This window comes from Ascaphus truei, chromosome 4 (assembly GCF_040206685.1).
Source record: "Ascaphus truei isolate aAscTru1 chromosome 4, aAscTru1.hap1, whole genome shotgun sequence".
Lineage (NCBI taxonomy): Eukaryota > Metazoa > Chordata > Amphibia > Anura > Ascaphidae > Ascaphus > Ascaphus truei.
In genome coordinates, this window is record NC_134486.1 from 242163614 (window position 1) to 242447898 (window position 284285).

The 284285-nt window shown below is 44.3% G+C and overlaps 4 protein-coding genes, 1 long non-coding RNA gene and 1 other non-coding gene across 7 annotated transcripts in view; 3 read left to right on the forward strand and 3 right to left on the reverse strand.

The window, feature by feature from the left end:
* Nucleotides 1–25575: 25575 nt before the first annotated feature.
* On the forward strand, nucleotides 25576–38192 carry ACAT2 (acetyl-CoA acetyltransferase 2). Its single transcript, XM_075597098.1, has 9 exons — nucleotides 25576–25852; nucleotides 28311–28445; nucleotides 29536–29717; nucleotides 31855–31972; nucleotides 33209–33352; nucleotides 34720–34842; nucleotides 35653–35807; nucleotides 36852–36962; nucleotides 37671–38192. Exons 1-9 carry the CDS (start codon nucleotides 25798–25800, stop codon nucleotides 37842–37844), a joined length of 1197 nt encoding a protein of 398 aa, XP_075453213.1. The 5' UTR covers nucleotides 25576–25797; the 3' UTR covers nucleotides 37845–38192.
* Nucleotides 38185–49290, reverse strand: TCP1 (t-complex 1). Its single transcript, XM_075597097.1, has 12 exons — nucleotides 49070–49290; nucleotides 46344–46429; nucleotides 45821–45949; nucleotides 44943–45040; nucleotides 43871–43981; nucleotides 42426–42607; nucleotides 41824–41950; nucleotides 40879–41054; nucleotides 40404–40527; nucleotides 39787–39979; nucleotides 39077–39240; nucleotides 38185–38521 (listed from the first exon to the last, which is right to left on the reverse strand). The coding sequence occupies exons 1-12, from the start codon at nucleotides 49131–49133 to the stop codon at nucleotides 38308–38310; spliced, it is 1668 nt and encodes a 555-aa protein (XP_075453212.1). The 5' UTR covers nucleotides 49134–49290; the 3' UTR covers nucleotides 38185–38307.
* On the reverse strand, nucleotides 46949–47085 carry LOC142494106 (small nucleolar RNA SNORA29). Its single transcript, XR_012801341.1, has one exon. It is a non-coding gene; the product is annotated as a small nucleolar RNA SNORA29 (small nucleolar RNA).
* A 67024-nt stretch (nucleotides 49291–116314) lies between the features above and the next one.
* Nucleotides 116315–243313, forward strand: IGF2R (insulin like growth factor 2 receptor). The gene is made up of 48 exons (XM_075597099.1): nucleotides 116315–116502; nucleotides 148167–148312; nucleotides 155609–155724; nucleotides 166671–166769; nucleotides 167635–167767; nucleotides 168624–168744; nucleotides 169678–169789; nucleotides 170043–170205; nucleotides 171541–171715; nucleotides 175963–176066; nucleotides 179298–179462; nucleotides 179702–179854; nucleotides 180829–180972; nucleotides 182238–182375; nucleotides 183970–184117; nucleotides 189213–189390; nucleotides 194008–194123; nucleotides 196672–196834; nucleotides 199457–199636; nucleotides 200993–201094; nucleotides 202441–202542; nucleotides 203837–204011; nucleotides 204972–205142; nucleotides 205234–205377; nucleotides 205668–205849; nucleotides 206757–206844; nucleotides 207694–207906; nucleotides 209485–209615; nucleotides 210585–210682; nucleotides 213177–213307; nucleotides 214394–214590; nucleotides 215277–215403; nucleotides 216071–216190; nucleotides 218403–218665; nucleotides 219498–219707; nucleotides 220211–220360; nucleotides 221247–221408; nucleotides 221991–222195; nucleotides 223993–224139; nucleotides 225087–225321; nucleotides 226497–226633; nucleotides 228921–229035; nucleotides 231627–231770; nucleotides 233255–233433; nucleotides 234476–234662; nucleotides 236129–236290; nucleotides 239551–239620; nucleotides 241006–243313. Exons 1-48 carry the CDS (start codon nucleotides 116402–116404, stop codon nucleotides 241384–241386), a joined length of 7383 nt encoding a protein of 2460 aa, XP_075453214.1. The 5' UTR covers nucleotides 116315–116401; the 3' UTR covers nucleotides 241387–243313.
* LOC142493316 (uncharacterized) lies at nucleotides 159190–166277 on the reverse strand. The gene is made up of 2 exons (XR_012801074.1): nucleotides 165581–166277; nucleotides 159190–161648 (listed from the first exon to the last, which is right to left on the reverse strand). It is a non-coding gene; the product is annotated as an uncharacterized LOC142493316 (long non-coding RNA).
* Nucleotides 243314–261799: 18486 nt separating the features above from the next.
* LOC142493318 (solute carrier family 22 member 2-like) overlaps nucleotides 261800–284285 on the forward strand; it is a 61893-nt gene continuing 39407 nt past the window's right edge. Inside the window, exons 1-6 of one of the 2 annotated variants that reach the window (XM_075597100.1) lie at nucleotides 261803–262297; nucleotides 265948–266051; nucleotides 268087–268241; nucleotides 269154–269322; nucleotides 269705–269819; nucleotides 270711–270817. In XM_075597100.1, the coding sequence (XP_075453215.1) occupies nucleotides 261890–262297; nucleotides 265948–266051; nucleotides 268087–268241; nucleotides 269154–269322; nucleotides 269705–269819; nucleotides 270711–270817 (1058 nt within the window). In that variant the 5' untranslated portion in view covers nucleotides 261803–261889. Of the gene's footprint in view, nucleotides 262298–265947; nucleotides 266052–268086; nucleotides 268242–269153; nucleotides 269323–269704; nucleotides 269820–270710; nucleotides 270818–284285 lie in introns of both variants that reach the window. The other variant, XM_075597102.1, reaches the window with a different exon arrangement.

The window sequence follows — 284285 nt, forward strand, 5'->3', positions numbered from 1 at the left end:
GGATCTGCAGCCTCTGCATAAGCACGCTTATAGAGTGTCAGCGGAGGTCAAGACCAGTATGGAGAGGGAGATAGAGGAGATGGTGGACCTAGGGGTAATTACTCTGTCCCAGAGTCCTTGGGCAAGCTCGGTAGTTCTTGTCCCTAAGAAGGACAAGACTACCCGGTTTTGTGTGGACTACCACTTGCTCAACGCTGGGACGGTGTCAGATGCCTACCCCATGCCCCGCATGGATGAGTTACTGGATGAACTCGCGGGGGCAAAGTATCTGACCACTATGGATTTGAGCAAAGGCTATTGGCAAATCCCACTCACAGTGGAGGCTAGGGAGAAGTCAGCATTCATCACTCCAAGTGGCCTCTATGAGTTTTTGGTGATGCCATTTGGGATGAAGAATGCCCCGGCTACCTTCCAATGCCTGGTCAATAGGTTACTGGAAGGGATGCAGAGTTATGCCAGGGCTTACTTAGATGACATTGCTGTCTTTAGTAATTCCTGGGACTCTCATTTAGGACATGTAGCTGCGGTGCTAGATAGGATCAGGGAGGCTGGGCTTACCTTGAAACCCACTAAGTGTATGGTAGGGATGGCAGAGGTCCTGTACTTAGGGCACAGGGTGGGTGGAGGGCACCTCAGACAAGAGCCAGCCAAGGTAGAAGCCATAGTTCAGTGACTTGTTCCAAAAAACAAGAAACAGGTCATGGCATTTTTGGGCACCGCAGGGTACTATAGGAAGTTTGTCCCACAGTACAGCGCCGTGGCCAAACCCCTGACTGATTTGACTAAGAAGCAACTGCCTGTGCTTATCACCTGGACTCCTGCCTGTGAAACTGCTTTCCAGGCACTGAAAACTGCGCTTGCTGGGGCCCCCATATTGGCTGCCCCAGACTATACCAAACATTTCCTCATACAGACTATGGCATTGGGGCTGTGTTGAGCCAAGTGGGGGGCGACGGTAGAGAGCACCCTGTGGTGTACCTCAGCCGAAAACTACTCCCCAGAGAAGTGGCCTGTGCCACCATTGAGAAAGAATGCTTGGCCATTGTGTGGGCACTCAAAAAACTCCAGCCCTATGTGTTTGGAAGGGCTGTCACGGTCCTCACAGACCACAATCCCCTGAGTTGGCTGCAGAGGGCATCAGGGGAGAATGCCAAGTTGCTAAGGTGGAGCTTGGCCTTGCAAGAGTTTGAATTTACCATTCAGCACAAAAAGGGTAGTGAAAACAGCAATGCTGATGGACTTTCATGTCAGGACTATCCCTCTGAGACTGAGTTCATTAATGGTGCCAGCAGTGCCCCACTCCCCGTTAGGGCCAGTGGGCCACAGGTCACCCATTAAGAAGGGGAGGTGTAGAGGGAGAGGGGGGTTGGCCAGGTATTAAAGGGGTTGCACCCCATATGGCCACCCCCTGACCTCACCAGGGAGGCAAGGGGTTAACTGGACTGCGGTCCAGGAATGGGGCTTACACTTGTCATGTCAGGAAAATGTATGTTCCCCTGTTCCATTATAATCCTGTATTTTAATGTTTTAAAGTGCATTTCTGTATCTCCAGTTCTGGAGGTCGCAGAGAGTTGATATTTGGCCAATGTGTGGAGTCACTGTAGGCATTAAAAACTGGCAAATTTCGACCCACTGAGCCCACCAGAATGGAACTTATTAATATGTGTAGATATTAAAGTGTATATGTATGGTATTTTGGATCTGCTCTGACGATGCAGACTCCATCTGCTATGCTAATAGGTCATGAAGGGCAGCCGGCTGATTGAGCCTAAGCACTGTGATCAAAAGTTAACTGCCTGATTGTTTACACTAAGTACTAATCAACCGACCAAGTACTAATCAACAGACTCTGCCACTCTAATTGTTACCTGAGGGTGGAGATTCATCAAACTGGAGTGGTTTGTAAGTGTTATGTCTACACCTACAAACAATGCAGATACTTCATTTGGTAGACTGGTCGTTGCCCCTGATTTAATTATGGGGCTACTCAGAGTCCCAGTACACATGGGCTAATTAGCTGGGGGGCATGGGTTAATCTGTGTCTCCACGTTAGGGATTGGATACAGTTAATTGTTCACCAATAGTCTGTATTCAATGTTAAGAATAGGGTTACACAGGTATATAAACTGTGTCAACCCTACAGTTTTTAGTTGTGCTTCTGATTCCACCTGGAATGTCACCAGATTGCTGGAGAATTGCTAGCTGATACTTCTCCATCCCCCAACCCTAAGTAAGTTTTCCTTCTTGTCTGTTAATTGTACTATATTGCTGTGTTCACCTTATTTAAGGAATAAATTATATTTTATTATATCTAAGCCTCGTTCAGTTCATCCCAGATATTTGGTGTTCATTATATCTTGTCATAAGCTACCGTGACAGCCATGGGTGCGGCTCAGGTAGGAAGAGTCTTGCACTGGATGCACCTTGAGCACCGATGACAGTGCCGCTCCACGGACTCGCGCATCTTTGGCCAGAAGAATCAGTCTCGAACCAACCCAAAAGTCTTATATACACCGAGATGGCCATTATCGTCATGCAGTGACTTCAGAACCATGTATTGCAGGTTCCGGGGCAGGACCAGTTGCCGTCTATCCGGGTGGTTGTGGCTTTGTACCACCCGATAGAGCAAACCGTTGTCTATTTCGAATTTGTCGGTTTCTCACATGAGGAAGGCATGTTGCTGGGGGCACGTTTTAGAATTGCAGGCTTGTTCTTCTGTACGGCCTGGCGGATGATGCCTGCTATGGGATCCCGGATCTGAAATTGAACCATATCCTTCCACGCTATGATCTTATCGTGGGTGATGTTAATCCCTTCTGGGTCACAGTAAGCAGAGGGAATGGCTTTGGATTGGCACCCTAAAGGAATCAGCAACCCTCAACTCTGAGAAGGTCACTCTATCTTCTATGACAGCGGCCGTGTTGCACATGGCTGTCATCCCTGGTCCCGGGATCTCCTCCCAGAGGTCATCGTCTAGAGTGGTGATCGGTCCTGGACTTCGAGATAGAGCATCCACTCCGATATTCAAGAGCCCTGGTTTATATTTCAGCGTGAATGTGTAGTTTGATTACGCCGCCAGCCATCGGTGGCCGGTAGCATCCAGTTTGGCGGATGTATAGTATGTATGTGAGCGTATTATTATCTGTCCTCACTTCGAAAGTTACCCCGTATAAGTAGTCATGGTGCTTGTCCACGATGGCCCATTTGAGGGTGAGAAACTCCAACTTGTGTACCGGATAATTTTGCTCGCTAGGAGTCAAACTGCGGCTGATGTAGGCTACTGGTCGGAGCCCCTCTGGGTGTTTCTGGTGTAAGACTGTACCTAAGCCGTTAAGACTTGTGTCTACATGGAGGACGTAGGGCTGTTCAGGGTCGGCATAAGCGAGAACAGGTGCCTTGGTTAAGCTCCTCTGCAGGCCCAGGAAGGCCCGTTCGCAGTCGGCCATCCACTTATCATCGAAGGGTTGTCTAGCCCTGTGTCGTCGGGGTATATTTTAAGAGGTTGTTTAGAGGCTGGAATACCCCTCCACAAAGTGACGATAGTAGCCACAGAAGCCGAGGAAAGAGCGTAGCTCCATGACATTCTCAAGTCGCGGCCAATTCACCACAGCTTCTACTTTGGCCGGATCCGTGGCGATTCCATTGGCAGACACAATCTGTCCCATGTAGGTTACTGAGGTGTGACAGAACCGGCACTTGTCGAGTAACAGTTTCAAGCCCTTTCACCCCAGACGGTCCAGCACTGTAAGCAGCCGTTCTTCTTGTTTTTTCAAGGTTTTACCAAAGACAATAATATCATCTAGGTAGACCAAGCATTCCCGAGGATTTATGTCTCCAATGGTTTTCTCCATTAGGCGTTGAAATGTTGCTGGAGCCCCGCAGATGCCTTGGGGTATACGCATAAATTGGTAGAAGCCAAGGGGACAGACGAAGGCAGTCTTCTCGTGGTCTTCTTCACTCATTGGTACCTGGTAGTACCCAGATCGCAAGTGTGACGGGAGCTTTGTGACAGGCTATTAATAATACACAAAAAATATATATAACTGGGTTGAACTGGTACGAGACTTGGATATGATAAAATATAATTTATTCCTTGATAAAGGTGAACACAAGATATACAAATAACAGGCAAAATATGGACACTCACTTAAGATGGAAATGATGAAACAGTCATATCTGGACTGGCAGTTCATACAGCAATCTTCATAATCATCAAGACACGAAAAACATGAAAGACAATAGCCATAGGCTGAGCCTGGTTCTTATACAAGTATTTCCCATTGAACACAACCTAAACCCAGCCCCTCTCATAAATCAGTGGTGAGGTTGACAGTTTTCCTCAGAGTAAAACTCCTCCCACCCAAGGATGTTTACAAACTGCTTTTCCTATCTAAATAACTTCATAACTTCAGTTCAGTGATACCTACCGGCACGTGAGACATATTAATACATTCCGGCACCCAATCAATAAATCTCTTTGAAGCAGATTTTGGCTTCCATTGAAGTGTGAAGTATCACACTTAAAAAACATTCAGTTTCTTGGTTCCTGCCTCCAACATAAACAATTAGGGCAGTTACCTTTTGGTCACTGGTGCTATGTTTCACACCCAATGCCCCAGCCTGGGTCTAGCTGCTTCTAGCAATATATGTTAACATACACCAAACCCCCTCTATACCTTTTTCACACCTTTTCACACCCAACTTCAATCAAGCCTGTTGAAGCCCAGATTTTTCTGAAAAGACACACCACATTTGTATTTTCTTAAACGGTAGCTCATTAACCCCTTAAGCCCCAGTGTGTGTGGTGCAGACACTCGCCCAGAAACAATACATTTATACACATTTGGATATTGAAGCAAGGCAAAACACATTACTGGACCTCAGTCCAGTTAACCCCTTGCTTCCCAGGTGAGAGTAGAGGGTGGCTAAATGGGGGTGTAACCCCTTTAATCCCGGGCCAAATCCGGACAATCGTCACACCTCCCCTGCTCAATGGGTGCCTGTTGCCCCAGCTGCCTCCCCCTGGCACTGGGACACCACTGGCGCCCTTGAATCACTCAATAAGTCCTGAGGGGTTGGCCTGGCAAAATTGTTCTCTGGCATTGTCCAGTACATTGTCCTGGCCACAGTGGATAGTGAAGTCCAGATCCTGCGGAGCAGGGCTCCACCGTGGCTGCCGGGCATTCTCCTTTGCCTCCCTCTGCCTCCCACCCAGTGCCTGGTGAACCAAGTCCATGGTGAAGGGGCCCCTTTGCAGACCAGGCTGCACACTGCCCAGAGATTGGCATGTCTCTGTACCAACAGGAGACCAGCTATCCAGCACAGACCGTCGCTTTCCTGTCAACCAAGTCTGGGAAAGAGCTATATCACTATCCTGTAGGGACCCTACCTGCCCTGGCTCTGTGCCCGCCTGCAGCTGCTCTGCTATACTCCTGACTCTCCTCCCTGGCTGCCTATCTACCCACAGCCCCTCCTTTGGGAACCCTGGGGAATCTGTCAGGGGGGTCACTCCTGGCCAGTCAGAACAAGGGACCTTCTGCCTACCTAGCCCATCCCTAGCTTCTGCCAGCTGCCTGACACCCCACTGACCTATCTCCCCCTGCTCCACGGTGTCTCCCTGCCTAGCCTCCCCTAGGCCCAGCACCTCAGCCTGCTGCTTACCTCCCTGCAGACCACCTGCACTCCTCTCCCCCCGGGGCAATCCTAACCCAGACACTGGAGCTACCTGAGTGCACCTACCTCCCTGACCTTGTCTCCCCCTTACCAGGGATGAGCTCAGGGGCACCTCTCCAGATGCAACCGCCTTAGCTCTTGGCTGGCAGGTATCCCTGGGGTGGCACAAGCTGGCCACTGCCCATGATACCCCCAGCCCATAGCTAGGCTGCAACAGGGGGTTGCTGATCTGAGAAACCCCCTGAGGCTCTGCCAGGGTAATGGGAAACTAGCTGCCATACCTGCTGCTGTCCCCCCCCCCCCCCCCGGCTACCACTAGCCCTTCTCCCACGGAGATTTGATGCTGGCTACCTACCTGCAGCATTCCATCACTCCGCTTCTCCCTAGCTAATCCTAACCTGGATCCTAGGGATACCTGAGTGAGGCCATCTCCCTGACACTGTCTCCCCATTACCGGGGATGAGCTCAGGGTTGCTGGTGCAGATGCACCCACCTTAGCTCCTGGCTGGCAGGTAATCTGGGGGTGGTCTAACTTTGCCACAACCCCTGATACCTCCAGCCCATAGCAAGGCTGCAACAGTGGGGCTCTTAACCGAGAGTCCCCTTGCTGCTCTGCCAGGGTAATGGGGAAATCTGGCTGGCTCACTTGCTGCCTTCCCTTCCCGGTTCCCACAGGCCCACCCAACCCTCTCCCAGGCAATCCTACCCTAGAGCTGGGTGCTAACGGGGCTAGCCCCTCTCCCTGAAGCTGTGCCCCCATTACCGGAGGTGAGCTCATGGTTGCTGCTGCAGATGCACCCACCTTAGCTTCTGGCCGGCAGGTAATCTGGGGGTGGTCTAACTTTGCCACTACCCCTGAAATCTGGGGGTGGTCTAACTTTGCCACAACCCCTGATACCTCCGGCCCATAGCCAGGCTGCAACAGTGGGGCTCTTAACCGAGAGTCCCCTTGCTGCTCCGCCAGGGTAATGGGGAAGTCTAGCTGCCCTAAAAGCTGCTCTTCATTCCCGTCCCCTGGTACCCCTATCTCCTGCCACCCCCCAGTCACCCGTATAGTGAAACAACAGGGTACAGTCATAGGGAAAAATAAGTCAGGGTCAGTCTGCGACTGGGTTTGGCTTACCTCGCTGGTCCCCGCAGAGACCGCCGCCTTCGTTGGTCCCGATTGCAGGGGGACTGGAGTGGCCACTGCCGGCACCATCTGGGCTGGGCAGCAACGGGCCGTTGCCGCGACAGCGCCAGGGTTGGGTACAGGTACAATGGTGCAGGACAAGGGTCCCGGGTCTTTGTGGAGGAATACGGCTCCATGCAAACTTGGTAAAATAACCCCCTCCCGCAAACCCTGTCCCTCCCCCCAAATAAAATTGCCAGCGGCAGGAGCCAGTGTGGCGGCTTCTTCGCCGCCGCCGGTTCTCCGCCGGGATCAGGTGGATGGCCGCCGCTCTCCGCCGCTGTTGCCAATGCAGCCCGTCCAGGTTCTCCAGGAGACGTCCCGAGGAGGGTTGTCGCCCCAGCTGGGCGGGAGCCATCAGAGGATGCCGCTAACTGGGGCATCTTTTCCGCAGCTCGTGAGCGCTGGCCCTGAGGGGCTTCTTCGCCCGACCACGCACGGTCCGGGCACCGGGCATTATTGTGGCCCATTTGTTGGCAGTGCCGCAGCGGCTGCCGGTGCTTCTCCGCCACCCGTGGACTAACCCCAGCAAGGGGCAACGGAGTCCAGAGCGGAGTTGCTTGAGCGCCGGGCTCTGGGAGGGAATAAGCGGGTCGATGTGGTACCGATGCCAGGAACTGGGTCCACTTCGCCGGGAACCACGTCTTGCCCAACGCACACACCAGTGCTAGTTCTTTCAGGGAAAATGGACGGGCCACCGCAACGGCCGTTACCTCTCCTGGTGCAAGACTTCCGTGGTCTCCGAGACCACCCGCTCCCTCCCCAAGTCTCTGCCGTCCCGGAGCTGGGTCCCTTCCCTGCTCTCCAGGCGGTTTGATGGTTACAGCGGCTGCAGCTGTGGATCTTTGCTCAGCCTGCCGGGTTTCATGCTCACCGATCGCTGCCTCTCTCTCAGCCTTGCCGGCTGCAGGTTCCCGCGCCGACTTGATGCACTCCTCCGGTCTCGGTGCCCAGCTCCAGTCAGACGGATGGCCGGCACTTTGGTTCTGGAGGCAATGCTTCTCACAAGTAGGGGAACAGTGAGGAGGTGCCATATCTTGTGTTATATGTTGTACACTGTGTGTTCAATATCTTTAGTCCCAGGAACTCGCAATTACCATCGAGTCCCCACTATATTACAGTATCCCTTAGTACATTGTAATACAGGTCCAGTTCAATCCCACTACTGCCACCAGTTTTATTAATTAGCCTGTGACGGGAGCTTTGTGACAGGCTATTAATAATACACAAAAAAATATATATAACTGGGTTGAACTGGTACGAGACTTAGATATGATAAAATATAATTTATTCCTTGATAAAGGTGAACACACAAGGTATACAAATAACAGGCAAAATATGGACACTCACTTAAGATGGAAATGATGAAACAGTCATATCTGGACTGGCAGTTCATACAGCAATCTTCATAATCATCAAGACACGAAAAACATGAAAGACAATAGCCATAGGCTGAGCCTGGTTCTTATACAAGTATTTCCCATTGAACACAACCTAAACCCAGCCCCTCTCATAAATCAGTGGTGAGGTTGACAGTTTTCCTCAGAGTAAAACTCCTCCCACCCAAGGATGTTTACAAACTGCTTTTCCTATCTAAATAACTTCATAACTTCAGTTCAGTGATACCTACCGGCACGCGAGACATATTAATACATTCCGGCACCCAATCAATAAATCTCTTTGAAGCAGATTTTGGCTTCCATTGAAGTGTGAAGTATCACACTTAAAAAACATTCAGTTTCTTGGTTCCTGTCTCCAACATAAACAATTAGGGCAGTTACCTTTTGGTCACTGGTGCTATGTTTCACACCCAATGCCCCAGCCTGGGTCTAGCTGCCTCTAGCAATATATGTTAACATACACCAAACCCCCTCTATACCTTTTTCACACCTTTTCACACCCAACTTCAATCAAGCCTGTTGAAGCCCAGATTTTTCTGAAAAGACACACCACATTTGTATTTTCTTAAACGGTAGCTCATTAACCCCTTAAGCCCCAGTGTGTGTGGTGCAGACACTCGCCCAGAAACAATACATTTGTACACATTTGGATATTGAAGCAAGGCAAAACACATTACTGGACCTCAGTCCAGTTAACCCCTTGCTTCCCAGGTGAGAGTAGAGGGTGGCTAAATGGGGGTGTAACCCCTTTAATCCCGGGCCAAATCCTGACAATCGTCACACCTCCCCTGCTCAATGGGTGCCTGTTGCCCCAGCTGCCTCCCCCTGGCACTGGGACACCACTGGCGCCCTTGAATCACTCAATAAGTCCTGAGGGGTTGGCCTGGCAAAATTGTTCTCCGGCATTGTCCAGTACATTGTCCTGGCCACAGTGGATAGTGAAGTCCAGATCCTGCGGAGCAGGGCTCCATCGTGGCTGCCGGGCATTCTCCTTTGCCTCCCTCTGCCTCCCACCCAGTGCCTGGTGAACCAAGTCCATGGTGAAGGGGCCCCTTTGCAGACCAGGCTGCACACTGCCCAGAGATTGGCATGTCTCTGTACCAACAGGAGACCAGCTATCCAGCACAGACCGTCGCTTTCCTGTCAACCAAGTCTGGGAAAGAGCTATATCACTATCCTGTAGGGACCCTACCTGCCCTGGCTCTGTGCCCACCTGCAGCTGCTCTGCTATACTCCTGACTCTCCTCCCTGGCTGCCTATCTACCCACAGCCCCTCCTTTGGGAACCCTGGGGAATCTGTCAGGGGGGTCACTCCTGGCCAGTCAGAACAAGGGACCTTCTGCCTACCTAGCCCATCCCTAGCTTCTGCCAGCTGCCTGACACCCCACTGACCTATCTCCCCCTGCTCCACGGTGTCTCCCTGCCTAGCCTCCCCTAGGCCCAGCACCTCAGCCTGCTGCTTACCTCCCTGCAGACCACCTGCACTCCTCTCCCCCCGGGGCAATCCTAACCCAGACACTGGAGCTACCTGAGTGCACCTACCTCCCTGACCTCGTCTCCCCCTTACCAGGGATGAGCTCAGGGGCACCTCTCCAGATGCAACCGCCTTAGCTCTTGGCTGGCAGGTATCCCTGGGGTGGCACAAGCTGGCCACTGCCCATGATACCCCCAGCCCATAGCTAGGCTGCAACAGGGGGTTGATGATCTGAGAAACCCCCTGAGGCTCTGCCAGGGTAATGGGAAACTCTAGCTGCCATACCTGCTGCTGTCCCCCCCCCCCCCCCCCCCGGCTACCACTAGCCCTTCTCCCACGGAGATTTGATGCTGGCTACCTACCGGCAGCCTTCCCTCACTCCGCTTCTCCCTAGCTAATCCTAACCTGGATCCTAGGGATACCTGAGTGAGGCCATCTCCCTGACACTGTCTCCCCATTACCGGGGATGAGCTCAGGGTTGCTGGTGCAGATGCACCCACCTTAGCTCCTGGCTGGCAGGTAATCTGGGGGTGGTCTAACTTTGCCACAACCCCTGATACCTCCAGCCCATAGCAAGGCTGCAACAGTGGGGCTCTTAACCGAGAGTCCCCTTGCTGCTCTGCCAGGGTAATGGGGAAATCTGGCTGGCTTACTTGCTGCCTTCCCTTCCCGGTTCCCACAGGCCCACCCAACCCTCTCCCAGGCAATCCTACCCTAGAGCTGGGTGCTAACGGGGCTAGCCCCTCTCCCTGAAGCTGTGACCCCATTACCGGAGGTGAGCTCAGGGTTGCTGGTGCAGATGCACCCACCTTAGCTTCTGGCCGGCAGGTAATCTGGGGGTGGTCTAACTTTGCCACTACCCCTGAAATCTGGGGGTGGTCTAACTTTGCCACAACCCCTGATACCTCCGGCCCATAGCCAGGCTGCAACAGTGGGGCTCTTAACCGAGAGTCCCCTTGCTGCTCCGCCAGGGTAATGGGGAAGTCTAGCTGCCCTAAAAGCTGCTCTTCATTCCCGTCCCCTGGTACCCCTATCTCCTGCCACCCCCCAGTCACCCGTATAGTGAAACAACAGGGTACAGTCATAGGGAAAAATAAGTCAGGGTCAGTCTGCGACTGGGTTTGGCTTACCTCGCTGGTCCCCGCAGAGACCGCCGCCTTCGTTGGTCCCGATTGCAGGGGGACTGGAGTGGCCACTGCCGGCACCATCTGGGCTGGGCAGCAACGGGCCGCTGCCGCGACAGCGCCCGGGTTGGGTACAGGTACAATGGTGCAGGACAAGGGTCCCAGGTCTTTGTGGAGGAATACGGCTCCATGCAAACTTGGTAAAATAACCCCCTCCCGCAAACCCTGTCCCTCCCCCCAAATAAAATTGCCAGCGGCAGGAGCCAGTGTGGTGGCTTCTTCTCCGCCGCCGCCGGTTCTCCGCCGGGATCAGGTGGATGGCCGCCGCTCTCCGCCGCTGTTGCCGATGCAGCCCGTCCAGGTTCTCCAGGAGACGTCCCGAGGAGGGTTGCATCCCCGGCTGGGCGGGAGCCATCAGAGGATGCCGCTAACTGGGGCATCTTTTCCGCAGCTCGTGAGCGCTGGCCCTGAGGGGCTTCTTCGCCCGACCACGCACGGTCCGGGCACCGGGCATTATTGTGGCCCATTTGTTGGCAGTGCCGCAGCGGCTGCCGGTGCTTCTCCGCCACCCGTGGACTAACCCCAGCAAGGGGCAACGGAGTCCAGAGCGGAGTTGCTTGAGCGCCGGGCTCTGGGAGGGAATAAGCGGGTTGATGTGGTACCGATGCCAGGAACTGGGTCCACTTCGCCGGGAACCACGTCTTGCCCAACGCACACACCAGTGCTAGCTCTTTCAGGGAAAATGGACGGGCCACCGCAACGTCCGTTACCTCTCCTGGTGCAAGACTTCCGTGGTCTCCGAGACCACCCGCTCCCTCCCCAAGTCTCTGCCGTCCTGGAGCTGGGTCCCTTCCCTGCTCTCCAGTCGGTTTGATGGTTACAGCGGCTGCAGCTGTGGATCTTTGCTCAGCCTGCCGGGTTTCATGCTCACCGATCGCTGCCTCTCTCTCAGCCTTGCCGGCTGCAGGTTCCCGCGCCGACTTGATGCACTCCTCCGGTCTCGGTGCCCAGCTCCAGTCAGACGGATGGCCGGCACTTTGGTTCTGGAGGCAATGCTTCTCACAAGTAGGGGAACAGTGAGGAGGTGCCATATCTTGTGTTATATGTTGTACACTGTGTGTTCAATATCTTTAGTCCCAGGAACTCGCAATTACCATCGAGTCCCCACTATATTACAGTATCCCTTAGTACACTGTAATACAGGTCCCGTTCAAACCCACTACTGCCACCAGTTTTATTAATAAGCCTGTGACGGGAGCTTTGTGACAGGCTATTAATAATACACAAAAAAATATATATAACTGGGTTGAACTGGTACGAGACTTAGATATGATAAAATATAATTTATTCCTTGATAAAGGTGAACACACAAGGTATACAAATAACAGGCAAAATATGGACACTCACTTAAGATGGAAATGACGAAACAGTCATATCTGGACTGGCAGTTCATACAGCAATCTTCATAATCATCAAGACACGAAAAACATGAAAGACAATAGCCATAGGCTGAGCCTGGTTCTTATACAATCATTTCCCATTGAACACAACCTAAACCCAGCCCCTCTCATAAATCAGTGGTGAGGTTGACAGTTTTCCTCAGAGTAAAACTCCTCCCACCCAAGGATGTTTACAAACTGCTTTTCCTATCTAAATAACTTCATAACTTCAGTTCAGTGATACCTACCGGCACGTGAGACATATTAATACATTCCGGCACGCATGACGCTCCCAACGAGACTAAATATTACAGTGTAATATTAAAATTAAGAGAGATATTAATATCTGTCTCTTCGAACCGGCTAAACCTCAGGTGTCTGTATTCGTTAGTTGGGGCTTGGTCCCACAAATACACATATGTAACTCTTAGCATGTTCAGCCGAGGACATCTCATAATATTCTTATATTTAATAAGGTCACTCATTCTGATCTCTCCTTGGGTAACCGCACCCCTGGCCCCAATCAATAAATCTCTTTGAAGCAGATTTTGGCTTCCATTGAAGTGTGAAGTATCACACTTAAAAAACATTCAGTTTCTTGGTTCCTGCCTCCAACATAAACAATTAGGGCAGTTACCTTTTGGTCAGTAGTGCTATGTTTCACACCCAATGCCCCAGCCTGGGTCTAGCTGCCTCTAGCAATATATGTTAACATACACCAAACCCCCTCTATACCTTTTTCACACCTTTTCACACCCAACTTCAATCAAGCCTGTTGAAGCCCAGATTTTTCTGAAAAGACACACCACATTTGTATTTTCTTAAACTGTAGCTCATTAACCCCTTAAGCCCCAGTGTGTGTGTGTGGTGCAGACACTGGCCCAGAAACAATACATTTATACACATTTGGATATTGAAGCAAGGCAAAACACATTACTGGACCTCAGTCCAGTTAACCCCTTGCTTCCCAGGTGAGAGTAGAGGGTGGCCAAATGGGGGTGTAACCCCTTTAATCCCGGGCCAAATCCTCTCTATCGTCACAGCAAGTCCAGAACACTGAACTACTGGCTCCCAGTCAGCGCGTTGAGGATCTCTTCGATGTGGAGAAGAGTGTACTGATCGAGCATGGTACGGTTGTCCAGTATCCGGTAGTCGACACACAATCTTATTGATCCATTCTTCTTTCTCACCACACGATGGGCGAGGCGTAGGGACTCCAAGATTCGATCACAATCCCTGCTGTCTCCGTCTCTTGCAAGACGTCCCTTACATTGTCCACATCCCGAGGGGTGATGCGACGAGAACGTTCTCAGAAAGTTGTAGTGTCACTCAGCCTGATGGTGTGCTGGGTACTGCGGCTGCAGCCCACGTCCATCTCACTCGTGGAGAATACAGCCTGGCGTTCTTCCAATTTGGCTATTAGCCGACCTTTCCATTCGGCCGATAGGGTTGAGTAGCCGAAGTTGAAGGTCAACTTGGCCGGCTATTCGGACACTGCAGCAGCATTCACCTGCGGCATTGCCTCCACTGGATTGACTGGGTATATGCGGCCCAATCTCTGTCCTTGATCGTAGGCCATGAGGTACGGAGAGATATTTTGGACGAACACTTTATTCGACTAGGAATCTTGGAAGTCCATTCCCGGCCTTCTGGTATCAGCTTGTAGCCTCGCTGGGCATCTTCCTCCGGCGTTCTTTCCAGCGAAAAGAGATGATCGGTCTCATCTCGGTCAGGGTAGCAGCACAATGCAGCCATGCGCTTTACTCCCCCTGGTGGAAACTCTGTTAGCCCTACTTGTAGGTTGAAGAGATCTCCATGACAGTCTAGGGCAGATATCTTGCAACACTCCTCCAACAGGATGGGATGGAGGTTTAGGCTATCCAGAAGTTCACCGGCTTCTTGCAGGTAGCCCTGATTATTGCCCGCACTATATTGGTGTTAGTTCCCAGGATAATAGGGTACTTGGGCTGCTCTCGGTGTTCGGGGCATAATCGTGCCTCCACACCCATAGGGTGCGATTTGCCTGTGTACAACTGAAGTATCTCCAGCCGAAACTTCACTATCCCATCAATGGGTTAATCCTCATTAGTTAGCCCCCTCACTTTCATATGCTCAGCCGACTGCAAGGGACGATGTTTAAGGTGTTGGTTATAGAAACCTCTGTATACAATGGTCACTTGGGACCCAGTGTCCAACAATGCTGATGAATATACACCCTCCATGATGATGCGTATGATAGCGGCTGGTCCTACCCAGCTGTAAGCATCCAATGGTGGGGTTCCATCATTGGGGCTTTGCTCAGAAGGGGCGTCGTAGGGCAGGGAAGTGATTTCGTCCGATGGGGCAGGGGGTTCGGCCGTGTGAACCCCGCAGATCACTACGTTAGGGTGGAGATTCCTAATTTGAGTTTTTTTTGTTCCTTCTCTGGACAGTCCTTTGAAAAGTGGCCCTTCCGACCACAGCGGTAGCAGATGAAGCTACTTGAGACATGGGTGCCCTGTATGTAGGGGATTCTCTCTTGGGTGACCTGGACGTGGTGATAAGCACTTTGGGAGCATGATTGTCCTCGTCGCTTACGGCCTCCTTGACCTTTGGTGTCAGGGTCCCTTTTGGTTTGTCCTTGCGATACCCCTTGGTGGAGGTAGCAGGCATTTCCCTTTTTGCGGAGTCCCCAGGTGGTTTTGACAAATGCAGCCGTAGGGTACTCTCTTGGGCTTGAACTCTATCCATCAAGTCTTCGAAGCTTAGAGACTAGTCCATTGAGAGGGTGCAACTGACACGTATAGCAACTGGGTGCATAGGTGATGCGCCCTGCAGGAGTTGCTGGATTAGCAGACTGTCGGCCTGGGACGCGGGAATGATGTTCTTCTTCACCCCAGAGGCCATAGGACTAACTGGATCCGACAAAGGAATTCTGACACATCTTCACCCTCGTCTTGCGTGAGGGCGTAGAACCGGGCCAGCAGAGAGATGGCGTCATCCGGGACACCATAGGTCCAGGTTAGCACATATATTAAAGCTTGTGCTTCCGCATTGGGGTGGTTATCGTTGTAGAACTGTATCATATAGGCGGCCAGAGGCCACAGGCACTCAAGGATTCGCTGCCGCTTTACAGCGTCGGAGCAGGTCCACTCAGGGAGCACTTGTCCCGCATGATCTTTCCACTCTTCAAATTCTGCCTCACCAAGAGGTGTAGGCCGGGTTCAAGAGAAAGCCTTGAGCTTACGGTATTGGTTGGACTGGGATGACAGAGTAAGGGCGTCCACTAGTTGCGGTAAAGTTACCCCTAATGCTCAGTTCCCTGGGCTAGGGGTGAGTGCTAAACAATGTAGAAATCTGCCATGCGATCCAGGGCAGATGGAACGAAACAGGATTTATGTGATCCGTGTGGATCAGAGGGGGGGGAGAGAGCAAGGGGAGCATAACCAAATGAGGCGACATCCAAAGGGAGGAGGTGGGGTAGAGAAAAGGGGGACAGTGTGAGTCCTCTATATCCTCAATTAATGCCCTTGAGTATCCTCCTCCCTCACAGAGATATAGTGCAGTGATCCTGATAGCATGAAATGTACTCACGGGTTAAGCAGTGGGAAAGCACCTCTCACCGCTTGATATGTACCCAACTCAGAGCTCCCGCGGCGGGTCAGGCAATAGGGAAACCACCTCTCACTGCTCCACGTGTGCTCCGCTCCACACTCCCGCTACCATCTCCCACAATCAGTGGCACTGCACGTCCACAGTGTAAGCTCTTCCCTCTCCCCACAAACGGGTGCCTCCGAAAACCAAATGCAGGCACAGAAAGAGGCAGGCTCCAGGGCACTCCCAAATCGATCCAGATCACTTATAAATCAAAGATGAAAAATCATGGTCCCAGTGTAGAAAAATGTGAAAAATCTTTATTGCAGCATACAGAAGTAGACCGTATAAAACTTCCCACGCATTTCAACCAACAACTGGTCTTTCTCAAGGAGTAACAAAATGAGGTAAACAAGCACTCTATATAGGTGCTGAGCAATTAAAAAAACACAATCAGGTGAAATTGATTGTACAATCAAACAATACACTAAGTACTGATTATAGTAAAAAAAAAAACATAATAAAATATAATGCAGGAAACATATAAAGGTAAGAATGATAAATGTACAGGACCATGATACTCAAAGGTATATCGGAAAAAACATATCGATGTATAGATGCGTATAGTAAATATTGCATCAATGATACAATCAGGATATTGAAATCTGATACCATAATGAATAAACTGATACCAATGGCCTGGAACATTAACATTGACAATAATATGAAGAGCCACAGTGTAATCTGAAATAATATAATAACATTCTCAATATAAAGATATTCTATGAGAGTCATTGACACTATAATAATTGAGACATATAGTTAGCTAAAAGGATGGCTGATATAAAGGGTACCCCTGACGAAGTCCAAAAGACGAAACACATAGGGTCTGTTTTTGGAGGTCAAGTGCAAATATTTGCCTGTTTTAATATTGTATGCATGTTCATACAGTCAGGGACGTATAGCCCTTTAATTGTGAGGGCAGCCAAAGCAGTGACTCCTTGTGGGGAGTGGCTACAACCTATCCGGAGAAACCTGTGACATCACTGATCAGCTGTGGATGGTGAAGCAAAGTTGGTGAGACGCACAGCGTGCACACTCTATATCTGGAGTGTTTGATACATCCACCGACTGCAATGGTACACAAGTTGCCTGGGCTTCTCCCATTTGGGAGAGAAGATCCGACATCACCCAAAGCATTGGAGCTTTTACCAAGGAGTTCCGCAGGGTGTTCGATACACCAGGTCGAAAGGTATCTGCAGCTTCTGCTCTATTCTTTATTTCTCAGGGTAACCGCTCTGTTGCTCGTTATGCACTCGAGTTTAGGACTATTGCCGCAGAAACGGATTGGAACGGAGAATATTTGTCTGCTGCATTCTGGCAGGGATTATCTGAGACTGTGAAAGATGAACTTGCGACTCATGATCAGCCTACTGACCTGGAGGATCTCATTGCGGTCTGCATCAAGGTGGATCATCGCCTCCAGGAGAGGACTGAAAGACGTCTTCATCACACGGTCTTTCCCAGGATAAACCCCAATCAGGTGGGTCAGTTTGAATTTCCTGTCCCAGATTCTTGTGAATTTTTGCAATTGGGAATCACTGCGCTCTTGTGCACTGAGAAGCAACGCCGCATAGATGCTGGACATTGTCTGTATTGTGGGGGTCCTAGACATTTCGCTTTCTCTTGCCCCAACAAGGCGGGAAACGCAAGGTTCCCATGAGGCCTAGGGGAGTTTCATTGGAAACGATCTCTCTTTCCCCTATAGCTACTTCTTATCCCACAAAGATCCTAGTGCCTATCTCCTTGTCCGGTGAGGGATTCTCTGTCTCCACATTGGCCTTTCTTGATTCGGGTGCTGGGGGCAACTTTATTGATCAGAGTTTTGCAGAACACCCCAAGATCCCTTTAGTGTGCAAGAAGAGCCCCCTCGCCTTGGAGGCCATTGATGGTAGACCACTTCAGCCTGCATTCATCTCATTGGAGACCCAGATTATTCAGCTAAGGTCTGTAAATAACCATGTGGAAGATATTTCTTTGAATGCCATTCACACTCCATCTATTGCAGTAATCTTGGGCCTACCCTAGTTACAAGTCCATAATCCACGGATTGATTGGTTGATCAAGGAACCTATTCAGTGGAGTTCATACTGCGTTCAAAATTGTTTGGAAGGCTCAAATAGCATTTGTGCAACTACCGTATCAGTAGAAAAAGAAAGGGTACAATTGCGGGAGGAATACATCGACTTCAAGGATGTCTTCGACAAAGTCAAGTCTGAAATACTTCCTCCGCATCGTTCTTACGATTGTCCCATTGATTTACTTCCAGGTACGACACCGCCTAGAGGAGCCTCATATCCTTTGTCTATTCCGGAGACTAAAGACATGAAAGAGTTTATAGCTGAGACTCTTCTGAGGGGCTTCATCCACAAATCCACATCTCCCGCTGGCGCCGGGTTTTTCTTCGTTAAGAAAAAAGATGGGACCCTGCAGCCTTGCATTGATTATCGTGGACTCAACAAGATTAATATTAAAAATCGCTATCCTCTTCCTCTCATATCCAAACTTTTTGATCGTCTTCAAGGAGCTAAAATCTTCTCCAAATTGGATCTATGAGGTGCATATAACTTTATCAGAATCCGTCAAGGCGACGAATGGAAAACCGCATTCAATACCTGGGATGGACACTACGAGTACTAGGTCATGCCTTTCGGTCTTTGTAATGCCCCAGCTGTGTTCCAAGATTTTGTCAATGAGATATTCAGAGATCTTCTCAATTCTTTTGTAATTGTGTACTTGGACGATATTCTAATTTTTTCTAAGTCTCTTGAGGAACATGTAGGACATGTAAAACAAGTACTACTCCTTCTACGAGAGAACCATTTATTCGCTACACTTGAAAAAATTCACTTTCACCAATCTTCTACTGTTTTCTTAGGATACATCATTTCGGACTCTGGTCTCACGATGGATCCTGCCAAGGTCAAAGCGGTTCTGGACTGGCCTCAACCCACCACGCTCAAGGCTGTACAGCGCTTCCTGGGGTTTTCCAATTATTATCGCAGATTTATTCAGAATTTCTCTTCTTTAGTAGCTCCTCTGATGGCTCTGTCCCAAAAAGGAGCAGACCCCTCGTCTTGGTCTTCCGCTGCAGTTAAATCTTTTGATCTCTTAAAGAAAGCATTCGTATCCATCCTGGTTCTGGTTCATCCTGATCCTAAGCTCCCTTTTACCCTCGAGGTGGATGAATCTGATGTCGGTGTAGGCACTGTTCTGTCCCAGAGAAAAAACCCTCAGGCCAGGTTGCATCCTTGTGCTTTTTTCTCCAAAAAAAATTCTGCAGCTGAACGTAACTATGATATTGGGAATCGTGAACTTTTGGCCATGAAACTTGCATTAGAAGAATTGAGACACCTTTTAGAAGGAACAGAGATGCCTATAACAATTCTTACGGATCACAAGAATTTGTTGTATATCGAAGGAGCTAGTCGTCCGGGAGCCCGCCAAGCCAGATGGTCACTCTTCTTTTCAAGGTTCAACTTTGTTATCTCCTACCTTCCTGGGACTAAAAATGTTAAATCGGATGCTCTGTCCGGTCAATTTTCGCATGAGGATAATTCTGAGGATCAACTCAAGTCTATTCTTCCATCCAAACTCATTCTTTCTTCCACTATCTTTGAGGCTTTAATGGATATCGTCCTTCAGCGAAATCAGATGCAGAAGGATGTTAAAGACTTTGTTCTTGCGTGCCCAACTTGTGCCAGGACTAAGACTTCTAGAAACCTCCCTGCTGGACTACTTCAGCCATTACCTGTCAAGGTTCGGCCATGGACACACTTATCCATGGATTTCGTGGTGGATTTACCCAATTCTAAAGGTCTGAACACTATTCTTGTAGTAGCAGACGGTTCTCCAAGCAATCACATTTTGTACCTCTGATGGTGGGATCAGGGAACTTCAAGTGCTATGGAGCAGGACTCAAAGGAACATCAAATCAGCTGTCGAGCGACAGAAACATCAGGCTGATCGTCATCGTAGACCAGCTCCTAAATTTAAGCCTGGTGACAAAGTCTGGCTATCTTCAAAAAATATTAGGCGAAAGGTTCTGTCAATGAAGTTTGCTCCTAGATTACTCGGGCCGTTCTCTATTTCTGAAAAACTCAATCCGGTAGCTTATCGCTTGTCTTTACCTCAGTCCATGAGATTTCCCTCAGTTTTTCATGTGTCCTTGCTCAAACCTGTGATCCAGAACGCTCATTCCATTCCCGTTCTCCCCACCACTCCCGTTTTGGTAGAGGCTCAGCCCGAATACGAAATCCAATCTATCCTGGATTCCAAATTCTCTCGAGGCTCCTTACATTATCTCGTTCATTGGAAGGGATTCTGTCCTGAGGAGAGATCGTGGGTTCCTAGTCATCGGATTCATGTGGCAAGAATGGTCAGGAACTTCCATTTGAATTTTCCAGAGAAGCCTTCATGGAGTCGCCCGGAGGTCGCTCCTAGAGGTGGGGGGGGGAATACTGTGAGGATTCACCGTTCTGGTGCTTCTGTCCCCTTAACCCTTATCCCAATGGCACTCAAGAGTGGCAACCTAATTGGGGTACTTATGCGCGGCGCGCGGGTACTACGTGGGTCCCGTCGGCCTCTTCTGTCTCTGGGTGCAGGGCGCGCTCCCGGTCCTTCGGCCTTGGTGCATGCGTGGTCTCCCAGGCAGTCTGCGATCTCCACCCCTCGGTCTTGCCCCCGCCCTGACGTCAGGACTACACGGCGCGGCTGTGCTCCGCCTCTGTTCCTGCAGGCCCCGCATCTGGTCTCCACCCCCGTACTGGCGCGGGTGGCTTGGCGCGCGATGATGGCACGCTACCGGGTCGCCAACGTGATGCGCGGGTTGCGAGCAGTGCGCGCGCACATTGATGCAGTCGCAATTGGCTGTGCAATAGGACGCACCTGCACGATCCAGCAGCCTATCAGGAACCGCAGCCCTACTTCCTGGTTGCCTCCCATTGGTGGGAGGTCCTTTAAATATACTCTCTACACTCCCTTACATTGCCAAGCATAACTCCAGTTTGTGTGACGCAGAACCTCACTTCCTTGAGCCTGTCTGCCTTACCTTGCTGCCGGACTTTGCCTGAACTTGTACTTTGTGATATTCTCCTGCACTGACCCTGGATTGGATATGATGACTCTACTCTCTCCTGCACTGATCCTGGCATTGGATTACAACGACGCTGCTCTCTCCTACACCAACCCTGGCTTTGGCTCTACAACTACTCTACTCTCTCCAATCCCGACTCCGGCTACGTACCCCAATAATCCACTACTCTACACTCCTAGACCCGGCAAGTATCACGTTTATGCTGTCTTCTATTACCCTGATCCGGTCTGCAAGACTACCCTACACTCGACGCGCCCTTGAGGTTGTGGTTGGTGTTCTATACCAAATCCCTACCTCAGCCCCGCGGTCTGCGACGCGAGAGAGAGTGAGAGGGGGTGAGTGAGGAAGAGGGAGTGAGACGAATGGGAAAGAAATACATGGGAAGAAGGGGGAAATAGAGGGGGCTCGGAACACCACCAACATGGGTGGGGGCTCCGGGAAATCTGTCTGCGGCCCTGCATATCATACGCCCAGTTTTACTTACCCTGTCCCACCATCCCCACACCCTAATGCTAGGGCTTTTCTGTCTGGGTTCTGTAAGCCCCCCCTTCTCCCCTGGTTCACCGCTGACTCACAGACGAGTTTCACAAACTCATGACTATCTACTCATTAACAGAAATTCCAACCCACACCAATGTCCATCAAGGTAATATCCCATAACGCCAAAAGGCTAAACAGCCCCCAAAAGAGGTATATAACCCTCACAGATTATAAAAAATCAGCAGGAGACATTCTACTCCTGCAAGAAACCCACTTTAAACTATCTGGCCCCCAACGAATTCATGATAAAAACTTCCTGCACTGTTACTGTTCGTGGCATCGGCGCCAGTAAAAAAAAAAAAAAGAGGTGTGGCAATTCTCCTTCACAAAAGGTTCCCTTTCATCCCAAATAGAGTGGTGCCGGATGAGATGAGGAGGTACTTGATTGTATCAGGTATATTTCATGGCATGGAGGTGACAACAGCAAATGTCTATGCCCCCAACACTGACCACTCTAGATTTTTCACCACATTTTTCAAAAAGTTGGGAAATTTAGCAAAAGGCAAGATTATACTCAGGGTTGCCACCACTCCTGTGTCTTTCTGCCTTCACATTCTATGTGTGTCTCTCACCCCATTCTGTGCCTCTGTCTTCACATATTGTGTGTCTCTCTCATCCCATTCTGTCTCTCATCCCATTCTGTGCCTCTTTCTTCACATATTATGTGTCTCTCTCATCCCATTCTGTCTCTCATCCCATTCTGTGTCTCATTTTATTCTGCGTGTCTCTCTGTCTTCACATTCTTTGTCTCTATCACCCTATTCTCTGTCTCTCTCTCAACCCATGCTGTGTCTCTGTCTTCCCATTGTGTTTTTACAGACAGTCCCCACTTGTAACTGTGGAGTGGGGGTAGGGGGATCCATCTTGGGCCCTGGCAGCAGACACTGGAGGTTCTCATTGACTTTCGGGTCTTACTGCTGGTGCTCCTTGAGCTAACCCCTCTCCCCCCCCCCCCCCCACCACCACCACCACCACCACCACCCTCTGCAACTGGCGCTTCCCCCACACTCCTCTGCAGCCACATCCAAACCCGGTTTCTGCTCTCTTCCCTGCTGGTCCCACCCCCACACTCCTCTGAAGCTAACCCGGCCTCTGCTCTCCTCTCCACCGGCATCCTCTGCTCTTCAACTTTGAAAACCAGGATAGATGGCAAAAACCAGGATATTTTAAAGAATGTTGGGCATCGGGACAGACCTACAAAAATCGGGACTGTCCCAGCTAAATCGGAACATCTGGTCACCCTGTCTCGAGAGGATATCAGTGTGATTTTCTTAATAGTGCTTGGGATAAAGTTAGAGCCTTGGATAGGATTTTACTATTAATTAATAAGAAGGGCCATAAATCTATTAAACACACTACTTTAGATAAAATCACTGTCCCTTTTATCACAAAATACAATTGTCAAGGCATTGTCATCCAGAAAATTATCAAGACACTGGAGTATTTTGCAGAATAATCCAATTTTGGGACCCAAACTCACAAAAAGACCAAGATAGGAAGGTCGTAATATCCTCTGTCTCACATGAGAACTTTGTTATCAGAGTGTACATCCTGTACCACTATGTATGTGGTGTACCTTCTCGATTGCCCCTGTGACCTCCAGTATACAGGGAGGACCAAGAGACACTTGAGAAGGGGAATTCTTGAACACGTTCGAAATATCAGATTTGGTTTTGACAAACACAGCGTTTCACACAATTTTAAAACTTGTATCTCAAAAGGAAAAAATCTTGGCTAGAACAATGGTATCCCAGCTGTTCACGCATACAGAAGAGGGGGTGGTAGGGTAAAAGCTCTCGTTAAACAAGAAAGCTATTGTATTTTCCAACTCAGCCCCTTAGTCCCTCTGGGGTTAAATGAAGAAATAGATGTTATCTTTTTATATTCATTTAAAACAAATGGCTTTTTAAATCTATATTGGTTCCACTTTGAACACTTGAATTCACTTCACCTAATTGGTATCCAGAAACACATCTGTATGTTCAGTGATTAGGGGTCGACCCGCTGTGGTCTAACTCTACCATTTATTTGTGACGGTTACGCTCCGATTAGGGTGCGTGAGTACGGAAATAACAGGATCTGCATATGAGTTTTCCTACAATATGTGCTTATAGGTATCCATGACTTGTGATTATTTAGTACTGAGATGATACTGTGGGAATAAATATACCACTAAGGATATACATCCTAATCACTGAACATACAGATGTGTGAAGTGAATATTTAGGTGAAGTGTATATTTGCATACAGTAGGAATATACATCTAAACATATGCCTATGTTATTGTACTCAGGCACTACTATATACAATATATGATACACACAAGATCTGATTACAGATCTCTGACGATCTCAAGAATGGATTAAATCAGTCTTATTTTAAGATAAACTTATATACTGTATTTTTCCATCAGCCTTATTATTTGTTGCCAGGATCAAACTACTGACCTAATTAACATTGGGATCAATTTCGGAATAGATGTCTATAGACAGCAGTCTGAACTCATGATATATAGACATACTTATCTTTGAAGGCTGCTTATATAGCCACTTCACTATGGGGTTATTCTAATGTATGAATGAATTTATGTGTGTTTTTAACAAATATTTGAATTAATAAATCTTTATTGTTTTCTGATCTTTCTGGTTCCTAATAACAGTAATTATCTGCTGGACTACTGTAGTCCGCCTATTTAAACCCAGCATAGAGTGCTACATATAGAGGGAACCTTTCCGATCCTTCTTGGATCAACACTGTTATTATAAGTTTTCTTTCCCTCCAAGCACCTGCTAAAACTTACCTTTATTATTATACATACCTATGGGATGAGCGGTCTCATCTCCTTTATATGTTAATAGACTGCTCCACGGAACCTGGTTGGGAATCACTGCCCAATAAACTAGAGATTGTCTCAAAACTGGTGCATCTCTACATTTTCAACGGTCTCTACTATTATAACATATTTTTTCACTGTTTTATTGGTCCATTAATGCAACGACCAGGTTAACCCAGGTGACCTCACAGGAGACGTAAAACTGGGTATTTTTAAAATGAATGTTAACCCCTTGGTTGCTGTATTGTTACCACAACTGAATAGGTTAAAGAGATTACCGTGACATACCCCATATAACTGCTCCCTATGGCAAACCTATGAGGTGTCTTTAGCTATAAAAATGAAAACGTTGTTTGTTTGCTATGCATGTTGTTTGTTTGCTGTGCTTATGAGCAATATGATTGGTCCGTTGGTCTGTCACTCACCCTCTGGCCAATCAGATTGGTCCGTGTCCCGGCCCCGCTTGGCCTCTCATTGGCCTGCGTGCTTCTATGACCTCACCCAACTGCCACACTCAGCCGCCGCCAACACAGCTCGAGGGAGGGGACACGCACAATCACCCGGCCACTCTCTTCGCCTTACCCCGCGGCCCGGACCACCAGCTTCCCCCCCCCATCATCCCCCTCACCCGCAGCTCACCTCTCCGCTACCTTCCCCCTTGGCGCGCCTTCTCCCCTCGCGGCGCCCTTAATCCTGTTTTGCCGCTGTTCGGAGCGGCGGCCGTTCCACTCTTCCTCCCCCCCCCTCCTCCTCCTCCTCCTCCTGTACACTGTGTGTACATGCCCTTCCCTCCAGTCCCCTTGCCCACGGCACTCCCTTGGTTGTCCGCGCGGGGCGGGATATGGGCACGGGGGGAGGGGGGGTGGTGCGCAGTCACGGCTGGTGGGAAGACGCATGTTCGGATCGGCGGCCGTTACACTCTCCCTCTCTCCCTCCCCCCTCTACACTGTGTGTGAGAGAGAGACTGTGTGTGAGTGTGAGAGAGACGGTGTGTGTGTGTGTGTGTGTGTGACACTGTAGGGGGGGGACAGGAGCTGAGCAGAGGGGGACACACGGACAAAGAGAGAGGGGGAGCGGAGAAACAGACAGGGGGAGTGGAGAGAGGGGGGGGGAGCGGAGAAACAGACAGGGGGAGTGGAGGGAGCGGGAAATTGTACTCCCGGGCAACGCCGGGTTTCTCAGCTAGTTAGCTATATTTATAAAGTAGCTTTGTCAAGTTGTCCTTTCTCCTCCAAGCCCCAAGGCGGCGCATATTATTCTCGGTAGACAGCAGCCTGCTGTTTGAAGGCTCTATCCTTAGCTGCTAGCTGTCAGGAACCGTGTAATCAGGAACCGTGTAATCTTTCCCACTAACTTTGAGTGTCTGTCAGGGCACAGATCACCTGCCAGTCCCAAGTAGACTAAAAGCCTGCAACATGAGCTCAGGGCAAGAAGCAGTGGTGATTGTGTCTGCAGCCCGGACTCCCATAGGTAAGGACGGCAATATTATTCTGGAGGAAAAAAAAATCTAATATGAATGCAGGGGCTGCTTGATTTTAGTGTGATTTCGATAAGTCTTTCTTATTTGCGGCTGGAGAAAGCAGTGTTTTCTAGCTGTGGGAGATATATATCTCGAATGTGTAATGATCTTTGTTTGTAATGCAGTTACAGACTGTGTTCGATATGAACATTTGTCGCAAAAATCTGTTATTATCCTGGTTTAGAAGAATTACAAAAATACTAACTCCCCCATCCGCCCCTATATCAATACAAATCCTAACTAGTAATGTTATTTTAGTTTCCAGTAACATCAAATTATCCAAGTGGTGAATCAATACATTTTGTAAACCGTGCTAGTCCAGCGATTGTAAAGAATAGAAAGTGTGTGCAGTAAATTCAACTAAGCCTTTTTCTACGAATCTTGTATAAATATCGAAGTAGTTATTCTTATTTTGTAAAGTGCAAGCATATTTAGCACCACAGTTCAGGGGGGTGGATTGACCACTGCCAAAAATAAAATAAAAAATACACGAAGTATCACATATATATATATATATATACACACACACACACACACACACACACACACACACACACACACACACACTATGCTTAAGAAGATTACAGCATTAACATACAAATGGAATCAGTATGCTTAAAAATACTACATTTAATTAAGCATCTTGGTGATTTGTCCCCCTCTGTATTGTGCAATTCACCTCCTACGTGCGGTCATACTATAGGTATACACACACATTATCTCTGCTGGATCTGATTATTTCTTTAGCAGCTCCATGTGTTTAGGGGAGTAGCAGTGACTGCCCACAGCCGTCCCTCGTCACCTCTTCCTCTGATTGGTTGCCCATGGTAGAACCATATCAGGGGACTGCCACCTGATTCGATGGTTATGTGCTTTACCCAAAGCTCTGATTGCCTGCAGAGGGTAGAACCATTTCCTGGGTCTGTTCTCAGTGGTTGGATTTGCATTGTGTGTCGTGTATGAATGAAGGAGGTGGGGTTGATTTTAGTGTACAACATGTTCACATTTTTATTGCAGTGTCCTCACACAACTTTGTTTGCAGTGCCTTTTAGAATGCCAGGTTAATGTTCAAAGAGTGGATTTTTTTAAATTTGATTTTGACTACTGGATAAAACACAGATCCCCCTAGTCTGCTAGATAAACGCCACACAAACAATAGAGTATTAATACTTGGTCGCACTATGCTGTGCTGCTAAAAATTATTTTGGAAAGGGTGCTGCAAGAAGCAGAGATTCTCTCTACAAAGTCTCTATACAAAGTGTACTAAAAATAAAGGCACACCGATTTTTACACTCCCACTCTGACTACAACTTTTTCCTGGAGGAGTTTACAAATAGTCTTTCAGTCACCATTTTACTTTTAAGGAGACATTGCAAAAAGATCCAACATTTCAGGCCATAAACTGCCTTTTTTTCAGCTACCTGAGGGAAGTTTGAAGTATGCCAACTCCTTGATTTTAAACTTTCTAGGTTTACTCTGAAAAGTTAAGACACAATGTAAATACCGGCGTCTGTAAAACCCCTTTTCAATGCCTAAGTCTGGGGCCATGGTACCACAGACCGTGCGGAGGCGTCCGCATGCTGAGCGATCAGATTGCCTTAAGGCAGTGATCGTGTCCATGCTGCGTGCGTGCGTTTACAAGAAATCAGTTTAAACTGATTTCTTGGCGCGACAGGTCGGTCACATGAGCAGTTCGCCCAATGAGGGCAAACCTTCTCCGTGACTCTCCTAGGCACGCCGCCCACGGCCTGTCTTCCATGGCCAGGTAAGCGCCCGCTCACTGACCAGCCTCCGCACGAAGGCACCATGACCCCAGCCTAAGGCTGCGTTCAAGGTGGTGCTGAGCTGGCGCGGGCGCTCACGCTCACCACGATGAGTCACATTGCGACAATGAGGCTGAGACCCCGCTGGTGCTGAGCAGGCGGCGCTTGCGGCGGTTACTTATATAGCTACCCGCAATGCCCCTCCCGCACGTACAAGCAGGACACCAGGCGCTCATGCTTGGAGCACTCTCCAAGCATGAACGCGCTCAGCGCCAGCGGGGACTTTAGCCTTATAAGAGAAGCCACACAATTTCTCTCACTACAATGCAGAGCTCTAGCATCTGTATTTGTGAAAACAATATCACATCAGAAGGTGGTTTTGTAGCTCATGTGCATCTGTTTTTGTGAAGAATTTTCATTTTGAATCTTTAAATGTTCTTGATTTTTCCAAACTGGTTATGAAAAATAATATATCTTTCAATTAGTTATATTATCTGCTGTGTGTAAAATAATAAAGATGAATTGAAGCAGTAAATATGAGCCTAAGAACCTTAACCATGATGCTTTATCTCCCTCATTCTGGAATAACTTAAATTGTGCATAAGTAGGTTTTGACAGCATTCCAAATTATTTATTCTTGTCCTAGGCTCATTCAATGGAGCTCTGTCTAGCTTACCTGCTCATGTCTTGGGCTCTGCTGTGATCACAGAAGTTTTGAAGAGAGCCAACATTCAACCAAAGGAAATCTCTGAAGTGATATTTGGACATGTTCTGACTGCAGGTACTTTTTCTCAGGAATTAGGTGAAGGGGTTGCTTGAAGGTAACAGGTTTATTATTAATATATAACACTTTTTATATGGTTCTATTTTAGTTAGTACATTTTACGCAGAAAGAAGTTAAATATGCTTGTTATACCGTGTGTGTGTGTGTGTGTGTGTGTGTGTGTGTGTGTGTGTGTGTGTGTGTGTATATATTTTTTTATATATATGTCTATATGTCTATATGTATGTATATCACACTGAGACCCATTAAGGTCGAAACAGCTGTCTGTGGATAGGTTTACTGGCAATGCATCTTAACCCAGGCTGTGCTCAAAAGTATCCATTTTGGATACTTACCTGTGAGTGGTGCCTCTTTATTTGCTGTTCTGCTGAATGGTGAAGTATACTCTACATTTTTTTATAGGACTAGCACCTTGCCCTTCGGATTTTTTGAGTTGTATCTATCTACTGTATGCTGTGTGTGTGTATATGTATGTAGAGGTATCGGTACCGTATTAACCGAGCTTTAATAATCTTCATTTTTTATTTATGTGTGTGTGTGTTTGTCTATCCTATCCTATCCTATCTATCTGTATGTATTTGTTGATATATTTATTGTGAGTGTCCCTATTTCACATTACAGGCAGTTCTCGGTTATCCGACACAATGCGTTACTCAAAATGGCGTTGGATAGCGAAACGTTGTAAAGCGAAACACATTTTCTCATAGGAACACTGTTTAAATGAAAGGTTCCGTTCCTGAAGGCATTTTTAATGCTAAAATACACTAAATATTTTACGCAGACAATAAGATATGCAGCACACAAATTATATAGTGCATATACTGTATTATATATATATATATATATATATATATATATATATATATATATATATATATATATATATATATATAAACATAACGTTGGATAAGCCGTTTTGGCGTTGTAAAATGAACATAGGTATGCATTGCATAGCGTTGGATAAGCCATTCGTTGTAAAACGAGGACTGCCTGTATTAGCTTTGGACATAGAGAGGAATTTGTCAGATTATTTAAGAATCTATTAAAATGTCTTCCTACTTTTTACCTGTTCTCCTCCATATTCCAGGTGCAGGTCAGAACCCGGTTCGTCAGGCCAGTGTAAGCGCTGGTATTCCCTACTCCATTCCAGCTTGGAGCTGCCAGATGATATGTGGATCTGGCCTAAAGGCTGTGAGCCTGGGAGCTCAGTCTATAATGACTGGAGAATCTGATGTTGTGGTGGCAGGCGGCATGGAGAGCATGAGTCAGGTGAGGAGAGTGTGTGGTATTTGCATGTTCTTGAACTCGGCCTCATCTTACCATTTGTAAATGTACCATATAATTCCACGATATAATATAACCAGAGCAAGACCTGCATATAAAGACACCAATGGCAGAATTAATTCGTGGTTGCATTGCCTGGGGCCCAGATCATGACATTTGAAAGTTCTGTGAGATATCCTAGCTTTCGCACTCTTTTGCATTGAATTTGCAGATATTGGATAAGTAGAAGTGTTTTCAATTTTACAGATTTGACTTGCAGTCTGTAAGTAAGTTTTGTATTGACTGACGGTTTTGTTTATTAATGAATACCTGGCGACTGCCCGAAAGGTCTCATGATCCTTGCAGTCTGTTAGTGGCAAAGACCAATAGAAATACATTGGGCAAGGCAGAAATGTGAGGTGGGGGTACAGATGATGTTAAATACATCTATATGTTCCTAGAGGCACCAGCAATGTGTTATATAATTATACAACAATAATGGCAAAGGGGTTAAGTAATGCTTTAATCTTTAGAAGGTCATTAAAGGGTCAGTGCCTCTTAAGAAGGAAGTGATCAAAGGGCAGTAGCATGTTTAATACATTAAATGTGGTTGATTGAGGCCTTTAAAAAATGGTTGTGTTTTTTAAAATAACCTGTCCCTGGTAAACAAAAGCTTTGAGTTTTATCTAATGATTTTGGTGATGAGAATGTTAGTCTTCAAAGCTAGAGGTTTAGTTGTTTTGTGCATTGTATATAAAGTAATTATGGAGCTATCATTTGTCAAACAGATAAACGTAAGTAGCGGTTATGCTTCAGTTAAGTGGTGCAAAGAAAAAAGGAAAATATTAATTGCAACAGCATGCAAATATGTTACTTTGGTGACTAAATCATTCTAAGAGAGCGATTAACTTGATAAGTTCTTTACATTTATTTTTGATCTGCTATGCGATTGCACCTTCAATTTTAATTCAGATCATTTGAGAGTGCAGAGATACAATGTATGTATCTTAACATACATTAAGGTGTGTGTACGTGTACACACACACACACACACACACACACATTTCAAGGCCGCAACCACGTCAAGGTAAACCCATCCCGGCATGTTCTGCACTGCCAGTGTTATACTGTGTCCTTCGTATCTCCTCCATTGCATAGAGAAAAGAGAGGTCACCTTCCCTGTAGCACTCCAACTGGCACAATTAAATATATTGTGTGTCTGGGTTTTGAGCTTGCTAAGATTGTGTATTTCTAATAATATATTGAGGTAACACACGTTTCTACTCCAGCTTTCTCCCCTCCCCCCTCCAAAAAAAAAAGTAACATTCGGTGAAGTCTGTGGTTAAATTACTTGTACCATTTTGAGGTGACTTAACTCTGGATTCCGTGTTTTGCTTTAGCCTTAAGTCATCAGCAACTTTTTTTTTCTTCTGGATATTGGCATTGATAAAACAGCATCCATATGCTAGAAGCAAGGCCAGCAAGATGGCGGTGCCTGTGTACCAAGCCCCACGGTTACAGAGGCCCTGCGCTCTCCCCCACGACAATTAAATTAATTACGCAATGGGGAGAGCGTGGTCCTCTGTAACTTTCTTACCTTCTTCGGTGGCATCTGCTCCCAGAATCTCCCCGTGCGTGGTCTCGTCCTTATAGCTCTGCGACGTCAAATGGCGATTTTTTGCCATGACAATGGGCGTGTGTGTGTGAAAATATATTTGTATTTTCTTTTTCTATCCTTCATTACATATTTATATTCTTTTCCTTACTAACAAAGATGGAAGCCCTTCTGCTGTTCATTTGATGTTCTTTGCTTCCGATTTATTGAATTGACGTCCGACATTTAAATACACATAGTATAAAAAGCTGATTTACATTATTAGTCTGTGTGATCTTGGGGTGAAGTTACAGGCCTGTGAAGTTAGAGTCTCAGTGTTCATTTCTTCTGTCCTACTCTTTACTGCCGTATGTCTCTGGCACCAAACTAGATGGTGAGAGCTTTGCAATAATGCTCCTTCCTCTCCTTTTGTGGCTGCACCAGGACTAAAACATAGCTTCCCAAAGGCTGTTTTTTTTTTTTTTGTTTTTTTTTAAAGAAGTCCACAAAAATAAAGTTTTTACATACTTGCTTTTCCGTTTTTTGCAGGCTCCTCATTTAGTGCACATGCGAGCTGGGGTGAAAGCCGGGGACGTCTCCTTACAAGACAGTATAATTTGTGATGGTCTCACTGATGCATTTTACAAGTATCACATGGGAATAACTGGTAAGAATGTGTGATCCCTGATTTTCAGTCCATTCCTGTTATAACATATGCGCTGTATTTGGCCCGCCTCTTGTTTCTTCCCCACTTTTTACTTGCGTTTTCCCAGTACACTCACCCGGCCTGTTATTCGTCCCTGATTCCCCTTATCCTCTACTGTCTGGGCAAGCCTGACATCAATAATGGGGAAGCTACTTGAAGGTTTATTATGAGATAATATTCAGGAATACTCAATGGGAAAACAAAATTATTAGTAATAGTCGGCATTGATTTATGAAGGATAGATCATGCTAAACTAACCGTATTAGTTTCTTTGAGGAGGTAAGTAGGAATTTAGACCAGGATAATACCCCTCCTTACCTTGCGCGGCGTCATTTTGTGTGACATCACATGACCAAGGCAACCGTGACATCACATGACACCGCGTTGCCATGGTCATGTGTCCTGAAGTCAGTTGAATCCCGTAAGTAGAGGCCTCACGCGGTCCCCGGCATTTAATTTAATTTAAATGCCTTGGGAAGGGTGTGGGACCTCTGCAACCGCCTGCGTCCCCCCAAGTCTATTTGATGCAGTAGTTAAAGTGCCATCAAACAAAAGGAGTATTTTGCTTCATTGTAAGAGAAGAGCATGATCTTTTTATTAAAGTTGGCGAGAGAACATATTAGGCACCAGGCTTATTCTGTGTATGTTGATATACTTCTATAAATTACGTTTTATACTTAAATATATACTGCATCTATAGAAAATACAAAATAACCTCTATAAAGGTGCTGACCCCAAATAATTTTGGGAGGCTTTTTGATATCTTTGTAACCTGAATGAGTTACTGCCATTATTTTAACTCTTCCTTTTTCTGTATGAATAAATCTGTTTCCTGTATCGTGAAGGCATTGTCTGGTTTTATAAATGCATAACCCAAGAAAACGGAATTTGTCCACTTGATTAGCTCACCTTGGCCATACATGGGGTCGCACCTCAAAATGTATTTTTTTAGTAATATTTGTTATGGAGATAACCATTTGCTTACAAACTCGAGTCTCCCATGCTATTAAATGTGGATCAGTATGTTTAAGTGTATGTTTCCTTTACTTTCTATGTCATCTATTTTTCACTTTGATCCTGCTTTCGTCTCTCAATGGCATGGGACCTTAACTCAAACTTCCTGTAACATATTTTTAGTTATTACCCTCGCAGACCTCCGCTGTTTAATTAGCTATGTGTTTTATATTTCTCTTCAAGCTGAAAATGTGGCCAAACAGTGGAAGATCTCAAGAGGGGAACAGGACCAGCTTGCGGTTGAATCACAGAACAGGACGGAGAATTCACAAAAAGCCGGGTATTTTGACAAAGAGATTGTATCTGTCGCGGTGCCTTCCAGGAAAGGTATGTGGCTTTATGATATATGCACACTAAATGACCGATGCAAAGGCCTATTATTGGATAAGAGCTGCGACAGCCTCATTTGTGTGAATCCGGCTAATATATTATGTTGGCTGTGGTTTGTGTGTTGAGGTCAGATAAACATTAAAACCTTTTGGATATGTCAAATGGCGATAACCTTAAACAATACGGTTCATTAGACTGTATTTTACTTGTTGCAGTTTCAATCATCACCTTAATGTGACATGCTATGAAACCTGTATGATCCATGATTACAGTATATGTGTAAAGTGATGTTTGTTTCCGATTGGTGTATATACAGTAACATATCACATGACGCTATGGGGCAAATTAAAAAAGTGCTGGTATGGGTTCTCACACCCATTCCGATAACGCCTATTGACTTGAGTGGGAGTTAACGCCAGAACATGTGCAGTAACCCATAACAGCACTTGATAAATGTGTCCCTTGATGTGATTTCTTAATTTTTTTTTTTTTTAAGTGAAAATTTTAGCTGGCACAAATCTCTTTGATGGTGACGGAAGTAGAGTAACAGACGTGCTGTCGCTCGCACATGCATAGAAGCCATTATCACCTTCCCCCGCGCATGCGCAGATGCCGCTAACATTTCTCCCTCCACATGCGCAGAGGCTGTTTTTGTCCGGTGCACATGCGCAGTAGAATCAAACAACCTTCACGCATGCGCATACATGTCCAGCGTTAACACGGCTATAGAGGGGACCGCACCAGCAGCGCATGCGCAGACTCCACAGTAAATTCACGAACGTGCATACATGTCCAGCATCAGATACTCGGCCGTAGCAGCAGCCGCATGGCATAGGAGCAGCAACCCTGGGGGGGACACACGTACACACACACACACATGTACACACGTTGGTATAAATATAAAAGTGCAAATAGCTAAAACAGGGTGACACCCACCCACCCAGATGCCCACTCGCCTTCCACCCCAGCCACACACCCACCTGTCCACCACAGCCAGCTTATGATGTTCGAATCATTACCTATTGTCAGCCCTAATAGCAATTTCTAAAAGGTACACCACAACAAAATAATTAATGTATTATATGAAGAAATGCTGAATACAGGTTGAGCAAACTGCCACTGTTAAATGGATATTTGTGTAACAAATGTACTATTCATAGTTGGTCATTTAAAGTTAATGACGTGTAGGGGATGTTTTAGCTATATTTATGGAGTGTGAGCCCTGCCTGCAGAGGGTTTATTTACTCAATGCTAAGACAATGTTAGTTCTGGATTCTGGATTGCAGTATTCACAAAAGAAGATGCTTCAATTAATTTATAGGTGAAAAGTGAAGAAAAATGTTACTTTTCCCATATTTGTGCAGGTCCAGTGGAGGTGAAAACCGATGAGTTTCCTCGACATGGAAGCGACTTGGCAGCAATGGCAAAACTAAAGCCTTATTTTCTGAAGGACGGGAACGGTACAGTAACTCCAGCTAATGCTTCAGGTCAGTGAATTCTACACTAATATGAACTAGAAATAGTACAAAAAGGACACATTTTTGTTCCTTTTCAGTCAGACACTTTTAGGTGCTTTGTTGGAATTGGGGAGTTTCAAAGATTAATTGCTTAATGGCAAAACATATTGATTTTTCTTAATTTACTTAAGCATGACACCAAATAGCATTTTCTGTACTTTTCTGCATAAGGTTTCACAACAGCTAATTACAAAATCTTTTCTGCTCACTTTGCAGTTTTTTTTTTTAACATTTGCATTTTGGTTTAATATAAAATAAGCAAATCTGTGCTAATAAAGAATAAACAAATAAGTCTAATTAACTTCCTTGGATATATTCAATGAACCTTAAATTGGACTTCAAATCTGCTGAATTAATGAGTCAGATACTTTCTATTTGACAAATTATGGCATCAAAATTACTGTACAAAAAAAATTAGGCAAAAGTGATTCAATATTAGGTAATTGTAAATATTAAAAGATTTAAACAATTTAAAATACTTATTTGACTAGTCACTTACCTGTACTAAACATGTCACTGTCCTTAGTTTACTTTGGTTTTAGGAGCGACTGCCTATTGAACAGAACTTTCTAGCGGGTTACACATTTCTAATTGTAACCATTTTGCAGTGTCAATTGCAAGGCTATGGAATCATATTACTTTAAGCAGTATCTTAACAACTTTTAACCAACCATTTCATGAACACCCTACTGAAAATATTTTCTTTTACATTGGTCCATAAACATCAAAAGCCTTTCACTTTGCCCATCTCTTCACACGTTGTGTTGGTACATTTGTTAGGTATCAATGATGGAGCAGCAGCTGTAATTCTTATGAAGACATCTGAAGCGCACCGCAGAGGTCTTTCTCCGATGGCACACATTGTCTCTTGGGCTCAAGCCGGTTTGGATCCTTCTATTATGGGAGTTGGACCTATCCCAGCCATTAAAAAAGCAGTAAGTGTTCAAATTGCCTAATATCAGATCAGACTGCTGGCTGTGACTAAATATGAATGACAGGGCACAGAAATAAAAGTTTCTGGGGTAGCTTGATATAGGTTGGAGACCTTGGTCTGTGGTTCTATCCAGTCAGTGAGTAGTGTACTTTATTTGGTGGAAATGTGATGACAAAGCAGCAGTTTAAACAGCATTTGCACGAGGGGGTCCTCCAGAATTGTAGTAGTGTTAGCTTTGGGGATCTACTGGTTCCCAGTGTAACTACCTGCATTCTCCTCCCCTTGTGGGAGTCCAATATGACCACCAAATTTCCTGGCACACCAATAGAAGTCTAGCAGGTACGTATCTCTGGAAATAAGGGATGCCAAGAGCTGAAAATAACTGTTCAACTCAGACAACATGGATGCAGTTTGTTTTTTTAGCAGGATCGCTGCTTGAAACTTGACCTGTGATAATTTTTCCTTTTAAAAGCAACATATCTGCCTAGATTTTCTTTTTACAACCTAGGTGGAAAGGAGGAGGAAGGGGGGTGGGGGTCACCGGAGCTGAATAGTTATTTTCAGCTGTGGTGTCCCTTTGCTTTCTGAGATACCCATCTGTGAAGGGACTATCAGTAAGCAGCCCTGGCTGGGCAAAATATGGCAGGGAAAAAAGAGTGTCCAGCATGCAGGCCTGCGTGACATGGTATCTAATGCAGATTTAAAGGTCCCAGCATCACCTTTTAGAGGTATGCATCTCAGAAGCGGACAGTCAGAGCAGTAATTACTGTAGTTCAGCTGTGGAGACACCCCTGTCCCTGCTTCCACACATCAGGAGGGGAAATGCTTCAAGGAATTTTTGGCTAGTAGCTGTTTAACATGGAACATTACACTATCAAGCTTTCATTTTTCTATTTATTTAGACTTGACTATTGCAAGAAAACAGACGAGTACATTTTTCATAGCTATTTACAGAAAACATGTTTAAGGGCACATCAGACATACTGTATTAGGACTATTTCAAAATGGGTTCATTTATTAACCATTACAAAATACTTTCCTGAAGGTTGAAAAGGCAGGATGGAGCCTTGATGATATTGATTTATTTGAAATAAATGAAGCTTTTGCAGCTCAAGCATTAGCAGTGGTTAAAGAATTGGGACTGAACCCTGAAAAGGTAGGTTGTTTTGTTTAATAGCATCTAGGGATTAATAAACAAAATTCTTAGTTATTTGTTTAAATCGAAAGAAACACAGATGGGTGAGGTGGGTGAAACAATCAAGTCTGTCTTTTTCTTTTAAAGCGGTGCCCACCCACGTTTGTTTGAAGTTTGTCAATACTGTCACTGTTTATCAACTTTTTAAACATCCAACATGAGCCCAAACCCTAAATGAATGTTGCCAAGTCACTCATTTACACCAGAATTCACAAAGCACTAATGCGGGTATTGTACTGTGATCCTGCATTACCAGCCATCAACTTTAATGCCAGATTGGGGTCAATTCTTTGGCACCGAAAGAAAGTAATGGTCTTGATTCTTAAAATAAATAAAATAAAAAAAACACTTTAGTTGCAAGAAGCTCTGTACTGTGCATAAAAACAGCTTTTCTACCTGGTAGATTGGAAAGTGAGAAATGGGAAGAGTTGCCATGTGCACACTACTGCAGTCCTTGGGCTTTTTTTAAAATAAAATACCAGGGGGAAGGTTAGTAATTTGTTTCATAGCAGTTAAAAAAAAAAAAAAAAAAGTTAGGATTGGTACCTTTCATGATGTTTGGCACAGAAAATCTGAACCTTTGATGCTATGTTGCTCTTTAAACATCATACAGTTGTTTAATCATTAGATTTTCAAATCTATATGTAACTTTGTTAAACCGTTTCACAGGTCAACAGTCAAGGCGGGGCTATAGCACTTGGTCACCCTCTTGGAATGTCTGGTTGTCGGATTCTGGTTACCCTTCTCTATGCACTGGAAAGAACTGGAGGCAAGAGGGGTGTAGCTGCACTTTGTATAGGTGGAGGCATGGGAATAGCCATGTGCATCGAAAGAATGCAATAGGATATTGTTTAACAGCAGTAAGTCACCTGCAGCACGGTTGGTTGAATGCATACTATCAAAATAGTAAGCAGTCACGTATTAAGTTAATTAAAAAAAAAAAAGTCCTTGACACTTGAAAGCAACTACGGGTTGCATTGGAACAGACACCTGAAGGACAACTAGTTTTACATTCCTTAAGATTCTGCATTACTTTTATACTGTTCTGACACTTATTACTAGTTATCTTAATTTGGATGCAGCCATTAACATTGATAGACTGAGCTTTAAAATTAAGAAAAAGTAGTGAGTGCTTTATTTGAAAATGTATATATGTTGCTGAAAGAAAATAAAAGCCGGCATATCAGTTGACCATTTGCATTTATTTATGTGTTCATAGTAGCATAGGTACAAGACCAAACAAGTGCAAGAAGGAAAAGTTATTCTGGTTATAAATTACAGTAATACAAAATAATATAACAGGCATTTAGCCATCAATTGATCCAGACTGAACGGCTTCATGGTACTTCCCCTTCTCATCTTTACTCTCAGGGTGCAGTTTAATTAGGTCGTCAATTCGCAGAATAGTAATTGCAGCTTCTGTTGCAAACTTCAGACTCTTGGTTTTCACCACAGTTGGCTCAAAAACACCAGCTTGTCTGCTATCTCTTGGTTTTCCATTAAGTAAATCTAGACCAATCCTGTTGAAATGCCAAAAGTTAATACGCGATAAACGGTTTCCATCACTAAATAGGAGCATATGCTCTTCTGTGCCACAGCAGGAAGTGGTGTAGCAAACTCTAGCATTAAATTAATAACAAGTATATTTCAATCATATACTGTATGGTCATTAAGACATTTCACTTTCCATGACAAATACCACCTTGAACGAGCTTTGTAAAACACTGTTGAAAGAGGGCACTTGTGTAATACAGATGCCATCACTTCCAGACAGCTATTTATATAAAATCACCAGCTGTTTGTTTACAAAAGCCTTTACAGTTCATGGGAGCTACTTTTAAAAAAGTGCTTAAATTAGATCCAATAATGGCTTTTTAAATTTATGGTCACTTGTAACATGTGCCACAATGTATTAAGGTATCCCAATTATTATTTTTTTTAGATCTGTTGGGTTTCTTATAGTCAGTCACTTACTTTCTATGTGCATTTGAAGTTCGCAATGTCCAAATACACTGATCCTACCACCACTTTAGTTGACATGTAATAGCGATGTTGCAAAGCTGTTGGACTCTTACCATTTAAGATTCTTGCGCTCTGGGTTGACCTGAGCTTCGTTATGGAAAGCTCGCAGCTTCGCAACAAGGTCTGTGGAATCTTGTGCAGCGTTCACTGCAAGAGTTTTTGGAATGACCAGGAGTGCTCTTGCAAATTCTGCAATTGCCAACTGTTCCCGTGAACCCTAAGGTGGCAAATCAAAAGAAAACGATTAGTCTACTTTTCCTGCAGAAATCTACATGTATAAAATTTGCAAACACAAAAACTCAATTCCTGAACTGCTAAGGATTAGACTAACATAATTGTTCCTAGAAAGGAGCATAGAAAGTTTGACTATTGTTACATTTTACTTCTAGGAGTGAAACATGGAAAGACTTCACAACCGTAGCCTATGTTGAAATTAAAAACATATAAAGCTGCAGTGAGATTCTCAACAATTGTTAAATTGTAAACTTGGTTATACACAATATAAGTGTTACAAAAGATTTAAAATGTAATTGTATTTTTTACTGCCAAGGTATTTTATTCAGTACAGGCAATATAAATTTCAAGTGCTCTATATGCTGGTGTTATAGGTACTGCAAATTGTGTTAAAAAAAATAAATGAAGGTGGTTAAGTAAATATAGGCCTCCACTTAAGGGGCATTGCAATACTTTAGTGAGTTTGAGAACACATTGTTTAACTACTTACACATACCAGTGGCTAAAAAAAAAATAAGCTACATCTTACCATGCTGGTCGCATAATTCTCAAGGTAGATTGAAAGTGCAGCCTCCACAGCACCACCTCCAGGTACCACAGACTTGGACTCTAGCACCCTCTTCACGACACACAGCGCATCATGGACAGAGCGCTCCATTTCATCACACATGAAGTCATTAGCTCCACGGAGAATGATTGATGCACATGTTCGAGCCTTAGTACTGTGGGGCAGAGGGAGTTAATTTACCAGCATTATATTCTTTAACTCAGATTAGAATCTAGAAGCATGAAGTACAACCTCTTCATTGATTGTGAGCTACTATTTACTTACAAGAAGATTATGGTTCACCATCTACCAACATGCAAGAATACTTAAACTTATGTACAAATGAGAGATTTTGACAATCTCCCTAGGTCAATTCTACAAAGAGTTAAAAGGTTACCAACCAAAATATTTACACTGAAAATGGTTCTGTAGTCCCTGAAATCTGGGTCAAACACCAAAAACAAGTTTCACTTGCGTTTCAGAGACCACTCAATACTTTATCCCACGCGTATAACTGCACACGACACAGACCTGCATGGCAGCAAATAATGGGAATGATTCTCAAGCCAATTTTCATTAGCATTACTGTAGCCACTCACTTTTTGACAAGGATGAGCTCATCATCACATAGTCTTTCCTGCACCACTTCTTCTGCTTGCCCTACCATGGATGCTTCAAAGCTTTCTTCCCCCTCCAGGTTTGCAAGTGTTGAACAAACAGTAGCTGTTGAAACAAAAACGTAGAGCAATCACAAACACACACACTTGAGAAAAACCGAATTTAGAAAGATATTCCCAAGATGGCATTACAATAAAGTGATTTTCAAAACATGTTCCCCATAGCAAACTCCAAGTAAAGCCTTCAAGACTTGGACATGCTGTGCACTACTTCATACAATAGATAGTCTGCATCTGCAGACACGTTTCCCCTAGTATTAACAAGAAAGGAGAGGACGCACTGATGGTATACTCTTCATGTTACATACTTATCAGTGGATTTTTTTAACAACAGTATATTCCATGTTAAACATTAAACTACCTTGAGAAAGGGCATGTAAATAAATGAAGTATTTACCTCCAGTTGCTTTAGCAATGCGTTTCAGGTCCTTCTTCAGTACTCTTCGCACTGCCATTGCTCCCACATCCACAAAATACTTAAGACACATGTCATCAATTCCACCAGTAGTAAGTATTACATTAGCCCCAGTGGCCAGAATCTTCTGAATCCTCTCCTTGGTAATATCAGACTCCCTATAATAAAACAAGTAGTGTTACTATGCAGAAAAACAAAAAAAACACATATGGATAAATCACTGTGATGATAATCCAGTCACTGCTGGTGGACTCGCCAACATATTACTTGATGGCTTAGTATTGGTGAAGCTTGCAAAACGATGCATTGCACACACCAACACTGTTGGACAGTTAATGTTCAGTCCCTGCTAAGAATGAAACAACGAATGCCATTTCATTCAGAGAAGCAAAGAGACGCATAATGCTTTATCCCACGCGTATAACTGCTCATACCACTACAGTGTATGGCAGCAAATAAAATGGGATCCCGAACTGGCTGCTCAGAAACCAGAAGACCAAAACATTGTGTACATACTGTACGACTGCTACTGTTGTGGTTTGGTGATATTGGTTTAATTTTTCAAGGTGAAATGTTAAAAACCAAATTATACATCATTAACCAAATTAGTGTTTACCATTACTTTTAAACATTTATTTTTCAACTACAATATATTCTATTCAGTTACCTAAATACAAGATCAGAACTATATCCCTATTCATATCTTGCCTATTATAACCTGTTTGAGCCATTTAAAAATAATCTATAGGCACTCAAAACAATCACCCCAAGGCTAGTTAATAATCAGAAGTTAATTGGCTTTTGTACTAAACTAGAATGATATGCAAATTATATCTCCACGCCTTTTAATATAAAGTAAATCCTGTATACAAAACCTGACTAGCAGCAATAACTGTTCAAAGCAACGATTATGTGAGCCATTTGTACCGTTGTCTGATCTGGTCCAATTTCTCTGGGTCAGAAATAATCACTTGGACACCAAGCTTCATTTTAGTTTTCTGCAGACTGAAGTCAAGGCAGGCGATCTTTGCATTCACAATCCTTTTAGTCATTCCTGAAGGCAGAATAATTTGCGTTTCACAGGATTGGTTAAAATTGCATACACAGACATTTAAAAGTGGACACTGAACTTGGGTGTAAAATTGACTGTATTTGCTCTTTTAGTTATGTTCCTAGTTTGTTTTTCTTCACAATCGTCAAAACCGAAATGACTTCAATTTGTGGCTGGCTTGGCTAAGGATACTCAACGTATCCAAAACAATTCTATTATCAATCCAAATCTTAAAGAATGATTTGTCTCTGAAGTGTGAGTACTATGGAAAGGTGGGAAGTAAACATTTTACATGGGTGTAATTATTAACCTGTAATTTTATTGTAACAAGACAAAGATTTATGTATAAAGTTACTTGAAGTACCTACTAGTATTTGGGTGAAACACCCCAAATGGCATCAATATTACCAACATTTCTGCCAGAGATAAAACATTCAACTGTTCAAGACTTGAACATGCACTGCAAAATAGGACTTACCTTGTGAGCCCACACAACAGTTAAGTGCATAACCATTGACCAGGATACTCTCTTTCTGGCTTCGGCCATGTGCTTTCAGCACATTAACAGAATTGATTGGGTACCGGGCCTGACCCCTGGGGTCCGTGAACTTGACAGCAAGTGCAGCATCAACAACCATACTTCCAAAGAAGTCACTGTCACTGAACAAGGAATCAAGGCTTAACTTTCAGATAAATGTAATACATGCTTGGTGAAAGTACAGCTGAACCCTGTTATAACGCAGTGCTCGGGGTCCACGTGATGAGACTGCATTATAACCGGGACCGCGACATGGCCGCCACGCGAGGACTTACATGGTATCTGCAGCTCTCTCCTTTCCCTGCTTCAAGGTTTTTTTTTTACATTTTTTATTATAACACTCAGTGCTTTATTGCGACACATACACCTCACCCCTACACTAATAATTAATTATAATTAATAATCAATGACATCACATCAATCCTATGGTGTAGCAGCTAGAGAATTGCTACCAGTGTATGAAGGGTCATAGGGTCGATTCCTGCATGGTAAAATTATTGGTGATGGGGGGAGATGGGTGTGTATGTCCGTTAGCAATAAAGCATTGGTTTAAAAAAAAAAAAAAAAATACCTTGGTGTTTTTAAGTCAAGAGCCACACTCAGACCACGTTATAAGCGGATCGCACTATAAACGGGGTTGAGCTGTACATATAGAACATAGGTTTGTTTGAAGTCTTTGGTTATGATACAGGGGTGGGCAAAAGATCTACAATACTTGGGAGCCAGCGTCATTACGTGCGTGTGGGAGGTGTTCCGGCTACCCCATCCCACGCGTTGTCTGTCAATATCTGTGAGATTCAGATACTAGCACACATTGGCTATCAACTCTGAATAGCCCCACCTGCCTCCTGCTCGCCTCACTAAGGCTTTGACTATACCAGATGCCGCTGGGTGACAGCGCGATCCGGTGACGTCATCCTCACGCTGCTGCCAAGCAGCATCTGAGCAAGCAGGACAGGGAGGCGTGGCCATGAGCAGTTTGCCCTCGTTGACTGAACCACTCACGTGATGCTGCCGCCACTTCAAGAAAACACACTTCCAAGTCTCTTCTCCAGTCTGCCGCCTTGCAGTTCGGCGCTGCGTGGCCATTGTGCGAGTTATGTTTACCTTCATTGTATTCCACCAATTTGTTTTTGAGCCGCACGCCGCCGGATTTTGGTATTATCACGGCCTACGCTACACAGCAGTGACTTGACCCGTCAATCAGGTCAGTCATCACTGCAGCACAGCACATGCGCAAGGATAGATTTTAGGCGATCAGGATTTTTCTGTCCCTTATGAATATTGAGACATTTTAAAAATATAGTACACTTATTTTCCTACAATATCTGTTTAACACAATCTCCATTAAAATGAGCCTCAAATCTTTTGAGGTGAAAGGATACACTCCAATGATTTTGGAAGACATTGATGTCTTAGCAGCATTCAGAAGACAGTCTTTCCCAAGTTCATCTGTGTTGATGGTGAGGTTCTCATTGATATATCGGACAGCTTCCCTGAAAAACAAGGGGGTGGGGGAAATGTTCTGTCTGTACATTAAACAGGAACATTTCGAGATCACCACCCGCTCGCTGTCCATAGCATTTTAAAAACAGACTCAGTTGTTAAAGCGGCAGTTCAAGAAATATCCTACATGTGGTTTTTTTTTCTAAATAAATAAGTTCTGCACTACGAGAAAAAACTTGTAGCATTTATATATTAAAAAAAAAAACTATTTTTAAAGACTTTTTGAATGTATTATAATGTAACAAGCATTTTGTTTCTATAGCAACCATTTACAAAGTCACATCCACTTCCTCTTCTGAAACAGACTCTTTTTGAGCCCTGTCTCCTCTAGCAGTGCACCAATTATATCTAGTGACTGCCTGGTCGCATGATCTTCCACACAGAACTTTGCATCTTGGGTACGCTTCTGCCGCACTGGATTTAGCGAACCCGGGCAGAATCTTTGCTGATCGATCACAGGAGAACAGATCGATCTGCAACTTAGCTAATCACTTGTCAGTGATTGAATTGATGCACATATTGAATGTTTTTTTTTTTTTAAATAAATAAACAGCAGCTTTAATAGAATGCTAATAAATACTGCCGAATCTTTGAAAAGAGCACAACGGAAAAACTAACTAGAAAGTACATTCAGATGCTTACCGTAGTTATTTTGAGATAAGTATAAGACCATTTCAATAAATATTTTTTTTTTTTTAAAGTGTCATTATTGCATGTTATGCAATGGTACGTAGTATTTGGAAAAGTTACAATTAAGTTTTATATTAAAAACTAAACTGTTCTTATTTTATCACACTGTTTCAGTAAGCGCCACATTTTTATATTTGTCGAGTCTTTTAAAAATGTATTTCATGTGTTACTTTACAGTAATAAACTCTTATTCTGTAGCACTCTAAATCTGTAGTCTGTTGAACCACAGATGTGTTATTGTATCCTGCAATGCTAACTTACTTGCAAGCAAGACGATAACCACCAATGATGGATGTTGGGTGAATTTTCTGCTTGACAAGCTCATCAGCATTCTTCAGCAGCTCTGCAGCTATAATAACCTGTGTACAGAAAGCTGGATTTTATTCATTCATAACAGAAATAATGTTAGCCAGGATCAAAACACATTTAAAAATGTACAGTCCTGTGATAAGTGCTACACAGTAATCCGCCCCAGGTTTATTGCTGTTTCTAACTTTTCACAAAGCTTTACCCAATGGAACTGGTGTTAAAGTACAGAACCTGCCTATGGCATAGACCAGGGGTGCGCAAACGTTCCCCACTGCCTGCTCCTCCCCCCCCCTTACCCTGTCTCCGTCATTTGACACCAGGTTGCCATGGCAACGCATCACCCTAGAAAAGGGAACTTGCAGAGGCTTCCCACGGTCCTCCGGCATTTAAATGCACGGGGGAAGAGCGCGGAGCCTCTAACCGCAGCACCCCCCTGGCATAGACAACACTATCCCTGCATCCAGACACTTCTGCTTTCTCTATAAAGCACACTGCTACTCAACCCTCCCTCCGTTGAACCCATTTAAAAAAAAAATGTATCTGCAAAAATGCCAGGGCTATTATTACAATACAGGACTAACTACTGTTTCTGTATTATTGCACATTTTTTATTAAGCGAGTAGACTATTTATAGGTATTAATTATATGTGTGCTGCAATTCTCCGTTAACACGGCTGAATATCGATTGTTGACAAGTAAACCAGAGGTCAATAGCCATAGAACTATGGGGCCTTCCCATAAAGTCTGTTGTAAACATATTTACTAAGATTAAACAATCACTAAAACATTTATTTTTGCAAGCTTCCACTACTTGACAGGAAGAAACCCACCACTGATGTTGTCCCATCTCCAACTTCATTATCCTGGAGTTCTGCCAGCTCACAGAGGACTTTAGCTGCAGGATGTTCTACTTCCAACAACTTCAAAATGGTTGCACCATCGTTTGTGATGGTCACATCCTAATGTACAGAAAAGTAAACAGTCATCACTGAGGGCTAGCTCATTCTGAGTGCAGTTTTCTAGGTATGAGCTGCTTAGCACAGACTTCTAAATAGCCTAAAAGGCGTATGCCAGAACACTTTTTTGCACCCCCAATTCTGCGTTAACGTTATCGACCAGAGAAATGTAGGCATAAATACTGCATTGTTAGCCCCTCTGGTAGCGATAAGGCGAACGGGAACAAGCATTTGTCCATTACGGTTTCATTTTGCTACCAGACAAGTGATGAACGTAAAATATTCAGACAAGCTAAATATTAAAAGAAAAATGTTTAAATTCTATTTTAACCAATTTGCAACCATAAATCCCACAAAGTTGTTAATAGATATAACTGCACGAGTACATAAAACTTACACCAATATCATCCACCAACATTTTATCCAGACCAACTGGACCGAGTGAGCTTTTCACAATATTGGCGATGGAAGCTGCAGCCATAACTGAAAAGGAGGAAATAGGTTAAGGAAATTCAAGCTACCAAACAACGTGCACAAATTAAGTTAACAAAAACGTTACCAAAAGCTGTTAAAGCAGCAATTCCACCATTGAGAAAATGACATAGGTAGATATATTTTTTTAAACAGAATTTGAACTGTTTTAGTTGTCAGTTTACTGAATTTCCAAAGATGTCACGCAGGAATCCAATAGGAAACTGCAACATTGTCTGCTACAGCTTTCTATTGGCCCACGTAAATTGGTGGCCACTTAGTATTTCCTTATTTCAAGATAAACCACTGGCAACCAAAATAGTACCTCGAGAACTAGGGGCCCCACGGGTTCAGCTGGAAGACAGTCCCTGGTTCAAATTCCGTAAAAATAAATACACGAATAGGAAGTGGGAATGCTTCTTTACACCCAATAGAACGGTATGGCTTGTAATGTGTGATCTTTTCACACTCGCCCTATAGGTTTCAAGACTGCGTACATACAAACTCAAGCGTTTCACCGACTGCTCTTAAAAGGTAATGTTCTGCCATTACATGTAGGAGAAGCAGAAATAAGCAATCTTCTCTTTCAGATAACAGCAGAGGTTGCTCTATCCCATTAGCATAGCCGCTTATTCTGGAGAGCGAAAAAACGGTACTAAAATGGGAAGGTCTAAATATTTATAACTATATTAATGTCAGTGAGAAACCAATTTAAATTTACATGAGAAATGTCATTAATCCGGAGAACTGCCGAATGGGTCAGGACTACTACCTTTAATGCCCCTTTCCCACGCTAAGAGTACTAGATAGCACTTGCAATTTCCAAATAAAAAGAAATGTAATGATATTAGTACTGTGCCTGTGTCACAATATTTAAGGAGGGAGACACAGGACCTTCTGTGAAACATCCACTAGTCCGGGACCATTTTGAATTTAGGACTAGAGATAAGCGACTTTGGATCCGCAGCAGATCAGCCGGCTCCTTTGGTCCGCGGATTAATCTCAATAAAGGGCGATTGGTGTTTTGCGGATTTTTTTATTATTATTGCCAATACACGCATTGGATCCCGCAATCCGTTGGCGGATTTGTAAAAATCCAGGGATTGGATTATAGAAACCCACCAATGGACTGAATCCTACAGTATTTTTTTTTTTATAAATCCACACGGATTGAAACCGACCAAATCAGTTTGTGGATTTTACTCTGCAAAATGTATTTTGGGGGTCAAATCTTCTAAACAGATTTGGGCTGATTCGCCCATCTCTATTGAGGATTACACAAAGGGATGTTTAACCTTTTTGGTTTAAGGAACCCTATAATTACATTGTAAAATTCTGAGGAACCCCAACCCTCTCTAAGGCTAAGGCTCCGCTCCCTCAGTCAGCGCGCCCGCACTGCAGACAGGCGGTGCGCTGACAGACACAGACCGCGATATGCAGTCTGTAGGGAGCCGGACGGGAGAGGGGCGGGATCTGATCGTGGTGCCACACACACACACACACACACTTTAACCTGCAGCTCCTTCCCTGCTCCCCGCCCAAGGCGCCTCCCATCTAGCTCCTTCCCTCCCCTCCTCCCCATTGGCTGACTTGTATGTACCATGTGACGCGTCGCCGCACGGGAACACAATTCTCTGGTATCCCCTGCTGGCTGACGCGTCACAGTACGTAGTCAGTTGGCAGTGAGGAGGGACTGGATCGTGAGGCTAAACAGCAATAGTGAGTTGCGTTCACGCGGCCGCCCGCGCCACCGGGCGCTGCGGGTCCCAGCCCTAATACTGTGTCTGAGATCAGACGCATTGTAAGGAACACCAATCATGTGACCTGAATATTAAAAGACAACACAATAAAACCCAGTTGAAACTATGAATGCTTTTCTGAAAGCAATCTATTAATTGCTCTATGATACAATTTCATTTTTCCCTACCTCCCCCATAATTATAACACAATTCCCTGCCCTATATGCAGTGTTTGGAGAAATAAATCAAATATACTGACAATCTCTGCATATGGGATTCTTTCTATAAATTCTTTTGACATTTCACTGCATGTGGAATTGTGAGATATATATATATATATAATAAAAATGTTACTTGTGAGCACATTCACATCAGACTTGCAAACCTGCTTTTCGCCATTATCACCTAGCATAGTGTTTCCACTGCAGCAAGGGACTCTGGGAAATGATTTGCAAATGAGCACAACTTTTGTCTCAAGCTCAATTACATGGAAAACCCTTAAGCCAATGCATGTTGCTTTAAACACAGCCTGGGCTGAGATGCAAACGTGAGCTTATTATACAACCTAGTCATTCCTTTCGCATTTACATCTGTTACATTATGCAGTAATTAAAGACTGATTGCAAGTGTTAAACACATATACACATATATATTTACACACACACACACACACAGCATAAACACTGTATTAAGTGGTATTTAAGGCAGCACGTTGCTGTATTGTTGTATACGGGTATATACTGCCTGCACGTTGCTGTATAAGGGTATATAAGGCCTACACGTTGCTGTATAAGGGTATATAATGTCTGCACGGTGCGTCCCTCCATTGCAGCTGCACATGATGACTAGGGCCAGTCAGGGGGAGCGAGGTCTCTGTATTTCCCGGTTACCGCCTTCCGCAGCAGGACATTACCGTTCTGGCTCCGGACTGCTTCCCCGGAGCTGCGCTCCCCGAACACCGCTAGAGGCCCGTCCATCTTTACCGGCGGATCGCAGACAGCACACAGCTAGGCCGCGTGCTCAGCAAAAACGGGGAAATGACAAACTGCCGCCCAGCCGCAAGGGGTGCCGGGAAACCACGCCCCCACGGGAGCGTCACCACCACTCCCACCTCAACCCCTCAAGCGCCGGAGAAGTGGCTGATGAGAGCCGCTCACAGCAAAGAGAATCTGGCAGGCAGCATTCCGGCGCCGAAGGGGTTGTACCTCTCCTACGTCACCGCACAGAGGCGTGGTTTAAAGTAGGGGCTGACCCTGCGTCCTGCCGCTGTGCGCCGCATAGAGAATGTTCTAGTACAGAGCGTCGGTGCGCGCGCAGCTGGGGTGTGTGTGCGCGCGAGATGGTCTCGTCTCGCGCACTGCACCCGTTTTGTCCGTTGGTGCGCACGCGGGTCTTTGTTGTAGAATCCAGTGTTGGCTATACAAGTAATGAATACATTCTGATATTTTAATGAATTTTATAGCATATTACATGCAGGAAACAAGAACACAAATAATAATAAATAATATGTATTAAGTGAAAGGCTGGGGCCATGGTGCCTTCACCCGTGCGGAGGCTGGGAAGTGACCTGCGTGAAACGGGTGCTTTCCCTGGCCATGGGTGGCGTGTCTGGGGGTGTTCTTAGGGTCGTCATGGAGCTGGTTCGCCCTCATTGGGTGAACCGCTCACGTGACCGGTCTGTTGCGCCAAGAAATCCGTTTCAACGGATTTCTTCAGCAACGCGTTTTCGCACACGCCCGCACACCGCATGGACGCCATCACTGCCTTAAGGCAATCTGATCGCTCAGCATGCAGACACCTCAACATGGTCTGCGGCACCATGGCCCCAGCCTTATTTGTCTGAATATGTTACATGTGCAGCGGTGTGGTACAGTCCTGTATTAGGCCGCGCCCAGGGTGATTGCACGATCAAAAACTATGTACCTGAATTGTAGTGCCCATGTGATGTCACGGACATGCCCTTGCCACGCCCCCCCCATGGCGTAACCCTGAAAGCCAGAAATCACCCGAACAACATGAGCGCCTGATGTCAAGGTGTTCTAGCATGAGCACGTGCGCATTCACCCTGGACATGGCCTTAGGCCGCGATTATAGTGGCAGTGACGGCGTGCGCATGAGAACGCTGGCGCGAACAACAGATCTATTCACCATAAGGCCACCCAAAGCGTGCGACCGTGCCCGCGATTCTCGAGAACCAAAACAATTTTGTGTTTGTCGCGCGACAGCCGGGTCTCGTGCACGGTTCAGCCAATGAGGGCGAACCACTCACGTTACGCCACGTTTACATTGATTTGATCACGCAGCTCACGGGCTCGGGAGCAGGATGGACGGAACCTTAGTGTAACACACACACATACCATATACAAATACACATTTATATTTAACATATACAAACACTCTAAATATACAACATATACATGCACATAATGCCTGAGACACATATATGCATTACAAATACAGCTCAACCCCGTTATAACGCGATCCGTTACAATGCAAATCCGCTTATAACGCGATGCATGCGTGGCTCCCAATTTTCGGAATTATGAATACTTTACAACACGATTATTGTTATCTTAAATACTTTATTGTACAATGCATACAATTGCACATTATTTCTAACGTGATGCGCTTATAATGCGATGTGATTCTTTGGACCCCGAGCACAGCGTTATAAGGTGGTTGAGCTGTACACACTTACCAACGCTCACAGAAACTCACCAACACAGACGCACACACACACACTTACCAACATAGACACACTTACCAACACACAGACATAGGCTTTGTCCAAGTACCGCCCCTCAATGGGGCTGGGCCCAGTATGTGCCTTCGCGTGCATTTGGCTGCCACGCTCTACTAACCGTTTTTCCAAAGACAGCAAAATTGTATTTAGAACTTGCGACGGAGGGGTGGCCACTGAGGGCGAACCAGCCACGTGAGGTAATGGCCATGCCCCGCCCTGTCGCAGTCTCCTGCATCTCAACGCAGATCGCGGTGAAGCGCTGTGTATGCGCCGCCACCACGCCGGGTGCGCTTGCTACAGTGCAGACTGGGACCGCGGCCATACACTTACAAACGAACAAACTTACCAACACAAACACACACATACACACACCAACACTCACACTTCACTTCCCAACAGATGCACACTTACCAACACAGACAAACACACACACACAGAACCGGGAAATCTAGAGAGGAGAAGAGTGGTCTGCAGCGGCACCTGCCCAGAAGATGCAGTGGTTAAGCAGCTAGACAGTCCTGCTCTCATCCTCCCTCCTCCCGGCTACAGCTCATCTAAAGCACAGATGATACACTCCGCTTGCTAATGAGAGTGCGTGCTCTGCCATGCCGCACGGCTGCAGCACAAGCGATCCCTTCTCATAGTGCTGGCGACGATGGGGGGGTGTGGTGGGGCATGGCGAAAGAAGCTGGATCGCCCTCATTGGCTGAACCAGCTCACGTGACGCAGACATCACGCGGCAGACGCCTGAGAAGACAACATTTTTTGTCTCAAAACGCTGCCACCTCTTCGCCTGCAAGCCAATGACTGAAGTGTGCATGATGCGCACGCACGTAGCAACTTCTCCACTATAAGCTCGCCCTAAGGCCGCGCTTACAGTGCTGGCTACGGCGATGCAACGTGACGTCATCCGTCGCTGTTTTCATAGCGATTTCTGCCTACAGTGTTAGAGGCAAGAAACGGCGACATGGGGGCGTGGTCGTGAGCGGTTTGCCCTCATTGGCTGAACCGCACACGTGCCCGCTGACGTCACGCTGCGGTCGCTGAAAAATCATTTTTCATTTCTTCCAGCGATCGCAACCAAGCCGTCGCGCCTACTATAGGCGCACACGATGGTTTACGTAAACTTGTTTTGACGCAGTGTCGCCGTCGGGTCTATAAGCGTGGCCTAAGGTAGAGCTCAGACTTTGTGCGATGGTGCTTGCGCGAGCACACGCACCAAGTGCAGGATCTCTTGAGGCCGCTCCTAGAGCGCGCACGACGGAGCGACCTCTCTTTGAAAAGACAACAAATTTGTCTTTTCAAGCGTCATGTGAGTGGTTCAGCCAGTTCTGTGATGTTATAGCCACGCCCAAATCGTCTCCTACACTATGAGCACAGATCGCTTGTGCTACTGCAGCAAGAGCTTGCACTCTCGCAAGCAAGCAGAGGGTATGAGCTCGGCCTAAGGCTGTGTCCATAGTGTAGGAGATGGCGCGACCAAAGTTACTAGCGCCTAAAATAAACACTAGGATGCTAATGTATTTATGTATAGTGCGCGAGTGCTTGCACAAGCGTGACGGGTAACCGGTGCTTCACATGACAACCAAATTTTTGAAGTGAAACTTCTTTAGTGGCACCTAGTCCTGATGGGACAAAACTGGAGAGATGGGAGACGAAATGTGAAACGGAAGTGACGTCACGTAATGGATGCCGCTCCCCCCACACGTCCCCTGTCACATGCGGCCGCCGCCGCTCCTAACGGCCGTCGTTCCCCGCCCGCTGCCATGCCGCGCATGCGCAGTTGTGATGGCGCCACTGACTCATCCAATCATTGCGGGAGGAGTGGGGAGGAGGTGGTGCGCAGCCGCTATCTGACCCCGGCGGGTGCAGGCCCAGCAGCACACTGGATACAAAGAATAAGTGCGCAACCCCAAAACAGCTCAATCGTGTGAAAGACAGTGTCTAATAGTGAAACATAAATTCCTAATAAATTGTGTTAAATTAGTATTAAACCATTGGTGAATATATTAGGCACAACCCTACTGTGGAAGTGAAAAAAATACCATACAGAACCGTTGGTATAGGTGTATGCAGTTCTAAATAAAGAGTGGCTCGGCACTCTCAGAACTAGAGATAAAAACAAGAAAAAAAGCGCAAAACGCAAATGGTGAAGTAAGTCAAAAACAATGTTTAACTAAAATTGATGAGTATTCTGCGTACATTTAAAACATAGATCATAAGCATTTACGTGTATCAACACACGATGTTACCACACCGCAGAGTGGATGACTTGGAGGTTGTAACTCTGGTAAATTAACTCCTGCTGGAACTAGAAGTCATCTGCGTCTGGCGTGGTATCAGCAACCTGCAACCGCTCGTCCACAGAATGGAGATGGAAACAGCCCGGATCGTCTGCCTTTGTATCCCCACGCTCGGCGCATGCGGCTAGTGAAGTCCAGGCAGTTGTAGTCCCGATAACGTGGTGTGACAGAAACCAGGGGATGGTAATAAATTCCGTATATAGGGCTCCCAGGATACTAGACAGTTTCTATCCTGTTTGGCCTGGGAGTGCAGCCTTATAATACATACACTCCATCCCACAGTTTGGCAAGAGCTGGAACTGAGGGATGAGAGATCCAGACCAGAGTTTGTCTGCTGCCTGATTTCTGTCACCTGTCATGCTAATTAGGAATCAGGTATGAAAGACTGATTTCCTGTTTGCTCTGGTCTCCCCACAAGAGCCAGGAGGCTGGAAGGCTGCTGAACTACAGAGGGGAGAAGCCTCTTCCCCAAACAGGTTCAATCTTTCTGTTCATTTGTGTAAGACTGCAAAAGTACCGTGTTTTGATGTTGGAAGTGGAAAAGCCACTTCCAACCCTGAGTCAGGGATATCTAAGTTAAGTTATCGCTCAGGTGAGCAGCTTTTGTTTTTGATCTGTTTTCTGTTGTATGCACTGTGGCAGTCTCAGTGCCTGGGACTGAATAAACCAGGCATAGCCTGTTTAAAGGAACAGTACGTGACGCCTCATCATTTAACCTACCCTAAAAGACCGTGTTCTAAACAGTCCCGGACAAACGACGGAGCCCCGGAGTAAGCCGTTTGTCACATATGGTGGAGAATGCGGGCAGAGCACTAGGGGGTCTGCGGGTTGAAGAACTTTGAAAAAAAAAAAAAAAAAAAAAAAAAAGTTTTTTTTCATCCTCTGCAAACAAGATGGAAGACGTGGTGGGTGCGCTGGTACGCAATGTCGCTGCCCAGAAAGACGCAAATGAAACCCAGCAACAGCTGTTAATAGCCCAGCAAGAAACTAATGCAAACCAGCAGCAGACGAATGCAGCCCATCAACAGCTGCTAATAGCCCAGCAAGAGATTAATGCCAACCAGCAACAGGCGAATGCAAACCAGCAACAGACGAATGAAGCCCTGCAAAACGCGAATGCAAACCAGCAAGAGACAAACCGCTTGCTGAGAGAGGAGCAACAGCGGTTCGCTCAGGGCTTACAGCAGGAACTCGAGATCCTGAGGGGGACTATCAGTAACCTTCCACTGGCAGCGGCAGCCCCAGTTCCGAAAATGACCAGGGCAAGCCACTACCTTCAGAAGATGGGACCCTCGGATGATGTGGAAGCCTATCTTCTCACGTTTGAACGCACGGCACAGAGAGAGGGATGGCCAGAAGCTGAGTGGGCTGGTCTAATCGCACCCTTCCTAAGCGGCGAACCCCAGAAGGCTTACTTTGATCTAGAGCCAGCCGAAGCTAACGTCTATGCAAAATTGAAGTTCGAGATCCTCGCCCGCCTCGGCGTAACCACGGCTGTTCGCGCCCAAAGGTTTCACGCATGGTCCTTCACGATGGATAAAGCCACCCGAAGCCAGATGTATGACCTCATCCACCTCGCCCGGAAGTGGCTACAACCCGAGATCAACTCAGCCAGCCACATCGTGGAACGGTTGGTCATGGACCAGTTCTTGAGGAAACTTCCCTCTGCCTTACGCCGTTGGGTCAGTCGGAGTGACCCCCACAATGCGGATGAGCTTGTGGCCCTCGTAGAAAGGTACAATGCAGCAGAAGAGCACCCGCAACCCACAGTCGTGGAGCAACCCCACTACCCGAGGTTCCAGGACTCTTCCAGAGACGGTAAAAGGGTACCGGGGTTAAGGGGCGCTGAAGAGCGGCGACCACCTTCACGCAGCACCAGCAACAGTGGTTCGCACACTAAGGGCAATAGCCAACATGGGGAGCCGGGAAAAGGCTCTAAGTGGGACACAGACTATGTACCTAAATGTGTAAATTGTCATGAGAGGGGCCACACAGCAAAAATCTGCCCACTAAATGATGAGCCCATGCAATGCAACAGCGTGGAACCTTATTCGCTGTTGTCCCAATGTATGGGCCCTAGCCCAGAGGACCCCTTGAATAACCATCTGTGGGCATTTGTAAAGGTTAATGGTAAGAGGGTTCGGGCACTTCTTGACTCTGGGAGCATGGTCACACTAGTGTCCGAATACCTCTTGCCCATTAAGAAGAAACAGGGAAACAGTTCACAAAGAGTGGCAATTTGTTGTATACATGGGGATAATCATGAATATTCCACTGTTGATGTTTTTTTTGAAACAGAGTTTGGTTCTTTAGATTTCAAGGTGGGTATTGTACCCAAACTGGCACATGATGTGTTAATAGGGACCGACTTTCCCCATTTTCTAAAAATGTGGTCCCCCGCTCAGAATAGCGCCCAGAGTTCAATAGCGGACCATAACGAAGTATTAGAAGAAACAAATCCTTTCCCTTTTTCAGAAATGGAGGTTGACGAGGGCCCAAATAAGAAGGGGGAAAAGGAGGAGTGCTGTAAAATTCCCTTCCCCATCACTACTTTGGTAGGGAATACCCCAAATCAAGATGTTGAGCAGACACTTACCACCCCAGAACCGGATAAGACCCTCGCTGACATAGAGGTCAGTCCTGGGAGTTTTAAGAAGGCCCAGTGGGAGGACCCCACATTAGCGGTAGCAAGGGGAAATATACGGGACCAGAATAGTACTCCTGGCCAACCAGATAAGTCACTTGCTTACCCCTACTTCGAGGTAGAGAACGACCTAGTATATCGGGTTGATAAAAGGAAATCAGTTACAACTAAACAATTGTTGGTACCACGGACATTCCGTAACGTAGTATTACACCTCGCACATAGTCATCCATTGGGGGGACACCTAGGGGTGGAAAAGACAAAAGAAAAGGTTCTCCGAAGCTTCTATTGGCCTGGGGTTCTGGCAGAAATTACGAATTATTGTTCCTCATGCCCAGAATGTCAGATCACCGCCCCGTTCAAGGCGTACCGCAGCCCATTGGTACCCCTTCCCATAATAGAGGTACCATTTGACCGGATTGCTATGGATCTAGTAGGACCCCTAATAAAGTCTGCTAGGGGACATCAGCATATATTGGTAATATTAGATTATGCCACCCGATATCCGGAGGCAGTTCCCCTACGTAGCACCTCAGCTAAAAACATAGCAAAAGAGTTAGTAGTTCTGTTTTCCCGGGTCGGGATTCCTAAAGAGATTCTATCTGACCAGGGAACACCATTTATGTCCCAAGTAACGAAAGAGCTATGTAAACTCCTAAAAATCAAGCATCTCAGAACCTCAGTCTATCATCCACAAACAGATGGTTTAGTGGAAAGGTTCAATAAAACCTTAAAGAGCATGTTACGGCGGGCGGTTGATAAAGATGGGAAAAACTGGGATTGTTTGTTACCGTACCTGTTATTTGCCATTAGGGAAGTTCCCCAATCATCCACTGGCTTCTCCCCGTTTGAACTATTGTATGGCCGACACCCAAGGGGCTTACTGGATATAGCCAAAGAGACTTGGGAACACGAGGTTACCCCTTACAGAAGTGTAATAGAGCATGTTGCCCAGATGCAGGACCGCATTGCTGCAGTCCTACCCATAGTGAGGGAACACATGGAGAAAGCTCAAGAGGCACAGAGGAATACATATAATAAGGGTGCTAGGGTCAGAATTTTTTCTCCAGGTGATAGGGTACTAGTTCTGGTTCCCACCGTGGAGAGTAAATTCCTTGCTAAATGGCATGGGCCATATGAGGTCTTGGAAAGAGTGGGAGAAGTAAATTATAAGGTAAGACAGCCAGGTAGGAGGAAACCTGAGCAAATTTACCATATAAACCTACTCAAGCCCTGGAAAGATAGAGAAGTCTTGTTAACCCTAGTACCCCCAGGTCCGTCAGAGAATCAAGAAACTGACCCAGAGGTTAGCATAGCTGAAACCCTGTCTGTTCATCAGAAACGAGAGGTTCAGAATTTAGTGAAAAGAAACAAAGAAATCTTCTCTATACGGCCAGGTAGAACTAGCGTAATTGAACATGACCTAGTCTCTGAACCGGGGGTCCGAGTTAACCTTAAACCGTACCGAATCCCAGAGGCCAAAAGAAAGGCTATAAGTTTAGAGGTTAAAAAAATGCTAAAACTAGGTGTAATTGAGGAATCCCAAAGTGGGTGGAACAGCCCTATAGTCTTAGTCCCAAAGCCAGATGGTACAACAAGGTTTTGTAATGACTACCGGAAACTAAACGCGGTGTCAAAATTTGATACTTATCCTATGCCCAGGGTAGATGAACTTGTAGAGAGACTGGGCAAAGCCCGATATCTCACAACCCTAGACCTAACAAAAGGGTACTGGCAGGTTCCCCTCACAGAAAGGGCAAAAGAAAAGACAGCCTTCTCAACCCCAGACGGCCTCTTTCAGTATAAGGTGTTGCCTTTTGGCTTACATGGAGCTCCCGCCACATTCCAAAGAATGATGGATAAAATTTTAAAACCACATGCTCGGTATGCTGCCGCCTACCTGGATGATGTGGTAATCCATAGTGAAGATTGGCAATCCCACCTTCCAAAGGTCCAAGCTGTGCTTGACGCAGTCCGGTCTGCTGGACTAACTGCTAACCCCGCTAAATGCACTATTGGTCTGGAGGAGGCCAAGTATCTGGGATATTCTATTGGCAGAGGTTTACTCAAACCCCAAACACTCAAAGTGGAGGCGATACAAAATTGGCCAAGGCCAGTTACAAAAAAACAAGTAAGGACCTTTTTGGGGTTAATTGGGTACTATAGAAGGTTTATTCCCAATTTTGCAACTAAGGCAACCCCACTAACTGACCTCACAAAAGCAAGAGGACCGCTAATGGTAAAGTGGTCCCCCGAAACCGAACAGGCCTTTAGAAGCCTGAAAGAAGCTCTCTGTGCCCAACCAGTGTTGGTCACACCTGACTTCTCCAAAGAGTTCGTAGTCCAAACCGACGCATCTGAGGTAGGGCTGGGGGCGGTACTCTCCCAGGAGTCTCAAGGTGAGGAGCACCCCATCCTTTATTTAAGTAGGAAACTAAATCCCCAGGAGAAAAATTACTCCATAGTAGAGAAAGAGTGTCTCGCAATAAAGTGGGCTGTAGAGACGCTCAAATACTACCTGTTGGGGAGAAAATTCCGGTTGGTCACAGATCATGCACCCCTTACCTGGATGTGTCAAAACAGGGAAAAGAATGCTAGAGTGACCAGGTGGTTCCTAAGCCTACAACCCTTTAAATTTTCTGTGGAACACAGGTCAGGGCACAAACATGGCAATGCTGACGGGTTGTCAAGGATGCACTCCCTAATATCCATGGTCGCTCATCCCTCGAGGTCTGAGCTGGGGGGGAGGATATGTGACAGAAACCAGGGGATGGTAATAAATTCCGTATATAGGGCTCCCAGGATACTAGACAGTTTCTATCCTGTTTGGCCTGGGAGTGCAGCCTTATAATACATACACTCCATCCCACAGTTTGGCAAGAGCTGGAACTGAGGGATGAGAGATCCAGACCAGAGTTTGTCTGCTGCCTGATTTCTGTCACCTGTCATGCTAATTAGGAATCAGGTATGAAAGACTGATTTCCTGTTTGCTCTGGTCTCCCCACAAGAGCCAGGAGGCTGGAAGGCTGCTGAACTACAGAGGGGAGAAGCCTCTTCCCCAAACAGGTTCAATCTTTCTGTTCATTTGTGTAAGACTGCAAAAGTACCGTGTTTTGATGTTGGAAGTGGAAAAGCCACTTCCAACCCTGAGTCAGGGATATCTAAGTTAAGTTATCGCTCAGGTGAGCAGCTTTTGTTTTTGATCTGTTTTCTGTTGTATGCACTGTGGCAGTCTCAGTGCCTGGGACTGAATAAACCAGGCATAGCCTGTTTAAAGGAACAGTACGTGACGCCTCATCATTTAACCTACCCTAAAAGACCGTGTTCTAAACAGTCCCGGACAAACGACGGAGCCCCGGAGTAAGCCGTTTGTCACAGTGGGTACACGGAGAGAAGGTCCCGAACACAGTCGGTTCACCCGGCACTCAGCAAGGGAGATCAGTCCTGGTGAACGCGCGCCAATATGATAAATAAAATCCAGATTGTATGTCACCCAAAGTGCTGAATGAAGATCTTGATGTGTGGGCCTTTTACTAAAGGGTTAATGGTTATATCCTTCCGAATAACTATAGATTTTGTACTGCTCGTTATTTAGTGGCCCATCAGCTCCATTGAACAAGTAATGTTAGTACTATGAAGTTTTAGTTAGCATTAGCATGTATGTTAATTTCACTGAGCGTTTTGTGTAATTCTAAGTAAGGATTTTAAGATGTCATAATTACATTTTTTAATCTAATTCAATATTTCTTTTTTCTCTTTTGCAGAGCAGCATGTGCTTAATAAAGATTTGTCTTTTAATGATGTATTTTCAATGCGAATCCAATGTCCCGCCCCCAATGCTGAGTAGTATATTTGATTGGCCTGTGACCTAATTGGTAGACCAATAACAGCAGCTGGGTGTGTATTTAATGCCCTGGGGTAGCGACATTGAATTTATCCCTGATGAAGAAGCATTACCTAGCTTCGAAACGCGTTGGATTTTATTTATCTATTTTTATCTCCATGTGGTACCTTTTAATGGTTTTGTTTTGCCATATTGTATGTTTGGGACATTTTTGAGCATTCATTTGTGCTCACGCAGCCCCCAGCATAACCGCTTTGGCTCGCCTTGTGTGTAGCTGTGTCCTTACGGGTGACGTCATATTGGCGCGCGTTCACCAGGACTGATCTCCCTTGCTGAGTGCCGGTTGAACTGACTGTGTTCGGGACCTTCTCTCTCCGTGTACCCACGTTATCGGGACTACAACTGCCTGGACTTCACTTGCCGCATGCGCCGAGCGTGGGGATACAAAGGCAGACGATCGGGGCTGTTTCCATCTCCATTCTGTGGACGAGCGGTTGCAGGTTGCTGATACCACGCCAGACGCAGATGACTTCTAGTTCCAGCAGGAGTTAATTTACCAGAGTTACAACCTCCAAGTCATCCACTCTGCTGTGTGGTAACATCGTGTGTTGATACACGTAAATGCTTATGATCTATGTTTTAAATGTACGCAGAATACTCACCAATTTTAGTTAAACATTGTTTTTGACTTACTTCACCATTTGCGTTTTGCGCTTTTTTTCTTCTCTTTATCTCCAGCAGCACACTGACCTGGATCTCCTGGTAGTGCTCCTGCAGGTCTTCCCACTCCAGCAGCGCCGGCAAGCTCATGGCGGCTGTGATAGCAGAGGCCTCCGCTTTGCCCTGCAGCACCAGGCATACACAGGCACTTCCTGGTTAGCATGCGCGGCCAATGGGAGCTCTCCCTCCGGTCATGTGGAGCGCAGAATTTGCGGAGGGGAGGGGGGGGAGTGTGTGGTGACCCGGCCGGTAGTGGCATTGAGTATCTCCCCCTATCACGCAGCATTGCCAGACGGGGCAAGAGGAGGAAGGAAAAGCTCCTGCTCCGGTCTGGGGAGGGAGGGGGGGGGGTTGTTAACTTGTCGCCGGGGGGCTGGCTGCAGCAGGACACACACACTGACAAACACTGACTGACACACATACACACACTGAACCACACTGACTGGCACAGATACATACACTGACAGACACACACACACACTGACTGAGACACATACACACACTGACCGGCACAGATACATACACACACACACACACACACACACACTGACTGACACATACACACACACACACACTGACTGACACACATACACACACACACTGACTGACACACATACTCACACACACACACACACACTGACTGACTGACACACAAACACACTGACTGACACACACACACACACACACACACAAGGAATTCACACTTAGTGCAAATAGCTAATACAGGGGATGTGTGCCGAGCACGCGCGTTATAAGTCAAATTTATTTGCGTTTTGTCAATGAAATTGTATTTTGATTTTTAATTAAAACATCACCAACACAAATACAATTTCTGTGACAAAATTCAAAGAAGTTTCACTTACTATGCGCGTGCACAGCACGCACAGCACACACAGCTTTTTTATTTCCCGCGCGACGGCCGGGTCAGGAGAGCGGTTTGCCCTATGATGGCGAACCAGCTCTGTGACATCATGACCGCGCCCCCGTCATGTCATGTTGAAACTAACCCAGGTCCTCCCATTTCAGCTCTGTCCCATGCCCCTGAGAATTCAACCTTTAAATTCCAAAAAGGGCTATCTGTCGCCCATATAAACATCCGGAGCCTGCTGCCCAAACTGGATGAACTAAGGGCATGGTGCCTTATGCATAAACCCAAAGCCATCGTTCTTACAGAAACATGGCTATCCTCTAAAACCCCTGATGCAAATATCGCCATTCAGGGATACTCCATTTTTCGGAGAGATAGGTCAAAGAGAGGAGGAGGGGTGTTATTTTATATTGCAGACACCTTACAATTTACACTGTTACATTGCCCACCAAGTCCACCCTCTTTTGAAACTCTAGTTGGCAAAATCTGCCTCCCCTTATCTAAGCCCATCTTGCTTGCTGGCATCTACCGCCCCCCTAAAGCCCCACTACAATCCTTGACTGATATCACCCAATTTCTTGGCTCCATTTCCTCTCTGAATGAGAAGAGTGAGCTGCTAGTTCTTGGGGATTTCAACTTCAATTGGCTTGACCCTAAAAACCACAAAATCCAGATACAACTCAAGTCACTTAACCTATCGCAACTCATTTCCCAACCCACATGGATAAACCTGAAGTCGCATAACCATTCCTTGCTAGACTGGATTCTCTCCTCAAACCCCAGCAGAATCCAATCCTCTGGCATCCTTCCTGATATTTTCAGTGACCATGCAATAGTATACTGTGTAAGGAAAATTAAACCGCCCCATTCAAGCCCTAAAGTTCTCCTCACTAGAACATTTAAAAACTTTAACCCACAACAGTTTCTGGATGACCTTACCAACTGCCCATGGCACAGAATCGATTTAATTCCCGACCCTGATTCTGCGCTCGACTATTTCCAATCCGAGTTCTTAAAACTCTGCGATACCCATGCTCCACTACGCAAAATAAGGGTACGGGGGGCCCACCTTCCATGGGTTACACCTGACCTTATAGCACTCTACCAGTTCAGGGATGCCTTGTGGAAAAGCTACTAAGTAACTGACACTACCAAGGATCTCAATCACTACAGATGCATGCGGAACATGTGCACAAGGCATGCAAAAGCACAATATTACTCTGACAATCTCCACCAAAATACATCAAACCCAGCTAACTTCTGGAAGGTTATCAACAATATATTCCAGGCTCCTAACCATCAACAACCAAGTAATATCACTAAGGGGGATATTACTCTGACAAACCCCACTGACATTGCAAATGCATTCAATGATTACTTTGTGGGGTGTGCCACTAACTTATTAGCGAAACGCAGCACAAACCCCAAACCTGAATCTCATCCTGGGAGTACCCCTATAGTCCCACCCCCTCCCAACACTGCCCACAATTTTCAATTTAGCCCAGTATCTGAAGAGGAGATTACACAAGCGCTCCTCAAACTAAAACTAAGCAGCCAATGTGGACCCGACTTACTACAATCTAGGTTCCTACGACTTGGTGCCCCAGCCATTGCCAAACCAATTGCGTCCATAGTCAACTCTATCCTGTCTGCAGGCCATATCCCTAAGACCTGGAAAACTGCCAGAGTTGTCCCAATCTTCAAAAGTAGGGACAAAAACACTGTCTCAAACTACAGGCCAATCTCACTTCTCCCAATTCTATCCAAAGTTATGGAAAAATGTGTCCACTCCCAATTAAGCGATTTCTACACCAAGACAAATTTCCCTAGCAAATTCCAGTCTGGGTTTCGTCCCAAACACTCCACCGTAACTACCCTGCTAAAAGTTTGCAATGAAATCCAGTGTGGAATGGAACGGGGACAATCACTGGTGCAGTATTCCTAGATTTTGCAAAGGCTTTTGACACAGTTGATCATGTTATCCTGCTTAACAAACTCCAGAGCTCTGGAATAGGGAAACATGCTTTAAACTGGTTTCAGTCCTACCTATCAGGAAGATCCCAACATGTGTCCATCTCAGGCTCTAACTCCAACCCCATGGATATCACATGTGGTGTCCCGCAAGGCTCTGTTCTGGGGCCCCTACTCTTCTCAGTGTTCATTAATGATCTTCCCACAGCTTGTAAGGAAGCCTCAATACACATGTATGCAGATGACACAATCCTGTATGCACACAGCCATAGCCTCTCTGACCTTCAACACATACTTCAGTCTGACTTTTTGAGACTCGAAAACTGGATTTCCCAAAACAAACTGTTTTTAAACACTGACAAGACTGTAACAATGGTATTTGGGACCAAGTCTACATTTGTAAAGCTTCCAGTGACTGAGCTCCTGATTAGAACCAACGCTAAAACCACCCAGATGCTAATGCCAATTATTGACTATGGAGACATAGTTTATGGCTCGGCTCCTCAAACCCACCTTAGCAAACTTGACACCCTCTACAATTCAATTTGTCGTTTTGTTCTCCAATGCAACTACAACACACATCACTGCGAAATGCTCAAAGAACTAGATTGGTCATCACTCGAGTCTAGGCGCAAAGTTCACCTTTCCTGTCTCACCCTCAAATACTTTCTGGGCAAGCTACCCAGCTACCTGAACAAGCTCCTCACCCCTACCACATGCAGTACCTATCACCTGAGATCAGACTCCAAAAGACTATTCATGGTCCCAAGACTCAACAAAGTATCCGGACGTTCCTCCTTCTCCTTCCGTGCACCCCAAAACTGGAACAACCTACCAGAGACTCTCATATCCACCACCAGCTTAAGTTCTTTCAAATCTAAGGCTGTCTCACACTTTAATCTGGTCTGTAACTGTTTCATACGCTCATAATATATATTTTCTTTAACTGTGCATGCAATGTCTTGTATATAATGTATACCTTGTTCATTTATGTAACTGTATTTGTAACCATGTATTATTTTGTTTTACTCTGTGCCCAGGACATACTTGAAAACGAGAGGTAACTCTCAATGTATTACTTCCTGGTAAAATATTTTATAAATAAATAAATGTCCCCAACACGCCTCCCTCGTCGACAGAAATCTGCTTTAGGCGAGTGTAACGCCGTGCCAATGTGCACGAACGCTTCCACTATTGCCGAGGCCTAAGCCCGGCAACCATAGTAAGTGCAGCGGCGTGAGCGACGTTGTGCGCATCGCACACAAAAGCCTGTAAGGCAATACGCATGGCCATAAAGCATGTGCACAAGCGCAATGGCGCATCAATTTTTTGCAATACAAAGACTCTCATTCCCCCCTCTCCCACTTACTCTCTCCCTCCTCTCACAAATTCCCATCTCTCACACTCAATTTCCCCTTCCTACTCTCTCAATTCTTCCCTTTCTCAATGCCTCCCTCACTCACAATCTCTCCCACCTACTCACAATTCCTCCCCTATCTCACAATTCCTCCTCCCCCTCACAGTTCCTGCTCCCCCCACTAACAATTCCTCTTCACTCCCCTCACTCACATTTTCTCCCCCTCTCTCAATCACTCCCACTTACTCTCCCACTCCTCTCTCTCACAAACCCCCATCTCTCATACTCAATTTCACCTTCCTACTCTCAATTACCCCCTTTCTCAATTCCTACTCACTCACAATTCCTCCCCCTTTTATAATCCTCCCCCTCACTCACAATTCCTCAACCCCCATACTCCCAATTCCTCTTCCCTACTTACAATTCTTCCTTCCCAATCACAATTCCCCCCCTCACTCACAATCCCTGCCCTCACTCACAATTCATCCTCTTTTACAATTCCTCCTCCACCCTTACAGATCTTCCTCCCCGTTACTCACAATTCTTCCTCCCTCCACCCACTCACAATCCTCCCTCACTCATTATTCTTCCCCCCTCGCTTACAATTCCCCCTCACTCACAATACCTCCTCCCCCTTACAATTGCCCCTCTGTTAAGCGGGTGCTGCCCGCAGACCAGACCCGTCCCCTGAGCTGAAGGGGGAAGTGGTAATACACGCACCTGCAGCAAAGGGAGTGTGTCCGGAGTGTGGTATAAAGTGTTGCCAGGCCAGGTGTAGTAAGGTAGACAATACTTGCCGGTACCGGTTGAAGAGATAGAGTGAAGAATGCCTTGCCGAGGTCAGGGAGTGGAGAGCGGAGATAGGTCGTAGTCCATGCCGTGTTCAAGGGGTTACCAGAGTGAGCGTTGTCCAAGGAGTGCCGAGATTGAGAGCCAGAGGGGGTAGTCGTACAAGCCGCGTCAGAACCTGTGAAAACACTGAGAGAATCCAGAAGTACTTCCATACAGAGGCTTTGTTGAGCAAAGACTGAGAGCAGAGAGGAGCTAGGTAAAGCAGGAAGGTCCAATTAGGAATGGAGGTGGGACAGGAAGAGCTACAGGGAGACACTGCAGATTGGTGCAGGCATAACAGGCCAGGTGAGTCTTGTTGGTAACCTGAGTATGCCCGTGCGGTGTGCGGGGGCGGAGCCTGAGGTCCGGGGGATGGGAAGAAGAGCGTGCAGACTGAGCGTGCTCCGTAACGCGTGTACGCGCGTGGACCGAGCCAGTGGATGGTGCAGGTGTGCGCGCAGGAGGACGTGGGCGCGCCCGGCGCTGAGCAGAGGAATCGCCGAGGGGAGTGATCCTGCGACGGCGGCAGGGGCGGGGAGCCATGGAGGCCGGTAAGGCAGGATTGTTTTGTGTGTCCAGGGTCTCCCTGTGGGGAGAGAGTGCTCTGTGTGGGGAGCGCGGAGAACGCCGATTCCTGACAGTATCCCCCTCTTTAGGAACGGCCTCAGGACGGTCCATGAACGGTTTCTCTGGAAAAAATTTCCTGAAGGACTTAAGAAGGGCCGGGGCATGAATGTCCTTTAAAGGTACCCAGGATCTCTCTTCAGGGCCAAAGCCCTTCCACTGCACCAAGAACTGGAGCTGGCCCCTGGATAGGTGAGAATCCAAAAGAGAGTGAACTTCGTATTCCTCGTTATTTTGGACAGTAATGGGGTCCGGTTTAGGAGTCTGATCCAGAAAGAAGTGACTGGAGATAAATGGTTTTAAGAGGGACACATGAAAGACATTGGGAATCTTCATACTGGGTGGTAGTTGGAGCCGGAATGCCACGGGATTGATTTGTTCACAAATAGGGAAGGGACCCAGGAACTTAGGTGCCAGTTTAGGGATTGTACCTTGAGGTGGATATTCTTAGAGGAGAGCCATACCAAATCCCCTGGTTTGTAACTGGGCGCCGAACGACGACGACGATCGGCCTGTAGTTTCGATCTGCGGGAGGAGTTGAGAAGGGTAGACTGATTCCTGGACCATGCGGTTTGGAGGGAAGAAATGCGTTCATCTACAGCTGGCACTCCAGAAGAGATGTTGGGGATGGGAAGACAGGGAGGGTGGAACCCATAATTTATAAAGAAGGGCAACTCCCGGGTGGCCTCGTTTTTGGCAGAATTGAGGGCATACTCTGCCCAAGAAAGGAGTTGAGCCCAATCATTCTGGAAATCGGATATGAAACATCTCAGGTACTTCTCCAGGGATTGATTGATTCTCTCCGTTTGTCCATTGGACTGAGGATAATAGGCGGAAGAGAAAGAAGAAGAGATGCCCAATCTCTTCGTGAAAGCTCTCCAAAATTTGGATACGAACTGAGAACCTCTGTCAGAAACAATGGACGAAGGGATCCCATGAATCCGGAAAATCTGCTCCGTAAAGATATCAGCAAGGGCGGGGGAGATGGGTAATCCTTTAAGTGGAATGAAATGGGACATCTTCGAGAACCTGTCCACGACCACCAAGATAGTGTTCATTCCTCTGGACCTGGGCAACTCCACGATGAAGTCCATCGAAATGTGGGACCAGGGGCGGTCGGGAACTGGAAGAGGTAACAGAAAACCCTGAGGCTTTTGACAGAGAGTCTTGCTTTGAGCGCACGTGGGACAGGCGTGGGTAAACTCCAGAATATCTTGAGACATCCTTGGCCACCAGAAATTCCGACGAATGAGATCAGTAGTCTTCTTAAAACCTGGATGACCTGCAGATTTAGAGGAGTGACCCCAAGACAGGACCTCTGGAACAAATTTGGAAGGTACGAAGAGTTTGTTGTCGGGAACGACCAAGTCCTTGGGAATGCGTCTCTGGGAGTGCAAAATCTTGTCAAGATTCTTGAAAGAAGACGTGGCGAGAATCCTCTCTTGTGGAAGGATAGTCTCCAAAGGTTCCTCTGGTCTCTCTTCAGAAGAATGTATTCGGGAGAGTGTGTCTGCTTTTACGTTCTTGGTCCCGGGGATATAGGAGAGGTGAAAATCGAATCGAGAAAAAAAAAGCGCCCAACGAGCCTGTCGTGGACCGAGGCGTCGAGCGTTTTCTATGTAAAGAAGGTTCTTGTGGTCCGTGAGAATAGTAAACGGCTCTTTGGACCCCTCCAGCAGGTGTCTCCACTCTTGAAAAGCCATCTTCACGGCCAGAAGTTCACTGTTAACCACGTCATAGTTCCTCTCGGCAGATGAGAATTTCTTGGAAAAATATGCACAGGGATGTAACTTATCTTGAGGCGTGGGTCTCTGAGAAAGAACGGCACCAGCGCCACAATCAGAAGCGGCAACCTCCAGGACGAAAGGAAGTTCAATGTTGGGATGACGGAGAATAGGTGCGGATATAAAAGCTTCCTTGAGTGTCTCGAAGGCAGAGATGGCCTCGGATGACCAAGTAGAAGGATCAGCTCCTTTTTTGGTGAGCGCAGTGAGGGGTGCCACAATGGTAGAAAAACTCTGTATAAATTTACGATAGTAATTAGCGAACCCTAAAAAACGTTGTATGGCCTTGAGAGAATTGGGTCTTGGCCATTCAGTGACTGCTTGAAGTTTACCGGAGTCCATCATAAACCCCTCATCGGAAATAATGTACCCCAGGAACGGAGTAGAGGTCGGATGAAAGGTGCACTTCTCCAGTTTGGCGTACAAATGGTGTTCACGGAGACGGGTAAGGACGTAGGAGGTGTGGCGTATATGGTAATGGAGATCTTTGGAAAAAATCAGGATATCATCCAAGTATACAATAACAAAAATATTGAGTACCTTACGAAAGACGTCGTTGATGAAATCCTGGAAGACAGCGGGAGCATTACATAAGCCGAAAGGCATTACAAGATACTTGTAGTGTCCACTACGCGTGTTGAAGGCCGTTTTCCATTCATCCCCCTTCCTGATGCGCACCAAGTTATAGGCACCACGACGATCCAACTTGGAAAAAATCTTGGCCCCCTGTAATTTATCGAACAGTTCGGTAATAAGGGGAAGGGGGTAACGATTTTTAATAGTTATGTGGTTCAAACCTCTGTAATCTATGCAAGGCCTCAACGACCGTCCTTTTTCTTGACGAAGAAAAACCCAGCCCCTGCTGTGGAATTGGAGTGACGAATAAAGCCTTTCTTGAGATTCTTCTGGATATATTCATCCATAGCGTGAGATTCTGGTAACGACAAGGGGTAGGTCTTGGACTTGGACTTGGGTAGGGAGTAACCTGGAACCAGATCGATCGGACAATCGTAAGTCCTGTGTGGCGGCAAAAGGTCTGACTGTACCTTATTGAAAACGTCCCGGAATTGGTGGTAAACAGAAGGTAGAATAACTTTGGGAACAGAGGTATTGGCCAGCAGTTGATGAGTCTCGTCTGACCTCGGCCTCCAGGAAATGGGAGCAGAGGAAGTCCAGTCAATGAGAGGATTGTTAAGCTGTAGCCAAGGAAGACCAAGGTTGATGGGTATCCCAGGAGCGTGAATGGCATCGAGAACTAAGATCTCCTTGTGCAGATGTGAGGATAGAAGCAAGGGAGTCATCTCTAAAGAGATTTGGGCCGGGGTAAGAGGACGTCCATCAATACCAACGAGTGCGAGGGGAACCTTCTTCCTCACGAGCGGTATGCGGTTTAACCTGGTGAATTCAAGGTCCACGAAGTTTCCTCCAGCTCCTGAGTCAATGAAAGCGGCGGTAGAAGTCTTGAACTTATCGCCTGAAAGGGAGACTGGAAATGTAAGTTTCTTAGGGAGTTCACCTTTATGAAGGGGACGTGGAGACATCACACCCAGAGAGCCCCTCTGTACTCACTGGGTGTTCCCATTTCCCGGACGCAGTGGACACTCCCGAACCAGATGCTCCATGGATCCGCAGTAGAAACACAATCCCCCGGCGTGGCGGAACTGCCGTATCGGTGTGCGGATGCGTTGTACCCCCAATTGCATTGACTCTGGCAACTCCAGTGCAGGACGAAGAGGTGTGGTAGCACATGAGGGAGCAGGAGTGCTGCTGGGAGTACTGGAGAACGTTCTGAAAGTTATGGAAGCGAGTGTGCTGACGCTCTGAGCGGCGTACCTGGATACGTTGATCCACTCGGACGGCCAAATCAATGAGGACCTCCAATTGATCCGGCCTGGATTGGCGAGAGAGTTCATCCTTGATGGGATCTGCCAGGCCTTGCCAGAATACGGAGACGAGAGCCTCTTGTCCCCAGTTAGTCTCAGCTGCTAGAGTACGGAATTCCACAGCATACTGTGTCACCATTCGCTGTCCCTGAGTGATCTGGAGGAGAGAAACAGATGCCATCTTCCGACGAGCGGGGGAATCGAATACTCGTTGGAACTCGGCTTTAAATGCAGGGTAATCTTGGGTAAAGTCAGAACGTCGCTCCCAAACCGGGGAAGCCCAGGCCAGGGAGCTGCCATTGAGGAGGTTATAAATGTAGCCTACCTTCTTGCAATCAGTATTGTAGAGATGGGGGGCCATTTCAAACTGCACCTTACACTGGTTTAGGAAACCCCTACAATCTTGCGGTTCACCTGCATAAGGCTTGGGGGGAGGAATCCTTACATCGGAGCTGCTAACTGCGCTTGCGGAGTGGGGGCTTACATCTGGCGAGGTCGCGGTCGGTACTCGGTCTGAGAGTACTGCGACCTGGCATGTAAGTGTCACAATTTGATCCGCCATGGCCTGGTTTTGCTGAAGCAGATTGGAGAGAAACTGTTGAAGTTCGGTCTGGTCTGCGTCTTGTGGGCTCGACATAATGTTATGCGGGTGCTGCCCGCAGACCAGACCCGTCCCCTGAGCTGAAGGGGGAAGTGGTAATACACGCACCCGCAGCAAAGGGAGCGTGTCCGGAGTGTGGTATAAAGTGTTGCCAGGCCAGGTGTAGTAAGGTAGACAATACTTGCCGGTACCGGTTGAAGAGATAGAGTGAAGAATGCCTTGCCGAGGTCAGGGAGTGGAGAGCGGAGATAGGTCGTAGTCCATGCCGTGTTCAAGGGGTTACCAGAGTGAGCGTTGTCCAAGGAGTGCCGAGATCGAGAGCCAGAGGGGGTAGTCGTACAAGCCGCGTCAGAACCTGTGAAAACACTGAGAGAATCCAGAAGTACTTCCATACAGAGACTTAGTTGAGCAAAGACTGAGAGCAGAGAGGAGCTAGATAAAGCAGGAAGGTTCAATTAGGAACGGAGGCGGGACAGGAAGAGCTACAGGGAGACACTGCAGATTGGTGCAGGCATAACAGGCCAGGTGAGTCTTGTTGGTAACCTGAGTATGCCCGTGCGGTGTGCGGGGGTGGAGCCTGAGGTCCGGGGGACGGGAAGAAGAGTGTGCAGACTGAGCGTGCTCCGTAACGCGTGTACGCACGTGGACCGAGCCAGTGGATGGTGCAGGTGTGCGCACAGGAGGGCGTGGGCGCGCCCGGTGCTGAGCAGAGGAATCGCTGAGGGGAGTGATCCTGCGACGGCGGCAGGGGCGGGGAGCCGTGGAGGCTGGTAAGGCAGGATTGTTTTGTGTGTTGTGACAGGGTCTTTGACTCAGTATATGTTAGTAGGAGATGGCAGTATGCATGCTTTCCAGTAGACGAGGGGTTAACCCAGCTTGTTAAGCAGTCCACAGCTGATTCAAATTAAGCTAGTTCACCTGCTTTAAAACAGGAAGAGGAAATGCCTCTGGGGCAGCAGTCTCTCTCAGGCACAGATAGAAGACAGAGCAGTGTTGACAGACAGACACAGGCTGCTCAGATTGATCCTGTCCCAAGGGGGAACAAAGCTCCCAGGTAAGGAGCCAACTGGTGTTGTTGAACATTGTTGGGCTGGACTAGGTTAGCTAGCCAGCCAGGTAGATAGCCGGCACTTTTGTTTAGTCAGTGCCCCGACCGGGGTTAGGTTTTTGTTTATTTAAAGGGACAGTGTACCCATTGTTTTAGTTACCATTTTTGGACAAATAAATCCACCAGCGCTAGTGCACCAGAAAAGACGTGTTGTCTCCTCACTTACCACGGCCATCCTGCCACACGTGGTGTCAGAAGTGGGATGTCGAACCCCCTGTAAATGGGGCGGAGCTACCGATTGCGACTGGTGGGACATGTCCACGCGGTAACTATCAGTATGGAGGACGTTGTAAAAGCCTTAGTGCACAGCACCGCTGTTCAGCAGGAAGCTAACAAACAGGGACAGGAAAACGCGGCTGCACAACGCGAGACAAACTGGATACTTGCAGCCCAGCTTGACGTTATTGCAGAAACTCAGAGGCAGCTGATTGAGCAGCTGGCACAGATTAAAATGGACTCGACCAGTATGGCCCAGGCGCGGCCCGTCCAGGCGAACGTGTACCTGCGGAAAATGACGCCGCACGATGACATCGAGGGATACCTCATGTCCTTTGAGCGAATAGCTTCCCGGGAATGTTGGGCCCGCTCCAAATGGGCTGGGATTATCGCACCCTTTTTACTGGGGGAAGCCCAAAAAGCGTATTGTGACCTCGACGAAGAAGCCGCAGCAGACTATGACTGTCTGAAAAGCGAAATCCTTGCAAGGATTGGAGTGACTCCCGCAGTTTGTGCGCAGAGGTTCCATATGTGGAGATACCAGGAACAGAAGCCACCCAGATCACAGTTATGGGATTTGATTCACCTAGCGTCCAAGTGGCTAAAACCAGAAGTATATAGCCCGACATGGATCCTTGAGATGGCGGTGTTGGACCGCTTCATTCGAGCGTTACCCCAGGACCTTCAACAGTGGGTGGGGCAGGGAGATCCCCTCTCTTGTGATGCCATGGTAGGCGCAGTGGAGCAGTTTCTGGCTACCCGTGAACTGTCACGCCCCACTCGCACAAACCACAACCCACGTCCGAACACGAACGGTAGAGGGCAGCGCTGGCGCCAGGACCCACGACCGTTCGCACGATTTGAGCGGGGGGAAGAAAACCCGGATAGGGACAGAAACTCTAAATCTCAGAAAGGGTTTCAAGAACGAACTGGGCCAATTGTTTGTTTTGAGTGTGGGGAGACGGGGCATATTAAGGCTCACTGCCCACACTTGTCTGAGCCAATGGAGTTTGCGTATGGCTCTGTGAAGTCTGAATTTTGTGGAGTGGTAGGTATGACCCGCGAGGGAAAACATACCCACAACTTCCTCACCACAGTGATTTTAAATGGTAAACCAGTCTCCGCCCTGGTAGACTCAGGGAGTAATATTAGCTTGGTATCAGGGAAGTTGGTTAAGCCTCTCCAGTTACACCAGGGTGAGAAGTTGCGGGTATTATGTGTGCATGGGTGTACGCTTCCGTACACCACGACTCTCATAAAAGTGAAAGTCGAGGGGCAAGTCATCCAAACTACGGCAGCAATTGTACCAAAGTTACCCCATTCCCTAGTGTTAGGCTGTAATTTCCCTGGTTTTGACACCCTGATCAGAGGACAGCTCACCTTAAACAATCCTACTCCAGATGAGCTTTTTCCATTTACAGACCCCGAATTAGTCTCCGAGGTGTCTAAAACTCCTAAGTCAAAACGAGAACGTAGGAAGGGAAAAAAAAGAGGTACGCCCCCACCCCAGTTAGCACTGGCCACTACTCCTAACGGAGGGAGACCAGAGAGAGAAGAGTTGTCCGAGACAGGGCCGGTTGATGCTCAGGGGTCCGAGTCACCCGTGGAGGTAACCGGCCAAACTCCAGATGAGGAAGGTTTTGGAAGTCTAGAACTTTCCCTGACTAACTTTGGTAGGGAGCAGGATAATGATCCCCAGTTGAAAAATGGGTTTAGCCAGGCAGTAGAAGTTAATGGAGTCCCGGTAGAAGGGACAACCAAGGAATCCTATCCCTATTTTTGTATCAAAAATGATTTGTTATACCATGTGAGCCAAGAGGAGGGCCAAGAAATAGAAAAATTGCTAGTACCCAGTTCATTAGTAACGAAGGTCCTGGAGCTAGCACACTCTCACTTATTGGGGGGTCATCTGGGAGTAGAGAAGACACAGCAAAGAATCCTAAAAAGATTTTACTGGCCAGGGATATATAATGCAGTAAAGAGATTCTGTGCCTCTTGTCCAGAGTGTCAGTTGACAGCTCCCCGACCAAGTTTGAGGGCCCCATTGATCCCTATGCCTATTATTGAGATCCCATTTGAGAGGATCGCCATGGATATAGTGGGTCCCTTGGAGAAATCTGCCAAGGGTCATCAATACATCCTAGTGATCCTAGACTATGCCACTCGCTATCCAGAGGCGCTGCCTTTACGTAATACCTCCTCCAAAGCTATAGCTAAGGAATTGTTACATGTATTCTCCCAACTCGGGATACCGAAGGAGATTTTGACAGAGATCAGGGTACCCCGTTTACATCTAAGCTTATGCGAGACTTATGTGTAGAGCTAAAAATACAGTCTCTAAGAACCTCTGTTTACCATCCGCAAACGGACGGACTGGTAGAACGATTTAATAAAACTCTGAAGATGATGTTGAGAAAGGTGGTTGCTAGTGATGGGAAGAACTGGGACACCTTGTTGCCTTATCTCTTGTTTGCTATCCGAGAGGTGCCACAGGCCTCTACAGGGTTTTCCCCATTTGAACTCCTGTATGGGAGACGCCCAAGAGGGATTCTGGATAGCCTCAAAGAAGAGTGGGAGCAACAAGCGGTTCCAGGGAAAAATGTCGTCCAATTTGTGGAAGATTTGAAAGAATGCATTGTGCATATTACCCCCATAGTCAGACAACATTTAGAAGAGGCACAGAGGGCCCAACAGAACCTTTACAACAGACAGGCTACGGTTCGCAGCTTCCGACCAGGGGACCGAGTAATCGTGCTTTTTCCCACGGCCGAAAGCAAGCTGTTATCACATTGGCAGGGGCCATATGAGGTTCTAGAACAGGTCGGCCTGGTGAATTATAAAATTCGACAGCCAGATCGGAGGAAGGTAGAGCAAATCTATCACATAACTCTAATAAAATCCTGGAAGGATAGAGAGGTATGTCTGACGGTAGTAGCTAATAAATCCGGGAAAGGGGAGGAACCACTTGTTCGAATATCGGCAGAACTCACTCCTGAACAATACAGAGAAGCTGTAGACTTGGTAAAAAGGAACAGGGATGTATTTTCCAGCGTACCAGGGAAAACTAGGGTGATTTCCCATGATATCATCACCAAGCCGGGCGTAGCCGTTAAGATAAGACCCTATAGAATCCCAGAAGCCAGAAGAGCGGCTATTCAGTCAGAGGTAAAGAAGATGCTAGAGTTAGGCGTAATTGAGGAGTCCCATAGTCAATGGTCCAGCCCTATTGTCTTGGTACCTAAGCCAGATGGGTCAATACGGTTCTGTAATGACTTTAGAAAAGTCAATGAAGTCTCGAAGTTTGATGCCTATCCTATGCCGCGGTTAGACGAGTTAATTGAGAGGTTGGTGAGGGCCCGTTTTGTAACCACTTTAGATCTTACAAAGGGTTATTGGCAAATCCCTTTAACAAGTTCAGCAAAAATGAAAACGGCCTTCTCCACACCTGATGCTCTTTTACAGTATACTGTCTTACCCTTTGGCCTTCATGAGGCACCTGCAACCTTCCAAAGGTTGATGAATAAATTGTTACACCCACACTCGAACTACGCCTCAGCGTACTTGGACGATGTGGTAATTCATAGTCCAGATTGGGACTCACATCTACAAAAGGTTGAGGCAGTGTTGAGAACGTTTCGGGAGGCGGGTCTTACAGCCAAACCAGCTAAATGTTCAGTCGGCCTAGAAGAAGCAAAATATCTTGGCTATGTTGTGGGAAGGGGGAGAGTAAAACCCCAGCTCAATAAAGTTGAAGCCATTGAGAGTTGGCCCCGTCCCCTTAAAAAAAAAACAGGTTAGGACATTTATAGGCATTGTAGGTTACTACAGGCGATTTATACCCCATTTTGCAACTCGGGCAGCACAGCTTTCAGATTTAGTAAAGGCAAAAGCACCTGATGTTGTAAAATGGAACAGTAATGCGGAGACCGCATTTTTAGACCTACGTACAGCACTCTGTAGTCACCCAGTCTTGGTAGCCCCGGATTTTACGAAGGAGTTTTTTCTGCAAACGGACGACTCCGAAGTAGGTCTCGGAGCAGTACTGTCCCAGTTTGTAGGAGAAGAGGAACACCCGGTCCTCTATTTAAGTCGCAAATTGTGTCCCCGCGAACAAAGATATGCCACAGTAGGAAAAGAGTGTTTGGCCGTAAAGTGGGCAACAGACACATTGAAGTATTACCTGTTAGGCAGGTCTTTTACACTCGTTACAGATCACGTACCCCTACAGTGGATGCATAGAAATAAAGAAAAGAACTCGAGAGTTACCTGTTGGTTTTTGTCGTTGCAACCTTTCAACTTTACGGTCCAACATCGGCCAGGCATACTACACGGTAATGCTGATGCACTCTCTAGGGTGCACAGTCTCGGTGCACAGGCTGCTCCACTCGGTAACGTTACGCTGGGAAGGGGGATATGTGACAGGGTCATTGACTCAGTATATGTTAGTAGGAGATGGCAGTATGCATGCTTTCCAGTAGACGAGGGGTTAACCCAGCTTGTTAAGCAGTCCACAGCTGATTCAAATTAAGCTAGTTCACCTGCTTTAAAACAGGAAGAGGAAATGCCTCTGGGGCAGCAGTCTCTCTCAGGCACAGAGAGAAGACAGAGGAGTGTTGACAGACAGACACAGGCTGCTCAGATTGATCCTGTCCCAAGGGGGAACAAAGCTCCCAGGTAAGGAGCCAACTGGTGTTGTTGAACATTGTTGGGCTGGACTAGGTTAGCTAGCCAGCCAGGTAGATAGCCTGCACTTTTGTTTAGTCAGTGCTCCGACCGGGGTTAGGTTTTTGTTTATTTAAAGGGACAGTGTACCCATTGTTTTAGTTACCATTTTTGGCCAAATAAATCCACCAGCGCTAGTGCACCAGAAAAGACGTGTTGTCTCCTCACTTACCACGGCCATCCTGCCACAGTGTCCAGGGACTCACTGTGGGGAGAGAGTGCTCTGTTGGGGGAGCGCGGAGAACGCCGATTCCTGACAACCTCCCCTTCACAATTCTTCCTCCCCGTCGCAATTCCTCCCCTACTCACAATTCCTCCCCCCTTAGTAATAATTATTCCTTACTGTGAGCTAATCTCACTTACAACACACACATTCTTACACACAAATTAACACTAACAGAACAGACAAAATGGAAACAGAACATCGCCTTAAATCCTTCTCCAGAGAGCCCCCAAGTTCATTTCAGTAATATCAACAGTATATTCATTTCAGCAATATTATTTCATCAGTCCCTTCTCTTATACTTTTCGAAATCTTCAGTGAGAAATGTTTAACTTTATTCTTGGAAAACACGGTATCCTTTCCTAATAAAGGGTATTTCCTTGATGTAACCCTTGGTCCGGTACCTCAATCCCTTGGAGTCTCGCCCACTCTTTATCCATTCGCAATTGTTTTTCCCTCTCCTGACAAGTATTTATTTGTCGTTTGATCACATCAGGAGGGTATTGTTGCACAAGAGGGGTTTCTGTCTGTTCTTCATGTATATCTGTAACGCTTGCACGAGCCCACAAACAAGTCCTGACCCCGGCACTGAGGTGGAAAGGACTATGCCACACACCCACAGTAGCGGCGGCGGGCCCAGAAGGTGGTTTGTAGCGTTACTGGGTCTGGGTATGAAGAAAGGGTTAATCCAATACTTGCCGGGGTCCGTGGGTTGGAGAGGTACACGTAGTTGAAGTCCGTAAGCCTGTGGCCTGGGGTTGGAGAGTTACTCGTAGTCGTTATCATAAGCCAGGGTTTAAGAGCCAGGGAGAATCCAAATGCAAAGCCAGGTCGGTACACGAGAGGTTAACTGCAGAGAACAAGACAAGACTGGGCAGGACAAGACAGGCACACGCAAAGGTTACACAAAGTTATGCTCAGCAATGAGACTGAGCACTGAGCAGGTTCTTATACAGGAAGTGACCAATGAGGCAGGAGGCGGAGCAGAGGCACGGCCCCAGCGGAGGCAGGGTTAGGCTGCAGGAAGACAAGGGCTCACAGCAATCTTGACTCGCAGCTGGGGCTCATTGCGCGATGTCACGCGTGCACGCCACGCGCAGCGGAGGTGCGCCGTGACCGAGGGGGCGGGGCTAAGGTCCGTGACCTGGTACAAGAGGAGCGGGTGCGTGCGCACTCTGTAAACAGAGCGGGGGTGCGCGCACCAGTGGGGGGCGGATGGGAGGCAGCAGCCGCTGCAGTACTGGTATATAGAGAGGAGGGACCGCGCCGCAAGCGACGCGATCCCCGAATCCCCACAGTACCCCCCCCCCCTTGAACTCCGGGCGATCTATAAATGGCTTGTCTGGGTACCTGGCATGGAACCGTCTGAGCAAGCTGGGAGCGTGGATCTGGTCACTGGAGACCCAAGAACGTTCTTCAGGACCGAAACCCTTCCAGTGTACAAGAAACTGCACTTTTCCTCTGGAAATTCTGGAATCCACGATAGACTTTATCTCGAATTCTTCTTGACCATGGACCAACACGGGAGAAGGAGGAACAACATCAGGGTAAGGAGTACTCTGTTTGACAGGTTTCAAAAGAGAAATGTGAAATACCAATGGTATCTTCATAGATGGAGGCAAATCAAGGCGGTACGCTACAGGATTAATCTGTTCCAGGATCTTGAAGGGTCCCAGGAATCTGGGAGCCAATTTTAAGGTAGAAGTCTTTAATCTGATGTTTTTTGAAGAGAGCCATACTTTGTCTCCTGTCTTGAACCTGGGCGCCTCTAGACTATGTCGATCCGCCTGGATCTTTTGTCTCTGAACGGATACTTGAAGAGTTTTCCGGATCCTACTCCAAGAGTCTTGAAGAGCGTTGACTCTAGCATCAGCGGCTGGAACTCCAGCAATGTTAGAAGATAAAGGAAGAGAGTTAGGGTGATAGCCATAATTGATGAAAAAGGGCGACTCTTGGGTGGACTCATTTCTGAGAGAATTGTGTGCAAACTCAGCCCAGAGTAATAGATCAGTCCAATTGTCTTAAGCCTCAGAAACAAAACATCTAAGATACTGTTCTAGTGATTGGTTTTCCCTTTCTGTCTGTCCATTCGTTTGCGGGTGGTACCCTAAAGAAAAAAGAAGCGAAATATTTAGTCTTTGAGAAAACGCCCGCCAAAATGTTGAAACAAATTGTGATCCCCGGTCGGATACGATAGAAATGGGAACGGGAATCTGGAACCCCATGTATACAAAAAATCTCCTTGATATAGACCTCAGCAAGAGTAGCATTGTATTCATACCATTTGAAATAGGTAGCTCCACTATGAAATCCATTGATAAGTGGGACCAGGGGCGTTCGGGAATGGGAAGCGGATGTAGCAGACCAGCAGGTTTTGTCGACCGGACTAATTCCGAGCACAGACTGAACAGGATGAAACTAATTCCTTAATGTCGCTCAACATCTCGGGCCACCAGAAGGTACGTCTGATTAAGTCGGTGGTTCTTCGGATCCCAGGGTGACCGGCTGATTTGGAAGCATGACCCCACTCGAGAATCGTTTGACGGAATTTGGTTGCTGCGTAAAGACAGCCCTCAGGAACCTCCAGTCCTTCAGGCACCTGCGTCTATGATTCCAGAATCTTGTCCAAGATGTCGAAAGATTTAGAAGGGAGATTGGTTTCGGGATCTTCGTCTGACTTGTCCTCGGAAAGGAATTGACGCGACAATGCATCGGCCTTTAAATTCTTAGTACCAGGAATATAAGAAATTACATAATTAAATCTTGAGAAGAATAAGGCCCAGTGAGCTTGGCAGGAACCAAGGCGTCGAGCGCCCTCAAGGTACAATAAATTCTTGTGAACGGTACAAATAAGAATAGGTTTTTCGGTACCTTCGTGTAGATGTCGCCATTCTTGGAGTTCCTGTTGTATTCCAGGGGGAGCATGGAGGAAAATAGAACAGAAAAAAACAATCTAAGTGTAAACAGTATTTAAAGTGCAAAATTCAATATCTTGTCTTGGCTCGTATGTTGTACCTACTTACAAGATGTAAGTTGTATTCAAGCGTTTTAGACACACAATGGTCTCTGCTATGGATGTTGTTCTCCACTTAATGAAGCAGTCTCCAATAGTCAGCTCAGCAACCCAGTGCATGTAAAGAAAAATGATACCATAGTGCAGACCAGTATAATGATAAAACTAAACTTTATATATTTAAAATTGAACACTTACAATAAAAATGAATATATTAAGCATTGTTCACAATATTAGTGAGGAGAGAAGAGTGTGTTAGCTTCCGGCTCACCCGCCTCTTCCAATGGGACCCGGTACAGATAGCCTCTTTCCGCGACTCCACGTCTTTGGCGGTGTACTGTGTGATTTGGGCTGTATTCTCCCGTGGGCTGTTTGAACTCCCCTTCAGCTATTCAAGCCTGGAGCTGCCTCTCGGGTGGGTGATCTCGCCTCTCTCACCGCCGGAACGTCACTTCCGCTTAGTTCCGTCGCGTCACTTCCGGGTGCGGCTGGTAGAATTTCTAAATGGCAATCACGCCTCTCTCCTCTCTCCCGTCTGGACGGCTCCCACTCTACGCGTTTCGCCAGAAAAGGGTGTGTGGCTTCCTCAGGAGTGTACCGCCCTTTGCACTTGGGTATCTTTTATATCATCCCCAATTAGTATTTAATTGAAAACAATTATACAAACATTTAAAAAACATGGTCTGCACTTGTTGTCACTTCTACCCACATACATATGGTGGAGCAATTATTTTGAGAAGCAAATTCTCTGACTGATTAAACATTTTAACCTTTTTCTTTCTCCATGATGGTTGAGGAACATATATGTTCCTAATATTATCTATACATAGAAGGGGATCAGATGGACTTTATTTATGTCCTTAATTTGGGACTAAGTCGGTTGAGGAATAATTTATTTATTTGGTCAATTTTGATAGAATTTGACTAGATCATAATTATCCTGCGGGGAATCGATTGCAACGAAAAAAATGATCAAATTACAAATAGCATAGGGGAATCAAGGGAAAAAGGGGGGAGAAAAAAGATGGAAGGTAAAAATCCATATGATGAATCTCAGGGGCCTAAGAGGAATGGCAATCCTTAGAATGATAAGGAAATATTAGAAATGTATACACGTATAAAAAAGTATGCACGTGTAAAAAATGGGAGCTCCATCATATATATGGATACATTTATTATCATAATTTGTACATAGGTTATCAAGAGGGGTAAATGGTCTAATCAATATACATATTCGCATATTTAGGTGATTGGGAAATACACGGCCTTTTATATATATAAAATATTAGCGTTCACATTGCAAAAATTGAATTGCCTTATACTTTACAGCACTTATTCAATATGTATCCAAAGTCTTTATGTTGATGAAAAAAACTTTATCATATTTTGTATCCGTCTGGGGGAACTAGGCTGAAGTGACAACAGCGACATAAACATTTTCCATTCTCATAACTGATATTTATTGCGTGCTGTGGGAGATAGAAAGAAGGAAGAGACAACAGAAGATGGAGAAAGCAAAAGACTGGTTAATATCATCCATTATTTGTAGATCTCATTAAATTACAAAAATGGTGCCAGCTCTATCTCCATGTTCAGGCCCCTGGGGGATAGGGTCCGCAACCTGTGAATCCAAAAAGTCTCCCTCTTAATGAGTTCCAGATTGCGATCTCCCCCCCGCCAGTGGCCCGCAACATGTTCTATAGGCATGTATGTCAGACCTGTGGTGTCCCCCTGGTGCTTTTCCATGAAATGTTTGGAAAGACTGTGTGTTAGAAGAGATCTTTTAATACTGCTCAGATGTTCTATAATTCTAGTTCGTATTTGTCTCTCAGTCTTCCCCACATATTGCAGTTTACATGGGCACTCCAGGAGGTACACCACATGGTCCGACCTACAGGTCAGACTAGATTGTATAGTGAATTTCTCCCCTGTAGTATTTGATGTAAATTCCAGTTTGTCTTTGGATTTAAATTGACACGCTCTACATGTCTTACATGCATGAAAGCCTTTGTTGGATTGTAACCAGTTCTGAGGTTTAGATTTTTGTTTAAGGACACTCGGGGCAAGTGTGTTTTTTAGATTTCGCGCCTTCCTAAAGACAATATTGGGGTACTCTGGTAGTTCCTTTCCCAAAACTGGGTCGTTCTTTAATATGGCCCAGTGTTTGTGTATAATTTTCCTAATTTCTTTTGCTTCCCCATTATATGTTGTAAGGAATGCGAAATCTAGCTTGTTCGTTATTTTACTTCCTTTCTCCTTAGATTTTATCATTATACTGGTCTGCACTATGGTATCATTTTTCTTTACATGCACTGGGTTGCTGAGCTGACTATTGGAGACTGCTTCATTAAGTGGAGAACAACATCCATAGCAGAGACCATTGTGTGTCTAAAACGCTTGAATACAACTTACATCTTGTAAGTAGGTACAACATACGAGCCAAGACAAGATATTGAATTTTGCACTTTAAATACTGTTTACACTTAGATTGTTTTTTTCTGTTCTATTTTCCTCCATGCTCCCCCTGGAATACAACAGGAGTGACGATTTGTGGGACTAGCGAAACCAGTCCCTACCAGCTGGGTTTGAGCAGGGGGTTTGAACCTTTTAAATATCACTATTTGCACGTTATTTAAGCACGTTTTGATTACCTGTTATAATCAATTGATTTTGTTAACAACATTCACTATATAGTTTTTTAGTGAAACATTAATAGAGCTAGCGCCGTTTTTTTCACCTTCACAAAGCCATTCTTGGAGTGCCATCTTGATCGCTAAAAGTTCTCTATTACCCACGTCATAGTTGATCTCCGCAGGAGAAATTTTTTTGGAGAAATAACCGCATGGATGAAGGTGATCTTGGGGAGAACGTCTTTGAGAGAGCACAGCCCCTGCTGCAACGTCTGAGGCATCGACCTCTAATGTGAAATGAAGAGTCGGGTCGGGGTGATGCAGAATGGGGCAGACGTGAAGGCTTTATTCAGGGATTCAAAAGCAGAACAGGCCTCTGGAGACCAAGAGGAAGGATCGGCATCTTTCTTGCTCAGGGTGATAATAGGAGCCACAAGAGTGGAGAATTCATGGATAAATTTACGATAATAATTGTCGAAGCCAAGAAATCGCTGGATGGCTTTAAGCGAAGAAAAGGTTGGGGCCAATCCAATACTGCTTTTAATTTCTCAGGGTCCATGGCGAATCCTTTCTCGGAGATTATATAGCCCAGGAAGGAAGTAGAACTTTGATGAAACATACATTTCTCCATCATGGCATAAAGATGATTCTGACGAAGACAAGAGAGTACCAGCTTGGTATGCTGAATATGTTCAGGCAGGGATTTAGAAAAAATGAGAATATCGTCAAGGTACACGATGACAAACAAATTGAGAACATCACAAAAATCTCATTAACAAATTCTTGAAAGATCGCAGGAGCTTTAGTGTGACGGTTCAGGGGATTCCTTCCCCTTCTTACGCTCCTGACGTCACCCTCTCTGTCCCTTCCCCTGCCAACCTCCCTTCGCTTACCCACTTCTGTCCCGCTCCGGCAGCCTCTGACGCTGTCCCTTTGCCACAGCGCGCGCCCCGCAAGTCTCGCGCACCCGCGTGGTCCCCGAGCCCCTGCGGCGACGCTCCCGACACCCAGGCCCCCTCAGTGCCCACTTCCATTCTGCTTTCTGGATCCCTGGACTTTGGCGCACGGACACGACCATTCTACGTTATAACACCAAGACGTTGCAAGTATGCTACTTTCTTCCAACAGGCCCAGCAACGCCATACCACACTCCTGGCTTGCTCCCACTGCTGTGGGTGTGTGGCAATACCATTCCCACCTCAGTATTGGGGTCTTGCCAGGTCTGCGGGCATACAGGCGTGACATTATGCAGAGCCCAACAAACGCAGACCCCCCTGAGGTGGGTACAGGTCTTTTCATAGAGGCCTTACAATTTGTGAGCAACCAGCTGACCACAGTCTCCCTGCAATTGGCTAAACTCTCTCTTCTGGAGACTCCCATGGCTCCAGCACCCCTGGTTGCCACAACCTATGCCAGCGCTGTACCTCGTATTCCTTCACCTAATCGCTATGATGGGGACCCCCTCACCTGCCGCGGTTTTCTAAACCAATGCGAGGTGTAATTCGAGATGTCCCCCTTGCTGTTTCCCACTGGTCGTTCTAAGGTGGCATACATCTACGCCTTGCTCACTGGAGATGCCCTTGCCTGGGCCTCCCCCCTCTGGGAACGTAAAAGCGAACTAACTGAAGATTATCCTCTGTTCAGATGCGAATTTCAGCAAGTGTTTGATACTCCTGCACGGCGCATTCTCTCTCTTCCATATTTCACAGGCCCGAAGATCTGCTGCCAAGTACGCAATCGAGTTCCGTACTCTTGCCACAGAAACCCAATGCAATGATGAGGCACTTGCCGCCGCATACTGGCACGGACTCTCAGATACCTTGAAGGACGATCTTGCTACTCATGCCCGGCCTTCGTCCCTGGAGGAGTTGATTACCTTGAGCGTACGCATGGATCAGCGTACTCAGGAGCGACGGCACGAGAGGCACTGTTCTTGCTCTCTTCCTTCCTCTGTTGTCTCTCACAGGTCGCCTATAACACCCCTCCTGGCACTGGAGGCTCCGGAGCCGATGCAAGTCGGCAGTCAGCAACTTCGGGCCACGTAGAGAACATGACGCCATCTGAATAGACTCTGCTTCTACTGTGCTTCTTCGGAACATCGTCTCCAGAATTGTCCCCTGAAGCCGGGAAACGGGCACACCCAGTAAAGGTAGAGGGGCTTCTACTGGGTACTGTCTCTCCCAACGAAGTTTTTGCTTCCTGCCACTCTGGAGGTCCCAAACTTTTCCTGCAGGTAAAAGCATTCATTGATTCTGGATCTGGTGGTAACTTCCTGGACCAGAACTTCGCTTCGGAGAATCAAATTCCTATGGTCAGGAGGAAAACTCCCATTGGTCTTGAGGCCATCGACGGCCGGCCACTCCAGCCAGCGTTTATCATTTGGGAGTCTATCCCTCTCACACTGACCTTGGCCGACGGTCATAAGGAGGTAATAATCTTCGATATTTTTAAATCTCCTACTGTCCAACTTATTTTAGGATTGCCTTGGCTTCACCTCCACAATCCGCGCATTGATTGGACCGGGACCCTGCCCATCCAGTGGCCTTCATCCGCGTATTCTGCTCCTGCAGTGTCTCCTGTGAGGGTGCTTGCCGGTCTGGATTCCGTTCCTTCTAATCTATTGATTCTGCCAACCGTGTATCATGAGTACTTGGATGTGTTCAACAAGGTACAAGCTGAGGTTCTGCTTCCCCATCGCCCATACGATTGTCCTATCGATGTGATTCCTGGGACCATCCTGCCTAAGTCTAAGTCGTACCCTCTGTCCGTTCCAGAAACTGAGTCCATGACGTCCTACACTGGCGACACACTTTATTGAAGTGTGGCCAGTTCCGCAAGCCGGGAGATTTCCCGGCTTGCAAGTGGCATCCCCTCGGCGTGCCGCGCGTCACCGATGCGCGGTCATGCATCATCGGGTGCCTGCGCCCCCTGCACGCGCGTCCAGGGCTCCCCGAGGGAGCCCTGGTGTCCCGCGATGTGGGGGACGGCGGCAGGGGGTTCCGGGGGACCCGGCGGACCCGGAGAGGAGAGGGGGAAGCCGCGATCGGCGGGCCTCTCCTCCGCTGCTTCGGCGCGCGCCCGGCACCCTCCGGCGCGCGCCAGGTAACTGCTGCGGCCGAGAACGGGCAAATGCTCGAATAAACTCGGCCGCAGCAGTACATTCAGGAAAATTTGGAAAAAGGATTCATCCGTAACTCTACCTCCCCTGCCGGGGCTGGCTTCTTCTTTGTGAAGAAGAAGGATGGATCACTTAGGCCGTGCATTGACTTTCGCGGACTCAATAAAATCACGGTAAAGAATCGGTATCCTCTTCCTTTAATCTCTGAACTGTTCGACCGTCTCCAGGGGGCCTCTATCTTCTCAAAGCTCGACTTAAGAGGTGCCTATAATCTCATTTGCATAAGGGAGGGGGACGAGTGGAAATAGCATTTAATACACGATCAGGACACTATGAGTATCTGGTTATGCCCTTTGGTTTATGCAATGCTCCTGCCGTCTTTCAAGAGTTCATGAACGACATCTTCCGAGATGTGTTGGGAACATTTGTCATAGTATATCTGGATGACATTCTCATCTTTTCTAAAAGCCTGGAGGAACACATTCAACATACCAAACTAGTGCTGTCTAAGCTCCGTTCTAACCACCTATATGCCAAGATGGAGAAATCTTTGTTCCACCAGACCTCCACTGCCTTCCTAGGCTACATTATCTCCAGCCAAGGCTTCTCTATGGATCCAGAAAAACTAAAAGCTGTTCTCGATTGGCCGCTGCCTAATTCACTCAAGGCGGTGCAGCGTTTTCTCGGCTTTGCCAACTATTACAGGAAATTCATCAACATTTTTTCTTCTATTGCTCTTCCCATCACCGTGTTGACGAAGAAGGGTGCCAATACCACCCCCTGGTCCCCAGAGGCTGTTCTTGCTTTTGAGGTGCTCAAGAAAGCTTTTGTGTCCGCACCCATCCTACGCCATCTGGACACCTCCCACCCCTTCACTTTGGAGGTCGACGCGTCAGATGTTGGAGCTGGTGCAGTTCTTTCAGAGAGGTCTTCTCCCCAAGAAAAACTTCATCCCTGTGGTTTTTTCACACGGAAATTTTCTTCTGCAGAAAGGAATTATGATGTTGGTAATCGTGAACTTTTGGCCATTAAACTGGCTCTCCAAGAATGGAGGCATCTTTTGGAAGGTACCAAGGAACTGGTTGCTATCCTCACCGACCACAAAAATTTGCTGTATATCGAGGGGGCCCAACGTCTCGGATCCGGCCAAGCTCGGTGGTCTCTCTTCTTCTCCCGCTTTAACTATACTATTTCATACATTTCTGGTACCAAAAATGTCAAAGCAGACGCTCTCTCTCGCCAGTTCGCCACGGAAACCGAAGTTAATGAAACCACGGAACCTATCCTTCCTGCCAAATGTATTATCTCTGCTAACAATTTCGATGTGTTGGATGAAATCAACAAAGCTCAAGCTCACATTCCCAGCAGGTTCAGGGTACCAAAACGGCGTTTATACGCAGCTCCACGCTTTCGCCATAAGATTTTACTTTGGGGTCATTCCTCAAGAGCTGCCGGTCATCCAGGCTTCAAAAGGACAGCAGATCTTATTAAACTGACATTTTGGTGGCCGAAGATGAACAAAGACATTTTCGACTTTACTAGTGCCTGTCCTGTATGTGCCCAGAGAAAAACGCTCCACCACAAACCTTCTGGGTTCCTCTTGCCGCTTCCCATTCCGGAACAACCCTGGAAACATATCTCGATGGATTTCATTGTCGAATTGCCCAATTCCAAAGGGATGAACACCATTCTGGTAGTAGTAGACAGATTCTCTAAACATTCACACTTTATTCCCCTCAAGGGTCTTCCTAATTCTGCTACTCTGGCTGATGTTTTTTCCAAGGAAATTTTCAGATTACATGGCGTTCCCACTTCTATTGTCTCTGACCGTGGATCTCAATTCATATCTAATTTCTGGCGGGCATTTTCCCAGAGACTAGGAATTTCACTCCTGTTCTCCTCTGGATACCATCCTCAAACCAATTCTCAGACCGAAAGGATGAATCAAACCCTAGAGCAATACCTAAGATGCTTCGTATCTGACTCACAGGACAACTGGGTGGATCTTTTGCCATGGGCCGAATTTGCAATCAATTCCCTCAAAAATTAGTCTACCCAGGAGTCGCCCTTTTTCATTAATTTCGGCTTCCACCCCAGTAGTCTTCCTCTCTCTTCTTTCCCTTCTGGCGTTCATGCAGCCGACTCTCATGTTACGACCCTACAGGACTCTTGGAAAAGGATCCTCAAAACCCTACAATCTGCGGTTGCCAAACAAAAGACCAAGGCGGATCGTCATCGTCAACCTGGGCCTTCTTTCAAGCCTGGTGACAGGGTGTGGTTGTCTTCGAGGAATATCAGGCTCAAAACTCCATCTCCTAAACTATCTCCAAGATTTCTGGGCCCATTCAAAATCATAGAGAAAATCAACCCAGTCGCTTATCGTCTTGACCTACCCCCCACAATGAGGATTCCTTCCGTGTTTCACGTCTCCCTTCTTAAGCCCTTTGTACACATGTTGCAGCGTAGAGGCAACTACACACACGGGTTCTTTGAATAAGGCTTATTTATTTTAGCCTTAAAACACACAGCACACCAAAAACAAATAGCTTCTTATCAGCAAACAAAAGAAAAAAAGGCTTATCTTCAGCATGTAAACAAAACAGGTTTTCTTCAGCGTGCAAGACACAACAGTTCATCAAAATGTACTTTGCAAACAGACCTTAAATCAAGCTGTTCTCTCTCCAGAGTTTTCAGGGTATTTCCCAGGCTTCAGACAGGATACAAGAAGACAGACCTTGATTCAGTAATCTCTCCACTAACTCACTCCTGTCTGCTGACAGGCCAAGCATGTGTGCACATCCTGGGGTTTTTAACACACCTTAATTAGGCAGCTGGGAGTCAACTAATTGCCATGAAAAGTTAACCTAGTCACTGCTGCATTGCAGGCTAAACATATGTCTGCCAGGCATATAGCTGGTGGCTTTTATTTACCCTGTCACAACACAGTTCTCATTTTCCGGATCCCTCTCGTAAACCTAGCCCAGTCTCCACCCTAGGACAACAAGAGTACGAGGTCCAATCCCTCGTTGATTCTCGCTGGTCTAAAAACAAACTCCAGTTCCTTGTCCACTAGAAGGGCTATGGCCCGGAGGAACGTTCGTGGGTACCAGCACGTCATATCCATGCCCCAAGATTACTCCAACAATTTCACCAAAAATTTCACCAAAAACCATGGCTGGATCGCTCGGAGATCGATCCTCAAGGGGGGGATACTGTGACGGTTCAGGGGATTCCTTCCGCTTCTTACACTCCTGACGTCACCCTCTCTGTCCCTTCCCCTGCCAACCTCCCTTCGCTTACCCACTCCTGTCCCGCTCCGGCAGCCTCTGACGCCATCCCTTTGCCACAGTGCGCGCCCCGCAAGTCTCGCGCACCCGCGTGGTCCCCGAGCCCCTGCGGCGATGCTCCCCGCTCCCAGGCCCCCTCAGTGCCTGCTTCTATTCCCTCACCTCCGGTGGCGGTCCCCTCCTTTCCTCTGTTTCCCTCCACGGGTGTGCCCGCGGCGCGGCCTTCTGCGGCGCGGCGCTCCACGCGTCTCGTGACACAGCCTGTGCGCGCAAACTCTCAGTTTACAGAGGGCGCGCGCACATGCTCCTCTTCTAAGGCCTGTCAATCTCTTGACTCCTCCTCCCATGCCCTGCAAGCAATCTCTCTGTCTGATCCCTCTGTCTCCTCCTCCTCTCCTCCTGACCTATCCCTGCTGTCTCCCACTTCTCCTTCTGCTCCTCCTCTCTCTCCTATTGGTGTTCCCTCCTTTATAATCCCTGTCTGTCCTCTCTATCATTGCTCTGCATAGTTCCTGTTATCCCTGTGTGTGCAGTCCTATGCTTTGCTCTCTCTGTGTTTCAGTCTGTTCCTGCTCCTGCTTATCTTTGGATTTCCCTGGTTTTGACCCCTGCTCGTCCTGGACTACCCTGCTCTCTGTTACCCCTGATACCTGCTTACGAACTCTACTTTGCTGACATCTGGAACCCTTGGACTTGGCTTACGAACTTGACTACTCTGCTTTCTGCATCCCTGGACATTGGCGCACGGACACGACCATTCTACGTTATAACACCAAGACATTGCAATTATACTACTTTCTTCCAACAGGCCCAGCAATGCCATACCACACTCCGGGCTTGCCCCCACTGCTGTGGGTGTGTGGTAATACCGTTCCCACCTCAGTATTGGGGTCTTGCCAGGTCTGCGGGCATACAGGCGTGACAGTTACAGAGTCCAAATGGCATTACTAGATACTCATAATGGCCATCGCGGTTGTTAAAGTCTGTTTTCCATTAGTCTCCTTCCCTGATGCGTATAAGGTTGTAAGCACCGCGGAGGTCAAGTTTGGAGAAAATTGAGGCACCTTGTAAGCGGTCAAACAGTTCTGAGATGAGTTCTAAGGGATACCGGTTCTTCAGGGTGATCTTATTTAAACCTATAATCAATGCAGGGGCGAAAAGACCCATATTTCTAAAGAAGAAGCCTGCCCCAGCAGGTGAGGTGGAGTTTCTTATAAATCCCTTCTTTAAGTTCTCTTGTATATATCGGACATAGCACGGGATTCTGGAATAGACAAGGGATAGGATTTGCCTTTCGGGAGAATGGCACCAGGGATGATATCAATGGGACAATCGAAGGGTTGATGCGGGGGAAGGACTTCAGAGCTAACTTTATCAAAGACGTCAAGAAATGCAATATACAGTAAGCCACAGGGAGTGAGCCCTTAACAGTATCAGCGGTTTCTAAACCGGCAAGAGAAAGAGAAGGGGGAGCACAAGGAATATGACATGCACCAGGCCATCGTATAGGCTGTTTATCAGTCCTGTCAATTACAGGATTATGCAATTGTAACCAGGGAAGACCCAAGATTACCTGCACCGATGGTGAATGAATGACATCCAACGAGATTTGTTCCCTGTGTCCATCCTTGGTGGAAAGAGTGAATATCGTAGTCTCCAGGGAGATGAAGGCAGGTTGAAGTGGACGGCCGTCTATCGCTTCGAGTCCTATGGGAGTTGACTTCCTAAGCAGTGGAATCCGGCGTTTTATAGCAAAATTCAGATCCACGAAGTTTCCTCCAGACACAGAGTCGATGAAGGCAAGTGCAGAAGTATGAAAGTCGATACCCTCCATTTGTAACGGATCGGGGGACTCGCGCTTCCCAACGTGTCCCGTCTCCTCTGTTCCCACGACTTCCAATCACCAATCACCCCTCTACCCTGCCTTCTAACTCTCTCCCTTCTCTCGCCGTCACTTCTCCCGCACTGTGCACGCACGTTCCCGGCCACTCGCTACCCTCCGTGGTACCAGCCCCCCTCGGCGTATGCCTGTATCCCCAGCTCTCACATTACCTGGCTCCTCCACCTCTCCTTCCCTTCCGCCTCCGGTGCCAAGCGTCCCCCCGGCGGTGCGTTCCTCGCGCTCTGTGATACGCGCGGTGCACGCGCATAACACTTACAGAAGGCGCGAGCACCCGCTACAGTTATTTGCCACCCCTAAACTCTAGCTCTGCCCCCCCTGGGCTTACAAGCTATTTCCCTTGATTATTTCCCTGTCTCCTCCCCTGCTCTCTCAGACCTATCCCTGCAAACTCTCACGCAAGCCTCTGCTCCACCTCTCTTCCCTATTGGTCCTCCTTCCGTTATAACCCCTCTCTGTCCTCTTAGTCATTGCTCTGCATAGCTTTCCTGTAGCACCTGTGTGTGCAGTGTCTATGCCTCGCTCCCTTGTCTATTTCAGCGCTGGTTCCTGTCCCTGCCCCTATTTGGATTCCCTTGGTTTGAACTTGTGTACTCCTTTGGATTTGACTACTCTACCTTCTCCTGCCCTTGAACCTTGGCTTACGGACATCACTACGCTGCTTTCTCCAACCCTTGAACTATGGCTTACGGACCTCAGTACTGGGGACTGGCCAGGTATGCGGGCATACAGGCATTACATTATGCATAGCCCAACAAATGCAGACCCCCCTGAGGTGGGCCAAGGTGTTTCCGTGGAACATTTGCAATTTGTAAGTAACCAACTTACCACTGTGTCTCAACAACTTGCTAATTTGTCTCTCCATGAAACCCCAGTTGCCCCGTCTCCCTCAGCTCCAGTGGCTATGAGTAATCTGGGACCACGTATACCACCTCCCAACCGGTACGATGGGGACCCTCTCGCTTGCCGAGGATTCTTGAATCAATGCGAAGTTCAATTTGAGATGTCCCCCTCCATCTTTCCAACTGATCGTACCAAGGTGGCCTATATATATTGTGACAAACGCCCCTCTTTTGTAGCGCTGACGTCTGTCTGGGTTCTTCCCGACACAGTCTTCTAGGGTTAATTATTCAACAAACAGGATCATGCAAAGTATTATATTGCTTAACTCAGGCTTCCGCCTGCTTTATTTTCATCCAAGTAAGGGACTGCAGCTTTAACATGTGTAGGCAAGAGGCACTCAGACATTTTCATTCAGTGGTTCACTTATATCAGTGTCATAGCACTTCACACAGTGTCACTTTTAAGAAATAAAAACCAAATCATATAAAGAAATCCTATCCCTTTCAGGGATCTAACTACACATCAGAATCAGCCCCTAACTGCTGCTGGCCAACTAACCTGGTTCCCCAGCTTAAAACAATGCCCTCTCATTTAGGGTCACTAGATACAGCACAGTCTTTTAGCAACAGCAATAAACATTTGTTTTGTCTTATCTGTTCGTGGTGGGAACTCGGTCCCAAGTGTCCAGGCAAATCCTCTGGTACTGTGATACTTGGAGGGGCCGTCCACCCCGAAACTGGAAACAGGGGAGCAGTGATACCCCCAGCCTCCAGGCTCTAAGGAGAGAGACTGAAATGCAAACCTCTCTGTTCTAAATACCTGTGTTAGTGATTAGGAGAGTAGGTGAGGGAGAACTAGACCCATTGTAATCTGTGGTCTGGATTTTCCATCCAGCTGCCTGAGTTAATGTGAAGCTGTGGAATGGATCATTTTTAACTATTCCTGCACTTTCTGACCTAAAATGGGGCAGAAAGCTGCCTAACATCTTTGGACTATGTCACAATATATATGCCTTACTCACTGGCGACGCACTCGCTTGGGATTCTCCTCTCTGGGAACACAAACCTGAATTAACCCAAGATTTCCCAAAGTTCAGGCGTAGTTCCAACAGGTGTTTGACACACCAGCACGTAGGAAAACCGCTATTTTTCATTGTTCCATATCTCTCAGGCTCGTAGGTCAGCTGTAGGTAGAAGACTCAGAGTGAACAGCAGCAGCATTGGTGTGTCTCTTGAACCCCCTCTGAATCGTGTCTTACATCCAAATCGATCGCTCGAAAACCGGAAGTGACGCGACGGCCGAAACCGGAAGTGACGCGACGCGATCTCGCGATTTCGAGAGTGGAGCTGAAAGTGACCCAGAAGCTGCGCATCTTTATTTTATGTGTCTATGCACATTGTGCAAAATGTGAGTGCAAATTATATTGCCTTATAAATGTTATTTATGGTGAAACATGCAATGTTGCACTAAGAGTGTCATCTCTTTCATTGAGGGTATATCCTGTTGAAGTTTGGCACCTCTCATCTAGCAAGTCTTCCACATCATCTTCATATTGCTGGCATTTTTTTGTGAAGATGTGAGTCCCCATTTGCTATTTTTTCCAATTGATTTTTCTTGTTGAATAGACTACACTATATATATATATTTTTTTTTTCACATACGGCGACACCTGCGCTTCCCACAAGTCTTCTACCTACAATCAACAAAAGGGAAATTGGACTTTCCCTTCAGGGTTAAGCTGCAAAGTCTACCGGTTTTTATATATATGCACGTTAATTAATCACTAATTATAAGTTATATTATTGTTACACCTCTAATAGTAGCGCATCACATCCCTTTGTTTGCACTCGTAGGTCAGCTGCAAGATACGCGGTGGAGTTCCGCACCATCGCCGCAGAGACCCGGTGGAACGACGAAGCTCTTGCCGCAGCACGGTTTGTCTGAAACTCTTAAAGATGACCTCGCAGCTCATGCTCGGCCCTTTGCCCTTGAGGAACTCATTGCCCTCAGCATCCGAATGGATCAGTGCACCCAAGAACGACGCCACGAGCGTCACTGTTCCCGGTCTCTCCCGCCTCTGTCTGTTTATCACAGGTCACCTCCTTCGGCCCTACCTGCGTTGGATGCTCCTGAACCGATGCAAATCGGTAGCCAACAGCATCGGGCTGCCGAGAAAACACGACGTCGTGAGGAGGGTCTCTGCTATTATTGCGGTTCTCCAGGGCACCATCTCCGAAATTGTCGCCTGAAGCCGGGAAACGGGAACGCCCAGTAAAGGTAGAGGGGCTTCTACTGGGTACTATCTCTCCTTGCCCCTCTCTCCCTAAGGAACTACCTAAGAAGATAATGCTCCCGGTACTGCACCGACACACTTTATTCGAGCAAATACCCAGTATGTACCTGGCAGATACCTGGAATGCGCCGCTCCTCACCTCTGACAAGCCCCGTTGCGTTTGCCTTCCCAGCCTGGGTTCATGCCTGGCTGACGGGCGGCTGATCTGTTAAATGATAATGATTAGGATTTAATAGGCTGCAATGCTTCGCGTGTCTACCAGATGGCATAAATTCATGAATTGTAATGCAGTATATATATATATACTGTGCAGTATTGCAGCCAGCGGGAATAAAATGCTTCAATCCCTGCCTGGAAAATACCTCAATGCACTCGGGCAGAAAACAGTCACAAACCTCAATACACCCGGGTATACCCGAATTCGTGGGACTAGCCGAGCTCGAATAAAGTGTGTCGCCAGTGTATCTCTGGCGGGTCCTGGTCTTCAAATAGAAGTGAAAGCCTTTATCGATTGCGGTCTGGTGGTAACTTTCTTGATCACGCCTTCGCTTACAAGAAGCAAATTCCACTGGTCAAGAAAAAGTCGCCCATTGGCCTGGAGGCTATGGACGGACGACCGCTCCAATCAGCCTTCATTATATGGGAGTCTATTCCACTTACCCTGACCACCGCGGATGGCCATACCGAGGTAATGGTCTTCGATGTTTTTCACTCCCCTATTGTCCAGGTTATTCTAGGATTCTGGTACCAGCAAGTATTGTCTTCTTTACTATACCTGGCCTGGCAACACTAACACCACACTCCGGACGCGCTCCCTTTGCTGCGGGTACGTGTATCCCTACATCCCACCTCAGCACAGGGGACGGGTCTGGTATGCGGGCAGCACCTGCGTAACACGGATGTTCCTCTGTCTCCTACTCAGACCTCCTGACAGAAATGATCTCCCACCTGTCCTGCAGCTGATAGGAGGCCAGAACCTCCACTGCTGGGAGCCTGGGGTGTACCTGATCCGTTGGTTGACAGTGCCTCCATCTGCATGGGATCCTAACAGTGTGGGATAATCCCCAACTGACATCCTGCGATGTGCCCAGATGAAATGGCAATATCATATGCATACAACCAGAAGTATCAGCATAATGGATGGGAAAACTGCAAATACAACCGTGCTCCTATGCTTGAACCGGACTTTTGATGTTCCCAATACACTGTTAGGATCCCATGCACGTGGAGGCGCTGTCAACCAGAGCGCTTCCCTATTGACCGCCGCTAGCACTATCCATTGCGCATGCGCAAAGCTACTCTGATGGCTGCCGTAGCTTGGGGCATCATTGCGCATGTGCAAGCCGTACTGCGCATGAGAGCACATTCAAGATGGTAGTTATGTAGTTATTCGTAATTGAATACTCTATGGTTACTATTATTGTTTTTAATTCTGACTCGGGATTTACTCCTTTATCCACAAGGAGTCGCTGTAGACTGTGTATTGAATGTTGACTGCTGGACTTGTTTCCATCTTACCATAGAGATAGCGTCATGTAATTTCCAGTTTTGAAAAAACATTCAAATAGTACAGACTTGACTAACGATAAGACACTCTTTGACAAAGCACTGTAATAGTGTAAGGAATCGGGGACCACGTCGCTTGCGGCGTGACCCCTCCTTACACACTACCAGTACTGCAGTGGCTGCTGCCCCCCGTCACTACCCATGCCACCACCCAGCGCATACATTGAACTCTGCCGCGGCCACCATCTTGGATTCTGGCTCTGGTGTTACAGAGTGCGCGCTTCCTTCTAGGATTTATAGCGCGCGTATTATGCCTGTCTCCGCCCCTCGCTCGTCGTGGGAGTCTTCACCACGTCTCCAGCAGTCTCAGCTGTGCTCTACTACTTCCTGGTCTCTCAGCCGCTCACGAGCAGCTCCTCGACACGCCCCGCCATGCCCCTCGTCCGGATTGGTCACTGCCGCTTTAAATATCCTGCTTTGCTTTCACTTCATTGCTCTGCATAGCTCCTTGCTACCTGTGTTGCCTGGAACCTGTGTCGTGCTCTCTTTGTGTTTATTCCTTACAGCTATTGACCCGGCTCGTCTGAATACCCCCTCTGGCTTTCCTACTGACTACTCTAACCTCTAAGACCCTCGGACTCTGCTATGGATTTTGACTGCGGAACTCTCTATATACTCGGACTCGGCAAGTACTTGACCATTCTTTATCTACATCCAGGTCTACATCCGCTACTACACCACATCCCGGACACGCCCCCTCTGTTGTCGGTGCGTAAACTCTACATCCCACCTCAGTACAGGGGACTGGTCTGGTCTGCGGGCTGCACAGCGTGATTTTATGCAGAGCCCAAATGCAGACCTGGCTGAGGTGGGGGATCTATTTACGACTGTGACAGGGTAAACAAAAGCCACCAGTTATATGCCTGGAAAACCTATGTCTAGTCTGCAGTGCAACACTGACTAGGTTATCATTTCACATGATACATAAAGCTTGGCCCCCTGCAGACGCACTTACCAGAACTCCCTCCTCCTGTCTCTGTACGTTCTCCCTACCTACCAATTAGATTGTAAGCTCCTCGGGGCAGGGACTCCTCTTCCTTAATGTTATGTTTGTCTAAAGCACTTATTCCCATGATCTGTTATTTATATTATCTGTTATTTATTCGATTACCACATGTATTACTACTGTGAAGCGCTATGTACATTAATGGCGCTATATACATAAAGACATACAATACAATACAACTTCAGCTGGGAACCTCAGGACAATTAGTTGGATCCCAGCTGCCTAATCAAGGTGTGTTAAAACCCAGGCTGTAGACACATGGAGGCGGTCGGTTGAGCAGAGAGGAGTAAGCTGCTGAGAGATTTCCTGATACAAGGTCTGATTAGAAAAGTAGATGAATTGTGAACTGTCTGTCCCCTGCATAGAAAAGGGCAACTGCCATATACACTGTCTGCTAAAGAGAAACTGTTTTTGTCTGTCTGCTGAAGAAAAGCCATTTTCCTTTTTGTTGCTGATGAAAGGCTATTTTTGTTTTGTGTGCTGTATATTTTGCAAGGCTAAATAAATAAGCCTTGTCAAGAAGCCCGCGTGTGTAGTTGCATGTACCCTGCAACATATGGTGTCAAGAAGTGAGATTTTATTTTTTTCAAAAGGCTCCTGCAGTTAAAGGGCCACACACACACACACACACACACAAGAATGGAAGAAATGTTGAAAGCGTTTCTGTGCGAGCAGGCCCAGCTGCAAGCGGAGAGAGATGAAAGACTACAAACAGCACAGGATGAGCGGATTGCCAAGCTGTTGACCCAATTTCAGGGGTCTGCCAGTCGAGAACTTGCAAGCAAACCCCCGGTACTCCTGTGGAAAATGGCTCCGGACGAGGATCCAGAGGCTTTTTTACTGACTTTTGAAAGAGTTGCCGAAGCTAAGGGCTGGGCTACAGATCGCTGGGCAACTGCTTTGGCCCCGCTCCTCATAGGAGAAGCCCAGGCCTCATATCAGGGTCTCCCAGCTGATCAGGCCATGGACTACCGACAAGTAAAAGCCGCCATACTGGATCGCTTAAATCTGACCCCAGAGACCTACCGGCAGCAGTTCCGGAACATGAAGAACACCGTTAAGATGAGACCCCGGGTCCTTGCTCAGCGATTATTGGACTTATGTACGCGCTGGATACAACCCGAGGAGTGCACTAAGGAGGCAATTCTTGAGCAGATGGTTTTGGAACAATTTCTACAAATAATACCCCCTTCCGCACGCTCGTGGGTAAAACGCCACGCTGCTGAAACCCTAGTTTTGGCGGTCCGACTCGTGGAGAACTTCTTGGGGCTGAGCAGCAGGCGAGTGTCCTGGACCCAACTCCACAGGTACATGCGGACGCCCAAAGAGGGAGGTCGGATCGATGGGGAACCTACGGCCCATCACAGAACCGCCAAGTCCAACGGAAGGAGCAGTCATTCCAGCAAAGACGGAGTCCAAATGCTGGTCCCCGTAGAGACCCTCATCTCCTTCCGGATGTCGGCTCGTCGCAAAGTGAGAGGAACTTCCGAGGACGTCGCCCACAGGACCCACCAGATGCCTGGTCTCCAGTAACCGGTCCAGCGGAGCGCTATCCACAGCCCCCTCCTGCGAGGGAACCCTCTCCATGTTCCGCCTGCGTAGAACAAGGCCACAGGCATGTGGACTGTCCACTGATAGATTGTTCATTCAGCAGAACCGTCGCCTCGGCTTTTACTGAGGAAAATTACAAGCCCTGGCTACTTCCAGCCCTGATTGGGGGAAAAACAGTCCAGGCCCTTGTAGATTCGGGCTCTGGGAAAACTCTGGTCCTCCAGGAACTGTTACCGCCCAACGTGTGTTTTTTTGACTCCCCATGGAGCATAGAATGTATACACGGTGATGTAAAACGCTATCCGACGGCCAAAATCCGGCTACAGGTAAAAGGTCAGGAGGCTTACCTCGAAGTAGGAGTCGCTCCTTGGCTCCCTGCCCCCGTTGTGCTCGGTTGGGACTGGCCTTTCTTTTCGGACCTAATGGCCCCAGTCTTTCACGAGGAGCCTCCTTCTAGGGCTCAGGAGAACCCTGGCAAACTGTTCCCCTTCTCGGCAGACCTTTTTCCCAGTAGACACTGGGTTCAAAAGACTCGGAAGCAAAGACGCTTGGACAAACAGGACTGGTTGCAGAAATCTGGGTCTCAAGGTGACCATTCTAGTAGTCAGAGGTCACAAGTGATGGCTGGGGATGGCCAAAGGGAGGGAGATATGGGCCCTGGAGATTTACCAGACCTGTACCGCCCTGACTTTCGCCAGAAACAAAGGGAAGACCCAGTCCTTGCTAGACAGTATGACAAGGTGGTGAAAATTGATGAACAGATTTTAGATGCACAAGGGTTGATAGTATTCCCCCATTTTGAGCTATCAAAGGATATCCTATATAGGGTGAATAGGCAGACACAAACAGGGGAGGTCACCAGACAGATATTGGTTCCAAAGGCGTTTGTTAAATCTGTGTTCATTCTAGCCCATACTGTCCCTTGGGGTGGTCACCTGGGCAGGGATAAAACATTGGACCGTATTTCATCCCGATTCTATTGGCCAGGGATGCATAGTGATATTGCTAAGCTATGTGCAGCATGTCCGGAGTGCCAGTTAACTAGTCCAAAAGGACAAAAACCAGCCCCTTTGGTTCCTCTACCCTTGGTGTCAGTTCCCTTTGAGAGGATTGGGGTAGACTTGGTAGGACCTCTAGAACCTTCTTTGAAAGGACACAGGTTTATCCTTGTCATAGTTGATTATGCGACAAGATATCCTGAGGCGTTTCCCCTGAGAACAGCAACGGCGAAGCAAGTAGCCAACAAGTTGTTGGAACTGTTCTCACGGGTTGGACTTCCCCAGGTTATGTTGACAGACCAAGGTACAAATTTCATGGCTAAACTGATGCAGGATGTCTTAAAGTTACTAGAGGTCAAGTCTGTTCGGACATCGGTCTACCATCCACAGACTGACGGATTGGTGGAAAGATTTAACCGAACTCTAAAAGGGATGCTGAGGAAATTTGTAGATTCAGAGAAGAGAGCCTGGGATGAACTTCTCCCTTTTCTGCTGTTTGCAGTGCGGGAAGTCCCCCAGGCCTCCACGGGATTCTCTCCATTTGAATTGCTCTATGGCCGCCAACCCCGGGGTATCCTAGACCTCCTAAAGGAGTCCTGGGAGGAACAGCAGTCCCCTTCTAAGAATACCCTGCAATATGTACTAGACCTTAGGAAGCGCCTAGATGTGGTCGGCCATTTTGCCAGGGAGAATCTTAGATCAGCCCAGGACAGTCAGGAGAGACATTACAATCAGAATGCTCGCATGAGAGTGTTTCACCCAGGAGACCAGGTGATGTTATTGTTACCCAGTTGCGAGAGTAAACTCCTGGCCAAATGGCAGGGCCCATTCGAAGTACTCCGCCGTACGGGTGATGTGGATTACGAGATCGCTCAACCAGGGTCCAGGAAGGGTAAACAAATTTACCATGTGAACTTGCTGAAACCCTGGAAGATACAGCGGTCTCTATTCATCCACCCGGTGGAGGAGGAAACGGACTTGGGTTCTCAGCCTCCACGGGAGAACATCGTGAGTGACGATAAAATCCCAATGGGTAAACAGTTGTCCTCTGAACAAAAAGGGGACTTGTTAGCAATAATTACTCAATTCCAGGATGTTTTTTCTGACTTAACAGGACAAACTAACTTAATTTCCCATGCAATCGAGACAGCACCTGGGGTAAAAGTACGTTCCCGTCCTTATAGGTTGCCTGAAAGTCTTAGGGCTCTGGTAGAGAAGGAGGTACAAGAAATGTTACACTTAGGAGTGATTGAGGAATCATGCAGTGAGTGGTGTAGTCCACTAATTATGGTCCCTAAACCCGATGGGAAGGTAAGATTTTGTGTGGACCTCCGAAAGGTCAATGCGGTATCCAAATTTGACGCATATCCGATGCCAAGGGTGGATGAATTAATTGACGCACTTGGTAACGCGGAATATATATCCACGTTGGACTTGACAAAAGGATACTGGCAAATACCCTTAGAGGAAAAGTCCAAATGCAAAACAGCCTTTGCCACTCCCATGGGTTTATACCAGTTTGTGACAATGCCATTTGGACTGCATGGAGCCCCAGCCACATTTCAGAGACTCATGGATAAGGTACTGAGGCCCCATATGACTTATGCCGCAGCCTACTTAGTTGACATTGTCATTTATAGTAAACACTGGTGGGCCCATCTAAATAGGCTGAAAGCGGTCCTCAAATCTCTAAGAGAGGCAGGGCTCACAGCCAACCCTAAGAAATGTACCTTGGGTAAAGCGGAAACCAAATACTTAGGGTATGCAATGGGAGGTGGAAAAGTAAGGCCACTAGCCGACAAGGTAGCTGCCCTGAAAGAAGTTCCGACCCCCCAAACAAAAACGCAGGTACGCTCTCTGCTGGGTTTAGCAGGGTACTACCGGCGGTTCATCCCCAACTATTCGGAAGTGGCAGCCCCTTTAACGGACCTCACAAAAAAGTGTGCCCCTACACAAGTGGTGTGGTCAAGGGTTTGTCAGAGAGCCTTTGAGGACATAAAAAGGTGTCTATCAGAGGGTCCCATCCTTAGAAGCCCAGACTTCAACAGCCCTTTTATAGTGCAAACAGATGCATCAGAGATAGGGCTAGGGGCAGTGTTGTCACAACAGTTTGAGGGAGTTGAACATCCTATCCTTTTCCTGAGTAGGAAATTGTTCTCAAGGGAAAAAAACTACTCAGTGATTGAGAAAGAGTGCCTCGCCGTAAAGTGGGCAATCGAGGCTTTGAGGCATTACCTGGCAGGAGTCCATTTTACTTTGGTAACGGATCATGCTCCACTGAAGTGGTTAAATAGCATGAAGGATTCCAATGCTAGATTGGCTAGGTGGTATATGGCCCTCCAACCCTTCTCATTTGAGATTCAGCATAGGCCGGGAAAAGAGAAAGCAAATGCTGACTTCTTTTCTAGAGAAGGGGTGGATGGTCGGGCTTCAGCCGTGCGTAGCCCCAGCCACACACTAACAGGGGAGGAATGTGACAGGGTAAACAAAAGCCACCAATTATATGCCTGGAAAACCTATGTCTAGTCTGCAGTGCAACACTGACTAGGTTATCATTTCACATGATACATAAAGCTTGGCCCCCTGCAGACGCACTTACCAGAACTCCCTCCTCCTGTCTCTGTACGTTCTCCCTACCTACCAATTAGATTGTAAGCTCCTCGGGGCAGGGACTCCTCTTCCTTAATGTTATGTTTGTCTAAAGCACTTATTCCCATGATCTGTTATTTATATTATCTGTTATTTATTCGATTACCACATGTATTACTACTGTGAAGCGCTATGTACATTAATGGCGCTATATACATAAAGACATACAATACAATACAACTTCAGCTGGGAACCTCAGGACAATTAGTTGGATCCCAGCTGCCTAATCAAGGTGTGTTAAAACCCAGGCTGTAGACACATGGAGGCGGTCGGTTGAGCAGAGAGGAGTAAGCTGCTGAGAGATTTCCTGATACAAGGTCTGATTAGAAAAGTAGATGAATTGTGAACTGTCTGTCCCCTGCATAGAAAAGGGCAACTGCCATATACACTGTCTGCTAAAGAGAAACTGTTATTGTCTGTCTGCTGAAGAAAAGCCATTTTCCTTTTTGTTGCTGATGAAAAGCTATTTTTGTTTTGTGTGCTGTATATTTTGCAAGGCTAAATAAATAAGCCTTGTCAAGAAGCCCGCGTGTGTAGTTGCATGTACCCTGCAACAACGACCCTTGCGCAATGCATCCAAGATTTGGGAACGTAGAATTCCGCTTTGATTCAACAGCTATCCACTCTCTGACTACAGCCCACTCCGCCACCAGCTGCAGCCGCACCTGGAAGCGCCCAGCCTTCAGAACTCAGAATCCCTACGCCTAAAGCATATGCGGATGACCCTGTGGCCTGTCGAGGGTTTTTGAACCAATGTAAAATTCAGTTTGAAATGTCTCGAAGCCTAATTCCTAACGGACGCACCAAGGTAGCCTATGTTTACTCTTAACAGGGGATGCCTTGGCCTGGGCTTCTCCCATCTGGGAACTGCGTCCGGAGATCACCTCGAATTACTAGCTCTTCCGCCAAGAATTCCAGCAGGTATTTGATATTCCTGCTCGCAAAGATACTGCTGCCTCTTCTCTAGTTCATTTGTCTCAGGGTCGTAGGTCCGTTGCCAAATATGCACTGGAATTCCAGACCGTCGCAGCAGAAACTCGTTGGAACGAAGAGGCACTTACTGCTGTATTTTGGCAAGGTTTGTCCGAATCAGTAAAGGATGAACTTGCAGTCCAGCCGCGACCCCAAGCATTGGAGGATTTGATCGCACAGTGTATACGCGTTGATCAGCGCCTCCAGGAGCGACGTCACGAACGCCAACGTCCCAGGTTTGTGCCTTTTGACCCTCCTTATCCTAGGCCTCCTCCGGCTTTTCGGCCTGTTCTAGTCAGCGGATCCGCACTCCCGGCAGGACAGCCGAGAGGGTTCGCCGCCAGAATGAAGGCCTATGCTATTATTGTGGATCACCAGATCATGTGGTACGTCTTTGTCCTTTGAGGCCCAAGGAACAAACGGGACCAGCCACGCAAGAGGGACTTACCCTCAGATCAATTTCTTCTCACTCCCTCTCTAAAGAGGAACTCCCTAAAAGGATTATGCTCCCAGTTTCGCTTAAAGGCCCGAATTTTTCGTGTAACTACAGTTGCTTTTCTCGATTCAGGGGATTCCTTCCCCTTCATGTGCCCCTGATGTCACACGTTCACCTATCCTCTCTGTCCCTTCCTCTGCCAGCCTCCCTTCTTTTACCCACACCTGTCCCTCTCCGGCAGCCTCTGATGCCGTTCCGTTACCATGGCGTGTCCCGCAAGACTCGCGCACCCGCGCGGTCCCCGAGCCCCTGCTGCGCGCTCCCCACTCTCAGGCCCCCTCGGTATCTGCTCCCATGTCCTTACCTCCAGCGGCCGTTCCGTCCGTTCCTCCATTCCCCTCTGCAGGTGCCCCCGCGGCGCGGCGCTCCGTGCGCCTCGTGACGCAGCCTGTGCGCGCGCACTCTCAGATTACAGAGAGCATGCGCACACGCTCCTCTTCTGGGGGTTTCCAGTCTCCTGACTCCTCTTCCCATGCCCTGCAGGCGATCTCCCTTACTGGTTCTCCTGTCTCCTCCTCTTCTCCTCACCTATCCCTGCTGTTTCCCACTTCACCCTCTGCTCCTCCTCTCTCTCCTATTGGTGTTCCCTCCTTTATAACCCCTGTCTGTCATTGCTCTGCATAGCTTCTGTTATCATTTAGTATATGCATACATCTGTACTCACAACGAGGTCAACAGGTTACTACCTCATGTTTGGCCGTGAGGCCAGGTTACCAGTACATTTTTGCTTTGGCATGTCAGCAGACGCTTAAAGAGCAGTTAAGTGAAGCTTACAAACTTGCCACTGAACCCTACTGGGTGCGCAAATAGTGGAAATAAAGAACTCTATGAAATGCGTGTCAAAAACCAGGAACTAAGTAGCGGAGACAGGATCCTGGTAAGAAATCTGGGCAACTAGGCAAGCACAACATTATGGAACGGTGACCTTTTTTCTCCACTATCGGTTACCACCTTGCTCTTCTGCCAACTTCCACAGCGAATTCGGTGGTACTTGCTGTGGTCTTCAGGTTCCAAAACTTCCAAAGACTCTGGAGGGAGATTCACCTTAACCTCAGCAAGATTGCCCGCATGCAGAAATCTCATGCTAACAAGAGCAGGAGACCAGCTCTGAATCCCCAATCTGGCGACCAAATGTGACTGTCCACTAAAAATATCAATCTTAAGATGCCTGTGACCAAGTTCAGTGCCAAGTTTATTGGGCCTTACAATATAATATAAGGAGACAAGTTAAGCCTGTCTCAACTTCTCCTGCCTCCCGTCATGATGATCCCGCATGTACAGAACTACTTCTGACCTCCTGTACCCATCCCTCCACCTCCCATTCAGGTTGAAGGTTATCAGGAGATCGAGGTGCAACACGTCCTTAACTCCCACAAATCACAGGGGGGGGCATCCTGTACCTCATCCATTGGAATGAATATGGGTCAGAGGAGAGGTCGTGGGTGAGTAGCAGACATGTCCATGCTCCCACCTTGGTGAAAGTGTTCCACCAAAGGTTCCCCCTGAAGCCTGGTGTGGAGCATCTGCTCCTGGAGGGATGGAGTACTGTAAGGACCCGCTGTCATGGCCGTGCTCCATCGGCACCAGAGCCCCGAAGCAAGAAGGCTAAAGTGGTCTCAAGTCGCCTTCAGCCAAGATGGAGACTGAGATTGGCTACACCTTGGCCAGGCCTTTATTATGAATCCATTTGCTCTCAGCCAGTGCCCGAGCAAGGTGTCTGATCCTTGTGTTTCTGGACCCCGTGAAGTGAACAAGGACTCTTAACGTGAAGTAGTGAAAATTAAATAAATGTATAAGTGCTTATAGCACAAATAAAGTGCTTTAAAATTACAGTGCTCATATAAAGTGAATAAAACAGTGAGAAAACATGCAGCTTCAAAACCCCTTTTGAGGACGGTCAGATGTCTTCATCTATGGAGTGCTTGACGGTGAAGTTTGGGGAGCGCAGTTTGTCACCAAAAATAGAAACATAAGACACAAATAGACATAGGACACAAATAGTTCCTGGACCCCACCTGGTTTCCTGATACGCTTTGCCTTGACTTGCAATCTGTTTGCCGCTCTCCTGCCCTGACCTTGGAACCATGACCCTGAATACGCTGCTGCACCCTGTGCCAACCTCAGCCTGTGACCAGGATATTCTCCTCAATCAGGATCCGATTCCTAGGCCTGTGCTCAGTTCCCATATCCTGACTCAGCCCTGTGGGTTGGCCTCCTGGTTTGAGGTGAGCACCACCACACATACTAGTTACTTGGGCAGCTGAGAATCCAAGGGCCACTTTATAAGACCCTTTGTGGGCTGTATTTGGCTCCACGGGTCACCAGTTGAAGAGCCATGATTTAGATACATGGTATCCTTTTCAATATGGACAGCTTATGGGTGGCACGGTTTACATAATATATCTATCTATAACAGTGGTTTTCAACCTTTTTTTGGTTAGGGAACCCCAGCATTCGACTTTGAAATTCTAGGGCAACCCAACCTTCACCCCCTGTCTCTCGCCACCTCCCCAGTCTCTCACACCACTTACTCACATTCCCACTTACAACACACACTCCTACACTCCCACTTACGCACACACTCCCACTTACACACACACTCCCACACACACTCCTACTTACTCCCACTTTCGCTCTCTCTTCAGGAGTGAAGCTCTTGGAATGTGTTTCTCCCCCCCCCCTCCTCTCCCTGTGAGAGCACACCCCGACCGGAGCAGGCAGGTCACTACGATGTAGGGTGGTGCCGCACTGCCGGTCCAGGGACAGCTGGGAGAGTTGTCCCGGCTTTCCCCCATTGGCGGCCGCGGAAGCCTAGTTGAAAACCACTGATCTATAAAAATAAAAGAGTGAATGAAACCTAGACACCTGAAAGTTTGCATGTATACTAAGGGAATATATGTTTTAACTCACACGAGTGAGGGTGGAAAGGGGTACAATTGTGAGGGCATTGAAGGGGGTACAATTGTGAGAGAGGGGAGCAGGCCGTCCAATTGTGAGGGAGGGGGTAAAATTGTGGGGTTTACTGCACCTGTGCGAATCCGGTACTTTAGCTAAGGTTTTTATAAATTGCTCTCTGGCCCCTTGTAGCAAAATACAGTAATCAGTTTATGATTGGTGCAAAATGTTTGGGACATCCTTTTGGACTTTTTTACTTTTTGTTAATGATCTTTATATTTTTCTAAAATGTTCAGGTTCCCATGCTAGTTTTTGCTGACTGTTGCTCTGTATTTTTTCTTTTGTTTATGTAGACAATATTGCCTTCTAGTAGCCAACTGTTGTAATGTATATATTGAAATACAGGAAAGCTTTTATTTAAAATAAAAAGCACATATTTAGGCAGTAAAATATTTATTTGTTTTGATAGCACACTGAAGCCATTTTATAGACATAAAAAAATTACCAACTTTTCTCTGGGATATAACAAGATAAATGTATACATATGAGTCAGAATGGACTGGACGAGAGGGGCTGTTTAAAGGTGGTATCATCAAAAACATCCAAGTGTATATTATGAAACATGCACCTACTAGTGTCTATCCTGTAACAAGGTATTATGGTGTCATCGTAAAGCATACATGATCCTGTTCATACAAGCCTCAGTACCACTTAGCAACATTTATTGCAGTTACAATATAATTAGTGATTCCGGTTTTCAGTATTTATATATTTTTTTAAATCGGCGTTTATTTTTTTTCAGTTCCGGATATTTCATTTTAGTTAAAAAAAAACAAAAAACAGTGTTTATCAATGTTAACTGCAGTGGGTTAGAAGAGCACATATATCCATGTGATCCCACCCACGCCCCTGAGGAAGCAAAGAGAGACTTTGTGAAACGCGTTGGGCGATTTCCAGACAGACCAGTTCAAACTAAGGACTCTAAACAGCGATGCAGCTCCCTGCATTTTCTCCTCTGCAATCGGAGAGTAACCCATGCGTAACCCGGAAGTGAATAGGCGTGAGAGCACAAGCACGCGATCCGGCGGACCAGCTCCAACGTGAGGGGGACTGATCCAGGAGCACAGACAGCGGAGGCAGTGAAATAAGAGACAGACATCCAATCTGTGGTGTAAATGCTGGGTCTATGTGCTGGATGACAGCACCCAAGATTGTGTGTGGGAATTTATCCCGTTTTTACTTTTAACCATTTGAATAAAATAATCAGCATCATCAACAGGGTGTGTGCTCTTCTGACCCACTGCAGCACACTATTCTTCATACCTTGAAAGATGTTAATACCCTTGAAGAAGAAGCACCTACCCCTGATGGACAAATTGGCATTTACCTATGAAAAGGACTTTTAGGCTAATAAATACTTTTTAAATATCTATTTTTGATTAGCCAGCTTGTGATTGGTATTTTCTGTGCACCATTAGCGATTTTTGGCTATGTTTTATTTATCAATGGGGAAGAAAATGACAAACATTGTAATATGGTTTTTATCTGTGTCTTTTTTTGTTAGTGGAGCTCAGTAGGAAATGATGCTTCATTTTTGTTTTTTAGTGGTTTTAACCGTAAGTACAAGATGATTAGTTAATGGTGTTTTTGTAACCCTCGGCCTGCCCACAAGCCAGACGAGACCCCGGGACTGAGGTGGAAAGGGTAAAACCACACACCTAGCAGCAAACGGGGGCACGACCGGAGAGTGGTAGTAGCGTAGGTGGTCCGGGTAACAAGAATGTAAATGATACCGTACTTGACAGCTCCGGTGTAGAAGAGTTAAGTTCATATACCAAGGGTCGTGGATTGGAGAGGGCAGCGTAATCGATTGTCCGTAAGCCTGGGTCGTGGAGAGGAGAGAGCAGCGTAGTAGTTTGTCCGTGTGCCGTGTCCAAGGGTTGTAGAGGTCTGCAGCGTAGAAGTCCAAAGCAAGGTCCAAAGGGTTCCAGAGAGCAGCATAGTAGAGTTCAAATCCAGGGAGGTCAGCAAAGATTCGAGGGACAGGAGCAGCACTGAAAAGACAAGAGAGGCCAGGCAATAGCAGACAGCACCAAGGTACAGAAGCTATGCAGTGCAAAGAGGAAATGGAGAAGAGGGATTATATAGGGGGCTGGGACCAATCAGAGAAAGGGGAGTGACGGAGGAGCGGCCTGAAGAGGAACCTAATAGGAGAGCAGAGTGAGGAAGTTTGAAACCAATGGGAGTGAGGGGAGGAACAGAGGAGTGAGCAAGATAAGGCCCAGATAGAGGAGAGTTGCTAGAGGCAAAGGGAGTGGTCAGAGTAAGGGGAGGAACGGAGGGACGGACAAGGGAAGGGACAGAAAGGGAAGGAGGACCCGAGAGGCAAGGCAGATGGGGAAGGGGCGTGCCGGGCATGTGCATGACGTTCGAGGAGGCGGAGCATGGGGAAGGTGCACCGGAGGATCCAGGAGCAGAGAGAAGAAGGGGAGGAGCAGAGGGACGGACAGGGGAAGGTTCAGGTAAGGAGGGAGAAACGGGGAGGCGGAGCTGACGGGACCCGAGCGGCGACACGCAAGGAGCGTGTGCCGCGCCAGTGGAGGCGGAGTTAGGAGCCTGGCACCAACCAATGGCGGCTTGGGTGCGAGCGCACGTAGGGCTGACGCGTGTGGGCAGGAGGTGCAGGGAAAGCAGCCAGGAGTGGTAAATGCCGCCGGGGAGCCTGAATGGCCTGAGAAAAAGGTAAGGATGCGAAGGATGCGTGTATACCCGCAGCGCGAATCCTTACAGTACCCCCCCCCTCGAGGGTCGGACTCCGGACGAACCAACCATGGTTTGAGGGGAAATTTTTGGTGGAAATGTCTGAGTAGGGAAGGAGCATGAACATCTGAATGTGAAACCCATGAACAATCCTGAGGTCCGTATCCCTTCCAGTGGACCAAAAATTGGAGTTTGCCCCTGGAGATGCGAGAATCAATGATTGAAATTCAATCTAAGTCCTGTTGTCCAGGTACAATGGGAGGGGGAGGTCGAAGGGAGGGTTGAGCGAACCGTTTGCCTTGAATAAAAGGTTTCAAAAGGGAAACGTAGAAGATCGGGTGAAATCTTCATAGATGGAGGCAGTTGGAGTTGATAGGCCACAGGGTGAATCTGTTTCAGAATAGAAAAAGGGCCTAGGAACCTGAGAGACAATTTAGGGGTTGGGGCCTTCAATTTGATATTTTTTTAAGAAAGCCAGACCTTCTCTCCAGGGATGAACTTATGGCCCTCCTGAAGGAGCCTATCTGCTTGTTTCTTCTGCCTTAACACGGATTCCCAGGATGATTGGGCTCAACTCCTTCCTTGGGCAGAGTACGCTGTCAATTCTGCAAAAAACAAAGCCACCCGGGAGTCGCCCTTCTTTATAAATTATGGGTTCCACCCTCCCTGCCTACCCATCTCCAATATCCCTTCTGGAGTTCCAGCCGTAGATGAACGCATTTCTGCCTTCCACACTGTATGGTCTAGGATTCAGTCTACCCTTCTCGACTCATCCCGCAGATCGAAACTACAGGCCGATCGTCGTCGTTCGGCGCCCAGTTACAAGCCAGGGGATTTGATATGACTCTCCTCTAAGAATATCCGCCTTAAGGTACAATCTCCAAAATTGGCACCTAAGTTCCTGGGTCCCTTCCCTATTTGTGAACAAATCAATCCTGTGGCATTCTGGCTCCAACTACCACACAGTATGAAGATTCCCAATGTCTTTCATGTGTCCCTCTTAAAACCATTCATCACCAGTCACTTCTTTCCAGATCAGACTCGTAAACCGGACCCCATCACTGTCCAAAATAACAAGGAATACGAAGTTCACTCTTTTGGATTCTCGCCTATCCACGGGCCAGCTCCAGTTCTTGGTGCAGTGGAAGGGCTTTGGCCCTGAAGAGAGATCCTGGGTACCTTTAAAAGACATTCATGCCCCGGCCCTTCTTAAGTCCTTCAGGAAAAAGTTTCCAGAGAAACCGTTCATGGACCGTCCTGAGGCCGTTCCTGAAGAGGGGAGTACTGTCAGGAATCGGCGTTCTCCGCACTCCCCACACAGAGCACTCGCTTCCCTCGGCGATTCCTCTGCTCAGCGCTGGGTGCGCCCACGCCATCCCGCACGCACACCTGCACCATCCATTGGCTCGGTCCACACGCGTACACGCGTTACGGAGCGCGCTCATTCTGCACACTCTTCTTCCCGTCCCCCGGACCTCAGGCTCCGCCCCCGCAAGCCGCACGGGCATACTCAGGTTACCAACAAGTCTCACCTGGCCTGTTATGCCTGCACCAATCTGCAGTGTCTCCCTGTAGCTCTTCCTGTCCCGCCTCCGTTCCTAATTGGACCTTCCTTCTTTATCTAGCTCCTCTCTGCTCTCAGTCTTTGCTCGACATAGTCTCTGCATGGAAGTACTTCAGGATTCTCTTAGTGTTTTCACAGGTTCTGACACGGCTCTTACGACTACCCCCTCTGGCTCTCGATCTCGGCACTCCTTGGACAACGCTCACTCTGGTAACCCCTTGAACACGGCTTGGACTACGACCTATCTCCGCTCTCCACTCCCTGACCTCGGCAAGGCATTCTTCACTCTCTCTCTACAACCGGTACCGGCAAGTATTGTCTACATTACTACACCTGGCCTGGCAACACTTTATACCACACTCCGGACACACTCCCTTTTCTGCGGGTGCGTGTATTACCACTTCCCCATTCAGCTCAGGGGACGGGTCTGGTCTGCGGGCAGCACCGGCGTAACAATTATACATTAGGATAACATCGCTGAGGAGGACAGCACAGGAGCAGGACTTTTATATGGAAAATAGCCAGACTTGTATCAACTGGGGATATCTTTTGGACTCTTGTCAACTTTAGTGGTAATCCATTCTGTTGTCTTTCCATACCATGCACCAGGGATTTCATTTGTGTATGGTGATATCTCTGTAACAGGTTCTTTAAGAAATTTGTTGTTGGGGTCCCCTAGGCAGCACCCATCAACAGGTGATCCTCATTCAGGTCTTTTTTTTTTTTACTTAAATTTTTATTAAACATTTTTTTTTATACAAAAGAAAAATTAACAAAACATATAACATATAAAAGGGGGGATAAGGGAGGGGGGGGGGAACGGATAGCATTTGTAAAAATATAGCATTGCACACAACAATTTAATTGTCACATATATCACTCTGTTCCAAGTATTCTAATCTATATATGGGGATATACCTGCATGGCGAAACCAAGGAGCCCAAATCTCAGAGAATTGTGAGGTCGAGCCATTCAGATAGGCTGAGAGTTTTTCCATATAAACTATATGCCAGATTTTATTGTTTATTTGGTTTAAGGATGGGGGGGCAGGTTGTTTCCAATTTTTGGCAATTGTACACCGTGTAGCATTTAACATTTGGGTTAGTACTCTAGCTTTTTTCCGGGGGATGTTGGCTATTGGCTTGCCTAACAATATATATACTGGGTCATGTGGGACAGTGATTTCTAGGATCTTGTGTATTAAGGTGAACACTTCCGTCCAAGTTTGTTGGATTTTGGGACATGACCAGAATATATGCAGAATATCCCCCACTTCGCCACAACCACGCCAGCATAGTGGGGAGATCCCTGGGAGAAAAGAGTGCAGTCTGGCAGGAGTCATGTACCATCTGTATATTAACTTGTAAATATTCTCTTTTATTACAACGCACGATGAATTTTTGGAGGCAGCTTCCCAGATGTCTTTCCAAGTATCGAGATCTATACAGACATTAAGATCTTTTTCCCATGATACCATATAGTTATCGGGGGTTTGGTTGCTCTTGATAGAGGATAAACTTTGATATACTCTGGAGGTAATGCCCTTCGTGTGGGGCTGGTGTAGACACCAGTATTCAAACAAAGTCAAAGCGTGGGGTTGACCTGATTTGTAGACTGATTGGATATAATGCCTAACCTGGAGGAATCTGAAAAAGTCAGCCGTGGGGATGTCGTAATTCGTTTGTAAAGAAGCGAATGGGGGGACTTTACCTTGAGTGAGAATATCCTTGACTCTCGTGAGTCCTTTTTGAACCCAGGTATGGGAGAGCGGGTTTTCTGTGTAAAAAGGAAGGGAGGGGTCCGAGAATAGGGGTTGCATGAGGGAAGGGGTACCAGTTAGTTGAAACTTGGATTTGAGGGAGTCCCAGAGATTACAGGCAAAGGATATCACCGGGTTCTTGAGACTCTCGGGTGGTCTAGACTTTTTGTTGAGCCAGAGAAGATTTTTTATTTTGCATGGGGAACAGATCAAATCCTCTATCTCGACCCACCTCCTTTCGGTTGTGTTTGAATGCCAGCTAACAAGTTGCAATATGGAAAATAGCTGAAGCGCTCAAATGCAGGTATATCTCAAAATGATAATAAGCCAGACCACTGTACCAGGGTACTAACAATTGATATAGTACCTATTGTGTCATATAATGGGTACTATCCTCCTGAAGACAGGTGGTGTGTGGTGCAACCCACTCACCATATGTCTCATTGGCAGGTTCCCCTGAAAAATATGCAAATACTCACATCCTGGTAGGGCAGGCAGGCAGGCTGTGCAGCTACTCAATGCAATACAGGGAAAAGGGAGACCAAAAAGCGCACCAGCACAAACGGAGCAGGAAGAAACCAGAACAAAAAAATGATTAAAAGGGCACTTTAATGTGGCAAAAGACCCATCCAATGCATTTCGAACGTCGCAGCGAAATGCATTGGATGAGTCTTTTGCCACATTAAAGTGCCCTTTTAATCATTTTTTTGTTCTGGTTTCTTCCTGCTCCGTTTGTGCTGGTGCGCTTTTTGGTCTCCCTTTTCCCAGCTAACAAGTTGCCCTAATTGAACTGCTCTATAGTAGTTTTGTAAGTTCGGAAGAGCTAAGCCTCCTTCTAATTTGGACTTATAAAGAATATATTTGCGGACTCTAGGTCGCCTGTTTTGCCAGACAAATTTCAAAAATTTCTTCTGAATATTGTTTAGATCTTTCTGACAGATTTTAACCGGGAGGGTTTGGAAGAGGTAGAGGAGTCGAGGTAAAATGTTCATTTTAATAGTGGTTATTCTCCCAAACCAGGATATTACATATGGGTTCCAATTGGCTAAGTCCTTGACTATCTGGTCAAAAAAGGGTTTAAAATTTGCGTTGTATAGGGTCGAATAATTTTTTGTTAGTTGAACCCCTAGATATTTAATATGGTTCGCATTCCATTTAAAATCAAAATTTAGTTGGAGTAATTTTACTAATTCTTTAGGGAGGTTTAAACTAAGGGCCATGGATTTGGAATGATTAATTTTATAACCTGAAAGTGAGCCGAATTCTGATAATACATGAAAAAGGTTAGGGAGGGATGTGAGAGGTTTTGAAAGTGTCAATAGTATATAGTCCGCGAAAAGAGCTATTTTGAATTCTTCCTGGCCAACAGAAATACCCGCAATATAGGGGTTCATCCTTATCTGGCATGCTAATGGTTCTATGGCTAAGGCAAACAATAAAGGTGAGAGCGGACAACCCTGCCTGGTTCCATTTAATATTGGAAAGGGGTCAGACAGAGAGCTGTTCGCCCTCACAGTGGCCGTTGGTGTGGAGTATAGTGTGTTTATACTATTTAAAATTTTGGCTGTGATTCCCATCTGCGAAAGCGTAGCTGATATAAACTGCCAATCTAATCGATCGAACGCTTTTTCAGCGTCTAAAGAGAGTAATAGAGATGGGCACTTCGTGAGATTTGCTACGTGTATTAGATTCACTGTCCTCCTTGTGTTATCAAGGGCTTGTCTGCCCAGGACAAACCCCACCTGGTCCGGATGAACCAATTTAGGGAGGATACTATTTAATCTGTTGGCCAGAATCTTTGCGTATAGTTTTAGATCTGTATTTAATAGCGAAATAGGTCTGTAGCTAGAGCACAGCAGGGGATCTTTCCCCTCTTTGGGGATTACCACTATGGTAGCTTGAAGCATGTCTCTAGGAGGGGGAGCGCCTAGTATCATCTCATTGAAGACTTTGGTAAGAAATGAGCTGATACTAGGCGCTCCCCCTCCTAATCTACCACTCATCAGCTCCCACGAAAAAAAATGGCGTAGCAACACTTTCCCATAAAAATTTAAACTTCAAAGTAGACAAAATTAAAAATGATCACGCTGGGAGAATTCTAATTATTACAGGGTCACTGGACTCCACTGATATAACAATAGTCAACACTTATGCCCCTAATGAAAATCAAGAATCCTTTTTCCAGGAACTAACAAATTTAATTCTCTCTGTCCAGAAAGGTCTTTTAATTTTAGCAGGAGATCTAAACGCAATTATGGACCCAAATCTAGATAAATCTCCCAGTCCCCCCCGCCACAAAAAATAGCCCCCTCCACTCGGGGACTTGTATCTATGACCAAGGATCTATTGTTGGTAGACTCCTGGAGATTAGTCAATTGCAATGTAAAGGATTTCTCCTTTTTCTCTCACCCCCATAATAGCTATTCTCGAATTGACTATATCCTAATAGACCAACAAATTAGCAATAATATTTCCTCAGCAGTAATTGCCCCCTCTTCTTGGTCAGACCACTCTACGCTTATAACCAAATTGGCTGGCCTCATGTCCAAAAATAAAACAAGGTCGTGGTCCTTGAATGAATCCCTACTACTGAACCCACAAAATCTCCAACTAATAGAAAAAGAACTGGCCCAATACTTTGAATTAAACAATACCCCAGAGGTTTCTTCTTTTACCCTTTGGGAGGCCCACAAATCAGTGATAAGAGGCAAACTGATTGCCCTGGCTTCTCAGAAAAAAAAAGAAAAAACAAAACAAATTGAAACACTAACACAAAAATTATCAGAACTAGAATCTACCCACAAGTCAAATCCATCTCGGAAAAATTACAGGCAGATAATCTCAGTGAGGGGTGAACTAAACCTCTTGTTAGTGTCAAACGCAGAAAGAGCTATAAGATGGACTCAACAGAAGTACTATGAAAAAAGTAATAAAGCAGATAGAATGTTGGCACGCAAATTAAAGCAAAAACAAGCTAAGGCTAAAATTCACAACATCTACACTAAAAATGGCTCAGTATCTCACAACCCCAAAATCATAAGTGATGCATTTAGGGACTACTACACATCCCTTTACAATCTACCAGGCCCAGTGGGAGACTCGGCTAAATAGAAAAGAGCAATAAAAATTCGAAATTATCTAGCAAAATGCCGACTGCCCACTCTAGACCCAAACGACATCACAAACCTTGAAAAAACTATAGAGCCCCTGGAAATTATGGAAGCAATAAAATCCCTGAAAATTGGGAAGGTCCCTGGTCCGGATGAATTCTCTAATCTTTATTACAAGAAATATTCCACAACTCTCCTCCCATTTCTCATTCAGGTCTTTTAGTGGTTTATAATCACTTTTCACTTGTCCACTATATATATATATTTTCTTTTTGGTGCACTTTGTAGGTCTAGCGCTATTTAGTTTAGGACATTTTAGTTAGGTTTTTTTGGCGCATTTATGTCTTCATTAATAGTATGTAGCCAGGTCACCGGATGGCTACTATTCTGCCCTTGTACTGGCAGTAAGTTCTGATGCAAGAGCTGGGACTGCTGCGGGTGCCCTTGGCCTGTAGTCAAGGTCCAGGGACCATCCTTCAGTGGTAACTGAGAGTACTGTATCGGGCAGAACTCTGCCTTGTTACTGTGCTGTACAGTGAAGACAATAAACCGTTCCGCCTGGTATGTGACCTTACTGTGGGGAGAGGTAATCGTTCTACCGTGGGAGATTACCTTCAGTTCCCTGGAGCCTACGGCAGATGGAGGCGCTGCACTGCTAAAGAGATATGTAGGGTATGAACACTGCTAAAGAGATATGTAGGGTATGAACACAGAAGCCTGGTCCTGTGTCCCCACTACCATCGGCGGACGACTCAGCCCAACCGGTTACCAGCATTTATCATGCACCACACGATCAGAAATGGCCAAATCTCCCACTGGGTGGGGGAAACACTGTTACAAGTGCAAGGAGTAGCACAGTGGTAACATTAGTGCCCTTTAAAGAACGTAAAACACAGTTCACGCCTTAATATCCGCTGCTTGTGACCCTGCGCAAACCATTTTATCTCTTGGTGCCCCAACTACTATTAGATTGTAAACTCGTGGTCTATATATCATAGGCAAAAGTGGGGCAACAGAATTGCACAAGATGTACCAAAGAAAAAATCCTGATTTCAATGGGATTTTTTTTATTACATATATATGGTGCAGTTAACTTGCCCCAGAATCGCTCCACTTTGGTCTTGATCTATATGCAATCCTGTATATGGCATGTCAGTTTGTGGCATTTGGTGAAGGCGCAGACAGTTATCACTACACTATGACCATGCCCTGCCTGGTGTTTCTCATCACACTGCAGTACGAATAGAGAAAGCACATCGCTCCCCTTCCTGTGTGTGGGTCACGTGGTGTGGAGCAGGCGGGGCGGTCATGTGACGGGTCACATGGTGTGACGCTGTGCTGGGGTTGCAGGCTGTGTCAGTATTCTGTGCTCTGCCCTCGCTCCGGCCGCAGCATGAGACCCCGGGGACTAGTGCTGCTCACACTCACCCTTATCATCATCATCACCTGCAGCAGCGGGACACCCGGGCAAGGAGCACCGAGAGAGCTATGCGGGTGAGTGCAGGTCAGCAGGAGCCGGCGGTATTATACTGTGAGATGCACACGGGCACTTCCTCTATTAGCAGCTTTGGGTTATATGTACATACTGTATGCAATGCAGGATCATTTACAATTCGGAACGTGTGTATATCGATCGATATTAAAGAGGAACGTGTGTATATATATATATATATATATATTTTATATTTCTGGCAATGCATAATAACGTACAATACAGGACAATGTATGATATTAATGCACAGTACAATACAGAACAATGCACAATACTGATATCAATGTATAAATAGTACAGGATAATGCACAATGTATTATGCCTGGCACTGTCATCACAATATTATATATAATACTGGACAATATGCAATGAGAAAAAGGTGTGTGTGTGTGTGTGTGTATATGTGTATATATATATAATATATATATATATATATATATATATATATATATATCAATATCAATATCAATATCAATGTGATTGTACAGGTTATTGTATTCAGCAACGCTAAAATTATTCTTATTATGAGCACTGTGATGATGATGATTCACCCATTTAACATCATTTGCATTACATATATTTGTATTCCTAATGGCACATTGAACAGCACAACCACAGGCCTTTCCTACCATCCATCTATCTTATTTCAAATACTTGTGCTATTAACAGTGCTACTGATGCAGATGCTATCCCATTATTCTCTGTCATTAGAGCACTATTGTCACCTTCTTTTTTATCACCAGCAGGCAACACCCTGATATTGTCTTTTTGTATTTTATTAGATTGTAATCGTGGGAGTAGGACAGGGCCAATGGGTTGCCATACATGTAACCCCTTCTCTGCCAGAGGTGCCAGTAATGATTTTTTTGTCAGTGAATGGTTAAACAGTGCACTGTGCCATTCACTTGGACACATTGATACATTCAAAACATACAGCTGCACACCCAGTATACATGTATGACTCTACTGATGCAACACACTCTGATGTACACACATTTGCACATGGACACTCATTCATGTACAAGAATACACCCAGACCCTTACATGCTTATTGTTCTATACTGCCGATATAGAAGCCTGTGCTGATTCTATATATCTTTTGTTGAACATCTCCCATTATCATCTCCTTGTTGTCTGAAATAACTTTCTCCGGCATTTTCCTGAGCAGATATGCTCTTCTCAAATCCTCACCGTCTTTATACTATTACATCCTTCTACCTTTTTCACCATCTGTTATTTTTTCCAACCCCCCTCTGTTTCCTGGTTTGTGTGGTAACTGTACACTTGCCAATACAATTGTAAGCTCATCTGATGTGTGGTTTCACTGCAAATAGTTTTTGTACATTCTAGTATGTTAACAATGTACAGTATGTGCTTAATGTAGAGGATTGTCCATATGCTGGAGTCAGTGAAAACATGATCTGTGCAGGCTGTGATATTATTCTCTATGTTTCTATGGTGTCCTACATTATGCAGCTCTTACAATGATGCTGCAAATTAATTTATTTGTATTACCTTCTTCCATTCACCCATCTCAACACCCAACCGGTTCATTTTACAGCCTTTCATCTCTGATTTTGTCATGCTACTACCCCTGTTGCTATACTCTGAATATCCTAGTTTCCCAGTAATATGTTAAGTGTTGAAGGCCTCAGTAATGCCAAAGCAGTTGGGGTAACCCTTTCACTGCCACAACAATGCATTGCAGTCGGCTCTGGGGACTGGCAGATTAATAATTTTGCAGCCTGTGTGTTTTCAGGCGGGTTGTGTGAAGAAAGAGTTGGTTAAATGTCCTACAGTGCACGAAAGGCCTAAGCCGCATGGAAGGGGGTTAACTCCAGTGTGATCATTTTCTTGCTATCCAGTTCGAGGGTTAAATAGGGAACTCCCAATTTGATGACATTTTCTTTCCCGAGTGCACTGCAGAAAATGTGTCCAATATATTAGAAAAGCAGTGGCATGCACGGGACTCTTGTTCTTCAGGGCAAGTCTTAGACCCCATAGTATTACACATACTAGTATATGTCTGTATCAAGGCACAATTCTGGGGCAAAAATAAACTGCACTTGATTTCAATGCCCTATTTTTAAATGTAATTCATACAGTGCTGTTATTTTGTAATAGAATTGCACTTTTGCCTTGGTACATATGCCCCATCATTTTTTCGGCTGTGGTGTTGTTACTGGTCCCACTCATCTGTTTATTTTATTTATAAAATATGTTACCAGGAAAAAATACAATGAGTTACCTCCTCGTTTTCACGTACACGCCCGGGGCACAAAGTAAAGTTGACATTATTACAAGTTACAGTTACAAACATGTTTAAAGTAGGAAGCAGCCGGAGTCTTGAAGAAACATAGATAGGAAGCGGGTTTGAGGGACTCGGGTAAATGGTTCCTGCATTGGAGAGATCGCCACGAGAAGGAGGAGCGACCAGATTATTTTTTGAACCCTCTGAGTATAAGCACGTTTCTCTGGAGGCGGTTCTGCCCTGTGCTCTCAGCATTTGTCTCATGTTATCTTGTCTTTTCTAAATGATATGTACTTGTAATCCGAGTGTTCAAATAATTTTAAATAGGATTATTGCTATTCATAATTTTACCCTTACAACTATATGAAGTGTAATGGTAAGAGGCGTCACTGAATACCACCACTATATATTTAAGCACAGCACCACTACTTTTTAAATTACATTTTGACGACTGACCGTTGTCACTGTCGCCCTCCCCATTCTTCACACCTTTAATGTGGGAACATTGTGCTGTTTGCTGATCTGCACAGTGCTTCATGGCAGAAATATGCAAATAATATGAAGATGTTTTTCTCAACCTTATTCTATCTTCAATTTTTTTCTCGTGGCACGAATCCGATTTAGAACGGTCAACTTTATTAAAGTTGCTTCAGAAATTGAAAATAAAGACCTAATTACTGCAAAATGACATCTACCATTGTGTTTTTTAATAAGTGTTACCATAATGACAATATTGTGTCGTCTTGTGAATGAATCATTTGCAATTATATGAAATGTAATTTAAAATCATTCCTTGAACAGTACACTAAAAGAAACGTGATTTAGTTTTGAAACAGATCCACATTTTATCTTGCCCGGAGACACCCTGCACACTGGTTGTAAACACTGATATTAGTAGAGCAATAGATGTGTACTGAGATTAGGGAAATTCTTTTCCAGATGAAATTACAATGTAAATAATATTTCATTTGAGAACTGTAGCTCATTGTTTTTTAATGTCCCCCCCTAAAAATGTACTGCTATGTATTTGATCTAGTTTCTGAGATGCATCATTAGTTTATCAATAGCTAATTGTTATTCAAGGCTAATCATTAATACAACTCATCAGTGATGCATTTTCACATCTACATTTACAACTGCAGTGTTATCTTGATGGCTGTGTTTTTGAAATGTCATTGTACGTTTCAGCATTCCTGTTTTTGTTGAATGTGATACAAAATCTTTCGTCAATTATTTTGTATTCCCATAGGAAACCCTTCGGGTGTGTTTTATGGCACCCTTACTCATTGAGTGTTAGAACAACACATTTTTCTACACTTTGGCCGGGTCTTCATCAAGCCCGCGACATGTGGTATCGCACTCGGATCTCACGGTAGCTGCCATGGACTTGAATGGCAGTTGCTGTCGGATTGAGGTGCAAAACCCTTGAATACCACACTAAGGGCCTTATGCAGAGAGGAACGTTATTTAATGTGAAAACGGCAAGAAAATAGCCACAGAATTGGAGCAAGTTATGGTCGTATGCAGAAAGCTGCGTTACCTCATTTTTCTGATGAGATTCAAAATTGCCAAGTTTTTCTGGCTAGATTGAACTCACTATAATATAGGGCAGAATGGCGAGTTGCAGTGCATCTATGCTACCTGCATACCACCCTATTTTAACATGGCGAATTTACCAATCTCTCCACGTGTTTGGCAATTTTTAAAGTAAAGAAACCTGCTGTGGAGAATTTTATGAATCTCTCCATGTTCTCTGCAGGAGAAGCTTCTCTGGGAAGTATTTTCTCCAAAATATGGTGCTATTTCCCTTCTCTATCCTCTCTGCATAAGCCCCTAAATGTGTTAAGCAGCACAGCACCCTTGGTGGGGAAACGCGCTTCAGCTAAAATTAGGAACAAACCTAGGCCGTGCCGGACTTAACCCATATTGCAACTCTTCAATTCAAAATTACAACCTCTCTTCTGATCTCTAAATGACAGATAGTTAACTTTGAGACGGGGTGTATTCCTTTTGATGCTGAAGTATAAAGCTTCCTTTGAAGTGAGGACTCTTCTGCCAAACTTCTGATAAATTGCGTTCAGTCAGCTTTCTGTCAGCATAATACATTAACGACATTAGCTGCTGGTTTATTCTAATTTACAAATCTACCTTTAGCAGGCGTTTATATTTACACATTTCTTGGATCCCAATTGAATACTGCTGAGCTGTGCATTATTTCACGTTTTTTCCCCATGTAGGGTTACTTTAAGCATGCGACAGCGTTTCAGTCCTGCTGTGCACACCACCTCACAGCTTGCAGTTTGTGTTTCTAGCTTCACTTTAACTCTGGCTGCCAGCACAGCCTTCAGCACATTGCAGTTAGCAAGATTTGAGTTATGAAACCTCATCCACACGTCTTGCAATATACAGCAAGTGCTTCTTCTTTCATTAGATGGACCTAAATTGAGGGGGAAATGCTACAGCAATTCCAAACTTGCTGTGACCAGGGACAAGCTAGGGTCTTGGAAAATTGTGTGTGTGTGTGTTTTATATTGTGTGAGCTAAACTGACTAAAATGTGCAACGTTGTTAAACCCAGGCTTCCCTGTAACAGCTGTGTGAAGGAGCAGATATAGGCCTAAAGAGATCCAAGTTAAAGTGGATAAGAATAAAAAAAGAGTCCCTATGGGTTAGATTTATCAAACCGTAATGCGGGATATCACACACGATCAGGCGTTATCTGCCAATGACTTGAATGGCAGTTGCTGTGGGATCCTAGAGCTATATTCCATAATGCGGTTTGATTAATCCTGGCCAATGAGTGCATGTCATTACCCAGAATCCCTGGCCGCAGGGAGAACTGTATTGCTGCATGATTATGTGGTAAAGCGTGATTATGGCACCTGCCTGTAACATATATTTGTGCGCATAAGTGTTGTTCATCATTACTGTGCTTTTTACTCTGCGGAGGGTTGTTGTCACTTTTTACTCACCATAACTTGATTGTGCAGAGAACTGTTAAAAATCTTACTTTTCATTCAACGTGTTACTTTACTTTCACTTCGCTGCAACTCAGGATCTGGCTTAGCCATATTTTTTTTAATCTTGCAGCTTCCCCCCCCCCCATTATTTGTCTAAGAACTGGTTTGAGTTCCAGTGGTTTTTAGGCCTGTCCTGAGGGAAGCTCTTCAGTACCATAATTTGGGGAGAACCAATACATATTTCATGCATCTGTAGGCCTTTCACTGCATAAAACAACATCCTGTTCCCAGTGTAGTTTGAATAATGCAGGCTCTTGTGTCATTCTTGCAACAGAAAAAGGACACTGAGGAGGTTAAACTAAGTTTATTCACGTGGTTTTTTTCATAAAATCTGGTCTTCGCATTTGAAGCAACAATCCTGCCTGTGATTTTTAAATGTATTTTATTTTTATATAATTGGAACCAGGAGGCCACCTAGAGCTCTACAGTGCTATCTCTAGCTTTGGTGACCGACCCCATTGTTGCTGAGAATTACTGTGGTATTTTCCGGAGCTGGGCTCCCTTCTGGGGAAACAATATGGCCGTTCAAATCTTACAGTATCCGCTGGCAAATAGGAAGCCGCAACATCATTGATTGTGGCTTACTATTAGTTGACGTCCAGCGGCCATGTTCGGTTCTCCAAAGGTAGCACCGTCAGCTACTACAGTAATTATCTCGGTAGCCAGGGGGTCATCAGCACTGAAAATGAGGTTCAGCATCAGGTGACCCCTGGTTACAATTATGTGGGGGGGAAAAAAATGATCAAAGATTTTACTGCTTTAAACTAACCACCTTGATCAATTCCTATCTTTAGTCCTTGTTGTTGTCTTAATTTCTTGTACTTGGAAAATATCTCTGACCTTTATGGTTTGAGCACAACGTAGTAGTATTTTTAGTAGCAGAACAGCTTGCATGAGTTGGTTAATTCAATTAGTCATACGAGTGCACTAGCAGACTTGTGTAAATTAATATGAAACATGAAACCAAATGTAAAAAATAAGTAGTATTTTTTAAAATATCGATGCCGTGGCAAAAATCAGCCAAATGGAAGTGTTTACAAATCGGAATTCGGTTTACCCTGGGAGGGGGGGGGGTGTGTATACATTGTAACCTGAAGTTGGTCTCCTTTGTCATTATCCTCCTGCATGGAGAGAGTATTAACCTGTTTACCGTCTCACTGGGGTAGAGCAAAGGTGACTGACGGTTGCACTCCTTGTTAAAGTTCCAGTTGTCACTGAAAACACTCTGCTTCGTATTCAATAGGCTGCAAGGCTGCTTATCCCTGTTTAGGAAGCTCCAAGCTTCACTAAAGTGACTAAGCAACTTTACAGCATGCTGAATACAGGACTCCTGGAGCCGTGGTCTATTATAGTCGTCTATTATATGTGCTAGCTCTGGCGCTGAAAAGGGTTAATATACTTGCACAGGATACAATCAACCCATATTTAGTGTAACATTATGTTTATGGGGGACTGTGAGCAAATGGCATAAGTTGCACTAAATATTTTTTCTATGGAGTAATTGTGTGTGTGTGTGTGTTCTATCTCCCGGGTGACCAGCCTGAACTCCCCTCCTCCTCTCGGCAACTTCGCTGTGCACAGTGATGACTTAGGCCAGGTACCTCCCATAACGCAACGTGATCACGTGGTCGGCGGGCAGCCAATGGAAGGGCAGAAATGCCCCGTCATGGCCGCGCATCCCATCGCTCCCCTACAGACCACAGATCACGGCTTTTATCTGTGCACGCGTCGCCAGACGCGCGTGCAGCAGTCAACACTGGGGCCGTAGCCGTACCTGTCAATCGCTGCAACTGTAAACGGCGCCCCCCAGTGATATTAAAGCTGGATCTGTGCGCGGTCTGTCTCTACATAAATTAATCCCATGTTTACAAATAGGGCTAATTTAAAACGGTCCCAGGCATGTTGTGTCCAATACACATATACGCGTGTAAGCGTGACGTTTGATACACACCCACACAACACCGTAATGAATACACACAGACGACACACAGTAATGTACACACACGGTACAATGGCATACAGAATAACAACACCAGGTTTTAAGTAATGAAAACTAAGAATTATAAAAATAATATACTTTCTGCTTTGACTGAGAATAATAATGAAATAAAATGTTTTTAAAATGAAAATGTCTCTTATTTTTAAAGTGTCTTTGAGTTTCTAATAGGAGAGTTATAACCTCTCTCAAGCATGGCATGTGTCAGTAGAAGGATTAGTTCCATAACATAAACAGGGCCACTGTCACAAAGTATCTGTACTATTCAAACCTCTGTTCCGGTTAAATTATAAACAAGAATTGAATTAAAGTGATTAATCACTGTTCATACTGAATAACACACACAATGCGGAATGTTAATGAAAATGAAATGTTTATTGTAACAATCTTGCTACTTAAATAATTCAGGAGTGCCATGTTGTGTGACTTTTGCTTGATATCACTGCAACTTTTGTGTGTACTTGGTTCCTAGGCAGTGAGCCTCTGAGGGACTGGCATGTGATAAGGGAAGGTAGTGTCCCAACACCTCATAATAAGGTGGAATTGCTGTCTGGTTTGGTGAACCTGTCACTGTTACCTGGATTTATTTTTTTACCAAAATCATACCACACATGGATATCAGAAGATTGGTTGGGCCCTAACACATTTGGGCGAATACATCCTAATCAACCATTTGATCCGTTTTGCCCGCATTTTGTGAAATCAGAGAGACCCATTTTAGAAATATCTCCTCAAACCTCCCTCCAAATAACATATGGAGAGGTATTGCACGTGTGCTAAAAAAATTAGCACACCTTAGATAATTGGGAGATGGGCTAATTGGATATGCAATGTATATTTAAATGGTGCACACCCCACACCTCCCAAAAGGATTTCCATACAGTAAGTAACTATATTGACGAGCGAAAGGCACCTTGTGAGGTAGGGGGTCCTGGTGTTGGGCCCAACGGGATCAGAACCCATGACCAAGGAGGCGCGAGCTTCCCCCCCCTCTCATAAAAACCCTCTACATAAAGACATACAAATAACAAGAGGACACATATATGGAGGTAAAAGGCCGCGGCTTATTTATTAACACAAATGGGGATAGCGTACCACCTGTCCTCGCCAGAATGCTCAGGGCTGGGCAACGCAAAGGGGGCACCCGGAAGTACGTCCCGGTGACCTGCCCCCTTGCTTCAAACCCCCCGATAACCAGCCCCGAGCCACTTCTGGGGAACAAGCACCTACCCCCCCCCCCAACTGCCGCCGCGACAAAGCAATTGGTCCACCCCTCCATCGTTATCTTTTCTTCCTTGTCTCGAATATATACTCTTATTTATCTGCAAAATAAAGAAATGTTAACACGGAAACAAAATTTTTTTTTTTTTTAACAAGTCAAAAGGGACGGGTGGGTGGGAAACTGTTGAACGCCAAGGAACAAGTGACAGTTGCTTGTTCCTTGGCTCTATTTAAAAACTAACCGCCCCAACTGTCTTCCCTGATCGCGCACGCGACCAGCAGCCTAGCTGGGGGGGGGGGGCCCGCACCCCCCGGTCAATAGCTGTAGCCACCCATGCGGGCTAGGCCAGCTCTATAACCCCTGCTATTCTGGGCAACGCCTCTAGCAGTGAATTAAACTGCTCCTGGGTAGCCCCACTGTCACAGCAGACTTTTGAACTCTACTGCTCATATCTGTAGCTGATCCGGCTATTAGCATATCTCCCAGATATCTCAGGTGTGCTCTTTTTTCATTTTTTTTTTTTGCGCACATGGCACATTTAACTGGCAACCAGGAAGTGGAAGTGCTCTGCTTTTAAAGGAAGCCAGGGAGCGTCCATGAGTGTGAGCAGTAGAGCTGAACGCATGCTGCGACAGGGGAGCTATCCAACATCTTAGGCCGCGCGTATAGCGACCGTGACGTCACCCGTCGTCGTTGCCAGCGAAAGTTATATTTCACTTTGTGGCGGCGTTGCGGGCGACCAGGCCATTGATTGGTTCCGGGGCTGTCACATGAGGCGACGGCACCTGAAAAATCAAATATTCCCGGCTGCAAAAAATCGCTTCGCCCCGTCGCTTTGTCACCGTCGCGCTTACTATAAGCGCACGCGGCGACGACTGCATTTGTTTTCGGGCAACATCGTGTCGCCGGCACTATAAGCGCAGACTTACAGTATGTAGAACAATGCTAGAGCTGCTGCCCTGAAGAGCAGAAATTGTCGGTTCTGATTCTGTAGGGCTTTACACTAGTACAGGGGTGCGCAAACTGGGGAGACTTTTTTTTGGGGGGGGCGAGGCTCACTTACCCGGCTTCAGTCCACGCGCCATTTGACACCCGTTGCCATGGAGATATTTCGTCAAAAGATGCCGCGGATCACGTGACGTTACATGACCCCGTGCAGCATTTGAGGTAAGGGGTTGGGGGCGCAGCGCAGGAAGTTTGCGCGCCCCTGCACTAGTACACCTTACATCACAAGGGGCCCTAGGTTTGTCAGTATCGGTCTTATGGAAATCTTTTAGGCGGTGTGGGGTGCGTGTCATTTAAATATAGTTTGATTCTCACATTTGCATATTTCCCAGGTATTTAAGGCTACGGCCCCAGTCATTGCATGCGCGCGTCAGAGCGTGCCCTTGTTTCAGCCACACTCTGAGGTGTAGGTCGCGATGGGACGCGTCATTGGCAATGAAAAGGTGTGGGTGCGCGGCCCTGACGTCACACGTCTGGTTCGCCCTCACTGGATGAACCGCCGCTGTGATGTGGCCATCACTCGGCTGCCGCTCCAAAAGACAAATTCCTTGTCTTTTGGTAAGGTGGTTGTGCCATCGCGCTTTGTGCACGCATACACGCCGAATGCCCCATAGAGGGACGTACTTTGTGCGCTGCGCACGTAGCAGCTTCCGGCGGGGACAAAGTGTGTGCACTCCATTTTTGAGCACACGTGTCTCTCCGTATGTTAATTGGAGGGAGATTTCAGGGTATGTGTATATAGTGCTTGGGACTCTACTAAACTAGGTCTTTTTTGCTTCTCGCATGCTCTTCTCTCTTTACACACCCTCATATTTTAGAGTTTGCAAACTGAGGCAGATTTAAAAAAAAAAAATCATCAGAATTAGTCTGCGGATTTTCAGTGATACAAAGCAAAAACGGATCTGCCTTTTCGAGACAGATCCGTGGATGAAAGGAACTTGCAAATTTGAGGCTGTTTCGAATTTGCATCATTTTCTCCTATCTCTAGTGAACATGTATCTGATACGACTTCTAGTTCATCTGCAGTGTTGCAATTTCCTTCTGTGTAAGTGTTCTTCCAGTCCCCCTTATCTTCCTGATGTTTGTTATATTGGTAATGGCGATATCACTATTACAGGCAATTGTCTCCACTGCTGAATTACCCTACTTGACCTGATGTTCAAAGAAGGACTTTTTGGGTGGTGGGGGGGGCGGGGGGGTCAGCTGTAGTCCAATGGATTTCATACAGAAATAAGCATTACAGTATTTACAAAAAAGAAAAAAAGTCTGCGTAATTTGTGACTAATGCTTCACTGAGAGCATATGATAACAGCATGTGACACTTGAGTAGCTCAATAATTAAATCTTTATAGAGGGCAAGGCTGTAATATTACTTATCCCCTATGCTGACAGAGTGTCCCACAATGCATTGCAAAGCAGAGGGGTTAACACTTTTCTCTCTCCCTTCATTAACAAGTCATGCAACATTAGCTTTGACACCTCCTTTGAGAGGATAATTACAATTACTGTCAGCCTTCAGAAAGTGGATCTGTCAAATGGACTAACAAAGCTGCTGGTGATTTTATTAGATTAACAGCGTTCCCTTTATTTTATATAGCACTTTTCTCCCAATGGGAGTGTCACGATCAGGGTTGACCAGACTACAAAGGATCGTACAATCGCTAAACAGAACAGAAGTGTTTTAATTAATAAACCATGGTTTATTTAGCCGGAGTTAACCGCAAAACACACACACTACACCAGGTACAGCAATACTTATCCACAACGGGGATACGCGGTGAACTCCTAGGTGGAAGTGCCGCCGAAGCAAGCTTGCCCTCGATGTTACTCCGGGATTCTTACGGTAGAAGTCCCAAGTTAAAATACATGTTGGTCTCAATGACCGAGACTAACCGACCGTACAGAGTCTAGGCACCGATCACTGTACTGACAGCAACTCTGCAAAAAGACACCAACAATAAGTGACTGTAGAACTCGTGGCAGTGCTTATGCTTTTCCCCAACTCATGGAGCCGTCACAGTCTGGGGGACACCAGAGCTATGATAGGGGAAGAATTGTCTCACAGAGGGGTGCCGATTTGTGGACCCAGAATAATAGGGCAACATGTCTAATCCAGCGTAGGCCACTGGATACAGCCCCAGGACACACAGCTCAGATATGGAATAAGAGCAGGATAAAACCCTGCCAGTTCCTGAACACTGTGCAAAGTCGTATTACTGCTTTCACAAAGTAAAAGCACCATATACATAGCAGTGCATACAATACAAGGGGTAAAGCAGTACCACTGCTTTCACAGAGGTACACCACAATACAATGCCTATTGGAATAAAAGAACGAAACCTGGGTGCGCAGGGTTACCTTGATGGAAATAGGCAAAAGGGCAGAGCTTCCTAGGATTTTTAGGAAGCCTTGCTGCCTATTTCGTCACAGGGGGGACATTATGAAGCGCTGTACATAGAACTTAACAGACACTGTCCCTGCGGTTACAGTCGGTGTGGTGCCTGACACATGCAGAGATATAAAATCACTTGCCCGAGGTCATAAAGAAGCGTCACTGGATTTGAACCGGGTTCCCCAGCTTTAAAGGCAATGTCATTGTTTCCAGAGTTCGCGGGCCACTCATTCAGCCCAATTTAAATTAGTTTGCCTCTGAAACGTAGTCTGTGGCCACATTAGATTTAAGAGGGTTTTCATAAATAACTTTGTGGTTACATATGTGATTCTGTATTTTTTTTTTTTTTTTTTTTTTTTTTGCAATAGGCATTGCTAACCTTTTTTTTCCTTTTTTTCTTTTTTTCTTGTTCATGTCACTATTTCAGTGGCCACCAGCAAAATGTTGCTTTGAGGCCTAGTTGGCAATTGACAAACGAAACTTAAGTAGCTTTTGTCTGTTTTATGTTGCATTGATGTAGCAAACTTGCATTGGTTTTGTAAAGTTGTATAAAAAAGTAATAGTTGTATTAAAGCAGCCGTTGCGGTGTGTTTGTGTGTGTGTGTGTGTGTGTGTGTATCTGGACTAGGGTGTCCTTAATAACTGATCTCTGGTCCCCCGTCCTCCTAGGGCCAAGCTAATTGTAAGGTTTTCTTTATGCTGATGTGACACCAAGAAAAATGACAAATATGGCCACAGGGTCACCATTAGAAAATGATAATGACACCACCGGATCATGTGGCAGCATTCTGCTAGCTGCTGGCGGAGCCAGACGGACCACGGGTCCTAGATTGTTTCTAGAATACTTTCTTGGTGGAAAATTTGCTTGTATCCAGGGGTTACTTTAATAATTGGATACAGTAGTGAAATCTTCTGAGACATTGAACATGTATACAAATACCTTATTTCAATTATAAACAAAAATGTAACATTTCATCACGTCTAAAAAAAATAAAATAAATTATCATAAAAAAAATAATGTGATTGTTTAGGAGTGATTTACATGGCCGTGATCACCTCCCAATAGCGAAAATGGCGTTTAATCCAATGGCGTTCGATCAGACCCGGAGCGGTGAGCCCAGTCATTCCCTGGAAACGAGCAAAACCCGGATGTGAGACCTAGTATGTCAATAGTGTTTCTTTCTCTGGCCAGGGCCTGGACATACTGTGCCACGTACGTCCAGAGGGAAACGGAAAAATGAAGAAAACGACTTTTAGAAGTGCCTGTGTTCTAGGCTTCATGGCCTGCAACTATTATGAAACAAATGTAGATAAAAAACAGGCTCACAAGTGCATTTCCACAAAACCAGTTTTTCCTAACAGTCCCATACGTCCACTTGATGCAGTTTGATGACTTTCTTCCCATAAATAACAAACTTAGTCCAGCTCCCACAGTAAATTGAGTGCAAAACAGTGTTGTAAGGCGTAAAGGCTTTAAATAAGGTTTTGCTTTTCAGTCACTCTAACGCCCTAAGTATTGTTTGCAGTAGGTTGGGCTCCAGGCATGAAAACAGGAACAGTTTATACCTGGATAGAGTGTAGAGAAGCAAATATCGCTTTGTGCTTTTCATGCATTTGGCTTTCCACAGTTGCGAGTTAATATTTTACAGCAGAAAACAGTCACTTTTTACAGTGTGGCCCTTCTTCTCCGGTTCTGTAATATGCCAACAATACGTCTTGGTGCTGACTGGATGTTTCGGGATCCCCGATGCACAGAACGTACAATTATCGACTACTATTCAATGAATATCGCTTAAACAAAAGCTTGAACTTCTCATGTTGTCCTTATTTAATAGCATAACATTTTGGGGGTCAAAGCCCCTTCGTCAAGCTAAATATTATATAATACAATAAGCACATCGATCTATACCCCTTAGGAAAAGATGGAGACGCCGATAGGAGCCACCCACCTCGAATAATGGTGCCAAATGAGGCTGATGAAATCGCCACAATTTGCATATTACATAGACATAATAAATTCAGACAGTGACAATTCAATCGAATGACAAAATCAACCCCTAGCAATAAATATTAGACATATGGCACAATCTCTATATAACATGATCAGTAAAGAATTCTCAACAGGTAGTATACATAATAATAATGGACTATCGTTCATTATGAAATGGTAGCTAACAGGGTGTAAAGCGATAGATCTTCCTAACCACACTTCTAGTGAAAGTGTTTTATATACTACAGAATCTATACCTTGGGTGACAAACATTTTTCCTTAAGTAAAGCCAATAAATTGGCACACATTTTTTGGGTGGCTGCTGTCCTCCCCCGCTGCTGCAGTCTGATTTTGCTTTTTTCACCTCCAGGATTCCTGCGGTTACTGAGATACTGGGGAAAATAGCACATTCTTGTCTTCTTCAGGGGTCACAATGGTGGTTTACATCAGGAAAAAGGATGTCCCCGTTGCTGAAATTAAACATGGTTCGGCTCTGTGGACACTCTGCTTCCCATCCTCGTACAGAGAAAAAGGGAGGGTGGGGGGTGCTGCTGCTTTAACCCTTTAGATGCTAGATGGGTCAGTGTAACATTTTAAAGGGGCAATTCCCTCTAAGAACAATACTGTACTAAGGACAGCTGTATGTTTTAATAGCTTAAACAATGCTGAATGACACCTGTTCTTTATTTGCAATGCAAGTATGCCATCATCTGTAGTCAAATAGATAAACAATAGAAGCTGATGGGCTTGAATTAAATTCGGTGTTCCCCGAGAAGGAAGATGCACAGTTACTTTAAGGGGTATTTTTCTAAGGAAGCCAATTACACGTCCTAGTGGTTTATATGTGTTACCTGTTCAGTTGGTCAGCCCTATTAAAGCTGCAGTTCAGTCTTTTTTTTTTAATTTATTTTTTTAATTTATTTTTTTACTTCAATAGTTTTATGTGTGTAATCTCTAATTAGCTAAAGTACTGTATAGCTGCAGGTCAATTAGTTCTCCATGTATTGATAGGTCGAAATTTGGTGACATAATTAGTGAAGGGATCAGTTTATATTCTGCTTGTCTGTCAGTGGAAGCTCATGAATATTCATGAGCACTCCTGCACTGACATGTGCTAGAGGGAGGGCAGGGCTGACAAAGGGGTGTGCCAGGGCTTGTGACAGGACATGAAGGGGCAGTGCCGTAGCAAATGGCTGTTAAAATAGAATACAAGAAAATTGGTCTTTAAAAGTTGTTTTTTTAAAAACAGAAAATGCTAAAAGTATTTTTTCTTACTACAAAACTGATTTATTAAAAAAAACACACACATGCAGGATATTGACTGAACTGCAGATTTAAGCAGCTAAACCTACCATACAGTTCACATTGGGTACACGTTTCTTAAATCTTTCTGTTCCTGTGTTTTTTTTTTTTTTTTTTTTTGTTTGCTGTAGGGAGATTCTCAGGATTAATGCTTAAAATGATTTGGACTAGTTTGTGTGAGATCTTTTATGAAAGTTTTTACATTTCTGACCAGGCTGTCTATGAAACTTGACGGTTGTTTGAGTTGTGCAAGTCCCCCCTCTGAACCAATAAGGAAAATGGAACGGTCCCAATTCATGTTACTTACACATGTTTTCACAATGCTCTCGAGACAGAAATGTCATGTGTTATTTAGCACATGGAACTACTAAATAAAATGACTGATACTTGATCACATTTGATGTGCTCTGCGGGCATATTGTATATGTTGAATTTGAGGTGGAACTGTTTAAAAAAGAAAGATAGGAATCTCTGTTTCTGTGTATAAAAGAAAAAAAAAGGCCTAAATTACCTTAATTTCGAGTGCCACTATTTTTAAATGTCACGGCAACTACTGTTTGCATGACCTCATTGATTGTAAGTTCGTTTTTGAGTAATTGACAAGGTGTAGTGTGCGCGTGTAGTACTGTGCGGCTGTCAGTCTGGTCTGCACTTATTGTGCTGCTTTGTGCATGAACAGTGGTGGGACCCATTCTAAACTCCCCACCAACAGCTTCCCCTGCACTGTGCACACTTCCTGTTAAACTGACACTGCACATCTTCTTCTTCTTCTTCTTTTCTCTATTTCTTTATTGGTTTCCCTCTCTCTGCAAAAATGGTTACCTACTTGTATGTCCAAACGTAGTATTTTCTCAGTGTTTGGAGAAAAATGAATTCCCAGGTATTGTTCAGCTTCTCTGGCGGCTGTTATATTGCCTGAAGGTTTGGAGCAGTTTCATTCCGACATGACCGTCTCATTGTCACATGCTGGATTCCAGACTCCCATGAGAATGTATGCAGTGCTGCTGAGTGAAAGTTGCAATCTGATCTTCTGAGACATTTGCCTCCAAAATGACTTGCTTGTGTTTTTGGTAAAGAGGAGATCTGTCATAGTCCCTGTTAAGCAATCTCTCCCCCCTTCCCCCACACCCCCCAAAAATCTTAAATTGCGCACTTTTTTTGTTTGTTTGTTTTTCTAGTCACACAATTCATTGTCAAATCCTCTAGTAGTTTTCTATATTTCGGAGAAATATATTTAGCCAAAGTTATTAATTTTTTTTTTGCCTTTTTTTCTTCTGTCCCACCTTGTTGAAGTTAGTGTTTTTCTGCTTTGTCAAAGTGCTGGGGCGCATAACCTGTTAGTGTAACTTTGCTCTTCCTATTTCGGCAATAAATCGCTTTTTATTAACCCTCTTGCACTAATTGTCTAAATTCGTGGTGCGGCGCTCTGGCTTGCTGCCAATTTTTATTCTTTCTCTTTATCTACTACGCCTGGCACACAGTATTTACACCCCACAGGTGAAGACAAAGTGGAGATTTTCCTTATCCTACATGGGACTACATTCAACGGAAGTCTATCTTTATGCGAGTCAATCTTTATTCTATTATGAACTTTTCTGATTGCCACATCATGGCTAAGAGGTAATATGTGTGCTGGGATCTACATCATTTCTGCATACTCTATAGTTAAAACCGTGTTAAGCGCTATCCTCTATCAGCGGGGCGCGACCCCCAGGGGGGGGGCAAGAGACTGCCTGCGGGGGGGGGGGGGGGCGCGGAGTTTAGACGCCCCACGCGCTTCCCGACGTCAATTAAGTGCAGGGGGAGCTGCAGGGTATCTGTAAGCCTTTACTTACCTTGGCTCCGGCGACGTCCTTCCCGCGTCTCATGACGCCGCGAGGTCACGTTGCTATGGTAACGTGACGTCATGACGCCGGAGCGGAGGTGAGTTTGGGTGAGGGGGGGCGCGGGAGTGAGGATACCGTCGGCAGGAGGGCGCAGGGAAAAAAGTTTGTGCAGCCCCTGCTCTATATACTCACGAAGAGTTTTCTGCCATATGGACACTTGTTCGAGGGTGTAACTCATTAACCCATATTGTTATTGGAAAGAAAATAAACTACAAGCAACTAATTTGTTTCAATTGTGTTTCCCATACCCCCAAAATAGAGCCCCGGTTCTCACTATCATATACTTTACACTTGGAAACTTTTTTGTTTTCCTAAGCAGTTTTTGTGATGAGTTCACAGGCCCCTTTTATTAGAGATCAAGAAGCGCTATGTAATGAGTGTTCAATTATTAATAGTGGTTCTAGAATTACTACTCTTACGTGATCTAACAAAAAAAAAAGATGCTTCTAAATACCTACTATATGAACTACAGTAGTGAAGAAATCCAGCTATTGTAACTGCCGGCAACATAGCCCAGTTCTGTTCAAATATAAACATAAAGTCTGATGAGGGGGGAAGCATTCACACACTGATTATCTAATTCACAGCCAGATACAGTTTCAGAGGTTGGCATAATTATTTTCGCATTACACTAATGGTGCTAATTTAATGTGATATAGAAAAAAAAAAATGTTCTCACTCTCTTGTTTTTCATTTACAAAACTGAGATCTGCTCTAACTTCCTCCACTAATGTTTTTCTTAATTGCCTCTCACGCCCTCCCTTTCTATGCCTGCCAGTGTAGCCATCCAACCCCTTCCTTATATTCTGCGAAGGAGTAACACTGCAGGGAGTGGCTGTACTGTTGTTTTTTTACTGCATAAAAGTATAGTGAACATTGTACTGCACACTTGACAGTGCTGAACACCTGATGCTTTACCCTCCCAAGCACAAACAACTGTTTATTGTTTTACTGCAGTCAATTAAAAATGTGGTCGCACATAGCCAACCAAAAAAAAAAAACCCCAACATTTTGTAAAGAATGTTTTTCCTGGTAGTCCCCATGGCAGTGATCACCAATGATAATGGGTTAAGCTCATTTAGTGAGCACTGTCATGGAAGAACCTCCCAGGAAAAGAAAATGAAGGTAAGATCTAAATCAATTTTCTCCTTTATGGGGATGGTCAGGCAGACCACTCCAATCGGAAGTTGAGCCCCTTCCACTTCCACCAGCAGGGGGTGCGGTCATGTCATTGCTGCTGAAGCGATCACATGACTGGAAATGCCAGCGGTCTGTGGCACTCGGGTACCTCCTGCAATGTAAAGGATAAACTAATCAGACTATGCTTAAAGTAACGCTTTGGCTGCTTTTTGTTGTTTTATTTGCATTCTGAAGCTGGCTGGGGTAGAAAAACCAGTGTCTGTACAAACTTAGTGTGTACCTGGTTTGTAGCCACAAGCGGCTTCACAATGCATGATCAGTAACCATACTTACACTGGGATCCAAAGCTGGGAACGGCTGTCTATTAGTACAGATCTGGCACTATGTACTTTTGTTTGTGGGTGCGTGGAAAACTGCTGATGGACGGAGCCCGCTCGCAGCTCCCTCGCAAGGCCAGTAATGCCTCTGAATGGGACTTCTGCGAAGTTAATCCTAGACAGCGAGAGGGACCTCTTCTCCCTGCGCAGCTCTTACAGACTGGTGGCGGCCCATTAGGATTAGCACAGCGGGATTCCCATTCAGAAGCAGTGACCGCGGCTGCATTAATCCTTTGTGGAATTTTTACTCCCAGCTGGTCTGTAAGAGTGCTGTGCGATGAATGAATGGTTTTTGTCACTTTGTAATGACCATAACTTGTTTGTTTATCTGTGGTAAAGCAATTAAATCTTTCGCAAATCTTCTAAAAGTTGCAATATCAAAATATCTATCCAGATATAACGCTACTGCTTGTGCATTTAGGCCCACATTTGCACTGTGACCTAAAACACCTTGCAGCGCTGGAAAGCACTTTAAAGCCCATTTACATCAATGACACTGTATAAGGTGTCTTCCAACTCCGGCAGGTACCACTGTCAGAGGACCTGGTTGTCCCCGGAGCTGAACCATGTTAATTTCAGCTCCGGGAGGGAGGGGCGTGCGGGTCGTGGGCTCTGCTTCCTGAAATACTTCTGAAGTTGCCTCCGGTACTGTCCCCTGCTGGGGAAATAAAATGGCATTCTAAGTCGAGTCAATAGGAAGCCGCAACGATTGAAGTGTTCTGAAGAACCGGCAGCATCTACGGAGCTCACGATCTCAGAAAGCAGGTCATTTCAGCTCCGGGAACCAACTCTGTTCATTCAGCTCTGTAGATCTCATGCTTCATATCTCTATATCTCATTGGTTTTAGTGCCACTCCAGCGAGACTGGAATACTGCCCGGGTTCATTGACTGCAAAACGATTGAGGGATAAAGGAAGATGGTAGCAGGAATTCCAGGACTTATTGAAAAAGTGAAAAATATTTATTGCAATATGTCAACACTTCGGCTCCCCAGGAAGCCTTTCTCAAGTCCTGGAGTGCCTGCCACCATGTCTACATAGCTATTTGCCAGTGAGTACCTAATGCTAAACTTCTAATTACGGAAGCATCAAAATCATTAAATACAGCATGACAACAAGAACAGTTGCAGTTCCATTTCGTATCATGCTTTTTCCCGGAAAGCATGCACACTGCTTTGCAAATACAATTATTTAGAGAGGACTAAATGAGCACTCTGCTTGGAATTGTTGTTTTTTTTTTCTTCTTTGTAATATCAACTACTTTGCTTTGAACCAAACAGATTGTGTGGACTAAACCCATAAGCAGATCTGTTGCTTTATTTTGCACTGTTAATGTTTTTCACCATCCTTTTTGAGTCTCTTCTGCTCACTTACTCTGTGAATAAGTACTCTGCCGTATGCACAATTGCTGAATATCCCTTTTGCCCTTTTTCCTTCTAACGTCAACTAAAACAATCAATTTTTTTCCTTCAGACATGTGGCAAGCTTAATGGTGAAATTAAGATGAACGGGACTCCACTGGTCTTGTACAGAAACAATATTGTATTTATTAAAAAGAAACATTTTAGTTCAACGTTTCGGTCCTCATTTTGGTCCTTGATCAGGTCCAAAATTAGGATCCAAACATTGATCTAAAATGTGGAGCGATGTTCAGTTATCTTTATTTGGGCAGCTTCTACCCCATGGTGTTGGGGCGACGTGCACTCAAGACGGGATACATCACTCTTTGTGAGGGCTCCTTTCTTTGATGTTTCTGGAGCTTAATGGCACCACATTTCTTCCTGCTCCGAACTGGACTAGTTGCATTCTTTGTGCACGTCAAACATGTTGTGCGAATGTGTTTAACCAGTCTGTGCGCCTCTAGGTCTGAATCTCCTCATTTATTCCTTCAGGGCACAGATTTGGAGTTCCTGTCCAACACATTCAGGGGTAAGTTCTATGCAGTCTGACGCTTCGGACTATATAGAATTTGTGTGTTTTAAAAATAAATAAAATATCTCCATCTCTATCCTTTAGTATTAGATCATACATACTGCATTTTTTTTTCTTTTTGCAATTCATACTTCATGCCATTTTTAATGAGTAAAAATACTGAGCATCTTTTGATTTTTATAGCAGGTCTTTAGCACGTCCCAAACAGTGCAAGATTTGTGCAACACTTTCCTGTTTGTGATACTTTGTTGCCAATATTCCCAGCAGTTTGAGCTGGAAACTAATAGATAATGTTACCTTCGTAATATAAGAATACATTGTAGCTGCTGAGTTACACTGACTGGAGGATTGATTGAAACTGAAAGGGAGCCATTTAGTAAACCTGGGAAGCAGGATCTTTGCTGATCGAACGTAGTCGAACAAATTGATCGGCAGCTTAGGTAATCTGTGATGTTTGTATAAGTTAATGCCTTACATGGGATCAAGGCTGTAGAAGTTTAGCCTAAGGGCTGTTATATACAGCATACAGCCGCGCGTGCGAACGCGCATGCACGTACCGCATGCTTTTCATGTTTAAAGAGCAGGGAGCTGTGTATGTGTATGTGTGTGTGTGTGTGTGTGTATATGCGAGTATGTGTATATGTGTGTGCATGGGTTGTGTGAGTGAAAGGAAGACCTAAGCAAGATTTTTTAAAGAAAATAAGTTTAATAAATATTTTTTTTCTCGTTCCGCAATCATTGACACGCACATCCACGCATACATACACACATCCACGCATACATACACACATCCACGCACATCCACGCATACATACACACATTTCAGAGCTGGTAGCGGCGCGAAAAGATGAATTTCTTCATCTTCTCTGTCGGCTCCCCGCTCCCTGCGCGCGGCCCTTTTATAGAAAGGCTGACTAACGTCAGCCAACTAAAATTCCGCATGCGCGGCATTATAGAACGTGCCTAAGAATTCGCTTCCCAGATTGTGCATCCAAATCCTTGGACTGCACTTAGACTGCCTATTTTTAAAGTGTAGCTAAATGGGACTGCATTAAAATTCTGTGACATTGTAGAAATACTCATATCTAACATCATATGGAGCATGCAAAGCCAGTGCTGAAGAGCTTAGTCATGTCAAATAGAATTAGGCTAAGTCCCCGCTGCAGGCGGCGCACGCGCCTCACACCAGCTCCTTACCTTCTCCCTAGCTGTCCCCAGTGCCACCTCGCTTCCTGGTTCACTGAACACTGTGACGGGTCAGCCAGCAGGGGCTAAACAGGATTGTGTTCCCGTGTGGCGACGCATCACATGGTGCGCCATGGAGCCAATCAGAAAGACTGATGGGTGGAGAGACAGACACTGGGGGGGAGAGCGGCACAAGGGGTAGAGAGAGAGACTGACAGGAGGGAGAGTGGCACAGGGAGAGGGATGGTGGGGTGAAAGCAAAGTAGCACGGGGGGAGAGGTAGAGTGGGATACCGCTTAAGTGGTTAATTATTTAAGACTCCATGATAGCCTAACTAATCTATTTCCAACTTCCAAATGAGGCCATATATTTATAACTCACTTTTTCACAACACCTTATAGCCACGGGGAGAGGAGAGTGGCAAGGAGGAGAGGGACGACCCACCCCCCGTCATGTCCGCGTTCCCCCGGCCCGTTTTGGCCATGTCCCCCGCGCCTAATAAAAGCTCCCTACAGATCGCGGTGAAGTGCCAGGGCGTTCAGTGGGGTCTTAGGCTTTGTAGTAGCACAAAGCCCCTGACACAGGTCGGGTGAACACGCAGTGTTTAAGTGCACATCACATTTGTATACTATATGTTCTTGTAATTGTGTCTCGCGGGTTTGTCTAATTTAAACTTAAATCAGTTTTGAAGGTATTGATTTACGACATGGAGATTGAAAGGGGCAATTCTGCCAGCATTTTTAAATCCATTAAAAAAATTTTTTTAATACATAAGTAGCCCCATTTTCCCGGTGTCAGGGCGACTGGGTGCTGTTAATACCTGCACGGCAAACAGGAGGCCTGATCTCCGCCACGGGGAGCCTGGGGTGTGTGTATCAATATCTACCAACAGCGCCTCCACCTGAGAGGGATCCTTATGCAGTAGGATGGCCCCTCCCAAGACAATATACCCAGTAACAGTATTTACTGGAAGGTACTAAACAAATAACATGAACACACAATATACATATACAGTATAGCTTATACGGACCCACTGTGTATTCCCCACAGTAATTGAGTGCAGGGGCAAGAGTGTCCCAGTGTCTAGGCCATGAAGGCCTATCCCGCCCCAAGTGTGATCAGCGCTGCACCACGATGTGTTGGTGCACTTGTGGAAAAGTCCTGCCCCGGGGGTCGCTGAGTAAGGGTCATTCTGTTCCACCGAAGATCCGCCTCGTCGTGGGTTGACCTCCAGCCGAAACATCCCACCTTTAGATAGTCTCTAAGATGAGGTTCTAGTCCCTGATGCAGGCCACGCACACCGCATGCTTCTGTCACCGGTACAAGGTGACTATCACTAACAGAGTGTAGGGAAGCAAGGAGCACAGCTGAAGTAGAAAACTGCAGGTAGAGTCCTGTAGAAAAAATGAATAAGGGGCACAACTCCGTGCTAAAACTGAGGGTGATTTATTGGATAATTGCACAGGGACAGAAACACAGCCCACACACCGACATGTTTCGTCCCACGGGACTTTATCAAGGTGTACCACATCACTATACCTCCTTACCTTTAATACACCCATTTCGCGCCAAAATCGCCCAACCGAGTACACTGCGCATGCGCGCCGGCGACGCGTCGCATCTCCGTGACATCGCCTCCCCTCTGGCACTAGTCCTGGAGTCAGAGACCACGTCACTGGGATGCGTCCGTTTCCACCCTGGAACGCATGCCAGCTGTGCTCCTATTGGGCGGAGGCGGAAGAGGGATAAAGATTACATTTTTTTACACTCAACAACTTTATTAGTATTAGAAAAAGGAGACAAACATATTTTGCCCATAGCTAAACTTTGCAAACAGACACATTGCTAGTTTAGTTTAGGGTTGCATAAAAAACAAATGCTAATCACATTGAATAACCTTTGATAAAATAAAAATAAAAAGAGAGAAGATATTTTAAACAGTCACAAAACTACATTTAGACTACGATCATTTTAGAAGATTATATTCTAATCTAAGGAGATAAGTTTATACAAAAATTACTATAATATGATTATTTGTATCAAGCATTAACTTTATCCATACACTTGAATTATGTAGTCAGAGTATAGACTGAATCTATGTGATTGGCTGTATCATTGGATTTTATATGGGGGAATAGAAACACTTAATCATTAAAAGAGTTGATTATTGAGAATTTTTTCAAATGTGTATATATTGATTTTCTCTTATTCATAACCCATATATTGATGGCACAGAAGGACATAGAACAATTTTATTGTCAAAAAGTATACTTATATGCTAATATTCTAAACAATTAATAAATGAATAGTGGCATCATAAAGGACCCTCCTCCACTATAGAAAGTGGGAAAGGTCCCAATCGATATTCATACCGTGAGGCACCCTGGTTCTTAATGTGAAGATCCAGAATGCCTCACGTTGATCAAGCTTTTTAACTCTATCACCCCCTCTGGGTGACATCTGAATGGACTCAATATCTTGAAATTTAAAGTTTTTTAGTCCACCTTTGCTGCAGTTGGTGAAGTGTTTAGGGACAGGATGGTCCAGGTTCCCTTTGGAGATCAATCGGATATGCTCCATTATTCGCACTTTAAGGTTCCTAATGGTTCTTCCAACATATTGGCTGCCGCACCCGCAAGTGATGAGGTAGACAATATATGTGGATTTGCAGTTGATAAATGATCTAGTGGTATGAGATTTTCCAGTTTGACTGGATAAACATTTGTTTGATTTATTGATATAGCCACAGATTTTGCAATTCCCACAAGGGAAAGAACCATTAGGAACTGTATTACAATGTGTCGTTTGTGAGGAGAAGAGACTTGGGGTCACTAACAGGCTAATGGGTGCGTCCCTATCTGAGGAGGCATTCCCTATAGCACCACAAGCTAGAGATGGTCGGGGTCTAGTTGGGACCTGAAAGGGGGATACTCTGGCCTAGTCCAGTGGAGCACTTCTCCCTGGACATTACCTATCCTTTTGCTGTCCTGCTCCCTGACTAACTGACTAACTGCTCTAACTCTCCTAACTGTTCCATCTGTCCTATTGACTGCTGTGGGTGATGTGGTATAGCACCGGAGGCTGCTGGGAACTGTAGTTCCCTTTACCTTGCCTGTACCTATTGGCTGCCGCAACTATGCTTCTCTGTGCATGCGCCGGATCTCGCACATGTGCAATCACGTCCAAGATGGCGGCGCCCCTACGAGCGCCGCCGGACATCCACGCGCCTCAGCCTTACCCCAAAATGGCTCCCGTTGCAGCCACACACTCCCACCACGAACCGGGAGGTTAGGGGACATGGGGAAGACCTGGCTACACATAATTGGAACCATGGAGTTTTCTGGAACAGAACCATGCTGTTTTCAGGTCTGGGAACAATCAGATTCCAGAGATGATAATTTTTGGTGCCAGTGTTTTCCTATGTAGAATTCAATGACCACAACACTGACCATTAGGAAGACCCAACCAATGACATTGCTGTGCTATTGGCCCACAGGACCTGCCTGATTTGGTGGCCATAAGAGTTCCTCAGGATTCCCGGTAACTACATCTGTATGTATCTTGTGAACCAGGTGGTCCCGAAGCTGAAAATAGCACTTTTAAGCTGCAGTGAACACAGGGGTTCCAATTACTGTATGTAAAAAAACAAGAAAAAAAATCACCTAGGTGGGATGGCTGCTTTAATATACCATTAGTTTATTCTGGTTCTATGTTTAATCTTAATTATTTCCATTACTGGTCTTCTCGGGAGAATGGTTGATGATGGCCATCCATGGGGACATTCTTCCTAAATGGCCTTTACTTCACGATCATTACTGAGCTGTTAAAATTGCTGCACTATTCTTTCCTGTAAAGAGAGCTGTTTGAATTGTGTCCTCCTGCCTTGTCTCAGTGTGGAAGCGCAGTCTTCCATTTTGGGTTGATAGGATTGCAGAGAAAAATTTAATGTCTCTCTGCAGGAGTTGAGACCGAGAGTAAAAGCTATATGAAAACATTGCTCTTGTTTGCAAATATGAGGAGCAGCAGGAATCATACAGTTGTCCCATTAACCAATATACAAGAACATGGGGAATGAAAATAGGTATTTGCTGAAAAACAACACCCCAAAAACCAAGTCGTGTAAAAATTTGCCAACCAGAGTTTTTAAAAACGGCAAGTTTATTATTTTGGGTAATTAGCGAGAGATGGGAGAAGGGCCCTTATTACTAAGATATTAATGAAATGTGTCCAATTTTTAATAAGGAGATGACTGTTACTGAATTTATTTATGACCATACATAATAAGCTTTCCCCCCACTCCATTAAAGAATGAGGTTCAAAGCAATAGTTTGAAGGTTTCTTAAGCAATGAATTGATTATATATGTGTGACGGGGAGGAAAGGGTTAATACCTGATTTGCCATGCATTACTGTTGTTGCCCTGTCCCCGCTATTTTTATTCCCCCATGTGCAGTCCATTCCCTGTCTGCGAGGGTAAAAGACAAGATGCATTGCTTGCCATACCCTCTAACCAACACATGATAGCAGATCTTAAATGTAAGGCAGGATGTATTATTTTTGTAAGTCCAAGCAGGAATTACTTGGACCTGCAGCTGTGATATGGGTGAATGAGCTTCGGTATTTTTATGACCAAGCCTCAAAGGGTTGTAATTATTTTTATGATGGAGCCTCAAAAGGCTCCCACAGATTTAGAGTCCCCCTGTCTAAAAGAGTGTCAATTATGTCAAGACCCAGAGGCCCATAATGTATACAATACTGGCATACTGATGCACAACAGATGTCAGGCTAGTGACACCTTTAAGTCAAGAGACCAGCCACAGTGGCCTCAAGAAATGGGTGCAGCCCAGGTATGCTAAGTGGCATGGGCGTCAACCTGACCCATGCGCCCTGCCCACCAGGCAGCCCTTTTGACCGGTCTTATGAACTGTGGGTCACTTGGCTATTCGTGGGTTTTTTTGTTCCCACAAGGGGATTGGATCCACATGTTAAAGATAGTTTTGGCCAGTCTATAACTGTGGCCTCCCAGGTATTTCCCAGTGTGATTCCTGAATTTTAATCCATGATGTAAAGATGCAAGACTTTGTTCCAGTACAGCAGCAACCAGTCCAGGAGTGAAGGGGTTAATAACTACATAACCACAGGACTTTTAAAACCAAGGTTGCATTTCTTGCACTGGCAAGCAAAGGACAATTTCTTTCGTTCCAAGGACAATTTATTTCGTTTCCTGATCCCAGTGAGTGTGGTTTTAAGTGTATTCTGCAGATGTCGTGTGTTTGTCTATTAAGGAAATAAATCACAATTTATTTTGCAACTTGTTCTGTTCAATCAAGTACCCAGAAATATAAATGTGTTGATAAAAGTTGATGTCATCGTGACAATATGAAATATCTGTTTTGGCTTGCACAGTTTAATTTCATGATTTGGTGGGTATTACAATACAATATGTTGAGGTGAATTATATAGTGTGGCAGAAAATGGTCAGCAGAAACATATGTAATAAGATTTAAAACCTTGTACAAAAGTGACTTGTGTCTGTATCTTTGCTTGGGGTGGGGGGGGGGGGGGGGTTGTTCTTTTAATCCAGCAGCTACACTTTGTTCACACAGGATATTTATAGATTAGTCAGACTAGATTTCAAAATGAAGGGGTTTACACTGTACATTTGCTGTGCAGTTTTCAGAGCTCATTGTTTACACAGTTCCTCCATATGTCTAGCTCCAGAGCTTTAACAGCTTTGCCACCAAGGCATCAGCAACACATTGCAGAGCAAGGACTTACAGCAGCAGCCTGCCCTGATCACCATTTTGCATTTCATTAATTGCTATCTAAAGTAGCTGGCTTCACACGGGTTGCAGTGCTCTGGAGTCATCTTTTCCATTGCAGACTTGAATCTGTGACACAATCGATAATGATGCCCTCTTTAACCGGATCAATAATTCCACCTTCCAGTGACTGAAGCTGCACCCTCAACCCCCAGTCACTGAGACTCCCACCATAAATTATAGTGACATGTACCTTCTTCACTAATACACTCCCTCAGTGACCTTCCCCTTCAGTGACACTCACACCCCATCAGTGACTGTCCTCTTACATTCCTACTTATTTCACCCGCCTCTCGCCTTCCTCTATGACCTCCACCTCCCTTTCTTTCACCCCCTCATTCTCTTTGACCCCCTCCCTCTCTTTGACCCCCTCCCTCTCTTTGACCCCCTCCCTCTCTTTGACCCCATCCCTCTCTTTGACCCCCTCCCTCTCTTTGACCCCCTCCCTCTCTTTGACCCCCTCCCTCTCTTTGACCCCCTCCCTCTCGTTGACCCCCTCCCTCTCGTTGACCCCCTCCCTCTCGTTGACCCCCTCCCTCTCGTTGACCCCCTCCCTCTCGTTGACCCCCTCCCTCTCGTTGACCCCCTCCCTCTCGTTGACCCCCTCCCTCTCGTTGACCCTCCTCCCCCTGCCTCGCTTCCCTTCCCCGCCTCGCTTCCCTTCCCCCCGCCTCGCTTCCCTTCCCCCTGCCTCGCTTCCCTTCCCCCCCGCCTCGCTTCCCTTCCCCCCGCCTCGCTTCCCTTCCCCCCGCCTCGCTTCCCTTCCCCCGCCTCGCTTCCCTTCCCCCCGCCTCGCTTCCCTTCCCCCGCCTCGCTTCCCTTCCCCCGCCTCGCTTCCCTTCCCCCCGCCTCGCTTCCCTTCCCCCCGCCTCGCTTCCCTTCCCCCGCCTCGCTTCCCTTCCCCCGCCTCGCTTCCCTCCCCCGCCTCGCTTCCCTCCCCCCTGCCTCGCTTCCCTCCCCCCGCCTCGCTTCTTCTACCCCCTGCCTCGCTTCTCCTCCCCCCCGCCTCGCTTCTCCTCCCCCCGCCTCGCTTCTCCCCCCCGCCTCGCTTCTCCTCTCCCCCCGCCTCGCTTCTCCTCTCCCCCCGCCTCGCTTCTCCTCTCTCCCCCGCCTCGCTTCTCCTCTCTCCCCCGCCTCGCTTCTCCTCTCCCCCCGCCTCGCTTCTCCTCTCCCCCCGCCTCGCTTCTCCTCTCCCCCCGCCTCGCTTCTCCTCTCCCCCCGCCTCGCTTCTCCTCTCCCCCGCCTCGCTTCTCCTCTCCCCCGCCTCGCTTCTCCTCTCCCCCGCCTCGCTTCTCCTCTCCCCCCGCCTCGCTTCTCCTCTCCCCCCGCCTCGCTTCTCCTCTCCCCCCGCCTCGCTTCTCCTCTCCCCCCCCGCCTCGCTTCTCCTCTCCCCCCCCGCCTCGCTTCTCCTCTCCCCCCCGCCTCGCTTCTCCTCTCCCCCCCGCCTCGCTTCTCCTCTCCCCCCCCGCCTCGCTTCTCCTCTTCCCCCCGCCTCGCTTCTCTCCCCCCCGCCTCGGTTCTCCTCCCCCCGCCTCGGTTCTCCTCCCCCCGCCTCGGTTCTCCTCCCCCCTCATCTCTCTCAACACCCCCCCACCTCTCTAACACCACCAAGGCCTACACTCTCCCCTAAGAATGTTTAGAAGGCCTCCAGCTAAGCGCGGCGGCCTCTCGCTTAGAAACCAGAGAGGGAACAACCCATAAAAAATAGAAATCCCAAAATGTAAAAAAGAATGCACTCCCCTAGGGTCCCCTTAATATGCATGCGTGTGAGTGTATCATATGACCCTCCTCTGCGCTCGAATGTCTACGCAAGTGCAGCACATGTGGGCGCAGCCTGATGAAGCAATGAGAGCTGCACATAGTCCTCGAGCGGCGAAATTATGACGCGGTCTCATTCTGTGGACCCCGAGGACCGCGCTATAATGGGGTTCAACTGTATGTGTTAAATTCATATAATGGCTTCCGAGTGGATTGCTGCATTTAAAGATGATAAATCTCTAAGACACTTGCTGCCAAAAAAGGTCTGTCTGAAACCTGTTTAGCAGCTGTAATGCCTGTATGCCCGCAGACCTGGCCAGTCCCCAGTACTGAGGTGGGTAAGGTAATAACACGCACCCACAGCAGTGAGGGCGTGCCCGGAGTGTGGTAGTGCGTTGCCGGGCCTGTAGAGAAAAGGTTAGCAGATACTTGCAATGTCCTGGGTATGAGAGTTTGGATAGTAATGTCCGTGTGCCAGAGTTCAGGGGTAATAGAGGTCAGCGTAATCAAGTCCATAAGCCAGTGTTCGAGGATAGAAGAAGGCAGGGTAATCCAATTCAAAGCAGAGTTAAAGCCAGGGAGATCCAGATGTAAACAGGGACAGGAACCAGCACTGAAAGAGACAGGAGAGCCAAGCATAGGGACTGCACACACAGGGGTCACAAGAAGCTATGCAGAGCAATGAGCTAGAGGACAGACAGGGATTATAAAGGAGGGAGCACCAATGGGAGAGAGAGGAGGAGCAGAGGGTGGAGTAAGGGGTTGCAGAGAGAGGTCAGAAGGAGAAAAGGAGGAAACCGGGAAATGGCTTGCACCCTAAGAGGGGCGGGGGCGCTCGCCAATGACGGCGACGGGGCAGGAGGAGCAGCTGAAGGAGGTAATGTAGCAGGAGAGGGAATCGAGGGGCGCCGTGAGCGATGAGCACCGTGGGAGGAATCGGGAGTTTGGGGATAAGCGCGCACCTTGCGGGGGACGCGCGTGACGGCTGGGCGTGCGTCCGGACGGGGCGCAGAGGAACGGGTGCAGGAGGAGGAAGGGAGAGATGAACGAGGAGGCGGAGGAGGAAGGCCAGAGGCAGGGAGAACAGGGGTGACGGGGACACATTGAGAAGCAGGAATCTCCTGAACCGTCACAGCAGCACACCAACACGGTCATCTGTTTGTGAATTTAATGATATGTGGTTCTCCATTAAAAGATCACAACTCTCACTTGTCCTCAGCTTTTTCTGCTCAAGTAACAATACAAAAATGACTCTTGTCTTGAATATCGCATTGGGACTTTTTTTCTTTTTTTTTTCTGGGTCAGTGTACTAAACAGAATAGAGCATGGTTAGTTCTGCTGACATAGCGTTCTTTGCTTTTTAAAAGCACAGTGAATGTGTAAATGCCATGTTTCTGCAGTGTGCATGAAGGTTATGCTACAGATGTTTTGTGATGTCTGTTACACTGGGATAGGCATTCTGGAGTTGCAGTCCTGTGAAAGCAATCATTTGTGGCTATTTAAGGGGTTATTGTGTCTTTAAAGTGCAATCTCTTATACTCCGTTTTGAAAATAAACACCCCCCCCACCCTCCCCTCACTTTAATATCATTTCTCAAAACACTTTGCTGTGTATGGTGACTCCAAATCACCATGTTTCCGTTCGATGCAAAAAACACTTATTGAGTTTCCAAGATTGCGTCACTTATGCCTTTAGGGAATGTGGCAGTGCGCAAAATATCTCAAACTTAGCTTTGTGATTTTTACGGCTTGGTTTTACGAAATGGCGTCAACATGTTCTCGTTTTTATTGCATCCAAGAGGACCATATAGATCCATTGTAATAATGGCCAAGAAATTTGAAAACGTACATTAACTAGCCTGTATCTTTTGGAGTTCTACAGGATAGGAATGAAACATTATTTATACGTTTAATGCCTTCATTGAAATAGATTTCTTGAACACTGATGATTGGAAGAAGGTTTTGAGTGGAGGTATAATAAGTGGGGGCTGATGTTTGCAGTGGAAGCTTTTGAGGGACCTTATCAAAGAGCCACTGTAAATTCCATGGTTCAGATGGGCAGAAAATAGAACCACTGATTCGCCACTTATCTCGGTTAAAGAACCAGTGCTGATCTGACAAAAAGATGATGCGTTTTCATACCTGCTTATTGCTGTGGATTAATATTGTTCTAGTATCAAATGTAATTATTTGCCCAGCTGCTTAAATCAAAAATGCACCGTTCAGACCAGAATGGTAACATACATGTGTTTTTTTGTTTTTTTTTGGACAGGATAGGTGAGTGATGCTTGGGTCTGCTATGGTTACTTAGGCAGATAACGGCGCTAGTCCTATAACTCTGTGTCCCTGTACAAAATCAATAAACGTCTGCATTTCACTCTCTTCCTCACAGCTACACTTGGGAAGCGATCAATACTGAGAAGCATGTGCATTACAGAATAAACGTGTGCGATAACTTGTCACCTGGAGATTGCGGAGGAAGTTTGACGAGTGCCATTTGTGCTCATGATTTAGAGAAAAACTCTAACCAGTCAGTCGGTAAGTCCATAATGTATTTTAGTAAATATGTTGTTATTTTATCCTATTAAACCGATGGAACAGAAGGGGAGGAGTTATCTCCCTTCCAGCCGCCATCAGTGTAGATCGTGTTGCAGGATTCGATCTCCCCTAACAACTTAGCTACTGCTGGTTTGAGAGGAGATCCACTTGGAAAAACCCTAGATTGTTTTGTCATAGTCTCACCATCTGATAACAAAAATGATATTGGATAATCCTAGGCTAGTTTGCATTTACATGCCAAATACAACACGGTATATACATAGTTAACGGTACAATGTCGGTTTGTGTAACGTGTCGTTTATTTCTGGTCTGGCCTCTTCTTTTCAGCAGCCTATGCCGGTTACAGTCCCACCCCCATATTTTGTATTTATAGGGACCTCGTTATGTCGTTTCCAATCTGATGCTCCGTTTAGGAGATAAATGCAATTGAAATATTCAGTGTCTAGGAGTCCATTGCAGTGTAAAGGCTTACCATGGTTACGTCAGAATCGAGAGCGAAATCGGGATTTTGTTTAACATGAAAAAAAGAAAACTAAGAAATGCAGGATAATGAATATTAAACACGTTAAACTCATATTGGTTTCTAGGGAAGGGGGTTGCTGTTTTAAAGCAGTTTATTTTTTGGGATGGACAAATAAACAATATTGTTTTATATTAATCTCATATGAAAATCATGTGTCACAGTTGTCAGTGTCTTCTTGGATTAGACGATGCCTCAAGGAAGATCACTAGGTATGGCATGTTAGTATAAATGTATTTTACCCTATGCATTACCATGACTGAATCTTTATGGCTTAATTACTTTTGCTGTGTTTTTCCTTGATTTCTGAGATGGTCTGTGGCACCCTAGAAAGCCTTGTCACTCTGCTTATATGTGCGTCCTTCCTAGGGAAAAATTGAGCCAATAGCAAGAACATGTTTAAGGGGTTAAATCTGGGTGATTTATTATTGTAATTTTTGACTGAAGGGAGACAAACGGCTCATACTGTATTTACCAAGTGGCTCTATTCCACAAGACACCATTGGTGCTGGAAGACACACTCGATAGCCTATTTAAATGTAGTTGTTTGACAGTTGGGCAGGTGACAGGGTTTGGACACCATAGTGCAGTATAAAAAGTATATGATGCACAGATGCAATGCTCTTTCCTCATCCACTTCTATCAGTAACTAAATAATAGACATTGGTCTAGTATCCTGTTTGCGTAATACTTTTAGAACATCACGAGTATTCCTTCTTTTTATTGCTGCAGAACATCAGGTGCTTGCTAGCAAAGTTTATAGCTACCCTGAAATAGGTGTCTTTTGTATTGTAATGTTATTTATATAGCACCAGCCAGTGTATGCAGCGCTTTACAGAGATATTATGAGACATAATGCAGGGAAACCTAAAACAAATATGTACATAGCACATTAAAGAAAGCATTGAGGAACACTTGGTTCATAAACATGATTACGTGTGTGTGTGTTGGTTTACTTTGGTAACTCCCTTATTGGGGAGGTCACTGTGTTCAGGAAGAGTTTCCATAGGCACATCTCCCCCTTTTTTTTTTTTGCCCTTCATTTATTGATACTCTAAGGCAGGGGTGCGCAAACTGGTGGGCACAATATTTTATTTGGGGGAGGGGGGTATGCAGCGGTTAGAGGCTCTGCGCTCTTCCCTAAAGCATTTAAATTAAATGTCTGGATGCACGCAAGACCTCTAACTCGCTTACCTTGGCTTTGGGCAACGCAGCGTCATTTGACGCTGCAGGGTCATGTGACATGTCCCTGTGGCGTCATTTGCCGTCAGCACAAAGTTAAAGGTGAGTACTAGCTGAGCACTTGAGCAAAGACGGAGCATATTATCAGGGAAGTTACTGATTTTATGTTATAACAGTACAACTAGAGGACTGCCCGATGGAGGGATGTCCAAATTGGCAATGGAAGTGCTGTGCCATAAGGTGGTATCAAGAAAGGGAAAAGCTGCATAACCTGTGACAACACCGCATTAGAAGGAAAGAAACTGAGGATTGCATAAAATGGGCAGCGGTGCAGGTCCTGGATCAAATGGAAACCTTTCTCCCATTTTGAGAATTGTAAGCAACCACATAAAATGTTCCAGATCACAGACGAGTCTTTACATAAGAGGCTTTTTCTGATGGTTCAGAGGTACAGATCTTATCAGAAGAGAAGCGTTGCAGCTCCTCGGACAAGGAAGTGGTTCATCAATGATCTTCCTACAGCTTGTAAGGAAGCTTCAATACACATCTATGTACATGACACAATCTTATATGCACACAGCCATAGCCTCTCTGACCTTGAACACATACTTCAATCTGACTTTTTGAGACTCAACTGGATTTCCCAAAAAACTGTTTTTAAACACTGACAAGACTGTAGCAATGGTACAGTGTATTTGGGACCAAGGCTAAATTTTTAAAGCTTCCCATCACTGAGCTCCAGATCAGAACCAACGCTAACACCACCCTAACTCCTGTTACTCTTTTTAAATACTTGGGCATATGGTTTGACTCCCGTTTAACATTCAGGATGCACATTGATACCCTGACATCCAAAACCTATGCCAAACTAGGTGTACTTTACAGGAACAAATCTTCCCTAAGTCTGCTGGTCAGAAAGCGTATCGCACATCAGATGCTAGTGTCAATTATCGACTATGGGGACATAGTATACGGCTTGGCACCCCAAACCCACCTTGGCAAACGTGATACCCTCTACAATTCAATATGCCGTTTTGTTCTCCAATGCAACCACAACACACATCACTGCAAAAATTTTAAAGAACTAGATTGGTCATCACTTGAGTCTAGGCCCAGAGTTCATCTTTACTGTCTTGCCTACAAATACTTCCTGGGCAAGATACCCATCTATCTGAACAAGCTCCTCACCCCTAACACATGCAGCATTTATCATCTGAGATCTGGCTCCAAAAGACTGTTCATGGTCCCACGGCTCAACAAAGTATCTGACCTCTCCTCTTCCTTACCGTGCACCCCAAAACTGGAACATTCTACCAGGGAGACTCTATGCCACCACCAGTATAAGTTCTTTCAAAACTAAAGCTGTCTCACATTTTAATTTGGTCTATAACTGTTGTACGCCTATAATATTTATTATCTCTAACTGTGCATGCTATGTCTTGTATATAATGTATACCCTGTTCACTTATATAACTGTATTTGTAACAATGTATTAGTTGTCTTAATTCTATACCCAGGACATACTTGAAAACGAGAGGTAACTCTCAATGTATTACTTCCTGGTAAAACATTTTATAAATAAATAGGAAGAGGGTTCATTCTCCGACGCTGACCTTGTGGTGCCGTTGATCAAAGTGGTTCGAGAGGCTTTGGAAACGGAGGATCCAGAGGAAGGAAGTTGGAGGCAAGATAGACTTCAGAGGGTCACAAAAGAAGTGTTTTCCTTCCACAAGGTCTTGAAGGACACGATGGTCGCAATGGATCCAGCCAGATAAGAAAAGGCTGTTTTAAAGAAAATTCCATAAGATGTGCCATTTTCCTGATGAAGACGTCAATGCGGCAATTAAGAGGATGGCAACGAGAACAACACTTACAATTGTTGACTCCATCATGTCTTTGAACAAGATGGCAAGAAGACTAGAAAATGTTTGAGGAAATAGTTTGTGGCAGCATGAAAGCCAGTGGTTGCCACAGCCTTGTAAAAAAAGCAATACAAGTGGGGTCTCGAATATTGATGATGCACTAGTAAAAAAGTGAAAAAAGATTAGATTTTAAAAGCATTAACTAAAATAAAATTGTCCACAGACTAAATGGCAGAAGCATTCTTGGACGCAGTACGCCTGGCATAGAGGTCAATTGCTCTCATTGACTGCAAGGAGGGTGTTATGGTTGTGGCCATGCATAAAAGATTCAACAAAGAATAATCTGTGTATGCTACCATTTGAAGAAGAATTTTGTTTGGAAAGTGATTGTATGGATATCTCAAGTGTTGGGGGCAGAAGCTTCTTTCTACCACGAGAGGATATTCAAGTACTCTTATCCAGGATCTCAACCGGATATGACGATTTGCAGAGACGTCAGAACCGAACGGCCACGATGGCTATGAGAGGCGGTTAGAAAATCCTTTTTGAGGTTCCAGAAATAAGGATCATTATTTAGAGGAAGACTTTACTGAAAGAAGGCAAGTGCGACAGTTTGTTGGAGGAAGATAATCATTTATGTTTGGACTTGGATGATAAAGGACAGATGGGTCCTTCAACTGCTTTTGACCAGCGACCGTACCTCCTGTTCAACCTCATTCCAAAGACCTTCTTTTGATCGATCACTTGTCCTGCAGGTATTAATGGAACCCCATTTGAGCCATTACAAGAACTATCATTAAATATGCTAAAACAGAAGACTGTTATCTGAAAGAGTTGCACAACTGCCCCTCACTGAATCCACTCAGGCTCAATCTCTACGCGTTTCAAAGCTTCAAGTGTCTTCCTCAAGAGAATATCAATGAGGCAGCAGGACAAACCTTTGTTGCCAGTTGATTCCCCCATTACGCAGAACCGGAAGTGACGCACATCAGGATCACCGGATGTGACATGAGTCAGACTGAACGTGACGTCAGACACCGGGAGAGAGTGCAAGGGGAGCTGGAGGAGAGAGACCAGCTGCACATCAGTGGCTGTACACCTTCCTAAGCCCTATCCAACAGGGCTATTGGACACACGAAGACCAGACCAGAGTCCCTCACTTGTATATATGCCATTTATACATGTACAGAATGTGAGTACATGGAGTACATGTTCTATTATAAATGTGATATTTTGATCTGCACTATGTCTATTCCCATTCTTTTATCCTGAGGTATACCAGCACACATCTTCAAGAAAGAAATACCACAACCACATATTGGAGATAGGCTTTATTTACATCTACTTCTTGTAAGTAGAGTAACCTTATGAGCCAAGATTTCACTCACCTTTTACTTTTTGTCATAACAGTACACACTTATTTTTCATTTTTGGTTTGACCCTGCTCCCTTTGGGTTCTGTGGAGAGCTGTTGTGGAGGAGGACTTTTGGAAACAAGTCTGCACCAGAGGTTTTTTGAGCATCACCCATCTACTTAAATTATATGTTCACATTTCACATTGAATTGAATTACTTGATCACCTAATAACACTTGATCACTGCGAAAATGTATAGCCTGCTTACTGTCATTTTCTTTTCCCTGAATCCGTTCATGGCAGTGGGTAATTCCCATCCCTATTGTTGAATGCACAAAGTACGTTTTTCTGCTTGCGGAAATCCAAAGACTGCAGGTGAAAGGAGATGCCTTTTATGGCCCACCTGCAGAAGTTGATTTAATTCTAATCAGTTTTATTGGTCGACCTACCCACTCTCATATGAATGCATTCCGGGGAAAAAAAAAGTTACTGTAAGCAGACAATAATTTTTCTGTTTAAATCTCCAGATTCTGAGGTTACCACATCTTTAAACTGCAATGGGCTCTGGAGGAGAGCTCCATTTTAATCTCCCAGACACTTAATGTAATATTTAAAATACTGTATACACTGAATGAAGCATCGGATTTTAAGATAAAAATCGCATTGGGAAGAGCAATGGTGATGAGCGCAGACTGCTGCCTTTAAATGTAAAAGCAACGATTAGGCGCCTATGTTTTCTTTTAAACCAGAACCATGCTCCCCCTTTACTGCTCCTGTCCACTAAATAAGTGTGGACAGGGTTAATTTCATCAAAAAAGGACTGAGGCAGCTCCAAAAACCTGGAATTTGTTACCTTGTCCTTTCCTCTGCATTTTTGCTGGGTGGATCTTTAGCAGCTGGAAGCAATCACATCATGACTCTTTGATATGAGACCACATGAGTCTTCCCAAAGGTGGCAGCTAAAGGGTGTCTGCTGTTTGCTGATATTTTAGTTGCTTTGTTATAATTCCCCCAAAACATTATTGCTAACTGTCCATGAAATGTCTGTAAATATAATGTATAACCTCTGTTCATTTATTGTAGCCATGTATTGTTATAAACTCGGTGCCTAGGACTTGGAAACGAGAGGTAACTCTGTGTATTACTTCCTGCTAAAATTTATTATTTATTTATTTATAAAATATTTTACCAGGAAGTAATACATTGAGAGTTACCTCTCGTTTTCAAGTATGTCCTGGGCACAGAGTAAAACAAATAATACATGGTTACAAATACAGTTACATAAATGAACAGGGTATACATTATATACAAGACATTGCATGCACAGTTAAAGAAAATATATATTATGGGCGTATGAAACAGTTACAGACCAGGTTAAAATGTGAGTCAGCCTTAGATTTGAAAGAACTTAAGCTGGTGGTGGATGTGAGAGTCTCTGGTAGGTTGTTCCAGTTTTGGGGTGCACAGAAGGAGAAGGAGGAACGTCCGGATACTTTGTTGAGCCTTGGGACCATGAATAGTTTTTTGGAGTCTGATCTCAGGTGATAGGTGCTGCATGTGGTAGGGGTGAGGAGCTTGTTCAGGTAGCTGGGTAGCTTGCCCATAAAGAATTTAAAGGCAAGACAGGAAAGGTGAACTTTGCGCCTAGACTCGAGTGATGACCAATCTAGTTCTTTGAGCATATCGCAGTGATGTGTGTTATAGTTGCATTGGAGAACAAAACGACAAATTGAATTGTAGAGGGTGTCAAGTTTGCTAAGGTGGGTTTGAGGAGCCGAGCCATATACTATGTCTCCATAGTCAATAATTGGCATTAGCATCTGCTGTGCAATACGCTTTCTGACCAGGAGACTTAAAGAGCACCTTTTATAAATACATTTGTTCTTGGAAGGCCAACAAATGTAATTTTTTGTTGCTGCTTGGTTATTGCATCTTTAGTACTATTGACCAAGCAAAAGTAATATTGGCCTTCAGTTGTAGGAGCAAAAACCATCTTCAAAATTTCTCTAAGGCCGCGATTATAGTCCTGGCGACGGAGCGCCGCCTCAAAACAAGTTGATTTTAATCCGTCACGTGCGCCTACAGTAGGCGCGGCTGCGACCGAAATCCCTGAAGTCAATGAAAATGGATTTTTTTCGGCGACTGCTGCATGCCGTGAGCGGTTCAGCCATTGTCTCCTACACCATAGGCAAAAAACGCTGCTGCGACGGACAACGTCATGTCGCCGTAGCCAGGACTATAAGCGCGGTCTAACTACGATTAACTTCTTTAGAAACATGGTTAATTTACGCAAAGGTTATTTTTGTTCGCGTTTCAATCACCTTTTGGTACAATAATATTGCCGTTTTGTCTTTCAGGAGATACGTCTGTGCAAAGCAGCAGCAATGTACTTGTGTTTAACACTACCAAGAAATGTCCAGGCTCCGAGCACCACATACAAAGCAGCATCAATTTAATCTGCGGGAAAACATTGGTCAGTCTGAATTTACCTAATTTTCCTGCTAAGGAACAGATGATTGTTATGTCCTGATATGTAAAAGCATAGAATTCAGAGAGGGTGTACTTTCTTTTTCACACCACTGTATGTGAGTGTATATATATGTATATATACATATATACATACGTGTCTAAAAAGAAAGTACACCCTCTTTGAATTCTATGGTATTACATATCAGGACATAACAATCAGGACATACTTGAAAACAAGAGGTAACTCTCAATGTATTACTTCCTGGTAAAAATATTTTATAAATAAAAATCTGTTCCTTAGCAGGTCTTAAAATTAGGTAAATACAACCTCAGATGAACAACAACACATGACATATTACACCGTGTCATGATTTATTTAACAAAAATAAAGCCAAAATGGAGAAGCTATGTGTGAAAAACTAAGTACACCCTTACTGCTTCCATAGGAATTAAGGTGCTAAGTAGCAGATAGGTGCTGCTAATCAAATGCCCTTGATTAATTGATCATCAGCAAGTGTGACCACCTCTTTAAAAGCCGACGTTTTAGCAATTTGCTGGTCTGGAGCATTCAGGTGTGTGTTAACACAATGCCAAGGAGGAAAGTCATCAGCAATGATCTTAATTAATGCTGCCTATCAATCTGTGAAGGGTTATAAGGCCATTTGCCAAGCAATTTAAAGTCCATCATTCTACAGTGAGAAAGATTATTCAAAAGTGGAAAACATTCAAGACAGTTGCCAATCTTCCCAGGAGTGGACGTCCCAGCAAATTCACCCCAAGGTCAGACCGTGCAATGCTCAGAGAAATTGCAAAAAACCCAAGAGTTACATCTCGACTCTAGGCCTCAGTTAGCATGTTAAATGTTAAAGTTCATGACAGTACAATTAGAAAAAGACTGTACAAGTATGGGTTGTTTAGAAGGATTGCCAGGAGAAAGCCTCTTCTCTCTAAAAGAACATAGCAGCATGGCTTAGGTTTGCAAAGTTGCATCTGAACAAACCACAAGACTTTTGAACAATGTCCTTTGGACAGACGAGACCGAAGTGGAGATGTTTGGCCATAATGCACAGCGCCATGTTTGGCGAAAACCAAACACAGCATGTCAGCACAAGCACCTCATACCAACTATCAAGCACGGTGGTGGAGGGGGGATGATTTGGGCTTGCTTTGCAGCCACGGGACCTGGGAACCTTGCAGTCATTGAGTCGACCATAAACTCATCTGTATACCAAAGTATTCTAGAGTCAAATGTGAGGCCATCTGTCCGACAGCTAAAGCTTGGCCGAAATTGTGTCATGCAACAGGACAATGATCCCAAGCACACCAGCAATTCTACAACAGAATAGCTGAAAAAGAAAAGAATCAAGGTGTTGCAATGGCCGAGTCAAAGTCCAGACCTCAACCCGATTGAAATGCTGTGGCTGGACCTTAAGAGAGCTGTGCATAAACAAATGCCCACAAACCACAATGAACTGAAGCAGCGTTGTAAAGAAGAGTGGGCCAAAATTCCTCCACAACGATGTGAGAGACTGATAAAGTCATACAGAAAACGATTACTTCAAGTTATTGCTGCTAAAGGCGGTTCTTCAAGCTATTGAATCATAAGGTATACATAGTTTTTCACACATGGCTTCTCCATTTTAGCTTTATTTTTGTTTAAAAAATCATGACACGGTGTAATATGTCATGTGTTGTTGTTCATCTGAGGTTGTATTTACCTAATTTTAAGACCTGCTAAGGAACAGATGATTGTTATTATGTCCTGATATGTAATACCATAGAATTCAAAGAGGGTGTACTTTCTTTTTCACACACACACACGTGTGTGTGTGTGTGTGTGTGTGTGTGTGTGTGTGTATACACGTTCCTTATTTTGCTGTTTCTCCGGGCTCTATACCACTGTCTTTCGGGTAAACAAATAGATAATACATAGCACAATATTGTATTATTCAGGCTTCGGCCTGCTTTATTCCGTCCCAGCAGGGGACTTTAACTGCAATACTTTTGAGTTATTCAGGCCTCTCTGCCTGTCTCTGCAGGGGACTGCAACACGCATAGAAATACATCAAAACTAAGCGCTGCTCAATCAGAGCACTTTCTAGACAGAGACTTCCCTCTCTAGGGTTTGGCGGCTCATCTGCTTTCCAACTATACAAAATACAGCACATTTATAATCGGTTACATAATTCATAAGGAGGGTTTTTGTTACCTTGAAGGGGGTGTCCTCCACTGTTTTGGCTTCTGGGAGCAGCCAGGCCCCAGCCCCCAGGCTCTCGGAGAGAGGCAGAGCAGCAAACCAAACTGCCAATAGTACCTGCCCCAATTAGAATAGCAGGTGAGGGAAATTAGAACAACTGTAAACTCTGGTCTGCATTTCCCATCCACCAACTTCAGCTATTGTGAAGCTGTGGGATGGATCACATTTATACTGTGGTTGCATTTTCTGATCTAAATAGGACTGAAATCAGCCTAATATCCTGGGACTATATCACAATATATATGCTGTGTATTTCTCCGGGAACACTGGATATCAACTACTTATTGTACTTATGGTTCGGTTGATGATGGCTTCATAATTACATTGCACACACAGAACAGAGCTTGGAGGAATGACGGCTTTTTCACTGAAAGATATTAGACCGTAAAAACTTACCTGTGACGGGAGCTTTGCGACAGGCTATTAATAATACACACCAAAATATATATAACTGGGTTGAACTGGTACGAGACTTAGATATGATAAAATATAATTTATTCCTTGATAAAGGTGAACACACGAGATATACAAATAACAGGCAAATATAGACACTTACTTAAAGATTATGACAAGAAAGCCATCAGGATACAGGATGGGCCATTTCTTCCATATTTCAGTTGACTTCACAGCAAGACTTGCAGCTCATGAATGAAGACTCATGCATGAAGACTTTGCATGAGGACATGAAAAGACATTTGAGTAAGGGGTGACTCTGACTTAAATACCATGTCAAACTCATCTCTTAACCCTAGATGCCGAAAAGGCTAGCAAAAGTCTTTGAAGCAGATTTTGGACTTGCGAAGTATCACACTTAAAAATTCAGTTCCTTTGGTCCCTGGGCCCAGCATAAACAATTGGGCAATTTAACCTTTGATCACCATGCTATGTAAATTCTAGCAAGATGTCCTTCCTGCTCATTACCAGAACAGAGGGAGTTTGCAGTTTTCAGAACAGATTCCAAAATTCCATATACACTGTAAATAAATTCATAACTTCAGTTCAGTAGTACTTACTGGCACGCGAGACATATTAATACATTGAAAATGTGCCCTTGTATTCTCCAACGTCTTAGCGTGAAAATACACCGTCTGCCGACTCAGGACGACTTCCAACCTCCGGAGGATTTACCCCACTCTTATAGCGCTGATGATCTGGGAAAACAAAATGGTGGACGAGCTCGGAGGAGAGCAGTAATTGAGTCAGACAGTGAAGCTTTGTCAAAAAACTGTTCTCCTGTTTATTGAAGGGTATACAGCCAGTTTATATAGCAAACTTGAGCATAGAAAAAACACACATATGAGAACATACTTCCCCTTTTAATTTACAGTCTGTCTATCTCAGCAAAATAACAGTTAGACAGCATAGACAGTTTATAGTCTGGGAAGGGGCCTTAATACCGAACTTGGAGACAGTTAAAGAAAATGTCAGTCTTTAGGACAGTACTGTATGTTGAGTAATGCATTCTTGTGTAACTCATGCTCAATATGGCTGGGAAGAAGTTCCTGTTTCTACAGGGCAAAAAATAAGTCTGAACAAATACAGTTCAGCTAGTGATAAGTAGGTGATAGGTCAGGTCACTTTCTCAGACTGCCTGGACAGCACAATTACGTATGGCGTATAGCATGTGGTTAGTTCCTGAGACTTAAATGTTAGTACAGAATAGTTATAGAAAAATGGTTATCCAGCAATCAAAATGGAGTCCCCCCCTTATATGCACATTTTCAATCCCCCCTTTTGTCATGACTAAATGACAATTAACCTCTAGGATATGGGGGTCTCGTATTGGATTTGAATATTATCATAATCCATCAAAGGTATCTGGACTCTAGTGGCAGTATATTCAGAGTCATGTATCATATTTGGGAAATTGTGAATGGGGGCATTAACGTTCAGTGATGCATATGTGTGATCAACTGACTTACCAAAAGGCATAATCATTTTACATAAAGATAAACACATAAATTTGTAACATGAAATAATAACAACTAATACTACAAATATGCAAACGATAAATATCAGTCCCATAACAATTCTCTTTCCCTCATTTTGTCGTGGGTCCATAACCTAACAACTACTATATTGTTTTTGATATTGTTGATATACTTTGTCGTACTGAAGTAGTGGCGCAGGTTTTGGGGGTCCGAAGAAAAAAAAAAAAAAAATATATATATATATATATGGCCACAGGAGTTCTTGTTTGTAGAGAGATATATATCGGTGTGGCTGGTATGATATCTTTTCTGTTTACCAGGTTGACTATTACTACAAAAACTATTACCAATTTCTAAATTACTATTCACACTGATCTTCTGTAACTACTAGCACATTATGGCGGCTAAAATTTGTGAAAATTGGTGGGGGCTAATTTCTACCGGGAGCGATTGCACAAATATCCATCTTGCACGCATCTTTCATACTGCATTTATTCAGAATGGCAAAACAGAAAAATGGCTGCTATGGTAAAAAATGGCTGACTTATGATCCTTTCCTTGTGGCTGACACACGCCTCTGGGTGACCTCCCACTTTCCTCATAGCCTCATATCCAATCTTCTTAGTCCCCTCTTATTCTTTAGAGACAGTCTATTTAAAGAACAGTTAACCATTGCATAGTCCTGCTGGACCAAGAGATTGTCAAATTGTGCCTTGTCATTCTTTTTCGGCCATTATATCGGCACAGTTGATTTCTTCTCGGTCTCTTCTTCTGGGGGACTGCTGACATCACCGAAAAGAGGCATAGCGTCGGTGGGGGTGCAACGCACTTCTGGATCAAAGTTTACTGCATATGACACATACATAGAGAGTGATGAGTAGGACAGACACACACACAAAAGCATCCAATAGCTTCGCTTCCAGAGAACTAATCCAACCACCAAGTCCCAACAAATCCCATCCGTCATCTCTACCTTTAAACACTGGACTATTTTCCCCAAATAACATAAACTATTCTAGTTGCAGGGTAATATTCTATCTGTCCTCCTATCACAGAGTCAATAACTTCCCTAGGGCAAACTCTTATTTCTACACCCTTCATAACCAATTTCTTATAGATGGTTCTACAAATGTCTTATATCATATTGTCTTTTTCTCAAGGGGTTAAATATAACACTTATTTTCCCTGGGGTGCAACATATTGAATATAGATAGTATATTGGGTTATATTATACATAAAATATGGGCTTTGTTTACTAGGATTCCATTGTGTGACAAAAGGTGTGCATATATGCTATACACAAATCAATAAAAACAAAATAACAATTACTAAACAAAATATACCTGTTCCTACCCTATCGTCTTTGTGTGCACACTATTTACACAAACCTAATAGACTATACATTTATAATTAAAATAACAAAACCTGTAAAGAAAAAAGATTATTAAAAAGTTCAAAGTTCATATGTTGAGGCCTGGAATTTTGGCTGTGTCTCTAGGCTTTTCCACTTTGGATACGGTGTAGATTGAAGCAACTGTGGGTGGTGCTGGGATAAGTTTCATATGCGTAACGTGGATCCAAAAAGAGACCTCTGCCATTTTATTTGCTGTAATGGTGACGAGTAGTACTTTTAATAGTAGTAGTAGCGCCTTTTCATCTGGGATGAAGAACGTTCTTGCGTAGGAAATGCTTGACCATTAACCCATCTCTCGTAGGTGCACTTTCAACTTTGACATGTGCCTAGAGAGACTCAAAAATATATTAGTTGCATACAATACTTACTAATTGTTTTACTAAACAGTCACTGTGGTCTTGACTTTGCTACAATCTAAATTCATTCAAATTGGTGCCTCAGCTATTGCCAAACCAAAAGAAAAAAATGACTAAAATAATTTTGTATAGAACTCCAAACTAATTACTTGTAATATAATTTCTTTGAAAAGTGCCGAGCACACTGCCAACCTTAAAAGGCACTCAGCATTATTCTTAAAAATAATAATAATAATACTTTCAGATTTCGTTCATCCCGGGCACTAAACCATCTAACTTCTGGGCATAGACAGCTATATGATAAACAGCAATAATACCCCTCCTTTGTTCACATAATTTTATCTATGAACAATATTACAGAAAGGATAACAGCATTAAAAACTATAACTAACTATTGTTGTTTGATCTGTAGCTAAACTAACTTGAATCCTTTGGGTATAAAATTTGCATTAAAAACACTGAAAGCACTACTGAATATAAATATAAGCAACTATTGTCTTCTGACAGAAACATCCTGTAATATAAGAAATTATAGACACAGATTTAAAAACATTTTTTTTTTTTTTTTTTCCTCGGATTGGAACAAGCTTGAAATAGCTTTCTGGGCATCCTGCCAAAACCTTGGAACAAAATAGATAAGAAAAAAAAAAAAAAAAACTGTTAATTACATTATAATATAATTTGGGACATCTAAAAATGCAGCTCCTCACACGGCCTGATAACAGAATAAAATGTGACACACAAAAGAAACAAAAATAATACAACAAAAATTACCAAGACAAGGCAATGCAAAACTGTTTGATCCTGCTCGCAAACTATATTAATAAAACAGTTAAACCTAATTTGTAGCTACAAAGCTTCGGTTAACTTTCGTGTCTCAAATGTATCTCCGCACATTTTTTTCAACTGGAGAAGGGGGGCTAATTATTTTAGATTGTCTGGGCTGCTATTCTGATTCTCTCTCTCCCTCTCTCTCTCGACATGGAAATAGAGAAGTTGGAAAAGGATGTCTTTCTGGTTTTTAAGAAATCATCGTCTGGCCAGAACGAATAAATCCTCAAAATATACCAGTGACTGGGCTGAATTATATATTTTTTTTTTTTTTCTTACATTTGCCCATCTTTTTGTCCTTTTCTCTATAACCAGTCAAACTCTCCCTTTCCCATTATTGATTAGTTTGTGTTATAGTGCGGGTGTTTCTTACCTTTAAAATTTACACTTAACATGAGCAATTAATTATGTTCTTATTTCAGAAACAATTGCAAGTACCTAGATAAAATTGTATATATACAATAAACCGACATTCATATTATTCAATGCACATAAAACTTTCACATAGTTAGGATTCACTCAGTTTATACAAGCACACAGGGATTACTTAATCAACCTTTTTAACATATTTATAAAATTTAATAAAACATTCTGGGGAAAAACTAATTTTCCTACCTTGAATTTACACACAAAACATATTTTCCACTAAGATTTACAATACTTGAGAATCTCAATACCGGCGGGATAGACCCGTCTGAATTTAGACAAAAATATTCTACTAAAAAAATTTCTCTGGTTCCCTTCTTAGGGGCTGGTTTGCAATTACTGGAAAAATATCTTGTCTCTTTACAATCATAGCACTTCCTGTCCTTTCTTTTCCCTTGCTTTCTTAGCTTCTCTGCTCTTTTTTTTTTTTTCCTTCTTACGTTATGTTAAATATAAATACAGCAGTTTGGAGTTATAACACATTTTTATTTTTTTTTCCTTCCTCATTTTTTTTTTTTTTTTTTTAGCGTTGTTTGACAGACCTGCATATGCCTGTGCCACAGTGTCAGTATCTGATTCTGATTCATCCTGTGACTTTTCCCTGTCCCATGAACGGTCCCTGACAGGGGTTAATTCCTGCCTAGAGTCCGTCTCTTCCCCATCCGTACCGATCTGCCTGGCAGGCATATCAATAGGGAGTGGTCTAGGGAGCCTATTGCTTCGGGTTCCCCATGAAGCCATAAGAACTTCTTTATCGGAGACTGCCTCAGAGCCTGTGACCTAGGAAAGGTTAAGGGATCAGGGTTTTTTTTTTTTTAGAACAGGGACACTGGGGTAAATTGGGGCTACCTATGGAAATGGTAATTGTCCCGATGCCATAGGGGCAGGGGGCAAATATGCATACTCCATTTTGAGAGTTATATATATAAAAAAAAATTCAGTTGACAGCACTTAAAAGATGCAATTTTGACACAGGCTGCAGCATATTCCTTATCAGTTTTAATAATGCTAAAATCAACCTCTGCTTCAGCACAATCCTGTGTGTCAGCTAACAATGATTCATATTCGCGTTTTTTTAGCAGTGCGAATCAAATTGTTCCTAGTAGTATTTTTAGGTATGAAAACAGATGATTGCGGTGTAACTAGGACAGGTTTGGCATTACTATGTGCGGGAGTTAATGTTAAAGCACATGAATCAGTCAATACCTCTTTAAATTCCTCAGCTAGTTCCCTTACAGAAGCACAAAAATCCTTAACTCTATGATTGCTGGCTCCTGCAGATGACTCAGACGTTACAGAACCTGCTGAAGCAGTGGTTTCTTTAAGTTTCCTTAAAGGCAATTGGTTACGGGGTGATGGTATATCGGAATGAGACGAATCTGAAGTATCGTCTTCCCATTCACTCTCCCTGGAGACAGGGGGTGAAACGAGAGATGAAACTTTTGTGGAGCTTACGGCATTGGGAAGCTTTCTGTTTGGGCTTTCTTTACAGGACGACTTATGATGCTCAGATTCAGATAGGTGTGCCACCTCTGATTCTGCATCGTCTCTCAACTCCACATAGGTGGGTAGAGAGGGCTGTGGGCAAATGCCATTACTCTCCTCCCTGCGTACGGATGCAGGAGGTTTGGGGTGATGACTTGCAGCATAGTGTGATAACGCTGCCAACATGTTAGGATCAAAACTTGGAAAATAGTGGCACAGGTGTGATAGGACTATACGGGGGTATTTGTAACATCACAGAAGGCGGCGGTGTTGGGGGTAAAATATCTGGAGGAAAAAACTCCTGTGGGGGTGCATTAGGGGCTTGGGAATACATTGTAGTGAGATTATCAGGCGGGGGTGGCCAAATTGGCTCCTCAAATTTTGGGGTATTATTTTGTTTAGCCTCATCAATGTGAGGTGCAACTTTTACCCAAATGCGGCCACATAATGCCATATAATGCATGTCCCACTCGGGATCAGGCTGAAACCATAGCCATTCAGGATCTCCACCCAAACATAATCCTTTTATCATTGTCATATGAAATGCGGCAAAACTACCTTCCCATCATTTAGACAATACAATACACACTTGATTAAAATAACCAAAATCAAGCAAGCACTGCACTGTAAAAATATATGAGCAACACAGCGTGATATCATGCACTTATATACTTAGCACTTATATACTTAGCACTTATATACTCAGCACTTATATACTTATGCACTTATATATACTTAGCACTTTATATGTCTTATATATCTTATTTTATATATATAACGACATGCCCATGCACAATAATACAGAAAAAAGAAAAAATCCCTTAAAAATCCCTTACAATCCTCCTCCCCCCTTAAAAAAAATACACTTTTCCCACAGACACTTTAAGAGTTTTTCAAGCAGATACCCAACTATATCGCTTGTTCCTATCTCTCAACAGGGACTATAACCCTGTGTATATACTTCCGTCAAGGATTCATGTAATCCTGACTTCACTTTGAGTCCTTTACTCAAGTGTCTCTATGGTTTTTCCTTAACCTTGGATCATCCGGTGCAGCGGTAACTCTAAAAAAACTTCTAAACTTTAAAACCTTATGGGCTCTTTGGGCAAGAAGACACAGACGGATAATATACAGATAAAATATATATCTTGTATGCTTACCCCGAATGTGGCTTCTTTCCCAACTTCCGACACCATGAAAATGTGCCCTTGTATTCTCCAACGTCTTAGCGTGAAAATACACCGTCTGCCGACTCAGGACGACTTCCAACCTCCGGAGGATTTACCCCACTCTTATAGCGCTGATGATCTGGGAAAACAAAATGGTGGACGAGCTCGGAGGAGAGCAGTAATTGAGTCAGACAGTGAAGCTTTGTCAAAAAACTGTTCTCCTGTTTATTGAAGGGTATACAGCCAGTTTATATAGCAAACTTGAGCATAGAAAAAACACACATATGAGAACATACTTCCCCTTTTAATTTACAGTCTGTCTATCTCAGCAAAATAACAGTTAGACAGCATAGACAGTTTATAGTCTGGGAAGGGGCCTTAATACCGAACTTGGAGACAGTTAAAGAAAATGTCAGTCTTTAGGACAGTACTGTATGTTGAGTAATGCATTCTTGTGTAACTCATGCTCAATATGGCTGGGAAGAAGTTCCTGTTTCTACAGGGCAAAAAATAAGTCTGAACAAATACAGTTCAGCTAGTGATAAGTAGGTGATAGGTCAGGTCACTTTCTCAGACTGCCTGGACAGCACAATTACGTATGGCGTATAGCATGTGGTTAGTTCCTGAGACTTAAATGTTAGTACAGAATAGTTATAGAAAAATGGTTATCCAGCAATCAAAATGGAGTCCCCCCCTTATATGCACATTTTCAACCATGCTATGTAAATTCTAGCAAGATGTCCTTCCTGCTCATTACCAGAACAGAGGGAGTTTGCAGTTTTCAGAACAGATTCCAAAATTCCATATACACTGTAAATAAATTCATAACTTCAGTTCAGTAGTACTTACTGGCACGCGAGACATATTAATACATTCCGTCACACATGACGCTCCCAATGAGACTAAATATTACCACCGTGTAATACTAAAATTAAGAGAGATATTAATATATGGCTCTATAAAATAAGCCAAGGACAATGACATTTATTTTTATCAACATGGAGAAGGAGAAACTCAGTAAGGAAAGCCTCTGACCCTAATAGAACGTATTTGTACTTGAATTGTCATTTCTGCACTTTAGGGAACGCCTGAGTTTGTGACGTCAACAGAATGTGTACATTACTTTGAATGGAGAACATTCACTGCTTGCAAGAAGGACGTATTTAGAGCTACAAAAGAGGTAATTGATGTGATTTTATTTACTCATATTTTGATTCGCTAATAGCAAAGCCAATAATAAAATGAAAATTAAATAATGCAAACATAAAACAAATTATAACAGTGCATATAAAATGTATATAAACTGAAAAAAGATCATTACTAAACAGATTAGACCTAATGGGCTTTTGAGGTTTTCCCTCTAATCACCTGGCTACTAAAATTCTTACTGTATGTATGAAAATATTACTGTACTCGTTCATTTTCATTAGGATTGTGTGATGTAGCACAATGATTCAGCTCGTGATCTGCTTCAAATTTTAAAGAAAACAACCTTAAAAAAAAAAATGCAGCATGGATTGCATTTTAATCTTTGGGGATTCCATGATGTTGCCACCACATTATTAGGGGCTCTGGCACTCACTTGCTGATTACACAGTGCCTGTACAGGCCTCCCCCCCTCCACCCCATATCCCTTTAACTTGATTGGTTCTAAGTTCGGGGTGGGGTAATAATAAAAACACTTACGGTCCACATCCAGAGGCCCCCTAAGAAATTCAACAGGCAGACTGTGGGATCGCACCTTCAACACTGGTCAACCACCCCCTTTCATTTCACTTTTAGAGCAAATCTATCTGTGAAAGCTAATCCATCTTTGGGTTGTAAATGAAAAACTATCGATCATCTTGGTTGCTTTGCTTTTACCAGAATAATATGTAATTACTCTGGAGAAAACAATGATGACTAAACAGAGAGCTATAAAAAGGAGTAGCTTAGAACACAAACCGTGGATCATAAAAGAACAAAGACTATTCGCAGTTGAAAGGATTATATGAAAATGTCTTCAAACTGATTTGTACAATTTTCGGCGTCTGCATCTTTGTTAGGTGCCCTGTTACGTTTTTGATCAGGATCAAAGGAAACATGATTTAAATCCGTTGATTAAGACTTCGGGCGGGTACCTGGTAGATGACTCCGACAATGATGCCGATTTATTTATCAATATTTGCCGAAACATTGGTAAGTACTTGTCTCTTTCCTAGCCATCCCGCCTTAGTTTATTGGAAGTAGGCGTCGGCGATGTCCCCCAACTGCCCACCCCTGTCGAGGCAACAATGCATATTCTACATTAAAGTGCAGTCGGGGCTGATTGAACGAATGGCAGTCATAAAAAAAAGGTTATATTAGGTGCTTGATACTGTTAAAAAAAAAAAAAATAACAATAATAAAAAAAAAAAAAAAAAATAACAATAATAAAAAAATCAGCTGAGTAAATTTACATATTTTTTTTTTTTTTTTTAAATCTTGCATTATCTTTTTGTTTTCTAATGAAGCTTTACACTCTTCTGCTCCTCCTTACATCTCATCCCTAGTTTCTGGCTATGCCCCATCCTGACTCTTGCCTTCTGCTCAAGGATGTCCTCTCTACCCCCTTTGTATATAAAGCCCTCTCCCTCCTTAAACCTTTCTCACTGACTGCCCCACACCTCTGGAATGCCCTTCCCCTCAGTATCTGACCAGCACCCTCTCTATCCACCTTTAAGACCCACCTTAAGACATAAGTCCTGCTGCCTCGGAAGGGAAATGTAAACATGTTAACAACATATCTGTGGCACTTGGATCGCAGTCACAGTTAGATGGGCTACATCTTTGCCTGATATCTATGGCAAGCAAACCGACGATAGCCGTTTGCTGCACTTCTAAAATGATCACGTTGCCTGCTGTATATCAAGGCTCAGGCAATAGTAACGTAGTATGATGCTTTGGGAAGCAAACTTATGAAAGTATTGCAAACTGTAACAAGAAAATATTAGCTTAAAAGCCATTGTGCTGACATGACACCTTAAATGGCATCCTACAACCTTCTCCCTTACAGGCGGCACAGACATAGAGACCTCCTCTTGCCCTGCGGGAAGTGCTGCCTGCCTCGTGAAGCAAGGCCAGACGTATGATGTCGGCCGACCCAAAGATCGACTCAAACTGGTTGATAAAGACAGGTAAAGACATTGTTTTGGTTTTTTTGTGTTGTTGTTGAAATCAATTCATCCCTTGCTCATAAAAATCCATTAAAGCAGCAATCCTGTTTTCCTTTTTAACACAAAATAGGTTTGAAGCAGGGGGACTCCGGAGCTTGAACTGTGTTAATTTCAGCAAGGGGACCCTCCTGCTTCCTGAGATTCTTACCTCCGTAGGCGGTGCCTGTAACGGCTCTGACTGGGCTGTGTTTGGGGAACATAGGGGCGTCTTAAATGTTCCTCGGGTCAATAGGAAGCTGGGATTTCATCCCTTGCGGCTTCCTATTGGTTCGCATGACCAGGAACTTTTAAACCTCTGAAGCTGCTACCAGCACCCCCTATGGAGGTAAGTATCTAGGCAAGCAGGGGGTCCCCAGAGCTTAACTACTGTGCGATTGAGCTCCAGAGACCCCCTACTTGCTACTGAGGTGGGATAAAGGGGAGCCTGTTTTGCTCCTTTAAACTATTGAGGGTGCATACTGCAGGTTATAACCCCTTCATGTTGCATGCACCTCAGGCAGTAAATAAGGTAGAAAACGTCTGTGTTCTTCTATCTGGTTGCCGTCTACTTCATTTTCCATAACCCAAACTACTCTACCATGGGAGTTAGTCATCTAATTTTCCAAAATACAGTTAAAGGTGCATAGGGTGCTCTTTTCCAAAAGTTACACACATCTGTGCCTTGTTCCTTGAGCAGTTATTTTTGTCCCAAGACCCCTGTTGCCCATGTATTTTAGTTTTTGAGTGTTTATCTGTCCTAAAAACTGGCATGTAAGTGGTGTTACACCATCAAATATAAGTACACATGTTAGAAGTGTCCATGACACAATTCCCAAGTCCTTATGCCTCTATGCAGTTAGTGCTGTAGACTGTTAAGTTGAACTCAAGGCCACAAATATGATTTTTTTTTTCCAGGCTTGTTCTCAGTTACGTGACAGAAGACACCGGTGGGAAGAAGCCAGAGTTTTGTAATGGTCACCAGCCTGCGGTTACCATAACTTTTATCTGTCCATCTGCGAGGATAGAGGTAGGGGGAACTTTATTACTTTCACCTACTAATGTTTCCAGCAACGGCTAAAGTGACCCTGCGGTTCATTGCTGGGACTGTTTGCCATATTGTTTCATACTTCTTTTCTTATGTAAAGTCCTTGATATTTTTATATTACTTTTTAACTAAACTCTTTTTCATTCCAATGTCTCCCCATTGAATCTTCTATTTTTTTAAATTTATTTTATTATGGTCAGTTTTAATATGTTGTTGGGATATTTCATGCCTTTAGGGGACAAACCCAAAACTGACTGCAAACACCAATTGTCGCTATGAAATTGAATGGGTTACAGAATACGCCTGCCACAGAGATTACTTGGAAAGCAGCAACTGCACTTTAACGAGTGAACAGCATGATATATCTGTCGACTTATCTCCCCTCAAACAGAAACCAGGTAAATCTACATCTCTCATCATTTTGGTTTTATCTCCTAATCTCTTGAGACCTTTATTAAAAGTGCCTCTAAAATTATTACTGCAGAACTAAATAGAAAATGCTCTTAAATGGGCAGCCCCATAATTTAGCACGCAAACAAATTATTTGCAAAAGTTCGCTTTCCTCAAAAGATTTTAGTGAAAACTGAATGTGTTTATTTTCTTCAGCTATTATGAAATTCAGTCATTCTTAGATACTTATTGAGTTGCACTGTCTGACTAATGGCTGTAATTACTTTTGTGATTGGAATTGGGTTGTGTAAGTAAACTATTAATTAGCACAAGGTTTATTTTTGTTAAGATTGTACTTAATCTCCAAAGCATTTGGTTTGTCTGAGTTATATTTGTTTTAAAGACACCAATCACCACATACATTCAACTTCCTAAACAGGTCACTGCCATTAGTTCACCTTGGTCCTGGGATGGGCTGCATCTTAAAAATGCGTGCAGAGATTTCCACAAGGGGGGTTCCCATTTGTTGGGGATATGAGAACTTATCTCCCATATCGGCTCAGACCTGCTTTGAGAATGACATGAGGTGGCATTTTGGGCGGTGGAGCATCATTCTAATGCCTCTCCGTCTTGGCGAAAATGATACATGAAGTAGCCTTAACTGGTCTGCCAAGCGCATTAACTTTGATTTTAACCTTCAGAAGGTCTTGGAGTTAGATGGGTTAGAGACATTTGGTTTTGAGTTCAGCAAAAGCTCCAATAATGTTTGTGGGGTCTTTATTTGCATTGTAAATGAATCTATGATTTGACCTATAATATATATTTAAATCTGCATACAGCATATTGCATGAAGTGACAACAGTGGGAAGAAGTTTAAAGTCAATACTTGAGTGTAACACGAACACGTTCATTTATTCGCATGTGGCATAGTTTGTATCTGTTGACTACAGCTTTAGTCAGAGAGCCTTCATACAGTACATTTGTTTTGGTATGCATGTTTGTTCTGCCTCTCACAGAGTGAGTTAGTTGTAAGGAACTAGTTGTTGCTGTGAGAAACCCAGCTGTAGTTAAAGTGTACAGATTCTGGGTTTTTGGGTTAGTCTGTTTGCTTACCTGTATCCCAAGCACCACAATTTATGTTTTAGGTTCCACTGCACGGGAACATACGTACGTGTGTGTGTGTGTGTATTCTACCTTTTCCCACACAATTCATACTGTCGGCTCAATATGAGAATTGCATGTCATTAATGATTTGGACCAAATGTGGAAAACTGTTTTGGGGGATAGAAATGGTTCATCAACAATCACCTACAATGTTGTTTTCATTTTAATGCAACAATTAGGAAGTGTCTCTCCTTACCATGCACAAGATGCAAGTGGTGACTACATGTATTACCTGAACGTTTGTGAGGAAACCAATGCGGGGCAATGCCAAGGCGAAAAGGTCTCTTCCTGCCAGGTGAAAACAGCAGGCCAGCAACAAAAGGCAGCAGGTTCATACAAGAATCAAGTCCTCAGGTATGTTGCAAATCCACATCATAGCTCCCTGTACAAGTCTAAGGCTGCGCTTATAGTGACGGCGACGCAACGTCGCTTGAAAAAAAAAAAAAAAACAATTTACTCCGTCGCCAGCGCTTATAGTAAGCGCGACAGTGACGGAGCGACGTCGCATCTGGAAAATTGGTAGCCGGGTCTATTTGATTTTTTTTAGAGACAGTCGCAACAGGACTGTCTCTAAACCAATCATATTGCGCGGCCCGCCCCGCCCCCTTTAGTGATGTCACTGGCGACCGTCGCTAAAAAAGAAATTACAACTTTCGCAGGTGACGTCATCGGTCGTGTCGCCACCACTATAAGCGCGTCCTTAGGCTGTGCTTATAGTCCCGGCGCCGCCGCGCCATAACAAATACATTGGATCCGTCACATGCGCATATAGTAAGCGCGATGGAGCTACAAAAAAAAGTTGAAGTCCAGTACAGTTTGATTTTGGGAGAGACAGTCGCCACATGTGACTGTCTCTACACCAATCACAGAGCGCCTACTGCACTCTGCCCCCTTTGTGACGTCACTCTCTCTCTCCCCCTCTCTCTCCCCCTCTCTCTCCCCCTCTCTCTCCCCCTCTCTCTCCCCCTCTCTCTCCCCCTCTCTCTCCCCCCTCTCTCTCTTCTGTCCCCCTCTCTCTCTCTCTCTCTCTCTCTCTCCCCCCTCTTTCTCTCTCCCCCCTCTTTCTCTCTCCCCCCTCTTTCTCTCTCCCCCCTCTTTCTCTCTCCCCCCTCTTTCTCTCTCTCTCTCCCCCCCTCTCTCTGTCCTCCCCCCTCTCTCTCTCTCTCTCTCTCCCCCCCCCTCTCTCTCCTCCCCCCTCTCTCTCTCCCCCCGCCCTCTCTCTCTCTCCCCCCCCTCTCTCTCTACCCCCCCCTCTCTCTCTCTCTCTCTCTCTCTCTCTACCCCCTCTCTCTCTCTCTACCCCCTCTCTCTCTCTCTACCCCCTCTCTCTCTCTCTACCCCCTCTCTCTCTCTACCCCCTCTCTCTGCTGCTGAGCTTGGGAGCTGCCAGGTCACTGCTATGTGGGGTGCTGCTGGGAGAGTTGTCACAGCTCTCCCCCTGATACTGAGGCTAACCACGAAAAACTTTGAGCTGTGATCGACTTCAGGCTTGCAAAGTTTCCCGGTCTCTTTGTGAATACATGAAAAACAAAGAACAGATCCTGTGCTCCTACCAATTGGGCTAAAATATTCTAGTGACCTGTTTACATAACATTTTGAACCTATGTCTGTGTGACAAAGATGTCATTTGGTTGCATCTTTTGATCAAAACATGATTAAAGCCATGAAAACATGGAAACTGGTTGTCGATTAAATCAGCGAGGAGATTATCTTCGCTGAGGGCTTGTCTGAGATGGACCAGTCAGGGCCGTCGGCAGTGACTGTGTTTTAGGACAGCCCACCAGGTTGGGCTTAGGGAGAGTGGGAAATTCAAACTGGTCAATGGAAATAGTCCACGGGGCTTACTTTTATTGTAGTTTTTAGGTGCTTTATATATTTTCGAATCAATATGTATGGATGTTAAGATTGCATCAGAGGTAACCGTGCAGATGCCTCCTTAGTTCTTTCTGTTAAAAGTTCTAGTGACTGTATTGATACTGGAAAAGTATAGTTCCATTGTAGGTTGTTGTATCTTTTTTAGGACCAACAGTAGAATTCTTTATAGATTAAATTATATCTCTATACACAGTAACATTGGCGATGAGGTTGAAACAAGAATTTAAATATATATATAGCAAATGGAAATATTACTGTATGCTCATTTGCATGTCTTAGGCAGGTCTGCAACCCCGCCTTTCACCATTATCACCCAGCACACAGCACTTCCACTGCAGCAAGGGATTCTGGGAAATGACATGCAAATGAGCATGGGGGGGATATATATATACGCACACACACACACACACACACACACGTCCATCAAGTTCAACCTATGCTATGCTTAGTCGACAGATACTTATCCTATGTTTGTATTTACAGTATATTGCTCCAGAAAAAAAAAACTAATTCCCCCTAACCCCCAATTCCTTACTCCAAATATTGGCAATCAGATTACTCCCTGGATCCACATTCTTCAAAATATCTACATATTTGAGATGAGACCTGTACGCTTTTTAAAGCAGCATTCCAGTCTACTCACAATTCTTAAAAAAATTTTTTTAAATCTTGCCTAAACCCAAATTGATGCTCCCCTGATCTCCAGTTCCACATAGCTGAATGCGTTCCTATTCCACTGAGCAAAAATACTTGCCTGTTGGCGACAAAGTGGCTGCTGGGTTAGGGCTCGCACCTGCAGCCAATAGAAAGTTGCGACATCATCAGGCCGTGACATTCTATTTGTGACCCTGTGGACATATTTGTAGTTTTTTTTTTTCTGTGTCAAAACTGCCATAAAAAAAAGAAAATCTCCTGAATCTGGGATCCCTGCATGTGTATCGGGATATCACTGATGTCCTCCCTCTGAGGAATAATTGCGCCTATGAAAAAAATGCTCTTGTTGGTCCCCCTAACCCGCAATGAATCTAGGCATAATGTTGCAGAAGAAAGAGGGGATAGGCAGCAGCTCAAATGATCTCTTCCTTTAAGGCTTTTTTGGAAGCTTGTGAAATCTTGCACTTTTCTCCAGTTTTCTATATAGTAAAACCCATTTCTGTACATCTAAATCCTATATAGTTACGTTGATGTTTCTGAAATCTCATTAGGGATTAAGTTTTTTTTATTCCTATGTATGCTGATTTACAGTATTAGGTGAAACCAATAAGATCGGGTGTAATGAAGGCATCCTACATTTAGAAAGGTTTAAGTGGAAATTAGATTAAATACACTGTCTTAATTGTGCACACTTATTTTCCAATGATGATCTATTCCTAGTCACTGCCAATTTTTAATGCATGGTTCTGTAGACACCTGCTTACTGAATTATGGCCCATATTTAATAAGCAGAGCTAGTCCAGAAGACGCACCTTACAATCCATTCAAGTGAATGGGGCAGTCTTCTGGCACTGCAACTTGTCTTGTGAAATAGCACAGTTGTTAAATATGGCCCTATGTATATTACTGGAAGGCTAATAACTGTTTTTTTTTACTACTTGAGTGGAGCAGAACCTTAATTACCCAGTCATTTTCAAATAGTCTGTTTATAGGAGTGCCCTTTTACCCCATTTTGTTGCTGGTAGCTGCTTAGCATTGCTACTATGCGGCCATCTTGATCAAGTTTACAGGACTATTTTTGTGCTGTTGCTGGCATTGCGATCGAGCGTAACTGTGCTGTTGTAAGATTGCTAAAGCAAGGCAAACATGCTTCATTACTTCTTAAAGAGACCATTGTGAAGCATTCAAATTTTTTCACTGGTTCCGATGTATGTTTGTACAATTTGTAAAGTGCCAAATGTGTACGCAGCGCTTTACATTACAGGGAAAATAAATCACAAATGTAACACACCTACTTTTAGCTCTCAGACTTATGACTATTGATGAGGCAGGTCCCTATTACTAACTTACATGTGACCTACAGTCAGACGGCGGGAAAGAGCACAGATACAGTATGGGTGATACTAGATTACTTTCTAACTCTGGTACGTTGTAATCCTTTGCTGAGGATCACTAGATACAAAAATACAACAAAATCCCCCAAAAAGTTGCGCGAGTGTGAATCGGTGTCGGGGTTGTATTTGCCACCCAATCCTGGGTATGTTGGTTTGTGATGGTGTCAGCACATACCATGGGAGCTCGTTGTGTACTAACTGCTGCAGGCCTGTGCTTCTGTAGCACTGTGCTTTATAGCGTTGAGGATCCCCTCTGACGGTGCTTGAACTCTCCTCCATGTCTGTCCCTGTAGCTCTCTTCTCCGTTGCCGTGTGCACTCTGCTAACCTCGACGGGACCTGATAGCACTGGGTCTTCGCAGATCTGACTTAACATGACTGCCCCCCCCTTTAAATGCTCCTCTCCCTCATAGTCCCTCCTCTTCAGAGCTGTTATTATTGGCTGCTCTCATGTCCATCGCAGTCACATGTCCAGAGCGTAGTGGAGAGGAACCGGCCAGGGGGCATTGTGAATGTGTGGCTCATTATACGCGGTTACACAAATCACAGGGATAATTGCAAAAAATAAATGGTCAACATAATGCAGAGGGAGACCTCGTCCTGAAGAATGGACATGCTAGCCTATTTTAAAGGGTGAGCTTCCGTGTCACAAAATCTCTTACATGTGTTCTATCTGCAGGTACTCAGATGGAGACCTTACGTTGACATATCCCGGAGGAGAAACCTGCAGCTCTGGTTTCCAGAGAATGACAGTCATTAACTTTGAATGCAATGAAACTGAAGGTGAGAGGTTTCTCTTCCGATACGTGAGGACTGTATCAAACCATTTAATTATAACAAAGGGGCCTTTTAATTGTGCGTTACTTAGAATTAGGGTCTCATGGCACTGCGTGCCTTTTTAAACTCTCTCATATTTGCCTTCTATTTGTATGCAATGTCAACAGGAGGCATTACATAATGCACAGTTTACAATTCTGCGTCTAGCTCTGGGTCACCAAATTTGCTAGGTTATAGTTTTAAGGTAACCCTCTAGCAAACCTTTCTAACACCCCCCCCCCTCACTCCCTCCCCCACCAAGAAATTTTAATTTATATGGTTCTAATGCTAAGGTTCCAAATTCAGTTAATTGGTTGTTCTGATTTGAAACTTGGATATCATATTAATACTGAATTGTTACGTTTATTGTTATGACGGTAAGCATGAATTCTCATTTTTTCTTTTAATGTTGCCAAAATCTTATAAAAATGAAACACCCAGATTTTCTTGAAGTCCTAGTTACAAATAATGGAGAAATTATTATCTCATTGGTAATTTTTATGATGTTTATCACAAAAATATCATTAAAGGAAAAGGTTCGCTCACTTGATTTCTGCTGTCCGGTACCCATAAAAAAATGGGCCATTGACCAGTGATGTCGTGGCATTCTATTGGTGACCCTGGCAGCCATGGTTTGTAGGGTTTTTATTTTTTAAATAGAAAACGGTCTTTCTGATCCTGAACCAGGGGTTCCCCGCACGTCGGGTGACCAGGGATGAGCTCTGGAGAACCCCCCAGTTCCGGAACGATTAATAAAAAAGAAAAGAAAAATCAGTTTGGGGGTCAAATGCTGCTTTAAGGATGATATTTATTGAACGGTACTAAGCTGTTTACTTTAAAAAAAAAAAAAAAATATTACGTTGATGGGAGTGCCTGCTGTATGATGATTTCCATCAGTAATTCACAATTAAACTGGAGTTTTAAGAGCCTTCTTGTGAAAATAGAAGACTTTTTAGAATGGACTTTCCAAAATTATTTCATGGTCTTAAACATAAAAAAATATACACAGAGGGCACGTCGCTACACCAAACACACATACACTTTAACAAGAAACAATCTACCTGGTGCAAGGGAGAAAGCACAAATCAATACACACAAAAAATCCAAGGATTATAAACAGCCCCCTATAATTGCACTCAAGGTAGGTGACAAAAAATCTATTGTCTACTAATAACTGGCTAGATAGTAGCCAAATCCTAGCATAGGATTCACCGCCAAAAGGTCACACTGAAAAAATAAAAAAGACTTTAATAGTTATACTGTAAAAAACGACGAAACACTCTAAAAATGCACAACAGTGCATAGATAAAATCCCCAAATGTGTTTGGTCACGGTACTATATGAACAGATAGTGTTCCAAACATATTGCTGGTATTGAGTCAAACGCTATACATAGAGCTGAACTATTGCATAGATCGTTATAGTGAATGATAAATGGATATTGAAGGAAGATAGCAGTGGGCTCAATGCAACCACTATGTGATAGAAGATCTAACCAACAAATCCACTGTGTGGGGTAATCGGTAAACTCAGGTATAATCAGTAAATGGGTTTGTATAGAGGCCCTAAAATAACTTGGTTAGGACCAATACACCCATGCACAGAATAAACATTCACATACAGTCGTTGACAGTTGTCAGTAATAGACTCTGAATAGTGACTCTGGGTAGCTCACACAGCAATGCACAGAATAAACACTCCAATGCACAGATTGAGCACTTGCATACAATCGTTTGGCTGTTGTCATTAATGGACTTTGAATAGTCACTCTGGGTTGCGCATACTGCAAAGTGCGGAAGTACAAGCCCCCAAAGCGTGTGAGTAACGCCAGACCCAAATAGGATAGTATACAACCTGATTCGTGATAGCAATAAGCAGCCTATTTGCTCTGTGTATAAACTGGTGTGACCGTTCCTCCAAACACAAACCGCGCATGCGTCAACGTGATGACATCACGGCGTACCCGACGTACGTTTCACGCGTCACCACGCGCTTTCTCAAGGGGGAGGAGTAGGTAGCCTACGGAGCTAATAGGCTGCTTATTGCTATCACGAATCAGGTTGTATACTATCCTATTTGGGTCTGGCGTTACTCACACTCTTTGGGGGCTTGTACTTCCGCACTTTGCAGTATGCGCTACCCAGAGTGACTATTGAAAGTCCATTAATGACAACAGCCAAACGATTGTATGCAAGTGCTCAATCTGTGCATTGGAGTGTTTATTCTGTGCATTGCTGTGTGAGCTACCCAGAGTCACTATTCAGAGTCTATTACTGACAACTGTCAACGACTGTATGTGAATGTTTATTCTGTGCATGGGTGTATTGGTCCTAACCAAGTTATTTTAGGGCCTCTATACAAACCCATTTACTGATTATACCTGAGTTTACCGATTACCCCACACAGTGGATTTGTTGGTTAGATCTTCTATCACATAGTGGTTGCATTGAGCCCACTGCTATCTTCCCTCAATATCCATTTATAATTCACTATAACTGTCTATGCAATAGTGCAGCTCTATGTATAGCGTTTGACTCAATACCAGCAATATGTTTGGAACACTTATCTGTTCATATAGTACCGTGACCAAACACATTTGGGGATTTTATCTATGCACTGTTGTGCATTTTTAGAGTGTTTCGTCGTTTTTTACAGTATAACTATTAAAGTCTTTTTTATTTTTTGAGTGTGACCTTTTGGCGGTGAATCCTATGCTAGGATTTGGCTACTATCTAGCCAGTTATTAGTAGACAATAGATTTTTTTGTCACCTACCTTGAGTGCAATTATAGGGGGCTGTTTATAATCCTTGGATTTTTTATGTGTATTGATGGTCTTAAACATCCAATATTTGAATGGCAGCCATAGGTTCTTTGCTAAGTGGGTCCAGGCCAGACTCCCTTTATTGGACTCTTAGCGTTCTGGAACCTTGGTCTTAATCCACCAAGGTCACTCTTAAGAGGGAGGGGCTATAACGTTCTACTTACAGCAGCTTTCCAAACTGGTATACAAAACTGCAACACAAGGTATTGATGTTCGACTGCAGTTTGTTCCCATATATACACATGAACATGGGAATGAGTATGTATGTATGTACTGTATTATTATTATTTTTATCGTGTGGACTGTGTAGTAGGCGGGTTGTGAATCATCTAAAAGATAGCTGGAAAGGTTTAACATTTATTTTTTTCTGTCTAAGTTAATGATGGCAATGGTGTGCCGGTGTTCAATGGAGAGCTGGACTGTACCTATTTTTTCACTTGGGAGACCAAGCACGCCTGCGTTAAAGAGAAGGAAGATCTTCTATGCCGAGTCACAGATAACCGAAAACGATATGACCTGTCGCCTCTAACTCGCCGTTCAGGTAATTCACACACAATGTTTGATTATTTTTACGTTTATATGTAACAAGAGATATTGCAGCTTTTTGCAGTGGAATGTTATACATGGAACATTTAGTTTAACTTGTATTACCTCTTGTTTCATGGGTTCTACATTGCCTTAAAAAAAAAGTATTGTTATGAATCCTGTTCATCTAGTCCTAATTTCATTTAGTAAATCTTCCTAAGTGATCCTGATGTGTTTGTCTTTTATCTGCTTTAGAGTCTGATGCTGACACTGCTCAAAACTGGGAGGCTGTGGATGGCAATTCCGTGAAGCCAGAAAGGAGTCAATTTTTCATTAACGTCTGCCATAAAGTGCTACAACAGGGAGATGCCAAGGGCTGTGAGGAAGATGCAGCCATATGTGCAGTGGGTGAGGTTGCACTCCAGCCTATTCTGGCTTTGACTAATGTGTTGTAAGCACTTAAAAGAGTTGCACATTGTATGTGTATATAAATATACAGGCTAGCTGTTTCATGTATTTTCTATACCAGAGGTGGCAAACTCATCCTCAAGGGCCACCAACAGGTCAGGCTTTAAAGATATCCCTGATTCAGCACATGTGGCTGTTAACGACCGAGCCACCGATTTGCCACCTGTGCTGAAGCAGGGATATGCTTAAAACCTGACCTGTTGGTGGCCCTCAAGGACTGGAGTTGGCCACCTGTGCTGTATAGGTGTGCTTACAAGGTCCAAAATATGCATAGGGTTTTTATTTTATTTATTTATTACAAAATGCTTAATCGTTTCATCCTGAATGTGTATAGTTTCCTAAAACATAGCATAAAGCAAATGTAGTGGCCACTATATTGCGTTTTCTGAGACCTTCGTGAGCACTGTGGCAATGGTCCCCCAAATGGGTATGTATGTGGTTCCTCTGGTGTTATCCCAGCATCCAGTTCCTGTCTCTTATTCTGTTGATTATTTTTTGTTTAGTTTACAATATACCATAGCAATGCATCATAAAGAAACAGATTTCAGGTATCCCTGTTGGATTTAGTGAATGGCTCTTTAAATGTTTAAAGTAAATAGAGAGCATATGTAATAAATGGTTACATACAACATAACAAGTGGTATACTGATGCATTTTTATTTCTTTTTGCCACATCTGAATAAAACGTGACTTTTTAGGGTTTTCTCACAAAAGTCTCGGATCCATAAAAAATCCATCACAGCTAGCAAACAAGTGTGGTCTTTTCCAAGTCCCAGTAAACGGAGTCCTTTAGTTCTGAAGCATTCATGTGTGTCTTCTTGGCGTACTTTACAGCATGTTGATCACCTCCCTGATGTATGGTCTGTGTACAACTTCAGTCGTTAATTGTCTCTTGCGTTTCTTTTTCCTTTCAGTTGCCAAACAAAAGAAAAACTTGGGAAAGTTTGTGTCTCCTCCTAGAAAATTTGGAGATAATATCCAGCTTGTATACTCCGAAGGATCCCCCTGTGCCGAGAACAAGAAGATTCAAACCTTGATGACACTTGTGTGCAAGCCAGGTAACCATCAGCATTGTGCGATCTTGTCACATAGTGAATGACCCGTAACTACTTTTTTTTTTTCAGTGGAGTATCTTTTTCTTGAAACCTTTTAAAATAAAAGCTACCCACTCTTCTTTGCTAGCCATATCAGTAAAGTGATGAGAACACTGGGCAGTGTGCTCGAATTAAAAGTCACTTAAATGCACACCACATGGAGTGTAAAACATAACTTCAAAATTCGTTTTTACATAAAACATATATTACCTAATGGAGTATAACAGTAATTAAAAAATCATTCAAACTGTTAAGCGATAAGCCAAAAATCCCTATTTATAAACACTCTGACATAGTCAAATGCTTGTCAGATGTGAGAAATGTATGGCTTCATTCAGCAATGATGGTTAATAGCCATCAGTACCGGAAGCAGAACACAGTACCGCACATTGCTAATTATGTTGATTTAAAAACTGACTAAAGAGCAGATAGATGATGCAAACTTTAGTTATAGTGAGGTATGGGTGATAAAGATATTACACCATACCACCCCTCTTCCCCCATAAGGGAGAGGTATAACAGGAGCTGTGTGTTGCCTAAATATATAAAAGGTATATATGAGGTATACAAGGATGTACTAATAACATCAAATACCAAACAACAAATACCCTCAAGTGTGTAAATATATCGGGCAAAAATATGATTGAAGCCAAAAGGTAGTTGGTTAATATGATGTATACAGACACAGCTGACAAGCTGAAATAAGCCTGCCTAAACCATCTGGCTACACTCGAGCATTGGCTACACCAGGGATAGACAGTATAAGCCCATCACGAGGAAGCACTGAATAAAGCTCCAGGATGTTACTGTAGTTAATATCTAAATGATGTAGACAGTGTAATAAAATATAAGTAATTTGCTCTGATAAGCCTGAACAATTGCAACACTGATAACCAGCCCTGCTCCATAACAGAGGCTGATGACGTCATTACGTGCCCTATGTCATCAGCCTCTGTTATGGAGTGGGGTTGGTTATCAATCCTGCCCTCAATATTTTGTCACATGGATTTTCTATTGGTTTCCGAACTAAGCATGTTTCAACTAATAGTAAAATTTATTGGATGGTACAGACTGTTTGTGATCTACAAAAATCCCCATGTCTATTTCTGAAGATTACGTTAATTTGACTCGTTATTTTTCTATTTTAACCTATTACGCATAGGAAACCACACATTTCCTTTTAAAATCAGTATTCGGCAAGTTGAAGCATTTCTGGTTCGTGTTTGCAGGTGATCTAGAAAGCCCTCCTGTGTTGAAGAACTCTGATAGTGATGGCTGCTTATATGAGTTTGAGTGGCATACCGCTGCTGCCTGTGTCCTCTCCAAGGCAGAAGGAGACGATTGCAGAGTTTCAGACTCTCAGGCTGGTGAGTACGCAAGGTGTTGTTAGCATACCGTTTGCTGCATCTGAAATCGTGCTTCTCTTGTCTGGCAGAATGGTACTAGGCTTGCATGTACCACCATTAAGTGCCTGATTTATGCATAAAACAACTAAGATACAGATTATGGACTCACAATATGAGGGGCCTCACAAATAGAAAAAAAAACGTCATCACATTTTATTGTCTCTTTTGTAAAGCGCTGAGTACACTGTATATAAATAAACATATACATCTATACAAACTCAGAATCTATCATACACCATTGTATTTTGCAGATTTATGGACTCAATGCCAAATAGCAACATATTGATAAAATGGAAAGAAAGTCACGCAGTTGTTACTTTTACACAATCTACTGGGAAGATGTAGTGTTCCATTATATTCAACAAGTCAGCATAGACATCGTGCTTAAACTTCCTTATTTAATTGTACCCCATATAGGGTTGGGGCGATAACAATATTAAGAAATGTATTATGATATATATATCGCGATACATTTATTCAAATAAATGTCTAATGTTCTAGTAAATCTAAATACAATGTGTTCTCAAAATATATATATTTTTAGATTTACTAGAACAAAGGGCCCTTCATTCCCAAACCCTTTCCATGTCTGCACTTCACCTTTCCCCACCTACACTGCTCCAATCACCCTCATCCCATCACTCACCCCGAGATACTCCCTCCATTTAAGACCACTTTTCACTTCTAAAATGTAAAAAATATATTGAACATTTTTCAGCAATCGAGATTTGTTGTAAAATCTGTTTTTAATGCATTTTGAAAATTTGCATGAAGGGTGAGAGTGATGGAAGTAGTGTAGGTCTGAGGGTGAATTGCAGGTATGGAAAGGGGGAGCGAGTTAAGGGTCCCAGTGGAGATGGAGGAAGGGGTTAAGGGACCCAAGGGGTAGGGTGGGGAAGAGGTTGTGCTCCAAGGGGGAAGAGAGGAAGAGGTTTAGGTTAGGGTCCCTTCGAGTCAGCATTCAGAAGCAGGGAGGGAGGTCGGCTCGGGCAGAGAGACTGCCCAGCGGCATCTTTAAAACTGCTGCACTGGCATCCCGAAATATCGTGATAACCGGTAATCTCCCATATCGGCAGACTGAGAGATTCTGTTATCGAGATATAACGCTATATCGTTCAACCCTAACCCCCATAATGTCATTTTGACGTGGGGAGAGAAATTCTGTACAAGTGAGAATTGGGGCCTGGTTTGGAGGAATTTCTTTGATTGTAAATTCATCTCAATACCTATTATGTAATCTGTTTTTTTCTGTCTAATAATTGGTGTGTCATTATGGATGACACTAGCTGTTTTTATTAAGCAGTGATCTGCCACAGGTCTCTTCTGGCGCTGGAAGACCCAATACAGCCTATTGACTTGAATGAACTTTAAGGTGTTTTCCAGTGTCGGATTCTTAGTAAATGTGTCCCTTTGCCTTTTATCCCCCAATTTGTATTTTGCCATGTTGGAGCATTCAAATAATTGATGTGACTAATATTAAGTCTGGTCCAACTTGTGTATCTGCAAAATAGCCGACTTGCATAAACTTGATTTTTAATAATTTCCTTGGTTTCAGGGATTTCCTTTGATTTGTCACCCTTGACCAAGAAAAATGGGAGCTACAGTGCAGTCACTGACGGATATGACTTTTACATAAATGTGTGTGGCAATGTTACAGAACCTCAATGCGGAGAGAACTCGGGAGCATGCCAGATGTCAAAAACGTAAATAAAACCTGCATTATTAGTTTATTATATATATTTATTTTTTTAACATGTAGCCTAATATATGATTGAGAGAGAGACTTCAGAGGCTGCTATATTATAGTTTGTGGTGGTTATACAGGCATACCCCGCATTAACGTACGCAATGGGTCTAGAGCAGCGGTGCGCAAACTATGGGGCGCGCCCCCCCGGGGGGGCGCAAGATTATTGAGGGGGGGCGCAGGCGCCGGGCAACGTTGTGTGTGTGTGCAGGCGGCCGTGTAGGTTTGCAGGCTGGCGGAGGTGACCGTGCCTGTGTGCGGGCGGGTGGGGGGCGCCGTGCCGGTGTGTAGGCAGGCGGGGGTAGCCGTGCCTGTGTGCGGGCGAGTGCACCAGTGCCGGTGTCCGGGCAGGCACACATGATAGCGCGCGCGCACGAGTTCGCGGACAACAAGGTCTGCGGAGGTACGGCGGCTGCCAGTGGTTCCTAAGAGGCCAGGAGGAGGAGCACGCCCCAGCGCTCTGACATCACCTCCTGGTGTCTGCTAAGCGCTCTGGACCTGCTCTCCTCTGCTGGCTGTGACCCGATTACTGACACAGTTGGCTGCATTGTCAGACTCCTCTGCTGGCTGCTATCTGATTCCTGGCACAGCTGACAGGTAGGCTGCACTGTCAGTGAAACTATAAATGTAATAAAATAATTAACAGAAAGTAAAATCACAACATTAAAAACAAAAATAAATAAATAATACATTAGTCCTCGACCAGGGTGGCGCTGAGCGGGTGGGCGTACTTACGCTGGCCGCGGTGGCCAGCGCGAGCGAGCTCCTGCGCCTGCTCGGCGCTTAACAGCTTGCAGAGCAAACTTGATTTTGCTGCTCGCAAGCGCGTCACGTGAGCGGTTCGCCCAATGAATGCGAACCAGCTCCGTGACATCGTTGCTGTGCCCCCAGATGAGCGCGCACCTAGCCGGACACGAATCGGCCAGGCACGCTTGCGAGCAGCAAAATGAAATTTGCTTGCTCTTCAAGCAGCTAAGCGCCGAGCGTGAGCATACCCGCCCGCTCAGCGCCACCCTGGCCGAGGCCTAATAAAGATAGGTAGTAGTGGATGACACCAGGGAAAGCAAATGTGTGAAGGAAAAAAGGGAGGGGAAGGAATAAAAGAGGGGAGAGGGAAGGGAGGTAGCAAAGGAGTGATAAATGCCCCTTCACCCCCCAAATATGGTCCTTGCGCGGCCACGTGCAAACGTGCACGCCGCCGTGTGCACTCCTGCAGCCCAAGTGATTTGTAAACTTTGATTCAGGAGATTGTAGACGCATGGCGGAAGTGTCACGAAGCTGGTTCACCCTCATTGGCTGAACCAGCTTGTGCGTCGCGTCACACGGCAGATGCCTGAAAATACACAATTTATCTTTTCAAAACGCTACTGCGCCAACGCGCCTCTCCACTTGTAGGCGCGCAGGCACGGGGGTAGCTCCCATATGAAAATACAGCAGAGTGGTTTCCGGGCGCACGCACACAAGCACGTTCATGCAGCGACGCTGGCACCATAATCCCAGCCTTAGATAAAATGAGCCGACCCAAGCCATGTTACTGCTTTCTAGGGTCACCTGATGCATTAATAATCCTGAGTGTCAGTTCCTGAGGAGCATGGTGCAGGGTTCAGGGGAAGTGTTCAGTCTTCATCCAGAGCCTTTATACACAGGAGGTCACCTGATTTCATTATCTGTAGTCTGACAGGTCCAAAGTTCAGCTGTTACATTTAATGAGTTAATAAAACATTACTCGGTGTCCCTTGGAGATTTTAGTGCATTCATGGTTCTCCCATCCCTGTCCTACTGTCTTCTGGTTGCTATAACCTTGCAGTTCTACAGGAACTTTACAGTCAATGGGGGATAATAATTAATGGCCTTAACTCTGGGACAAGGAGCGGCTTAGTGAGACACTGACTCTGGCACTGAGTTTGGAACAGGGGAACCTGGTTCAATTCCCGGTGTTGGCTCCTTTTGACCTTGGGCAAGTCACTTTATTTCCCTGTGTCTCAGGCACAAAAATATAGATTGTAAACTCTGGGGCAGGGACTGTATCTGCAAAATGTCTCTGTAAAGCGCTATGTAAAATTAGTAGCACTATACAGGAACAAACTATTATTATAAGTAAGCATTAAGAATTTAAACAATATTAAAGAATCCATTTGCAGCATGTCTATTGACGTAAATAAAAAAGGGGTGAGAGATGAGAAGGGGATGAGGAGAATCTGCGTGTGATTGTCACATATGATATCATACAGTGTTGGGCTATATCAGTTTTTTCTCTTTATATAGCCACGGCCTTAATCACCTGATCTAATTGAAGCATCATCTGCGGCTCCGGATGAGTAAAACTTTTGGTACAGTTAGTTAAATATATTTTCTCCCTGAACATGGATAAGTGGCTTTTAAAGGCTGCTGTAAATGCTACAACTGCTACCTCATCAGATGATGGTCCATCCAAAAAAGTACAAAAGTTGCACAACATTGCTGAAAATACTAAAACAACAGAAAGTCCAAATGTGCAAATGGAATCTTTAAGTAGCAAAAGAAGAAAATATAAAGATGAATATCTTAAACTTGGATTTTCTTGGACAATGGTTAATCATGAGCAACGACCACAGTGTGTATTATGTTCTGAGATCTTGGCCAACGACAGTATGAAACCAAATAAACTCACACGCCACTTGGTTACCAAGCATCCAGAATACAAAGATAAAGATATTGCCTTTTTTAAGCGGCATGAAGAATCGCAGAAGGCAAGTGCAAGTGTCATGAATAAATATGTGACAGTATCATCAAAGGCTCAGAGGGCATCGTACGAAGTGTCTGAACTCATTGCACGGACAATGAAGCCATATAATATTGGTGAAACATTAGTGCTTCCGGCTGCAATAAAGATGTGTGAAATTATGCATGGTAGCAAATATGCTGAAGCCTTAAAATCCATACCGTTATCTCGTGAAACAGTAAAGAGGCGCATTATAGATTTATCTAAGGACATTGAAATACAACTATTAATGCAAATTCAGCAAAGTGTTAAATTTGCAATCCAACTGGATGAAAGCACTGATATTGTTAACATGGTACAGCTACTCGTATTTGTGCGATATTGTTATGAAGGTGAAATCCTAGAAGAAATGTTGTTCTGCAAATCACTTGAAGGACACACTACGGGAGAAGATATCTTCAGTGTTGTGGAAGAATTTTTTAAGGCCAATGATCTGCTGTGGCATAATTGTGTTGGTGTGTGTACAGATGGTGCGGCTGCAATGATGGGACATAAGAATGGTTTCAGAGCAAAGGTGCCAAGCATCGCACCTCATGTGAAATTCACACATTGCATGATACATCGTGAAGCTCTTGCTGCAAAAAAGCTTGAGCCCGAAGCTAATGAAGTTCTTAACGATGCAATAAAAATAGTGAATTTTATTAAAGCTCGACCTTTACAGAGCAGGTTATTTTCCATTTTCTGTAATGAAATGGGCTCACAATATGACAGCCTCCTTTTGCATACCGAAGTTAGATGGTTATCACGAGGAAAGATTCTTCGCCGAGTCTTTGAGCTCAAGGATGAACTCCAACTTTACCTTTCAGATCACAACCCCACCTTGGCTGCAAAATTCTGCAACGAAAGATGGCTGCAAATTTTGTGTTACCTCAGCGATATTTTTGAAAAAATGAATGACTTGAATTCATCTCTACAAGGAAAAAATAGCAATATTTTATCAATGGGTGATAAAATTTCAACTTTTTTAAAAAAAACCTCACACTGTGGAAGCATAAATATGAAGCAGGATCTTGCGAAATGTTTCAATGTCTCAGCGAATTCATAGAAGCCTCTAATGCTAATCCAAGAGAGATTGATTCTGTTATAAAAACACACCTTGAAAATCTCCACCAGAATCTCTCTGAGAGGTTCCGGGACTTGCAAACAGGGGAGCTTCACTGGATTGGGAATCCTTTTGACACCGATGTAGGAAGCACCCACCTACCACTTACTGATCAAGAAAAGTTGATAGAGTTATCAAACGACTCCACATTAAAAATAGAATTCAAAAAGAAAAGCCTTACAAGTTTTTGGGTCACCATGAAGAGCGAATATCCTGATATTTCTGCTAAGGCTATTGACGTGCTCTTGCCTTTTCCATCAACTTACCTGTGTGAAGCTACTTTCTCCAAATTAGCTACTTTAAAAAGCAAAAATCGTTCCCGTCTGGATGTGGAACCAGAGCTCAGAGTAGCAGTCTCTGGAATATCACCAAGGATGGATGTCCTTACTGCCAGCGCTCAGGCTCATCCATCTCATTAAAGCAGCAATACTACATTGCCCTCCTTTTTTTGCTGTTCTTTTTGCTGTTATTTTAATATGATTGGTTTTTGTTTTTAAACATACTTAAATTGTAATGTTTAACTGTTTTAAAAATGTTGAAATATGTAAGTATTTAGACGTATTTGTATTTACATTGTATACCGTTTAATAAAGTTTTTTTTCACGTGATTTTGATTACATTAGGCAGGGGGGGCCCGAAAAATTTCATGGATGAAAAGGGGGGCTCGGCATAAAAAGTTTGCTCACCCCTGGTCTAGAGAATGGATGTAAAGCGAAAATGTACTTAAAGTGAAGCACTACCTTTTCCCCCACTTATCGATGCATGTACTGTACTGCAATCGTCCTATACGTGCATAACTGATGTAAATAACGCATGTGTAACAGGCTCTATAGTCTCCCCACTTCGGTACAGGTAGGGAGCCGGTATTGCTGTTCAGGACGTGCTGACAGGCGCATGCGCGAGCTGCCGTTTGCCTATTGGATGATATGTCCTTACTCGCGAGTGTCCTTAAACCGGGCTATGCCTGTATCTACTTCTACTACTTATGGTTAATCCTGCTTCCAGATGGAGACTGGTTTCTGTTTATAAATAAATATTACCCTCAAAAAGCGTGCAGTGTGCCCACATTCACATGATACTCGATCTCTCAATTGTATGACGTCTTCCCTTACCTACTGTATATATTTTTGCATGTCTCTCTTGGGTTCTAAACAATGTTTGCATTTTTTATTTTATTTTTTATTCCTGCAGTAAAGACCAAAGTTGGAATCTTGGTGTTCCTAACTCCAGGCTTTCTTACTACGACGGAATCATACAAGTCCATTACAAGGACGGATCTCCCTACAACGATAAAAAGAATACCCTTCGCTCTTCACTCATAACTTTCTTGTGTGACAGGGATGCAAACATCGGGCAACCAGAGTATCAGGTATGAGGTCTGCAGGCAAAGCTGAAGTTTGCCCACCTGGGTTTACAATCACAATAACCCACCCACTTCACCTGGAGCAAAGGAGGACAAACAAGCGTTTGTAATCACTGATCACATTTTCAATTGATGTTTAATACCTAACAGTAACAGTGTTGATTTTATTATTGTGTGTATATATGGTGGGAGCATATTCTGAAGCATAGTTCATGTAAAAGATTTTGACGTACATACATTTCTTTCTTTAAAAAAAAAAAAAGTGATGCTCCACAATGGTCACTGCTTGGCACCACTATTGGAGAGTCTCCCGCAAGGTGACATGCTCGCACTGCTCTTGTCAGTTCAGGGGCAGAGCCTGATTCAAAATCAGTGTGACAGCCCCAGCACAGGACTTTAAAAGTACATCATCCACGTACTGTTCTGTCCACCTTCCCACTCTACATACTTTCTCTCTTGCACTTGTGTAATATAATATAGTGAAATATAGTATAATTCAGAGGTGCGCAAACTTATCATGTGCCCCCCTGTCGCCCCTCCGGCTCGAGCCCCCCCCCGCACGGCTTCAGCGTCACATGGCCCCGACGTCACATAACCCCGCGGCGTCATTTGACGCTGGTTGCCATGGAAACGCGTCGCGGGAACCAAGGTAAATAATAAGTTACATTGGCCTCACTCGATCCCCAGCACTTATTTTAAATGCCTTCGGGGAAGCACGGGTCCTCAATAACAGCTGCACCCCCACTTTGCGCCCTGGGGTATAATCTGTTTATCTTTTTAAAACTGATTAAAATGTTAGTTACACATCTACATACCCAACAAATACATTCCAGTATCGCAGACAGCTTGCGCTTCATTTTACCCTCTAAATACACTTGCCATGTGTTTCTTGTTCGTTCCCGTTTCAATGTAGACTATAAGATCCTGTGAAACCTCACCTACAAATGTGGCACCATACAAGTTCCCCATGCACATCACTTGGGCCGCGGTCCACCCGCTCCAAGTGCGGCCGTGATCATGACCAAGCACGATCATGGCCTAGCACAGAGGGATTATCCCAGAAGGATTACCAGAGCGGCCGTCCCTGCTTCAGTCTGGTCAGCGCCAATCTCCAGCTGAACCGCAGGTACAGGTCTCAGTATCTTTGCCAGTATCTCCTGCGTCACGGCCCACGTGACCGGGAGATTTAAACTTGCAGGAGATTCCGACACCTGATACTGAGGCATGTACCTTGGGAAGCAGGGGATCCCCGGACCTGAAATGAATGCAGATCAGCTTGGGAGACCCCCTGCTGCAATCATATGTATTAAATATAAAAAGGAACTAAAATCAAAGCTTCATTACGTTAGTGACTTGCACCCCCAAACATCCCCCCCCTCCTTATAGACTAATGCCCAATATCCTTATTAGCCAAATGTGGCTAATACTGATTTTGGGCATTAACCAAAATGAAATGCACATACTGTACAGTACAGTAGTTCCCCCACCCCCAAAAAAATTACACAATAAAAATATTGTCACGTTTGATTTATAGACCCTCTCAATGGAGAGCCTAGATATCCACATTAGCAATAAATATTAAGCTTTATCTAAAAAAAAAAAATACATTCAAAATAAATTAACACCACCTTCAAGTGAACATCATTGCTTTGTGGGTCAGTGTGATTCGTGCTACAGTTGGATGAGGATGGGTAAGAAAAATATTTATTGACTGTAAGGTGCCCATTACTTGCCAGTGTGGCTATCTCTACCAACGTTGAGGGCATTGGTAACCACAGTGACACAGTGTTTTTATTGGCTAGTGTTTGTTTTTTATTGTATTGCAATGTGTATTTTATTTAGTTGTTTTTTTTGTTTGTTTTTTTTATGCTTCACAAATGGGCAAAACCGCTTTTAGCCATATTTGTGCAACGGGTGCTCACCACAAGCAGGACGGGACCGTGAGGCTGAGGTGGGGATGTTGGGGTACACTGCCTCCAGCCGCTAGAGCACGAGCAGAGTGATAGTCGTATAGCCGGGTCAGGGTTGGAGAAGTGAGAATAGTAGTGATACTTGCCGTGGTCAGGGGTAGGAGATGTCGGATAGCCGTGGAGGGTAGCCGGGGTCCAGGGGTAGAGAAGGTAGAGGTCCAGATGCAAGCCAAGGTCGAGGTTGGGAGAAGTCGGGGGTCCAGGTACAAGCCGAGGTAAAAACACAGACTAGACAGGATCAAAATGCACAAGGGGACAAGGCAGCAGGATGCTTGGGGTAAGCACTACGTTCAGCAAAGAAGAATTATGCTCAGCCAATTTGCCAGAGGGCTGGCTGAGTATATAAAGGTCTGGTAGCCAATGAGCAGCCAGCAAGCAGCTGCCACAAATTAGCATCAACCGCCCACTTGGTATACAAGCACCCAAGTCAGGTGGCGGAGTGTGCCGCAGGTGATCCTGGGTTAGTGTTGAGTTTGGGGTTTAACTCCTCGTGTGATCTTCGCGGCGCCTGCGCGTAGTTTCCTGCGCCCGTGGTGCGTCATGAGATGTGACGCGAGGCCTATGCCCGAACCTGGAGGTATCCCCCTGCCTGATAGAGCAGTGCCTGTGGGTAGCTTCCCTGATCTGAGGCGCGTCACCCGTGTCGTCACGGGACCTAACGCCGATCCTCACAATTTGGCTTGGGGTAGTTACATCCGGAGAGGGTGGTTAGGCCTCCCGGTTGGGTAGCGGGACGGTTTACCACTTCATTACCTTAGCAGTTAGACACTTTTTTTTTTTTTAAATGTAAGCTTAATATTTAATGCCAATATGGATATCTACGCTCTCCATTGAAATGGTCTAGTAATTCACAGTGACAATCCGTTTTATGTTTCAAATGTATTTTATTTTTTTGGTAATTACTGTACTATACAGAATGTTTATTTTATTTTGGTTAATGCCCAAAACCACTATTAGCCACATTTGGTTAATAGGGATATTGGGTATTAGTCTAGAGCAGGGGTGCGCAAACTGGGTGCCATGCCCCACAGGGAGGGTGCGAGAGTCTCTGTGGGGGGGCCTGGCGCTTATAGAGGCCCAGCGCTTGCCTACGGCATTTAAATTAAATGCCGGGGGAGCGGCGAAAGCCTCTGTCCCTTACCTTGGCCAAGACGGCTTCTGGAGATGCGTCACCATGCCAACGTGGAGTCACGTGACGTCAGAACGCCAGAGCCAAGGTAAGTAGGGGGGCGCAGGCGAAAGATTGTGCACCCCTGATCTAGAGGAGGGGTTAGGCCACCCAGAGGGCTCGGGGGAGGGGGGTGGCGCTACAAGAGGGTTTAGTCTCTTAATTACCATAACGGTTAGCCACAAAAGTAATGAAGCTTTGCTTTTAGTTTATATTTAGTACATAGCATTGGAACAAGAGCCAAACCGCATTAATTTCAGGTCCATGGACCCGCTGCTTCCCGAGGTACAGAGGTATGAGATGCCGCTATCTTCTGCACGTTTTAAATGTCCTGGTTACGTGGGCCATGATGTGGGCGATTTCAACTTGCAAGAGATACCAGCACCGATACGAAGGCCTGTACCTCGGACAGCAGAGGTGCCCAGACCTGAAATGAATGTGGTTCAGCTCCTGAGACCCCTGTTTTAATCCTATGTACTAAAAATAATTATAAACACAGCGCAGTCTGCTGTTAGAGCTGTGCGGGGATAAATAGAGAGGGGCTGCTTCTTTCTGATCTCTCTGTGAGCTCTTCGACTGGTGGCTGACCGGTAGGATTCATTCAGTGAGACTCCCATTCAGAAGCAGGGACCCCTGCTGCTTTAGGCCGCGTGTATAGTGCCTGCGACGGGCGACGCGACCGAACTCGTGACGTCACCCGTCGCCGCTAGCGAAAGTTTTATTCCGCTTTGCGGTGAGGGCGACGGGCCATTGATTGGTTCAGGGGCTGTCACGTGACACGACAGCCCCTGAAAAATCAAATATTCCCGGCTGCAGAAATTCGCATAGCCCCGTCGCTTTGTCGCCGTCGCGTTTACTATAAGCGCACGCGATGGCGCCAATGCGTTTCTTTTTGGGGGAACGTCGCCGTCACTATAAGCGCGGCCTTAAGCTCAACAGGGCAGCCATCTTACTGGGTTTTTGGGCGTGGGGAAACTTCGATTTCCTCGATAGCACCGTCAGGTCCCTTTCAGCAGCCGTTTCCTCGCACCCAAAACGAACTTGTAGAACACTGCATCTGTACTTAATAAAAGTTATTTCATAATTCTGTACATGTATCGTTATGATACAGTCATCTAAATTTAACATGGGATGAACTTGAAGGACGTCTTTTTTTTCAACCTCATTTTACAATTTAACTATGTATTGTATTGTGCTGTATAATATTTCCGCACCATATAAATTAATGGCAATAAAAGTGCATTATATTCTGTAGGAAAAGAAAAAAATACTACAATGCATGATCATTTTCACAGAATGGTTCCTTCTTGTAACTTTGGCACTCCCTTTCCACATTAGAGGTGAACTGTTGCTTTTACACATTTGTGTACGTAGTAGTGACCAAAAAAAAATATTCCTAGGCTGTAGGCCCAGTCGGATTTAATATTATCATCTGGAGTAAAGGACTATCATTTGTACTAATATACATGTTTTTTGTGTTTTTAGGCAGAAGATAATTACACATACAATTTTAAGTGGTACACTAAATACGCTTGCCCAGAGATGCCGATGGAATGTGTTGTGATGGATGAACATTCAGCGGAACAGTATGACCTCTCCAGGTGAGACAAATCTGATTTAACTTGCTGTACACAGACCATGTCTTCTCCCTCTGTATTTGCAATGTAAATACATGCTTGAAATGGGATGTTGTACTTTTTGAGATGTTGCAGATCTGTATTTCATTGTTTTCACACTCCTGAAACATGCCATTTACGCATAAGATATTCTCACGCTTAACAGATCTCAATCACAAAGAAACCTTAGAGTAGTATTAACTTTGTGTGTGTGTACAAAACATAATAAATAAATATAATCAGCGCTAAGTAACTGAAGAAAGAGATGATGGTACCAAAATACATGACATGTAAATGATTACAGGTATATCAAAAGCTCACCTCTAAATGTTTGAATGTGTTGTTTAATTTGAAAGATAATACAAATATATATACTTATTAATTTTACAAACCTTGTTCAAAATAATTTGAAATGGTGAACACACGAGTATAACACTTGGAAATACACACACACTCACACACAATGTGTGTGTGTGTGTCTATTTCAAAGTGTTACTCTAGTGAGTTCACCACTTTCAATTAATTTTAACACTTTGTTTGTAAAATTGACAAGTGTATATATTTTTATTAACTTTTTTTATTCTATAGATCACATCACCCGAAAAGGATCTGAATATAGAAATGTAAGAAAACAATCTATATCCAGTAGGCTTTGAATATCGGCTTTTGTTTTCTTCAGAAAGTGAAAGGCCAAATTTAATGAAGTTTTGGGCAGTTTCTTTAAGGAGTACCAAACTTCCAAGGAGATATCTAAAATATAAGAACAATAAGCGCGCGCTTCATAGTGTAGGATTGCTAAAAGATTTTTAATGCAAATACAAGGGTAGAAAATCACTTGACCGTGCAATTACATATTACACATCAGAAAAAGCTACATTTTTACAGTTGTGTCCACTGAGAAAGTCCTGTAGGTTCCTGGAGCGTCACAATAGGTGATGAGATCAACCCAGGATCGGTGACTTTGGTATTTTCTCTGAACACAAGTGCACACCGATATTAGGATTTCTTGCACAACGAGCACTATTTCAGCTTAAACAGATCCGGTAACCCACGTGCTCCTTCAAGGTACAACAATGGCGTAACCAACACGTATCGTCACGGACAACATGATTTCAGCTTGGTTATGCCATTGAATGTGGCTAAAGCGTATAAATAGGTCTCAGTTTCTGGAGAACAGACCGGGAACCCATTTGCTGCCAAGCAACAGAGAGAGAACACTGATCCCAAATGTCTATAACCAATGGCTAAAATGATGTCAATATAGAGCATCTAAAGTACATATGAAATATACCATACAGGCATACCCCGCATTTACGTACGCAATGGGACTGGAGCATGTATGTAAAGCGAAAATGTACTTAAAGTGAAGCACTACCTTTTCCCACTTATCGATGCATGTACTGTACTGCAATCGTTATATACGTGCATAACTGATGTAAATAACGCATTTGTAACAGGCTCTATAGTCTCCCCGCTTGCGCACAGCTTTGGTACAGGTAGGGAGCCGGTATTGCTGTTCAGGATGTGATGACAGGCGCATGCGTGAGCTGCTGTTTGCCTATTGGGCGATATGTACTTACTCGCGAGTGTACTTAAAGTGAGTGTACTTAAAGCGGGGTATGCCTGTATAACCCAATCTATAAAAAAAGACAAGGGGAATAATATAGAGAACATGTGTGCATCCTATTACATTTTTAAATAGTAAATGTCAATATAGATTTGCATATAACAAAAAACACTTGTCAGATATTTGGCCAATACAAATAGCACATACAATATATATATATATATATATATATATATATATATATATATATATATATATATATATATATATATATATATATATATATATATATATATATATATATACATACATACATACATACATACATACATACATACATACATACATACATACATATATTGCATCTGGTAAATCCAATTATCAGCAATAAACAAAGGTAAAACATTGAAGAGAAAATATCTTAAACTGACATACAGGCATACCCCACATTAACGTACGCAATGCGACCGGAGCATGTATGTAAAGCGAAAATGTACTTAAAGTGAAGCGCTACCTTTTTTCCCACTTATCGATGCATGTACTGTACTGCAATAGTCATATACGTGTATAACTGATGTAAATAACGCATTTGTAACAGGCTCTATAGTCTCCTCGCTTGCTCACAGCTTCGGTACAGGTAGGGAGTCAGTATTGCTGTTCAGGACGTGCTGACAGGCGCGTGCGCGAGCTGCTGTTTGCCTATTGAGCGAGATGTGCTTACTCGCGAGTGTACTTAAAGTGAGTGTCCTTAAACCGGGGTATACCTGTATTGGGTTGCACTTACATTATGTGAAAAACTATACACACAAGTCATACTAAGGTACTAATGTCCAAACATTGATTTAGAACCTCCAGTGGTAAAGAATCTAATGAAAAAATTGTTGCATAATCTTGAGCTTATTTCCTGCCAAAGTTTTTCAGTAAATGACCTTGGTAAGCTTCCCTATTGTCTGTTACTCTATATAGTTTATCCAAGTCCGAAGCCCACCGTTCTGTAAACTGGTATGCTATGGATCGTTCAACAGATAAGCGGAATAAATATTACATCAATGTGTGCCGATCCCTGATCCCAGTGCCAGGATGCGATCGCTTTGCCTCTGTCTGCCAGATGAAATATGAGGAAGATCATGTAAGTACATTTTCATAGCATCTTGGAAAAATAGTTTAAGGCGGGATAGATTACCTTCTATCTTATTTACACAATTGTTCAGCTTTATACTTCTTATCTCCATGCTCAGGAAGTTGAAGCAGTAGCTCATCAGTAACGATTCTCATTTAAGTGAATAAACCCATTTAAATTCCCGTGCCTGCTCTCCCTGTGACCACTGCAGTCTGTGCTTGAGGCATCAGAAATGAGAAATTACACAGATTTAGCAGGCGCTTTTGTTCACGCCGACTCATTATTACTGAAAGATTTACAGCGAGTGCTTTTGACACGTCACCCCAGTCACAGGAGACCAGGACTTTTAACACCTTTTAACTGGGATCATTCACTAGGCAAAACAAGGTAATGGAATAAAATTTAGTTTATTCGGCTAAACCCACGTACACACAATGAATATACAAAATACAGTTGAAATACACACTTACTGGGGGTCTGGGGTCGAAACTAGCCTCATAGGTGCAGGGCGCCTGCTTCTGAAGGCTTACCCTGACAGGGAAATCCCTCCCGGCTTCCTTATCTTCTTTCAGCTAAAAACCTTAGCCGAGACCACTACGTTCTATTTTCAGAACTTGGTCCTCGCGTCTGACTTGGTTTCTGCTGGGCAGGCTTTCCTAGCTCCAAAAATGAAGCCGGCTGCTCTGCTATTCGTAACAGAGCAACTTTGAAAAGCCAGCCCTTGTTTCACCGACATAAGCCACAGGGTTCTCGGTCTCGGCCGTCTCCTTACATGCCCTCCGCTGTTCTATCTTCCAACATGGAAGTCGGGGCGGCGACCAATCAGAGCGTGGGAATTCCCTCCCACTAGCTACTAGAAACGGGCTCGTCTCTTAGCTGAGTCGGAGGAGGAAGCGTGGAAAGCAGGCTCGAAAATCCGGGTGAGCGGGAAATACAAACTAGTCAATTGGAAATGTGCTTACGAGCTGCATCTTCCCCCAGCTTAACCCATTGCCACCCGCTGGGCAGACTCCACCAGGTCTTACAGACCCAAAAGGTGTCCCCACAGGGTGCCCTTTGTTCTCCGGACCTGGACAATCGCCCTTCCCCTCTCACCAAGTAGTTTTGCCACCTCTGGATATCCTCTCTCCTTTGAACTCCGATGTCTATGCAGACATCCCGGCACCTATGTAGATGCCCGGGCTGGCTGCATAGACATTTATACAAAATGCTCAAAACACTATAAACATCTTTTAATAAAGTATATGTCTTGGGGAACCTTATACCTGTGAGGGAAATGGATCTGGGCTACCTGGGCTCGAAAAAACAGGATTCTGGGGGACACTGTAGCCCCGGTGTAATTCACCTCACGTACCCGCAAATCATGCCTGCACGTCAGGGAGAATTACGGGACTACCGGTTACTTTGTTCCCCAAGCTCCTGCAACTAAGATAAATTCATTTCAACACAAATATCCCACCTAAAACTTACACCTGACGTTTTATGTTTCTAGGAAAAAGGGAACAGGGAAAACCCCAACCAGGTCAGGTTTTCCCTATACTCCGCATGGGACTTCCATACACATGGGGTCTTCATTTACAGACAGGTCCCCGCAAATCATACGCCATTTGCGGGTAAAATACCAGTACTACCGGCTACTCCGGTCAGCAACATTTTACACAGATTTTACGTCTAGTTGCCCCCCAATATCCACCCTTAAACTCCCATTCCCGAAGTCCCTGTTCTGTAGCTATCTCCTATCATGGGACCTAACCCCGCATGGCTTGCCGAGTCTATGAGCCTACAGGAGACAGTAAAATGGGAACAGATGTATAGGGAAACATATCAGAGTGCATGACTAGACTCAAGAGCTGACACTTCAGCCCTTAACACACGGTTTTAGGGGCAGCCTAAATTTAGAATTTAGAATTATGAATTTCACCATTATTTATGAAGGCCGGCTACTCCCTACCGTAACAACCTCAACACATTCAGTATTTACTGTTATATCTTGCGTTATTCCATGTTATCAGGACTAATAATCTCTGCTACATGTGTATGTGTATATTTCATGCAGATCCCAATACAACTTATTGTTTTAAACCTGTGACAATAAAGAGAAGCAGTCATATAGAGAGCAGCAGTCAGGTTACACATCGTAACACATCACACAACAGAATGTAATACTGCATGGAGTTAAGTATGAGTTGTCATTTTCTAACGGATCGCAAATTAATGGGCATTTAACCTTTACGATCCTGTAAGACCTTTGTGCACCATGACTGTGTGATCACTTGTGTAGGGGTTGTGACTCGTCCCGTGTAGTCAGGAACAGAGCGGTAAGTGTCTGTAGTGGACATTAAGGCACTTTAAAGGTATTTGTGATCAGCATCTCAATGCACATTCCTAGATCTATCTCCCTTCTTACACGTGAGTGCTGCAGGAGCCTGCAACAAGTTGCACTGCTATACACTGTAGTTTCCTAGCACGGAGTGTATTTCAAGACATTTCAAATTGTCGTCAGGTTAAGTTTCTGGTGGAAAATGATTGTGTTTGTGTATTTGCCTATTTTCTTTTCTTGGGTTGGTGTTTGCTCTTGTGGCTGAGCCTGTATAGAGTTAAACTGCTTCAACAAGGCTCTGTGAATTACAGGATGCAATGCATGAAACCGTGTCAATCAGCAACTTGGGGGTTGCAAGCAAGGGCCCCATCATAGAAGAGAGTGGTAGAATACTTGTTGAGTACACAAATGGCTCTGATTGTACCAATGGAGAAGGGCAGAAGACTTTTTATTCAACCAGAATACATCTTGTTTGCTCAAAGAGAACGTTGGTAAGTATAAAATATGATCTTATGTCTGTACCACCATGCAAACGAGTGGCAAATACAGGAAGGGTTTGAGGTTGACTAGAATAAGAAATGGAATGGTTATAACCTTCAGCTTTCCCTTTACATCTCTCTGAGCCAAAATATAATGTCCTTTAAAAGGCTTTATGAAATATCCTGTATTGAGATTTCATGTTGTTTCTGTAAAATCACAATCTGCACTGTATACTCTCTTAATGCAATAAATTCAGAGATTTGTGAGCGCAATCTTTGCTCTTTTTATCAAGATGTGTTGGGAATGGGAATAAAAAAAATGTTATAACAATTCTTGAAACGGATGTAAAATATATTGTCCATGATCTATTTTGTATTGGGAGATTTTGCGTTCAGAAATGTGAAGACTGGAATACAGGTAGTCCTCGCTTTGACGTTTCGCTTTCTGTCTGACTCGTTTTCCATCGGTGGCTAATGCAATAGAAAAATGCATTATCTGCCGCAAGTTTCGCGTATCCAACGGAAATCGCCACCGGTTAACATTGGTCCCGCTTTCCGACAATCTGCTATCCGACAGCGATTTGCGGAATGCATTGTGTCGGATAAGCGAGGACTACCTGTACTACCCCAGAATAAGATCAAAACGGCTATTGAACATTTAGTATGCAATACCAAAAGTGCTTCTAGTGAGTTGATATTATGCAGTTGTGAAAGTTGGTGATTTACAAATGTAGCAAACGTTACAGCTCCTGGGATCGCACAATATAATGTTTTCCAATGCTGCATTTTACACTGCTTCGTTCTAACAAATGGAGCCACCAGTAAAAACACAGCGTGATTTTGCACAAAAATGTTGTGGTGTTGCCCCGTAATGGTAATGTTTGCTACATCTGTATAAGTTACTTATTTACTGTTGTAGAACTTTTGTGCAAATTATTGGTACACCAGTTATTAATAAAACAAATCAACTTTGGAATCATAGTAAACATATTAGACGATGAGTGACTATTCACAGTAGGATAAATTGTTACGAATATACCGATATGTATAATTTTTGTCACTACGAGCGTTGATATTGTGCACAACATACCAGTGTGTGATCAGGGTTGTCTATGCTTAAAATTCAGATCTACAGCTATCATAAAATAATTGTGCTTCCTTTCACTGTCCTAACAGTTTCTTTAAATCCCAATATCCAGAATGTCTTAAAAATCCTCAGTAGTTGGCTATTAATGCTTCCTGAACTCTGTGTTGTGCCTATTGTGTGTTTTTTTTTTTTTTAAACAAGGCTCTTCTAGGAACATCTCACAGTATGCAGCTGCATCTGCAAACACCCAACAAGTCATTTTTTGCATTATTTTTTTATAGTCTAGCAGCCCAAAGTTTATCTCGAGTCAGGATTGTGTGGTTACCTTTTTGTGGGAGACGGAAGCTGCTTGCCCTGTCACCAACACGAAAAACGGATCTCAGGTAGGTGAACTAGTGAAGCTACATCAAAGGTTGTCTTTCTCACTGCCTCTTTTCTTAATACTGTATGTTATACAACAAAAAAGTAAATACAATAACTGCTGTACTTCTGGTTATTATTCTTTAGTAATGGCATTCAGTGACGATCTCAAGCGCAGTTATGTGAACAATTAATAGTCTATGTACTGAATAAAGAAAAATAAAGTTACTGTATAGTGAACTAGTGACGAATACTAAAGTCAAGAAAGATTTTCCTTAATATTTCCTCTTTAAATTTATATTGTGCAAATACTCCTGTAATCACTGTTTGCTTCATTGTTTTAATAATAAAATGAAAGAAGGCAGACCACAATAGGTTGTACTCCGTTTCATGTAATCTGTAGGTGCTCCTAGGAAATTGAGGTGCATTTCCAGCTGTGCTAATTGACTGACTTGGCTATTCTGTAATAAACAAATTATATCTGATTTGGAACTTGATTAGCATAGAACTTTGATATCAAGTCAAGACGGTGGACCTTTCGTTTAGCTACAATACTCTGTGTTGCGGGAAAAACGCCATTTCGGTTAATGGTGTTTTCCCTGCGAATATCAGTATCACAGGCTAATGCAGGGGTGTGCAAACTTTTTAATTTGTCTCCCCCGCTGCTCGTGCACCACCCCCCTCCCGTACGTACCAGTTTGCCGGCGTTTTCTGACATCATAATACCATGGCAACGCATCGTGACCCAGCGGCATCATTTGATGACGTGTCGCCAGAAGCCGCGGAGACCAAGTAAGGGAGTTGCAGAGGCTTCGCGCACAATTCCCCCAGCATTTAATTTAAATGTTTTGGGGAAGAGCGCGGGGCCCCCCCTCCTACCCTCCCTACCCCCCCTCCCCCCCAAAAAATAATAAGCTCTATCGCTGGTATTCGCAGAGGTGCAAAACATGTGGCACCTTTGACTCTCCCGCTATGAGTCTGAAAACTGTGGGTCATCTTAATAGGCCGAAGATGTTCAGCTTTCTTTTGGCCAAACCAAAACCTTTTTCTATTGATAACTGGGCCCAAGTCAGTGGAGACATCTCTGCAGACTTATCTATATAGGAGGTTTTGGTGTGCTGCAAGTTTGAAGAATTCTATAAATAAAAGTTACTTCTCTAATTTCTTTTAGATAATTTGAGAGATGTGAATAAATAACATACCTATTACAATGGAAAATGCCTGAAACAACCATATTTTATTATTTTCAAATGCTGCTAATATTTTATTTTCCAGTATGCGATATTACTGGAGCTTGTAAAATGGATAAGTTGTGTTCGGGTAAATCAGCGCAACATCAAAAGTATGCGTAATTTATTTTTTCCTGTAGACTTGCTCCGTGGAAGACCCAAATACCGGCTTTATTTTTAACCTTGAATCACTCAAGAATGATTCAGGATATGAGGTCTCTGGAAATGGGAAATCATTTAAGGTAAAGTACAGGTGTCTGTGTTATTTCCTCTCTAAATACTGTAGGTGTTCACATATTTCATTGTTGATGAGTATACTGCATAGTTTGTGCTATCATTGGTTTATCCTCTCCGGTACAGTTAAGCTTGTCCTCTCCGTAGTTTATTCTGGAATACTTTCCCATTTGCCTTACACATGATACTTCCAAAATGGATTTTTTTTGTCTGCCACTTAAGCTAATTTCCCCCTAATCGTCTGTTATTTTACATTAGATCGCTCTACCAGTCACTCTTTTCCCCCAGGTTGTTATATTTGACTCCTTCCTCCAGTTCCTTGCTGAATCATTCTTTCTTGCCTCTAAATTGATAAGGCACAACAATTTTTCCATCAGTATTTTACCACGAATCCTAGTGCTTTTCTATCATGCTTCTGCAGGTCTCCTGTACCTCCCAGTCTCTTCAATTTCAGTCTATTCACAATGTTGTTGTGAATCATCTCCCTAATCCATTAAATCGGACTCTACCTCTTCCCTCAAGTCATTTCTGTCTGAACATTACTATGTTATGAAGATGTATTAAACTGTATCTTCTCACCTATTGCACTCTGTCCATGCTGTCTTCTCTGGTCCACCCATGCCAGAAGACTATCACATAGAACCTGCTACCTTTGGAACTCCTTCCACCATGATTGCTCTATCCTTGCCTTTTAAATATTAAAATCCCACACACAAATTCCTCTCGCCTAAAACCTTTCTTGCTTACTGCCCCCACACCTCTGAAACGTCCTGCCCCTAAATATCCGACTAGCACCCTCTCTTGCCTCCTTTAAGGCCCACATCAAACACACCTATAATGAAGCATTTGGGTCGCTCTGTTGGCTGATACTATACATCTCTGATACATTAACCATGACCCCTAGCATATGCACTTACCATCACACGCACCTAGTGTCTTTTATGTATGAAGTGCTTATTCCTGTCCTAATATTGTCACGTGTATTAATCCTGAAAGGTCTATGTATATGGATGGTGCCATACAAATAAAGATATATACAGACTGAAGAAAACCTTTGAACAGCCTTAAAATAATTAGAATATTTTAACTACCATTCTGTTCCACCCACTTAAGCTTATTCCATTCAATTACACACTCTCCAAACATACTGTTTCCGCTCTATGGTTTAGAACTAGTATTATCCTTGCATTATATGTGCAGAATACAGTGTCGACCCAATTACCTGTTTACTGTAGTGAATGTAGTGTAGACTGTCAGGCGTCATAACTTTGCTATATTTCCCATTTCTGTTTAATACGCCAGCTGAATATTTGTGGCACTGTGAAAGAATGTGGCTCTGTCAGTGGGAAAGCAGCCGCAGGGTGTGAATATGAGAAAGGAACAGCAACAAGGCCGGTGCAAGTAGACAGGTCTCTGCAGCTGTCTACAGAAGGTTCCATAACCCTCACCTATCGTGGCAACCTTGAGCCTGAGTCAGGTGAGCAGGAAAAACTTGTGTGCGTATATATAAAACCAAGCAAACTCAGGACTCGCCAAAAAGAAAAGGTTTAGTGAAATAAAAATCGAAGTTTCGGTTGAAATCCGAACCTTTCTCAACAGTTTAGTAAAGGTGAAAAGCAGGTTGCAGACCAGTCTGAGACACGTGAATCTGCTCACAAGTGATCTTATTTACTGTACACTCTAATGGTGGTGGGGTTTTGCCACTTTTTTACCTACCATAAGTTATACTGTATAGACCAATGTACTTTTTTGTGAAGTCCTCTGAGTGCTTGGTTTTGCATTCAGCAAGATTTTTTTGGTTTTGGGAATGTACTCGCATGTGCCTTGCCTCCCCATTGCTGCCGCCCTACTTCTCCTTCTGACCCGCAGTATCAAATGTGGCGTCACAGGGCGTCTCATTGGCAACGCGTCGTTGCAGCGTCAAATGCCGTCGCGTTACCATGGCAACGCCATACGACATGTTGGTGACGATGACGCCTCGGTTCAGAAGGGGGAGGGGGTGGCAGCAAGGAGGGGGCTGCCACAGCTAGGTGCCATGGGGTGGCGGATTTTCAAATCCGCAGCTGCACATGGAACTCGTGGAAGTGATGAGCAATGGTTGAACATGTCATTCTTCAAAGAAATCTCTAAAGTGTGTGTGATTGAATTCAAAATGAAGTTAACCTTCATTACCATCCCATGTTTATTTTAATCTGAAAGTCCTCTATATGTTCTTCTTTATATTTAAAACGTGTTATTTATTATTATTATAAACTAATAAAACATAATTTGCAACAACAGAAATTACGTTGAAATGTTTCATGAATTTGGGAATAATGAAACATCCTTGACGGATAGAGGGAACTATATGACTGACTGCACGAGTCGCTTCAGTATTGAAACTCTGAGCGTGCCCAAAGATGGCTATCTTGAGATGTATTTGTTTTCTATACTACAGGGCAATGGGACACGTTCACAGTGCGGTTTGTGTGCAATGATGATCTTTACCCTGGTGAACTCTCCTTGCTACGCGAGGAGATCAATACTGCAGCAAAAGTCTACGACACTTTCTTTGAGTTTAAAACTGCTCTGGCCTGCGCCCCAGCTCCAGTTGACTGCCAAGTTACAGGTAAGGGCAGAGTAGATTGGGTTTTCAGGCGACGAAGGACGTTTAAGGTTTTATTTTATTGAGGCTTTCATGTTTTTGTTATTTTTTCCAGATTCTGCTGGAAATGAGTATGACCTGAGTGATCTCAGCCGGGACAGCGAACCGTGGATCGCTATTGACATGTCAGACAAAGCAAAAAAAAGAACTTTTTATCTGAACGTGTGTAAGCCTCTTCCATATGTCCGTGGATGTCCAGGCAAGTTGCATCCTTCATTATCTTTGCCAGCACGAATACTTGATGATGTTTGCTATCTTGGTGATGTCAACTCAAAATTAAGTTAGCTGTAAAATAAATCTTCCTGCCCTGGAAGGTGGCTTATTGCATAGCACCACTTAGTAAATATGGGCATTTGTGTTTCAGTGTTCGTATTGATAATAATTGCTTTAAATTAAAGCATGTTTTAGACTGTTCAATGAGTTGTTCAGTATCTTCATAGTTATTGCATTTCCTTGCTGTTCCTTCATTTGTATTTGTGTCCTCTATAGGAGGTGCAATAGGATCCTGCATGAAGACAACAGACAACCAAAACCAAAATCTTGGCTTTATCCAGATAAGTCCCCAAGCATCCACAGATGGATCTCTTAGTATTGTTTACATGAATGGTGACAAATGTACAGACAAACAGCGCTACTCCACAAGGATCATTTTTCAGTGCGATCGGAAGACTGTAAGTTCCTCCGTTTCTCATATTATCTAATATGAAAGCAATGAATGAAAGCTTCTTAGCCTAATTCACTGAACCACAAGATGGTGCTCTCACACTTCACAATTTCTCCTTTTTTTTTTTGTCAGTACGGTTACTGGCCTTTGATAAAACTAGATTTGTTGCACATTTGTTATGCTTTTTTGCAGACTCGACAAAAAATATCTACAGATGTTTGAGCTTTTTAGGCCAAGGTGTTGTTTCATGCAGTGTGTACAGTACAATAAGCACAATGAGGAATAAAACAGAACGAGGAAGCAGCATACAGTCAAATATATTGAGATGTATTATTTATTTATCACATGTTTTCCCAGGAAGTAATACATTGAGTTGCCTCTCGTTTTCAAGTATGTCCTGGGCACCGAGTTATGATTGTACATGGTTGCATTAAATGAACAGTGGTAATACATTCAATTGACAGACATTTCATGGGCCGTTAGAGATGTAATGGGTGTATTTAATCGTTCCAGACAAGGATGAAATGTGTTAAAGATATAGGATAGGCCTGCAATGTGTGGTGTATCATCGGTGTTCCATCGTCTATGGATTTAATTATTATTATTTTTTTTAAATATACATTAAATGGGGAAGATTCTCTTAACTGAGAAAACCGTCAGGTAAAAAATGAATGTGTTTCTGGTCAACTGGAAACCAAACTATTAACGAATATAGGAAGCTGTCTCTTGACTGTTGGCTCTTAATTTGAGGACTTGCATGGCTTGTGAAAAGCCATTGTAAGATCGCGAGAGGAACTTGAAGGATTGTGAGGGAAAGCTCAAGATTCAGAGCCTGTGTTTCAGGTTAAAAGTAAATGAAAATCCCATGTGTGAAGATACTGATCTGCTTCAATTTGCTTTGCTACTGTACTTAGGGATCTCCAGTCTTCCAGCAGCAGGATGGTTGTGAATTTGTATTCCTGTGGCGGACTCCTGAGGCCTGCCCTGTTCTAAGAGCAGAGGGTATGGGCACACAGTTTTTGTTAATGTTTGCTATGTTACATTCAACACCCACAAGTATACTTTCAGTACGAGTTTCCTGAACACATATCGTATAAATCCTACAAACAAAACACCACAGATGGCAACAGGGCTGCTCGGTTGATTTCATGAACATCTATACAGGCATACCCAGATTTAAGGACACTCACTTTAAGTCACTCGCGTGTAAGGACATATCGCCCAAAGGCAAACGGCAGCTCGCGCATGCGCCTGTCAGCACTTCCTGAACAGCAATACCGGCTCCCTACCTGTACCGAAGCTGTGCACAAGCGGGGTGACTATAGAGCCTGTTAGAAATGCGTTATTTACATCAGTTATGCACGTATATGACGATTTCAGTATAGTACATGCATCGATACTGTAAGTGGGGAAAAAAGGTAGTGCTTCACTTTAAGTACATTTTCGCTTTACATACATGCTCTGGTCCCATCGCGTACGTTAATGCGGGGTATGCCTGTAGTCCAGTTCTGATTTATAAAGGCAAAGTTTAGCACAGAGAGCGGAGTATGTTTTTGGTGTAATTGAATTTAAGTATGCTCAACAATATCTATTTTTAAAGTCTGTATTGGTTTGGCCAATTGATGTATTTCTCATTTAAGTACAGCTACTTTGTTCATGTAAGTAACATGCGCTTACAGCATGTTAAGCATGAAGTGCCACTGGTTTCAGCTGGGAGATATCCTCACATTAGCTTCAGAATATTCATATCCTTCCCTGTTAGTCTGCAGCATATGAAATGGTTGCCGGAAGCTTAATATTTGCAGCCTTCATGTCTTCATTTTTCTTGTATTGTTTAAAATATGTTTACAGGTGACAACTGTCAAGTAAGAGACCCGAAGTATGACTATCTCTACAATCTGAAGCCACTAGGAGAAAAGGACATTGAAGTAAAAGCAAATGACTATGTGTACCAATTCAGAGTGTGCGGTGGGATCACTAGACCGGAGTGTCAAACCAAAGCAAAACCTGGTACAACCGTGTCATCCTGTCAGGTCAAGGGCAAGGAGTCCTATAAGATAGCAGGTACCGGTTTGTTTGAGTGTCTATAGATAGGTGCAGGATTCCTTTCCTACTGTCGGCTTTGAAGTCTGAGGCACTTATTCTATTTCTCTGTATTGTAATATTCGGTTTGTACAGAGCTGTGTGCATATGTTGGTGCTACGTAAATAAAAACATACTGTACTTGTTCCCCTGTATGCCCAAGCAATATGGTTTGCTTGAGGGCAAATATGGGCCAGTAATCACAATCCAAGCCTAAATCTTCAATCTGAGGTCTAAAAAAATGTGTAAAATTGTAATATTAATTTTGCTTTTAATACACATAAATTAGTACATAAAGTAATTTGTACAAATATTAATGGTTTGAAGCATTAAAAAATAATAGATAATGAAACCAGTCCAAGGTGTAACAAGTCCTTCTTTGAAATAGTTGTACAAATAAGGATGGGTACCTGCAAATGCCACTTAGAAAGCCGAGCTATCTCCGTTGATGAATGTGCATTGCAAGGTTTCTGAAGCAGAACATAATCTAACAGTCACTTTTTATTTTAAAGAATCGGCGCATTGGTATATCAAAATATCTTACAGGCAATGTGTCTGCCTTGACGTGGCTCGCAAGCTTACAACGCTTTGGCCAAAGGGTTAAACTAAATGACCCAATTTCAAGAGAATATATAAGTATTTTACAGTGTATTTCTGTCATGTTGGATGTAGCATTGGGCTTCTCTGTCGCCTGTTGTATACATTTGCCACGCTCAATAGCACTCCATTTTGACACATATACCTATATATTTTGTGGGGGCTCAGGGGTTCCCAAAAAGAGCTTGCTGGGGATCTGTGTAATGTTTGCATTTTGTAGTAGACCATTCTTTTCTTCAGGGTGGTTTCTTATATCCTGCTATGCAAAATCAAAAATAAGTCAATCGGAAACCGAGTGGAGAGGAGTGCACCTTTTAAAGACGAAATCCAAGCATGCCATTGTTTTTTTAACATGGGATTTAAGCAGGGGGTCTCTGGAGCTAACCCCATTCGTTTCAGCTTCGGGGGCCCCTGCTTCCGGAGATACAGACCTTTTCTAGGGGGTGCCGGTAGAAGCTCGTCTAGCTGGGATCACCTAATGGCGGGGTTTCAACGCTCCCACGGCATGCTGGCCAATAGCAATCTGTGACCTCAAGTTCGGCTTCCTATTGGCCCAGGGAAGCAGAGATACCGGCCCCCTTTACAGAAGTCTGTGCCTCAGGAAGCGGGGGTCCCTGGAGCTGAAATTAATGTCCCAAATTAATAAATAGAAAAAGGTGCATGAATTGCTCCTTTAATCCCCATGCTTCACGCCACTTTATTGTTATGTTGTTGGTACACAGTTGTAGCGGCGGAAAATTAGCCTTGTAATGCATGTATTTCTGCTGAGAGTGCTTCACCTTTCTAAGCTGCAGTTCACTTAAAACACATTTTTTGTTATCCAAAATCTAGTTCGTAGATTTATTAACCGGCTGAATTTAAACAAAGACTTCATTATTAACCCTTTACATACAGTAACATACTAATCCGTATTAAATGCCAATATAGTGTTTCATGAGTCTTTGTTTTTCTCACCTTGAATAGGCTTGGTTAACCAAAATCTCACATACGAAAATGGACTTATTATGATCAACTATACAGGTGGAGATCTCTGCCACAAAATATATAACCGGTCGACGGTTATACTTTTTTACTGTGACCGTGCAGACCAAGAGGTTAGTATATTCAATTTACTCGGTGTCTAGGAGGCCTGATTTCTGTGCATGTTTTTAAGCAGGTCCCTTTAGCTACATTCACCACCAAGTCGGACAGAAAACAACTTTTTGTAAAGAATTTATCAGTCTTTATTGGCTTCCTTAAATAAATCTAAACATGCTCATAGCATGGTTACAAGTTGAATTTCTTTGGGGCCTCTAAATGCAGAAGTGTTCGTCATTCGAGTGTTTTACGTGTGTACCATTATCCCACCCTGTTATCAGAGAGCCAATAAAGATAAAAAGGGGGCCCCTGTCTATGCAAACTCTTGCAGACAGTGTCATAGGACAGGGGAGTAGCCAGAGGAAATAAACACGTCTTCACTCACTGTTTCATAATAATAATTGTAAAAACATTTAAAATATTTACTGGTGTCCGATTTGGGTAAAAACAGCATCACCCAGGTGTAACTCCTGAAATATGTTACTGACTTTAGTCCTAGGAGGGGATGTCCCTTTTAGGCTTGCTAAGGCCTGGCTCTATTTATTAACTTTAGTCCTGGGTATATCACTTTTAGCTATACTTTGTGGCCATGTAGGGTATTATATGGTTCCAACTGTGTGCTCTTTGCTACCCCAGTCTGAGATATATTCTCAAATGTAGAACACTAAATAAATTCTAATATTATACCAACTGGATAATTATTATTTTTATTATCTGCCCCTTATCCAGAAACATAAATGTATTTTGCAGGTCAAGTCACATTGGTCATCCAATGTATATGATGGATATCTGCATTTGACTGTAACCAGTCATTTATGAATGCTTAAAGTGAAGAGGTTAAGATATTGGTGTGATTGTGTATTGCTGAGTTGGTCATCTGAAATAACTGATCTCTATGGTGTTGAAATATTAATAGCATTGGGTTATATTTAAAATGGAAGGTGAAGAGACCTTATTCTGTCTGATGTTTTTGTTATTTTTTTTAGCCAGTCTTTCTGAAGGAAACCCCAGACTGCACTTACATGTTTGAATGGCATACGCGTCACGCCTGCATACCTTTCAAGCCAATCAGCTGCTCTTACAAGTAAGATTGTAGCACATCTTCAGTTTATAGACTACAGACTCTCTTGAAATGGATATTGCGCTTTGCAAACACGCAGTCACCATGGTATAATACTCTGTAGTCTGTAATACAGTATATCGAACTGCTCTGCAGGGAAGATTAGGCAGCAAAGTAAAGTAACAATTCCCTTTGCTGACAAACTTTTTAAGAAGGTTGTCTGAGCAAGAGGAGGTTTTAGTGAAGGACCACAGCTGAGACTCCTCTTCTCCTTGGAATCTGAGGAATATTATTTAAGGAGGCAGCCGTTGCCTCTTTTAAGATTTTAAAAGCAATAAAGCAGAGTTCCCCAAACGAGATACAAAGTGGAGCTTTACTCCTGTCTCTTAATGTAGGGTCTTCCATGGGCAGTTGAGAGTGCAATGTTTCAGGTCCCATACACATCGTTCATCAGGTTGGCCACACATATAGTTTTCCCTACAAAAAATGTTTTGTTCTCCACTTCCATATTTTGACCCCCTTTTAAGATGACCACAGGGCAGACTCCTGCTATTTATCGCTACCGTAACAATGACCTTATACTTCACCATTAACGACGCTGGTCTGGTGGCACGTTCGTATCTCGGGCCTTATTTGTTCAACTCCAAAAAGAGATTCCCTTGTTTAAACGTCTAAAGAAAAGTGAGGGGGAGTAGCGTCAAATGCTGCGTTAGGGTGCGCTTATAGTGCCAGCGACGCGATGTTGCGTCAAAACAAATGCATTGAATCAGTCGCATGCGCTTATAGTAGGCATGCTGCGACGGAGCGACCTAAATATCTATAGTCAGTAGAATTTGATTTTTACAGCGACGGTCTCACCATGTGACAGGCTATAAACCAATCAGATAGCTTCTGATGCTGTGTGTGTGTGTGTGTGTGTGTGTGTGTGTGTGTGTGTGTGTGTGTGTGTGTGTGTGTGTGTGTGTGTGTGTCAAGTGACACACACTAGATTAATAACTTTAGAATAGTAAATTCTCCCGTAATTTAAAGTAAAGTAAATTCAGCATACAAACAGAAATTACAGCTCCTCTCCATCTCTGCCTTCCCCCTTGTCTGACATCACTCCCCTTGTAGCAACAGACGTCTCCAAAACTCAAAATTATAACTTTCACAAAGGCTACGGAGACGGGTGACGTCATCCGTAGCCGGCACTATAAGCGCAGCCTTAGAAATCAGATCTTGGGGTCATGAGAATGGAAATACATTTGAACATTTCACTATTTTTTTCCAAAAGCATTATTTTGGCTGCTGCATCGATGGGCGCTTCTGTTCTGAGGATGTTACTGAAGATATATATATATCTTCATATCTTCCAGTTCAGGGAAGCCGGTCTGGTATTGTGATCCCCACACTAGAGACTACATGTCAATGGCGTGATAATGTCTGCGGTACTCTAAGGCCCAGGACATAGTGAACTCAGCGTCGCTGAGCCGCGCTGAACAGATGCACAAAGACCCTGCATCTGTTATCAGCGCGGCTATAGTTTCTCCCTCCGCATGCACGCTGATGCGTGCGGAGGCTGAGAAACTTCCCTGAGACAGGCAAGTTTGAAATTTGCCGCTCGGGGAAGCGGAGGAGCGGTCACGTGACCGCTCCCATCCAATGGGGCTGCAGCCGGTCCGGCATTGTAACTACAGAGCCACCAGACCAGCAGTGTGTGTGTTGTGTGTGTTGTGTGTGTGTGTTGTGTGTGTGTGTGTTGTGTGTGTGTGATATGTGTGTGTGAATATATTTATCCAAGTTGCACAATGTTAATAAATAATTTATTCTCACAATATGTCTTTTTTTTTTAATTTTTAAAATATTATATAATATACACACACACGCACACACACACAGGTTCCCCAGTGACACACAAACACACAGACCACTTCAAAGTGACACACACACACACACACACACTGACAGCTACCAAGTGACACACACATACAGTGATACCCGCCTCCCAAGTGCGCTTGCTGTCTCCTCTGCCAGGACAGCAAAAAGCTCCTGGTAGAGCGAGCGGCAGCAAGCATCAGCGAGCAGCAGCACCAAAGTGTTTATTATGTCCCAGGCCTAACATTAGACATTCTGAAAAGTCAATGATTCGTATACACTGCGAGTCCAAGTGATTGGGGTTAAACCATGGAGTGCCGACGGGGTTCGTGCTGCCTGAGTGCCACGGCCCCTCCAGCACAGTGTGGTCATCTGGCCACTTTCAATAGTGGTCACGTGACCGCCGCCGCCGCCATTTTGGAGGCAACAAGAGATTGACCCTGCTCCATTGCCTCACTGTGATCACTTCCTGTGCTCTGTAAGAACGCAGGACGGGATCTAACCTGGAAGCAAACAGCAATTTGAGCATGATGTGATCACTACGTCATGTAGCCCTCAGAGTGCCAGTCACTATGTCTTGGTGACTGCATCCTGGGGCTCTCAAAAGGTTTAAATTGTTTGCTTTTCATTTTTTAAATCTATTAACTTATTGTTTTTAATTCAGGGACACCGATGGAAATTCCTATGACCTGTCACCGCTGTCACAATACAGGGAGAACTGGGAGGCCGTCTCACATTCTGGTTCAACCCAAAAGTACTATATGAATGTGTGCAACTCTCTAGTGCCTGAGACAGGTGAGTTAAGGAAGCTGTAGAGGTATACTACAACTTAGTGATGTGTAAGCAAATTGTTGCTCAGTTTTGGATGAGGGGCCTAAAATGCGTTGGCAGGGAGACAGCAATTTAGGTGAAAGCCTTCAAAAATACGTGTGGTGCCTTCTACTAGCGTAAGTTTAAAGACCTATTTGTCTAGGAAAAAATAAAGTGTGTGTGTGTATGTGTACACATACACGTGTACATACATGCGCACACGCATGTATACATGCACACACACATATAAATGTGTAAATGTATTGAATTATGCAGTGGCTCCTCTGCGATATACTTTGCCCATAAATCAGATCATTGATAAGCTACAGTTGAAGCCCTGCGTTAGGTCGTGGGTCCCAGGGACTTTCCGTGGGCAGTCCATTGGCTTGTCCACGGGGAATTTGTGCCTCCCCGCGGCGTGCTGTCACCCGCTATGGCTTTAAAACGAGAATGTGTATTACTGTTGCAAACTACCTGTTTCTGCAAAACCATAAGGGGCCATATGTAATAGATTGTGCTACTCCGTTCCTTCGGGTTAGAAAGCATCTTACTGAATAGCACTGCTTCGTATATATCGCCCAATATCTGGAAAAACAAGTCACAAACTATTTGTATAGTTCGGTCCCAAAGGTTTAATCTACTCGTCTAGAATGCCTTGTTTTTAAACGTTTAGAATAATTTTAAAAAAAGGAATGAGGAAAGGGGGCATTTGTCATCTGCTCTTGCAGGATTCCTTGCAAATCCTGCTATCAATTTTTTATTTTTTGGGCTACAAAAACAGATGGTAAAGCATCATGTTTACAAAGTGGTGCCACTTCATAAGACACTTCCTGGCACCGAGACATCACTTCTGTCCCATTCAGTTCAATGGGCTGTAAGATGTCTTCCAGTGCTGGATGGTGCCTCATGGAGCAGTTCTGCATAGTAACTATGTGCCATTATGTCATATATTTTTGTCCTTCTCAGAAGACCATAAAACTGATAGTTCACGATATAATACGTCACTGTACAATGCCTCCGGACTTATAACTTTTCAAAGAGAACTGTTCCAGAACCTCTTCCTTTATTTAGGGCCTGCTTCATGTCCAAATGGTGCTGCGGCCTGCTTACTGGAAGGATCCAAGTCTATTCATTTGGGCGAACTTGCTAGTGGTCCAAGGTGGGAAAATGGAGTCGCTGTCCTCCAGTATATTAATGGAGATCCTTGTCCTGATGGTAGAAGGAAAAGAACAACAATAATACGCTTTAAGTGTGATGAAGACAAAGTAGTAAGTTGTGTGTTTTTCTGTAAAAAAATGTGTGTTTTGTCACTCAGTGAGTGCGGTGGGTGCCCATTTATGTATATTTACTTCTGAGAAGCAGGGGAGTTTCACCCTTTTACTCCATTTCATATGAGCTCATTGCCATGTCAGACATGGGCCACTAACCTGCCTTTCCCCATTATGTATAGGCATACAATGATGCAGCTACAGCTAGGGATTCTGGGAAATTACATGCAATTGAGCACTCGCAGAGCGTCACGTTTGACTTCTTATCCATTTTACCATGGACCCCTGTAAGCTTATGCCTGCTTTTTCAGCACAGCCTGGATTAAAGTACATATCCTGCAAACCTACTCTCAGACCGCTGTTCAGTGTGTGATGTTGGTTATTCTGGCTGGGCAGTGTGAAGCTGGGAGTGGTTACAATCAGACACAGAAAGTTATAGTGCGTACAAAAGTGACAAAAACCCTCCACCATACAGTGTACAGCAAATAAAGGTCGAAACAGCTATTTTGCAGATTCAGATGTGGATTTCATTTTTTCCAGTTATCTGGGAGGGGAAATTGTGTGCTCGTACATACTATTTATACCAAATATAATACTTTTGTTCTGTGTGAATAGTTTTAAAACTACATGCGTCTGCATAACAACTATCATTGGAAATAGCATTAACATCTCTCCTTTCTATGTAGGAAACCAGACCTGTGTTGGTCACAGCCCTAGAGAACTGCGATTATACTTTCCTGTGGTTCACTGCCGCAGCCTGTCCCCTGACGATCACTACACAAGATAAATGCAGAGTAACCAACCCTGCTACTGGTGAGAAAGTATTTATAATACACTGTGGGGCCCTGATGAAACAGCCATACATTTGACCTCACTTGCGATTAAAGCAGCAATCGCTAATTTATTTTATTGTTTTAATCCCATATCTTTACGAGATGGGGACTGCGGGGCTGAACCATTCTATTTTTAGGTCCCGGGACCTTTTGGTTCCCGAGATACTTACCAGGGAAGTTAAAGGGTTTAAATCTCACTTTACGGGCAACAAAATGGCTGCCAAACCTCCAGCCAATAGGCAGCCACAACATAAGCGCTTGTGGCTTCTTATTGGATGACCATTTAAAGCCCCTTTAAAACCAGTAAGGAATACCAGTAACTTCACCAGGAAGTATCTCAGGAACTGGGAGTCCACAGAACTGCAGTTTAAATCAAAAAGGGGATTCCAATCCAAAAGTGGGGGTGGTTAGAGGTGATTGCTGCTTTAAATAGATTTGAATCTCTTTGAATGTTTATTGCTTTACTATGCGGGCAGTGTAGCTAGGCTACACTTTTTATTATTGACTGCTTGGCCTTATTGCATGCAGAATTCCCAGTAAAATTGCAATATTTTGGATCAAAAGCTTATTTATTCTGAAATATCTTTGCTTATATATAACAATGAAGGCCAGCTAGATAATTACTTCTATGTTTTTTTTTGCTGTAGGTCACATGTTTGATCTGTCCTCTTTAACCAACAAAGATGGATACGATTTTAGTGATCGTAAAAGGTCCTTTAGGTTAAATGTCTGCAGTGAGGTGAAGAGCCCATGTGGCCCCGGAGTAGGTAAGTAGAAAGTGACTAACCCACTGGTGCCATCTTCTTTGCTACATAATTGGTGATGGTATTAAAAAGGGCTCTCAATGGTATAGATCAGGGGTGCACAAATTGGGCAGCGCAAGATTTTTTGGGGGGGGCGGGGGCGCGGTTAGGGGCCTCGCGCTCTTCCCTAAGGCATTTAAATTAAATGCTGTGGATCGCGTGCGTGAGGCTTCTAACTTCCATGGTAACGCAGCGTCAAATGATGGCAACGTGACGTCAGAAGACGCTGGACACCAGGAACGAGTTGGGGGGGAGGGGAGGGGCGCGCATACTGAAAGGTTTGCGCACCCCTGGTATAGACACATCCCAATAAAAGTAAATCATTTTTTTTAAAAGCACCTATAATAGAGCGCTAATAGCCTCCAATGGTGTAGAAAAATAAAAGTAATGCACTCGCATGTTGCATGACGAATCAACTCCTTTTAAAAACACTGGTGTTGTCTTTGCTGGTTCCCTCTGCGTCCTGGTGTGTGTGTTCACTCAGCCCCAACATTGTCCTTCCTTCGTGCTCCCGCGATTAGCTGAGATGCTGGCGTCAGGCCAGTGAAACGTCCTCAAAGGGTCGTGACCAAACAACCAGTGGCCAGTCTCTTACAGAATTTCGCGAGCACCTTGCTCGCTTTCAGTACTGTTTTTGTAGTATTCCTTTCAGTTGTTCTTAAAATGGCTGTAATACAGTATATGCAGAGATCCCTTTGCCTGCAGCTTGTGATTAAAAAAATATAGTACAATTAACAAATAACCATTTGGAGATTTAGTCATTTTAAGTGTTTTATAGATGTCAAAAGAGAACCATTTTCCGTAATCCATAAGATCAGTTGTTTTCAAACCTTCCTCAGGGCTCTCGGCCAGACCAGGTTTCTGAGACGGCCATCAATGTTCTGTTCACATGATGTGCATTCAACTATGTACAACAGCTTTGGTTATTCCTAAGGCCTGGTGCTACCAGTGATTGCAAAGGAGAGGTTTGAGCTTCACGGCCTTAAGAGATGTAATAAGAAATGTACATTCAAATGTGTGGATAATATATCACTAGGTTTCAAACAAATGTAATAACCCATTTTAATTCAGATTTGAATGCACCTTTCAAATCACATAATCTTATGGCCACAGCTGATCGGGTGTCAAAAGAAGTATACATACAAAGAATTCTCTTGTCTTGCCATGTTGGCATTGTTAACTTCTTAAATGCTCCCGGAACTGCATACAGATTCTTTTAGTCATGATGGCATGATGTCCGTGTGGTACCCAACATTGTGAAGTGTCAATTTACTTATTTATTTGCTTACAGTTCAAACCATTTTGATTATAATTTCCCCAACAGTCCTTCTCAATCGTTACCGGTTATTAACCTGAATGGACTTTAATGATCAATGAAGGCTATCACACTTTGTGAAACAGATCCTAAATGTGTTCGTTTTATCTCGGCTCTTAGGTCCTAAATGTAAAACTTAAAAACTATTTGATAGTACATAGAGATACTACCGCTCTCCTATTGTAAAGTTGCTTGTATATCAATCGGGTGCATACGAGAGTAGAAAATGCAAGGATAAAGGGGGTTGTAAGAGCAACCAAAAGAAACCTATGTGCACTCACTATGACCAATTGAGGGCTGGGAAGTATTCAATCCTAGGGTATGATCCCTATATAGCCACTCACTAATATTAATAAAATCTTTTTTTATTTAATATATATACAAAATGGAACACATATATTCCATAAAAATAACAGGGAGAAATCACTTGGAGTGGGGATGGCTGTAAAGCCACTATTTTCATGGAGCATGTCTCTATCCTTTGAGTATGCAAAGGGACATTATGAAAAAAGAGAGAGAACCAAATACTGTACCATCTATTTATGTCATCATGCAGATGTATACTCTGACTAGTGCCACTTACTGTATGTATCCTTAGTACAGCCCTAAATGTAGAGTCTAATGGTGTACATATGCACACAATCCAATGTTTGGCAACTATTTGATAGGCCATAACCTGGGGTAGCAAAACCTTAATGATTGAGATTTTATGCAGATGAATGTTTTTATTATATTACATTTTTAATGTGCAAAATGGTATATAACCAATCTATGCCCTACAAATATTGTCTCTTTACTATATCTCATACAAAAAACACACTCTAATTCTGCCCTTCATCTTGGCTTTCTTCGCATTAATAGGTGTGTGTGTCACAGGGGGTGACAAGCCATTTAGTGCGGGCAAGTCTCAGAATCGGGTCACGTACGTGGATCAAGTTTTGCGTCTGGTTTACGAGGATGGCGATCCCTGCCCCGCAGACACCGCTCTGAAGCACAGGAGCGTTTTTAACTTTGTGTGTGGGACAGATCGTGCTGCAGGCAGCCACCCCGTGCTCGTGTCATTCGACGAGCAGACGTGCACGTGGTACTTTTCTTGGCACACTGGGCTGGTCTGCGAGCAAAAGGTGTGTAAAAGGTGGTTTTGTGCAATTCCTCCATTCTAGTGCTGTGCATCTTTAATGAAATAATAGACAGCAATAGGTGGAATCATGCTGATTTTTAGCACTTTTTTTTATGTTGTGGAAACTTTGCCTATAAAACAGGGAGGTCCTTTGTTTAATGGTGCAATCTCAAAGTGAACGAACAATGGTGATATTTAATGTGTTGTATCTTTGATATTCATGATGATTTATTTTAAACATAGATCTGTTAAGTATATGTATTTTTACTCCTTTTTGAGTGTGATGATTTGTTCTCCCCCCAACCCCCACGCCACCCCTCCCCAACAATAGAAATTATTTATACATACCTGATTAGAGACCCAGTAAGGAAAGGGGACAGATCATTAAGATGCAAGGCAGAGAATAAAGGTAGTAACCCCAAAGTTACATTTAAGATCATTAAATCATTTTCAGAATACAATTTCAAAAACATTTGAAATGCTGGTCTGATTTTATTTTAGCAGAGGCATCCGCCACTTACTTCTAACCTATCAAACATAACATTTTTAATAACGGATAGTAAATGCTTTGTAATTTGCTTGAGCTTTAAGCTTGACCTTAAAACATTTTGATCGGTACCATATAATCTCTTTGTGTGCACTTTTAAAAATGTAAGTTTTAGACTCTTATGGCTTAAGATACTGTATTTTTGTTCTACTACCATTCTGTAAGACACAACTGCTCCTCCATTGCCATGACCATCTACCACACGGTCTGTGTTGTATATAACCAGGAATTTGTGTTTGCCATGTGTAGCCAAATAATGTCTTCATGCTGTTTTACCTCCCTTAAACAGACAAAGTGCTCAGTGTTAAACAACACAGCGCTTATTGATCTGAGTCCTCTGATCCAGCACACGGGTTATTATCAAGCATTGGATGATTCTGCTGAAGAGGACTCTCCGGATTTCTACATCAATATTTGCCAACCTTTAAACCCCATTGTGGATGTCAGTTGCCCTCCAGGTGCAGCAGTGTGCATGGACCCTGTTAATGGACAACCAGTGGTGAGTACAAAAATGTTTCTCCGTGGTCTAAACCAGTGGCAAAGTGCACATGATTGTCACACTTTGGTGCCAGAGTTGCTTGCAGAGCATGATATGCAAATTGGTGGCTTACCACTTTCACACAACATGGATGTTACTCCGCTAATCACTGATTAAGAAGCAAAGCGTAAGAAGATGCACAATAACAGAATTCAATATGTGTTTATGAAACTTGTGGAATAATTTTGTTTGTTAGGCGTTTTGATATTACTCATCAAGAAACGACATTTGCTAAATCTGCCGAGCAATTTAGCTTGAATTTTGCCATGGTGTATGTTTGTTTGAATCCCATTTTGCTTAGACGTTGCATTGAAGTAACGAACATGCAATGTTTGACTTGGGGTTTTCCTCACTCTTAGTGGTAACGTGTGCTGCAATGAAGCAGGAGAAAGATATTCTGCAATTGCTTTCGGGCTTCAAGCAAATTGTAATAATGTTTTCTTCTATTTGTTTTGTTTTGAAAGGATGTTGGCCGTACATACTTGGGTCCTCAAATAAATCCTGTAACCCAAAGTGTTTACATCACAATGGAAAGCCCAACTCCGTGCGCAACAGACAAGCAGCTCAACTACTCTTCCCTCATCATCTTTCATTGTAGCATGGGAACTGATCTGGTAAGGGCAGAGTACCACAAGGAGAATGATGGTAATGTTTGTAAACAGGATTTTAAAGCCCAGCGGAGTTGAATTGTTCAGAGCTAAGGATATCATGAGCCATACAAATAACACCTTTTCTGCCAAAAGACCTTCAATTGATTCACAGCAACAAAGAGGTTGATTGAGAGACCAAACCTGTGTACAGTTAGCAGTAGGACTTGAACGTAAAATGTCAAAGCTCTCACTAGTCTGCCGCACGCAAGTCACTCTATACTGCAGGGTTACACTCCGGAGATCATCCTTTTACCCAGCTGGCTATAAAGTTGTCTTCAGTAATGTAACGTAACTGTACATTCACAGGGCACAGATATCTCTGCTCCTGTGAAAACAATCTTTACAAAGCCTTATACGGAGAGAACATTTATTCTAAACATTAAAAATATGTAGTACGTGACAGTATATATGTGTTCCGTTATTAACAAAAGACAAAGATACCCAATGCTACTTCCTATGTGACAACATACATAGTTAAATACTTCAGTGTTAGTATTCTTATGAATAAGGGTCATTTAGTTAAACCCTTTGGCCAAAGCATTATAAGCCTGCAGCCACTTCACGGCATAACCAGTTTGCAGGTCCTAATACTACCTGTGAAAATTCTCATTTACCTCTGCAGTAGAGGGACAATGGCCAAAATGGACCTGTCCTGCACAGGTACATGGAAAAACCTGCTGCTTAAAAAGTGGGGTGGGGTGAGCTTAAACCCTGGGAGGGTATTAACAACCAAAAGATCATGAAAGAGGAACGACCAACCACAGATTGCACTGTTGTAATTTCGTTTTTCGTGTACGATTTGGTTTTTAGGAGATTTTTCTTTGTATGTATTATTTTCTGTTGTCAACAGGGAAAGCCAAAGATGTTACAGAGTTCTGAGTGCAGTTTTGTGTTTGAGTGGGGGACACCTATAGTGTGTCCGGACGAAGTGACCAGTTTAGGCTGTGCGGTGACTGACCAACAGCTCCACTACACGTTTAACTTATCCAGCCTCTCAGGAGGGACCTACCAGGTAAGCGCAGCTCTCACCACTCGTCCATTTTGCATTTCAAGGAAACAGGGGGACATACCCATGTTTAAACAAGAGGATAAACCTCGGCCCAGTGAATAAAAAAGACAATTCAGAAAAGCATGAACCTTTATATATATTTTATATATATTTATTATATTTTCTCTTCTGACAAAAAGGTGGGGGGGAGAATGGATTTCCCATTTCAATTTATGCTGTTTTTGGGAACACAGACAGTTACTCCGTAACATTGATCACACTTAGGTTTCTTGTGTTCGTCTAGAGAAGATCAATATTACTATTGAAACTGCCTTTGTTGGATAATAGATATTTAAGCTTTTGACTGCCAAAGGGTTTAGCGGCACAAAGTGTTGCGTATGGTTCGACTCCAGGGTCGCATTCTATGCTACAATAGATCCCGAATGTGAATATAAATTCAGGGCCCACTTGGCGTTCAACCAACACAGTAAGGGCTTCAAGACTAAACCATTCACCGACTGGCACAAGACAGGCAAGGAGTTTCAGGCCGCCTGAACTCTGCTTCAAGCAAGTGTTTCTCATGCTGCAACGCTTTCATTTTGACAGACATCTGGGGCTAGTACCTATCAGATCGGTGTGTGCTCCGCAGCCTCGGCGAATGTACCACACAGTAAATGTGAAGGGGCCGTGTGTCAGCTGTCGGGCAAAGATGTGTTTTCTTTTGGGAACGCAAAGGCAATGAGAATGGATTATCGCCACCAGGAAGAGACCGTGGTACTGCAGTATGCAGGCGGGGACACCTGCCCAACAGGTAAAACATTTCCTGCGGATTCCTGATTTAATGTTGGGTCTTCTGAGGTAAAAAATATAATAGTCCAAATCGACTTTAGATCTGTGTTCTTCACCAGGTGTGCCGTGACACTTTGATAAAGGGTGCTGCGGCCCCAGGGGAAGGGAGGGGGAGGTGCAGACTTTGGGGGTAAATGATTAAGACATTTTGTGTTGAAGGCTGTGTGAGGAAAGGGAAGGAGGTTGAGAGCTTTGTTTGGGCATGGGAGGTGAGCGATGTGTATAAAGAGTGTGGGTTTAGGGGGAGGGGAGAATGTGCTGTGCAGGGGGATGGGGAGAATGGGCTGTGTAGGGTTTTGTGGGAGGGCGGAATGGGCTGTGGGAGGGGAGAATGGGCTGTGTGGGGTTAGTGGAAGGGGAGAATGGCCTGTGTGGGGGGGGTTAGTGGATGGGGAAAATGGGCTGTGGGTGGGGAGAATGGGCTGTGGGTGGGGAGAATGGGCTGTAGGTGGGTCCGTGTGTAAGAACGTGGGTGAGTGTGGTAGGTGTTTTGGTCTAGAAAAAAATAAGCCCTTCCAAGCAAATTATTTCCCAGTGTTGATTTGTTTTAAAATCAGGTAATGTCACCTTACTGGTCTGTAAAAGGTATTTCTCTGGGGCACATTGAAAAGACGTCAATTCCTGCTTGCACAGATTACCAATAGAAGACAAACATAAGTCGAGGCCAGTCTGTATAGTAGTCGGACTGACATGGTTAATGGTCCTTTTCCATGGTGTTCTGTGCATATACTTCTAGCTCTACATTATCTGCCTTTTGTCAGTTTTGCTTTAATATCTTCATTTACATTTATTGAGTAATATGTTAAGCAACAAAATTCTGTCTGCACAGAAAAATGACATGATTTGTGTTCAATAAAGATTGTGTGTAAGGAAACACACTCCTTCTCCATCCAAGTGCTTCCTTCATTAATGGCCCTGACCAAGAGCCAAGCAGCAAAAAGGGCAGGGCACTTTGTCAGTAAAATCTCCGCACAGTGACATCACACAGGAGGAAGTCAAAACCGCTCCCAAGTTTAAATCAGTTGGTAAAAATGGTGACATTAAAGCACAGATGCAGCCACCAGTATCCGGTGACTTGCCTGGGAAAATACTGGGGCTCTCTCACAGTAAATGCTGCAACATTTCTGTGAGATTCTACAGCCAGACTAATGGCCCATCGGATTAACGCAGCAGGGGATCCCTGCAGTCCCATTCAGTTTGAATGAGACCTTCAGGGACCCCCTCTGTGTTAATCCGATGGGCCATTAGTCTGGCTGCAGAAATCTTACAGAAATGTTGCAGTTTACTGGGACATTGCCCCAGATTTTCCAAGGCAAGTCATCGGTGGCTGCATCTGTAACAATCCCCCTCAAAATTTGAGGGGTCTCTCGGCTGATCTGGGTCCCCCGAACTCCGGGGGCCCTTAGTTGTAGTTAAAATAGACTTTGAAAGGTTTCTGTGAAAATGCGAACACGGCTGTGGGGGTCATCACCAATAGAAAGTCACAACGTCTTCTCCTGATCACGTTGCAACTTTCTAATGGCCGCTCCTTGGGATCCCCCTTGATTAGGTGAGTAAAAAAAAAGAAAATATATATTGAACAGGTAGGTGTCTGCTGCTTTATTTAAAAAAAAAAAATGGAATTGGTCAACCAAAAATGGGACCATTTAAACATGTCATTGCCCGTGGGTTATTTTGGTCGTGGGAGAGTATGCCCATTTAAGTTCATGCATTTTGAGTTGTTGCTCCCATTCATGCTGATCTTTGACTCTAATTGCAGTGACAGAGAAGGGCGAGCTCTGTGTCTTCCCATTCAAATACAAAGGAAAGGCTTTGAACACATGTACTTCAGAGGAAAGGCTGCAGGCATGGTGTGCAACGACCAGCGACTACCAAAGAGATGGCAAATGGGGCTATTGTTCCAACTGTAAGCATCATGAGCATTGATTATTTTTGTTTGTTGGAATATAAAGATACTGTTTACTTTTTTTATTTTATGTATTTATTTAAGCTCCACGCAGCCTCAGAATGAACTGCAAAAGCACTATGAATAAATTGTCATTTCATTGTATAGCATCAATTGGACAAATATGATATAAACAAAGCAGAAACTTGGCCAACCACTAAAGCAGTTAATGTATCAAAAAAGAATGGATTGCCCACTGCATCAAACTCTGCTGTTAAATCCAAAATGAATAAAAGAAAATTATAACCATTCTAGCTGGATTATAATATTGAGCCAGCGACAAAAGAAGAACCATTTTTGTTGAGTGGTCCTAATGAATAATCTAATCTGTTAATTTGATGAAGTTATCCATTAATTTGTTGAAAGACTAACTTTTAAAAATAATTAATAAATGTTTTATTGAAAGTAATGTCACGGGTCTAGAATTACTGAGAAATCATTAAGTCAAGTATACAGTATGTCTTTAGTTTTAGACTTACAATAGCTAATTTAAGTAACTTTGGAAATACAGCACATTGTAAGGAATTATAAATTTAGGCATCAAAAAATACTTGTGAAACTCATCAAGTAAGGTGTGAAATGGTAGGGGGGTTAGATCTCTTAATTACCTTCAGTAATTCAACATGCAGCTTTGTGAACAGTTTATAAAAAGATGGCAAAGTAAATGGTTGAATTACAGAAACGTTTTATTTGAATAAATACTTTTGTCGTGCCGCTGTCTTGTGTTGTACTATCCCTGTGCTGTGTGCAACCATGTGGTTACACCAGCATCTCCGCAAGTTCTGAGTCTTTCTATATTCTCTGAGTAAAACAGGCATGTCAGACACCCCCGAGAACATAGTAAATGTATATTACGTTCATTTATACACCTGTTAAATGTGTATGTAATGTTAACATTTTACTGACAGCAACTGGAAAAAGAGAATCCACCATCCTATTTAAATGTGACGAAAGTGCCGGAATCGGGAAACCTGTGCTATTGAGTGAAACTTTGGACTGTTCTGCTACGTTTGAATGGAAAACACACGTAGTTTGTCTTCCAAGGAAGATGGAATGCAAGTTCATGCAGAAGCATAAGACGTATGACCTCAGGATGCTCTCCTCCTTGACGAGCTCCTGGAGCTTTGATGACAAAGACAGCACGTAAGTAACATCTGTATTACTCACAACATCAGGGGTCTGCAACCTTTAAAGGAATAACTTTTTATTATTATTATTATTAAATTTTCTTTGACCAAAATAGTCGCAACACATGCATTAATATGGTTACGCACGCACGCACACACGCACGTACACATAAGCATTAACATACGACAAATTTACTTCAATGAGGATTAGGGAAAGGAAAAAAAATCTGGCGGAATAAAAATGCATCTTGCAATAAGTCCATTTACAGTAGGGCCCCACTTCTCGGCCTTCCGCTTCTCTGCGATACGCCAATACGGCGGTACTGTTTCCTGACTGCAGTCATATTTCCGCGCATGCGCAAAAGGGAGCACTGACTGCGCATATGGAGATTGCTCCATTCTGGGACGGAGTAGGAGGGATGGGAAATGGCTGGTGAACATAGCATTTGTGCGCTCTGCACAAAAAATACATATGTTGAGCTTTTCGGCGGTGGCCTGGAACCGAACCCGCCGTGTGAGTAGGGCCCGTCTGTATTTTGTTTGGTCATTGTTATTCAGTGCAATACATTTTGTCATTTGGAATTTCCACTTCTCCTCCCCGTCTCTCTCTTCCCTCTCCCCGTCTCTTTCTCACCCCCTCCCTGTCTCTTTCTCACCCCCTCCCTGTCTCTTTCTCACCCCCTCCCTGTCTCTTTCTCACCCCCTCCCCGTCTCTTTCTCACCCCCTCCCCGTCTCTTTCTCACCCCCTCCCCGTCTCTTTCTCACCCCCTCCCCGTCTCTTTCTCACCCCCTCCCCGTCTCTTTCTCACCCCCTCCCCGTCTCTTTCTCACCCCCTCCCCGTCTCTTTCTCACCCCCTCCCCGTCTCTTTCTCACCCCCTCCCCGTCTCTTTCTCACCCCCTCCCCTTCTGACTCTATCCCCCCTCCTCTTCTGACTCTATCCCCCCTCCTCTCTCTCCCCCTTTCTCTGTCTTCCCTTTCTCTCGCTTCTTTTTTTCTCTCCCCTCTTCCCTTTTTCTCTCTCTTTCCCCTCCTCGCTTTCCCTGTCGGCGGCCCGGTTTGGCATGGGAGACAGGCGACTCTCCCAGCATAAATGCTATATGCAAGCCTGTTACTGTATACTACAGTAGCTTTTGAGTAATGAATATGTTCAAATCAGAGTAAAATATGTTTCTTTTCCTCATCTGTAGCTACTACATAAACCTTTGCCAAAGGGTGAACAAGGGACCTTCAGGTTGCTCAGAGAGTGCAAGCATTTGCCGAAAAAGCCACGGTGGAAGTATTCAGGATTTGGGCCAAGTTCACACACAGACTGTTACTGTAAAAGGTAAAAGTGTGTGTGTGTGTGTGTGTGTGTGTGTGTGTGTGTGTGTGTGTGTGTGTGTGTGTGTGTGTGTGTGTGTGTGTCATCTGGAACAGAAACACAGACTCCTCATGGTGCAATATCGCTTTAATCAAAGTAAAAAAGCATAAGAAAGAGCAGATGAAAACCTACTCACAATATAGTGATGTAAATATGGTTCGTCAGTAATCCCCTCCCCTCCTCATCTCCCCTCTCCTCCCCCCTCCTCCTCTCTCATCCCCTCTCCTCCTCCTTCTTTCACCCCATTTCTATTGACGTCAATAGACGAATCCTGCACATGGATTTTTTTAATATTGTTTATATTCTCAACGCTTGGTTAGGGACATGAATTATTATCCCCCATAGACTGTAAAGTGACCGTAGAACTGCAGTGTTATAGCGACCAGAAGACCGTATAACAGGGATGAGAGAACCATGAATGCACTAAAATCTCAGTGGGACATTGGCAGTATTACAGAGGAGTGGGTTATGATCTCTCCGCTATGCCTGGTAAGCATTATTAATTCATTAAATGTAACAGCTGGACTTTGGACCTGTCAGGCTACAGGTGATGAAATAAAGTCGTCACCTGTGTATAAAGGCTCATAGGGAAGAAGGAAAACTTCCCTGAACACTGCACCAGGCCTCTCAGGACCTGACAATCTTGATCAGCCAGCATCAGCAATCCTTATATACTATGTACCTTATTAATTAATCAGGTGAGCCTAGACAGCAGTGCCATGGCTTGGATATAGGGTAATCGTATCTTATTCTCTCATGCCTTGCTGAAGAGCATTGCACATACGCCCTTGCAATAAGAGCCATGTCATAACATTTGGAGCGGTAACATGTTTGAGAGATGTCCTATGCAGGCAGTATATTCGTATGGGATCACTATCTGTTTATTTGACTGACCAAAGAGATAACAGGGTATCCATGGTGTAATTTAGGTAGGGATACCGTGGCGACTGTAATACATTTATTCACATTTATGCCTACTTTTTCTTTGAATTTGAAGCAGTGCCTCCTGTGTGGCTGAAGATGACCGCGAGGGCGAAGCAGAACGGAGTTGGAAGAAGACGAGAGAAGCAGGGTGCCAGAGCAGGAGCGCGCTGTTGCAGGGCAAAGACTTCTGAGCCAGACCGCTGGGGCGTGCTCTTCCCCTGCCACCCTGCTTAGTTCTGGCAGTCCTCTTCTAACACTGCACTGCTTCGCTCTGGCGGGTTTGTTCTGCCGCCGTCCTCCCCACTGCCTCCCCCCACCTCCCCCTAGGCTGCACTGACCCTCCGCCCCCCTTAAAAAATCTCGTGCCCACGCCCACAGTCTTCTTCCGCTGCCCCCTGACAGCACCGGCCCTACGCCCCCCTTAAAAAAAAAATCTTGCGCCCTCCCCCCTCATTGGGCACCCCTGCTGTAGCCTACCCATTCCACAGGCAGTGCTGGTGTTGTTCCCCTTTTTCCTATTTTATTTCCGTTTGGGTGTGCCTTTCCCCTGCTTGGTAGTAATCTTTTCCCCCCATATAATTTTTATCACTGGTGCTCTTGGGAGTTTTTATTGGTATTTTGTTTTTAGCCTTCTCTGTCCGGTGGTCTATTGAGAACGGCAAGGTTCTTTTTCATGTGTGTGTGTGTGTGTGTGTGTGTGTGTGTGTGTGTGTGTGTGTGTGTGTGTGTGTGTGTGTGTGTGTGTGTGTGTGTGTGTGTGTGTGTGTGTGTGTGTGTGTGTGTGTGTGTGTGTGTGTGTGTGTGTACGTACGTACATATATGTATGTAGATGTATATATTGTACATGGCTATTAAAAAATATATTATTATTGCATCACGTAGCCAGCTATAATAGAAGGTAACAAAGTAATTCTAATTTAAGTCCATAGTTTGCCCTTAAGCCCCTTTTGAAGTGAAACTTCTTTGCTGGCACCCATCTAAATTCTCATAGGACTAAAACTCCTTCATGGAGACGAAAATACCTCACGATCAGGCGTGTGCACGAGCGCGCCCCTGCTGGCTCCAAATTGACAAAGCACTCAGTCGTTCATGCAGACGAAAATGCGACCAGGCAAGTAATTCTATCAAAATACAATTTCAGTGACAAAACACAAAGAAGTTTCACTTAGAACGTGCGTGCTCGGCACACACCCAGTCTTTTTTTCCTCTGGCACTATCTGCAATTATTCTATTGCAATATGCTGCAGAATGCGCTATTCATTGGCCACACGTTGCCTTATTGCTTAAGAACACTTCTTTAACCACATTTACCCTTGGCCATCACCAGATGATGTTGTGTACGTGAAGTATTCAAATGGAGATTCCTGTGGAAATGGAAAAAAGCTGTCTACCATCATACAGCTGACCTGTTCCAAAACAGTCGGCAAGCCAACACTTAAAAGGTAAGCAAAGGTCCTGAAGGTGTCCCACATAGTAATATTCTCAGCAAGCACTGCTCTGTAATTGCTGTATACTCATTGTCCGTTTCCAGGGGGTGTACAGGATTTAAACGTTCGATCCAAGCATTGCTCAGAGATGGCTTTTTGCACATCTAGGCCAATTTTGCAGCACAATGGAACAACGTTTTGTTCTTTTGTGGATTAGTAGTGGAATTATCACGGTGGTATATTTCCTGGAAACTCACACATAGTCTTATGATTTCAATAGAAGACAGGATCCTGTGGCTCTTAAAAAAAACTTTTGCCATTATAAAGACTTTAAAATGTTTATTTGACCCGTTCCAGAAGTTTTTTTTTTTTTTTGAGTGCCACAGGATCCTGTATTTTATAGAAGCCTACGGAGTGATTTCTGCTGGGATTCCTACTGTCCTACCAAAGCACCTACTGTACTACAGCGTTGAACCACCTTTTTGAAGAACAAACACACAACAGAGCACACCGCTCACACAATTGATTTTTGTAAATATGTACTGTAATAGATGAATATAAACACACATAAATGAAAGCCTGAAAGGGACAGTCTGCCATTCACAGAAAGTACAAATGTACTTCCTGTGAATGGCAGACTGTCCCTTTCAGTCTTTCATTTATGTGTTTAGATACCTTTTTGTAGAAGACTGAAGTGCGCCCGCCATCTTCTGATCCTTTGAAGCCGTAGTATTTATTTGATGTGTAAAAAGAAACACATACAGTAGGTTCTGTGCACACAATGAAGTAACTTGGATCCTGTATGGTAGTGTTTGCATGCTGAAACAGAGGCATTGGCAACACCCAGGTTTTAATCTCATACTGTAGGAGCTTTAGTGTTTATAAGTATCGCTGATATTGTTGTGCAAGACAGAAAATGTTGAAGCATTAAAGCTCCCAATAAGTTATTTTCTGTGGTGGGGGTGGGGGGTGAGAGAAGAAAATCCTTAAACATTTAAAAAAAAATAAAGTATTTATTTTAAATAATATTCCTTTAAATGTGGGGGCTACAAAACATGTGCTCCTGTGCAAGTGAGAGTTGTTTTTAAAACTATTTAAGCAGGAATGGGTCACTTGAAACAACTGTTTAATGATATTTAAACATTTCTGTGCGCCCTTACAACTATCGAAAATCATATATGCTGATCTATAATAAATATCTTAATCTACAAAAATAACTTTATTCAATAAGCGGTATATTTATCAAAGTCTCACTGCTGCAAAACTGGGACAAAAAGAACCCAGCACTTGTTTTATGGAAGAAAAGGAATCCCAGTGAAAGTAATGGGGGTTTTCTTATTTAATCTGGTGCAGTATTTTGGCGCTGGTTTTGGTCCAGTTTTGCCGCCTGGAGATAAAGAGTCTTAAATCTACCCAATTTCTTGAAGACTCATCTGAGCCAGGTTCACACAGGCTACCCAGTAATCAAAGTACCTGTGAAACCATTGGGAAGAAGCTATTTTGAGCATATTTTAGAAGAATGTATATAGGCATACCCTGCATTAGCGTACGCAATGGGACCGAAGCATGTATGTAAAGCGAAAATGTACTTAAAATGAAGCACTCCCTTTTTCCCACTTATTGATGCATGTACTGTATTGCAATCTTAATAACGTGCATAACTGATGTAAATAACACATTAGTAACAGGCTCTATAGTCTCCCCGCTTGCGCACAGCTTTGGTACAGGTAGGGAGCCGGTATTGCTGTTCAGGATGTGCTGACAGGTGCATGCGTGAGCTGGCGTTATGTCCTTACTCGTGAGTGTACTTAAAGTGAGTGTCCTTAAACCAGGGTATGCCTGTATACTATTTATGCTTGAAAAGCAGAAATGGAAAGAGACTAAAATAAATCAATTTTTCTTTCAATAGAAAGTGGAACCATAAATTTGTCAATGGAAAAAAATAAGTGTTACTCTGAGGTTGTAAATTGAAGAGTGGTGGTCTCCACACCTAGTACTATCGCACGTGAACCATTGGAGCCATCATCATATTGGAGAATAAGATCGGCATCTGTTTCTGTTTTTACACAGATGTGCAAACTGGGCTTATCACGGAAAACCTAGATATTTGATAGCAATAGTATATCATTTTAAAAGGCCTTTGACAAGTTATACCAACTTCAAGTTCATTGTAGGTTGTGGTGCCGTCTAGTGGAACAATATTAGGGTTCTTCATAAGTGAAATTATAGTGTACAGAGGTTTTCTTCTTCAAGTGTCTTGTGCACTTGATGAAGAAACCGATGAGGTTTTGAAAGCTATGTATACATAATTGAATTTGTGTTGGTTCAATTAAAGGTATTACAACCTACATTACATCTACTCTTCTCCTGGACCAGTACAACTTTGAACCACACCAACTGTAACCAAACCAAATGTAACCTTTAGATTGAAAAGGTAGACAACTGCTTTTAGATTACGTTTTGGCGACACTTCTCTGCCTCCACACCTCTAGGTGTATCATTCTATATTTTATAAGCCAACCATTGGCTAATATGCTGCAGAGATGGTGATTGGTTACGGTAGTGATGCGTTGTAATGATGAGCATTGTGTCCTCTTGTGTGCTAGTTTTGATGAGGAACTTTGTGAATATAAAATTACATGGGAGTCCCGAGCAGCCTGCGCTGTGACCCAGAAAGAGGTCCAGCTGGTGGACGGAGCAATACATCTTGAAAACGGCGCAAACATCAGTCTTGCTGACATTTACTTCAAGTGAGTGACCTTTTATGTGTTTGATTAAGTGAATCATGTGAGGTCAACTTGAGCCTCTGCCACTTGCTTACATTGCGCAATAATTACTTAATGTCCTTGTTTCTTACATTAGCTGTCTGTATATGAGGTCGGTGGTCCATTCAGCCTTATTGCCTTTGTTTGTGAAGCCAATATGTTGATAGCACAATTTCTCCCAGAACCGTCTGCCCTTTAAATATTCCTTCTAGGGAATGAGTATTGCTCTTCGTCTGGATTATCATTAAACTAATGATGGCGTTACATATATAATTACTTTGCAAACAAAAGATGGAGCATGGTCAACAACTACCTGGGTTTTTGAAGACCGGAAACCGTTCTTACGATCAAGAGACCTTAAATACACATTGTAAAAACTTTCCAAATCTTTTGTTTGCCATGGACATGTTAAACATTAAAATAATGAATCAAATATCCATATACTTTTATTTTTGAATAGGTGGCAATCCACTACATTTAACCTGTTAAACATGTCACTGTCCTTGGTTCGCTTTCATCTTGTGCAAGAACAGCCCTTAAAATACATTTATTAGTGTGGCATGGGAGCTTTAAACCCCAGACGGAGGGGCTACCGACACTCCTTTCGGGGTTCTATATTTCCGCAAGCAGGGGGTCCCTGTAGTTGAAATTAATTGGATTCACTCCCGGAGACCCCCTGCTTCAATACAGTATAGAAAAATAAAAATAATTAAACATTGGATCGCTGTAAGAGCTGCTTAGGGAGCCAGAGATCGCTTCTCTCTGGGCCCTCTGCGCAGCTCTTAGACGCGTGGCTGGCTCGATAGTAGTAACGCTGCGGTGGTCCCATTCAGAAGCAAGGACCCCCGCTGAGTTAATCCTCCCGGGCAGTTTACGACTTTCTTGGCCGCGATCGAGCCCCAGCCCGGCCATGCTCCAGAGTCGCAACCTCTCGAACCCTCGGAGGCAGTAAGTCTTGCTTCATCTGTATATATCACACACCCCTCAGGATCATGAATTCCTGACAGACTGCTGGACTAAATCTTTCTTTCTGTTCCATGTTTCAGAAATTATTAATGTTTCCCCTATTATAAGTACAGCTATATGCTTTGTGTTCCACTTTTCATTGATGTTATTTTTGGCATTTTACATTGAGTCATGGAATAAAACTATGTAACAGGTTGTCCTCCATCACTTTGCTTCTATCCCCATTAATGTGATGACTTTTCTTTTTAATTCTCTTCTTGATGAGACTGCAATACTTTTTAAATCCCGGTTATCCTTGTTTTAAAATCAATCAAAACATAAATGGTTATTTTATACATCTCTTTCATCCTTGAACTCAATCCTGGTTCACACAAATTTTAACGGGCCTCATCTGTCAACGTGGTTGCCGTTACCTATGCTTAAAACATTTTGTACTGTACTAGAACTGGTAATTGTAACATCTTTGCGAACGGCGAGACTCACATTCAGGTCTCGTTTTTTAGATCATACAATGCCTCTGGTGATCTAAGATTGAATGGTGATGAGTATAAGTATGAAATTCGGCTTTCTGGAAACTCTGCAAACCAGAAGTGCAGTGGAGCCAGCGTATGTCAAGTTAAAACAAATGGAAACTTTATAAGAACAGTTGGTTCTTTTAGTAATGTGAAATATTACATTGAAGGTAAGATGTTTGGGGGTTTTCCCTCTTGGTTTTTAACCAAACCAGTCGTGAGCATTATCATTTGGCATTTGATCAGTGATGGAATTGACTGGCCAGCGACAATCTTTATATTCCGGAAGGACCAGGGTATAGGGACAAATGTGCGTTGAAATAAGGGGGCTGCCAAGGGTTATAATGAAGCTTTCTCTAGACCAGGAGTGTGCAAACTTCATGCGCTGCGCCCCCCTGCCCGGGTGCTGCAGCGTTTGCGCCCCCCTTCTCCAATGGCTCGGCGTCAAATGATGTCGCGGGTCATGTGACCCCCGTCGCGGCATTTGACGCGCGTTGCCATGGCGACACTTCGCCGAAGACCCGGCTGGCAGCACGTAAGTGAGATACAGAGACCTCACGCCTCCCCCGGCATTTAATTTAAATGCTGTGGGGAAGACCCCGGAGCCTCTGTAACTGGGTGCACCCCCCAGTTTACGCAGCGCTGCTCTAGACATACAGACTTGGTGTTTTACCTTTCATCCAGGATCCCACTGCATCCTCACCAGCGAGAAACTCTCTGTGCGGTGTCCCATTCAGAAGAACGGATTCCCCTCTCCCCTACAGGCAGCCACAGTTTTACTGTCCTGTGAGCCGATGTGCTTTGCTTTTTACGCCACGGCTCCGGGGACAGGAAGTCTGGGTATATCTTGAATTGTACAACACCCCCTTTTCCAGATGAATCCTTCTAGGTTATTAACAACGTTTTTCAATTAAATACACTACATGTTTAAAAGGGGATATGCCTTCTGGTACCAGTGCACAATAGTATAACATACAAAGCTACTGAAATTGAAAAGAGTAATGATACGGCGTGTGGTGTCTGGTAACACGTCATAGTACATGATATGCCTGTTTGTTCTATTATGATGTACGCAGATATATTACCTTTTTAATACATTACTTTTATTGAATTTACTTCACCATATGCGTTGTGCGCTGTTTTTTCTTGTCTAACTATGTGGAAACAGGTTTGCAAAAATGTTGCTTAATTTGCGAAACTTTTTTTTTTCAGATGATGATTTGGATGTTGTGTTTATTTCCGACTCAAAGTGTGGTAAAGATGCAACAAAAAATGCCACCTCCACAATATTCTTCCAATGTGACCAAATGGTCAAGGAAGGAATCCCAGAATTCCTTCATGAGACAACAGATTGTCAGTACTTGTTCTCCTGGTTCACTTCTGCAGTCTGTCCTTTGGTGTAAGTTAACATTCCTTGGTATCTTATTTTCTGGCCGGGTGTTATAGATATTGTATAACTCTTAATCGCACCATTCTGCACAATAACAATGCAACAAAATATATGAAATTAAATGTGACGTACATTACGTTTATGATTTATTGAATTTCCTAAGCATTTTAAAGGCCCCAAACCACTACTGCTACCTCCATTGGCTGCGTGCAGCGTGTTAGGGTGGCTTTTTTTAAATATGTACTTGCAAACATTGAAATACACGTTCAGCTGTTTGAAAATATGACAACGGCCACACAAAAAAACAGTTTTCGGAGATTTATAAAGCTTTGCGATTATATCATTTTCTTAAAGGTTTATGTTTTGTGAATAGAGATGATAGACTGGTGCTCTAAAGACAACTACATGTTCATAGTGCAAATGACTTCTTTATATGGGCCTCACGGTTTCCAATGTTTGTATTCATCTTCAATTTGACTCTTGCAACCTTATTTCTGAAGAGCGTGGAGTTCTATATTGTGTACCTATTAGGCCACCAACCATAGGTCGTAATTGGGAAAATAAATGCAGCTTGTAACCAAGGTAAAACTAAATTTTGGATCTTTCCAGAAAAGCCCTTGTTCAGATTATGGACCTTGGATGATACACAGTGCATCAGTGATTTTCAACCTCTGTTCCATGAAAATCTGGAGGTTCTGTGGGAGATTAACAGGGGGTTGCATGATACAGATGTGATAGTGGCAGATTTTACACTACAAGACGCCATTATTTTTTTAAACATTTAGTAATGGAAATATTACATTTTCATTGGGTTCCACAATTTTTTTAAATGTTGGGAAAAAAACGCAGGGCGTCATTATATGTCAAGACAGGCAGTGGTGTGTGTTGGGTCTGTATTGAACATTGTATTGGTCTAATTGGCTTCCCTAAACAAATGTATTTAATAGCTTAGATTTTGGATTCCTTCAAATAAATGTCTTGGGGCCTTTGAATAATATTAATATAATATATTTTTTATTACATAGCACTAAGGGTGTACACAGTGCTGTGCATAGAATTTTGCAGGGATACGGAGTCCCTGTCCCATAGAGCATACAATCTAACTTTGGTGCCTTAGGCACAGAGGCTGATTTTGCTTAAGGTCACAAGGAGAGATGACACTTGCATTCAAACCAGGTTCGCCTACTTCATAATCGGTGACATTATTACAGTGATACCTGTACTCCTTCAGCCCCAATGGGGCTGTGTTTGACAATCAACTGTTTTCTATAGTCCCCTCTGCCCTTGTCAAAGAGCCAAAAAAGATAAAGTATTTTTTTTTTATCCCGGCCAAATCATATTTTGGTCCTGAACCAGCCATTTTTTGTATTTTTATTTTGTGTCATGTCTTAAAGGTTTTGAATTTTCCCTTTAAATCTGCGTATCCAATCGTATTTATGATTGGCTCTAATTGGCTCACTTTCTACATGTGGCAGGCCAAAGGGGAATGGAAACGATGAAGCCGGGCCTGAAAATAGTGATCAGAACTACCAGGGCCTGTCCGGAAGGAGCCAAGCTTTGGGCGCGATCCTCAGTGTACTGCTGGTGGGTCTGACTGTGTGTTTGGTAGCGCTACTGCTTTACAAAAAAGAAAGAAGGTAAGACACACTATAGCCAAATTTATTAAGGAACCATTCAGATAATTCTTGAGTGATCTCAATGGCGCATGTTGTTTTGCTCATAAATACAGGTATTTAGCAAATGTATGTAGATGAAATGATGCATATCTGAAGGCTTTATTAGTGTATTTACTCAGTATAATTCTCTCATCAGATATTAAAATGATGCCGGGTGTATGTGTTTATAAACCTTTGTTGTAATGTATATAGCATGGCCTTGTATATTTCCTATGGATTTGACTCCACCTCGTTGTTGGCACAGACTTGTGCTGCATATTTCCTAGTTCAGTGCAGAAGCAGCACCACTTTACGGTAATACTTGGATAACACTGGCATTATTAATTCCCATGACGTAAGCACGACTACAAATGTAAAATATATATACTGCACATCCGGAAAGGCACACACACACTCACTCTCTGACACTCACTCTCTCAGACACACACACTCACTCTCTCAGACACACACACTCACTCTCTCAGACACACACACTCACTCTCTCAGACACACTCTCTCTCAGACACACTCTCTCTCAGACACACTCTCTCAGACACACTCTCTCAGACACACACACTCAGACACACACTCTGACACACTCTCTCTGACACACACTCTCTCTGACACACACTCGCTCTCTCAGACACACACTCGCGCTCTCTGACACACACTCTCTGACACACTCTCACTCTCTCAGACACTCTCACTCTCTCAGACACATTCTCTCTCAATCTCTCAGACACACTCTCTCTCTCAGACACACTCTCTCTCTCTCAGACACACACTCTCTCTCTCAGACACACACTCTCTCTCTCAGACTCACACTCTCTCTCTCAGACACACACTCTCTCTCTCACACACACTCTCTCTCTCTCAGACACACACTCTCTCTCTCAGACACACACTCTCTCTCTCAGACACACTCTCTCTCTCTCTGACACACACACTCTCTCTCTCAGACACACGCTCTCTCTCTCAGACACACACTCTCAGACACACACACACACTCACTCTCTCACACACACACTCTCTCTCAGACACACTCTCTCAGACACACACTCTCTCAGACACACACTCTCTCAGACACTCTCTCTCACACACACACTCTCTCTCTCACACACACTCACTCTCTCACACACACTCGCTCTCTCAGACACACACTCGCGCTCTCAGACACACACTCTCTCAGACACACTCTCTCACACACACACTCTCTCTCTCACACACACTCACTCTCTCTCACACACTCGCTCTCTCAGACACACACACTCTCTCAGACACACACTCTCTCTCAGACACACACTCCCTCTCTGGCACACACTCCCTCTCTGACACACTCTCTCTCTCAGACACACACTCAATCTCTCAGACACACACTCTCTCACTATCTGACACACTCTCTCAGACACACTCTCTCACTCTCTCAGACACACTCTCTCTCACTCTCTGACACTCTCAGACACACACTCTCTCTGACACACACTCTCACTCTGACACACACTCTCGGGCACACACTCTCGGGCACACACTCTCGGGCACACTCTCTCAGGCACACTCGCACACTCTCTCTCAGGCACTATCTCTCTCCCACACTCTCAGACACTCTCCCACACTCTCCCACACTCTCTCTCACTCTCCCACACTCTCTCTCACTCTCTCCCACACTTTGACACACACTCTGATACACACTCTCCCAGACTCTCACTGATATATATACATACACACACTGATACACACACACGCAGTGGAGAGCAGAGGCAGCGACGGATGTGAGTGACTGGGGGGGAGGGAGGGAGGGAGGGAGGATGGGGAGGAAAGGCAGGAGATCCGTGCAGGCGGCTCCCTGCACATAGTCACTGATACAGATACACACACACACAGATACAGATACACACACACATTGGAGAGCAGAGGCAGCGACGGATGTGAGTGACTGGGGGGGGGGAGGAGGAGGAAAGGCAGGAGATCCGGGCAGACGGCTCCTTGCCTCCCCCTGCACCCACCGCCAGGACAGGCAAATGAACAACTCTTTCCCCCCCTCACCTTCTCCAATCACCCCCCCCCACCTTCTCATATCACCCCCCTACCTTCTCCTATCACCCGGGGCAGAAGGGGACGGGACACCGCGCAGCCACTAGCAGACAGAGGAGCCAGGAGCGGGAAGGCAGACACACACACACTCACCGTGTGCTCTGCACACAGCGGAAGCCCCGCCCCCGGCTTCCTCTGACCTGCAGCCAATCCCCTGCGGCCCAGCCGGCATTAAGGAGGGATGGCGGGGAGGGATAATCAGAGGGATGGCGGGGGGGGATAATCGGAGGGATGGTGGGGAGGGATAATCGGAGGGATGGTGGGGAGGGATAATCGGAGGGATGGTGGGGAGGGATAATCGAAGGGATGGTGGGGAAGGATAATCGGAGGGATGGTGGGGTGGGATAATCGGAGTGATGGTGGGGAGGATAATCGCGGCGCCCCACTAGGCAAGCCACAGCGCACCAGGGCGCCGCGGCGCACAGATTGTGAACCACTTGTTTAGACAACATTTTTCTTCAGGTGTTGAAATTTGCACATAAAGGGGCATACTGTCAATTCAGTTTCAACCTTAATATATCATTTATATTGAGTGATCATATTGCACTTTGATTTTGTCTCAAACTGTAATGAACAAAAGCACGATACCATATTTATTTTTTTAAACTTGTATTTTATTGTTCGTTTTACACAAGTTATTTTGGGGTGGGAGGGAGAGTGTACAAAAGAAAAGATGGGGGGGTTGATGGTGGGAGGATACATTTCCATCTTTGCTTTGTTTTCAGTACATCCAATTCTACTTTGTTACACTTGTATTTACTTTTTGGCGCGATTCACATTACAGTTTTATGGTATATCATTGGAGAAAAGATATTTAGAGATTTATTAAGCACTTGTTTCCCAGTAAATCATCCACGGCCCCCATATTTTCAGAAAAGTTCCGTATCTATCCTGAATTAAACTGGTAAGTTTTTCCATTACCATAATATAATTTAGTTTATTTTTTACTTCCGTAATTGTCGGCGGGTCGGTCTGTTTCCAATTTCTAGCTATTACTGCTTTAGCTGATGAGAAAATATGAACCATTAGTCTGTCTGTGTTCCATTCTAAGTCCTCTATTGGTTTCAAGATTAATACTGTCTCCATATTCAATACCATATTTATTTAATTACAAAACGTCATCCCGATTTAATATTGTACCTTTGTTTAAGGGAAACGATGATGTACAGGATAACTAACTGCTGTAGAAGAAGTTCAAATGTTGCCTACAAATATACCAAGGTAAGCATTGTTTGCCAGCCACTGTACCTAAATGTCCAGTTAGAAATTAAAATACAGACCCAAACAGACCTGCTTTTTGTAAATTGTGCATCAAATGTCATTGCTTGAAATATAGCTGGCAATCCAAGCAGATTAAAAAAAATAAGTGTGTATGTATGTACTGTATGTATGTGTGTGTATATATATATATATATATATATATATATATATATATATATATATATATATATATATATATATATATATATATATATATATATATATATATATATATATATATATATATATATATATATATATATATATATATATATATATATATATATATATATATATACACACACACACACACACACACACACCATTTGATTACCTTTATTGAAAACTAATTACCTAAGCTGCCAATCGATTTGGTTCTGGGGTGATTGATCAGCAAAATCCTGTTTCCCAGGGTTCACTAAATGGCTGCCTTTCAGTTTCAAAGCAATCCTTCAGTCAGTGTAACTCAGCAGCTACCATGTATTCTTACATTACTAAGGTAACAATATCTATTGTTAGTTTGCAGCTCAAAGTGCTGGGAATGTTAGCAACAAATTATCACAAACAGGAAAGTGTTAGAGATCTTGCACTGCTGGGGAGGTGGGTTAAAGCCTGCTATAGAAATCAAAAGATGCTCAGTATATTAAAAATGGCTTTAAGAGTTATATTTTAAAATAAAAAAAGGTAGTAAGTATTTAATACTACAGAACTGATTTATTTAAACACACATGTAGAATATTGCTTGGATTGCTCCTTTAAACTGGTAGGAATCATTGAAGTAGTTTGACACACTGTGTGGTCAAACCTACTTCAATGTTCCTTATATGCTCGGCTATACGTTTTTTTTTTTTTTTTTGCCAGCCACGGTACCAAAATATCCAGTTAGAAATGAAAATACAGAGTTTGCTTCTTGTAAATTGTGCCTCATATTTCATTGCTTGAAATATAGCTGTATGGGTTTCTAACGGATACTAATGGGAATGGAGCATCAGAGAGAAAGTGATAAGGTAAAAAGCTTCCATCAACAGGAAAGTAGTGGAAACACATAAGGGAAAGATTAAGGACCATGTCTACAAAGCAGTCCGGTCATAAGGCACCTAATAACCCATTCAAGTCAAATGGCTATAAGGTGTCTTCCAGCAGAAGACTGCTTAGTAAATATGCTCCTAAATGTTTGGAAGTAATGTAACCCTCTAATGAACAGGTGAAGCACCTTAAAATGATGCACTATTTGAGGAAGGAAGAGCTAGAACATTTTTAATGAAGAAAGGAAAAAAGATGCCAAACACAGTCCCCATTGAAATGTATTGAGGTAATGTGTATTTTTTTTTTTTTTTATCCTGAAGATCAATACTGAAGAAGCTGATGAGACCGAATGCCTCATGGAAGAAGTGTCCACCAACCGCACGAAACAGCATCACGAGAATGGCCACATTAGGTCTGTCAAGCCTGGCGCTTTCACCTCGCTGCACGTGGATGATCTGGACAGTGAGGATGAAGTCTTAACCATTCCAGAAGTTAGGATTCAGTCTGCAAGGAGCAAAGAAAGGAATGCGAATCAGCCAAACAACCGGTTCACTTCCGGCAGTGACGAGAACTTGGTAGGAGTACTGAATGGAGGACAAGCGCCGAAAGGGAAGAGCAGGCCTGGCCAGCGTAAAAAAGAGGACAACCTGAACATAGCTTCATTTCATGACGACAGCGACGAGGACATGCTTAATGTCTAGCGCAAACTCTCTAATTTCCGACCCCCTTTTCCCCTCTATTGTGCCTAAAAAAAATATTGTTGCAACGGACAAAGCTACCGCAACCAAATAAGAACACAATCTGATGTTTTTATTCTTTATCTTTTTTCTTTTTTTGCCTCATAGGAACTAAATTATGGAAGACAGGGAAAAAACTGCCTTCAGTGGCAGTTCACAGTGATAACCTAATATTTTGCTGGGGTTTCAGCATTCAGAATTATTTAACCCATTTCGGCACTGGAGAGCCCAGCAATGTATTGTAAGCAATATGTTGCCGGACCATCCAGTAATGAATGGGATGCATAAGAATTGAAATGTGGTGTTGTTGGGATCTTTTTTTTCCCCAGCTATGGGAGCTGGCATCTTCTTGTATTATAGATTGCACCTTGTAATCAGTGAGAATCAGATGACCGGAACTAGAATCAGGTTTATTGGATCCTTTGGCACTGGTGGCAGGAAGGGATTTGACTACTAGGATTTTCATAATTCTCCCTCTATTTATTCACTTGAACTACAACTCAGGTTGGCTGGAAAAAAAAAACAGCAGCAAGTTCTTCCTGCCGGCAGGGTATTATCATAACACTTCACTCATTCAAGGAGACGGCTCCGAGAAGCCAGAGAGAAGTGCACTCCTTTTTTATTTACATAACCGGTACCTTATCATGAAGCTCGTCTGTAATTTGAACTTGCATTTAATAATAACACTCCTTTTTGTTGGTTTAACAATGGAGAGTTGATTGAAGAAAAATATCAAGAGTATTTCAGATATATATATATATATATATATATATATATATATATATATACGCTTGCTGCTGTCCTGTGCACGATGTCCAACTGTTAAAACAAAGGTATTGAAAGGTAGTGAGACAGATGGATAACTTAAGCCAGTATAATAATTGGATCTATATGCAGCTTAAACTCAAAGACACAGTGGTATTTGCACAGTCGACAAATAACTTTGTCCAGGATCGCTACCTAAAAGTCCAGTGAATGCCGTATTTTGTCATATATCTACTGTGTATCCAAGATCTATGGAAGCCTTAATTTGCACTATGTGGATGACTTTTCTGAAGCAATCTGCAAGGGTGGAAAGCGACAGTGGGACACAAAAACCTTACAGTACCATCATGCATCAGTGACGCAAAGTGCCGAGACTATTCAACGTCAAAATTGGGCTAAGTCATCCTATTATCTGCTCCTTTTCGCTATTTTATTTGTATTTTTTTTTTTTATTCTTTTCTGGTCATTTGCAGGGACCCCTTATAGATTACTGCACACCCTACAGCGCTAAACAAAAAAAAAGTTAAGTTTGAAGTTACATTATTAAACAAGCTCTTGGTTTTTAAGCAGCATTGTATGATTAAGTTACATGGAGGAAATAAGTGGGCTGAATCATTTGAATTCATGTACTAGTTATTGCTTATTTCCACTCTTCGAAGAGGGAATTTTAATGTGTATTGGAAGGATACATAAGTGCACTGCTAAAGTATTACAGTAGTCATTGAAGTTTTACAAATTGAGAGCGTCAAGAAAATGATGCACTAATTGCATTTAATTGATGGTACTGTGCTTAAAGGCAGGAAATCACAAGGGTACTACTTTAATATATTTATGCCATTGGAAAATAAATTGTGATAATAAAGTGTGCCTTCTGAGTCTAGTACAAAAGGCAGTATTGTAATCTTGAGAGAAGACATACAGTGCTCCTTTCACCCTGTGACTGTGCATTGATCTGTAAGTAATCCTTCATGTATCCAGCAGATACACAGTTGGTCTGATCCGCTATACAGTTTTGTATATTCTGATTTCTTGGGATTGATTGGTTCAATGAGCATATTTGTTATATTTGATCCACTTGTAATATAAAAGTATTGAACAAAGAATTAAAGGCTAACTTATAAAACGGGCATTCCTGTTTACTTTCCTCCCTGATGTGTGAAGATTCCTGTACATTTGAGTGCCTGAAGGTCAGTTATTGGAGTGCTTCATAATTTGGGGGTTTCTGGGTCATGTCACATGATTCCAAACCACGCAATCTCTGTGATCACATTTGGTAACCGTCATAAGCCACTAGTTTGCTGCTCCATGTGAGACTATGGCAGATACAAAGGTTCATTGGAACTCTGCTGACTAGTCTTGCATGCTCAGCAAAGGATTTCTCAGTCAGGATGTCAAGTTCAAAAACAGAAAAGAGGAGGTATGGAGTTCTCCCCCAAGATCCTCATTATCTGCACACAAGGCTAGGTGAATAACTGGGCTCAAATGCCCCAAGTACAAAAAGGTTAGATCAACCTAATTACAGGTAAGTAACTGCGCCCATCGCTGTGGGCGGACAATTACCACTAAAACGCCAAATGGCAAAATAACAAATCTTTATTTATAATTCATAACACTTAACACACTACACTAACTCTAAACGGATAAAAACAATTAAAATGTGAAAATAACCGGTGTGCTTGCAATGCTGGCAGTGGATGATTGACCAAAAAAGCTCTATGTGGGAGGTACAGCACTCCAGAGGTTAATCCATAGATAAGTGCTATAAGTCAATAACCTCTCACATAAATAGCTTCAGTGTGCATGTAAAGTTGGTATAGTGATTACATATATTCACAGCACATATATTTGCATAAGTGTGCACATATAAAGTGTCCCTCTATAGCAAATGTTCATACACAGTGTCTGGGACATAAGAATGATCAATCAAGTTAGTGGCTACACACTGCCAAATCGTTGCTTGGGCGCTGCATAATAGTGTGGCTACGTATTAAATAAACAAATAAAGCGTCTTGTAGCCCTTTTCACTCGCGTCAGCATAGGTTATACATAAATACCGGCGCTTAGATCAATAGTTGTCAGGCATGAATAATGGCCCGCAGCAGCCGCACAGCAAGGACTGATCTCACCAGTTAGGTTCCTCCTCCACGACGTCAACGTGGTGACGTCATGCCGACGTACGTTTCGCGCGTGAGTGGACCTGCGCTTTCTCAAGGTGGGAGGTACTCGTGTAGAGAAGCGCTATCATTTTATATGTTCCTGTTAAGTGGTGGGAGGTAACAAGACCTCCTCTAATCGGGCTGGAGCCCATGTCCCTGTAATCTCAGACTGTCCCCTGTCGGGGGTAATGATAGGGAAAGGGATAAAGATTTTTATAATGTGTTGTCTATTTCTCTGTGTGTCCTCTTATTCTGCTTCACAAGTTTTAATGCTTCTGCTGCCAATGTGCTCACGTTAATTAAGTATCTTAGATGTACCCATGTATTTATTATTACTGGACACTTGGTAAGTAGTAGGAGTTTTCCTGGCATATCAGTTAGAACAATAAAAGGTAGATAATAAACAGCATTTGTGCAGTTCCTTGTCCATTATTCATGCCTGACAACTATTGATCTAAGCGCCGGTATTTATGTATAACCTATGCTGACGCGAGTGAAAAGGGCTACAAGACGCTTTATTTGTTTATTTAATACGTAGCCACACTATTATGCAGCGCCCAAGCAACGATTTGGCAGTGTGTAGCCACTAACTTGATTGATCATTCTTATGTCCCAGACACTGTATGAACATTTGCTATAGAGGGACACTTTATATGTGCACACTTATGCAAATATATGTGCTGTGAATATATGTAATCACTATACCAACTTTACATGCACACTGAAGCTATTTATGTGAGAGGTTATTGACTTATTGCACTTATCTATGGATTAACCTCTGGAGTGCTGTACCTCCCACATAGAGCTTTTTTGGTCAATCATCCACTGCCAGCATTGCAAGCACACCGGTTATTTTCACATTTTAATTGTTTTTATCCGTTTAGAGTTAGTGTAGTGTGTTAAGTGTTATGAATTATAAATAAAGATTTGTTATTTTGCCATTTGGCGTTTTAGTGGTAATTGTCCGCCCACAGCGATGGGCGCAGTTACTTACCTGTAATTAGGTTGATCTAACCTTTTTGTACTTGGGGCATTTGAGCCCAGCTATTCACCTAGCATTGTGTGCAGATAATGAGGATCTTGGGGGAGAACTCCATACCTCCTCTTTTCTGTTTTTGTACGTGTTAACCTTATCCTCCTTGCACCGGCTATAAATAGAGTATTATCATACTCTCAACATCTGTATATATTATTTGGGTGAGCGGTAGACTATAAGTTGTGTTTACAAGGATGTCAAGTTACCTGAAGGTGCCCCACCAATCCAAAGGTTACTTTGGGAAAATAAACTAATAGAGTATTGTTGCTTTTAAGACTTGTTAAATTGTGATTAAAATGAAAGAAACCTCGGAATGAAGAATTACCTTTACTAACACTTATTATAGAACACTATTTGAAAATTAAATTCTAAATGGAGAATGTAGTAGTAATTTAGGTTTTTATTTTGAGTTTCGGACCAGTTATTTATTTTTTTAAAGGAACTTCAATTTAGTTTAATACATATGGGTTCCTTGTGGGATAAAGTACAAATTGCCATCACCAGGTAAAAAGACATCAGGAAAAAAAAACTAACAGCTCACAAAAAGATAACAATATGAACCTACAGCCGATAACTTAATCAAAAATGTATTTTCTATCTAAAAGTACGTTTGTCTTTGTTACATATTTTGGCCAACAAATTATGATGTTTAAGATAAAAGTAAATTGCTGATTACATCCCATTTTCCTTTTTATTGCATCAAGTAAATGTGCCCATTCTGAGGTGGTCCCAAGCTTTGTTTATCAATAATAATCTTTATATGTAAGGAATGCACTTTTAGGAGAACATTTAGTGGTCTTTATACATATTCCACAAAGCGTTATAACAGCTCCAATTAACGCACAAACCTTCCATAATCAAGCATTTCATTAAACACACACGGAGAATAGGATCCAGTTATCTTATTGTCTTATCATAGCCAAAACTTCATCTGCTTCAAAGTAGGGGGTCCGTGCAGAGAATTTTTTAGGGATTGAGCAGAAACCAGTTCTCTCCAAAGAAACAGTTGTTGTGGAATCATTGCTGCATTATGATTATTTTTTTTATATATTTGTACTTCAATGTTCCCCAAGCAAAGTACTTGGTTGGATACAACCATCCGAACTAATTGTGTAAGGGTGAAACTGGCACAGATAAGGACTCTGATTTTACCTCCGACATTTATTTATCTCCCCACCGAATCCTAATAAAACAGTTTGAACTAGTGATTTAAATGAAAGGTTTGATCAATGGCAGGCTAGTGAAATATTCAACCTGCTCTAAACTTTTGCAAGTACTGTATTACAGTAATAATAAACAGATGGATGATTTGCTTTACTAGGTTTTACTTTTGAGTTCAACATTTTTATAGATTAACTTATATTTGCTTTTCAAATTTCAATATAAATGAAGCCAACATTAAAGACCCATTAAATTAATGAATAACATTTTGTCAGCGGTAGTACACAGGTGCAGGAAAACAAAATGCTGAACCAGCCTACTATGGATTCTTAGAAATCAAATGGGGCCTGGTCACTTATGCTTCTAAAATGGTTTGGGACAGGGTTGTTTTTGAAGAGGAAGATCATAAGTGTCCCAGCTGTTCATGGCACCATGTGATGCTATAGGTAAAGATTCCAATTGTCGGGAGTTGTCAAATAAAGGCCATCACGGGTGATTTTGAATAAGCAAGGACAAGAGTGTTGACACTCAGGAGAAGCGTCTGTAAAGTAACAGTTATAAAAAGGAGCAAAAATTAGGGGATGGAAGAAGAAATTGATGGCAGATAAGAATGACTTGGCCTATGAATAATACACATTTTTCAAAACACTTTACTGGAGGCTATGACTAAGATAAAAGTCCCACATACCCATTCTTGGGACACCTATTTGTTTATCCATTCATTGCACCACCTACCCGCTATTTTAATTAACATTTTATATTTATACTAGCTTTTGTACCCGGCTTCGCCCGGGGACTGTAATATTGATTGAATAGCTTGTATTAAAAAAAAAAACATTGTAATGTGACAGTTATTTATTTTAATCCTTCACCTGTGAGTAGACCGAAGTGACCCTTATCCCGCTTCACCTGACAACTGGCGCAAACCAATCACAGCCCGCTTGTCCCGCCCTCACCCAGTGGCTTTGAGGGGGGAGGGGGGTGTCCGGGGGTCTCTCTGTGGCGGGAGGAGGGTCCAGGGGTCTATCAGGGATGGGGGGAGGGGTCGCGGGGTATCAGGGTGTCTGTCTGGGGCGGGGGGTGGTATCTGGGGGTCTCTGGGTCTGGGGGTGTCCGGGGTTCTCTTTGGGGGGGTGTCTGGGGGTCTCTCGGGTGGGGGGGGTGTTGTCTGGGGGTCTCTCTTTTGTGTTGTCTGGGGGTCTCGGGTGGGGTGGAGGAGGGGGTGTTGTCTGGGGGTCTCTCGGGTGTGGTGGAGGAGGGGGTGTTGTCTGGGGGTCTCTCGGGTGGGGTGGAGGAGGGGGTGTTGTCTGGGGGTCTCTCGGGTGGGGTGGAGGAGGGGGTGTTGTCTGGGGTGTCTCTCGGGTGGGGTGGGGGAGGGGGTGTTGTCTGGGTCTCTCGGGTGGGGTGGGGGAGGGGGTATTGTCTGGGTCTCTCGGGTGGGGGAGGGGGTATTGTCTGGGGGTCTCTCGGGTGGGGTGGGGGAGGGGGTGTTGTCTGGGGGTCTCTCGGGTGGGGGAGGGGGTATTGTCTGGGGGTCTCTCGGGGGGGTGTTGTCTGGGGGTCTCTCGGGTGGGGTGGAGCGGAGGTGTTGTCTGGGGGTCAGTGGGGTGGGGCGGAGGGTGTTGTCTGGGGGTCTCTCGGGTGGGGTGGGGGGGTGTTTGGAGGTCTCGGTGGGGCGGGGGGGGGGTGTTTGGAGGTCTCTTGGGTGGGGTGGGGGGTGTTGTCTGGGGGTGTCTCAGGTGGGGTGGGGGGGGTGTTGTCTGGGGGTGTCTCGGGTGGGGTGAGGAGGGGGTGTTGTCTGGGGGTGCCTCGGGTGGGGTGGGGGGGTGTTTGGGGGTGTCTCTGGGGCTGGCAGTGACAGCCGGCATAGCTTCACCTGCCAACTCGTGCAGACCAATCACAGGCCGCCTTTCCCGGCGTCACCCTGTGGCTGTGAGTTGTAGTAAGCAATCATCAGATGTGTTTCTGGCACAAACACGCCCCCCCCCCCTTAGTAGCCACGGCCCCCCCACTCCTGCTCTGAGATTTTATGGACATTAGAATGTTCATAATTTGGCAGGTGAGTCACATTGGAAGCTCAAAATAGTTGCGCTGACCTACAAATCCGTAGCAGAATGTCCAGTGAAAGTTTTGTTGTGCTACGTGGTGCCGTTTGTGAGATTTCGATGCTTCTGACATACAAACAAACAGAATCCAACTTAGAATTATAGTATAGATGATTAATACTGTATTTATACTCTTTAAGATGTTGTAAATGTTTTATATCCTGTTCCTTTCTCCCTTCAAGAATGTTTATGTCCAAGTTTATATGTACATATTGGTAGAGATCACTGCAGTCACAAAATAATTGCAGTACCTAGAGTTCAAGTGCCACTTGACAACATCTATTGAATTTGCTATAAAGTTAAAGTAATTTATACTGACAAAAGTTAAGTTAACGACAGGAAAGGTTTGAGAGTACAGTATGTTCTGAACAGCGGGTCATACCGAGCTATTCATTAAAGCAGCAGTTGAAACTGCTGCTTTTTTTTTTTTTTTTTAATAATTTTTCCCTTTAATGTGTGCATCAATACAATCCACACAATGATAAGTAATTATCTATGTTGCTGATCAAGCCATTCTCCTGTGATTGATCGACGAAGATTCGGCCCAGGTGTTAACTAAATGCAGCAGAAGAGGACCAAAAATGCAAAGTTCTGTGGGAAAGATCATGTGACCAAGCAGTCACTAGATACAATTGTTGCACTGCTAGATAGAGGGCAGGGCTCAAAAAGGGGTGTGCCAGAGCCTGTTTCAGAAGAGGAAGGGTATGTGACTTTGTAAATGGTTGCTATAGAAACAGAAAATGCTGGTTACATTATAATATATTACAAATGTATCATTTAAAAAAATTTCTGAAGGACAAGTATTTTCTCATAGTACAGAACTGATTTTAAAAAAAAAACATAGCATTGCTTGGTCTGCAGCTTTAAGCTGTGATAGTGCACATCAGGGCACCATTGAAATGAATGGGAGTTTGTGTGATAATGCCCCTATTGTCACAATCACAGTTACTTAAATAGAAGAACGGTGTAAGGTTACTAGAAGAAAGAAAAAAAAGAAATATTAATATTTACCAACAAGCTGTTTCCCGAGTTACCCTTTGACCAGGACAGCAGAGCTCTTGTTGATATTCTTGCAATACGAGAATTGTCATGGAACAAGAACTACATTTCTGATTCACCCCCCTCTCTCCTTTGCAGCTTCTGCCTGTCAGATCTTATTCTCAGCTGCATGGAGTTTGCACACACACACTGTGCCTGCGTGACATGCAACAATGTTGCATTTCTTGCCTCGGCATGAAATCAGTGAGCTGCTACTGCAGCCTCTGAGATCCTCACCAGAATGGGCTAGTCTGCCCCCCCTCCTGTTTGTTCAAGATAGTCTGTCCCAAGGCTATTCCCTTTACCCACATTGCTCCTCACTTCCTTTTCCACCCTAGATCACAGTGAGTACAGACCTGTCTGCATCCACCCCTGGTAAGGCCTTTCTCTCTTACCATAGTCTAACCTCATAGAAGCATCCCACATAGAGAAGCACTCTCTGCCTACACTACACCTACAAGTTCCTGTTGTTTTCTACTCCTGCAATAAAGTTAAGAAAGACATTAAGGACTTGTCATGCTTTGGAAGAGGGAAGACATGAGTTAAAGCTAACTGAAGCTATTCATACCTCAACACGTGACCCTAGCTTCAGGATAGTAAGAGAGAGACCGTGTACTAGAGGTCTACGCAGAAGCTATCACTCACAGCCTTCATGCTACAAAAGTGCAGCTCTACACAACTATACAGCAAACAGCTTTCTGCAAAACAAGCAGCAGTTTAAACAGCACAGTAAAACAAAGACCTGTGTTAGGGAATCACACAGCAGCTACTACTCAAAGACTTTATGCTATATGGAATAGTCTCTGCCAGACAGGGCAGCAAGCTTTATACAGCAAACTGCACACAGCCTGCAGCCTTACAGATAAGCAAGCAGCTTACATTGCACAAGCAGCCTTTCAGACAGGGCAGCAAGCTTCAGCCAGCATCAACCTTGCACACAAGGTAGCAGCTTTGCAGACTGACAGTGCTTCTTACACAACCTAATTGCGTTTCTCTGTCTGAGTTCAACCTCTGCACAGCCCCATAGTGAGGAGCCACCATCTCACCTACCCCTGCGCACGACCCCACGGCTAGCGCCATCAAGGGACACGCTACCGGACACTCGCCAGGACACGGGTCAGAGCCACCGGACACCTGTGAGTACAGCCACCCCTACGCTGCACGCTGCAGGACACCGCTCAGCATCATCTGAGACAGACGCCCATCGCTGACACAGGTAAAAGACCGCATGCCACACGCGCTGGCTAAAGGCCTACACACACCTACAGCATGGCAGAACTCAGAGCCTCACCAGACATCACGCAGGAGAGCGATCACTCAGACACAGACCGCTGCGCAACTGCAACAGGCGCAGGCAGACCCAAGGCCCAAACGGAGAGTCACACTGACACAAAAGGCCCGTGAAAAATACGAGACTGACATTGAAGCGCATTGCGCTAAATTAGAGTTGGCCTGGAACACTACCACACTTGGGATACGCAATGTCGCCACCGCTGGCAATTCTGTACAACAGTTCGAGCAGGCAATAACTCAATTAAAGATAGACCACTTATGCTACCAAGGGCTGTCAGAGGCATACGTCACTTACCGGCCAGGGCTAATACCGGCGAGAGCCTGCATGAAAGGGACTTTCAACATAACCTTGACTTGACACGTGACAGCCGCGTGCGAACCTCTATCACGGAAGCCGAGAGTAAGAGGAAAGACCTTTTGCTGGAAACCGCATCGCAGCGCTCAAGCACATCCAGACACTCATCAAGGTCAGCAAGATCAGCGCAATCTCACACGTCTAGCGCAAGCGCAAACGCCACCAGGATGCGAGCCACCGCAGAGGCCGCACGTGCCAGGGCCGCATACGCTCAGAAAGAGGCAGCCATGAAACTAGAAAGGGCCCGCATAGAAGAGGAGGAGCAGACAGCTGCCGCCGCTGCAGCCACTGCCACCGCTGCACGGAAAAAGACAGAGGTGGACGTTAATCTAGAGGCCCTAAACCAAGAGAAGGAAGCCGCCGCCGCCATAGCCCAAGCTGAAGTCCTAGAAGCAGCCGCGAGACAGGACGGCGGGGAGCAACCATACAGACGGATAGCCTCAGAGGATCCAGCCCAACGCACTGAAGACTACGTAAGGAGCCTCTTCAGTGTAAACACCAGCGCACCATCTCTACACGGATGGAGTGACTCCACAGACACCGAAGACTTGCTAGGTCCACGAGGAGAAGACGCTGTTCCTTCAATGGTACACGCTGCCTGGGATAGCCACAGCCGCAACAGTGATCCACACGCCAGCGCGCACACGGATGCACCACAACAGGCTCGCAATCCAGGTACACCCACACGGGAGAGAACAGCCCCTCACACCGACCAGCAGTCATCACGCGTCCACACCAAGGAAGAGGCGACCGCACGGACCCTCCCAGCATCTACCTCAGAACGGGACAAACACGCCGATGCCTCAGGCCTGACAGACATAGCCAAGTACATGATCCAGCGTGACCTGGTGCAAGCAGGGCTCATCAGCTTCGACGACCGCCCTGAGAACTACCGGACGTGTAAGTTCACGTTCAAAGATGCAATCCACAGCTTGGACTTCTCAGCAAGGGAAGAGCTCAACCTGCTATTCAAGTTCCTGGGGAACGAATCCAGGGAGCACGCGAAGAGACTTCGGGCGGCAAACGCGCACCAACCCCAAGTAGGTCTTGACCTAGTGTGGGAAAGGCTAGAAGAGTCCTACGGCAGCCCCGAAGCGGTCGAGGATTCGCTCTTCAAAAGAATCGACAGCTTCCCCAAGATCACAACTAAACACTACTCGAAGTTACGAGAGCTCGGGGACCTGCTGCAAGAACTGGAGTTCACGAGAAAAGACCATTCCTTAATATGTCTCAACGCCTTAGACTCAGCTCGTGGAGTGAGACCCATCCTGGAGAAGCTACCCTTCAACCTCCAAGAAAAATGGATCTCACAAGGCTCCAAATACAAAAGGGAGAAGCAAGTCGTCTACCCCCCATTCTCAGTCTTCTTGAGCTTCATCCGCGAAGCGGCAAGGACCAGGAACGATCCCAGTTTTATCCTAGGTGCACAAACCACATACAGTGCAAGCAGCCTGAGGAACGAGAGACCAGTGACGAGATATGGTAACACCCAAACACCCATCTCGGTCCACAGGACGAACGTGCCTCCAATGACCCAAACTACTCCCGATCAGTCGGTCGCCAGAGACAAGGGACCTTAACAAAGAATGCCCTATACACAAAAGGCCGCATCCACTTAACAAGTGTATCGGATTCAGAATGAAACCCATAGAGGAGCGAAAGAACTTACTCAGGGAATGGGGAGCTTGTTTCAAATGTTGTGCTTCCACAACTCATTCAAAGACTGTAAAGAAGAAATCAAATGTACAGTGTGCGAAAGTGACAAGCACGTGACATCATTACACCCAGAGGCGCTGACACTCCATCAACTCAACAACCCATCCTCCGTAGCGGAGCATGGCGAGGAGGAAGGAGAAGGAGAGCCAACATCCGTCACATCTCAGCGCACCGAGGTTTGCAGAAAAGAAAGCGACAAAATGTCCTGCTCCAAAATATGCCTTGTCGCAGTGCACCCCCAGGGACAACCTGAGAAGGCTATTCGGATGTATGCAATCCTCGACGACCAAAGCAACCGATCATTGGCGAAGACGGAGTTATTCAACTTGTTCAACTTACAAGACAATGCCTCATCCTACACCCTCAGAACCTGTGCAGGGTCAACCGAGTCAAGCGGTTACGTCATATGTTCAGTGGATAACAGAGTGAAGATAGCTCTCCCCACACTCATCGAGTGCAACCACATGGCCACAAACAGGGACGAGATTCCCACACCAGACGTGGCATGCCATTACCCGTACCTCAGAGGAGTAGCCAACTACATCCTGCCGGTAGAACAAGGTGCCAAGATCTTGCTGCTGCTCGGCAGGGACATCATGAGGGTACATAAAGTCCGTAAACAGCATAACGGACCCCACAACGCGCCATACGCCCAAAGACTTGACCTAGGATGGGTGATAGTGGGCAACGCATGCACGGACAAGACTATGTTGACGCCCACAGAACGGTGGTAATAGAATGTGGACACACATCTCTCTCTGAACCATGTCTTGGCCATCTCCAAGTGACCGAAGGGCCAAGTGAAGAGAAAAGACAAGGTCATACCCCTGAGATCAACAAAACCATCCTCACGTCGGGGGGATGTGACAATGGTCTAGGATGCTCAGCAGTCCAGACAGCTAAGGATGATGAGTCGATTCCACCGAGGGAAGGAAGTAACCTCCCATAGGTGACCGACAAAGGGATCGTCCAAAAGGCAATAAACAATTAAACGGTCCTCTCGCGAGCAATGGCACGACTAAGACGTACAGTTGTTCTTCTCCACAGAGTATCAAGCGACAAAGCAGCCAGCTGCCACGGCTGGCATAGCCACAAAAGATTGCGCCCTACAGGTGAATCCACAGTGTCAAAAAGACTGTCCTCTCACACGTCTAAAAAGAGACAGCCACAGAGACATTTCATAAAGGGACTTACTAGGGCAAAAGAGACTGTTCTTCGTTACGTCCAGGGAGAAAATAACCTCCCGATGGCAGTTAACAAAGAGACACAAAAGCGTTTCACCAAACTACGTGGAGATGTTCTCGTGCAAGAGAAATGCACCGATGACCTACGGTGCACAGCGTTCCAGACAACAAGGGACAACGACAAACAAACACCATTGAGGGAAGATAGAGGATTCCCGAGGTTAACAGTCAAGGAGCTCTCGAAAGACGGACTAGGCAGTTGGGTGACTCCGCTACCATTCCATTCACCAAAAGGACGCCTCCCGAACAATAGAGAACCTGCCATCTCTAGGCTCACTTCGCTCTGCCGCAACCCACAAAGGGAGCCGGAGACCAAAAGCAACTTTGTGGCCTTCATCCAGAAGAGACTCCTTATCGGCCACGCAAAGCCAGCACCTCTAATGAAGGAAGGTGAAGAATGCCCGTACCTCCAATCATCTGGGGCCTACCACCCTCAGGAACCCGATCAAATCCGGGTAGTGTTCAGCCCTAGCGCTCAGCTCCAGGGAGTCTCCCTGAACGACGCCCTCTTTACTGGGCTAGGCTCGACAACCAGTCTTCCAGGAGTGTTGTTCCGCTTCCACAAGGAGCTAAAAGCCATCTCCTTCCAAACGCCAGGTGATAGAGCGACAGGCTACCACGACTGGCATACCTACAAGGGGATGCACTCTGTGGGTAAAACTATGGAGACAAAAAGACTGTTCTCTCACAAGGCTAAAAGGAAACAGTGCCAGAGACTTTTACAAAAAGACATTGTGGTGCAACCAGCAAACCTGGAGCTGTGCATCCACCCTGCCTCCTATGCCAAAGAACCTTGGCCAAGGGACCTTGATACCAGTGATTCCGGCCGGTGTCACATCGCTATGTGGACATGGACTCTTGCATTGTTTGAGAATGTGATGTTATTTTGTTATGCATTGCACATATGTTCCACATATTCAAGTTATATAGTGGTATCTCCAGATACCAGACGGGGAGTGTCATGGAACAAGAACTACATTTCTGATTCACCCCCCTCTCTCCTTTGCAGCTTCTGCCTGTCAGATCTTATTCTCAGCTGCATGGAGTTTGCACACACATACTGTGCCTGCGTGACATGCAACAATGTTGCATTTCTTGCCTCTGGGCATGAAATCAGTGAGCTGCTACTGCAGCCTCTGAGATCCTCACCAGAATGGGCTAGTCTGCCCCCCTCCTGTTTGTTCAAGATAGTCTGTCCCAAGGCTATTCCCTTTACCCACATTGCTCCTAACTTCCTTTTCCACCCTAGATCACAGTGAGTACAGACCTGTCTGCATCCACCCCTGGTAAGGCCTTTCTCTCTTACCATAGTCTAACCTCATAGAAGCATCCCACATAGAGAAGCACTCTCTGCCTACACTACACCTACAAGTTCCTGTTGTTTTCTACTCCTGCAATAAAGTTAAGAAAGACATTAAGGACTTGTCATGCTTTGGAAGAGGGAAGACATGAGTTAAAGCTAACTGAAGCTATTCATACCTCAACACGTGACCCTAGCTTCAGGATAAGAATCACATAAGGTAACGTCTATAAAAGATACAGGGCGAAAGAGAAAAGTAACACCACTCAACACGTAACAATATGATTAATACAAATCAATGGAAGTATGCAACCTGATTCTGCCTTATTGCCTCTGTACTGGAGGAGATGGTTATTAAAGAACAAGAAAATCATATCACAGATCTTCATAAAAAAGTACATTTGTGGAGCACACCATGGGCTAATAATACTTCATATTTACAGGCATACCCAACATTAACGTGCGCATTGGGACCGGAGAATGTATGTAAAGCGAAAATGTACTTAAGTGGAAAAAGGTAGTGCTTCACTTTATCGATGCTTGTACTGTACTGCAATCGTCATATACTTGCATTGCTAATGTAAATAACGCATTTGTAACAGGCTCTATAGTCTCCCCGCTTGCGCACAGCTTCGGTACAGGTAGGAAGCCGGTATTGCTGTTCAGCTCGTGCTGACAGGCGCATGCGTGAGCTGCTGTTTGCCTTTTGGGCGATATGTCCTTACTCGCAAGTGTACTTAAAGTGAGTGTCCTTAAACTGGGGTATGCCTGTAATTCACCTTGAAAAGAAATCACAATAACTTGCAAAATAAATAGTGATAATGTTTTTATTAAAACAGGAGAGTGTGACTGGGAAGTGCAGTGAATGTTGAGGGAAACAATTATTCATTCCATTAATCTGAGGCACATAAATGTTCAACCATTGGGTTAATACACTGGTAGTGCCGGTATATACTGTATATCACTGTGTCAATGTTGGAAGACCGCAGTAATCGCTATAACCCTTTGGTCACTGCTCGGTCTCTAGTAAAATCCAGGTGGTAACATTACTTACAGGACACATTTACTTATGTCTCGAATCTGCTATAGTGTAATTTAATAGACACACGTGGTTATTGAAACTATATGATGATTTTGTTTGAATACCATAGGATCCTTGTTGTCTGAACTACTTATTCTGACTTGTTTCTTTTGCAGTTCCAATATATTTATTCTTGAGGCATTTTAAAATACCAAGCTTCAGTTAGCAGGAATAAAATGTTACAGGTTATAGGCGGAGCAGTCTTTTTGGTTAGCTGTTGCTTTCTACTCTGAGGTAATTTTTCTTAACCATGGCTTTTTTCTATCTACAAATTAACCTTTTCACTTTCGGCTTGTTGGTATGAAGAGACAAAGCATATCTTCATTATTGAAGGTCGCATATCTGTGTTCCGTACCGTCACTATCTAACTCTGGTGTACTCTCGCAAGCACAAAGCGAGATGTTTCATTTTGCACTGTGTGACTCCTTGCCATAGCATTTTCACAGAGCATGCAAAATTAACCCCCTTAAACGGCTTCTTTAGTGGAGCTGATTTTTGAACCCCAAAAATCTATCTAAAGTTATAAAACATACTAGCTTTTGTGCCTGGCTTCGCCTGGGGGAATGTAATATTTAATACATCTACCTGCCCCCCCCCCCTGCTGCCGGAACATCTCCCCGGCCACCCCTCTCCCCCCTGGATGTAGTGCGTGGTGAGATGTGTCTGTCTGTCTTTGTGTGTCTCCCCCAGCTGCCGGAATATGTCTTTGCCCCCCCCCCCAGCTGGCAGCACATCTCCCCGCGCCGCTGTGGCATGTCCCCTCGTTGCTGTCACATCTCCCCGCCTCCTCCCCCTCTCACCTCCGTTGGTACATCTCCCCTCGCTGCCGGAAAATATTCCTGCGCCCGCCCCCCTGTTGATACATTTCTCCCCCTGCTGGCACATCTTCCCCTCCTCCCCCCCTGCTGCCACATCTACCCCGCACATCTCACATCACACACACAGGCCAGATCCAGGCAAGGACACACCCCATCCCTTTGTAGCCACGCCCCCCTCGCACCCCGCTCCTGTTCTAACATTAGCCGTGGGAAACTTAGAATGTCCATAATTTGGGAGGTTAGTGACATTGGAACCTCAAAATAGTTGCATTGACCTACAAATCTGCCGCAGAATTTCCAGTCCAAGCTTCATTGTGCTACGTGGTGCCGTTTGTGAGATATCGATGCTACGGGCATACAAACAGACAGAAAACGAAATCCAACTTAGAATTATAGTATAAGTAATAGAGAAGGTAGATGTACAAGTCAGTGTGCAATTGATGCTGATGGTTACTACTGCAAAGCTAATGAAGGGGTTAACCCGTCCCACAACCTTCCTGGTAGGCCTAACCACCCACACTAGGGCAATTACCCCCTTCACTCAACCCCTCTGCCCCACATAAACCAGGTAGTCTTGCTTAACCCCTTCATTGCCTTAGCGGTTAGCTGTCTTGTGCTCTCTCAAGCTACTCATTGGTTTTGCCTTATCTTGTCTTGCCTTCCTGTTGTGACCTCAGCTCGTACTTGGACTCTTGACTTCTCGGTTCCCTTGACCTTGGCTTGCTTCTGGACTTCTACTCTCTCGGAGGCTACGGATATACGACAATTCTACACTTTCCAACCCTAGACTACGGCAAGTACCTTCTACCTACAGTACCTGACCTCTCCTACCCTGACCCGGCTATATCTCTCTACACACCGGACATGGCTGCTCGGTTGTTGGTCGGTGGCTATCAACATCCCCACCTCAGCCTTGCGGTGCCATCTTGTTTGTGGTGAGTACTCATCACAATTAACTCTAGATATGGGAGCAAATCCAAAAGAAATTTTAAATTCTCAACAGGTGTATCTCAACTCACCCCGATATTTGATAACCTGGATTTCTCCCCAGGTTGTGACACATACTGTTTCAACATATTTAAAAAATAATAACCTAACAAAGATAGGAGATTTCCTCCAAATTTCTGATTTATCAGGAACTCTCCCCTCCCCCCCACGCTGTGTCCCCATTCAAATATCTCAAAATCAGACATTTCCTTTACAAACTATCAAGCAAACTCTACTTCCCTGAGATGTCCGATTTTGAACATCTGTGCAATAGAGGTACCTACCAGAAGGGCCTAATAACGAAAATATATGCAGGGATCGGAGCAGTTGGAAACAACCCGGACCATAAATATATGTCAAAATGGACCAGTGATTGGAGCGATATCTGGGAGAACTCATCCAAAACATCTATCTGCACTATAACCAAAGAGAACATCTATAAAATTATATACAGTATCAGTGGTATCTTACACCAAAAAGGCCTAAACAGATATATCCCGAATCCTCCAATCAATGCTGGAGAGGGTGTGGATGAGTCGGAGATATGGTCCACATTTGGTGGAACTGCCCAATTATACAAAAATTTGGGACAAATATCCAAGAAATTATGGACACAATAACCGGGGTCGAGATTCCTTTAGACGCCCTAACCTATCTGTTGGCAAAAACCAATAAAGGACCTGAACGACTCAATTAGACGGCTAATCTCTCATATTATGACTGCTGCCAGATGCTTGGTGGCTGCTGCCTGGAAGAGCCCTCTCCCCCCTACAGGCTAACGGTAGAAAGGAGGATTGATGAGATAATGCTAATGGATAGGTTAATAGCTTTTCTCAAACAATCCACTGAGAGATTCTATAAAACTTGGGAACTCTGGTTTAATGACTGATTAATGACTGTCCAATGATAGGTGATTGATTAATGATCAATGTTTAGTGTGATCAATGTTTAGTGTGTATCAACTAACGGACAAATATATGTTTTTGAGTTGGAACGGTGCCTCCCCTTCCCTTCCCCCCTTCCCCTTTTTTTTAATCTCTCCATCTCTCTTTCTTGTCTTTTTTTTGTTTAGTTTAGTTATGTATACTTTTCGTATATGAATCACCCATAAATAAATGAAATGTACATAGTGTATTACAACTAAAACATTTATTTAATGCGCAAGACTAAAATGAAACACTTGCAATGTGTGTGGTATCTCTGCGTGGTAAAAATTGCCATCCGCAACATGAGCTTGCATAGCACAACGTTCATCAGCTGGGGTTGGCAGTCGCACTCCCCTCTCTTCGTGGCCGCGATTTGATCCGACTCCTCCCCCAGTTATGTCAGTGCTGTCCCGTATGCTCCTGCTTAGTTCAGACAGCTAATACAAGCTCCACCTTATGTGTTTCATGACTCCAGCCTGTCACTTCCTCAGGAGAAATTGGAGCGCTAGTGTCCATGTTGGCTATATAAAGCCTAAAAAAAAACATTAACCTCTTCTTCTCCTCCACCGCATACATAGGGAGGGGGGGGGGGGGAGATGAAGGGCAATACCAACAGCAATTGATACACTGTGATACTATACATATGTATGCACATGAGATACAGTATACCATAAAATAACATATTAACTGCAGCATCAGTGCCCTAGAATTGTAATGAACCCATCACATATAAGTAAAGGAGGAAATCACAAAACATCAATGCTACAGTGTATAGAACCGGACATCTCCTGCTAATACCTCATATACACTTACTGAAAATGCTTATATTGGCATCTGTAGTAAATGTCTAAAATATATAAAATACATATAAAAACAGAAACTACATGGAAAATTTGGATACTGTTAGAATTCTTTTACTGAAACTGTTTTTTATGGAGAGAGAGAAAAAAACATTTGAACTTTCTTTGAGGAAGGATGCCAGATAAACCTCTATGTTTAGACCCTCAGGGGCCATTGTTTTTAATGTGTAGATCCAGAAGCTCTCACGCCTGGATATTAAGTTTAATCTGTCCCCTCCTCTCCAGTTTGGTTTAGGGGATCTATCCCCTTACATGGCAGACCTTCTAGGTTTTGATTGTGTTTTATGATTAGATTAGATTAGAGACGCTGTGCGTTATTAACCCTTTTTTTATGTTATAAACATGCTCCGCCAAACGCCTTTTCAGAGGTATGCCTATCATCCCAACATACTGTAACCCACAAGGGCATTCTAATAAATAGACAAGAAACTTGCTTTTGCAGTTCATAAAAGTGTCTATTTCAAATACCTTGCCTGTTATGTTGGACTTGAAATCTTTGCATTTTATACTGTATTTGCACCCTAAGCAACCAGAGCATGTATGGTATCCATTTAGGTTCCTCATCCACATGAGGTCTTTATCTTTATTGGTGCTAATGGGACAGCGGAGTGCGAGGGTTAATTTGATATGTTTGCCATTTTATGCACAATCTGTGGGTTTTTAGATGACAAAGGGACAACAAATTAAATACCTTCTTAAGTCCCCTAATGATTGTTTATGATTTTAGTGATTTTTGGGGCCATATGGTTGCTATGGAGATGCTTTCAAGAAGTACTACTAGTTTAACATTATGTCATTCGCTTTAGTTGATAAGCGTTAGGATTAACCCAACATTCATTTGGGAATGCTTTACTAACCACGAAGGTGCACAAGGGGGTATGTAGTGTAGTTTTATGTTTATATTAATCCCTTTGTAGTCAGTTCGTTATGGAAACCCACAAATAGTTGACCAGTGGGCTACTAAGGGGTTAATATATACTGTAATGTATTGTAATAACTATTTTATCATCTATTTCAGGTTGGTCTAGCTTATCTTGCCTATGAATATAATGGTCAGTATATTGCCCATTATATACATAGAAAAGACAGGGCTGATGCCAGACTGGTCTAGGTGATAGAATGTTTGTGGTAGGTCTGCCATTCATCCTGTTCGGATCAATATTGAAACTTTATGTATGGCTGTTTTTACCTACAAATTAACCAAATTTGTCTGTTTTATCAAGCAAGGTCCACATTTATTAAACAGTACGGCAAAAGCTATAGGGTCTTCTTTCAAACCATTGTACTTAATGCACAAATGAAATATCTGGTTACTATGAAGGTATACCATTTTTTGGATTGGGGTGGGGGCTATTCTATTACTGTGAAAATATTCGGTACTATTAATTGTTAGTATGTAAACCAATAATGATTATTCTTGTGTGCTTTTTTATGACTGCATTGCTGGTGCCCACCCCTTTGATTTAGTGATTTATAAAAGAAATGAGACTGTTTAACTTAGGCAAACATCTTGCAGCTAGTTAATTTTCAATAGCTTGGAAAATACACAGTGCAAGGGCCAATATCAGAGCAACATACAGTACAGTATACAGAGAACGTAAGGTGGTTATTTTTTTCTGCTCAAAAATGCCTACTTTTGATGACATTTTGGAGCACATTGGGCAATTTGGTTTGTTTCAGAAGCAGACATTTCTGATGATGTGCCTGATTTCTGCTGTGTTTAGCCCTATTTATGTGGGCATAGTGTTTCTGGGCTTTGTGCCTGATTTCAGGTGTGCTAATCCTGGAGTCGTGGAGATTCGCAGCAAATGTGGATGGAGTTTAGAAGAGGAGCTTAATTATACAGTCCCAGGCCTGGACGACTCATTATATAGAAGCCAGTGTTTCCAGTATGATATAGACTGGAACAGGACGTCTTTGAGTTGCAAAAACCCATTATTCAATATAACCGATTATAGTGAGAGCAACGTGCCAATTACAAGTTGTAAAGATGGATGGGTGTATGATACTACTGGATCATCCATTGTGACAGAGGTAAGGTTATATGCACTGGGAATCAGCTGGACACAAGAATCATCCTACACATTTAAATGAATGGGCCCCTGGACTGAATTTTCTAGGTTGTGTGAAGGTGACAACTAAAGTTAAATGGTGTGTAATCCGTATAGAGTGGTTTTTAGTTAATATGGGGGATATTTTTTTTGTATTTCTAATCTACAAATCTTAATGTAACAAAATATGGGGACAATTTGTGGCTTGTTTAATTCCTTTTGTTTGGCTAAAATGGGCAGTTCACTTCCAGTATCTATTGTGTGGAAGATACTAAGGATGGCCGTTTGTGTTCCTTTGTTCCATTTTGCAGCCCAAATCTTCATTGTACAAAAGATCAAACAATTCTAAAAAGATTTGATCCCACAAATGAGTAGTATGTCCTACTTGGCCACTTTATGTATTATCATTCTTTTTTAATATAGATATTTAACCAGAAAATCCAACTTTACAAGTTGTTTTCAAGTTTGTCCTGGAAAAGCAGAGGAAAATAAAATATCTACCCAATTGCTTCAGTCCAACATGGCAGCATCAAGGCACACAGGCAAAATATCACCCAGAGCTGGGAGATGGCTACTAGCAGCCCCCTTTTTGACCTCTATAATGATATGGAACATTTATTCTGGTAGATGAATTTCAGTGGGTTCTAGATATCTTCTTTGTATTGCAGTTTACAAATGATTGTTTTCCCTTATATATACAGTATATGAAAAATGGAGGTTTGGACTCTGCTACAGTACAGTAGATATGTTTTTTGGTTGCTGGATAAGATGACAGAGTGGCTTGTAGCTCTATGTTGCAATATAACTTAGAGAAACAAACGCATGATAATTGTGACTCCGACAGTCTCATTTTGTTTATCTTGACTGTCCCTCAGGTTCACATAATCCACATTTTACCTCAATCTTTTACTTTTTTTTAAAAAAAAGAGAGAAAATACGTTACTAAAAACTTGTGCAAAACCAATAAATCCATCCTCTGTTTAATCTTACTGAAAATCATGACATTAAATTATATAATTTTAGAGGACAGGGAAAATTCTTAAAATGTAACCAAATATATACTTATGCCCATTATAATGCAAGCTCATTCATAGTTAGTGGATTGGATACTGCAGTGATTTAACATCTTAAATTGTAACAATATATGCTACAGAAAGTTCTAAATACCATTTGTATGAAGTTAGAAGTTACAGTAGTTTAAAATACATTTGATTTATTATTTATTAAGTCCTAACCATAAAGCATATGCAGATGATCAAGATTTAAACATTTCCAGACTTGTTGATAATGCTGTCAATTTTTATCAAAGATGCATAAACTTTTATCAGCATTTGTTTTTTGGTGTGGATTGTATTTCCTTAGAGTTTTGTTGTGTATGTATAGAGGATATAGTAATAAGTGCCCACCAAGTTACACAGTACTTTTAATTCTTCTTTTGTGCTTTGCAAACAAAAAAAGTTCATTATAGGCACGCACAAAAAAATATTTTATGTATTGATCCTTAAACTCCATGGTCTTAAATTAACTGAAAGTCCTGAAAGTACTTCAAACACATACTGTATAGCATGTGCATAAGCAAGTTTAGTAGTATTTAATCTTTTAGAACATATCTACAGTACTGTGCATGTTCATAATATGGTAAGACATGCAAATGTAGCCAGGGGTATTTTAACTTCTGTCACATTATGGTGGTATATTCTGTAATATTGTGCGTTATCACTGCTATTGAATATTATGGAGACTTTGTGATATTGTGCTTTATAACATAATATTCTGCATTATCAGTAAGTACAGTAACATACATCTGTACAATCCAAGGTATTTCTTAATCTCTGGTCCACTGATTTACTGTCGTGTGTCATTGAAGGAATAAAGTTGGGATATCTTATTTTCTTTTAAAGTACCTATTTTTTCTGTGTTTTGCTATATTCAGGTTTTTGTTGCATGTAATTAACAGTGTTAAGTCTGCACCGCTTGTCTCTTGTAGTTATTTTTCAATTAATGTTTTTTAAAGATTGTTTTACACGTGAACTGACAATCATTACAGCTATTTAAAATTCTATTTTAAAAAGCTGTAATGAATGGCAGTTCACGTGCAAAACAATTCTATTTTAATTACAAATTCGCACCTGGCCGCATATTCAAAAAACAGCTTCAGCCAGTTTTAGGTTAAAACGCCAAAACGTGGGAAATGTTAAATGTTTATTTATTTTAAAATCAATCAGCTTTGTAGTATTAGTTGATACTGTTTTTAAAATATTTTTATTCAACTCTTAATGCCATTTTTTATATCCTGAGCATCCTTTGTTTTCTTGTAACACTTTCCTGTTTGTGATCATTTGTTGCCAATGTTCCCAAAAGTTTGAGCTGTAAACTGTAACAATAGTTAATATTACCTTCGTAATATAAGGATACATTGTAGCTGTTGAGTTACAATGACTGACGGATTGATTGAAATTGAAAGGTGGCCATTATGTTAGGCACACAATAAGGAATTTTACAGATTTATAACGGGAGCACCAAAGGGATTGCCAGCTTCGGTAAGAATGTAGAATTATATATTGTCACATGCCTTACATATTAAAATAACACAAAAAAAGGGGAATGTAGTATTGGTGCTTTAAAAACTGCAATTACAGAAATACCCTAAGTGGTTGAATATTCCCCTTTTTCCAGTGGAGAATCGCGTGTGAATCTTTCTTCCCAATAAAAAAATGCACTTGCTGCATTCCTTGTATGGCATATAGTAGCAAACCTAATTTTAATTACGTAAAACCAGATACATCATTTACAGGTACATGAAATAATCCATTTGTGGGCTGAAACATTAGTTTCTTAAATACATTAATGATATATTTTTAGTAACTGTACCCAAATTTCTTCATCATTGTAAATTGGCATTGTCTTGGTATTGTATTGCCCAACGCTAAATCCAATATGACAAAAATATACAGGAAATACCTATATATCTCTTGAAAAAAGGGTAATTTAGTTAAACCCTTTGGCCAAAGCATTTTAAGCCTGCAAGCCACTTCAAGGCATGACCAAATATTGCAGGTCCTAACACTAACTGATTAAAATTCTTATTTACCTCTATAGAGGAAGAATGATCAATTGTCATTCTTCCTCTAACTATAGCGGTAAATAAGAATTTTAATCAGTTAGTGTTAGGACCTACAATATTTGGTATGCCTTGAAGTGGCTTGCAGGCTTAAAATGCTTTGGCCAAAGGGTTTAACTAAAGGACCCTTTTTTCAAGAGATATAAAGGTATTTTACTGTATATTTTTGTCATATTGGACTTCTTTGTTGTTTTTTTTGTTATATACTGTACATTTAGCCATGCCCATTGGCACTCAAATTGACACCCACACACACACACACACACACACACACACACACACACACACACACACACACACACACACACACACACACACACACACACACACACACACACACACACATAATGTGGTAATTGTTGTTTTGTTTTTTTAGAGCTTGCTGGGTATCTGTGTGTTTAAAATTGTATTGCCCTATTTCATTAAATGAATGTGATATTTTTGTTATACTGTAAATTGTGTGTTCAACATATCACTGATTGTTATACCTAGTTTGTCCCATGCATCTTCAGTTTAATCTTGTGTGTGCCGATTCTTGGAAGCTGGATCTGTTTCAATCATTTGTGAACCTTGGATTCTTTCTTGGCTCCTTGTTCATCGGATATGTTGCAGACAGGTACGAACGTTAACTGTACTGAGCAAATTGGAAAAGTACACAAACAAAAATGATACTGGGTGCATGTTTGAAGGCCAAAATACTTTTCTTTGATGCACTGAACCATTTTCTGCTTGCATGTGGGTCAAATGTAAGAAGCTCTTAAATTATAGGGGTTTTTTTTACATTTGAACCTTATTGTTATGTATGGCAGTTTATTCCCTTGAGACCAGGCACACGTTTTACTTAGACAAAAGAGAGAGAAACAGACTGTGCTGCAGAATTATATTGCTGTAGACAAGAGGTGAGTAGTCTTCAGCCTAGAGCGTCATTTTTTTGGAGGAAATGTGTGTGTATGTGAAAGTGTTACTTTTTCCGGAGCAGGCCCCCTCCTGTAGCGTCACATATGACACTACTGGTAATAAGACAAGAGAAGCATTTATTTAATCCATGTGTTTAATCTGAAACTGTTCACCCTTCCCCTTTATAGTTTTACAAACAAGAAGGGGATTTTCTTTTTATGTTTGGCTATAAAGCTCCAGAAAGACAGAAGATACGCACAAGTTATCAACAATTAATATAGAAATTTAACATTTAATTTAGCAAAATTGGATTAGGAAAAGATATTTAGCAAATTGCAACTAAACGACTCTATTGACTTATTTGGGGTAAGTTCTAACCACCAGATGTGCAAGTATAATACAGAGGTAGTGATATTTCTTGTACAGGGTTTGTCTGGTCCCTTGTCAACTATTACTGCTTCGATCCAACTGAAGACGGGGTACCATAGGAAAACAAATTATGATGTGATGTTAATTGTATTGTGAAGACACATTTTATGAAATTGAGAAAAATAGGAATTTACGATGACATTATTTTAATGCTGTTTCTTAACATATACATATATGTATATATTTAAGTATAATCTCCCGACTGCAAACCTTGGAGAAAACCAGTGCAAGACCATTAATTACACCAGATTTATTTAAAGGAAAATTGCCAACTGCTTTCAGTAGGATTTCTTTTCTTTAATAAAAGTGGTGCTGCTTTTTGCCCACGTTTTGACCCAGTTTTGCAGTCCTAGAGTCGATAGAACCCTTCATAACATACCTGTACAGCAAAGTATGCATAGCACTGTAAAGGTTTCTAAAACTTTCTGTTTATAGAACATGTAAAAGACCTAATTATTTATACATTGATGTGGCATCTCCATAATTGGATCACATAAAGCCGATTCTGGGGAAAACATTTGTCAAACATTGTTCTGCTAGTATATTTCAATGTTATTATTGGAGGAATAAGCACGTGGAAAGTGGGTCGCTATGATGTTAGAGATGTAGCCAGCTTCATTGTTCCTAGTGCTACATACAAAAAATATATATTGTTAATGGGTAAAAAGTTACACAAAATGTATAAAAAAAATTATATAGGTGCTTTTCTCAAAGCTGCCTGGTCTAAATGACAACAAAAAGCCACAAATTGAAAAAAACAAGATGAGAGATAGCACTCAGTAAAAAACGCATGGTCTAATCCTTACAAGGAACAAACAGGCTTCAATTCAATTGAAAAAATCTTTATCTAATTTGTTAGAGTAGCCACAGCGACGTTTCAGGCGAACATGGCCTTTCCTCAGGTACTGTAGGTGTGGCTAACACAACCCATTATAACTCAGAACATCACAGGGTTTCACAATATATCCAACCAGAGGGAACAATGAAGCCTGTAACGTACACGTTACATACATTCCACGTATGTGGAAGACCTTCATAGCACAAAACTCTGTTCAACTTTGCCCTCTGTTCAGTAACAAACTCACTAATAAACTGCTCAGAAACACTTACTTTGTTCAGGTGCTGTAAAACTAAATCTATAAATAAACCCATCCTCTCTAAATAATCATTAAAATATAGTGTACAAAAGTGTAAAACAAGACAAACTAAATTATTACTAGAGGCTGGTGAGCACAGTTTATTTAGCGTATGGATACTTCATTCTTGTTGCTTTTTCGGAAAATGCATATAGGAGGAATAACGTTATTTATTTATTTTTTCTTTAGATTTGGCCGTAAACCCTGCCTCTTAATTAGTCTCTTTATAACTGGTGTTTCTGGTGTTGGTGTGGCATTTTCTCCAACTTACCCCGGGGTGGTTATCTTCCGATTTATTCAAGGCTTAGTCAGCAAAGGCAGTTGGTTGTCAGGTTATATACTAAGTAAGACATCTTTGCTTCTTTGTAAAATTGATAAAGACCTGTAATGATGCTCCCATACATGCAATTTAGCATGTCATCCAAATTAGTACGAATCCCTGGTGGAGCGTATGAACTTTGATTATGACAGGTGAATGGTTTGTGTTTATACATATCTGGCTTGAATGTGTTATGGGGAGACCTACAATAATTCATCTACTGTAACTTGAGATGGGAGATCAAATCTTATAAAATAACTTGTTCTGATTTGTTGCACCTGAACCAGAAGGTCTCCCAATATATGACCATACTCAATTTATTACTCCTATTCAATATACTGTGAAGACATCTTTCCTGCACTGGAGTAGATTTTAGTCACATTCATCTGAATGGAGCTGAACTATTTTCCAGCATGGGGAAGTTGCCTTCACAGGATATTGAATTGTGTGCCAATGTCATTCTCTGAGAATTCAAAATGGCAAGAACAACTTGCTTGCTACAGACATCACCAATACTGCTGACATCAATTCATGAGGAAGTGTAGGGGGAATGTATACGTCTTTCAAGTTATGACTCGCACTCATGGGATGCTTAGAAACACTTCCCTGGTGTTGGTGCTGTCAAAATAAATACATACAAAGAATCCTCCATTGTAGAAACACTTTATGCAGTTGAATTTAGGGCTGCATTAGTGGATATATTTCACAATATATTAGTCACATGTTAAATGTACAGTAAGTAGCATCTTGAACACATCTTGATAGAAGGAGTGTGTGGTGGCTACAGGTGCTTTCTTAAAATACATTTTTCAAACTGTTTTGTTTAAACAGTACTGTAGTTTTATAGTATGCATTTCCAGCACATTCTCTCTGTATTATGTATAATATTACTGAAGTCATAAGATAATTTCCTAAACACCTATTGTCATGTTTGTAGTTGCAGAGTTTGTCGGCTTGGAGCACAGAAAGACCGTAGGTGTTTTGTACCAGGTGGCCTTCACTGTTGGACTTTTAGTACTCTCTGGCGTTGCTTATGGCATTACTAACTGGAGATGGTTGCAGCTGGCGGTCACATTGCCAAACTTCATGTTCTTGCTATATTACTGGTAAAAAAAAAATTTAGAAAAAAAATATCAAACCATGTTACCACAATTATAACAATACACGTTTCTTTTTCTTTCTTTCTTTTTTTTTTTTTTTTTTTTTAGAAAATCTCACTTATGATAAAAAAACACCACATCATTTCCTTATTAAAATTGTTTGTAGGGAGAAAACAAAGAAGTAGAGAAGTTACGTTTATTGGTTAACGGAAGGATGCAAGCTTTTGAGAATAAAATGATTCTTTAAGAATCCACAAAAAAAAGGGGGGGAGTTGGGGGAAATGATTTGCACTGGTTCACCCATCTCTACGCATGATACAAGGTGCAGCAGATACCATAGCAGTTAACACCTCTTCCCTCGCTAATATCAAGCTTCACCTTTTTACAGGTGTGTTCCGGAGTCTCCTCGGTGGCTCATTTCCCAAAACAGGAAGGCTGAAGCAAGAGAAGCTATCCAACATATTGCCAAGAGGAATAGGAAAACTGTACCAGAAACTTTAGAGGTAAAGTGGTAAAGAAGTAGACCCATACTGATATAGGAAGAGTGTTTAACAGGTTAGGGGTTATTCATTACACTGCGATAGTGCAGATTGGGGAAGGAGAATCTCACTGACTTCAATGTGAGTTTGTATGCGGTAGTGGCCCTGAATTACAGCTTCGGGGTTGTATTTTATTTGGTGGAGAATGTCCTCAAATTTGTTTCTCAATATGTTTTTTTCAAATATTATATTTTGCGTTTTCACAGACATTTTCTGAAATGTTACAGTGTTTGGTTATGTATCCAGTGAATTTTGCAAAACTTTGCCCAGCATTTAATGAAAGTGGCAGTAAGTCGCAGTAGATAAAGAACTACAGTACGTGGCCGTGTACATTTACTTTTAACGCTTGGTTCACTTTTTCCAGACATTTGCCATTTTCGCAAAACGGCAAATTTCAACAAATTTTGTTTTGCATATTGTGTATCTAATAATTTCCAGGGACATGAGCCTCAAAATAGTACAATAGCCAAAAAGTGCAGTATATTGGTATTTATTTAGTCGTTTCTAAATATACTGTATATGGAACTGGCATCTGTATACTAGCAAGGCATTGTTATATGAAGGTTCACATTTTTCAAGTTTAATCTATCACCGTTTAGTGTTATGTCAAGAAAGTATTTTTTTTTTTTTTTTTTTAAATACATTTTAAGGATGTCGTTCTATTGTATGCTTTATTAAAACAAATATAGTGTATCTATATCTAACATGGTGTTTTAATGTTCAAAACATATTGCAATTGCACATTTTAGATGTCCTAAAACTGTGTATGTTTAACAAACGTCTGTGCATTATATTTTTTGATAACATTGTGATGCTCATGGCAGTCACTTTTTAGTGTTGCTTTTTGTACAATAGATCCTAACAGCAGATGAAGATGTCGGCAAAAAGCAGATTCCTTCCTTCATGGACTTGGTCAGGACACCTCAGATAAGAAAGCACACTTTTATTCTGATGTACATCTGGTAAGAGAACACGTTTAGATATCTACAGTATGGCCTAACCCTAATCTACTGTACACTAGAGGTGTACAAACCTGTCCTGGTTTACTTTATGAAAGGTCCCATAATATTACCAACATTTGTCATTTGTCATCATAACTCTGTGCCCAGGACATACTTGAAAACGAGCGGTAACGTTCAATGTATTACTTCCTGGTAATACATTTTTATAAATAAATCAATCAAAAAAATGAAAAATCAATTATACCACAAAAAAATTCTTAGAGAAACCACTAGGAAATTATATATGTGGTAGATGCATTATGTGCAAACATGTCACGAGATAAGACTGTATGTGACACAAGGACTGGCAAAGAGTATCCAGTATCACAATTCATAAATTGTCTCACAAATGTTCTGGTATATAATTGATTGTCCATGTAAACTTAGGTATATTGGTAAAACCATCCGACCCCTCAAGGTCAGAATTGGGGAACACATACATGGGATCAAAAATGCCAAATGTCATCTAGAGAAAGGCAAAAAGATTCATAATTTAGCACAACTCTTTCTAGTCCATCATGAGGGAAGACATGAGGAATTGCTGATGGAAGACATGAGGAATTGCGGTTTAGAGGTGATCTAGAGAGACCCAAGAAGAGGTGACCGAGATCTAGGGCTCCTCCAAATAGAACAGTTCTGGATATACACACTAAACAGTAAAGCACCCTCAGGACTTAATGAATTGATAGAACTTACTCCATTTTTGAAATGATGAAATGGGCTACATATATTGGAAACATCTATTATATGTCATAAGACAAAACATTTCCATTTGGAATATTAAGAGCTTTTGTATTGTGTTATACAATCATTTATTAACAGTCTTTCACTTGCATTCATCAATTTCCTCTTCCCAATTGTGTGTAATCATTTTGGGATAATATATAAGACCCTTCTGACCAATAGGTCTATATATGCTATATGACCAATGTTATTGTCAGCAGATTTGACTTGATGTTAGATATATCCTTTCTGCTATGATTGTGCAATTGATGGATATATATATATATATATATATATATATGTTTTTGTTAACATCCTTTATATTACCATCTATGGATACTATACAAGATCATCTGGACCCATTGTTTTGCCAATGCAACATCTAAATACTGAGACATATTGATCATATTTTTGTTCTATTTGGTGATAATGAATTATTATCTATCTGGAATATACAACTAATTACAAATCCGAGTATCAATGGGTTATGTTTCTATATGGAGATAATTGGGTATCCTTAAAAGACTCATGAGCAGTGTTCGACAATGCTATACATTTACACGCCCGGGGCGAGTGGATTTAACCTCCGGGCGAGTAAATATTGGCCCAAGCAGCACATGTGTTTGTTTTTTTAAATTTCCCTGCTCGTGCTGAAATTTTCCCTGCTCGCGCTAAAAAATAAAATAAAAACTCCCCCTGCCTGACAGCTGATTGGCGCGCGCTCCCAGGCTCTGTGGGCGCGCGGCCAGGCTCTATATGAGCCCGCCCCCAACGAGCGGCCATTCTTTCTGCCCGGACATCTGTTGGAGAGTAAGTACTCAACAATCTCTCCATGCTGCGGCCCCTCTGCTCCTTCCCTGCGATCCCCCTGGTCCCCACATGGCTCCCTACTCCCCACCGTGGCACTCTGTGCCTCCGCCTTTGCGTTAGCTCTCCTGTCCTCTTCCCCTGCTCCTGTCCCCTGCTCCTGTCCCCTTCCCCTCCTCCTGTTCCCTCCTCCTGTCCCCTTCCCCTGTCCCCTTTCCCTGTCCCCTTCCCCTTGATCCACCAATTGCTGCCCGGGCCGGGAGGTCCCCACTGCTGCAGCCCAGTTGGCGTGCGGGGGGGGGCCTCGGCCCTCACCACGTGCCTCCCACCCACCCTGCCGCCTTCCCGCCAGCTAGCTTCATGACGGCGCAGCTGCCGCATGAGGTGGGAGGGGGATGTCGGCCTGCCCCCCCCCCCCACGAGCTTCATGCCGCCGCGGGCTGGGGGGAAGAAGCAGCCTGCAAAGCTGCTTGGCCGCGCACTGTGATGACATGCCGGCGAGGGGAGCAGGGCAGTGGTGCCCGCTGGGGGATACCTCGCCACGTCCCTCCCACCCACCCTGCCTCCCTAAAGCTTCCAATACGCCCGCGTGAGGTATGGGGGGGATGTCTGCCTGCCCCCCCCACAAGCGGGAGATGGGCGCGGGTAGGTGTGGGAGGAGCGCGGTGGTGGTGCTGGTCGCGGCCTCTCCTCCCCCGTGTGTGTGTGAATGTGTATGTGTGTATGGGAGTATGTGACACCAGAGGTACCCCCCCAATCAGTCACCCCCCCCCCAGTCAGTCACCTCCCCAATCAGTCACCTCCCCCAATCAGTCGCCACCCCCCCCAGTCAGCCACCCCCCCCAAGTCAGTCACCCCCCCCAAGTCAGTCACCCCCCCAAGTCAGTCACCCCCCCATGTCAGTCACCCCCCCCAGTAAGTCACCCCCCCCAGTCAGTCACCCCCCCAGTCAGTCACCCCCTCCCAGTCAGTCACCCCCCCCAGTCAGTCACCCCCCCAGTCAGTCACCCCCCCCCAGTCAGTCACCCCCCCAGTCAGTCACCCCCCCGCCCCAGTCAGTCACCCCCCCGCCCCAGTCAGTCACCCCCCGACCCAGTCAGTCACCCCCCCGACCCAGTCAGTCACCCCCCCCGACCCAGTCAGTCACCCCCTGCCCCAGTCAGTCACCCTCTCGCCCCAGTCAGTCACCCCCCGCCCCAGTCAGTCACCCCCCACCCCAGTCAGTCACCCTCTCTCTCTCTGTGTATCACCCACCATTTCTCCCCTCTGTGTCTCCGCCCCACACTCTCTCTCTCTCCACCCCCACACTCTCTCTCTCCCCCACACTCTCTCTCTCTCCCCCACACTCTCTCTCTCTCCCCCCACTCTCTCTCTTTCTCTCCCCCACACATTCTCTCCCTCCCCCACACTCTCTCTCTCTCCCCCACACTCTCTCTCTCTCCCCCACACTCTCTCTCTCTCCCCCACACTCTCTCTCTCTCCCCCACACTCTCCCTCTCTCCCCCACACTCTCTCTCTCTCCCCCCCACTTTCTCTCCCCCCCACACTTTCTCTCTCCCCCCCACTCTCTCTCCTCCACTCTCTCTCTCCCCCACTCTCTCTCCCCCACTCTCTCTCTCCCCCACTCTCTCTCTCCCACACTCTCTCTCTCCCCCCACACTCTCTCTCTCCCCCCACACTCTCTCTCTCCCCCCACACTCTCTCTCTCCCCCCACACTCACTCTCCCCCCCACACTCTCTCTCCCCCCACACACTCTCCCCCCCTACACCTCTCTCACCCCCCACACACTCACTCCCCCCCCACACTCTCTCCCCCCCCACACTATCCCCTCTCCCCCCCCAACAACTCTCACTCACACTCCCCCCCACACTCTCTCCTCAAATCTCTCCCCCCACACTCTCTCTCCCCCCACCACTCTCACCCCCACACTCTCTCTCTCCATTCACTCTCTCTCTCCCCCACTCTCTCACTCTCCCCCACTCTCTCTCTCTCCCCCCCACTCTCTTCTCCCCCCACCTCTCTCTCCCCCCACACTCTCTCTCTCCCCCCACACTCTCTCTCCCCACTCTCTCTCTCCTCCCCACTCTCTCTCTCTCCCCCACTCTCTCTCTCTCCCACCACTCTCCCACTCCCCACTCTCTCTCTCTCTCTCACCCCCCATTCTCTCTCTCTCCCCCACTCTCTCTCCCCCCATTCTCTCTCTACTCCCCCCATCTCTCTCCCCCCACTCTCTCTCTCCCCACACTCCTCACCCCACCTCACTCTCCCCCCCCACACTCTCTCTCTCTCACCCCCCACACCCTCTCTCTCCCCCCCCACACTCCTCTCCCCCCACACTCTCTCTCTCTCTCTCACCCCCCACTCCTCTCTCTCTCCCCCCCACACACTCTCTCTCCCCCCACACACTCTCTCCCCCCCACACTCTCTCTCTCCCCCCCACACTCTCCTCTCCCCCCCACACTCTCTCTCTCCCCCAACTCTCTCTCTCCCCCAATCTCTCTCTCTCTCCCCTACACTTCTCCCCCCCACACTCCTCTCCCCCCACTCTCTCTCTCTCCCCCCACTCTCTCCTCCCTCCCACTCCTCTCTCCCCACTCTCACTCTCTCCCCCCACTCTCTCTCTCTCCCCCCACTCTCTCTCTCCCCCCACTCTCTCTCTCTCTCCCCCACTCTCTCTTTCTCTCTCTCCCCCCACTCTCTCTCTCCCCCCACTCTCTCTCTCTCTCCCCGACACTCTCTCTCTCCCACACTCTCTCTCTCCCCCACACTCTCCCTCTTCCCCACACTCTCCCTCTTCCCCACACTCTCTCTCTCCCCCCACACTCTCTATCTCCCCCACACTCTCTGTCTCCCCCCACACTCTCTCTCTCTCCCACCACTATCTCTCTCTCTCTCCCCCCACACTCTCTCTCTCTCCCCCCACTCTCTCTCTCCCCCACTCTCTCTCTCCTCCCACTCTCTCTCCCCCCTCTCTCTCTCTCCCCCCACTCTCTCTCCCCCCACTCTCTCCTCCCCCCACTCTCTCTCTCCCCCCATTCTCTCTCTCTCTCTCCCCCCCACACTCTCTCTCTCCCCCCACTCTCTCTCTCTCTCCCCACTCTCTCTCTCTCTCCCCCCACTCTCTCTCTTCTCCCCCCACTCTCTCTCTCTCTCCCCACTCTCTCTCTCTCTCTCCCCCCATTCTCTCTCTCTCCCCCCACTCTCTCTCTCTCCCCCCACACTCTCTCTCTCCCCCCCCACACTCTCTCTCTCCCCCCCACACTCTCTCTCCCCCCACACTCTCTCTCCCCCACCACACTCTCTCTCCCCCCCCCCCCCACACTCTCTCTCTCTCCCCCACTCTCCCTCTCTCTCTCCCCCCACTCTCTCTCTCCCCCCCACACTCTCTCTCCCCCCCCCACACTCTCTCTCTCTCCCCCACTCTCCCTCTCTCTCTCCCCCCACTCTCTCTCTCCCCCCCCCCACTCTCACTCTCTCCCCCCACTCTCTCTCTCTCCCCCCACTCTCTCTCTCTCCCCCCACTCTCTCTCTCCCCCCACTCTCTCTCTCTCTCTCTCTCTCTCCTCTCTCTCTCTCCCCCCACTCTCTCTCCCCCACTCTCTCTCTCTCTCCCCCCCACACACTCTCTCTCTCCCCCACACTCTCTCTCTCCCCCCACACTCTCTCTCTCCCCCCCACACTCTCTCTCTCCCCCAATCTCTCTCTCTCTCCCCTACACTGTCTCTCTCCCCCACACTCTCTCTCTCCCCCCACTCTCTCTCTCTCCCCCCCACTCTCTCTCTCTCCTCCCACTCTCTCTCTCTCCCCCCACTCTCACTCTCTCCCCCCACTCTCTCTCTCTCCCCCCACTCTCTCTCTCCCCCCACTCTCTCTCTCTCTCTCCCCCCACTCTCTCTTTCTCTCTCTCCCCCCACTCTCTCTCTCTCCCCCCACTCTCTCTCTCTCCCCCCGACACTCTCTCTCTCCCACACTCTCTCTCTCCCCCACACTCTCCCTCTTCCCCACACTCTCTCTCTCCCCCCACACTCTCTATCTCCCCCCACACTCTCTGTCTCCCCCCCACACTCTCTCTCTCCCACCACTATCTCTCTCTCTCCCCCCACACTCTCTCTCTCTCTCCCCACACACTCTCTCTCTATCTCTCCCCCCCCACACTCTCTCTCTCTCTCTCCCCCCACTCTCTCTCTCTCCCCCCACTCTCTCTCTCCCCCACTCTCTCTCTCCTCCCACTCTCTCTCCCCCCTCTCTCTCTCCCCCCACTCTCTCTCCCCCCACTCTCTCTCTCCCCCCATTCTCTCTCTCTCTCTCCCCCCCACACTCTCTCTCTCCCCCCACTCTCTCTCTCTCTCCCCACTCTCTCTCTCTCTCCCCCCCACTCTCTCTCTCTCTCCCCACTCTCTCTCTCTCTCTCCCCCCATTCTCTCTCTCTCTCCCCCCACTCTCTCTCTCTCCCCCCACTCTCTCTCTCTCACCCCCACACTCTCTCTCTCCCCCCCACACTCTCTCTCTCCCCCCACACTCTCTCTCCCCCCCCACACTCTCTCCCCCCCCCCACACTCTCTCTCTCTCCCCCACTCTCCCTCTCTCTCTCCCCCCACTCTCTCTCTCCCCCCCACTCTCTCCCCCCACTCTCTCTCTCTCCCCCCCCACTCTCACTCTCTCCCCCCACTCTCTCTCTCTCCCCCCACTCTCTCTCTCTCTCTCTCTCCCCCCACTCTCTCCCCCCACTCTCTCTCTCTCTCTTCCCCCACTCTCTCTCCCCCACTCTCTCTCTCTCCCACCACTCTCTCTCCCCCCACTCTCTCTCTCTCTCCCCCCACTCTCTCTCCCCCACTCTCTTTCTCTCTCTCTCCCCGACACTCTCTCTCTCTCCCCCATCCTCTCTCTTTCTCTCTCCCCCACTCTCTCCCCCCCACACACTCTCTCTCTCTCTCCCCCCCCACACACACTCTCTCTCTCTCTCCCCCCCCACACACACTCTCTCTCTCCCCCCCCCACACACTTTCTCTCTCTCTCTCTCCCCCCCCCACTCTCTCTCTCTCCCCCCCACCCTCTCTCTCCCCCACACTCTCTCTCCCCCCACACTCTCTCTCTCCCCACACTCTCTCTCTCTCCCCCACACTCTCTCTCTCTCCCCCCCACTCTCTCTCTCTCTCTCTCTCTCTCTCCCCCACACTCTCTCTCTCTCTCTCTCCCCCACACTCTCTCTCTCTCTCCCCCACACTCTCTCTCTCTCCCCCACTCTCTCTCTCCCCCACTCTCTCTCTCTCTCTCTCTCTCCCCCTCTCTCTGTCCCCCACACTCTCTCTCTCCTCCACACTCTCTCTCTCCCCCACACTCTGGATCTCTTATTTACCCTATATATCTTACTTGCCCTATACTACACCGAAATAACCTATACTACTTTCTTCCAGATCTGACTCAAGCTTCACACGGAAGACATCGGAACCCCCCCTAACCCAGAAGACAGGTAGGGAACACCTCCCCTCCAATGTATAACATTGCGGGAATGAGGGTACCTGGACATTGAGGGACTGCGGATCAGGTAAGATCCCAGGCGGGATTGCTGCTTTAGATATTGTGAAGCGGGGACGTCCAGACACTGGTTAAGGGGTTCAGGAAACTAGTCATTCCCACCTGGCTTTTATTTCTAGATCCGACATTTACACACACACACACGTAACAAGGACTAATTGTAGTATAATGTAATACAATAAATACATTTATGTCAAAAACGAATGTTGTTCTGACTAGGAATTTATTAAATGTTCTTTATTTATATATTTTATTTTAAAGGGGGGTTGGGGGCGGGACTAGGGGCGGGTTGGGGGCGGGACTAGGGGCGGGTTGGGGGCGGGACTAGGGGCGGGTTGGGGGCGGGACTAGGTGGCGAGTAGATTTTTTGGTTGGGCGAGTAGATTTTTGGGTGATTTGTCGAACACTGCCCATGAGCATGGCTACAATTCGAACTGGCCAGGTCAATTATAGCCATGATTTAATAATTCACCACATCTGGCGATTTATCCATTCATTTAGATGTATATTCCATCTATTTACACTTATATGCTGATACCATAATTATTCAGATATTTTCTGTGGATTGTGGGAACAAATGAGTCCCCTTGTTTACAATTCATTTGAGTATACAGTTAAGTATTCCTATTTGTAATTATTATTTCGCTGATTGCAATCAATTCAATACAAGTAACTTAATGTGGTTATGTTTATATGTTAATATTGTCTTTTTTGGATTCATGTATTGTATGTGTTGTTCAAGGGTATTTTTGTCTCTTAAGTTTCTGTGTTCTAATTGGAAGGTATTTGACACGTCGGGATCAAAATTAGGGGGGAACATTTTAGGGTATATACAGTATATGCCAGCCCATAGATCCACAGACCAACCCCCTGATGAAGCGTCATATGACGTGAAATGCGTTGAGGTTTTGGTCATCATGTATTTAGGATACGCAGACACTGTAATGCCTGATGTCATCCCCCCAACCGCGAGGATGCCAACACCAGCTGTATAGTTACTGCATGCGAGTTGTCACTTTTTTGTACAATATCTAGGACTTTTAATAGGACCCTCATTCATTGAGACTAACAGGAGGGGGTAACCAGGCTATATAATAAAGGTCAAGACCGTTTGGTTACCCCTACTCCGTGTATAAGGGTCCAAGAGAATTAGCTCTTGGACTTAGTAACATTGTATCATTACATTACCCTTTCCGGGTATGCAGTCAAGCGGGGATTGCAAGTGAATGAGTTTCAAGGGTGGGTTTGCAGAGGAACCATTGTCAGAATGTGCCCAGCGAGTCGGGATCCAAAGTTAATGGTTCTCTGACAAATGTACCCGGGAATCATGTCTGATTCTCACAAACATGTAGGCACCTTGTCCAGGCAATACCTCCCCTTGAAAACGTAACCGCAATTCACTACTAGGCAGCCCTGCTTCAGCATAACTTGGAAAGGAGAATGAGGCACATGAATAAATATGTATTCCTTTTGCTGAGAGAATCCCTGGGTTAAGGGGGTACCCCAGCCAGTGCCAAGGTGAACCACAACCAGTATAGGAAGGTATACAGGTATATACCAAATAAGTATACATGGGAAGAATGTTTATCCAGGGATTAATCCGATGGCCAATTCTTGGAGTCAGGAAGGAATTTATTTTTCCCCTTCTGATATATCATTGGATGATATAACACTGGGGGGTTTTGTTTGCCTTCCTCTGGATCAATACGTAAGTATAGATATAGGATAAAGTATCTGTTATCTAAATTTAGCATATGTTGAACTTGATGGACGTACATCTTTTTTCAACCTCATCTACTATGTAACTATGTAACCCCAGAATTGTGTTGACAGAAAGGGAGTTGATAACATCAAATCGGATGTCTTCCGTATGGTCCTTACCGTCCTCAACCGTAACTGGAAAATTAAATGAAAAGGAAATGAAAGCCGACTGTAGGGGTCTGCCATTGATTGCCTCCAAACCTACAGGAAACTCCTTAATCAAAGGGACACAATTTTTCTCGAAGAAACCCTGATCGATGAAGATGCCGCCTGACCCGGATTCCAAGAAGGCCTGCGTCTTGACTGCAAAGGCTTCCCCGATCAATCCAATCGGAAGCAGGAGCCCAGTAGGTGTAAGCCTGTGGGAGAAGAGCAGAGTGTTCCCAGTGTGACACTCTCGGATCTAACTGGGAAGTGGCGTTTCCCGACTTATTGGGACAAAAAAGAGAATGATGTCCTACAAGACTGCAGTAGATAAGAAAACGCAACACAGGGCATTGCGGATTTTCTAATCTGTTTAATAAGCCGGTACTGTATTTGTTACCAAAAATACACAAGGGTTTGCATAAACCTCCAGGAAGGCCAATCATTTCATCCACAAACTCTATCAACCAGCCTTTGGCGGTATATGTTGATACATTTCTAAGTTCTTTCATAACTTAAGCTGTCTCACATTTTTATCTGGTCTGTAACTGTTATATACGCCTATATTATATATTACTTTTAACTGCATACAATGTCTTGTATATAATGTACTGTATAACCCTTTTCACTTATTGTAACTATGTATTTGTAACCATGTAGTTGTCATTATAACTCTGTGCCCAGGACATACTTGAAAACAAGAGGTAACTGTCAATGTATTACTTCCTTGTAAAACATTTTATAAATAAATAAATTTCTACAGCCATTAGTGACCAATGGGAGATCTTATATTAGGGACACATTTTATTTCCTTAATAAGATACGAGCTATACTTTATTTATTTATAAAAATGTTTACCAGGAAGTAATACATTGAGAGTTACCTCTCGTTTTCAAGTATGTCCTGGGCACAGAGTTATAAAAATACATGATTACATTAAAAGAACAGGGTTATACAGTCACTTCACAGACATTTCATGGACAGATCGAGTTGGAAAATTGGGTACAGGGGTTAAAGGGCTTGTGATTTTCCGATTGAAATAGAGCAGCTTTAACATCACTTTAACAGCAGCAAACGGCAGCAAACGGCTCACACCCTTTGGCTGCGCCAAAAGCTGTCTGCCTTTGGGGCAACGCAGATGTAGTGGTTGATTTTCAATGTATCTGTGAACAAAAAGTTCTTTGTGTCCTCTTGGCTCATTAACATTCCAGTGGGTGGGGTTGACGTTCCACAAAGTACAAGCAAATGTTAACCCTTAGCACGCTGGTCCTGTGCAGAGGGGAGCAGCTCTTGGTGAGCCCCATCAGGCTGTCAACCTTTGGGGCAATGCAGATGTACACTGGTGTGGTTGATTTTCAATGCAGCTGTGAACAAAAAGTTATTTGTGTCCTCTTGGCTCATTAACATTCCAGTGTATTGTTCCCATGAGAGGGCACATCAGATGAATTGACTAACTATTTTGATTATCTGGATGGACTTCAAACTACTGTATGTTTTACAAAAAAATTGGAGTAGTGATCAAATTTCTTTTTTAGATGTGCTATTAACTAAAGTAGACGGCAAATTATATAGTGACCTATACCGCAAACCAACGGATAGGAACGCAACATTACACGCGTCAAGTTTCCATCCTGAATGTCTTAAAAACATGTTGCCCCTTTCCACAAAAAGTTAGGGCAACACGAATAGTGGATAGACAGCCACATTTGGAAAGCACATTAAAATAAATTAACACATGATTTTTAGAGAGAGGACATTCTAAAGCTGTGATACAACAGGCTTTTTCTAGTATTCCAAAAGTCCATTCAGTAACAAAAGAGAATGCAAGGATTACAATTGTCACAAAATTCACCACGGCAAGTGGTTTTATTAAAAAAATGTATAAACAAGCATTGCAAAGTATTGCAAACAGACAAAGTTTTGGGTACATTCTGCAAAAAGCGACCGCGATTTGCATATCAGAGGGGTGAAAACCTCAAGGATATGCTGATTATTGCTGAACACAAGGACCACTATTTTAAACCACATTTCTTGAGTACTCCTAAATGGGGTTGTTTGAAATGTCATAGCTACAGTATTTGCAACAGCTTAAATACAGGTGATCAATTTTATCAGCCGAGAAGTGGAAAAACGTACAAAATCAGGAGTAGAATAACATTGTATGACAAGTAACGTGATATACGTGATCAAGTTCCCTGCAGGTTGTGCTATATTGGTTTAATGGGTATTCCCTGTGAATACAGACGCTACTACCTGCTGTGTATACCTGTGTGGCTCTCAGGAGCCTAAGCCTCCGCTTGGGGAGCCTGGGGTACATACATATAATACGATCTCGTGGTGCAATGCCTCCACCTGGGAGGGATCCCAACGGAGTGGGAGGAGGCCCTCACAGGAAACAATCACGTTAAGCAAACGGTTGTAAAACAGAACAGGCTTTACTGCATATATGAGCATAACATTTACTAAACACATTAAAGGTTAGCACTGCATAAGGATATCACATAATCCCCACACCCACCACCATGTACCCCCACACCGTGTGCACAGAATAACCCCCTTGTCCCGTGGTCAGCGCTGCCACTATGTGAGAGTACTCTCGTGTGTGCACGTGCGTAACGTTACCTGTTGATATACACTGCTGATTTATCCTTTCTTTTTCACATATTTGATGAAATACATCGCTAGTATCAATATGCTGCATAAATTGGAATCTGGATGGTATCTCCATACAGCGATGACAAGAAGAGAAAAGTCGTTGCAATTTGGAGCAATGAAGAAAAGAGGATGCGCATGCGCAGCATCAGTGCCTAGTAACCGGCAAGCGCAGGAGGAGCTGAGAGCCGACATGACTGAGGATGGGTCACGTGATCGACGTGAAGAACCCAGAGGCTGTGATGATGTCACTGGCATATCGCGTGGCAACGGGTAAATGGAAGACCAAGGGCGACAGCGTAATGACGTCGGAGGCCGCGATGACGTCTGGCGAACCAACCCGAAGACCTATCACGGAATACAGATTGCATAAAGCTAATTCAGCTGATGATGTCAGATGCACCGGAACACGGGACAAACTGAGGACTTATCACAGATTGCAGCAAGCTAATTCAGCTGACTAATGAGGAAACACAAGGATGGATTGAATCAGGACAGGTGTAGAATATCATCAACAGAGAGCACTATGGGCATTGTAGCGGCTATAAGAGACACTTTGGGGCATTCATTTTCATGCCACTTACCACTTGAGAAAGACCTATGTCAGTCGAAACGACGCACAGTTTTTTGTCTTATTAAACAGATTAGAAAATCCTCATTGCCCTGTGTTGCTTTTTCTTATCAAGTACACTGGATTACCCAGAAGCTATCCCTGAACATAGGAGCACTGGTAATTGTATACTTGTATTTTTACATTCATGGTGTGCAGCAGCTATCTCTATCGACAAGACTGCAGTACATACACAATCCAGTGTTCTTCCTGTGGCACTTCTTGCTGGACACGAGCATACTACTTCCCAGCTGCATTGGTTTCTCCAACTCTGGGAAGTTGCTGGGCATGGAGGGAAATGAACGAGTTTGAAAGGGACGAACGCTTCCGCTGTGCTTGGCTCTCTCGGCTCTCCGTTCCTGCAACCGTTGATCCATTCGGATGCAGAGGGCGATAAGATCCCCAGCTCCGATGGCCGCTCAAGCGCTGAGATCTTCTTCTTGAGGTTATCGGAGAGGCCTTGTCAGAATACTGCACTTAGTGCTGCATTATTACAGCCTGTCTCGGCGGCGAGGGTCCGGAACTCTGTCGCATAGTGTGCTACAAAATGGGAGCCTTGTGAGACGTGCAAGAGGTAAGAGGAAGCCATCACTTTGTGTCCCGGTGTGTCAAAGACCAGACGGAGTTCCTGAGTGAATAGAGACAGGTTATTAGTGAAGTCCGGTCTATTTTACCAAATAGGCGATGTCCAGGCCAAGGCTTCATCCGTCAGAGTGACAGTTCAAACTAAATGAAACATTGGTTTAAGAAACCCTGACAGCCGAGTGGATCCCCGTCATACTGGTTAGGAGCAGGGAGTCATGGTTCCGATGAGACATGGACGGCGACTGGTTCCTGAACTACTGCTGATGTGGAGGCATGGGGTGCCGATGAACACTGTACCTGTTCTGATGCTGACTGTACGATGGTCTGGAGCTGATCCATCTGTTTCTCGTTCTGGTCCAGGTATAGTTCCAATTTATGGAACAGGCTTGAATGCAGGGTCAGGACTCAACCCACCTCAGGGGGTCCGTGTTTGCGGGGCTGAGCAATGGTTGCTTGCCACAAACAGGACGGAACCGCGAGGCCAAGGTGGGGCTATTCATACACCGACCTGAAGCCACGGCCGGATGTGGGACTCATCATTGTGGGTATCCGGGTCAGGGTAGGAGAGAGCAGAGTAGTAGGAGAGCAAGCCGAGGTCAAGGAGGGGAGAA

Bases quoted from the DNA above. Each gene is read 5' to 3' on its own strand.
- ACAT2 (XM_075597098.1), top strand. From the start codon at position 25,798: ATGAGCTCAGGGCAAGAAGCAGTGGTGATTGTGTCTGCAGCCCGGACT. The intron at 25,853-28,310 runs GTAAGGACGGCA...TTCTTGTCCTAG, and splicing joins TGCAGCCCGGACTCCCATAG to GCTCATTCAATGGAGCTCTG. The intron at 28,446-29,535 runs GTACTTTTTCTC...TCCATATTCCAG, and splicing joins TGGACATGTTCTGACTGCAG to GTGCAGGTCAGAACCCGGTT.
- TCP1 (XM_075597097.1), bottom strand. From the start codon at position 49,133: ATGGACGGGCCTCTAGCGGTGTTCGGGGAGCGCAGCTCCGGGGAAGCA. The intron at 45,041-45,820 runs GTGGGTTTCTTC...TTCTGTACACAG, and splicing joins GAGATGGGACAACATCAGTG to GTTATTATAGCTGCAGAGCT. The intron at 39,980-40,403 runs GTGAGTGGCTAC...TCTGCCCCACAG, and splicing joins GAGCTCATCCTTGTCAAAAA to TACTAAGGCTCGAACATGTG.
- IGF2R (XM_075597099.1), top strand. From the start codon at position 116,402: ATGAGACCCCGGGGACTAGTGCTGCTCACACTCACCCTTATCATCATC. The intron at 155,725-166,670 runs GTCAGTCTGAAT...TCTGCACTTTAG, and splicing joins TAATCTGCGGGAAAACATTG to GGAACGCCTGAGTTTGTGAC. The intron at 179,463-179,701 runs GTAATTCACACA...TATCTGCTTTAG, and splicing joins GCCTCTAACTCGCCGTTCAG to AGTCTGATGCTGACACTGCT.